General features: G+C 38.2%; 3 protein-coding genes across 9 annotated transcripts in view; all 3 read right to left on the bottom strand.

Moving 5' to 3' along the window:
* Positions 1 to 14,145, bottom strand: part of ARHGEF10 (Rho guanine nucleotide exchange factor 10) — a 106,965-nt gene extending 92,820 nt beyond the window's left edge. For all 4 annotated transcript variants that reach the window (XM_029965816.1, XM_018088895.3, XM_018088896.3 and 1 more), the window contains exon 1: positions 14,068 to 14,145. In XM_029965816.1, coding sequence (XP_029821676.1) covers positions 14,068 to 14,104 — 37 coding nt within the window. In that variant the 5' untranslated portion in view covers positions 14,105 to 14,145. The remainder of the gene's footprint in view (positions 1 to 14,067) is intronic.
* Positions 14,146 to 28,552: 14,407 nt separating this feature from the next.
* CLN8 (CLN8 transmembrane ER and ERGIC protein) lies at positions 28,553 to 40,545 on the bottom strand. Of its 3 annotated transcripts, XM_018088894.2 has the most exons (4): positions 40,465 to 40,545; positions 38,502 to 39,140; positions 37,748 to 38,111; positions 28,553 to 28,677 (listed from the first exon to the last, which is right to left on the bottom strand). In XM_018088894.2, the coding sequence occupies exons 2-3, from the start codon at positions 39,087 to 39,089 to the stop codon at positions 37,797 to 37,799; spliced, it is 903 nt and encodes a 300-aa protein (XP_017944383.1). In that variant the 5' UTR covers positions 39,090 to 39,140; positions 40,465 to 40,545; the 3' UTR covers positions 28,553 to 28,677; positions 37,748 to 37,796. The 3 variants fall into 3 exon arrangements, with proteins under 3 accessions (XP_017944383.1, XP_017944381.1, XP_017944382.1); XM_018088892.2 differs by lacking the exon at positions 28,553 to 28,677 and having other exon boundaries at positions 35,114 to 38,111; XM_018088893.2 differs by lacking the exon at positions 28,553 to 28,677 and having other exon boundaries at positions 35,114 to 38,111; positions 40,451 to 40,530.
* Positions 40,546 to 76,995: 36,450 nt separating this feature from the next.
* Positions 76,996 to 229,619, bottom strand: DLGAP2 (DLG associated protein 2). 2 transcript variants are annotated; one of them, XM_018088891.2, is made up of 13 exons: positions 229,585 to 229,619; positions 226,631 to 226,750; positions 175,702 to 175,767; positions 159,625 to 160,694; positions 142,684 to 142,895; positions 129,111 to 129,258; positions 125,430 to 125,649; positions 107,295 to 107,644; positions 96,194 to 96,279; positions 94,626 to 95,041; positions 86,476 to 86,567; positions 82,156 to 82,308; positions 76,996 to 79,836 (listed from the first exon to the last, which is right to left on the bottom strand). In XM_018088891.2, the coding sequence occupies exons 4-13, from the start codon at positions 160,624 to 160,626 to the stop codon at positions 79,618 to 79,620; spliced, it is 2,898 nt and encodes a 965-aa protein (XP_017944380.1). In that variant the 5' UTR covers positions 160,627 to 160,694; positions 175,702 to 175,767; positions 226,631 to 226,750; positions 229,585 to 229,619; the 3' UTR covers positions 76,996 to 79,617. The 2 variants fall into 2 exon arrangements, with proteins under 2 accessions (XP_017944380.1, XP_008930975.1); XM_008932727.3 differs by having other exon boundaries at positions 175,702 to 175,764.
* Positions 229,620 to 288,358: the final 58,739 nt, after the last annotated feature.

The raw sequence follows: 288,358 nt of genomic DNA, 5'->3' as shown, positions 1-288,358 counted from the left end.
CATGTCCCTAAGCACCACATCTACACGCCTATTAAATACCTCTAGGGATGGCAACTCAACCACTTCCCTAAGCAGCCTGTTCCTGTGCTTGACAACCCTTCTGGAGGTACACGTGCTGCTGTCTGCCACTCCTCTCACTGCACTGTGTAAGTGAACCACAGCAACAACCACTTCCAGCATACAAGGTAGCTCTGTCTATGCTTTGTATGGCGGGAGAAGGGGGAAGATGAGGTTACTGGAATGAGTTGATCATATCTGCAGGATCAGGCCACTCAGAAAACTGGGGCACTGTTGGAGAAAGGCTCAGCTGAGAACCATGAACACACCTGCTCAGTGGAGGTGAATTCTAGACATCAGCAAAAGAAAAAGTGTGTATGCTGACAAAACATCCAAGCCATGCAGGGAAACACTGTGGGAGCAGCAAGCACCTCTGAGTTTTGTGGCTCTGAGGTTAGGGAGCTTCTGGATCCTAATACTTCCGCTGTCCACATACAAGTAACTTAGGTATCAGATGCCTGGTAACTCTCTACTCCAACACTTTGTTGCAATTCCACACGCACTCAAGTCCAGCACAGTGCCATTTGTCAGATAGTCAAGATCTGCCACTAGCAAAAAAAGGTAATTTGAGACACTGCAAGCAAAAGGAATGACTCAGGACCCAGGAGCAAAACTTGCTCAACCGATGCATAATTTCCCTTCAATGTGCCCCCCCTATTTCCTCTAAAAAAAGCAACCAACCCATATTTTATAATTGTGGGAAGAATCTTACATAGGAATTGATTTTCTCAACTGGAGTAAAAAAAAATATTGGAGGTGCCACCTAATTTTTTTCTGTTATGGCTGTTAACACTGCCCTGTTTCATTAATTTCAAAACACTTACTTTGCATCATAAATAAACAAGGCACTGAATCCCATAATTGAGTACTGCACCTGGAAAGATCCCCTAATTGCATCACTGATGGGACAGCAGGTAAAGATTACAAAAGAGACAAAAAAGAAAAAAAAAGAGAGAAACTCCTCAGATTACATGTCCTTTAGAAAGGGTAGACTGAGACAAATATCCTCACTTCAGAAAGTTTTAAAACTTTATTTTAGCTTTACATCTCTTCTGCATTTACTTAATTCTGCAGGTGCAAACTTTAACTTTCAAAATTTACAGATCCCTTCCACCTCACACTTAATAAAAATATTCTCCTTTAAGCTTTTAATCTCCAGGGCATACTATTTCATTTGATGGAAAAAGTATTTTAACAGAAACAAAAAGAGGGTGGGAGCTTTTTGCTTCAATATAAGAGCTGCTCAGCACAGCAGATAAATACAGATTATTTCATACAAAAAATTACAAACTCCTCTTTTGAAAATATATACTTTTTCCGCAGTTCTTTGTGTTTTGTCACAACAACACACAGACAAAGCACTTGTGAAATGCTACAATTAGGAAGACACAGTGGAGTTAGACTCAGGTTGAACCTGGCTACTAAAAACCATCACAAATCTTGCCAAATTTCATGCTTATGAAGAAAGTCCCAGTTCCTCCTACCCTTTACTTGCAAGTCAAAAGGATCAAGCCAAAAAGTGCATTTCCAGGCAACAGTCGTTGTAGAAAAAAAGTGGGGGTGGGGATGTGTGAGGGTGGAATTTTCAAAGACACCCTCCCCCCTAAAAAACACAGAGGACAACTACCTCCTTTTTTCTTTTTTTTTTTAACATAATTTTAAAATGCACTTTTTTTTTCCCCCAAAGAAATAATCGCAGACTGCTTAGCATGACGGAGTCTATCTGGAATTACTTCAAATTATTAAATTAGTTACTAAAAATCCAATTTGCCCTTTCACCACTACTCACATCCATAATTTTACGCGTGCCAACCAGAGCAATGAGAATACAATAATTGATTAAAATTTTTCATCTTATGCCAATACCACTCTGAAGCTCTGCAAATGCTTCAGGGAAATTCTTGCACTTCTAGAAACTTCTATTTGAAGTTTTAAAGCATGAAAAAATAAATCTGATATAATGGAAAAACTGTCTTCAAGTTAAATTAAGTGTGAAAGGGTTAATTTAGAATTAGAAAAAGGAATATATACTCTCATAGTTGTTAGCACAACACAGAGATTTATGACTTTTTTCTGAGGTATATTATTCAGTGAAATGAATTTTCTTAAAGGTCACTTCAAAAACAAGCTCACTTATACTGTGTTTACAGAGATCTGCTGGGGTATAAGCAAATTTAAACAAATTTTGGTCACTCTGCCAAATGCAAAGCATTCTTGGCATCATCTGCTTTCCCATTCATTATCCTTAGATTATTTATAGTTCAAAGTAATATAGCTAAGGAGTTAAAGGAGTGACATTAATTTTAAAGCCCAGACTAAGCTAGTGAAGCTTCATTAACAATTTTATTAAATGGTTTATTTTAGAGACACAGAATTAAAACAAAAGCTCTGCGCTTACTATCAAGTGAACTTTCAAGACAATGAGAACACACAGGGGAAAAAAAAAGGCACCTCAAATCTCTATCCCCCCTTGTAATTGCATAAATCAGAGATGATCCTGAAGAAGTCAACTTCAATGAAAAAACATGACAAAGGAATAATGAAATAGAAACCCAAGCACGAACACTTTAGCAGCCTGGAGCCCAGTAACAATAGACCTGGAACACTGGACATAGGCACACTGCCATCAAGAAATATGAATACTTTAGCCTATGTTTTAAGGTTTGAAAAATATTTTTAGAAATATAAGTAAGGCTTCTGTATAATCAGGAATGTAATCTTTGCAATCAGCTGTACTCTTTTTTTTAATTAAAGTAAGCAGGGAACTATGGAACAAAAGATGAAATGCATCTATTATATTTAAAAGACTCAATAAACATTTTTATCCACTTCTACCATATGACCACCTTATATAGACCAATGAAGGAAATAAGCATACAAAGCTTCAACTGGAACATATCCAGCTATTATTTAGTGAAAAAATATGAATACAAATGGACCTAAAGCAGGCTGGCAAGAGCTGCTCGCTCTTATTCCATTGTGCACTTTTAAAACATTTACCTTTTTACTTGTGTTATTTTGGATTGCAACAAGACACTTACGGCTGCAAAGACACACCTTCCTTCAAACTGAATTCCCCAAATGTTTCAACTTCCTACAAATACACAAAACTTTTCAGTTAAAGAAAAATATTTTAAAAGTTCGTTATCTCAGAATATTTTTTGGTATTATAAAATTTGTAACCTGTGTAAGTTATCAAGTCAAAACAAACCACCAGGCATAGCAATCTGAGCACTTATTATTTAACCTTGATACATTCCAGAGATTTCTCTGATGAGATACACTTTCCTTTATAGACTCATATTCCTAGACAACTAAAATCTGCCCAGCTCATTATGTAAGTGTACAAGGCACTAGACAGAAAAAAGAATTGGAAGCATGCAGATACCAGGAAATGACTGAATTTTTAAAGTTATCATTACTTTTGTACAACTAACTATTTGGGCCCAAATACACCATGCTGACTGTCCTCCAGGATGAACAGGATCTCAAATTGTTCACTTTTTATTTCAGGTCAAGTTTTGTAGCAGAGGTTTGGCATTTGTCAGGAAGGTGAAGCTTGTGTTAGGAAACACTCATGCCTGCAGAAGTTCCCAATTTGGCCAACTTGTAAACCTTTGGAAAATGAAAGTTGTTTCATATTCAGCAGGGACTTGCAGACAGATTTTAAGAATTTCAGTCACCATTGGATAGCCTCTGATTTCTCCCAGCTTGTAAGCACTGATTAGGCTGCATTCCTATAGCTATTTTCAACCTGCTCTCATTTCCCACTCGTGACCACTAGTTCTTCAGGATCAGGAGAGAAAACTAAAGCTAAATATTCCTTCACTGTGGTACCCAGTTGACACTTCGCTCTTCTGCCCTTCCCAAAAGGACACCTCTACTGACACCTGGGCAGGGAGAAGGGCAAGTTGCAGGGCAGGAGAGACCCCAAAAGAGGAAGGCTGGCTTTTAGGAGCAAGTGCTTCTGCAAACATTGCCCTTCACTGACACTTCCAAGTCAGGTGTGACATCCACGAGCACACTACTGGTACCCATAACTCAGCTCCTCACACAGTCATGCAGGTGGAAAGTGTCTATTTTGCTGGGGGGAAAGAAATATCTAAAACAAAACTGTGTATGCATAAACACATGAGCGAGCACTCCTTCCTATGCAAAGCAGATCAGAGCCAAGGACTTTCTTTCCCCTTTCACTTGCCGTTGTGCTAAGCTGGTGTTGCAGGAAACCCAGGTCCCTGCAGTGCAGGCACACTGCTAATTACACACAGTTCACACACACATCCAAAGCATGACCAAGACATCAGTGCTACAAGTCTCTGTGGAAAAGAGTTACAAAAAAACCCCAAACCAAACTAAACAGTACACATTCATGCAAAAAGTGTTTCCAGTGATGAAAACAAAAGAAAATCACATGAATTAACAGGCTTTCCCTGCAAATATACTACAAAGAAATAAGTAAAATGCCTCTTTAGTATTTTGCAAATACACACATTACGTACTAATTATGTTGTCAAGCATGCACAACAAATATTATTCTTCTGGAGAAAGTAACTCAAAACCAGAGTCAAAAGAGCAATGAATCTGCCTGCTCAAGTTTCAGAGACTGCTCACAACAGCATGCCTAATGCTAAAAAATTGCATTCCTTGAAATATAGCCCAGACCTCTGGATGTTAGGAAAGATTTAGCAAATAGCAAAATATAAATAGCAAAAAACCCTGAAATTTACAAACTACTCGCATGTTAAAAATTTAAGCTTTAATTAGCTAAAATTTAAAAGAATCAAGTTGCAAAAAATCAAAAGTCTAAAATGAAAACACTAGACATGAACCAGACTGTCCAGAAAGTAGTGGCAGCAACGCCAGCAGACCTGTACTCCTTTGTAACTCCTTAAGATGCTTTTCAGTGATGTCTGTGCTATAACCAGAAAGGCCACTATGTAAAATCAGCATTTTCTGCCCATTTACTTTAACTGCCTCTACACTCAACACACTGGTGACACTGGTATTGCCTGCCACAGTCAGAACCACAGACTGAGCCTGACCCCAGGCAGGTATCTTCCACCTCAGCATCTTATTAGTAGATTCTGATATTCAAATTTCACCAAGAAATTTTGCTGATTCTGCACAGAAAGCAGGTACAGATGCTACTTGGAAATCTGCATGAAAACATGGGAGATCCCTCTCTGTGCTGAAAGGCATCTATCCATATTAAAAGCTATTAGTTTTCCATCAGTATTAAAGAAATACTAATACACTTAACAATACTGAAGCCTCAATTGCTATAAATGCCACCAGGCACCTGACTTGAGGCACAGCAGTCACACCACAAAAGCCACGTTGCCACCTGACATGTCTGTTGGTGAGGTTGGTGCTGATGATGGGTGCACAGCTGAGCTCAGCCTAAGCTCCTGTGAACATGAACCACTCACTCACCTATAACATGCTGTCCAAACAGACAATCCACACAGGAAACAGGAAAACCAGAGAGCTTTAATAAAACAGAAATCAAACAGCAGAAGACTATAAAGTCATTGAGAAAATGAAGTATCCAGCTCTGGCAGTGAAAGGGCAGAGCATGTTGGCTAACCACAGGATACAAATACCACGTGAGGAAAAAAAAAAATTTTCTAGAAAATGTATTTTGACCACGCAGTGAATATATTTGTGAAAAAATAACTAATTTTAAGGAAATTTCCACTAGTGAGGGCAGCCTGTCTTGTTATTTATTTCTACACTTTTCTTCCTATCAGATATTATCTATTAATATCTCCTTTTCCAAATAGTTACTTTTACTTTAAAGCAATTACCATTTAATGGTTTGAGGCATATACATTTCTCTCATACAGTCTGATTAATTCTAATTAGCAATATAAAACTGCTGTATCATCTGATAATACCTTGGCCTCAAAGCTCTTCAAGAGTAATTGGGAGTCCCATGAAGCAGAAAGCAGCAGAAAGACACCCTGGAGACCTGAAACAGGGAGCAGGAGGCCCCACTTCTACAGAAAGAAAACATACAGTTCAGGTACACAAACTGATCATCATACTAAAAAAAAAAAAGCTGAAATACAACCAGGCTGACACATTCTGGATATGAAGTATCCCTGTTTCAGGTCTCCAGGGTGTCTGCCTGGTAGAAAGATGTAGCTAGACATGATCCAACACCTAAGCTCAACAACAAACTATATAACAATGAGTAGTATTCCTGCAACAATCCTTCTTTGTCAGACCAAGTCATCCTCTGTATTAATTTTAACAAAATTGTGATCTTGCTGAAGTAGCAAGGGATTTGACTTCATTTTTAGATCACGTTTCTTCCTCTACCTTAACAGCAACTGTACATATTTCCTAGATTCAACTTTCAGATGATTTAGGCAAAGGGATGCCTAAATTCTGAGTCATTGGTCCAGGTTGAACAACCCTTTATCTAGCAATGTCAGAACTGAAGCACTTGCTGGTACTCCCCAAAATCAGAACTTGGAACACCTGAAAGCATTTAATTTCCAACAGATGCTGACATGGACTGTTCATACGTTCAGCCTCCTTCTGCAGCAGCAGCCCAGGCAGGGCCCACAAGATGCACATGGTTTCAGAAATCCATTTCTCTCTTTGAACACACTGGTAAAATTCCTTTTTCCCCAACAATAACTCCATCTAACACCCAAAGCACCACACGCAACCTGTTCACATGCTTAAAAATAACTTAGATTCAACTATTTGTGTTTTCTCCTTGATGTATCCTGGACAAGGAAACAAGCTAGAAATTAAATTTTGCAGAAACTTACTGTATCTTTTACTATACAAATATGTATACACTAGAACAGAATGGTTTTGTTTAGTAAATCCAGGACAATACTGGAAATATTTTGGGTTTCAGCTGGCTTCTCACCTATTCCTTTCTATTGTTACCACTTCACCTAGCGTAAAGAGAATTATTCAGATAGATTGATTTGTAAACAAAGTGTAATATATGCAAAATTTTACAAATCCATTATCCCAACAACTAATGGGAAAAGAGTTTAATAGCATCCCCTTTTTAGTATTTTTTTAATTATTGTTTGAATACATCTTGTTCTTCTTTGCCCTAACATACTAAGATCCTCTTAGAGCTCAAAAAAGATGCCTGTGGAATTCAAGCAAACTTGTGAAAACAGTAATTCTTACATGACTGAACTCTCCAAAATCCTGTTTTACAATACCCTTTCAGCACAGACTCTACCAGAAATTCTTTCCTTTCAGTGGACACTGGTTTGAGCTGCGCAACAATGGTATTTGCTTGGGACCTTTCAGTCCATGAGCTTCAGAGCCATTCTCACTGCCTCCTTCCAGTTAGCCATGGAGCAGGAAGGAAGCTCTGCCTTGTTCCCCACACTGCCCCTGGAGAAACTTGTACCTGTGTAACAGAAGATTATTCAGAATCTATCATGTTTTCACCTAAACCAAGTTACTGAGCTCAACAACAGACTATTTAACAATAACACATATTCCTGCAACAATCCTTCTTTGTCAGACTAAGTCATCTTCTGTATCCATTTTAACAAAATTATGACAAGGTCACATTTCCTGGAAAGATTATTTCAGTGAGGAAGAAAAAAGAAAATCTATATACAGGGTGGGAGAAGTTTTCTCCCAAAAATGTTTATCAAGTGTGTTTTCCTCAGATTGCTAGGCACAGTTTCTGTTCCTCTCTGCAGCAAAAGCAAGCAGCACCTAATAAATGTTTCATTCAATAATTCAGACACTCTATTTAAATGATCATAATGCAAACAAGCCTTTATCCATGCTCATGTACAAGATATGAGAATTATAACAATGTATAAAAAAAGTTTTTCTTTCTGTAAACTATAGAGTAGAATCATCACAGAGGCTTGAGGCATGGTTAGTGAATATTTATTGGGATCAGTGAAACAGAATTAAAAAACTCAAAAAGAAATCAACAAATCCTTCAGTTCTTTGCCAGCAATTTATCCCAGCCAGTTAATGATAGATACAAGTCCTAAATAGGCAAAAGAAGCAAAGCAAAAAAAAAACACCTCACCCTTCTCCCTGTATCTTGGCTCACTGTTTGAATTTAAAATTTTGGAGCTTAGTTTACACAACTATTCATAGAAAAAAATACCCAAAAATCAGCACAAATTTCTTTACAATTTTTTTTGTTGTTTTTTAAGCAATCAATACTAGTTACCCCAGACCAATGATCAAGTCTTGTCCAATCCTTCAAAAGGCCTTTAACTCGTCATCGACTACTCTTTCTGATAAACATGTCTGGGCCTTGTCCCTGCACACAGTCAGCAAGTTGAGGCCAGCAGTAAAGTCACCTTACAGAGCAGTTGAGTAAACAGAAAAAAAAAACCAAAATATAACTTCTTAATCAGAAAGAAAATACCAAAAATTATAAAATAATAAAGTCAATCTCCAAGAAATCCATAATGGTAAATCACATTTGATCATTTTATACATTATAAACATCTAGCAGAGTTTTTTACTGTTTTTCTTCAAAATAATATTTTTTTTGTTTTTCCCAACACTCAAATATACTTGGCTAGAAGAAAAAGCACATAATTAGGAGTGACATGTGACACCATAGCTTTTTTTTTGCAACGGGAATTTTCTTGTTACTCTTTGTTACACAACTTGTCTGAACTGTCACAAAGAATAATTGATCCTTACCTTAAACAATGCATTTTCCTGCATTTACTGAGAGAAATGTGACCTTTAGAAATAAATAAATTGTTCTTTTACAGATGGGATGGTGGACACCAGCAAGCTATTGCCAGCTTCAAAAACAAGGAACCATTCATAACTACAATTCATATTCTGTTCTCATTCTTCTGAAATCTTGGCTCCCCTTTTACATCATTTGTAACTGTCTGTATGCTGAAAATAGATACCTAACTATGTTGTTTAGCACAAGACCAACTCCCTTTATAGCTACAGTTTAATTTAAGCAATGTTCTTATTTCAATCCCCCAATTAGAGTAAGGAAATACAACTATAAGGCCATCACTGTTCTATACTTTCATCAATTAAATCATGAAACATCTTGTCAATATTATAAGAAGCCCAAATTTAACCACCACTTGTCTCAGTCACAAAATTAGCTTTTTAAAACAGTTTAAACTTAAATAAACTCCAAAATTATTCAAAAACAGCACAAAAGTTAACTAAGCAATCTGAAAGAAATACATATAGGATGCAGAATAAAAAGTAGCTCTCGAAGCAGAGAAATACAGTCATCTCTACAGCAAAACACAGCACCGGTTCAGCAGCTCCTTACTAGAGTTAATAAAAAATTTTTATAAGGTTTTTTTCTTGTGAAGTCATCTCAATGGAAACTTTTATGAGAGTACAGTTGTTTCTACTTCACTCTTACCTGCAGACTCAGGCCAGACTTCCTTCTCATGGACAGAGGAACTAGGACTATTTCAGTGTTTCAGCACTGGCAGGCAAATGACAAAAAATAACCATGGAAAGACACAATCACAGCACGCAATTGCATACAGGATATCCAAATTTAAGTCCTTGTCCTCTTTGCTCTGCGTTTCCATATCAGGAACAAAAAAATATCTCAGCTCTAGAGAGCTGATTGTATAAAAATGTGTAAAAAATGCTTTTACAATCGGTGTCTAGGAGATATCCTCATTCTATTTTCAGGTTAAAAAAACCCAAACTTAATTTCATTGAAGAACATCTTAAATCCCAAACTTTGGCATAATGAGGTTTTTCACCTAGCTTTACCCGAGGTACTGGGGACAGTGGTGTATGTGAGTGAACATCCAGCTCTCCACTACACTTGGTGTTAAAGGGTACCTCACCCTTCTGAAATAAAGAGTTAAAATTGATTCTCTCTCAGGTAAAGAGTGTATTTGGCAGTAATATGAAGGCTATGAATTCAACTTAATTCTCATAATGTTCTTGTACAGACACTGAAATTTCAGTATTTCACTTTAAAATTTTAACATAAATCATGTTAATTTTCTGTAAATATGAAACAAAATATACCACTGTTCATGATTCAAGAACTGTACTGCAATGCAGCCACACTTCAAATCTCATCACTATATTAACCTACCTTGATAGACTCAACTAATTATGGAAAAGAGCTTAAAACTTATTTTAGGTCTTACAAATGTTGTAAAAGGCAACTGAATATACAACAACTGGGAGAATTGTTGGCAAGTATGAGGAAATACACCCAATGCTTTCTAATAGTTTTCACAGAGAAATCATATGAGGCATAGTGCCATGTACCAGAAACAGTGAGAGACAGACATATTCAGAGATGCAAAACTAAACCTACTTAACAAAGTACACCCTGCTCCCTGCCCCACTTTCCCTTGGGCAAGAAGCTGTTTGTCAGATATCCATCCTGCCAAGCAAACAAAGCTGGCTTTCCTTTGGAAACAGTCCCTGATAAACACCCCTCAAGTCCTCATTTAAAGAGAAGGACTTCCACTTTGAAAGATCACCAGATGTTTTCCAAGTAGAGGAATGAAAAACAGCCAGAGACGACATCTCCTAATAAAGTAGTAATAGCACAAGCACAGGCTATCATACATAAACACCACCCTAGCATTAAACATTCAATCTCCAGTCCTACCTGGTCAGTGTGAAGTTAAGTCCTCTACAAGAAAGACATGGTGTGATTCCCGATTCTCGGAACTACCAGCTTCGTAACTCCTTCCCACACAGTCTGCAGTGTACCCTTTTCTTGTCTAAACGGGCTTGGTTAAGGACACTCCATTACAGCAACCAATTAAAAGCATAATTATAACTTACAGCCATGATTAAATTTGCTTTTTCCATTTAGCTTTTTGAAAAAGGATTTTTTTTTTTTGACAGAACAAGAATCATCCTCTATTTTATCTCACAAAATACCCATGGAAATCTTTCATGTATGAAATCTTAGATACTTACACTTCACACATAAATTCATATGCAGAGACACACTAAAGAAGGGAACACAAGCTAACCCTATTATCTCAAGTGTCCATTTTGGAAGTATTTCTTTGGATTTTGCTCTTACCCAAAGAAGCCTTTGCATCTATCCCACTCCAACTGCTCCCTGGTTGCTAACAAATACCTTCACTCAACATATACAGAGAAAAATACTCGGAAATTTTTAATAATGACTAGAAGAAGAAACTCTTTTAAAGCAGTCTAGAGAACAGAAACACAGGCAGTAATTTTTCCAAGTTACTCAGTACTTGAATTTGCTCGGAAGTAGGGAAATTAGCTAGCACAGACTTGCCACTGCCTAATTAGCAATGCATGAATGGAATGTCCAAACACCAGTGAACAGCTACGTTACATAAGCATAATAAACTAAATAAATACATTATATTCCATTCTTTTATAGCATGTAGTTTTTCCTTATCAAGTAGGGGCAGACGCAACTCCACTACTGACCTTGGCTGTATCTTACCTTAAACAAGGTATAGATTCAGATGGTTGTGGCTAACGAAAAGACATTAATTTAATTTTAAATAGTCACGTTGCTTTCATATACATTCTCACAACATCCCCACGAAAAAGATAAAAGTTTACTATTATTTTTCCCCTTTGTATACATTAGGATTGATACAAATAAACTCGTGGAATTTACTTGTCAAAACCATAGAAAACCTACTTGACAAGAATAAAATTGAGATTTGTAGTGCATGGTATACACTTGTAAATGGAAAGGCACCCACATGACTTTCAGCACTACAGCTGTCTCTGTTAGAACAACAAATAGGTAAAGGAAAAAATTTCCATAATGTCATAAGAACTTTTTTTAAAAAAATAAAAGCAATTGATTTCATCTGTGTCAAGGGCGTAGGATTTTATAACCATTATGCACATGCTAAAAATATTTTTTTTATGATGTAGCAAAGGGTTCTGCACCCAGCCTCCTCCTCACTACAAGTTACAATAACCTACCCAATATGCCCACCATCTGAAGGCAGTGACAGGTTCTGCTCACCCCTTCAACAGGCCATGGGTGGGCCAGTGTATATGCATCCAAAATAACCCCCCAATTATTACAAAAAATACTGTATGTTTCCTTCCTCTGGTTGTTATATGTATTTGCAGTTGTACTTGACCCTAAAATCCTCACTTCTGTTCCACTTGCAAAATAGGTCACAAGAATTATCTAGAAAGTGAACTAAAGTGTATTTTAGTGTAATTAAAATTTATCTTCACTGATAATCCTTATATATGCTTTTTTAAGAGAATTAGCAATGGTGAAGTAAAAGAATATACAAGTTCCATTAGTTTCCAATCAAGAATTTTGAGATGAGAGGAGAGGAATATCACAGAATATTATGCTTTGGAAGGGACCCACAAGGATCATCAAAGTTTGACCCATGGCCCTGCACAGGACAGCCCCAAGAATCACACCATGTGCCTGAGAATGTTGACCAAATGCTTCCTGAACTCTGTCAGGCTTGATGTTGCCCCCTGGGGAGTTTGTTGCCAAAAAAAAAAAAAAGAAAAAAAAAGAAAAAAAAAGCATCAATTGACACAAGATCAGGTAGAGCAGAATCTCAATTTATATTAAATTCTGAATTCTGGAATCATGCTGAACTACATTACCCTGAAATCTTGTCAGAGTATCCCACAAACTGACATGCTGCACAAAGCTGGAGCTGTTTCCCTAATTACTGGCTCTCTTTGAAAAACAGCAGCCCCTGCTCAAGTGGAAATATTGATTCCTTAGGGATGACTCTTCCCTCACAGCACTGCATTGATTTGGAGATGGATTATCCAGTAAAGGGAGTTTCACAGTAACTGTCACTAAACAAAACTGAGCTAAATTCAGGGTCCTGACCACACTGATTAGGACAAGGACAGCCAAAAGTGGTTTTGCCAACAATAACCTCAGCAACATCTCAAAGCATTAATGAAACTGCCCATAATGCTGGCCAGTAGTCTAACCCATTAAAAGCTGATTTCACAAGTTTCTGCTTCTTTCACATTCCCAATTCCCTAGTTAGCACCTAGTAACAGACCTCTGTCTGCAACAGTGTCTAAGATGTAGAGCAAGCAAAAGATCTAGGATGGCAATTCCCAAATTCCTAAAGAGTTACAGCTGAACAAAACTAAGATTAAATCCTCTTTCATACTTAAATGGCTTCATCTGAGTTCTGTGTGAACAATAACTGAAATTTCCTATAAGCAATAATGTATATTATTTATACATATATTAACATATACATATATCAATGTATATAATAGAGTACAAGTCCATAAGTAATGTTGTCCTATATAAGGAACAGATGAAAACTTTATGGAAAAATCACTATCTATACAAACTATACTTGCAACTTTACCAAAATAAAAGCAGCTGTACCGAGTTCAATGACAGGTCTCCATAGTCCACGTTGCCGTAAACTGGTGCTTTGGGACGATCAGAACAAACACATGATACTTTTATGAAGCATCCAACTACCAAAAGCCAAATCCTATTAAGAATTAAAATACGTAATAACAAGCACTACGCGATGGTGTGCTTACAGGAAATCAAACAGGACAAAAAAACAGCTGCATGTAATGTTCTCTTAGAGCATAAACACAGAAGGCAATGACATGGTGTCTTTGTAGATCCTACCTTTGTGCCCTCAGAAACCTGGGCTACAGCAGTGGCCACTCAGCTGCCAGCACACAGGCACTGGGTGTTAACTTTACACAATGAGCCCCGTAGTCCAGCATCCAAAACACTCTTCTGTAACCCTCTGTGCTCTGACTGCACAGATTTGTTTTAGAAAACACATATTTGCAGATTTGGACTGCAAGAACCAATTACTCCCCAGCTTTCTTCCCATCATGCTCTAACTACACCAGCAAGCAAAGTTCAAGAACAAGACTGGGTAGATGACAGGAGTTCATATTTCAGTGGAATACCACTGGGACCAAGCCTTGGGGTGATATGGGGAAAGGGAGTGTTGGAGAAGGAAAAACAGTTTTGGAAAGATAATAAAATTGTTACAACAAAATTGGATTTAAACTCCAAACTATTTCCATTACCTTCTGGTGGTGGGGGAGGGAAATCCTCTGTGTCCATCCTAATGTATCCACCGCAACTTTAGTGGACTGTAAAACCCTGCAAAAATGAAGGGAACATGTTTTGTAGATGAACATAATTTCCAAATACTGAGACACTCCTTTTCAATTTGGCTAAGCTCATACTTATTAGCTAATACCATTATGGAAGAGAGGAAATGTGCCTGGCTTCTTCAATATGAATCCAGTCCAAATTTTTATGTATACAGCCCTCAGAATTGGAGCCAATTCCTTTAATGACCTCAGTAAGCCAGCTGAAGAAAGATGAAGTTTTTAAACTATTTGGTACTCTGCAGCTCCCATTGTGACAATCACAAGCAGATTACTAAAACATGTTATTTCAGTGTTGGAGCACATATTCTGTTTCAAAATCTTCATGAAGGGGACAAGGATAAAAATTCTAGAAAGCTCCTCAGTTTTGATGATGCTTTTCTCCACCTGGCAATCAGAAATAAGTTTTAATTATGCACTTTGTACACCACTTCCTTCTTCTTTTTTTTTTTTTCCAATCTTAAAAAGTTCTGCTTGAGCCCCTTTACTTTCACCTTTCCTGAGAAGAATGAAGTACCAGCAAGCAGATTCCCGAGCACCTTCTCTTTCCTCCTCTCTTCTCAAATGCCATTGATCTCATGTTTTAAGGAAAAGAATAACCTCACAAAGCGTTCCCATACTTTGGTCCTGAATACACACTGGGAGAGAACCCATGACATTTTCATTCCCTCCCCATAACACTACTTAATAGTGACATTCTAGTATCATCTAGAAGGAAAACCTCTTGTGCTAAGCAATGTATATACTCTGCCCCAAAACCATTTTCACTCTAACTCAAAAGACATGTCAAAAAGACAGATTTCAGAACAAGGCTGAGGAGGAAAAGTAAGTTTCCAAAAGCCCCACAGGACAGTGGAAGAGTTAATGCTGAATTTTATGTCCTACTCTCGAGTAGCCCATAGATATTAACCTGAAGAAGGTAGCAGCAATGGCACACAAACAGCTCAAGCCCTTGCAAAGTCTCCTCAGCCCAAGTATGAAAAGAGTAAGTTGAAGGAGACAGTAAAATTCAAGGTAAAATGGAGTAATAATAGACTAAATGGATCAGGATACAGAGGCCAAATGAATTGTCACTTACAGAAGAAGTGGCAGTGAATGGAACAAAATGCTTCAAAAAAAGGACCCAGCCCTAGGAGGTACCACAAAATTTGCCTCCCTAACACTAGGTATGCAAGGGCAAATCATCAGGACAGATGTATGAGGAAGGGTAACAAATCTGGTAGAGCAAGATCCTATTGTTATGAGACAATTCATTACAACTTGTATTAACTAAGCAAACAAAATTGCCTTTTAAACTGTCTTAAGATTTGGTAATTCTTAATCCAGTCTTAGATAAAACCAAGTAGTTTCAGAGCTAAGGCTCCAAAAGGATTCACCCACATATGCAACATCTATCTACAACACAGAAAAAATTACATTACATGCTTTCACTATACAGTGTCCCTTCTAAAGCCTCTCTATAATTTCTATCTGCAGAGCTCCAAGGCGTGTTCCTGCTTACAAATGTCTGGAATGCATCTTGCCACACCAAAACTGTCAGCCAAAACGAGCAATAGTTATGGTTTAAAGAAAAGGTTTTCCCTTTATTCTCTTAAAGCTGCATCATGACTGGAGCATAGATTTTCAAGTGTGAAACATATAATAACCAGGAAATCTCTGAAAGTGAGTCTCAGCACCTTTTCCAAATGCATCTTTAAGAGAGTAGCTAAAAGGCTTTGAGGATGTATTTTTTTTTTATTTAAACATATGATACAAGTTTTCAAGCGTCTATGAAAGTTAACTTCAACAATCATTTTTTAAATCAATTTCTTCCTCACAAGCAAATATTAACAAGACAGAGCTGAGCTATAGAGCTTTATTTCCATTTTGATCTAGTTCACAGTTGCATGCTTCGAATTACACAAGAATTGTGTCAAGGAAGGACACAGACCCAGTGTTAGAGTACTAGCCACTGACCTGCTTGCTCCTATCTGAACAGTGCAGTTATTCACAAGAAGAAAGATACACTGTCACTTAAGAATGCCTCAGGGGTTGATTTATACATTGCATTAATTCATCTTGAAGTTCCACATATTTTTCTCTACTTTTTAGCTGCTACAAAAAGCCCTGCAGCAGCAAAGAGCGCTTGTGTATTATACATTCCATTAATACCCTCCACAAAAATAAAATAATTCTCATTTTATGTAGCAGACAGCACATTTATGAAGAATCTCTAATAGCAGCATATTTTAAAGAGAAGATCTTCACTCTTCTATCGAGAGGCAGGGGAACTAACTCAAGTTAAAGATGTTTAAATCAAGATTAAGGCAGATGATTTAATTTGACTAGCAGCATATGGTACATTGGCATTCGTAGCTCATGTGGTTTTACCCACTGATTCTGCTGCTAACAGAGTTACACAGCACACAGCTGTACAGGTGCATTCAGACAATAATCATGGAAATAACAGCTCAAATTAACCTAAAAGGGACTTCTGAATGTTCCCTCATAAACTAAAGACAGGTGTTTTCAAGATTAAATGAGATTGCTCAGGGCCTTTGTCCCTCCAAGTTATGAAACCCCATGAAGGTGGAGGTTTCACCACCTCCCAGAGCATCCTGCTCCTGTGCTTAATGAGCCACTCCAGGAAGAGTTTTTCCCATATGCCCAACTGGAATTACCCTTGCAGCAGCTTGCAGCCATTGCCTCTCATTCTCCTGCTGTGCACCTCTGAAAAAAGCCTGGCTCCATCTTATTTCCAACCTTGGGAAGCAGAAGACTGCAATTCAATACCCCTCAGTCCTTTCTTCTCAAAAAGACACAAACCCATTTCCCTCAGCCTCTTCTGACCTGTTCTCATCCCTAACCATATCAGTGGCCTTAACTGGACTCACTGCAGTTTGCTAGTCCCTCACTTGTAATGGGGCCCCACACTGAATGCTAAATTCCAGATGCAACTGTGAGACCACTGAGTAGATGTCATTTGGTTTAGCATAAAATTATATGAAATTTTTAACAGTTAAGTGCTTTTAAGACACAGAATATTAAAATTTTGTTCCAAGAGTATTTAAAAACAGTAAATAGAAAAAATTCCCTATTAAATATGAAACACACATGCTATTATATTCATGTGTATCCCATTATAAAATTATGAATCTGAGTAACTGAACAACTGCCCTGACCTACTGGACATGACACAGAGGTTATAAAAATATGGAGCTTTTTTCCCTCCACAAAATTGTTTTCTCAAACATGGTATAACCTCTATATAATGACTCAAACCACACCCTTCCAGGCTCCTTCCATAGCAGTCACAGAAACGCTAGGACAGAAAGAAGCTCTTGAAGCTATCTAACCCAAAGTTTAAGATTTCCCATTGGCATCCAGATGCGTGACCAATTCAGCTGAGAGACCACTACTACTGTTAAAAAATCCCTACTTGTAGCACAGTAGCATGCTTTTATTCCAGCTAGTAACTTCCTAAGTTTGGCATTAAAAATTGGGAATAATCATATTAAATGCATGATTTTTGAACAAAAAAGAAAATCAAATCCCTCATTATACTGCAATATATTGAGTTCCCCATTAACTTTCTAAATTTTAAATTGCTATATAAGAAAAAAAAAGGAATTAAAATACCACATTAAAATCAGATGTTTCTGATGCAGAGAAGTCCCGCACAGTCGAAGCAGTCAGATTTCCAGTGGCACTCACACCAGAAGCCAGAGTTGTTCAAATGTGAAATGAACCCCAAGAACAGCTCCCAACTAACTTCAAATTTTCCACCAAGAACACTCACCTTTGACCGTGGTACTGAAGGCACCTTTGAAAGCTGGTACTGAAGGAAATTGGGAGTCTGTGATGTTCCACAGCAGACCTCACAACCTCAGAGTGCTAACACCTGCATAATCTGTGAGACTAAAATTCTGATTCCACAGCAAATGGCAGTTTCAGCAAAGGAGACAAAGGCACCTTTATACTTATCCAAAGACTACAGAAGAACGTCAGAGTTCCTCTCTGTGACTCAGTTTTCCTTCTCCTAACCTCTGGTAACTCCTTCTGCTTCCAGGACTAGGCTTCTCAACCAGGTCTGCACATCACAATTCATTCAATGATTTCCTCTAATTGTGGGACAAACAACAGACCATCAGTTCTCAGCTACAGGACTACAAATACTGATCAACATCTGCATTTCCACTTCAATAAAACTATTTTCCAAAAATCGCTACTTGTGCAGAGGTCAGTAGGTAACAGAAATGGGACTGACACAAACTCGGCCAAAATTACGGGGCAGTGCAGCATTCAGATCTGGGGGCACAGATCTCAATACACACATACACTGAGCTCCCAAGGGAGCACATGCTGCCAAGTTTTTTCAGCTCCACCACCCTAAGAACTGTAAAGCTGATTGACATACCTTCTCCTTAGGTATGTGTGTGCACTATAACTGCAGCAACATCAGGATTCTTCATTCTTAACACTGGAGAGAGAATAAGCCAATGAACACTTTATCATAGGAAACAGAAGCTGAATCAAGGAGACTGACTTCCAAGGAACTGTGACTCATGGAGAAAGCTTAGTCCAAGCAGCAATGTCTCTGAGAAAGCCTTGAAGTCTGAAAATTAAACTCAAAAAACCAACACCAAAACAAGAGAAACTGTGAAAGCAAAGCCCATGAATGTCTAAAAACCTCTTGTGTCCTCATCACTTAGTGAATATTGCTGTGTAATGCCCAATTGAGTCTTCTTCCACCTATAATTACAGAATTCTCATTGGGAAGTAAATCTCGCTGAAATTTGATATAAAGACTCTTCCAGGTCTGCAGAGAAAAGACAAGATAAAAGAATGTAGAAGGTAGAAAGTTAATTTACTTTTTTTTCCTCCTGTATATAAAGAAGGTTCCATTACAAAGAAAAAAAAAAAAGTAAAATTTGTTTTCCATACAAGTTATGCCTATGAAACACAGACTGTAGATTTTTTTTTAAGAGGTATCTACAGTGGGTATGAATGAAGCAGGCATTCATATTATGACAGCTTCCCATCACATGCTGTAAGCCATGGAAGAAGTCTATATCAACACTTGATCATTATTTCTTTTAATGTATATTTGATTTTAGTAATAGGTAACAGTCCTGTTCTATACAAATTTTATTCTTAAATTTATCGAAGTAAATTACCTAAATCATGTGCCATAGAATAATAAAGGAAGTACAGAGGTTTAGTCAGAAAATTAATATGAAACTCAGATCCTTGCTCAGTTAAAGTTGGGAGAAATTCTATTACCCACAGCAATCCAAACAAGGTCAGATCCGCAGGGACGCACATTTTTCAGAATGCATAGAGAATCCACTTCCCCAAAAGCTAGTTGGCTTTTTTTCTCACACCAAGCAGCATCCTGCTCAAAGTCAGAGAACAACACAGCAGCCATAAGCCCTGAACAAGAAGCAGTCTACACAGACACCCCAAAAACATGGTTGAAGATTGGTTTTCTAGTCTTTCTTTCTAAAGGCTATTATTTACAACATTTCTTCACCTAGAGTGTATTCCTGCTCAGTACGTCATCTAGAGGAGGGGAAAAGAGGTAGAAAGCACAGACTGCATCTGCAAAATTGTCCAAGGGATCCTGACCACAGTGCAACCAGAAAGCACTGTTAAATTTTTAATATTTATGTTCTTCCCCTCTACAGTTGTTATTGCAAGGCAAAATAGAGAATCACTGCTTGACAGACTCATTCAGGTTGGCAGGAGGTCATGTAGTTCAACCCACTGCTCAAAGCCAGGTCAGCTACCAGATGAGACCAGGCTGCTTTATCTACTGAGATACTGAAAATCTCTAAAGACAGACTGCATGACCTTGCCAGGCATCCTGTTTCCTTGCTTTGTTGTCCTCCTAGAAAAAAAAATTGCCCTTATATCTAGTTAGAACCACCCTTACTTCAGTTAGGAGCACAGCCTGCTGTCCTGTCACCTTGACAGCCTGCCAGCAGGCAGAAGCACACTGCCATCAGGCCCCCATGAGGCATCTCTTCTCCAGGCCAAACAACCTCAGCTCCGTCAGACTCTCCTCCAGCGCAGCACTACCACCCTCTGACATTCTGGCAGCCTTGTGCTGAACTTGTTCAGTTTTATCCACATCTCTTGTACTTGGGCGGGATGGAGTGTGGACACAAAACTGGAAGCAATACTCAAGGTGTGGGCTGACAAGTGCTGAGTGAAGAGGAACCCTCCCCTCGGAGAAGACATTCCTTCCCGGGTGCACAACCTTGCCCTCGTGATTGTTGAATTCCACAGAGTTCCTTCCAGCTCCTCAACCTGCTCAGGTCCTTCTGAATGACAATCCAGATCTCAAGTACATCCACTGCCCTCTTCTTTTTCCCTGTTTGGTGTCACCTGCAAACTTCATGAGCAAGGGCTGGTACACTTCCACATCATGTATAATATTAAACAGGACACATCCTGTGACAGACAGCTGGGGCACTCCACTGGTTACCAGCCTCAAGTTATAACCAACTAGTCATCTCTAAAACTAACCATCCCACCAGGTTTCCACCCATCTAGCAGAACACCCACCCAGATTAGAATGACATTCCGCAAAAGACCTTGCTGAATCCAACAGGAGCATATAGTCTTATTAAGCTCGGTAGCAATATACTTACTTTACAAATAGAAAAGCCATGGCCTACAAATTTTAAGGAATGAGAGGAGTATGGATAAAAATTTATTGAAACCAGGGAAGGGAAGACGTTCCTGAAGACGCATGTAGGGTACCTAACTTTTAGTGAATGAGCCTTGCTCCCATCTTTTGTCCTGCTAACTGTTTTAATACCCAAAGGAAGAAGATGGGCATCTCCCCCGGTTTTGGAGGCCATCCTGGAGGCCAAGAGTACCATAACAAAATGCAAGAATCTGAAGAATTAAAAGTGAACAATGGCATCATATGCTTTAAGTCAAGACTGATTTGATTTGTTTTGTTCTGTGCCACACAAACTAGAGAACTGAGTTACTGAGTCAAGACAATGATCTTCCATCTCGCACATGAAAGCAAACTAAAAATGTATGAACACTAGGAACATTTTTCTCAATTTGCTCTATAATTTGATTGTAATCAAGTAACTTCATACGGAAAAGTAATTTTATTTCTGTAACTTCCTTTTTTAAACTTAATTCAGATAGTCCCTTTCTATACTGGATATCAAGTATTGCTTTAATTGGAAATATCCTCAGCAATGTTTGTATTATTTAGTCAGAGAAGATCCTCACATGCTGCAATTGTGATGTAAACCAAAAGTGGAGGAAATGTTATTTGTTTATGGATACAGTCAATAAGCACTTTTTCCCCTCCAGCTGTACTTCAGTCACACATCCACCAAAAAAGCAAAGAAAGTCCTGTTCCAACTTGCATTAAATTCATGCATCCTAGTTTTACAAGGTGTAGGTTGCCTTTCAAGATACTGATGACAACTGATGAAAATTTCCACCAAGGTCTTTCCAATGATACAAGTGAAAGGATACACTGAAATGAATATTCAGTTACTACTGCTGCCTGCAAACTAAGTCCTGACAGAGACACTTCTACAAAACATTTTCAGCTCTTTGGGTATTACTGTCCTTGGAAAAGTAAATATGCTGTTTCTCATCAAGGACAACACATTACACCTGATCATTACAAAAGCATCAAAATGAACAAATTATTTCATCTGATGAATAAAGTTATTAAGAATATAAGTACAGTCTTATTTCTGAGTTTCAAAAATATTTGGAGTAAAATATGGAAATACATATCTAATAATAATAAAGTCATAATGCATACTCTAGAAAAACAACAAAATTTTCTTTGATTTTCTTTTTATAACACCAAAACTTTATTCAAATGAATCAGAAATCAGGTAATGAAGTTTTTAAATAATCAATTACAGCAAGAAAGAAAAATAGTAATAGCACCTGCAAAGAACAGCTCTTCTCTTCAAAAAATATATAACAGAAGGTGGTTTCCATGGAAGCGTAAGTTCTGCATCTAGTCCTAACATCAGCAGTCTTCACTCTTTCCTTGATTTGGAAATGATCTACTAGACCTTCTTCTTCTCAGCCTTCTGCAGTTCAAAAGTGAGCCCACAGTTTGCGACAATATTAAATACTATGTATAACATTCTAAAAGAAAACTGAGGATGAGTCAGTGAGCACCTTAAAAAGCTGAAAAATATAAAGATGAGAGACATAAGCTCAAGACTCACAGTCTTGCTAGATATCCTAGCAGGATATCTAAATATTGCCATCTACTTTCCAATAACTTACTATCCCAGTTTAGAGATGAGGAAATAATGTTTACCCTCTTTCTTGAAGTTTCTGTATCAATAAGGACAAAAATATTCATATGATTTCTGCAATTTTTTAATGCATTTCAAGGAAAAAAAAGATTGCAGAAAAAAACAAGAGTGAATGTTTGACCTTGGATCCTAATAGTTCACATTCATGGTTGAGTCCCAAGTAACAAGTATTGTACAGTACAGTAAGTCACTGAAACAGATTTTCCCAAGATAATGCCCCCATTCAGCAGCACGTAAGTAGAACAATTTATTTTGCTCTGCTTAACTGCTTCACCCACGCATTTGACATTAAGCTTCAGGCTTCCTGACTGAGCAGTGAACATGTAGGACATGAATCGATGTTGTGCAGTTATGCATCACTTCCCACAGTCTTGCTGATTCAGGCATTTCAGAATAAAACATGAATCAAGTTTTTGATCTAAAAACACAAGTCTGAAAACATATTTTTGAAACCTTGTTTAGCATTACTTGTCATCACTCCTTTAAAAACAAGTTGTACTTTTACATCTTCCTGGTTTCAAAATAATCCAAAATATTTTGGTGCAAGTAAAACTTGCACCAAATGTCCAACTGATTTAAATCTCAAAAGATGGTAATAATGCAGCAGTTTCCTTCCATGCATATATGACAGAACTTGAGTCACTGAGATTCTGCTCTCTGCAAACCACACATGAAAACACACAATGACATTACTGACAAAGATTTGAAACAAAAAATACCAGAAAGAATATTAAGAAATACTTGTATAGATCCATAATGAGAATTCTCATTTACCTTGCTCATGTGCTTCCTCTCCTTACTATGAAGAGCACCACCTCGGCATAACGTACCTGCAGTCTCCCTAAGTAATTCTCAAGGTTCAGTTTATGAATTCCTGATAATTTCCAAGCATCCAGGCTTGCAGCTTTTCTACTTGTTCAAACTACTTCCAGATTCAGAAATTAATTTACCAATATCATTTTTCCACTAACAGATGCAATAGCAAGAATGACTTTGTATGAATAGGAATGGGAGTGGGAAAAAATATCTGCCACAAATGCTGATTTTAACAAGATATGGTCTTGGATACAAAAAATGCCTCCCTCACACCTTGTAGAATATGTTCAAAATGAAAAACTAATTCATACCACTATCAGTGCAGCCTCGTTTATTACCCCATTATAAGATACAAAGTGTTCAAAAAGTAGGACTCACTCAACAATTGCATTCCCAGTGTTTAACACTGTAACTCCAAAGAAGTTTCTCTGAGGTACAACTGCTGCAATAGATATCCCACAAGAAGCATCCAAGGATAGTCCGTAAATGCACTTGCAGCTCAAAAAAAATCAGAAAGCTGAACTTACAGAAAGACATTTTTAAAGAAATACCTTTAAATTTAGAGGCCATAAGACAACTCCACATGAGATTCCTTCTCCAATTCTAAACTAAAATTGTAAAATGGAAATACATAATTAAAGAAAAAGAAAAAAGCAAAACAGAAGTCACTTTACATAAGCGTAAAGAAAATTCCTAGAAAATATGAAGAAAATAAGTACTACACACTGCTCATTTCTCCATCCCATACAAAACTGAGAGCAGTGCAGTACTACAGATGCAATACTATAGATAAACTGGGTACAGCTCTGCACAATACACAAAGTTCAATCTGAAAGTCTGAATCAAAACTGCTCTTCCTTCTCCTGGACTGCAGATTTTGCTTCCTGGCTTCTTCAGAAATAGACTGAAGTTTATAAATTTTCAACAACAGATTCTAAAAATAATTTCTACGTTATATAGAAGCAGTTAATAGACTTCCTGTTTTAAAAATGAGTAACGTGCTATTCCCAGTTGCATTAAATTCCATTAACAATTATGAAGTTTGACAATAGCCTGTCAGGTTTTAGACTAGCTTATTTTTCTTCAAATGTTTATATACTATGCAAGGACTCCTAAACAGCTCAGAATCAACTGAAGAACTCCTCTGGTGTTGAGATTTTTTCATAGAATCATAGAATGGTTTGGTTTGGAAAGGACCTTAGAGATCATCTAGTTCCAACCCCTCTGCCATGCATGGGTCAGAGACATTTACACAGTATTCCATGCTAGGAAAGGATTTTTGCAACCTACTGATGAGTGAAACCACAGCCTATCTGCCGAGCGTAAGCATAGCTCGGGGTCAGAGAGAACTCCTGGGCACAGAGAGAGGGAGCCAACCCACTTTTCAGTGCTGTGGTGTGCTCAATAGCACAAGATTTGCACGTTTGGCCTCCATGCCTCAGACCTGCAATGCCAGCATGCACACCTGTCATGCAGCACTGGGGCTTCTCTCCATATCCTGCAGTGTCCAATACATAGGATCCTATTGGTTCCGGGCACTCATCCAGGAGATGATGGACAGCACATTGCTCAAGCATTTGTCTGCTTCCATGGTCTTTTCTCCCACCACATCCATCTGTGCATATCAGCCACGGAAGTCCCACACACTGGACACCCAGTGCCATCACAAGACACCTGTCATCGCCCACACAGTAGGTCATGTCTCACGTACAGTGCCACAGGTAAGCTATGAAATCCACTGAGTATATTATAAAAACCTTGAAACCTCATTGTAAAGCCTTCAGAGGTATCAGATTTCAAGGTAAAATCTAAAGAACTACTGTTCATAACCAGATAAACACATGTAACTAGTTCACGGACTACTGGGCCAGAGGGTGAAAGAAAAAAAGACAAGATGGATTAAACAAAGCAAGTCAGACAGATTATCAAGATCAAACAGATCACCCAAGTGAAAAGAATGAAGTGCCCATTGAAGAAAACATTTGAAAAGCCAGAACCCCTGCCTGAATAATAGGCTTGAACTTGTAGGCACTCAACGTGTCCTATGCTCAGGCAATAAATCTATGTCTCCTGAGCACCAACAGAAAATTTTTAAAAATATAATACTTAATTTCTACTGCAGAACAGATTGCTCATTGGACTTCACCAAGTGGAGTGAAGGCTATGGGAAAAAAATTATTTTCTTTACAATAAAAATAGCCACAAAGTCACGCATGGTGGTATAATCTTACTGTAGTTATTTAGCATGAACAGTTCTTAACCAATCTTTTTTTATTTCTTGACCCATGCAAGAAAAAAAAAACCTACACCTTTTTATACTAACAGTTAAATTGCACAACTGAAAAAAAGATGCTCTTTACATTGCAATTGAACAATTTCAAACCTGCCAGTACAAGGTAAAGACCATGATCTTAGTAGCTTTGGGAAAGAAAGAAGTGGAAAAAAAAAAAAAGGATCGAATATGTAAATGAAAGAGGGCAGAATTCAGAATGAATAAAATTGTTTTGGTCAAAAACACATGCACCTCCTAAAGGTCTTTAAAATAAGCTTTTGCCGTGGACAAATTATTAATAGCTGCTTTTCCAAGCAGCTGGTACTGCCTACTGACACAGCCTGCTCACTCACTTGCCCAGGTGAATGACTAGACAATCTCTGAAAGCTGTTCTTGTCTCACCCTGTAAGCACAGGGCATCTTGCAAACGCAACTATAGGGTCTGGGATCACCACAAACAACTATATAACTTCTCCTCTCAACAGTTGCACCGTGAATTACAAAGAAACCAAAGACAATTTTAAAAACTCCTTGGAAAAAAAATACATTAAAGGGCAGTTGTTACTGTGAAGCACATTTTCCCCTGTTTTAGGACAGTCAATTCAATTGCAGATGCCAACTGAAAACCTGTGGTCGACACCGGTTTTGAAAAACGGGGAAGGAAAAACTCCAGCCCCCATGGGAGCTGGATTTTTCATAGCCTTGTCCGTATCTGATGGAGAGGGGAGGGAAGCTGGAGCCAGCGGCGCACACGCGAGAAACCCCTCGCGAAAACCTGGGCGAAAAAACTTCCCCAGTTCAAGAGCGAGAAGTTTGACCAAAGCGCCGATGCGTTTTAGGGACCCCTCGCTTCAGCAACCCGCCTTGCACGAACAAAACCTCTTTAATGACAGATCTCACCCCCTGGGTTTCCCTCTCCTCCCCCGGGCCGTGCCCAGCCTCCGCCACGGGCCCCCCGCAGCCCCAGCGAGGCTGCCCCGGTCCCCCGAGGGGCGTCTCCGCACCCAACACCGAGCCCACCCTCCGAGGACCAAACTTTCCGTGACTAACACCGGAGCAGGACCTCGGCCCGGAGCGAAAACACCCAACCTCCTCCTGCCGCAGCCCGGTAGCCGCCGCCAGGCGCTGGGAGCGCCGCCGCCCGGCGCCGGCCCGGCCCGCTCCGCCTCGCGGCTGCCCGCTGCGCTGACACGTCACTCGCCGCCGCGTGAGCTCGCAGTGGCCGCCGAGGGAGCTCCTGAGCCCCGGCGGCGAGCCGCCCGGCCCCGCCTCGCGCGCTGGCCCCGCTGCGTCACCGCCCGCCCGGGCCGCCGCCCTCCCGGCCCCCGCCGCTCCGCCAGGGCCCGGCCGGCTCCCGGTGCGCAGCCGGGCGCGGGGCGAGGGCGGGCACGGGACAGAGCAGTGCTATCCCCCCGAGATCCCCCGGCATTCCTGCCGCCGCAGCGTGAACACCGCTCGGAGGGCAGTAGCACATCCCGGGGCCCTGCTGCGGGGGGGGGCTCGGTGTAACGGGGGGAGAGCGGAGCTCTCCGGGGATGGAGAACTGGGCACACGAGCGACGGTACTGCTTTTCCCCCCAGCCTCACGCTCACGAATAGCCCCTGAGCACGCCAGGGTGCACACTGGGCCACAGCGTTATACTGGAATTTAATCTTCTTTATCACTTGAAACCCTGTTTTCAGAATTAAAGGCTGGCTTGAGGCGCTGGCACCTCACAACGAGTCTTTTTGCTCTTTCCCCATCCTTGTTGTGTGATGGTCCTCCCAGGGAGCATCGCTGCAGACTACTGACCAAGCCAACCACACAGCCACCCACACGTGGAATGCATGTGTGCTGTACAAGTATGGAATTCTTATCCTGGAAGTAACACCAACGACTTGTACATTCAGGACAACGTGCCCCTTCCTTAAAATAAAAAAGAAAACTTTACAAGATGCAATTATTTTGAAAATGTATCCCTTTACACATCTGCCACACACTGAAGAAAATAAATGCTTTTAAGTACATTATAAGTTCTTAAATACATTATAAGTCATTACAACTCTTTGATATTGTTAAATATTATTTGAAATCTCTGGACTACTTTTAAGAATGAAAACTTTGAGCTAAACGCTGTTCAAAGAGCCATACATCATCCACCAGTGATCCTTGCCTATTTCAGTGCACCAATGCTACAGCCAGTAATAAAATACACCAAATACGCCCAAATACATAAATTTATTATCATCACATGAGTAAATGATGGCATCCATCATCATCATCATCATCGCCATCATGGCTAGGCTTCACAAATGAAGATTTGGGGAGGGCTCTACCCACGTTTGTTACAAGCACGCTGGTAGCTAAAAAGGCCAATACGAGATAGGCATGTCCGGTTGCAAAAGGCACAGCAGAAAGACTCCTTAGGTGGTATATTCTGCAAGACACAATTCTTTCTGTGTTGTTTTTTCTCCTCGAGAGTGATCCTGCGTGCGTTCTCAAAAGCATCACCAGCGTTATAGATGGTGTGTCTCCAGACCTCCCGATTGGAGGCCAGAGTAGACCAGTTATGATGATCAATGTGGCTGAGGCTGAGATGCTGTTTCAGGGAGTCCTTGTATCTCCTCTTTGGGGCTCCTCTCTTGCGGCAGCCAGTGGTAAGTTCACCATAGAGCACGATCTTAGGGAGGCAGTAGTCCTTCATCCTGGAGATGTGTCCTGCCCAACACAGCTGTGTTCTCAGCAATGATGGCATCCAACATTTGATGAATCCACCCTTTCCTACATTTTTCCTTTGTCTATAGTTTAACAACACACATTCACTATTATCCTTGTCTTCGTATGGGTTCATTCAATCTGAATTACAAATTAAGTATTTAAAAGTATTGCTTTCAAAAAATGTTTCCATTTTCACAAAGTTATTTCTTTTTAGTGCAGTTCATCACAGTATGAACTCAAAATAGTTCTCACATAGCTCTATAGGTTCTATGCAAGAAAGAAAACAAAAAAATTGGGCCATATGTAAAGGGTAAGGACAGGAATACCATTATGGCATTCAGTTCAGCTTCCAGTAGAGACACCACTCTATCCTGTTGTTTCTGTAATTTTTTAAATGTGTAGCACTTCCTTCACAGCCAGCTATAATTTCAGGAGCTGAAATGACAGGAAATCAGTCTTTAGCACACTGTTAAATAAGTCCTTATCATTAGAGGCCATGTTAAAGAACAGACACATATCTAGACCAAGTTTGATTCTGCAATTAAAAATACCATTCACGAGAAATATCCTTCTCCTTTTGGCAGCCAGCTCACTATGTGCATTAAATTCTCCCTTTCATAATTACCTTTCACTGTTAGAGAGACAAAATTCAAATCCTTCCTAGAGTTCTTTTATGAACCTTTTTGATCTTTGACAACCACTTCTTTGATTCTGGTGACCATATGTAAATATCCTTCTCTAATTCAAATAAAAGGTCACTGTGGAAACCTTGTTCGACAAATCCAATAATAGCAGATCAACTTGTAAAAAAGAAAAACTAACTTCCAAAATACCTTGCACTTTCCTACTATTTTCTAAGGCAGGAATATTAGCAGCAATAATTAGCACCCTAATAATTGCAATCACAAATTAAATTTTTATTCACCCATAATTAATTGTCGATAATTAGAATGCAGATAATGTCTGCTTCCACTGTTAACATGAAGCTTTTTATAATCAGATTCTAAGAAGCTGATATTTAAATTGGTTTTCCTGGTGATCCTTGCATGAGGCCTCACCAGAATTTAGTTATTCTCGTTGCTGATTACTGGGGCTTCAGCAAAGATACTTCTAGCCTCCAAGCTAGTATACGTAGGTCAGCTACCCCATACATCTCTACCATACATCTACTCCAGCACATGTACTGGGCATCTTAGGGACACCATCAACACTGGACAGTGTCCTGGCCCCATATGACACAGTGCTGTGAACATGGGGCCTCTTTTGTCTCTCTCCATGGAAACTGGCATGGTTTAATGTAAACCTAAATTTATGACACCTAAGGATATATGACATCATTCCTATGGCTTGCTTTCCAAAACATTGCACAAAATCTGAATAAGGAAATTAAAACTTAGGTTATCATTCTCCAGCAAAGCCAGACTTTCTCAGGTTCTTCCTTCTGTTTAACAGCTGATGTAGCTGGCACTTTTTCCTAGGGAGTATTTATCCACTGGAAATTCAGAAGTTGTTTCTCCTGTTGTTCTCAGGAGTCCCCCATTAAGACAGTATGCCATCTGCTTACTGTAATCCCTCAGAAACCACTCAAAGCCAGGACATCCAACAACCTGGCTTAACTTGAGCATCTGTGGAATTCATGCTGGACTCTTGTAAAGTTACAGGTGCCCTTTACTTCCCTTTACCAAACCAGACGAGTGACAACACTTTTTAAAAGGCAAGCCATATAATTTTCTTAAATTCAGACTATTATATCAAAAATAACATTTGTTTTTATAAAAGCACTGCTTATTCACATTCTGATATGCTGTCTACTGCTGACTTGTCTTCCAGGTCTCCCTGAAGCACCAACACTACTACTGGGAGACAGTTTGTCAATTCTGAGCATACCAGTACAAGTTAACTTCTTGTGATGGGTTGACCCTGGCCAGCAGAGAGACCCCAACCCAGACACTCTCTCACTCCCCTTTGTCAACAGGATAAGGGGGGAAAATAAGATGGAAACCGTGTGGGTCAGAATGATTCCTTAGCAACTACTGTCATGGGCCAAACAGACTCAACACAGGATGGTGAGTAGCAAAGACAAAAGTAAAACCACCTCCCCCCTCCACTCCATCTTCTTGCCAGGCTCAACATCATTCCTTCATTCCCAAGTCCTTGGCCTCTCCCACCCTGAGGGGCACAGTGGGATGGGAACTGGGGTCAGTCTATAACAGCTCCTCCCTGTACTTCTTCCTCCTCCTTACATTTTTCAGCTGCTTCACTGTGGGTCCTTCCCACAGGCTGCAGTTCTTCAGGATAAACCTGCTCCTTCGAGGGCTCCTCCACAGGCTGCAGGGGAATCTCTGCTCTGGTACCTGGAGCAGCTTCTCCCCTTCCTTCTTCACTGACCTGGGTGCTCACAGGGCTGTTTCTCTCACTTTTTTCCCCTCGCTCTTCACTTTTGTGCAGTATTTTTGTCCTTTCTTACATATGTTTCCTCCAGGGTGTCCCTCCTCAGCTGTGGTAGGTCAGAGCCACCTGGAATCATCTGTGTCCAGCATAGGGCAGCCCCAGCCTCTCCTCATAAAGCCCCCTGCAGCCCCCACTGCCCACACATGGGCACCATACAATCATATGCACAAGATGTTTCTATAACACAAAATTCCTACTTTCAGTTATTTTGCTGTGCTCTGATGGTTCTGTTTCATTCTGAAGCTGAGGAAGGGAAAAACTTAAGTGAATTTCCTCTCACCAGATGATCATGAAGCCCTGAGGTCACGCAACCCTGAAATGCAGCCTTTGGCCAAAGTAGAGCTGTTCCCAGGGGTGGAAAGGAGGTACTAGTGTAATACAAGATACTGGGAAGACTTTATATCAAATGCTATGGACAACTCTAAGCTGCTAACATATAATGAAAAGGAATTTAAGGAGGGAAAAATGACAAACAAAGAGTATTAGGATGGCTAGGAAAATAAAAGAGCAGATTGATTTGTAGTCATGAAGATGCAAATAAGTCTCCAGGGGTAAAAAATAATTACATAAGATAAAAAGGCAGTGATAATACAAGAATAAATTACTTTAAATTAGAACAGACTTCAGGTTCTTTCAGCCTTGGGCAGTATATTGCTTGGGAATTTTGATGTCCTAAAACAAGTTCCTTAACCTTAGCCCCAACTGGTGTCACAATGATACCTTAAAACAATATGGTCCTGAGAAAAAAAAGGAAGAGTTAAAGCATCGGACAAACTACATATTCAATGTCCAACTGAAACCTGGTTGGACAACGTAACAACCAGTCCCAGCTACCTCATCCCAAAGCCCCCCAGTTATTTTTTTGCATTTAATTCTTATGACTCCTAAGCAAGGCTACTGCTGCTTTCCAGGATACACTTTCTTCATGTAAATATGACCCACAAAACAAGATGAGCAAACTCTCGTTAGATGCTCTATGCCTACTCTATGCAAACTGCCATGCAAAAGCACTCTATGTATTTTTACAGTTTGCCTGCATGGCTTTGTTTTTTAAGGTATTGCAGTTATAATCTTGATTTATGCTTACAAGATCCTGACAGAACTGCAAGGTCCAGAAACGTAGGAAAGTCAACCCTCTACCTTGTACAAAATTAGTCCTTTCTCAGGTATATTTTGTAGCCTGCTTTGTGCAATTCCCATGCTTAAATTTCAGTGAACACAGCTTTGGTGACAAAATGCAGTGTTCACATGGTAAACTGCTTTTGGCAGCAGAAGCAGCAAAGCAGGAGAGAGAAGTTGCAGATCTATGGAGCAATATAGAAGTCAGGCCAAGTACCTGGAGCTGCCACAATCAACTACCAGTACTAAAACCTCACAAGTCTTCACAGTAAGTATCAGGCGACATACTGGTGAAAACACTGCTGGCTTTTACAGCATACTCATGTGAGCCAAGAAGTCAAGGAAGCAGAGGAACCTGGAATCATATGAGGAAATAAATATATCAGACCAGAAGTAATGCATCTGATAAAGCTATATTAAATTTCCACTCTCTGCTCAGGTCATATCCCTAAGGACTCAGCAGTGACCCTAGCTGACTCATCAGAACATACACACAATAGCAGCAAGCAATGGTACAGCCAATTTCCATGCTTTCTTCTTATTTGTGGACACATGAGCAGGCAATACTCCTTTCAAGCTTGGCCTGTTTGCCATTTGCCATCTTGAGCTATAAACAAGGACAGCTGTGTTCTTACAGGTTTGCTCTATGTTTGTCATTCCACCTCATTCGTCAACTGCTCAGCTTGGGAAAACAGGAAGGCACAATGTGCTGAAAAAAACACTTGTTCCTGCTCTGTGGTACTACCAGAACACACTAATTAGTCAATCAGATCCAGAGCATGAAGCATTTCTTCCAACACTGGAAACCCATCTAGGGGCTGAAAACTACAGCAACAGGCATAATTTACTTAATTAATGACCACTGCTTGTATTTTTGTGTTCCAACTTAAGTACCAGTGCCATGACACAAGATCAGAAGATTGTAACTGATAACACTGTCAGCTTAAGTGTACTCCAATACTTTTTGGGAAATATAGTAAGAACTAATAAGTAAAATTTGACCTTTTAATTGAAGACACCTGAATAGCAAAAATCAATAACATTTAAATTAATTTTACAGATTATTTACCAAAAAAAAAAAGGGACTTTAGTCATACAAACACTATTATACATTGTTCTTCTCATCCCAGTCTGTACCCACACACATTCCAGTTAGCGGAGCTGTACACATGAATGTCTCGCTTCTGCTTCAATTAATCTGGGGGACTTCAGTGCAGAGGCAGCCAGCCAGTTGCTTGTGCAGTGTATTCTTATAAGAATAATTAAAATGCCAGTAATGATGCTATGTTCCTTTAACTCAACAATGCTGAAAAAGCATCAGGAATTCCTGCAAAGCACGATGCAAGACACACACTTGTAATGTTTAGAATTGTATTTTTTTGCAATGAGAAAAGTTTTTGGTGTTTGTTTGTGTTTATGTTGTTTTTGTTGTTGGTAGTTCATACTAAACCATGGTGTGTCATGTGGTACCAAATGAAGTGTCTTCACAGTTAGAGGCTAATACAAAAATGGACCACACACTTCAGATACACAAGCCAGAAGGGATGTTTTTTTAACTCTTTTTAATACATACTTATATATACCACAACTTCTAGTGTTCTGAACAAGCTCATGGGAATAATATGTTAACTGCTGGTGAAGGAACATTAGTTTACTAGGTTTTATAGCTATTTCCACAGATATGGTATTTGAAAAGTATGATATATCTTTGTCAACTTTAGCAGAACACTTCAAAACAAACAAATCAATTTTTTTAGTGCATGCATTGCAAAAACTGTTTAAGCTACAAATAGCAAGTAAAACATAATAGGCATTTTTTAATCAGTAAATTAAACTCACAGTAGACAGCTATTCAATAAAATACTTTTATTTATGTACACAGCATAAAGATGCTGTATCATTCAGCAAATGTTACATTGTATAAGAGCAGACTTGAGTTTGGTTAATACTTCTAAATTCATTTTAAGTGTAAGTCTCCCTGAGGTTAAAAAAGGTTTCTTATAACTGTACATCACATCAATATTTAATCAATGTGTTCAGGGAAACGCAAAAAACCTGAAAGATTTGGACATGGCTATTTAGTGAAAGATGGGCCTGACAGGAAATGCTGAAAACTACTAGACAAAAATATTGCCATGGTAATGTGAAGGCTGCAAGATCATGACCAGTACTGCAAGTAAATATTATAGAAAAACTGGGGGGCTGGGGGGAAATGATGACAAGTTTTGGAAAAAAACATATGATAGGACACAAACGGAGGAAAACACAAACTGTAATTTAGGAATGTTGTTTGAAGACAGAAAGAACCAGATGCCTGATCAAGGTGTCTTAGATCAGACATTTTTCTTTAAAAAAAACCCAAACCGAACAACCGAACACCCCCACCATAGTTTGTTGGTTTGGGTTGTCGTGGGTTTTTAGAAAAAAAAGCTTCAAACAGCACTCCTTCAAATAAGCTTGTTCAACAAGAATGCAGAACCAAGTCCCCAACAGTCACTTTGGCAAACAAAAAATTCACCCGAAATCATATTATGCAAGAGTTTTCCAAATCCACAGCAGCAAACCTTGTGACCTGATCCAGCCACTACTAAAGCTGACTGTGAATTTTTCTACATGGGATTGTGGATGAGGCCAAGTTAGAGGCCCAAGGGGACTGGGATTAGTTTCACATCAACAAAATTTACAAGCAAGCTATGGCTAGTCTAACTTTGGGTTGAAAAGCAGTACTTAGCTGTAAAAGTAATTAGACACCAAAACCCTCAGTTTGAGAACTTTTTCAGGCTTGTTTCAGAGCAATAAGACAGTCATCCACAATAATAAACCAGAAAATCCTCCTGAAGGAAGCAGCCAAAAGGCAGTGAAGAATCACAAAATTATTTGAGGTGGAGGGCACCTTCAAGATCATCTAGTTTCAACTCCTTTGCCATGGGCAGAGATAACACCCACTAGACTAGGTTGCTCAAAGCCCCATCCAACCTGGCCTTGAACACACTTCCAGGGACGGAGCATCCACAGTTTCTCTGCACAAACTGTTCCAGTGCCTCACCACCCTCATAGTGAGGAATTTCATACTAATATCTAATCTAAATCTTCCCTCTTTCAGTTTAAAGCCCATTACCCTTGTCCAATCCCTACACACCTTTGTAAAAGGTCTTTTTATATTGTAGTATAAAAAAAGAGGCTCTGTGTAACAGAACCGGTAACTCCAACTCTAAGACATCAAGATGAAGAAGAAAGGTTGTCTATTTTAGTCATGTTGTATTTCTAGCTGGCCTGTAAAATCCCAGCAAACCAACATAAATGAGTGCTGTTACTTCTTTTATTGCATGGCTTTCTTGTTCTAGAAGGTCTACCAGTGTTTAGGTTAACAGGTGTTCCGAGGTATTATTCATTATACAGTTAAGACATGCAAAAGATTTAAGATATTCCATAATGCTCTTTGCATGAAAAAACTCACACTAAGATGCAAGCTAAAAAGACTGCATTATGATGATAAAAACATAATTTTAATGAAATATGTAAAAGCCACTTAATAAAATTAAACAAATTAATAATACAAAATATTAAACTTTACACATCAGGTACCATGGCATAAATTTCCATCTGTCTCCTTTTTTCAGTCACAAATTCACTACTAACTCCCACTCTCCATATTTTTTTATTTTAGCACATAGAATTTCCCCTCCTTTAGCCAGCCACTATAAGAATTACACACCTGGCCCGAACTACTTCTGATGCTTCCATTTTCTGTTAGGATTCTTCAGAATCCTGTAGCTGGGACTTTTACAATTATTACCTTGTTTTATTGAATCCAAACCTTCAAATGTTAAGCTTCATAGAGCACACCATCATTTCCATACCTGGTCACTGGTGACTTACCCTCTGCCTTTCTCCCTGGAACTCCTGGAAGTGAGGTTTGGTTTCTGCTACATATGCATTCAGATCACATTTTTTCAGTTCCATTTCCAAGGAATTCATCTCTCTCCTTTCTTCCAAAGTACTTACAACAGTACTCTCCCCCACACAAATCCTCAGGAGAGGCATATCATTTCAAGCTTTAGAGAACTCTTTTTACTATAGGATGGTGCCCAGAGAGGTGACATTGTAGTGTCTTGGCAACCTCATTTTGCCCAGTTTAGGAGTAAGAAGACAGCTCCAAGTTCTCTATTGAGTATAAGCAGAATAACAGACAGGGTTGCTATATAAAACAACTGGCCCTCTCTATTGAGGGTCACCCTCTCAGCATAGCTTTGAATGGGCAATTTCAGACATTCACCACTTCATCATTATCAACAGGATCTGGCTATACATTTGTGACCTAATAGAAACACGTTTCCTCTCCCTCACAGAGCAGTAATTCAACTCTGTGCTCACACAGAGTGAATCAGGGAACACAACAACCTGACCACTAGTTTCCTCCCTTCACTTAGAACAAAATCAAAGACACTGCCACTAAAACTTAATAAAATGGGACCGTTTACATCAAAGAGTGCTTTCCTTACACTTTTAAAACAATATGCTCCACCACAGATCAGTACACTAAGTCTCTAACCCATGGCTTGACCTAAAATTCTTCACAGTTTGCACTTGCCCAGTCTTATGCTTTGCAAAATAAATCTGTGTAGCAGTTGTATCACACACAGTTCCAATTAAGAGGCTTTTTATCTTACTAGTTCTGTGCACCAAAAGTAGTATCTTTGTCATTCTCCTGCCACTAGGCGTCACTCACTTCTATCATGATCTTTATCCCTTAATCCACTTCCCAACACTTCACCCAGGAATCATCAGACCAATATTTTAAGTGGGAGAACATCCATTGACATTAGTCCCTATCTAAAAAGGAACCAAATTACTCAGGTCAAGGACAGATTTTTGTGATGTGACAGATAAAGTACAAAAGATTGTTAGTGTCATTTTGTATGCTCTTCAAAGGTAAATCAAAACATTAAAAGAACAACTGAACTCTACAGGAGGTGACCTGGGCTTTCCTACACAGAGGAGTCATCTCAGATTCTAAAATCCTCTAAAACTAAGTGCATTTCCAAAAATAAGAGGAACAGGAGCATTAATGGAACTAGTGGAGTTTACAAATAAAATAATTTTACTAATCAAGCAGCAGTCTTGAAGGACAAAGCAGAATCACATCCTGTTGTTGCCAATTGTATTTCATTGATTTCAATTCCAGAAGGGATTACTATGATTACCTAGCTAGTCTACACATAAAACAAATGTGTGCATCCCCACATGCATGGTTTTGGTGAATACAAACTCCTCCTATACTGAGGGCAACCTGAAACTACAACTCACTTTGACAGTGAACACTCAAACAATTATCTTCCTGTTCCTCAAGTGAACTTGAAATAAAAAAAAAAAAAACAAACAAAATAAAACCAAACAGAACCCAACAAACAAAAGAAAAAACAACGACAAAAAAACCAAACCCACCAACCAACAAATAACAAAAATGAAACCTATGCTATGACTGCATTCTTCCACTGACCAGCTCAGCTACTTGGAATGATTCACTGGCAGACAGGAATTAGGTATCTATGCATACCTAACTTGGGTCATAATTGATCTTAATAAACAACTTAACGTAATCTCCAGTATCAGCATCTCTGCCATATGTGAAATACAATTCAAGCTAAACTTGATTCAAGCTGAGCTTAACAGACAACTGTGAAGCCACTTTGAAGCATTAGGACAGAGGCTGCCATTAGGGAGCATGTCACTACTAAATTATGAAATACTGCCCAGTTTGACAAAACTGTTGGCATAATTCATAACTAACAGGGTGAAGTTCTAATGTGTATGCACATATGAAACACAAACAATGCTTTTCAATACTTCTGATGCATACAGAATGCTACCAGCAACGAATCACTGTGTCAATGAGCTTCTTGCAAAAGTTTCTAGTTGACATGCAAGGAATTACTTCGCATTGTACTTTTGCGTTACCCCACTAGGAAACTGCTGCTTCAGTGTTATATCCTCTTCTTTTGTTGTGTTTCACCATTTAATTTTCCATTTTCCATTGCTTTATTTTCAAAGTTCCAGTCCGTTGGGCTGAGGAGTTGCTGAGTTTTTTTGTATGTCCAGTATGGGTTAAGTATTAGTGTAACGGCAAATAATCCCGAGAATAAAACAATAAAGTGAAGAAGTCCCAGGTTTTCTACCACAGAATTCCAATTGAAAATACACACCCACCACATGTGGTAAGTAAGAATCATGCGGCAGTGAAACAGGTGGATCATCACCCACTGGTTTGCCTTCCAGAAAAAGGTGTTAGCACAGCCAGCCTAGAAAAACAAGAACACAAAGTATGCAGAAGTGAGATTGTTACTTCAAGATAAGGAACTGAGGAATCTGTACAACTAATGCAAATATCCAGCTTTCACAAACACATGCTCTCAGGCATTTTTTCCACATATATATGGCATCCCAAACTCAGTACACATCTATACCATCTCACAGTGCACATGCACACAGCACCACACAGAAACCTATATGGAGGACTGCAGAAATACCATCACTACAAAAGGAGGTATGGCAATAACACGGATATCAGTTGGATTAACACAGTTTTGACGAGAAGTTATCCAGACAAACCACACAGATTACCTACATGGACAAGTAAAATGCACGAAAACTGATAGACAAACGTAATCTGAAAATTATCAAATTCTTACCTTCAGAAGCATCCAGGAAATGCACGTTGCGGGAGTACTCATCTCCAGCAACATTCCCATCAAAGGCAGATAATGTCCAGATTTCACATTAATTACCAGACCAGCCAAGCCACCAAAAGCAAGCAAATGATGAACTACCAAGAACACATCAAATGTTCTAAAAACAATGTTGGACACATGGACTGCTACATTTTCAAGCAAGAAAAATCCAGCAGCTATTAAACAGTTAAACCAACTCCACTTTTGCTGTGAATACACTTTGTCAGCATGAAAAACGGGATCTATGAGCAAAGCCCATAACCCAGCAACACAGCTCTGAAGTCCAAACACACCACGTGTGACTGCCATATTCCAAAACACCTTCTCCTTTGCATGCAAGGCACGGTAAGTGGTACTTCTCCATGAAGACAACCAGTGAGACAGAAGAAACACTCCCAAGTAGATTAAAAAACCAGCAGCTATAATTGTCAAACGAACTTCCCATAAGAGATAGTCCCAGTCAAAAATGGTCCCAAACACTGCATCATCATTTGTAGGACTCATTTCTTCTTTTTTGACACTTTTCATTCCCACTGTAGTCTCCTTCATGCCTATTCAGCCTCTGCTGTTACGTAAACCAGAAACCATGAACTCTTCCATCTGGAACAAGGAGAAAAATATTTAATGAATTTTCAAGTGATCCATATACACAGCTTCTAAACCACAGAGAACTCACATCCACTGCAGTTATGACTTTGGTCCTGTTGCCATTAGGCAGTCATCCCAAAGACAGGTAGACAGACAAACTTAAGCAACGTGTTTCAGATTAACAACCACCCTGTGAAATCTGTACTAGTACAAAGCAATGCACTGAAGCAAAAGCAGAAGAGGGTCAAGTAGGAAGGCAAGAAAGAGGAAGACAAAATACAAGAAGCAAATCTTGTTTTGTTACTTATGAAACTTTTATTTCAACAGTATTTTGCAGTTATTGTACTACTCCCCTGCTTTTCCTTCACTGATTTTCCACCATTTCCTATGGCTTTAGGTGCAAATCAGTATCTCAAATACAGATCCAGGACATAAAACTACAGAAACTTAATGCAGTAAGCAGGACCACTTACACTGGAACAGTCATGATCATGGCTTAAAAAAAGGCTCTGCGATCAGTTTTTAACATTAAGCCACTTTCCAACAGAAAACATATTCAAAAATGAAAAGAGACTATGGAATGCAAACAAGCAACATTATTATATATTATTAGCAACATCAGTGTAATTAACAGAACAGCCCAGCACCAAGTGTCTCAAGTTAGCTGAAACTTCCTGAATACACTGTAGTTCAAAAACAAAGATAAGTGGGGAGAGAAAAGCCAGGCAGTACTGAAAGATTTGAATGCCAACTCGTTTTATGAATTATACAGGTGACATCAGCATGACCACAAGACCCACCGCAGTCTGTAAATGCTTAATACGGCTACGCGTTTAGCAGTCTGGTGCGAACCAGATGAAAAAGCTACAAAAAACAGCAGAGGCAGAGCTCCCAGTGAGAATCTCCGGCCTTACTTCAGCAGGCAGCAAATCCCACCACCACAGCCCGGATCCCGCAGGCACCTGCTCGCCCTGCCCTTCGCTCAGGCGTCCCGCTCCAAGGAGGGGGCGGGCTGCGAGCCCCGAAGGCCCTTCGCCCACCCCACGCCCACACCTGGCGAGACCGACTTGAGGTCCCAGCAGCACCTTTTCCCTCATCTCCCGGGGGAAAACCGGAGCAAAACACATCGATCCCACGGCACGACCAGCCCCTGAACAGCGCGACCCACTGCCATGAGCCCCGGCTCCAGCAGGGCCGTGACGGCTCCTCCGCCCCCGCAGAGACACGGCACAGCAACAAACACCGACACCCCGCCCGTCCGCCCCCGCCGAGCCCCTCACGCAGACCGGAGACTGGTCCCGGCACACAAACCCCGCTCGCACCCGCTGCTCCTCACCCACAGCGCTGCCCGCGATGGCGGGACGGCCCTGCCCGGCTCGGAGACTTCTCTCCGGCCCCCGGGAGCGCCCGGCCCGGCCCGGGAGGCCCCGACCCTGCTTCGACCCGCCGGTCCCTGCAGCACCGCCCGCCGCCGCCGCACGCCCTCTGCGCATGCGCCGCTGTCGCAACAACCACCCGCGCGCAGCGGGGCCGGGGAGGCGCGGCGGTACCACTGGGGCGGGGGGAGCTTTGTTTGCAAGGTGCGCGTCTCTGCCTCGCAGCAACGCTGAACGGCGCCGCCGCGGAAAGGTGAACGCTCACCAGCCTGCTCAGCAAGAACAGTAGTAAAAAAGAAGTATTAGCCATGCCATAGCCAATATCTTTGCCCATAATTATCCAGTTTCATTAAGAGCAGCAAATTATTAAATGGATGTCGTGGTGTTCTGCTCCATGATTTTCTCCATGCTTGTGACAAGTGACGCTGTCATCCCGGTGACTCAGCCCGGCTGGATCTCCCGCGGTCACCGAACCCACCCCGGAAGGGTTCCTCGGCTGTTTGCCAGCCCCGCACCCGCCGTGTACTTTGGCTTCAAAGGGAGTCACTGGCAGGGACTGCGAGTTTTGGCAGGGAAAAGCTCAGTCCCACGGCAGACCAGGGGATTCCTCAAAAAAGGGACCGAAAAAAGACAAATCAAGCCACAACTTCTCACACATAGAGTACTGGCCTACAGCAGCTGACATGCTAAACTGGGTCTACAGGTGGTGAGAGACCAGAGCTGGGAAATCTGTCCTGAAGTCTGACGCGCGCTCGTTTTCCAGAGGAGAAGAGGGAAATGCTGCCATTCTCTGCGGAAAACAGGGTTCTGCCACAGCAGCAGGATAACTGGGCAGGAGGGGTTTCGTGGATTTGCTTCTAATTGCTAATGTGATACCCCTGTCCCTGCGGACCCCCAGGCTCAGTGCGAAGTAAGATCTGTCCGTGCACCACCTCAGTAGTGGCGGTACAGGCAGCAACAGCTGTTTGTTGGAAAAGTCCGGTCACAAAACCTACAGCTTCTGCCTCCTTTTAATGCGCTGGGTGTGAGGCACCTTCCCTCCGAGCTCCTCTGCACAGCCCCAAGGGACAGCAGGGCTCGGCGGAAGCCCTGCTTACACGCCCCGACACTACCCGGGTGCCACTGAGGTGACTCACAGGAGGAGCACACCTGCCACTTCACCACCAGTAACCTCAGCAGGACCAGGCTCAGCAGTAAATGCAGGGCAAGAAATTTCAGCAAAAATACCTATTTCATGCAGTCAGCACGACTGAGTGATACAGGTTGTAATGACATGCACTGGCAAATTGGTCTTGTAGACAGGATTACTTTTTGCTCAAAATTGAGAGTAAATTTGCAAAGCTTTGGGATGTGGTCAGAGCCATTTACTAACCCTGAAGGGAAAAAAGGGTTGCGTAGCTTGAGAGATGCAAAGCAGAAATTCTGAAGGAGCTGTCACTTGGAAAGTGCTTCCTAGCTGGTGGTGAACATTCCTTTATTAACCTCTGTTCCCAAGGAGATGCCAGACCTGTCCCAGGAAACCTGAAAAGGATAATAAAGCTGATCAGCAAAAGCAGGGAAGAAGTTGGAAGAAGTTGCTCTCTCAAGCAACATGATTGGGTTGATGTACCAAGGGCATGTGTTTTAGCTTCACCTAATTTTGTTTTTCCCATAGCTGTCTTTAAATAATTCCTTTAAGCTGTAACATCTTAAAGAAGGAGATAGGAACTGTGATCATACTGTCAAAAGCAAGGTCGCAGGCTGTTGTCTTTTTATGGATTTTCTTTGTCTTTGCTGCCTTTCTTGCCTTCTCAAGCATAATCATATTTTTTTGATTACTAGCAACTACAGCCGTGTTGAAATAGTTCAGTGTTACTTTCTGAATCTCCTGATACTACAACCGTACTCAGTGAAAGCTTTTTAATAGATACCTCATTATGATCACTTCAAGTATTTCAAAGCAGTGCTTCCTGCAGTGAGGCTCATCTTCCCTCTTGTGTCATATTCAGTTCTCCTGTTTTCAGCTATTTTGTCTGGATGCTACAGCATGCCCTGTCCAAAGCTAAATTTCCTATTTACACTGTCTCAGTTTTGGAAGACTTTCTCAGCATCTTCAGAATGTCATGACTCAAAGAGCACCTCCAGCAGGGAGCCCTGCCTGCAGTCTGCAGCCTCTTCATACTGGTTCAATAGTGCTTGCCTGAAGTCAGGAACAAGTTTTTTTTTTGTTGCCTCAATGACTACATCTATACATCTTCCACCATGTGGGGGCTGCCTTTTACTTTGAAACAGGTGGCTACACCCCAGCTGGCCATTGAATATGATTCCAGCACACACTATTTCCAAAATATCTACATAAATGTTGGCTTCAGAAGGTAATTTTGACCATACTCCTGCTTCAAATGGGATCCATGCCCCATTCCCAGAAATCATCTAGACAAGTACTAGTTAGTACTGGTGAAACTCCTTCCAGGTACTATAGTAATAATTAGATACTGCATGTGGTAACAAATCAGTAGCTCCTCTGCTTTATTTACAAATATACAGATAAATGATGATAGTTAAAAATGTCTTATGTTTTAACACTTTTACATTAGCACTTGGTGGTGTGAGAGCACCTTAAAGGCAGAGGCTTAGGAGATGTGTATGGAGGACACAAGGCCAACCAAGTGAGATCTTCAGTGAGAAGGGAGCCTACTGTTTGTGCAGAGGCTGCAAGATGACTCCTGTAGGATGTGAAGGGGTGCTTGTGTGTATGTGTGGTGGGAATACAGAATATGGCCAGCTGGTGCTTCTATTGCCATTGACAGCAAGTTGAGCAATGTGTTTTAGGGGTGAGTTGAGAAAGGAGTTTCAATCCCATTATCAAATTAATCCATCCATTGCAGACAAGTGTTTGTCCTGTAAATATTTCCCTTGGACATGTAGTGGCAGAGAAGTCCACGATAAGCCATGATGAATTCTGTCTTTTGCAGTGGCAGCAGAGGGGATTTTTCTCCCTGCAAGAGACATGGCATGATGACAAAGTGGCCACAAGTTGTCTGTGGCAGAAGCAAAGTGATGGAGTTTGGAAGAACTCCTGCCTGATGAGGCTATTTTCTGATCATTTTATAGCTTTTTCTCATCTTCTGAGTAGCATATGAAGGAACTCAATTTACTGCCTAAGGTTATTTTAATTAATTTTTTAATTCCGTAGTACCAAACATTTGTAGTTAGTGTATGTTGAAGTAAGTCATATGATCATAAATAAGACCTGAATTGAGTGTCATACGATCATAAATAAGACCTGAGCTAGTGATCTTCCCAATAGAAGATAAAATGTCTACTGCTAATTTAAAAATCAAGAACTTGTTGACTTCTCAAAATGTTTTAGCCTGCTGCTCCCAAAGTTTTAGAAAAGCTTACACATTTACAGGTGCAGTTTCATGCATATATGCACAACTTGTATTGACCTGTCATACAATCATGTATTTTCAGTGGCATGTTTTTTGAATTCTTTTTTTAAACTGAAATTTACACCTTTCCCACCTACTAATCTATCTGTGTTCAAATCTCTGGGAGCTTTACTACTAGCTGAGAGAGCTTTGCTTCAAGTCTGTGGGAGATTTACTAAATGCCCACTTCAAGGAACGCTTGAAGGCAACACCAAATGTGTAATCTGGGGTTTTCTTTTACAGCTTTACACATACTCTCAAAGTTCTTCTGATTCTTGTCCAGCAAGTACTTATGCAGTATTCCTAGATGCAAACCACAGTTATTCAAAGGAGCGCTTTGAACATGCTTGTTTAAGGCCTTTTTCCTCTCAGCTAACAGGAAGCATACTTGACTTTTTTTAGAAACTTGTATTACAAGGCTTTCACATGTGCCAAGGATTCAGAATGTCTTTACATTGCATAACATATTCATCCACCCAGACTAGTTTGCTTTCCTTAGTACTTGGAGATCAACACTAGTTTCTACAGCCTCTTTTTGTATTTCACTTAAGGTCAATTTTAATTGAGTAATCAACTCCTTATGCTTCAGAACAGACACTGAAAATAGTTGCCTTGAAACACTTGATATTCTCAAATTTTAAACAATTCAGATTTGCTGAGCATCCAGACTTTGAGCTACCAGTTGTGGGAAAAATCACACCAATGAAACTGTCTGTTTCTCCGTGCTTGAATCTTTCCAGACAATGGATGTAATGTAGAAAAACTGGAGATTCTTTGCTCAGTCCCTCTCAAGATCATCTCCCATTTCTCTTTATGAACATTTCATGAAAATGCTGGAGGTATGCAACCACTGTTGAGTAGTGCTATACATCCCAGTTTCACACAAAAAGATCTATTGGGCTGAATCGCTGCTTAAATATATTTTATAATATAATTTTCCCCCCTCTTTTCCCTAATTCTGTCCAGTCAGTGCCTCTTTATGATCCTTGAGGAAGATCCTTGAGGATCTTCACCTCCTGGTGCCCAGTATCACTGGTGACACTAGCCCATTCTTTTACGACAGAGGAATAATAAATAAGAATAATACTGACTGTATCCAGACCTGGACGCTAGTTCCTCAGTTGCTTCTGGTTGGCTTCAGGTAACTAGCATGAGGTGATGATACAAGATTGGGTTCACAGATGAACGTTTTTATTCTTCCCTTACCCATCAACATGTCTTAACAATGTTCACTGGAACAAGTTATTCTGCCTTAGTAGTTAGGCTCTTGCTTCACAGCTGTAGTCATGAAGGTTAGCCTTAACTGGTGTTTCAGGTTTACCCAGAATCTCTAGTCCTTCTTTCTCATTTTTCACACAGTTACCTTCAGTGCCTCTTCAGGAATCAAAGTAAAATCCTGTGACTGTCTCATGGAATATATGCTTATCATTTTGGGGTTTTATTTAGCTCCAGGTGGTCTCACCTGAATAGAAAGTGGGAGCTTTACCAGGAGGCAAAATGATGCTTTTCAAATTAGAGCAGGCAGTGACTGGCTTACCAGTGGGTCTCTAGCAAGGGTTTAATTCCAAGTTATCACCTCAGACTATCTTTCAGTTGTATCTGTAGACAGCTACCAACAGTCCCTGTGAAAACTCTCTGAGGTGAAGTCAAGGACCTTACAATTCCTGTTTGGCAATGGTGTGTAGAAACCAGGAATACTTCTGTGGCCTCAGCCAGTAATCTGATAAGTTTACTTTTGGAGATTTCAGTAAAATGACAGCAAATCCACCACAGTAAGAAGATTCTCAACAGCTTAAAGGGCTTCTTGGAATAAGCAGCCCATAAGAAGTAAAGAAAATGGAAGGTGACAAGATATTTTCCTGGTTACAGCTTGATCCAAGTGGAGACATTCGGTTATTTCAAAAGTTGCAGTACTGTGCAACAATGACAGCAGTATAAAGCAACAATTAATATTATAAATTAAATGAAAATTTTTTTTTGTTACAACATTTTTTTAGGATTAGTTGGAAGAAATGTAATTTATGTTTAAAATTACACTGAGAATGAACTGCTTTCATGGTAAGTTATTCTAGATCTGAGAAAGATGTAAATATTTTTTTATTTATTTAGTCTATTTAAATTTATTTGGAATAGAAAGGTTCTTACCATTTACTGCAGGTATTTCTAAAAATAAATTCTACAAACACGTATTAATATAAGCAAACAGCAGTTATCCAGTCTCTTTTAATCTTTAATACAGTTTTTAATTTAACTAAGCCTCTGGTGCTGAAAAATCTTCCTAATACCTCTTTTCTCCCCAAAGGTAGCTTTATATTTAGTGGTCAAGAGTAAAGCATTTGATGCCTGCCACAAATCTGCGAGAGTGTGAAGTGAGCCTAGAGTTTTCTTTTATGGTCTGTTGTTTAATGAATTGGTGTGGTTTGCTGAAACAGAAGGCATCATCCAGCACATGACCACTGAATTTATTTATACCAATTCGTGGTCAGGCCCTGTGTGGGATTTTCCCATTTATTTGTATTCCATTCTTCCTGAATTTTCACTTTCAGTAAAATGTAAACTGTCTTTTTCACTATTTTGATAAACTCTCGCTACTGCAGTCGATTCATCACGTAGTTTAATGTGAAGGGTAAAACTTAAGACCTTTCATTCACGAGCCATATCCACAGAGGGAAAAATTATATTTCAAACGTGAGAGGAGAAGAAAGAGAAATGTGTCAGAGAATTCTTTGCCAAGGTGTTCTCTCCTATTCTTACAAGCTTAATCAAAACCCCACTGAAATAAATTATAACAGGTTATGGATATAAGCCATTATAGTAGCCTTTTAAGTATTTAAGGAGATTTAAAGGGTAACACACAATCAACAAATCATAGAATTTAAAAGAAATAAGGCTTTATGTAATCTTACCCTTTGCACATCAGCCCACAGGAGATTTTCATAGTAGCTTTTGAACCGGTTAGCTGGTTTCATCCAAAGTAGAAAAAACTCCTTTCACTAGAAAGGAGTTCCAATTAATACTCCATGAAAACAAAGGCTGCATCACAAAAATAGCAGTTCTCTGTCCTGTTTGGCTACAGGTCTATCAGTTACCAGAGGCAGCCCAAACCCAGGAGCCAGTTGCCAGATAGACACACAGGGGCAGTTCCTTCTGCAAATTGCTAAGTACCCTGCAAGACCACAAGGAGTAACATGTTACGGAGGTGTGAGAGAAATTTTTGGTGGAAAAGGAAACAAGTTTCTTTTGCCTTGTTTTTCTCCAAACAATTTGATTTTTCAATTAGTAAATTGAAAAAGCACAACAAGCTCAGAAGCACGAACAAGCTTTTCAAGCTTCGTTCTCAGGAAAGTTGACACCCACCTTCATTAATATTTCAGTGGGATTCCTTGCAGTGAAAAAACATGAGTAAGTCTTTGTGGACTGAGGCTGTGATCTATTAAATCTATATGTAAATATTTCCTCAAGTTCAAAGGGCTAGTCTGTGGATGACCCTGCTGGTGACCAGCAGGCTATGGAAACAGCCAGATTTTAGTGTTCTGAAGGTTAAGCTGTGCTACAGTTACATACCCACCCTCCTTCCTTTGGAAATGATGATGCTACAGCACAAGGCTTTATTTGTTCATTAGGTGTGCCCAGTGTGTCAAAGATGTGTGTTGGTTACTGTTTGTTGCATCCCTTTATTTCAAAAAGCTTAAGCATTTGAAAATGCAGCACAAAGAAGATTAGAATATATTCTGCATAATTTTGCAGTTTGACACTAATAGAGATTCTTTAATGAAACAGGCCCCTGTATAATGATTATGTTCCTACTAGACACTATCTTCTCATTTCCACAGAACTTGACAACTCCCCTAAGTGTGAAGTCAGCTGGTTTTCTTGTTCTTGAAAAAAAAAATCCTCATTCTGTGAATATTTAACTGATTCTTAGCCTTCCTACGTCTTCCAATACATAACTTTGCAATAAACTATGTTAATAAGGGTGAAGTCCCACTGAGAGTTACAGTAAAGGTCTTCACTCTAATCAGAGTACATTTTTTTCTACAAAGGTGGCTGTCTGGACTGAACTTTGTATTGAAGTTGCTATATTTGTGGATCTGCAGTAAAGTGATACCTGCTTACACAAGCTATAGAAAACAGCAGCCCTAATTCTTTACCAGTTATTGGAAAAGAAGACCAAAGCCTCCATGCATCAGGCATATCTTATAAATAAGGAATCAAAATGAAATTAATGTTTAAAAAAAGAGAACAAACTGAAGGCAAAAGAACGCAATTAATTAGTCAACAGCTCTGCTAAAAAGAGGCAGTTTTAAGAGTGTCAAGGTGCAGGATCTCTACTTTTCCAGCACCTTCAAAGAATAGGCTATTATCAGAAACTAGATTTTAGCTGCCAAGTAATTCTATTTCTGATTTGTTCTTGAGATAATTCCAGGTTTCCTGCTAGCTCAGTTGGTTAGAACATGGTGCTAATATCACCCAGGTTGCACGTTTGATCCCTGTATGGGCCATTTACTTAAGAGCTGGACTCGAAAATCCATGAGAGTCCCTTCCAACCCAGAATATTCAGTGAAATAAAATGTTCCCCGGGAAATGTTTTTCACAGAAAGGGGAGATATAGCTGCACAGCATGAAACCTCCCTTAAGGTCTTTTAGCAGGATTGAGCCCACTATTCCTTATAAAATTAAATCTGAATTTAACTACGCTACCAGAAAACAAACTGACCATCAAGGAGATAGCAGGTGTGCTCATGAAATCATCGTAGGAGAGTTTACTGAGCATTCAGCCCTTCAGCACATATAAAAGAACTCTGTACTGACAAGGCAGTAGATTTCCCTTCACTAAGGTTAAAGTTTTCATTCTGCTGAAGTAACTGGATTTAAAACTGCTTACCAAAAGAATCAGATTAATCATTACCACTGCTGAGGAGGATAAACTCAAAGACAAAAAATTACTGTGAGTACTTCAGAATGACAGGTTTCTGAGGAAACCTGATCATCAAAAACCTATTGCGAAAACAATAAGTAATAAAATTCCAACTTTGCCTGAAGCATAAACATAAGGATAGAGATACATGCTTCTTATTTTACCCCATTTAAGCAGTTATACATTCCCCATTCTCCATTTTGTATTCAATACAGAGCTGGCACTGGTAGCTGGAAGCAGCCTGAAAGAAGTGAGTACATTGGCAATAGCAACAACTCTCTTAAATGCAATCTGTTAAATTAAGTTTTTCTGAGTTGAGTTATTGTGACTTTTAAACCCATCATCTATTGCAGAAGGTAAATTTATCATGAAATGACCTGAAGAATGCAAATGAGAAAATACCTCCAGCTTTTTCCAAAGTAACAGTCAGGAGTAAATTCAAGTACTAATTAGAGTGGTACTCCTGCATAACAGAATTCACAATATGATCACAGCCACTGTTTTTAGAAGTGAGTGGGAAGTGAATAAGAACAAAGAAGGGAGCTTTTAGAGGGCTCAGTGGGCAAATTAAAATCCAGCATTAATGGGGAGTATGCATATGAGATTAGGATAAGTAGAAGATGCCAGAGGAAAATCCTACTTTCTATTGTTCTTCTTATTTTAGAGATATAAGAAATTAAGCAAAACTAAGGCTTGGGCACATGTTCACTCCAATTTCTGGCTGCGTTAGCAGAAGCTGTTTTCTTCAGCTGAACACCTCTCCCTCACTATTCATGTTGCAGCTTACTGCCCCTTCTAATCTGCCCCAGAGCTGCTTATGCTCCTGTCAGCACAAGCTTGGTTACCTTGAACAGTAACCCTTTTCTGATCTGTCACATTTAGCTTCATGTAGGTAAGGAACAATTCTGCAAACAGCTCAGCTAACAGCTGGGAAGGAACTTTAGTGTCTGGCAGGAGAGCCATAATGTCCTTTTAGCTGACACAGCCTGAGCTGAAAACAGAGCTCTGTCCATTTTATGGCTCTCTACAACTAGTGGTGACTTATATGGCTGCCATTTGGCACAGTGTCATATGCAAAAGATTCATAAAGCATCAGCCCCTAATGGTAGACAAAGCAGTGTAAGGGCTTTACAGAAGAGAAATCCATGAGCAAATCTGTACACCACAGACCCTAAATTAGGCCACTGTGCAAAATGGCTATAACTGGCAAAAAAAGAAAAAATTAGCATTGCATCAAATGCAAAATAGGGTATAACTTGGCTAAAACTAGCAGCAAATTGAAACAGCCTTCTCCCTGAAAACACAATTCTTATTACCACTATGTGTCAGACACAAGGCCAGTGGCTGTTAGAAAATAACTAATGAAAGAGAAATGACAAGTTGTAATACAAGGGTTGGGTGAAATCATAGAATGATTAGTGTTGGAAGTGACCTTAAAGATCATCTAGTTTCAACCCCTCTGCCATAGGCAGGAACAACTTTCACTACACCAAGCTGCTCAAAGTCCCATCTAATCTGGTCTTAAACATTGCCAGGTGTGAGGCATCCACAACTTCTTTGGGCAACCTGTTTCAGTGCCTCACCACCCTCACAGTAAAGAATTCCTTCCTGATTTCTAATCTAAATCTACCCTCTTTAAGTTTAAAGCCATGCCCCCTTGTGCTATCACTACATAGTCTTGTAAAAAGTCCCTCTCCAGCTTTCTTGCAAGCCCTCTTTAGGTACTGAAAGGCCACAGTCAGGTCACCCCATAGTCTTGTCTTCTTCAGTTTTTAAACTGATTTTTAAGTCATCACCAATATAGGTGAAAGACTAGTCACAATGCTGATCTGGGTGAAATGCTGAGATGTAACTTCAAGTTACAGCACACTACACAACACTACCTACTGCTTCAAAACCCCCCAAAAGGGGGGGTTATTGTTGTCTTTGGACACACAGTCACAGAGAGGTAAGTGAATCACCCCAAAAAAACAAAAAGGCAGAGCTGTGATTAGGCTTCGGAAATGGCTGGCTGTGAGCTTAATGAGAGGCACATTTCGATATCTGTTATCTTGAAAAATGAGCACATTGTTCCCAGGCTGCACTTCAATGCATTTTGAAAGGTGCAACAGTAATAAAACTGTCATAGGATATCTCTCACCCACAAATAATGTCACCTTCTCTTTAATCCTTTTGGACAACAGTGCCAGTGAAAATGTCCCTTTCTGATCCCAATGTGGTGTCCATGAGGGCTTGCTGACAAAGGTGGCAACACAATCTCGAGGACAGGATGCATCCCAGTGGTCAATTTTAGGGTTGTTGCTGGCTCTGGGAGGAAGGAAGTATCGCCTGCAAAGGACATCCTAATACTGTGATTAGGACAAACAAGTCAAGACATAAAGCTTGCAACACATAACCAAGCTATGTGGTTGTTATTTGCAGTGGATAAATTTAAAATCTCAGTGATTAATATAGGTTTTACAATTATTTACTCCAGCCCTTTGAGTATAACAGGTCACTGGACATCCACTATGTAATTTACTTCAAGTCTAATAGATGTTGATGAATTAAAGCATGTCTATCAAATAAAAAAACCCAACAATTCTTTTTAGTGATGTACAGTCTTTGATAGATTATTTCAAGAGTTAATATGCACACAGATAACTAATGAGAGCATTATTTTTGGTCTGAATTAGTTCAGCTTCATCTCTTAGCCACTGTATCTCATTATACCTTCAACAGCTAGATTTGGCATTTATAAATTGTGGTCAGGGGGCCTTTAATCTTTGATCATTTAAACAGAACAAGCTTGTAGGATGATTAAGTGATCTATACCAAGTTTTGTAGTTTTCATCTATATTATTTTGAATCTTTACCCCTTTGGACACAGTATTCTAGAAATTATTTCTATTTTCTAGTTCCCTGTTTATACACAAAGATTACCAGAAGGATCTCCAAATTTCCTTCTACATTTCTGTTTCCCAAACGCTATTGTGGAAGCATGTCCTATGTTCTTTGTGTCTGAAGTTAGTCATACTTCTGACTAGGGTAACTGTGCAGACATCCCTGTGTGATCCAACTGTTGATCTTCCACTAATTCACTGTGTGACTCGCATTGAACTCATAAGTAGGTGTTAAGCATCTTCACAGTAGCACAGGTTTTAAGTGAGATGCTGTAGTTGTGAAATGAGAGATTTTTAAACAGTTCTTCAGCTGTAACTGGCTTTGTCAGTTCTGCTAGTCTATTCCTGACAGACAAGACAGTGAACTTAAAACATTATTGAAGGACCTTTGATCTGACAAAATATGGAGGGTCTTACTTATCTACATGCAAATAGGCAGTAGAAGGTATGTGTTTTTAGAGAAAAGTGTTTTTGTATGTGCACATATTTTTAAATAAACTCATTCAACTACAGTTGTTAGTTTTGTCAACACTTTTAAACAAGAGAACATGGCTTAGCTATTCTATTGAAAAGGAGAATTGTTTAAAAAAACTTTACCCTCTAATGTATTAAGTGAAAATGCTTTGTTTTCAGGAAAGCAGCTCAAAGACAGACATTAGATTAATGAAGCTGAAGGAACCACAAAAACAAGCATGATGTGATGTGCCAGATCCATATCAAAACAGCTGGGATGTGATGATATATGAGCAGCTGGGGAGAGCTGAAAAATGTGAGGCAAACTGCTGGTCCAAGCTTGGTATGAATCTTGCCCAGAAGGCTCCAGGCAGGGGGGGCATTTAGACTGAAATCACAACTAAATTTACAGTAAGACAACCAGGTGGGTCATGAGGGCCTTCAGCTGACCAACATCAGGCTACCGCTTCTAGATTCTCATGGATGCCAGCCTTCCACAGGGCAGCAGGCACTCAAAACATTCATCCTGGAATAAACCAGTTTTAGCTGTGGCTGAACAGTGATTACTCAACAGAAAGGACAACTAATCTGCTACTGCAAACACATCTTAATGTGCCCCATTGCACTGTCAGCAACTGCTTGCCCGAAAAGAAGGCATTGGGAGTGTGCTTGTGTGTGCACGGGGAGGGCACCGACAACGATCAGTGTCATCAGGCTTGTCTAATAAGTACTTCTGTCATGTCTACTCCCATCTTCCATTTTGCAATACCCTCGGGCCCAGTTCTCAAATCCCTCTCACCTCGTTGCAGTGCCTACCTCCCCTTTCTCCTGACTACTTACTGCAAAGTAAGACATCCTCAACATCTTTTCCCTACCACAACAATCCTACAATCTTTACCTCTTCCCTTCCCTGTGCTCCATTCCTAAACCTCTGCTGCCAGGCTACCAAACTTATCTCTTACAAGGCTCTTTATCCAAAGTCATGGGATCCATCTCCCAGCATCTCCATGCCTCAGTCTTTTAATCTCTCCCCCTGGTATTCCTTTCCTATGGTTTGGCTTGTTCATACTTGACAGGTCATGTTTCTGTAAGACTGCTTTAAAAGATGGAGAGAGAGTGGCTTAAAGATTGACTTCTCAGAGCAGGCTTTGTAGCATCTTTGCTTTCCTGCTGACAGGATAACAGCTTGAGATGGCTTGAAGGGAATCTTTTGCAGCTAAATCTTCTATCTTCTAAAATTAATGCTTTGAAAAGCTCCCTCTTCACACAAAGAACAAAATTTAAGCTAGACAATAAGTGAGGCCTTACTTATTTCTTACTTAGTGTTTCTCAACAACCAAGTGATGTTTCTCCAGGGACTGACAACCCTGAAGAAACAAATGGCTTGATGCCTTAGCTGCTTTTAGCCCAGATCTCTTACCAGATGCACAATTGGATGGCCAAAAAAGATCAAAAGCTAATTCAGCAGAAATGCCTTAATTCAGGAAGATATATGGAATTGAGCCCATATAAGTCCATAACCATAAAAACATTTATGTGCCCAATTTTATGAGCTCCTGTGCAACAGTGTCATTAAGCACCATCTGAGGACTGTGAAGGTTGTGTGACACATGATTTAAATCACTGTGTAAATCACATTTTTCACAACTGCCTGACATAGAGGACAGAATATACACCCTCTAAAATTCAAGGGCATTTTGGATTGGACAGTATTTAAAATACAAGTATTTCTGTGCATTAAAAGCAGTGTCAATATTTGAGGAGAGTATAGCTGAGAGGACAGTTAGTGAGCAGACCCCAGATAATGTGGCAGAATTGTCAGACTGTCAGGCAACCATCCTCTTTGTTCTGTACACTACAAGGCTCAACAGAGGAGAAATGTGGGAAAAAAGAGAGGGTAGACAAAAAGTGATTCTGGGAAAAAAACCTAAACTGTATTTTAAGTGTAATAAATACTAACTTTAAATATGTGAAAAATGTTTATTGGGGACTGCCTCATTGCAGAGATTTGTGGTATTTAATCTTTCTTACATCAAAAACCACAAAATAGTAAAAATTTCCTGGTTGAGTTTAAGAAGAATTTCCATATTTGAAATTTGTTTGGCCATATTAAACCTGACAGTTGGGAGAAAACAAGTGCAAAATTACTTTAGAACAGAAATTTCACACCCTTGTCAGTGCTGCACTTCGATACCTTGTAACTCAATCTTGCTTTCATATTATAGTTAAAAACTGAGATTATGTTCATTGATATGTCTTAAAGGAGCCTCAATTTTCAGTTTCCTTGCTGTGATTCAGTAATTGTACAAAACGAGATAATATTACAAAATATTTATATCTGAAGGTTGAAGGTCTGCTTAGACACTATGAAAGCATTATTTGCCAGCCACTTGTTTTTCTAGCATAGGTTTCCCTAGTACCTCTTAGCTGTTCTCTTTAATCTATGTGTTAGTTCATTTTAAAAAGTATATTCTAAATTAGGCATTGACTGTATATTAGAGGGTTGCTTTGATACAAGGTGTGGTTTGTCCCAGGTAAATGAAAAATGGTATCAGTTCTTTTCAGCATTGCAGCATTTTTGTCACATGTGTTTATGCATTTATCAATTGACATTATAGAGTTTTCATTAAGCTGAGCCTTGGGTGTGTACTTAGTATGTGGAAAAACAAGTAGACGTGCTGGTGATTTCTCTCATTTGAATATATCCTTCAGGCAACTTATTTATAAAACAGAACGAAGTGCAGTTTGAATGTTTACTGTAATTAGGAAAGTTCCGTTGGAGAAAAAAAATCATAAATGTTCAAAGGTTAGCTCTGCCTTTAGGCAACTGGTAAGGAGGAGAAAAGGAGAAAAGAAATCCTAGCGGTCTTCAGAAAGGGCCGTCGTGGTGTCTAGCTCAGTGTGATAATCATACCTCTCCAGTTTCCCTTTAGTCAATGGAAAATAAGTGTGTTCTCTTGGGAATGTTCCTCAGCAGCTGAGCTTTGAGTGATCTGGGACCCAAAGGGCATCAGTGACTTGGTCACCATCTTCTAGGACCATGATGGACCAAGCCAACTTAGATGGCTTGGCTCTTAGGAAGACAAACTCAGCAGTAAGAAGATACTGCTGAAGTCAGGGTAGGTCAGCTTCATACGAGGTAGTAAGAAATGGTGGTTGTAGGTTGTGCACCCCTGCAAAGGACAAGTATGCTTTTGGAAACAATTTGGCTCCTTGGCAATTGCACAGTATGCTGCTTAAGATCTGAAGGCAAGGCAGTACCAGTGAGGCTTTGATGACAGGGCCAGGGATTCACATATGCCTGCCAAAGCCTGGGAGCCAGCCAGCTAGGGTTGTTTCTTTCTGGGTTGTCAGTCCCATGCATTCCTATGAAGCAGCACAAGAAGGACTACAGAATACATGTGATATAGGCAGAAAGGTTCAACTCAGGTCACAATAAATTATAGCAGGGACATCAGTTTGCATTGAAAACATGCTGGCTACTACTTCAGTGAGCTCTGTCAGCCAGGCCACTACAGAAGGAGCACAGTAGTATTTGCAGAGAGGAGAAACCCCTACATAGACTCCCATCTACCATGGCAGAAGTGATCTCTGCTTTTCCCTCGTGTGTTTCATGAGCTCTGAGAGCCACACCAGACAATGATTCACTACACCTGCAATTGTGCCCTGTCAATCCATCTTCATGAATGACCACCTAGGATCTGAGGGTGCATTTCTGACCCTCAAGTGCACAATATTCAGCATTTTTCTCTCTGCTTTCTTTTTTTTTTTTTGCTCTGCTCCTCAGAAATGATCTGGCATCACATTAGGGGGAAAACATGACACTTCACATGGGTGTTGTAGGTACAGAGCAGCCTCTGTGTAAAAATGAAAACAGCTGGGAGAGATTCAAGACACCACAGGAGTAGAACATCCCAACAAGTCTGAGGAAGAGAAAGAAAGAGAGGTCCCTCTTACCACCCTCTCTCAGGACTTTAGAATTTCATCACTTTTCTGGAACAGTTCATTGATCATCTGCTATACTAAGACCATTTGAGAGACAGAATGAAGACAAATGTCTCCTGCATCTAGCACTCCAGATAGCTGTTGACCCATGGTGCCAGCTCATGGCCCCTGAGCATCCTCAGTAGCCCACCATGCTTGTTCAGACTAGCTGGGAGCATGTGAGAACATGTCAGCTGCAGAACTAATGGAGTTGGCACTTCATCAGCTGCCTAGGATTCTCCATGCTCTTGTCAGAGACAGTTTGAAGCAGCAGCTGGTTCTTAATCTACTCAGATCAGACCATTAGAGACAGAACAAGGAAGCAGCATAGCATTATACCTCTGATGTAGGAGGCGAAAATATGCTCACTTTCTCTACCCACACTCCTTTTTGCCTTCAGTAAGGAGTACTTCAGTGGAGAAGGGAACAATGGAAATGGATATCCACCATGGCTCCATCCTGCCAAGCTCCAGCCTTGTGGCCATCAGGGCTCCAGGAGACCTTAACCCACTGAGCAGGGGCTTAGCTACATGGGAGATGGAGCCACAGCACATGTGGATGCCTTTATCGTGCTTAATGTTTGTGTCCTATCATGGAACAGGATCCAACATCAGCAATGCGTGCCTAAACTAGAGGCTTCTGATCAGCCTTTTGTAATGTCAGGGGGCTTTTATGGTCCCATACCACCTGTCTGTATGCACCCAGGCACTGTACGGAAGCAGACTCACAGCTGAAGGTTTGGAATTCAGGCTCTACTGGGAATGAAGGAGCTTCAGTTAACATTTATTTTTCCGCATTTCTATTTACTTTCTTTAATTAAAACAGGAGATTACTCACAAAAACTGTCGCAGTGGCCCCAAATAAAGCAAACTCTTTCAGAAATTAAAATTTGCAGAAAGGCAACAGTCTAACTAAGTATATATTCACAAACTGAACACATCCCTGGATATATCTTGCAACTCTTCCAAGGTCTCCTCTAATGAAGCAAAGTAGGGGGTAGCACCCAGCTTCTGGATGCAGCGTTCCTAGGGGATGACAGGGGCTGCAGTCCCCGGGGCTGCGGTCCCCGGTGCGACCAGGCTGGATTCCTGGGTGCGATTTTGGTTACACGGTTCTTCCTCCCCCCTGTGGCTGTATTTGGCTTTACAGACTTCCTGAGCAGACATGGACATACTGCAAGGTATGTGCCTTTTCCAGGGCTATAAGGTCAGCTTAGGGCTGTAGCTGCCCCTCCGTCGGGGGCAGGAGGTGGGGGGCAAGCAATAAGTCAGGGAATGTGCTTGTGTTCTCACTCTCAACTTAAATGTCCGTGTCCACATCTGCCTTGAGGCAGGTGTGAGGGATGCAGTTTTGCCCGGTGGTTGGTTGTGAGGCACAATATCCAGTCAGTGGCACAGGGGCTGTTAGGCCCCGAATGGCCCTGGAAACAAGCAGCCTTATGCCATTTTAAGGTGTGATGCAACATTATCTGGGACAGGCTGATTAAATTCCTGTAAAAAGGAACTCTACAATTTCTTGCTCTAGTTCCCGAATTTCAAATGTACAACTTTATATAGTCTAAGAACAGCCTACAAGAAATAGTACAACAACAACAAATTATAGTCGCCTTACTATTCTTATCCACCAACAGGTTAAATGCATTATTTATAATTATTTTGAAAAAGGTCAAACCCAAGGTAGGAGTGAACTCTATAATAAAAATTTCATAATCAAAACTTCCGTGAGCTTCATAGTAGAAGTGTTGTGGCTACCCTGTGAAAGTCTAAGATTCTTCCGAGGACTGAATTTCTGAGGAAACACTCCTGAGTTTCAGCGCTCGAGAATTCATTGCTTAGAAAGATTTTGGGTGCAAGTTCCAACAATAATTTTGACTAAAAAGACCTTTCATACCATGTTTCACTAAAGATTAAGTCATCAGAGTGACATTATAATACACCACAGAAAGAGAGTTTAAGGGGTAAATAAATGAATGAGATTTTTGTCTTCTGGATGGGAACTTGGCTGCAACTTCCAAAAATTCTCTTTACAAAGATCTGACCCTTTTTGTACAATTCTTCGTGGGATTTATCACTCTTTGTCAAATTGTCCTTGCCCTAAATTCTCCCTGCAGAGTCAGCGTATGGCCGTGACTCCGCAGCTGCAGGTCCTCAGGCCGAGAACCTGAGGAGATGCTCGTGGTGCACCCGCCAGCTCTGGCACCTCGGAAGCCCAGGTCACGTTCTGCAGGACTCACCTGCGCTCCCAAGCTTTCACTGTTTTCCTTTTTATTTATTATCGATTTGAAACCATGCAAACAAATATGTATATATATAAAAATAAATCTGCGATTGAAAAAAAAAAAAAAGGAAGCCTGCGACTCTCCGGCGAGGCGCGGCGCTAGCTCCCAGCCGCCCCTTGCCCGGCCCCCGCCCGGCGCTGCGGCTCTGCTGCCACCTGGAGGGGACAGGGACAGGGACAGGGACGGTCCGGCTGTGCGCCAGGAGAGACAGGCACACAGTGCTGGAACCGAGCAGGATCGATCTCGCCTGTTCCCCTCCTTCTCCCGCTGCCTTTTCCAATGCGGCAGCGGTTCACAGCGGTGTTACGTGACGGTCAGAAAGCGCCGGGTTTGCAGCTCAGGTGTCCTAAAGCTTCCGCCAGTTTTCCGCAGCGGCTGCTGGTCCTATGCGGAGGGCAGCGGGTCGGCAGGGTGTGGAGGTGACGCTCCCTCTGCGGGTTTGAACGTTAAATCCTGGCGGGTTACAATGGAGCACTCTCCCCCGGAGTGGGAAGGCTATTTGTTACCTGTTCCAAAAGGACAACAACCCCAGATGGGGGATCAGCGACATTATTCATTAATGGTACACGGGCTTGTTACACCGTTCACAGTCACCTCTCATAGCACTGCTGGCTCACCCTTTGATGCCCCAGTCAAAGCTCCAGACCGCGGTATTCCCGCCTGTCGCACCTCCCGACTGCCTCTTCCGACTGTGTCACCCATCTCCTCCCCAGCACGCTCCCTGAGCCCCGCCGGGAACAGGACGCTGCTGCCTATCTTCTGCTCTCTGCCAGCACCCTAAAACAGGGCTGCAGCTGTGGCTCCCCCCTTCCACCGGGTCAGCGAGAACCCGATGATGGGAAGGATGCATGGATGTGAATTCCAGGGAAATAAACAGCAACGCTGCTATGGTGAAATCAGGAGTTACTCGGAAAGCACGGTGTGAGGCACGTGGATATTCAGAAAGATCTGGTCAAAAAGGGATACAGCTCCTCCCCTGCAAAACGACTCCCCAGAGCAAATGGGCAGTGGCACTGCTTCATTACATCACTTCCACACTTTTCAAGAACATTACTATTAACAAGTCTGTTTTCCTATTTAAACTTAACTTAGTAGTAGAAATCATTCAGAATTGGAAGATGCAGTGGGAACTTCCCTTGCAGGCAGATGGGGCAATACTCTGGAGAAGATGCAGCAGGCAGAAGGCTGGTGTGGCACAGGCATGATACAAATCTGCAGAATTTAAATTACTGTTTCAATTAAATAAATAAGCTTTGTAAGCAAACAGTTCCTTAAACATCTTTAGTGTTTATTTGTTCATAGACTGAAATGAGAACTGAAGCTCCCAAGGAGTGCCTAAAATCTTGCCATTTATCCCACATGCCTGAGGCTACAGCATGCCCAGTGAGTGCCTGTCATTTCTGTGGACTTAGCAGTGATAAATATAATAGCCCTAGTTCTTGTTTGCAATAATGCCATGTTAGTGTCACAGGGTCATAAAGTGAATTCTGCTTCTTTTCAAGGTTTAGGAGTGTAGGAAATAGAAAAGCAGACATAGACAGGAACATGGCAATTGTCTCCCTGATTTCTGAAAAGAAGCATAAAATTGAGGGGAAGAAAAAGGTGGATTTGCTGAATCCTGATCATTATGCCAGAAGCAAGTACAATGCTGTATTTACGCAGAGCATTTAAGGATAGATGGTATCACTAGAGCATGTAATCCAGCCTCCTGCACATCACAAGCTATTAACATTCACACATTCGTTCCTTTATCAGGCTTCATCACTTGAGTTTGACTAATGCTTATTTTCAGAAATCCAGTTATTGTGCTTTTGAAGGCCAAGGAAATGACTTTGCTGCTTTTATTAGCAGCTTGTTCCAGTGACTAATCTCAGTCTTAAAATGTAGACCTTCTCAGAAGCTTGAAGCACTCTAACTTCCCTTTATATGCTGCCTGTTGCACTTTTCCTTGCTAGATTAAGAAACCTATTAATTCCCAGTACTTCCTCCCTGGGAAAATACTGATACATTGCAATCAGATGACATTCTAGGTTTTTGAGTTTGGGGTAGGATGGGTTGTGGGGGAGGATTTTTTTTATAAACCAAAGAGGTTATTTTTATACTCACCTGTGAGACATTTTCTTAAGTTTAATATAACTTTCATGAGTGTTTAAATTTGGGGGTGTCTTTGAAGGACTATATATATGGACCACAAGTTCTACATCAAAAATATAAAGGCAGGATTGTTTTTAAACCTAATTAGAACTGAACTTACTTTCTTAGCTGTTTAACATGTAAATGCTTGTTTGAACTTGCTGTTCCTGTTCACAATTTTTTTAATTCCTTCAGAATATTCTGATTTGTTAGTGCTGAGATGATTCGCAAAACTGGGCTATTTTAGGTAGGTAGAAATTAGTAAGGGATTGGACAATTCATTGTTGAATGGCTTTTTTTCATTTTTGGTTTCTCTGTTTTTTTCTTTCTTTCTGGTGCAGACAGCATTTATCCAGAGAAAGTAGTAGTACTATTAATAGCAGTGGAGCTACATTAATCCAACATGGTGCAAAAGAAGTCTACTTCTAGAAGAAAATTGCTGTCAAAATGTTATGGAAGATAACATCTACGGAGGGTGAGGAATATCCTTTGTCTTCTCTACCCTCAACTAGGATGTGCACAAATACCCTGACTACTCCATTTTGACTCTAACTACCTATGCTCCTGTCAGACTCCAGTAAATGAACCTTTATTAGTGCTTTGAAAATTTGTAGTTCAGTAAAGTAAATCTTGAACTCATCTGGATGTTTTCTCTAGATGGATAAACACAAGAGATGCTTAATTAATAGGATAGGAATAGAAACAGAAGATCTTTCCACCCTCAAATATACTAAATGATGTTACTTTTCTCATTAGAGAAAAGTTGCTTGGCATAAACTGAAAACAGCCAGGAGCAAAGTGAGTTAGCCATTGCCTATGTTGGTGAGTTGGATCAGGGAAGAGGGGCAGAGAAGATATTTTCTCATGTCAGTTCTCATGTTGTGACAGTTCATCCTGATTTTTATGCCAAATTTTCATGTTCATACTGTACTTTTCTCTTTATGAAATTAATAGGATTCCCTTAGCTACCCTCTTCCTACCCTGGTATACACAAGTATGTCCTAAATGCTTATGCCATAAATCCTCATGCACTCCTTGCAAATAAATGACAATTTGTTCTCCTAGAGCAAAGCAAGGAATTTCTATTCCATAAGCTGTCATTAACTCATCTTTTTCTACCAAGGATGTAAGTCAGTAGTGTGGTGTAGACCACTGCAGCTATTAAAACTTTCCTTTATTGATGAATTTCAGGGTAATTTAAAGGTAAACCAATATGGGCTGAATGGAATTGTCAGTTAGACACTCCCTTTAAAATTACTACTTGAACAAATGCTCAATCAGGCAAGAACTGTCTTTTGCAGCATTTTTAATTTAGAAGAAACTGAATTCTATATTACTTTCACACAAAACTATAATAATTTTATTTTTTTTGGAATAAAAAAAATTGCCTATCTTAAAGTAGCAGTATCATTCTCATGGACCAAGTCTTGCTTTTTCTTTTGAAACATTCCCTGAAGAAACTACATGGCATCTAACTTGGCTTGCACTTCAGCTACATCTTAAATTATTTTATTTGGGGTATAAAAGGAGGTATTCTGTTTGCCTGATTCAATGGGTTAATCTAGAAGACAAATTTGTCAGAGGACAAATACAGAAAATTTACAGTTATAGATTTAAAATTCAAGTGCTATTCATGAATCGTCAGGGATAAGCCCAGCCCACAGGGTCAAGCTTGCTCAAGTGTGAGTACAGAGAGTCAACAGTAGGTACTTTTATAAGATCTGTTATACCTATCTTGGCTTATGTTCAATAAATATACTGCTGATCCTCACTGGCATACTATGGCTGATTATGCATTATTGAAATTAAATTACATCTGCAATACTTTGTCCTGGGTTTGATTTGTTGATTTATTTTTAAATAATTAACAAGATCTGTATATTACCTACAGCTCTGAATGTTTGGGGGGTTGTTTTGTTTTGTTTTTTTTTTCCTTTCTTCTTTTGTAATTTGAATGAAAAAAGCAACGAGTAAAATGAGAAGAATGTATTCTGTGATTCAGCATTCTTCATGTTTTTATTTATTCATTTATGCCTCTTTACTTGTCTTGTACCTCGTAATGTGTCTCCTGGCCATTAATTAAAATTATTGAAGTTCTTTTATGTTCAGATAGAAACCTTGTTTAATTTCATTATGTATTTTCCTCCTCGCTGTATCATAAATCCCTGTGTTTACTTGTAGCTTCTCACACTTGAATATTATGTGGCAGCACTGGCAGTGGGAAAATGGAGAGAGGATGCTGAGAAACCCTCCATGCCCTGACTGGGAGCTTTCTCATCCTGCTTCCAACCAGCTCTTTTGCCTAAGGATAAGCTGTATTAGATCTATTCTTTCTAGGATGAGGGTCAGGTTGGGTTTTTTTACCACAGTAAGCACTCTGCAAGAGGCTTTTAAAATCTCCCAACCCTTCAACCCCAAACCAAAATCCACTTTGGTGGTTGAAAGGACTAGATCCTTTCACAATTTTTACTGACTTCCATGTGAACTGGTCTCTTAAAGAGAGCTGAGACATAGCTGAGTAATGATCTGTTTTTTCAGAGGCATTGACTAGGAGTAGTGAACATTTTTGTTTAGTAACCCTGGATTCAGTCTAGGCCGGGGAGTAGAAGGTCCTTCTCTATCCCAGCAGCTGGCCACCTTCAGCACCTTTTTTGTGTGTATTTCTTCTTGTTTCCTGAAGCATACCCTTCCCACTCCCTGGATCTTCTCTTGTTCCTCCTCTACAGACTTGCTACCATGCTTCCTCAGTATGAGCTAGATTTCTTCCTCAATAACTTTTTGCATCCTGGGCACTAGACAAGAAAGAATAAAAGATCCTTAGAGATATTCTCTGGCTTCCAGTTAACAGTATCTTCTCAGTTCCTTATTATCAGTTCCTTCCCAGTCTCTCCAAAGCTGGAAAATCCTGATCTCCCATCCTGTCCTGTACTGGGCCCTGCTGTTCCTTGAAGCTCCAAAAATTCCTCCAGCTTGAGCTGCCCATGCACAAATGGCTTCTGTTTTGGTTTCTACACATGGCTCATGCAGAGTCGAGCTTTACTCCAGACATACCATGGAGTTCCTTAGTGCTGTGGTGCTGGTGAAACAAGTATCACTTTTTTTTTTTTAAATACAAACAAATTGCATTTTATTCCTAGTCCCACTTTATAGAAATTAATTCTTTTGCCTACAAATACCCTGCCAGATAATTTCACCACATCCTGACCGATGGCATGGAAAATTTGAAATTGAATTGCATTAATGACAAGCACTGGTGCAAAGGAATTTATTATCTACACACACGTGTGCATGTCTCTGTGAACACAGATGCCAGCCCAATGTGTATAGTTGTTATAGCAGATGAAGCCAAATGCAGGAAATGAAATTAAAGTTCTCTGAATAGCACAAGCATGGTGCAAGGAAATATTTGCAGAACTATATGACAACATGAAATCCTCAAACTCTCTGAAAAAGAGTGAATCAACACCATTGAAGAAAATTCTAGAATTTGGTACTTTTTTATTACACCAACTGCTGATATATAGGTTTGATGATTTTTTTTTTGTAAGCTTTGTCTACAGAAAAATATAGATTTCTTTATTTCAGCAGCAAACCCTGATGGTTCAGATGTACCAGCACAGTCCCAAATGTAGTTTCCTTCTCATCATATTTTGCAGGAGCCAGAGTTCCTGTTGCACGTGCCCTGCAGGTGCAGTTGTTTCTAATTATGTGGTGTAATGTATTTTGTTGACAGGCAATGGATGCTCAGCCTCAGAGGTTAGGAAGACCTGAATTTTTTCCTCTGCACTACTGCATCGTGCTGACAACATCTGGAACAAAACCCCTGTGGCAGAGGGACAAACCTGGGGCCAAAGTATTCTTGGCTGAGAAGAAGCAGGGACTGAAAATAGATCCAATGACTCCACAGTCTGATCCCACTTTGCCTTTGAGAAAGCATTTCCACCCTAACCTATGCAGACACACTTCAGAGCCCATTATTCCCAAATATATCTGTTTGCTGTGATGGGAAGCCGTGACTCCAGCAAGAGAAATGTGTTACTGTGAATGAAGTCTGTTCAGGAATTTGCTATCACTTTCGGGGAAAATGCGCTCAGATGCAGCAATGGGTGGCAGTATAAACTTCTGAAACGCTGAGAGCTGTGTTCAGAAGTGCTGGCTGCTCCTGTTGGACACAGCAGCTGCACTTTGCCTGTGCCAGCAGCCCCCAGCCCAGCTGCACCACAGGGTGAAACATGAGGGTGCAGCAACTCTGCTGCACGCTGCCTGAATGACATCTAGGAGGGCAGGCTGCGAAGGAGATGTGGTTTATGCCTCTCATTCCTCACACTTTCCAGACTAGCAAATGGGACTGCTAAATGCTTCTTCTGTCCCATTTGACACAGCCAAAAAGAAATGAAAAATTTAGCACCTCCCCAGACTGTCCCTCCAGACAGCTTTCAAACGCATCCTTCAGTCTGTTTCTGTGTTTCCTTCTTGACATTTATACTGGTTTATTATACAGGTTATACTGGTTTATTTTGCTAAATGTAAGAAATAGTGAGATTCCTTCCAGAACAAGGTAAAATGAAGCAGGAAGGGTCAAAGGGGGTTTGATTTTAACCAGCAACAGACAAGAAGGGAACTCTCAGGACCCTGGTAGGTGTTCGTTTAGAGCAAAAGGAAATAACAGTTATACCTTTAGAGAAATTCAGAAAGGGGGCCGCCGTCGTGGTTTAAGCCCTGCTGGAAATTAAGCACCATGCAGCTACTCGCTTAACTCCCCTCTTCTCCTCCACTCCCGTGGAATGGGGAGGGGAATCAAAATCAAACTTGTAGATTGAGATAAGAATAGTTTAATAATTAAAAATAGAGTAAAATACAGTAAAGGGAAAAACAAGTGATGCACAATGCAATTGCTCACCACCCACTGACCAATGCCAGACTCTCCTTCCTGAATCCAAACTGGCCCCACTTCTGGGTAATTCCACCCAGTTTGTATACTGGGCATGGCATTCTGTGAGGCAGAATATCCCTTCAGTCAGTTTGGCTCACCTGTCCCAACTATGCTCTCTCCCAGTTTTGTTTGTGTACCTCCTCACTGGCAGAGCATGAGACAAGAAAAATGGATAAACACAGCTTAGCAAGAAACCAAAACATCAGTGTGTTATCAACACCATTCTCATGCTGAATCTAAAACACAGCACTGTAACAGCTACTGAGAAGAAATTAACTCTATCCTAGCTGAAACCAGGACAGGCACATTAGCAGAGAGAGCATGGTGGTGTGCAGGGGGTGAAAGTGCCATCAGCCCCTCTTATGCTTTCTGAAATCCACATCTCCCTGGGGTAATGTAAGTTAATGCAAGGAGAATTACAGCATGTTAGATACTATTTTGATCATAATCATGTTTCATTTTTAGCGACTGGAAATAGTCTTGTGTGTGAAAAGCATCTATTGTTCACTCCTATCCATCTCTGACATCTCCCACCCACTTCCCCAGGAACAATTTTCCTCATATATTTTACCTCGAAAACTACCCCTTTTCATGGATTGACTCAACTTCTTCCTGAACTCACCTAACCTTTTTCTTGACAGATGAAAATACAACATCAGCTTCACCAGAAACCATTAGTCTTTGTCCAAAAGAAGTCATTGGTCCCAGTGTAGCATTTGACACTAGATAACATGACAGACCATCACAAAAGATATTTACAGATATTTCATTTGTAACAATAAAGACAAATACTTAGCAGCTCACAAGCCAGCAATTGTGTCTGTTTTCCAGGAAAGAAAAATTTGATCCCAGAAAGAAGCCAAGCAAGGGGCACAATCTGTTATGTCTCACAGGGTAAATGCCATCAAAGTGAAACATATCACAGATGGTAAATGTGCCCCAGAGGCTTCCTACAACAAGTCCTTCAAGTGGCCATGAAGCACTGCCGTCTGCTCCTCAGGTCCTCCTCTGCACAAACCCCCTCTTCTCCTTCTTCTTCTCTGACACAGTAAATTCCAGGGAGAACTTGTAACCTCTGACTTACAACAGCATTTTTATTACACTTACATTACTTTGATATTTGGAGATGAGCAAAATGGGAAATATCACACACAGGAAACCTCCCCTCCACATGTGCTGTCACAGCTGGTACATGTGTGGCCTTAAATGACCCTTCTAATTGAATGGATAGAGATTCACATTTATTTCCTGGTATTATGCTTTTTTTCCTTCTTTTGTCAGTACGTTCAGAATGTGAAATCTGATGGAGTGTTACAGCTTCTCACTAATTATTTCAAATGAGGATGCTCTTGAAAAATTTGTTTATTCCATGTCACATTAAATAAATCAACAATAAAATGTGTTTTGGAAACATTTGGGAGGACAGAGTAAATCTGAGTGGAGGAATAAAAGATCTTGAATTTGTTATAGACCAGTTTGCCTCAAAACAGTACAACCACCTGTCCTAATTAAGGCTAGAAGGTGTCAAATTGAATTAGGTTGTCTCATGCAGAGTCTGTTTGCTTTCTGGCACAATGTACATGTGTGTATTTGATTTGGGATCTGGCTGTAGAAACAGATATGTATTGTGAATTAACTCAAAAATGCTTTTTCACTGTTAAGTAAAATTATGAATCAGCTAAAGCAATAATGTATTCCTAATAAGCAAAGAATAAAGAATATAGCATTTACATTTCTTTTGGTCTACAGGTTTTCCCTTTCCTCAACCCTATTCTCCTCATACTTCTTTTCAGCTTCTTCTTTTTTAGACAAATGGTTTTATCCAGATACAGACATGCACAAACCAAGCTGAATATGAATTCTGGCCTTTTAAAAAAAAAAGTAAATGTATATAAAATTTACAGTTACTCCTCTTTTATTTCTGTATGGATAAATATATACATACATATTATATATACACATATGCATATGTATATATATACATACACACATATAAAGCCACATAAACTCATACAAATATATAAATATAAACATTCATAAAATTCTAAATACCAGCTTTTTTTAAGATGTTTTCAGTGCTTCATAAATTTATAAATATTTTACAAAATTCACTTTGACATATCAAATCCCAAAGCATAACATTCATCTGCTTCCCTTGCTGTTCACTCATGATTTATTTCCTATCTGGCAAAACTGATTAATCACCTCTATTATGATTGGGTTTATGTCACTTTTTAATACACTGAATCCTTGATTTTTACCAAAGCTAATTTCCTTTTAAGATTTGTTGAAGCAGTCTATTATAATATACTCCTCCAGGATCTGCATTTAAATTGATTTGTCATTATTTTCCATTCCATTGACCTAAGCCCTGTCCTCCTCAAATATATTAGTGCCAAGCTCTGCAGTGAATGTGATGAGGCTCAGTTGCAAGGAGGAAACCAACTGTGGCAACGATTGGTGCACAGCCCTTCTGACAAGCTCCTCTGTGTTTTTGATAGCTCACACCTATGCAGGTGAGTTAGTGTGGATCACAAAGAATACATAAGCCACCTAACAACCAGAAAGACTTTGTAAGAGATTTTGTCTGAGCAGGTTAATAATGTCTATGCCTGGTCAGGATCTGGGCTTCCATTCAGTGGTAAAGGCTGAGGTGATATTACTCCTCATGTGGACCAGAAACTTCCTTTAGATTTTTTCCCTTAACTGCAACACCTCAAGCAGCCCAATGCCCGCTACTAATAAAAAGGGATATGAACCTCACACTGAGGAAAGAACATTGCTGACTTAGCCAGTATCACCAATTGTCTGCAATTCCCTTATTTAGTATTAAGGCCTTTTATTCAAGAACAGCCGAGCTTCGCTCCTTTGTGAGCTAACAAACCCATAACACACAGGAGAAGAAGTGGAGATTCAGCCATGATCCTGAGCACTCACCTCCTCAAGTGCTGAGGCCAGCCAAGGCACTGTCCTCTCAAATCCACCTGCCTGGTCAGCTTCTCCTTCTGGGAAGAGCTGAGGAACATCTCACTGAGCAGCACTTGCAGCTTTGGCAGGTAAATACCTCTTTTACACTCGTAAATGGTCAGTTGCTTATAAATAGGATTGTATGTCAAGTAAGATGAAAATAGTGGTGGTCTGGGCACATCCCTTTCAGAGCATGTGTGCAGCCAGGATACTGGATAGTGGTTCCTGTGACTCTCCAGGGAGCGCTGACATGCAGATCACAGCTGCAAGGCTGCATAGGGCATGTTTGCTACCTTGTCCTTGAGCTAAATAGTTTTTTACCAGGATTCACTACCCTTATCCAAATAAACAAAGAAAGTTAGACTTTTCTGCTTATGATGACAATAACCTCCTTCCAGGGACTGGGGAATCAATTTCATTAATAGCTCACAACAACTTCTTTGTATTGAAACAAGTCAGTCTTTTTTGATTCATTTTCTGAACTCTGTTCACTTAGGTCGCTCTTTCTAATATTTTGCAATCCCTATTGCTTTCTTCTGAATTTTCTCCACTGCTTCTCAATTCCTCTCAATTAGGATTTAATCCTCTAACGAAAACCTTAACAGTATTGAACAGAGTGAAACAAGAACCTCTCTGTAGCATACAGGAGATGTCCCTACATCCCCGGCATCTGACTTGCCACTTTCTCAGTGGCATGACTCAGTACTCAGTCATTCAGTGTAACTTTCAGGAATTCTGAAACGCTTCTCCCTCTCTCACTTGTTAACATTTTGTGTTTGAGTGTTTGTCTGAGATTCAGAGGGTAATTTCTGCCATCTCAGACAGAATGTGGGTGGAAGTGGCTAAGTTGAAGACAGCAAGATTCAGAGAGTCTGAATCCCACCATTGCCCAAACATGACAGTCTGGCTCCTAAACAAGAAGACAAGCACAAAAAAACCTCCTGCCCTGTGCCCCAGCCCTGACATGGTTCATACCTTGGACAGAGACAAACACCATCTCCACCCAAGGCTTGCCAGTAGTTCAGCTTGTTGGAAGTCCTTAGACACTTGACACAGAGCAAAATGCAGTGGCTATGGAGATTTCTACTGAGCAGCCTGGATGGAGGAGAATGAGCCATACCTCAGATACACAAGTTTGATTTTTATAGATCAGATGCCTTCTTCCTTCTATGGGTAATTTGTTTTATCTTGGCTTGCAATGTCAAGTCCAATAATGTGCGTGTGCCACAATTTAGGATTGCATATACATGGATGATTACACAGCACAATAATCTGTTAAACCACACTAATTTAATGATATGCTAATACATTCAGTATTAGATTTCCCCTTTTCTTAAGAGCACGTGATTAAGCATGTGTTGATTTAGCATCAAGTTGACTCTCCTTTAGCTTGTGATCAACCATATACCACATTTTCTTTGCTTTACTTTTTCTCAAAGGGATATTCTGTCACACCTGAGCTTGATCTCATCTTTCAGTATAACATTTTTCATTTTTTCTTCACTGAATTACATCACATTGAATTTAGAAAGTGTGTCCAGTTTTTTGGGAATCACTGTGAATTTTGATCATATCCTCTATGGAAGCTGTAACCACTCTCAAGTTGATGAATATTATATTTTTTAGTAAACATCAAAGTTATCAATGAAAATTCTGACCAGTACTGAGAGCAGGTTAGATTTTTCTAAGAATTGTCCCTTTCTCTCACACTTCAAAAGGCCTTTGGATTTCACAATGGGTTAAGGATATATGTATATTAAAAATAATATTTTCAGTTTTAATTTTACAACAATTTTATTTAGAAAATATTTTCCTAGTTTTAAATAAAAATTTTACACTGGAACTGTATCAAAGGCCTTAATGAAGTGCAGATCTATCACAGTTTACTGTTTGTACCTAATTCCTTAGATAAAAACATCCTCTTAGAGAAGAAAATTAAATTGACTGTCATGATAGGATGTTGGCAAACCTCTGTTGCCTAATTTTTATCATAGTATTATCCCCTAGCTACTTATAAATTGCTTGTTTAAAAATTCACAGCAGAATCTGTCCAGGGATTGAGGTAGGGCTGCAATAGGTTATGTAAGGTACTTGTCTACATTTCAAAATTTTCACACTTCAGCTGTGCTGCTGCAGTTAAAACAATAACAGCCTTTCACAAACCCACTGTCAGTGTCTGGGTAGTTCAACTGGAATAAATATGCTAATTCCAGAGCATGTATTCTGCACCTGATTATTTGGTTCAGCAATTGAAATAAAATATGTCACATCTATGCTCCAGCTTTACTTGACCTTACTAGTTCATCGGCAGTGCCTGTCCTTATTTATATGGGTATGCCTATAATTCTAAGGCTGACATGCAACCATCTGTGAAGCTGTTGTACAAGAAACAGCTTGCTTGTTAGTTCTGAGATCCTTTCCAGATTGCAGGAAGGATCACCCTATTTTAGGAAACTCATGGAGGCTAAGAGAGGATAAAAGGTTATTGAAATTTTGCCTGGAAGTGATCAAGACTTTTGTTCTAATATAACAGTACAGAACTGCAATGAGTGATGCTCTATGTCATAACATCTAGTGTTAGGAGACAGACAAAAACAAGCACTAAGTTGCTCTAATGACCCTAAATTTCATTCTCATTAGAACTGCTGATGTATAGCTGAAAAATTTTGAACCTTCCACAACAGGTATTAAAGATGAATATTCCTTCATAGAAGCAATGAGCCAGCAGACTACTGAAGGTTGAATTTTGTTGGTCTTACTGCCAAGACCTTTCCCAATCTAGCATCATTCATTAAATAAAATGTCAGCTTCCACCTCCAGTTGACTCAGGATGCCAAAATTCACCATCTCTGTGTTAAATTTTCAAACAAACATCTTTCTTGAATTCACTCCCTTCATGGGAAGACATCCCTGAGAGTATCTTCCAACCCACTTCATTATCATCTCTTTTTCTGATGTCTGTAAAACAAATGACAACTGATGGGATTCTGAGATGTTGCTCTTCATTTTAATTAATAGGATCTCACTCTTTTCATCAGTTTGTCTCCTGTGTCTGCCTATCTGTTGTTTCTTACCTATTGGTTGGGTTGTAAACTCTTTGTGTTAAGGGAAATATATTCATGTTGTAAATGTACAATGTTGCCTTGGTCCACAGCTAGAGCTTATAAGTGTTACAATAGTATATATAATAAATGAGCAGTAAAAATCCAATGATTCAAGTAGTTAAGCTCTTTTGTATGCCAAACAAAGTCATATTTGTCATAGTATTTCTGGAACCTCCTTTGTTTAGATTCAAGGACTCCACACATCTTTGTTTCATGCCTACCATGATTTTTTCCTAATCAAGAAATGTGGCAAAGTATTGATCAAATTTTCTGCTGAGTTGCTAAAGCCATTCCCAGAAGGAGACTTGTCTGCCCTGGAAGGAGCTGAAAAAAATGAAGGAGGATAGAAGTTCTTTTTGGCTATTCTGTTGCAAACAGTAAAAACACACAGAGAGATGCTCCAGGATTCACCTTGTCAAAACAAATCCATTCAGTTACTTCTGCTCACTAATGACTGCTTACAAATATTTCAGTTATGGGTGTTTTAGAAGCAAAAGAGACTATTATTCTTTCTTTTAATAACACACAATGGTCTGATTCAAAAGCAGTACATGATATTCTATACCTATAGTATTGATGACTATAAATCAAAACACATCAATAGCATTGCATAGCTGATTCTGTTATTTGCCGTTTCCTTCAGATTTTATGTGTTTTCCTTTCAATTCAGCTAAAATCCTATAAAAGTTATTTTTTAAAAAATTAATTTCCTCACACTCCAAAGGCTACAAGTCTAGAGTAATAATTTAGTGTTGTCTACAAATCATCTGATTGGAAATGTTGTATTTTAACTAATGCAAAATTTAAAATGTAATAAAGAGTGTACTCTTTTTTTTCTCAAAAAATTTAATTGCAGAATTATTTACAGGAGATGAACATAAACAATACATAAACCAATTGAAAGAGGCAGCTTCATAAAAGAGCCATGGGGCAAAATAGTGAAGCACATTTTCTTACAATCAGCTGGAGGTGAGTAGAGAACCATGAAAAAAGAATAACTCAATAATAAAACAATTTTCAAATATGTCTTCAAAGTAACAAATAACATTCTGGTAAAGAAGATATTACTGAGAAGCGAGAAATTATTGTAGCAATGAAACAACATACTGTACATTCAATTTAGGTATCCTGCATGCTACTAAATAGAATTTATCAAAAGAACCATAAAAGCATGAGAAAGAGAATTACATAAAATAGTTTAATTCTAGTGAAGTGTAGCTTTATACAGATGGTGAATATTTGGCACTCAGTTCATCCTCATTGTTGATACGATTTCTTATGTATATATATATTTATATATATTTATATATACTTTTAATGATAACTAAACAGCTAGTTTCCTGGTTCTAACATTCCTTGAAATTCTATAGGAGGCATTTAATTTAGTCCTTAGGCCACACTTGATTATTTTGGCATGTCACTTGGTAAATGAAAGTATGAGTTTTGTCTCTGTACAGAAAATCCTGCACAGCCATAGTGGCTTTTCTTCAGGAAAGAACAGTTCTAGAGCATATAAGCCAGGCTACTTGAAAGGGAATTTTAATTCAGTCAGGAAATTAATATATAAATTGAACTAAACATTACATACATGCTGAGCCCTTTTAACACAAGATGGCCATACTGTTAAACCTCCAAAGGGGTAAATCAAAGCATGGATATGAGCATGTGGATTCCATGGGTAATTATAAACAAAGCTAGCATTTCTTTGTGAGGACTGCCTGCAGACACTTGAACCTACTACCAAACCCTCTGCTTGATTGCGATCTATGTGAAAGGAAGAACAAGATCGTGCAAAGAAATGATGCACCCACTAACTCAACTGATGAGTCCTTCCTACCTCAGCAGGTCTTGCTGAGTCAGATATTGATCTGAATTATACTGATTCAGATCTGACATTTCTTTCAGGTTTCAGTTTCTCAGCTTTGATTCTAATACAAGTGAGAACAGAACTTAGCCCTAAGCTCTGCAATAAACCATCTCACAAATAAGAAATTTGTATGACAGTTGAGCTTTAGGAATGGGAAATGAAAGAATGGCAAAGGAAGGAGAAGAAAATTCCTCACTTATAGGCTGTGTTGGCAAATAATGACCATATATCCAAATGAGCCTCCCCCTCATTTAAGCTTAGGTGAAAATATTTGTGGTTTTGTACCTAGAGAAGTAAAAAATCCTGTCCAACAAAACCAACTTAGAAAAATAACAATTTGGCCTTAATAAAATATAGAATTAAACTGCCAACTGATGAAAACTGTTCTGTGTTTGCTCAGTCAAAAAGCAAGCCGTGTAGACCTACTAATTTACCTTATCTATGATCTGACTTCAAAAGTCCAGTTCTTTTTGAGTAATGACTGATAATGGGAGAAAAGCTGAGTGTGGAAAGGTGGATCTGTGAACATGAAGTCTTCTTCTGCAATCATTTTTTAAGAAAAGTGATATGCATTTAATGAGAAGACATTTGGAATACATTTTTTTGATATAAAATCATTGAATCATTTATGTTGGAAAAGACATTCAGTTATTAATGACATGGCCTCTTGCAGCTATTGGAATTTTATTTCATTAAGAGGAGCTGAATCAGCCTAAATATGCTGGCCAAATTTTCTTTTGGGCAATGTTCCATCTCAATTTTGGTTTTATACTTGCTGTCCTGAACAGACTATCATGTAGTTAAACAGCTACAATATTACGCCATTGAGGTAGCTGCATTTCAGAGATAAAGTAAGCAATTTCTATGGATACAGAGGGCTTAATTCCTGACAGGACTCTGTGAGTGCATATGAGTATGCCATAAAACAGCTGTTCCCAAAAAATAGTCCCTGGAGCTGAACACGGTGAATAGTTGCTGGCTGATGGGCCATGGGGCTGCAGCAGGCAGGGAACCTGCCACGGCCATCAGTGTTGAGGATGAGCTGCAAGAAGGTGGCACAATCTACAGGAACATTCCTGGGTCCAGCTGTCTGGGACCATGGCAATGAAAATTTTTTATATATATAGACATATGTATATGTTCTCTTTCTGTTCTGTGCAGTATGAAATGGTGGCTTCTCTGCTGATCTTGTCCATGCAGAGAGAGGTGTCCCCATTGCTCTGCCATATAAAGAACCCTTAGGGTTAGAGCTGAGTCTCATTAAAGAGCAGTTGCCCAGACCAAAGCACAATTATCATGCCTAAGTCCTGTGCCCCACATCATCCCTCATGTTAGCTGGGCTGGAGGGCAGACCCAGGGAGAGAACAGGGTGTTTGGGGAAGGCTGCTTTTGGAGCATGTACCCCAGATGGATCTCTCCTGCTCTCCTGCTAAGAAAGCGGGGGAAAATGCACTTGTGAGGGGAGACTTGCCAGGACTGCTGACCGAGAGGGCTCAGTTGCAGGCGCCATCAGCTCCTGAGCCTGGCGCGGACCAGGGGTCTCCTCCCAGGGAGCTCCTCCACTGCAGGGGCCTCACTGCCATCATCATGAACAGAAAAAGCAGCGGTTGTTCTGGAAGGTTAATTTGGTGCTCATCACTCCCTTCCTACTCCCTGGAGAGATGGTATGAGGACTGCCCTCATCTCTGCTTTGCTCAGGTCTTCCTCTCAGTTCAGCTAATCTTTGCTTCTCCTTCAGCACAGGCTCAGATTGTGAGGGTCCTCCCAGGTGCTGGAAGGGTGCTGTGGAAGGGAACTCCCCAGCAGCATGGGAACAGGTGGGAGAACGCCCAGCATCCCGCCATGCTGGGTTACCTGCCCCAGCTGCAGCCCAACCTGGAGTTTGTGTGTTGGCTAGTAAAGTGCTTGGAGATCCTTCTGGATGAAAGGCACTGTATAAATGCGGGTGTCAACCTGTCATACACCAGGAAGCACCTCTCTAGACACATGTGCTGATATTCCTCACCTCAAATGTGGGTGTTATCCCTACATCATAAGATGCTCTAGGAACAGTAATGGGAATAACATTGCTTCACAATTACGTCTCTAATGCTGAGGCTTCTGTTTCACAGCTTGACACCTGGAGCTGCCAAACCAGCTTCAGAGCTAAAATTGAAAGCACAAACCAACCCTTGATGGGTGAGCCCCGGTGTGCCCCCTGCCCCTGGTGCCATTGCTGAAATGCTGAGGAGGACATCAAACCCACCGACTGCACAGGGCAGGCTCAAGGCTTTGAACGCAACAAAAGGCTGAGCTGGGCTGATCTGGAGGCACATTGCTCTAGGAGAGGGGGCCAGGGGGGACTTGCATGGAGGGGGCCTGGGACAGAGTGGCAGTATTGCCTGAGGTGCCATGGGACCAGGAGCCTCTCAAGGGCACTGCTCCTGCAGGGCACGAGGAGACGGCGGGTCACGTAGGGCACATCAATGTGGCACCATCATGTAGCAGTTACTCCTTTTCCTAGCAAAACCTCCCAATGACCAAACAGTCCTTCACTTTATACTAGATGCAGTGCTGAAGAAGTAGAGTACTAATTTACTGATACAGCAGGACATGGGGTTATTTCGAAACAAATAATTTCCATTATATGAAATGTATCTTATGTTTATCTATCCATATATATGAAATCCACACACTTTCCTATGCACACTTTAATTCCTTCCTGATTGATCTCAAATCTAACATAGTGTCAAGGTTTAAGTATGAATTAAAATATCATTTTTTGGTATTAAACTGTACAACATTTTTAGTCTTAGCATTCTGCCAAAGGCCATTCTAATCAGGTTGACATAAAATAATAAAATACTTCATAATGTACTTCACCAAATTACAAAGAATTTAAAATCTAAAAAGATATACAAAGCAAAAATAAGTATGGCAAATATCAACAATTTTACCAGTCAGAACTTTTTCTTTATTTAAATTTTCTGAATTTTGTTTATTATACTTGTGTTTTACAGGTAATGACTAAATGAACAGGGACATTCTATAATTTTAATGGGTTAAAATAAATATTAGTCCAATTATTATTTAATGAAACACTAGACTATTTTGCTGTATCCAGCTGTTCTGTGTGGGTCTACACCATGAACTCAAAGCAGAAAGTATTCCAGTTCCTATCTTTCTGTTTATTTATGTTCCTCCTATGTTGTTTTTGTAACTGAATTTTACTTTTATGATGTGGGATCAGATTAAAATCGTTCTGGTTAAATGTTTATTATGATGCTACATGCAGTGTTTCTCATGTCATATAGTGAAGCAATCTGACTGATTTATTTGCAACACAAGTATGATAAGCATAATGTTATTTTTCTAAACTAACCAGATATACAATACGTAAATAGAAATGGCTTATTTGCCTTAAATGATATAATTTTACCACAACAATAAGTTAATATATTGCACTTCAAAATGTAATGTGCACAGATAACATATTATCAGATTTTTCAGTAGGCATCTAGTTTACTTTTGATTCTTTCTGGTTGCTGTTTTTTGTTGGTTTTTTGTTGGGTTTTTTTTAAATAATTTTTTTCTGACCAAGGTCTAACAAACAGCAATCATAGATTTCTAAATCTTCCATTGAACATTTTCTCATAAAGGCATGGGAAATGTAAAACACAGACTGCTCCAAGTCTGCATCATTAGGCCAGCTGGGATCTCAGCTTATCTGCAATCTCTTGGGTTTACAATTTATCTTCATGAAGTCTGATTGCTAGCAGGATCAGGAACAGCTTGTCTTAATCGCATGACCTGTTGCTGCAGGTGAGAGGGTTCAAGCGAGTAAGGCAAATGTGATTTCTCCTCAAAGTGTACAGGAAAATTAGATAAAACATATCAGCTGTCATATATATATATATGTTGTACAGGTGTGTGTGTTTCTCTTTTAAATTTCTTCAGTCTAGGAAAGACACTGACTTTGGTTTTGTGTGGATATTTCCAATTAGCAGCTCCACTTTAGGATACTAGTTTTCAAGGCTGAAGATGCCAGTGTCTGCATGTACTTCTGTATTTAAAATAGTACAACAACTATAGGAAGTAGCATCAGTATTGTACACTACCTAGGATTCAGCTCTTTCCATAATAGAAAATGCCTTGAAAATGCAAGGGAAGGGAAATATAATGTTTTCATGTATAGAAGAATATTTCAGGGATTTATTCTTTTTTTTTCCTTTTTTTTTTTTTTTTTGCATTCTTGAAGGATATACATTCGTCTTGGTTTTTGCTTCCAAATATAATTTAAGGCTATTTGGTAAAGTATACACCAGATATCAGGCTCAATTTACAGGGGTTTCTTCTCAAAGAAACTTCTCAAAACTTCATCTCTAAAGATTCGTATCTTGAAGCCAAGCATGCTTTATCATCTGTGCTCCAAAGACAGAAGTCATGCTTAATAACATACACTGTAGGAAAAAGAGAAGGAAAAAGAAAAAAAGCAAACAAAAGAAAACAGATTTGAAGCAATGTCAGATCTGCATAACCTACAATACTTCATGTTTTCAGTCATCCATCAGGCTGCAAGGTGTGTGGGATTCGTATTTAAAGTGCTCAACAGGTGAAGAACCAAAGTGCTCAAGTATAATTAAATAGTTGTTCTGCCTATGGCTAAATGCATTGCATTTGTTAAAGCAGGTAAACAGGGAATGGGGCTGTTTGTCTCACTGGGTTCACACTGTTTTGACCTAAAGTTGTGTTCAGTAAGATTCAAACCTTGGAACTGGGGGCTGCAGGTTACTCATCTTATTGCGTCTTCACCTGAAGACTTTTAAGTGCTGGATTGCTCAGTTGGCTCTGGAAGGTAGGTGAAGTGGAATAATTCTGTCTTAATTTGTTTTAAATTAAAGCCTCTTGGCTGTGGAAGTTGCCACTTCTCTTCTGACAATGTGAGGCTTGAAAATATATTCTTTTCCTTATATTTCCTGGCTGGAAATCACTTATCTCTTGAGTCATGTTTTTTTTTCTATGTCTGAAGCAAGCAAGAAGTTTATTCTTGCCATAAATGATACTGCATAGAAAAATAGTTCTAAAAAAAAATACAACTGTAAACCACAGTTCACCTTTACCTTAACATAACCATTTAAACTTATATATACTTACCACTCACATTCATATTTCTTAAACTGTTTACAACATCACAACTGGCATTTTAAACAAGCAAGATTTTCTGTTCTCAAGGATACCCTGGAAACTCAATTGTTATAACAATTTGAGAGTTTTAAATAGTACATGTAGCACGGCTCTTGAAATGAAAGAGAGAAGGTTTATAAAATAAATGTTAACATGTAAAAGAACTGTTAAAAATGCAATGAGTGTTCCAAAGGAGCGAGTATAACTTTTTCTTTACACATCTTACTACAGAAGATCTAACTTTTTAAGGCTTCTGTTTTCCTTTCACCCATCATTCAAGTCCTCTTGCATTACAATTTTGCTTAGGTTTCAGAGTGTCGTTATGCTGCTAACAGCAAATGTTTCTTAGTGGACATTCCCACCACCACCAGACTTGTATGCTTCTTAGCTTCTGATGAACTTTGGAGTTTTAGTGGCTGGGTATCCCTGTTCATCTCCAGAAACTTGACATGAGATGAGACGCCTAATGTTATTTTGCAGTAACAAAGATGAAAAGAGTGGCAGAGCACATGGGTAAATATGTTAGCTGGGTTCTAGGAAAAGAAACTGGAGGTCAAAGAGATAAATGGGTTCTTTCTTTCCTGCTCTTTACATTTGTAGCACCTTCTACTTGGATTAGCTAATGCCTCTAGTGAATGGTGAGATGCACCCATTTATAGTTTGTAATTCTTATCCCTAATTATCACACATTTTATAAAAATATAAATAACAAAAAAGTAAGCTGGGTTCCATCTCAAGAGGTGTTTCTTGTTGTCCTCTGAGAATATATTGGATAAGTCAGGTCTTGACAAGCCCTATCCATTGTAGCTGATTGTAAGTCAGACAATACAAAAAGAAGTCATTCTTGCGGTGAGCTCAGCAAATTCTGAGGAAATCAAAAGCATTCCACTGTGCTTATGGCACAAAGAACACAACAGCAAGGGCATATTTAGTGGAGAGAATGAGACAAAAATTACCAGGTAAGTGACAAACTGTACAAGCATTTTTTTTAAAAAAGGAACTCTGCAGCATTCTGTCTTTAAAGCCGTGTTTGAGCCTCTGGGATATAGATCTCGATGCTGTCTGCACGTTCTGTGGCTGAATTCTGCCGGAAAGAGGCTGCTCGCTTGGCAGCCATCAGCCGTCTTCTAGCTTCTTGTCGCTGTCTGTCGGGTAGGTCCAGAGATTTCTCTCTTGTGATAGGGAATTTTCCTTTTGGGGGCTTCTTTGGTACAGGAGGAGGAATCTTTCTTTCTTCCTGCAATAGGGCATTAAAACCAAGGGTGAGTTGTATGCAGAAGGTACTTGTCAGCAGAGCATGCACATTGAAGACATGAAATGCAAAATACTGATTACATACATCAAGCATGCTCAATTTGTGCTTGCCCATCAGCTGACTAATGGATTACATGAACAGCTATCCACACTAGGGACACTGACAAAACCCCTTTTGACAACCATTACACATTCTGCAGTCCTGTGCCTGAAAAAGGACTGCGCTTCCTTGTACTGTCCTTGCAGGTATCGGCACATGCAATCTGCATACCTCACTTTCATATGGATTTGTTTAATTTTAGCTGACACATTATTACACTCATAAACAGAAACACACACTGGCTCTCCAATAAGAATTCAGCGCATCTGTGTGGTCTGATCAAGTGAAAAGACTCTCTAAGATTAGCAGGACAGGATTTTGGATGAAATTAATCATACTGAGTTTAGCCTCAGCTGGATATGAGATAGCAGCTGTGTGTATATGTCTATTAGTTTAGTTTCCTCCATAAATTGCTAAATGGAAACATTCAAGCTCCAACTAGAGAGAGAACATTGGGCTAATTATTCTGCTTGTCAGCCTAGACCATTTTGAAGAAAATTATTCTGAAGAATTATCAAATTATAAAGTGAAAGTCAGTAGATTTTGTTACCAAAGTATCTGTAAATTTCTCTGCAGGAGTTAAATCAAGAATTGTTTTGAAGTATGAAATGGATATTTTACTCAGTTTAGAGACTGTGAAATATCATATGAGGGCCTTAAAAAGATATTGTAGAATCAAGGAATTGTACAGTAGCTTAGATTAGAAGAGACGGATGTCTGGAGGTGATTTCACACAATCCTTATTTAAAGCACATTTGAAATTAGATGCAACTTCGAAGTTAAAACAGGTTTTTAATGTCATATTTAATACTGGACTACATAACCCCAAAGATGGAGATTCCACAACTTCCCATGTTTATTTATGATTATTGTGATTGATCTTTTTGCTATATAATTTCTTAAAATAATGGTAGTAGTACAGAGTATGGGCTGTTCCTTATGGAGAACACAGTTAATTTGATGCACAGCAGGATTCAAATAATACAGAAATTGAACTGATACACCTATGGTTTACAGACTCTTCATTGTTTGGTCTTTAAAAAAAAAAATAAAATTCTGAATCTACTACCAAAATGCAGTAGCCAAGACTAAATAACTAAGGTCATTTAAAAACATAGTTCTATATTAAACAGGAACAGTGCAGCAGCCTAAGATGCTATTCCCCATGATAGCCAGCTCTTCCAGTCTTTATTTTCTCTATTTCCTGTTTTCAGCCAGGAACATAAGGGCTCCATTCCTCTTGTTCCATCTTTTATTTTTTTTCCACTTTTAGTTATTTCCCTCTTAGGAACATCACTGTTGCTGTCACTACAATAATTTCTTACTTCCAGTTGTCACTAGTAAGCAAGAGTTGCAAACTCACCATCCACCAACCCGTTGGCTGAAAATTAAAATCCAAGAGGAGCATGAAGAAATGAAAAAGTTGTCAAAATGCCTCCTAATTCCTCCCAAACCAAACAAGTATTCACCTGAGGCCAACAGTACTGACTCAAACCAAATGCTGTTTTCATCTGACTGATACAATAATCAGCAAGGATAGCGGGATAATCAGGGCAAGGGATGGAGCTCTAGAGAGGGGAAAGGCAGTTTCAGAATTACACTGCTTTAATGGGCAATTTGCCAACTTTGCTTTGTAAGCATCACAGTGGGGCATCTCCCAGATGGTGGAGTTGCAAGGCAGAAATGTGGGCAGTTTGCCAACAGCACTCTTTGTTCCCCAAATTTTTGTGGGCTGAGCTTTAATATGACCTGCACCATGTTTTGTCATATGCTTACATCTCATTTCTGTTCTAGTATCAGTTGTGTCGTGCAGGTAGGGTTAAACACTGAAGTGCTCAGGTCTGGGCTGCCCCAAATGTAGCAGAGCGCCAAGTTTACTTTGTTTGAATGCTTGGGCTATTGTCTTCAGTCTGAATTAATAAGAACATATTTCAGTTCTAGCCTTTAGAATGTGAATCGAAATATTTTGAACAAAAGTGTTATGGAGTGAACTAATTTAGCAAACCCCATTTTATTTCTTATACAATTCAGCTCAACATTGTTAAAAAGACTAATCTCCTCACATCTGATGGAATTTTCCATGTAAAAATTGGGCCATGCCAATTAAATACTTCCCAGGGTTAGAAGCCTATCATGTTTCATTATTATATTTAACGCAAGGAGACTGCAGGACTACAAATGGGGAGTAAATGGTCTGCTTACCTTCCTTTCAGGTGATTCTATTATTTTCCATTCATTGAGTTTCAACTGGTGCAGTTCATCAAACTTCATGCTGACGTCTTCAATTGAGAGCTGCAGTAAGTCCCAGAAACCTGCTAGGTCCTGGGAAGTTGGTCTCGGCATGGCACTCGGGTCCTGTCAGGAGCAAAGGAGAGAATATGAATAGAACAGGAGGCTTTACAGAGTGTGCATTGAGGCAGGAAAGGCATCGTGCCAGATTACATTTCTGCAGCGCTGCTCAGTGCTAAGGCCTTTTGCACTTTACAGCTGGGAGCTGTGACTGGAAAGTTGTGCCTCCTACACAACCCAAAGATGAATGAGCTGGATGTCACATGCAAGCCTTCTTGAATTTGTGGCATGGGAAGTTCCTTACACCATATGCTGTGCTGACCTGCATTTCTAAAACGGAACAAACTGACAGCCTCTGCCTGCTGATTATTAAAGGGAAGGGGAACGTGGTTTGTATTCCAGGCAGCTTGAAGTCTTTCTGTTTAAAAATTGCATTCACGATAGCTGATTAGAAGACAAAACGATATCACAAAGACTTGTCAGCTTATGCTGAACTCAATGTTTACATTGGCTTGCATTTTCAAATGTATACATGAGGTATGAAATTTTGATGGGGATAGTAGGATTTTGTTCTCCAGGGAGCTGAATCACACAAAGGAACTGGGAAGGCATTGCCACCAGGTACTGCAATTAAGCGGCTCTGTGTGCACAAGACTTAATGGAGCAAACACTGGTCATAACAATTAGCAAGATGACCCTCTATTTGATTAATTAGCTGCTGCTGCTGGATAAAAATTGCAATACAAGGTGGTATGCAGACTTTTAACCCTGTGCTTTCTGAGCATTGGTACTAGAAGATAGCTTTGTTGGTTTAATGACATAGGGTTTACTTGGTAAATATGTCTGTGAAGGTAGAGGAGAGATGCCCTTTTCCTTCCAGAGCAGGAAGAAGCCATTAAGATGGTCTAAAGAATGGAGCTGAAGAGACGGAATCAAAACCAGGCCAAGGGGACTCTGGATCTCCCCATTCCTGGGAAAAAGCTGTAATGACTAGTTTACTGTGTTAGTATCACTGCTGTTATTGCTGATGCAAGGCTCTGTGCCCCACCTTTTACAAATCTAGTGGAGACAGGCATTTTAGATATTAAATACAACATGTAGTGTTACCCATACCTAGATGTCTTTTGGAATCTGGGCAAAGAACAACTTAGAAGTCTTCTTCACTAGAAGAAAGTCTCCTTTTCATAGGCAGCTTCAGGGATTTAACAGAACTGGCCATATAGATTATACCAGACTTCTGGGAAAGGTTGCAACTCCAGATAAGTGTTTACTGAAAACTACTTCATTGGGTAGATCCCAATTTACTAAAAAATGGTTTAAAATTTATGTCAGTGGTGTTAGTTACTCTACAGAGGTCAATATCTCAGGCTTTAAGAACCAACTCTTTGTGTGAAATTTGTCAGGATGGTCCCACATCAGGATATCTTATCTTGCAATCTGTTCTCTCCAGCCTGGTCTCCTCAGTCCCTCTTCCCCGTTTCCTACAAACAGCCAGAAAATGATGACACCCATTGCAAGGCCACTGCCTTCTGAATCAAAGCTATTTGCTGTTCTGTACCTTTGTGCTCCCCACTCTGCTCATGGTATTTGCTAAGACCAGGCCTCCAGCGTGGCTTTTGCAGAGGGCTGTGCCATGTGTAGTCTGGACACAAGAGGGCTGCCTCCTGCTTCATACAGATCCACAGTTCACAAATAAATGCTGGCACAAATGAATACTATTACAGCTAACTAAGTTTTGAAAAGATTGGCTTAAACCTGCTTCTTCTCAGAAGCTGCTCATTAATTTGTATTGTACTTGGAATTCAGCTTTGCAGCCTTCCTTCTAAATGAAGCCTAAACCAAGCAACCAGTACCTAGCTGGTGCTTGAGCTGCTCTGTTTTTGTCTGCAACCATGACATACTGAGCAAGGATCTCACTAGGTGAGCAGGATCTATGCTGACAAGAGAGTATGCAGGAGGACACTTCAAGGTAAAAAAACTGGGAGTTACAAGAACTAATGTGAATAATCTAGAAGGGAGTAGTTATTAATCAGTAATAGGTTTTTTTCCAAGTAGTGGGAACAGTATACATGTAGCAGATAGCCAGCCAGATTTGTAAATAAAACTTCATCGAAGCTTAAATTTTTGTAAATTTACCTTAAATTAGGGTCTTTGATAAGAGGTCTTAACCCAGAGTGTAATCAAATGTGCCCCTTAAAGTTCCCATGAGCCTTTAGAAAAGTCCACAGGAGATAGGTGAGTTTCCTGGTTAAATTTCAGTTTGAGTAAGTATATTTCTCTTCTTAAACCGTTGCTGCCTTTTGAATTGGCAGAATTAAATGCTGTTGTTCTTTGTCCTACATTTATGCTTATAGATGCTGAACACTGTCATAGGAACCGCTGTGTGGCAGCCCTGTACGTGTTGGATGTTTTCAAGAAAAGGAACTCACTGGCTGGCAACATTCCCGTGGGGCACCGCAATGCTGCCTTAGGAGCATATGGAAAGCCTGCTGTGGGTATACACTAAGTGACTATTTAGCAACAAACTCTATCATTAGGAATAGGAAGAAAAGCCTCCAAATATGAATGACCTAAAGTCCACTCTTGCAGTTGCTGTTTTCTTCAGAGCCCATTACTGGTTTAATGAAACTGAAGAATATTCAGAGTCTAAATCTCCAGAGTGGGATAAAGTTGCTGTTATGGAGTTCAAAGGTTTATTATCCAAATAAGAAAGAGAGACGTAAAATCTTGCCAGCTTTCTGGTCATGCTGTCTGCAAAGCTGTAGATTTCTCCTTTGCAGTAATGAATTGTTCTCACTTCCAAATAGCTGACAGCCGTGCTGAGCAGGAATTGCATTTGCTATCACAGTAATGCTCTCAGCACAAGTGCTGGGCCCACTTGAAGATAAATGAAGTGGAGTGGAGGTTAGGCTCTCCAAATCTTAGTTTGCATAGCTTAATCAGGTAATGGAGGGCATTTTTAAATTTGCAGTGAGAAACTTTTAGACAGTGATGATTCCTTCCTTTTTATATGAAACAAATTACTAGATAGAGAGCACACGATGTATTTGATAATACAGACGTGGTCATCTGCTTGCCTGACTTTGTATGTTTCCTCTGTCATTCTGTAACAGCTATTAAAATTCTTGTTTTGACAGTGTCTTTGAAGTACATAATTGGATTCTTTCCTAATGAGGACCATATATCTTATTATTTTCTATCAGAAGGTATGACTTTTTGGCATGACTTTTTCAGTAATATTTGATTTCAGTTTCAGGAATTCTGAATGTTTAACTTTATGGATGGAAAGTAGCAAGTAGGTCTTTGCAGAATGGATGTTCTGCCTTAAAAGTTATGGGGCAAATGCCAACACTCAAATAAAAGCATCTAACTAGACGTATAGGTCATGTCTGCTGTCATGCACGCAATAGAATTCTGCTCTTTCAATATATGAGGTGTGGGGACAGTCAAAAGGAGAAAGTTACACTTGATATTTGAGTGTTCTCAAAGAAAGGTGTTCTACCACCAACTGTAGCTAGAAGAATTACGTTCTTCTATTGATTAGTATCATCTTGCCGCAATGTTTGTATCACTGATGGCTGCTGTCATATTAATGAAGATAACATTTAGAATTGAATTAGTCTCTAATGAACTTCAAGAACAATAGCAGTAACTCTCATAAGTAATATACTGCATCTGTTCCTTTAGCCCTAGGACATCTTATATATAATTGGCAATGCAAATTATGCAACCCAATTTTATGAACATTATGTATATCTCATTTCCAAGATCAGTCCTGTTTTCAGGTAGGTAGAAGGCTGGATCATGTATTCTACACTATTCTATTTTACTATTCTCCACTTACTGTAATGTGAAAATTTTCCCCTTTCTTACCTGAAATATCGTTGCTATATTAGGGTATTACAAAAATAAGCCATAATATTATGTCTCGGAAAACTTGCATTAGTTCCCTTTTCATTTTCTTTTCTTTAATAAAGATAGCAAAAAGAGAAAAGACAAAATCTAATCAGACTGAAATTACTGGAATTTCATATTTGCTTTGAAAAAAAATGTACTAGCACCATACTTAAGGATAAAGTTTAAAGAAGGGGAGCAATAAGACAAAACGTGGGACATGAAAATAACATTTCAGAATGCTACTGTTGTTGTTTGTGAAGTAAAAATAATAAATTCTAAAATTCTGTGGACAAATAACCTTAAACTCTGGAAGAACAGCCAGGCATAGTGACTTACCAGATTTTGCTGACAAAGCCAATAAAATTGCTGGAATTTCTGAGACATGAGGAGCTGAGCACTTCCAACAGCACTTCGGATCTTACCTAGAACTAAACACACAGACAGATTATTACCAATAAATGGGTTTTGGCAGTAAATGCCTAATCCAGCTCAAAAATATGTCGCTGAAATTCCTGTTTATTTTATAAGGGAAATAAATATTTGGGTTTGTTGCTTGTGATTATACACATAAAATATTTTTTAAAAAGACTGAGATATAAGAAAGCTGAGTGGCACCTTGATGTCAAAGGGAGCTTTACATGTACCTTACATAATATCCTCTGGTTCTGCAATCTCAAATTATTTCACTCAGTTGTGTGGATGATCCCTGGGTGAACTCTCTTTATCCTGTCTGTTCTGAAGTTAATACATTAAACTGTAATATAACATACTCCTACCATAAGGATGAGATCCTCAGAGGAATTACATCTCTGAGACATGTCTTGTTTAACCCATTAGGAGTTACAGGTTGTCTACCAAGGAAAATACACAAAGTCCTCAGCACAGGAGCTTCAGAAAAAGTGGGACACAAGATGATACTCCAGGACTTTGCTGAATCAGGATCAACCCCCATGGATATGTTGGTATTTCCCCACTGTCCATTTACAGTGTGCATAAGCACTGGGGAAAGGGACCAAACTCATTTTATTTGACTTTGTTTCCAAGAGTCATCTGTCTAAATTAAAATTTCTGAATACTCTATAATCAGTGATCTGAGCTCGTCAGCTTAGCCATGTTAGGCACTTATTTTTAGATGAGCTGAATTTCTTCCTGGAGATGCCTCTGTCTTTCTATTGACTGTAGTGCCTAGGGGTACTGGCTTATTCCTAAGAAACTAAATCCTCCTGACTCCCACAGTTGCTGGGATATATACTATACTTCGGTAGGTAGCACCATGCTTTCCTACACCTCCTTTCTACATATCCTTTCCTACACCTCCTTTCTACATATCCTTTCCTACACCTCCTTTCTACATATCCTTTCCTACACCTCCTTTCTACATATCCTTTCCTACACTTCCTTTCCTCCACATCCATCTCTGTGATGAAAATGTAACACTTCAAAAAGCATTTTAAACTGTGGTCTCAATGGAAGGCTGATTTTAACTGGAGAATTTCCAAATCTTTTTGTTAAAGATATAGAGAGGTGAAGTTAGGGTAGACAGCAATTATTTTGACGTATTTTACTTATATTTGGGGAAACCAAACTGATAATTCAAACAGAATGGAGAGGGGGGAATGAAGACACAATAGTACAGCAGAACTGATCTGCAGCCCATGATAAAGGAAACATTAAACTCCAGTAGGGCTTAACATTTTGTTGTTATTTAGAATAAGTACAGGACGGCATGTGAAACCAGGATCTTGGTAGTAGATTTTACATTTTAATACTGCTTTCTCTAGACCAGTGAAACATCTGCTCACCCACAAGTAGCAGCAAGAGACAATTTGAAAGTTTTGGGCTCCAGTTATAAACTCAGTAACTTTCAAAGCATGTGTTAATGTGTAGAGCTGTTGTTCTCAAAATCTATTCCATTTTCTGTTGGATTAACAGTACAACTGTGCCACAATACTAAACTAAACAGCAATATACAGAATTCATCAGTCCTGTGTGACATCCATTATGAAAGGGTGAAGTGGTTCAGGGCTTCATGAGTAATTCACTGGGGTTTGTTTTTGTTTTGTCAGCCAAATGAAATAAAGCATTTTAATTGGTTTGGGTTTTTCGATCACCAAACCCCTCACTTTCCTCTAATGCATTATTGGCATACAGAAAAAATGTTTTGAGTGTTAAAACCTGGACAAACATACAAAAAACTAAATAAAAAAGTAATATTTCATTTAATCTGAAATAAATTGCTTTAATTTGGTTCCCAGCACTTTTAATAAAGGTGATGAGTTCTGTGACAAACATCCTGTATCCTCCTTTTTTCTCTTGGCGCTCTGTAGCTCAGGGCATTAGACAAACTCCCAGTATGGGGCCAGAGTTCCTTCTTTTCCAGGATGAGGAATTGTGCTGTAGCAGGTCCCTGACATTGCCTATTTCATGCTATGTTCAGCTGTTCACTGGGCAGAAAGAAAGTAAGATGATTCCATAGGCTGATGGTTGTGCTTATCAGTGAATACAGTTCAGCTTTAGTTTCTCTGCTGAATTTTATAGTTCATAGCTCAAATAGCTATGAACTCTACTCACATAGCCTGAGTAAGAGGTATTGGTTGTAGACCTACTGTAAAAAGTAGATCCTGACATAATCTATATATGTCTGATATTTTCTAGTGAATCTCAAAGTTACCCCAACCCCCATATTAAATAAGCATTTATTTTATCTTCATTACCATGAAAGATCATGTCAACAAGCAGTAGTGATTTATAGCCCAGTGCAGAATTTTTGTGTGATACAAATCTGGCAGGGATGTAAGACTGGGCTAGTTGCATGTGTCACTGAGTCACAGTGCTGAATACACATGTATAATTACAGCCCCAGCATTTACTAAAGATCTAACTCTATTTCCATTTTAATAAGTAAATCAGACGTAATAAAACATAGAGGTTAGAATCCCTAATATTCATGCTACTCTACTTTGCTTTAATTAAATTAAAGTATTAAAACACTTCAACTCATAATCTTTAGCACAATATTAATAGACATCCAAAGCCTTGTTATTAATTTCATGCATTGGGGAATTATTCTGATGAGTGCAGATTGATTATCTCCATGAAAGAATGATGAATGTTAGAGACTGGAGAGATTGAGATGTTTGGTGGTGCCTAGAAGATTTTTCTTGTAAATAAATGATGATAAAATCTACCAACACGCATAAATAGATACAATTTTTATATCATCCATATACCTACCACCATTAAGATAATATTATATTTGCCCAAATATCAGGAAAGAGTCACTCAACCTTCATTCTGCTCCCTGCCTGTATGAAGCACTCCATTTCTGCTATATGGTCCTGTATGACTTCTGCTCTGAACGTACACAAAATGCTGGCCGGGACTTCAATAAAAACAGACTCAGGATTTACATCTTGGTTAGAGATTGTGTAAATTGCACAATTAATACAATAGTGTCTTATCCCTTGAAGTAATCATGTTACAAAATTGCTAGTATTATATATGTGTGGAATTGCTTGAGAAATTCTACAAAATCTTGTAATCAAAAATTATTTCATATCACAAAGGTAAAGGGGGTAGATGTCTATATTGATGAAACCGATTATAATCTGATTTTGTAACTCTACTTTTGACAGGTTAAAAACTTTGCTCAGTTGTGCCACTGCTATACTGGCAGTGAGAAACTAGTAACAATCAATCTGCTTCTGGCATTCGTTACTGTTTATTTAAATGACGTGTTTTAATTTAAATTTTCATTCCATTTTTCCCCCTCTACCTGTAAATAAATTGCTCCACAAACAACCTAAGAAAATATGCCTAGAAAAAAAAATTGGAACTGGCAGTTAGTTCATCCTCCTGACTCAAAGTAGGGCATGACATTTGTCTAATCTTTAAACCTAACTTAGTAATCTTTAGAAATATCTTTTTCACTATCAACAGAGCATGTCAGCACAAAAAAAATATATAATGTTCAGATGGCATTTTAGGACAACACAACCTCCAGCTGGCAGTGCTCTGGATGTTAGTTATGACAATGAAATCCCTGTGCACCAAGTGGGACTTGCTGCAAATTTGCTATTTACTTCAACAAAGCTGAGTTCACAGATGAGAAAATTTCAGCAGAACAATAGAAATTATAGGAGGAATTCTTGGATTCCACACTATAGGACTTTACAGACTGTTTCGGGACAATTAAGACATTCTTTAGTCATTCACAACACTGCAAATGTAAATTTCAGCAGTTCCTGAAGGATAGGTTTGTGAAAAGCATTAGAAAATTATGTCAGTAATTTCTCTTTGACTAAAGGATAACCCATATTTGGTCAAACACCTAAGAAAGCTTTCGTGGATAATTAATTGATGAATATACTAAAATAAATTGGTTGTGAGGGTTTTTTTGTTGGTTTTTATTTCCCCCTCTCCTCCCCCCTCCCCAAATTATGAGAGATTTAACTCTGTATTTTCTTTTACTATTCAGCCTTATTAAGTAAAGCCTTTGTAGTACTGTGGAAATATCAGCCAGAGGATTAGCAAGGAAAAATCCAGCATCCATTCATGGAATGAAGGGGAAGGGGAGAGAAGGGTGATACTTTGCTCTCTCACTCTCCCTAATATCTTTATTTGTTTCCCTGTTAGAGATCACTTTACCATGTAGCTATGCCAGCAGAGCTCCCAACCATGGTGCAGAAGATACCAGCAAAACAACTTTTCTGCTGGCATAGTCTATACTGTAGTTAATTTTTGAGCCTATATTAGTGTTTTTATGTGAGAGTAAACTGTGCAGCTGTTCTCCATAATGAAGTATTTCAGAGTTCAAGCACTAAGTGGCACTAAGAAGCCCAGGAAGTTATCTTCCCTCTGCCAGACCTTGCCCACGAGCTGTGGGCAGGGACTGTGGCTCCCCCCTGGCTGGCCTGCTCTCCCCCTCCCTGAGCTGCTCTCCCCCTCCCTGAGCTGCTCTCCCTGCTGCCATCACCAGAGGCAGAGTCCTGACCTTCTTGGTCTTCAAGAGCTTTGTGACAGTTGAGTGTTTTTCTTGTCATCACCTACACACCAGTAATAGCCAAACACAATTTTCACGGTGTAAAACTGAAACTCCAGTCAGCACCCATGAGAAACACATCTCTGCTTGCAGGCACCCTGCTAGTGCAAATGATCAGATGACTAACCCTGGGAACAGTTACAGCCACATATCTATCTATATTTATCTATAGATCTACATCTGTATCTCTATTTATCTATCTACCTATCTATCTATCTATGATATATTAAACACTTAGAACACAAATAATTGCCTCCACAAACAATATATGAACTTTGCAGAGACTTCAAAATATAACTCATGGCAACTGACCAAACAAAAAAATTCTGTGAAAAGAAAGAGAGAGAAGTTATTTTTGCTCCAATGATTATTTTCTCTTTTTCTAAGACCTGATGAGTGAAGTTCTTAAAACAGCATTATAAGACAAAAGCTACAGTGAAAGAACAAATCAATACAGCAATCAGACAGCTCTCGGTGATCTCGGAACTATTGTGTTAAAGCCAAAAATGAAATTGTTTTCTAAAATGCAGTTCTATTTTAACTCTTCCCGTGTTTAAAATGAAATAGAAGTGGTATCATAAGGACAGCCTTCTCCCATGAGATGCAAAGCTATATTTGGTCTTCAGGTACAATTAATACACCCAGGCTAAAAAGAAATTATTCAGCATTAAGAATGACAGTTTGAATGTGCAAACCTTGCTGTGAAGTGTTTTGGGAATAGTAGCTCCTGCTGGAAGATATTTATTTGCTTTCGACTTGGCCATTTTTGTGTATTTTCTTCAAGGAACTGACAAACATTTAAAAAAATCAGATCTATTTCATGCTGGGATATCATTAAACTTAAGTTCTTGTGGATATATACCTTATAAGCTCCGTAGCTCAAACTGGGGATAAAAAATGTGCTAAAGACTCAACAGAAAAAAAATTATTCACACTGAATTTTTAAAATGCTGTGAAGCTCATTCTCTTGGTGAAATTAATTCTTTGAAAACTTCCTCTTACTTGATCTAAGCATTGCTAGGTGAAGGGATACCATTTCAAAGATAATGTAATTTGAAAATTATTTCAGGAAGGTCTCTTGAAATGAGTCACATAAAATGGAAAATTGGAACTTTGGGGTTTACTTTTGACAATCAGCTGAACACAAACTTCCATTTTGGATATGCTACATAGACCTATTCGATAATAACTTCTTTATTAGGGAGGCCAAAATGTTCCCCCAAATGCAAGTAACTAACTCATTTTTGTTAGTTTGATAAAGGGATTTTAAAGGTCCATTTCAGTTGTGTTTTATCAACTCTCTATCAGGGAATTGCTCTTTTTCTTTTTTTTCCCCTCTTTTTTCTCTTACAGATTAGAGTTCCTCTACAGATGGGGAAACAAAATCCTGATATTACATTTTGTTTTCTGACTGAAATATTCCAAGTTAAAAGGGTGTCACTAACTCCAAATATTAATAAAAATTACTGAAGTCCATTTCTTTGTACAATTTACAGAAAACTACTTCCCTGATTGCCAATTCACCATGCAACAAGGTGTTTCCGAGTATTTCTGGAATCAAAAAGTATAACTTCACATGGTGGGAAGGAGGGTGGTTCTGCACCTGAGAACAGGTGTTCAACTAAAGTCAGCTCCTCAAAGTTTTCCTCATGTAGTACACAGTTTCATATTCCAAGGAATAACACTGCTAACTGCCTCTCTGTGTCTCCCAGTGAGGAGTACTGATGGGAGTGTGTTTCCCCTGTTCATTTCATATGGCTGCAGATTTGACTAGGGCTGTGCACAATGAAGACCTTGCAGAGAGAAGAGATAGGAGAAGTCCAGCTCTTGCCTGCAGATGCCTCACTGGCATCCTAGGGAAAGAGAGGGGCTAATTGCCTGTGTGTTTCTCCCCGTTGCACTCTAAATAATTTTACTCTTTCCAAAGAGATCAAAATCTTGCTCTTTGAACTTCTGCTTCAGATCAGAAGCACTGATGTCCCTACATCAGTAACAGGTGATCTGGGAAGCAGGTGCTTAGGGATTCTTACAACACGGCATTGAAATGTCAGTATTCAGCAGTGCGAAAATTTGGAGAATTGAAAAATAAGACGTGGTAAAATGTAGTGAGAAATAACTGTTATGAAAGAAGGCTTGGAAATTCTCACATGGGCTAATCAAAAATATTTCATTATTTATACTTTGCAAACCCCTAGGAGGGTATTAAAGTCTTCACAGTATCAATGCAAGGGGAAAATTCTCAGCTCAGCTCTGCCATGATGAAAATAAGAACAGAAAGCACCAGAGGCTGAAGGAAGGAAAAACAGTCTTTCACCCCACGCCCCACCCCTCGCCAAATCCTATGTCGTCACTTGGCAGACTTGGACACAATATAGTGTAGAAATATGACTGTAAAATAAAAAAAAGATGATGTAAATGCATAGATATTATTTATTTTGAAAAGGTCAGCACAAGAAATAAAATTTGGCCTTTTAGTCACCATGCTGGCCTGTCTCAAGACTTGGGGATAGATCATAGCAAGAACTCATTGAGGGGGAAAGAAGATGACCAGGAAAGAGTACGTGGAGGGAGGGCAGGGAAAGATGCTAGTAAGAAAACTTAATATGAACTAATTTGTGATCTGAGAAAAGCTCAGCTGAGACAATAATTCAGATTGTCAGGGATTGAAATATTTATAAAACTGAGCCTGAAGAACAAGGATAATTGACCTCAAAGGGAGTCACAGGGAGTTGGCTACTGAGTGCTAGGACCACTTTGATATATTACTATCATTAGTGCTGGCTTGGATCTTGTTCCAAAATAGTCTACATTATTTTTCACTTTAACCCATCACTCCTTTCAAGGAGTCTACGGGACACGGGAGAATAATAATGATTCTTGACAAAATTATAATAAGAAAATACAACTGAAATTTCTAATAATGCATATGTCTGTGTAACTGCAGAAGTGCTTTAACTATTGTTCTTGCCTACTGCTTTCTGTTCTTCCAACAGGCTGAAGTGCCTGTAAAGGAATAGAAACATTTTTAAAATGGCTATTCATTAATAAGAGTTAAAATTGCAGGTTTCAGGAAAAGGGTGAACCAATGTTCCCATAGGACCACCCTGCCTGCTCTGGCAAAGGGTCAAGCATTGGAGCCATACAAGTGAGTGTGAAGGATGTGTCAGAGTTGGAGTTATAGATGGAGCTATTGCAGCATTTGAGCTGTATCTAATACCAGACTTTGATCCTGTGCTTGACTCTAAAGTTGGGTCTTTAAATACTTCCACAAAACCTTACTCTGGGAAATGCTGTCTTGTGCAGTCAGTTGCAGGATAGTGTTATACCTTATGGTTCTGTAGAGAGTCTTTGGTCCTACAGTATGAGTAAAGGAAAACCACAGCTCACAGCTTTATCCTAACATATTTCTTATTTTAGCAGACTTCTATAAAAACATTGTTCTTACTTTCTTCAGAAAGATCATTTTCTTCTGCTTCTCTTTCCATTTCTTTGCACCATCCTTCCATTCTCTTAGTTTCAGTATGTAGTAACTTCATAAACCAAGATCCATCCCGTCGACAAGGTGACATTCGACCAGTCTCTACTGTCTCCATGGCAGGCTCCAGCCAGGGTTCTGGTGGTGGAAGGTTTGTTGTGTCAACTGGGGTCCTATAATCTTCTCTGTAACTGAACAGTCCCTGGGTCCGTACAGTTCTCACTGCACTATACTGGGTGGGTGTACTGGGCTCTGAGTGCTGCTGGAATGACGAGCCAAACTGAAGTCCCTTGTCTTCCATGGTGATGTGTCCTGGAAAACCCTCCAGTTCCAGGTCAGCCTGGACAGCTGCTGTTACACTGTTTGAGCGCTTGAATCGCCCGTGCCTTGGTGAACAGGGAAGAAAGAAAAGAGATTAAGACACATAGATAACATAGGTGATAATACAGAGGCATATCTCTGAAATAAGACAGTGAGTAGCAACGGAGAGGAAAAACAAAATGCATAGTGGCGTCATTGATCTGAGCAAGGATACAAAGGAAAATAATTCAAATTATCTCTGGAAGTAAATATTGATTTACTCTCATACTACAAAATAACATGTATCATTAGTAAATGAACTGGAAATAACTAGCAGAACTAGAACTTCCTGATAGATGTCTGTAAAGTACATATATTAAAAAAATTTCAAATGTTAAGAATTTCAGTTAGATAAAATCTGAAAATCTGCTAACCTAGGACTTTTGAGAATCCTCTAATAAAAGAAAAATAGTAGCAGCAGGTTTAAGACTGTGGGTTGGGGGTTTTTTTGGCTTATAGGGTGCCCATTAAAGGTTGATTTTCTACTCTTATATGATACCAAATAATGACATTTTAGAAAAGCTTTGTGTTAAAAAGTTAGAGAAGCAGAGATTATTTGTGAAATCTTTTCACATCTGAGCCTATTGTCTCAAATTACTTCTAGTCAATGACAGCAAAAGGCAATTAGCAACCAGATACTGTCTGACAGCTGCTGTGAAATGAGACAATGGTCTCAGTCCAGCACTTGACAAGCAGTGCCTACCAGGGATAACCTGTGGGTTAGTAGATGGGCCAGTATCTCTACAAAACTAGAGGACTGAATAAGTGTAAAAACTGATTCTAATTTAGGAAAAAGGTATCATGGATTACATCCTAACCGGTATATCTCCTTGTGTGGATGGGGAAAGCCTGGATCAGCATGAGGGGTCCTATTGAAGGAAGACTGTTCCAATATACAGCTCCTCGTATTTGTTCTGCCAATAATGAAATTATATTAAGCCACTAGTTCAATTTAATACTTTCACTTCCTTCCTTCCAATTAAAAACTGGAAATTTAGCTAAATATGAAGCAACTGCTAAGTAATCTCTACAAATTTTACCAAATGACAAGCATGCATATAAATTTGGCTTTGTGAATTATTTAGGAGCAGCACTTGCCAGACGCTTGTTATTAACTCTGTTTACAAATGTGTGTTGTGTTATAAAAGACTACAGATTTTTCTACATGCTTGAATTACCGTTTTTCATCTTCCACTTGTATTCCAACAGAGTGGTATTCCCGTAGGCCTCTGCTTTCAGTGTCTGAGTCAGTTGCTGTTTCCACCTAATTCAACACAAAAGATACATCTGCAGAGTTAGCATTGACAACTTAGCACTATTTCTACACACACTCATTCAAAATTAATTATATATTTAATCTCTTACCACTAAGAAACACCTAGCACAGTAAGATAAATGTAATAGGTATTCAGCCTGGTATCATTGCATTGGTGTGCTGTCTTATTAAAGCTTTGCACAAGTACTTCTGTTCTGCCATATAATTCCCTATTTCAAACCTAAGCAGATGCAATTACACAGTTTGGTGGAATCAGGAAGTAAGCTTGGTCTGGAAGAGCTGTTCTTAGAATGAGGAATCCACAGGACAGCCTCTTTTTATATTATTATAAACAAATCTCATTATACTTCTTGATTTACAAAATAAAATAAAATCTCAAGTAGCCCCATAAGCTTGCAAGTGATAAAAAGAAATGGTGCTATGAAATTTTATTGACAACTGTATTGGCAAATATAAAACCATTAAATGATGTAAGGGATACAGTAGAATGCCCAGTCTCACCTTCCTTAATAACATAGTCCTGAAAATGCTATATCAAGCAAGTAATTTATGCACTTTTTATAGTACTCCCATCTGAAATATGCTTACCAATATATATTCACAGTAGAATTTTCTTCATAACTGAGACCACATTGCTTTTGCAAGTTTCTGTGGGATTTTATATAACACTCACCAACACCACACCACCCCCAAGTCTTTGACACAGACAGAGTGAGTGCTGCAGTATGGAAATTATACTGAATCAAGGGACAGGCAGGGAAAAAAAAAGAACAGAATTGACCTTTCCTTTTGAATTATATTTTCATTGTTAAATAAAAAAATAATATCAGCAACCAGTTTTTCAATATGCACACTCCATGTGTGAATTCACACAAGAAAACTTTTCCTCTTGCAGCAGTCACATGCACCTCTGGAAAGAGCCTGATGGTCTTTTCAGCTATCTCTCAGCCTCACAGTCCAAATCTCACCGGGTTTCTGAAAGGATGTAGAGACAAGGAGGAAGGAGGGTGGGAAGTGAGTGTACATGTGGACTATATTTCTTGAAGAAGCCAATTGCTGGTAACTTCTCTTGCCATCTTTAAGCCATAGCTCCATGTACATTCACATGGATGGGAACACCAGACAGCAATTAGTACATGTTCGTATTTACCTGTGTGTGTCTTGGAGATGTTCATGAAAACAGCAAGTACAAAAACTCTCTAGTAAATGTTAATGGCATGCTTGAACTGTACAGTGTAGTATCAGGCACAGGTTTGCCAAAATCTCTGGCTATCACTGGGGCAACTGTCAAGGAAAGACACATCTCCCAGTAATTCAATTTATTCTGCATAAGGTCTAGGGGACAGCGCATGCTGTCATCTGTTTCCACCTTGGCAGCTGCATGGAAGCTGGCTATATTCACTTGGATGGGCAGTGCATTGAGAGAACTAAAATATCAGACTTGGTAAGAGTCTCCAGGACTTGGTGCTGTCAGTATAAAAAGAAAGATTCCTCTTGATGTTGGTAGTGAAAAAAAGCCTCAATGACAGAGGTAGCAGCTTGGAGGAAAAAAAGCATGAACAACCAACCAAAAAAACAGGCAAGTGGGTTTCCTAGTTAAGAGTCTTGGCTGCAACACAAGTGAGAACCTAAGCTGCTTGGAGGGTCACCCTCTCCTGCAAGAACATTGTTCTAAGTAGAACAGCCATAAAGTCCAGTTTCTTAGCACAAGAGGTATTTATCAGGAAAGACAACCTTATTTATAGCACAGAAGAGCCCAAAAGAGCCTTAGATAACAAGTTCAGGTCTAAGTGAGGGACTAAGCACTTCCTTATATCCTTTCAGTGATATGAGGAAAGCTGCATAAAAAACACATTCATTAGAGATGAATTAACTGGCCCAAGAATGAGATACTCATGTAGCCTGTTGAGGGGGAGCAGAGAAGCAAGTTACACTTGAAGCTTTGACTACTGTGGTGAGAGCTAAAATATACGTGGACATGTTTTGAAGAGTGAAGTCAACTTATTGTCAAAGGGAGAGGGGATGACTGAGAGGGGACCTTATCAATGTATATCAGTATTTGAAGGGAGGATGTCAGAAGGATGGAGCCAGGCTCTTCTCAGTGGTGCCAAGCAATAGGACAAGAAGCAATGGGCAAAAACTGATGCACAGGAAGTTCCACCTGAATATGAGGAAGAACTTCTTGACTGTGTAGGTGATCACACACTGGAATAGATTGGCCAGAGAGGTTGTAGAGTCTCCCTCACTGGGGATACCTCAAGAACCATCTGGATGCAATCCTGTGCAATGTGTTCTAGGATGACCCTGCTTAAGCAGGGAGGTTGGATTAGATCACCCACTGTGGACCCTGCCAACCTGACCCATTTTGTGATTCTATGATGTGGTAGTGAATAAGAGCAGATAACACAAAATGCTTAGACTGTGGCTCTTGGGTGTGACTGTATGAGCACTAGCAGAAAGATGATGTCTGAGGCAAAGAAACATTTTCTGGAGGAAGCCATTTGATGTTGAAACCATCTGGAGTGATTAAGAAGTCTAAACTGTTGCTAAGAGCTATGGGACTGGGGTTCATTCCCCAAAGCAGCCACTCAGTCTGAGTTTAAACACATAATTTAGGAATATACTGAGTTTAAACTACAAAAAATAATGCCATGAAAAGGCATGTCTTCAAATAGGGATTTCATCTCTGTAAATAAGAAGACTGGAAGATCTTGTTAATGTAGCAGACACCATGGCCTTCCAAGCCATATTGGATGCATCTTGTAACACTTGAGAAAAACCCGGAGAAGTTCCCTTGATCTCTGACAGAGTCACTATCAAGCACTTATTGGAGGAGGAGACTGTATTTCTGTTTTACAGAACAGAAAGCATTTGGCAATTTGGAAATTGACATTATAGGGATACTTAAGACTGTGATCTCAAAATCAAGATATCTTCCTATGCTTAGAAAATGCAGTGGTTATTAAACTAGATGACAGTGATACAGGAAATCTGATCTCCTGAGCATTTCCAGTCTTGGTAGTGACTAGGTGATATTAGGGGATTTCATTGCAGACTTAGGAGACATAGTCAGCTATCTGATAGAGTTGATGTCAGTACATCTGAATTGTTGTGGACCACAGTTAGGACTGTGTTGGACAGCCAGCACGGCTTCACTAAAGGCAAATCATGTTTGAAAAATTTGGTGGCCTTCTACAGCAGGGTTACAGCAGTGGTGGATGAGGGAACGGTGACTAATGTAATCTACCTGGACTGGTGGAAAACACTTGATACTGTCTCACAAAACATCTTTGTATCTCAAGTGGAAAGACATGGATTTGATGGGTGGACTCACTGAATAAGAAATTGGCTGGATGGTTGCACTCATAGGGTGTAGCTCAATGTCTGTGTGGAGAAACCAGGTGTCTGGTGGAGACCATCATGTAAGAAGTGGTGGGTGTCCCTCAGGTGTCTGTAGTGGGACTAGTATTTAACATCTTTGACAGTGATATGGACAGTGGGATTGAGTGAACCCTAGGCAAGTTTGCTGATGCCAACAAGTTGTTGGGTGCAGCTGACACGCTGGAGGGAAGGAATGCCATCCAGACAGACCTCATGAGGTTAAACAAGGCTAAGGGCAATCCTGAACATGGATACAGTATCAGTGAGTGCATTGAGAGCAGCCCTGAGGAGAAGGACTCGGGGGTATTGTTGGCTGAAAAACTGAATGTGAACTGGCAAAGTGTGCTTGCAGTTCAGAAGGTCAGTGGCATCCTGGGCTGCATCAAAAGAAGCTCTTATGAGACTCCACCTGGAGTGCTGTGCCCAGCTCTGGGGACCCCAACAGAAGGATAGTGACCTGCTGGAGCTAGTCCAGAGAAGGTCACGAAGATGGTCAGAGGGCTGGAGCACCTCTCCTATGAAGACAGGCTGAAAGAGTTGGGGCTGTTCAGCCTAGAGAAGAGATGGCACCAGGGACACCAAAGAGCGGGATTTATCAGGGCCTCCTGCTCGCTCACATGGCTCAGCATGGAAAGACAGGCATTGTGTGCCAGTTCTGACCTGAGACAAAGCCAGACAGATGAAGCCAAGCTGATATCTCCACACATGTCAGTCTTTGCTTTCAGTTCCTTCTAAAGCACTGCACTTCCTCCATAGAGCGATATCCTTAGGATGACCATTTCTACATACTGTGCTCCTTGGGACCTACTGAGTCCTAGGGGATGAGGTGGAGGCCAGATTTCTGAACACAGAAATAGATTAAGGAAGGTCAACAGTATCATACTCATGGGGCTAACATATGGCTAGTAACACTCTGGAGGTGAGAAACAGCCAATTGACAGAGAATAGACTTGTGGTTTTCACAAGGATGTCTGAGCAGCTCAGACATAGTGCTGTTGGAAACACAATGGTCTAAAGACATAAATAAGGAAAGGTCTCTATGGAGAACATCAATTTGTCCAATTGATGTTGTTGGAACAAAGCAGGCAGACCAGCAACACAATCTCTTCTTCCGCATTGCATATCGAAAGCGTATCTGTTTTTGCCAGCTACATCGTTTGGGTTAGTAGTAAACAGCTGATCTTCTTTTGAACTCTGCTTTTGATGTGTGGAGGTAGATTTACCTTTTATATTTTGGATGGGCTGGTATCTCTCCACTGATGCAACACATTGAGAAAAAAATCTTTTTCATCTATATGATTTCAAGTGCTTTCTTGCTGGCATTTCACCTAGAGATATAATCCTGAATAATTTACTCAATATGCAATTGACATCTAGAATTCAGAGGTATAAATGAAGTAATACGCTCTAAAATTTTATTCAAAACAAAATTATCAGAAAAATGATGGCCCAGGTATCAAAATAAAAATTATATTATTTACCTCTAAATATAAACCCTTGCCAAACTATCCTTCCCTCCAGCTTGCCAGAACTGACACTAACTAAATGACCTGATGATTGCCTTGATATTTTAATGCTTTCATTTTCTCACTGCACCTTGTAACAGCAGGTGAATGCCAATTTTTGTGCGTGTATGTGCGTGTGTGCAATCTAGGATTGCAAATATTGTAACAACCAACAAAATGGAAAATGGAAGCAAATGCCAACAAAAGTAAAAGCAGGAAATAAGACAATAATTTGCAGTCATAAAGAAAAAAAATGAACAAATAAATTACATTTCTGAATGACAGACATTATAAAGACTCCTGCTAGAAAACAGCAGGAATCTCTTTAATCAGATTGGCCAACCTAGATTCAAATGAGCAGAGGAGAAAAAGTAATACATGTGGTTTGATTGTGTGGCTCTTGAAACTCAAGTAAGTCTTAATAAATCTGTTGTTATTCTCCTTGATTCATTATTTTTTTAATACTTGCATGGGTTCTACAAGCCTTAATATTTGCAAATTGGCCCAATCTCAGCAAAGCTAAATAATGTGAAAAATTATATCTCTATGCGATTATGACGGAGTCTCCCACAGAAGAGGAAATAAAAAAATAGCCAGTCACTGACAAAAGCAGAAGAAATTAGTAGATCTAATACAGCACATCATCTTCCTCTCTCATTGCAAATGAAGAGCTAAAGTTCTTTAAAGATCAGCATTTTTTCCCATGAAAAATGTCTTATGGAGTTATATCCACAAGGCTTATAATATTAATATCATATGTAATGGAGCATTTTGAATTATTTCTTTTATCGATGATCCTTGTAGGTCCCTTCCAACTCAAGATATTCTATGATTCCATGATTCTATGTCTTACCTTTCACAAAGACATAACACTCCCCTCCATGTCCTTTTCTGCCAATTCAAGGAGCAGACAATACTATTAATCCTCTGTGATCAGTCACTGCTGTCTGATCCAGCTCAAAATTTGAAAACTAACTATCAGATACTGGCACTGCCTTGGTAATAAATGATCTACAAGTAAATTATACAAACACAAAATTATTTGAATAAATTCAAATCACTATTGCAAATAACTTTCTTGTTATAATCAATCTTAGTTTGTTCATAGGCACTCATTCTAGAAAAGGGTGCGTGAACTAAACTATTCCTTCAAAGCATTTACTATACTTTTTTAGCTGATAACTTTAATTATTTAAAACCAACCTTTATTTCTGTATTATAGCATTATTCTGCTCTTAAACACAAGCACTTAAACATGGACACTGTAACATAATATTGCAGTGTCTTAAAAATTCCAGTCTAAGCTTCCATACATACTGTCTCTAAGAGAGACTTGAAGTTAATATATTCAATGCATAAGAAAACAGATTTTAACCTGGTGACTTTCACTTATCTCTCATAAACATTAGTAGTAAGAGTCCTTCAGGCCACACTATCTCTCCCTCTGAGACTTCAGTGCCCTCAATGGGTTTTCACTGATGTAACCAATTTATTCTATTATTAGAATTTAACAAACAATCTCTGATGATATACAGGAAGGGAAATAATTCACCCTTCCTCTCTTGCATAGGCTTCTCAGTGATAACAAGAGTAAAAAAGGGTAGAAAACATTATATTTGACACTAGGTCAAGTACATGTAATTGTGAATTCAGATAACCATTCTTAGGTAGAGGAAAATCTCATTTGTATGCAGTGACTTCAAAGTAGGGAAAATACTGCAAATAAAACTACAGTACTCACTGCTACTGCTTTCCTTAAGTGATGGAATACTTTTATCAGACCAAAAGGGTATACTCTTTCAAAATGATTTTTAGAAATCCACTAAAATAAACCTACACTTCCATGCTTGAGAGATTTTTTTGTGCCTCACCACAGAGCTCGATTTTGCTGCTCCACTACTTCCCAACAGAACATCTGGACCACTCAAATACATGGCATGGCACAGCAAGTGCTAATTACCACAAGAATATCATACAACAGGTTTAGAAGTGGGATGCCTGTCAAACTAAAATGAGAGTGTAGCAAGAAATTAATGCACAGAGTAGAGGGTGCTCATAACTTTTTTAGTGCAATTAATGCTAAGTAGCAAATTGCTCTGAACCAATAAATATTCACTGACTTCTCCAGGCCAAGGACTTCACACACTTCTCTCACAAAAGCACGATCCAACAGTCATTTTAGGAGGACAATGAACAAAACTTACTTCTAGAACTTTGGATCATTTATGATCCAAAGACCAGTGTAATCAACGAGAATATTTCTTTTGATGGATATGCGTACACTGAAGCAGAGCACTGACAAGGATGTTATAACCTAAACAGTACAAAGAAAATGTAGATGCTCATCTGAGTACCTGTGCCATGGGGGTAAAAAATGCTTTGTGTTAAAGGGAAATTTCAGTTTGAGACTAAAGAATATTGGGAACAAAGTTTTTACCATTTGACATGAATAATGTTACTAAATATATATATAAGTATCCTCCAGAAGATCTCCTTTTGACACAAAAAAATTCAGCAGGCCAATTATTGCACTAATCCTCCTGGATACAGCCTTTGATTTATAAGAATGATTTGTTTAATGTAGATTCTGGAGATTATAAAAAAACCACTAGGTATTTTGAAGTGTCATTTCCTGATGATAAATGAAGATGACAGAGTCCATTCTCTACACTACAATTAGTGTTTGTCTCCAAAAATACCACCATGAATCAGCCTTCACACCTAGAACATTCATTTCCATCTCATTAATTTATGGGGTTTCTGTTCATTTTCAGAAGCCTTGATGTCTTTTAAATAGAGAAGAAACCGCATGTTTCAGAAGACTGACAGAAGACTGTACATTTTGAAATACTTGAAATAAATAAGGAACAATTTCTTGACATGTTTTCTCATATATTTCACATTCCAAATGCTATTAATATGAAATGGTTTATAACTAGAGCAGATTTTGAATGTTAATCATTAGCATATATATCAGGGTGGGCAAAAGAGTAAGGAAAATCCTGGAAAATATCTTAGCAGCAACTTCGTTCTAACATAGAGGTTATTTTACTCTTGATGATCTCTACTTTCCATTTTAATTCAAATACTTTGATTAGTCTTTTGCTGTCATGACAGAAGACAGATATGAAGTTTATTGCTACTAATGTTACAAGAGTTTCATTCTTTATATGTATATATATTCTTAATATTGCTGACTAAACTTTTAATCTCAAAATCGGTATTTTGTAATTCATTTGAATTTAGAAATCAACATTTTTTTCCCAGTGCCTACTGACATGTCTGACAATATTCCTTTTGATTTAAATATGATAATGAAAAAACAAAACCAAAACCAAAAAAATCCCCAAAGCCCACCAGCTGGAAAAGCTTTGTTTCTGAAGCTTTCTTTTTATTTTTATCTCAAAATTCCCATGTGAGATAGGACTAACCTACCGTAAGATGGGCTACTGTATTTGTGCTGTTCTCTGTCTCTGCAGACAGGGTGCTACTGATCTTCATACTAAGTCCAGCGCTTCCCAAGGAGCATGAGCTCTCTGTGCATGTGAATACCAATCCTATTGGCACATGCCTAAGTATGTCAGGACTTTCTAAAGGGACTTCTATTCACTACATGCACACTACACAAACCATATATACCAAAGACATGGGAGCCCTAGGCTGGGTCCATAGTATTTCCACACGCAGCAGCATCGCTGGTCACTCTGTACCTTTGTGCCTTTCTGCTCCTGTATGAAGCTCCGCTGGCAAGCATTCCCACATCAGTGTGTTAAAGGAATGGAACATTAAGAAACGCACAAATAAAACCATCCTGATAGCAAATTAATTAATGCAAATAAATGCAAATTCAATGCATTACCCTGGCATGGAATGCTAATGAGAAAACAAGTTATTTAGTCAATCAAGGAAATATGCAAATAAAAAACATCCTTTTCCAAGGTACTTTGACGCAGAAGACTAAAAGAAATTAAATACTTCAAGTGTATTTTGAGCGCATAAATTTCTATTTGTGTAGTTTGCGATAAGAATGTTCTCCGCTGTATTTTCATTCCATACAAACCTGGTAATAGTAGTATAACAAAATGCATTTCCTATTTAAAAATACTGCAGAAATGTATTTTTTTCACTAATGTGAAGTTTGAAACTTACTGCTGAAAAAAATCCTAAACAACTAGAATGTGTTCTCAGGCTACTGTTGCAAATATAATCTTATCTAATGCCAAATGGTACAACCAAGCAGCTTGTACTTCTCAAAAGATAACAAATAGCTTGTCCTTCTAAGACCTGCTGTTGCAAACAGTATTTGTCTTTTTCCACGTGTGCACCCGAGGACCACTATTACAGGCCAAGCATCAGATGACAAGTTGCTACGGAAGATCTGCTGCCTTCCTGCAAATCATTGCACGGGTGTTTTTGTGAATAAGAACATATTATTAAACACAGCACATATAAAGATGGGTCAGAGACCAGTGAAAAGTACTGGTCATCACCTGCAGTAATAAACAAGATCAAGTGATGTAATCAAAGTTCCAGAATTAATTTCTGGAATATCAGGAGTGACCAAATCAAGACACCAACACTGATAAATATAATTGTGCACAGTTGTTGTTAAGAAGGGATAAGAAGAACACTAGGTACTGTTTGTTTTTGAAAAGTAAGCTTCAGGTTAGGGGCTAAAAGGTAGCAAAGATTACTTGCTGCTCCTTTGAGCTTTTCCATGTTATCTCTAAGCTCCTTCTCTGAACAATTTGGGATACACTAATTACTTTGTAAAACATTTGAAAAGTATCCATCTGAATATTTTACCATTGTTGTTATATTACATTCTACCCTTCTGCATCTGGAAAATCAGAAGGAAATGCTTTTACGCCAAGAAATGGACAAACAGGTTGCTGTCAAAGCTGATTCCTTCCCATTAGTCTAATACATAATGGAACAGCAAAATTACGCCACACTAAAATGTTAACCTGTGAAGTTCCATCAGTAGCTGTTACATGCTTAACCCAAACAGTTCTCTCTAAGTATACAGTGAAATTAATGGAAATGGAATTACTTTTTAAAGAAAATAATATACTTCCATGTAAATTCTTGTATATTTCCAATACACAGTCACTCGCTGGGCTTTTTTTACATGGGTTATTACCTTCTCAAGATCTATGTTACTGTTGCCACAATACCTATAGCTATAACAAAATAAATTGCATTTCCTCTATAGCCGATCTAGCAAAAGTAGATATTTTTAACACAGAAGTGAACCCCAGTGATATAAAGGGAAATATTCATCAAAACAGAAGCCTAAATCTTCCTTTACTTCTATCTCAAAGGATTTTACATTCTCTGCAAGCTCAACTTTCTGATTTTTATTGCTACTTGGTATATTCTAGAGATTTAAACAAATGACCATTGCCAGCTATCTAGTACTTTCCATTTAGTAGAAGGAATAGCAATCAAAATTTGCATTTGGAATTGTCTTATTTCATTTACCTGAAACAATAGAACTTGACTGAGCTTTCCACAGTCTGACACATGTTTTTTCAGGTGAAATAAATATCATGGGTTTTGGTGGACAAACGGAAGAATGCTTTAAGACTGTGTTTGCCTATGGCCAGTAATGAAATATGCTGTATTTCTTTCTCTTCCTTGGTACCTTCTTTCCAGCACAACTACAAGTATGGGCAGGGGGGCTCTTTTTAGGGAGAATAATTGAAGATCGAGTGGCATTACACATTTTCCAAGGTCAAAAGAGAAAGATAATGGAAAAAATAGAGTCAAGCATTTTGAAGCTGGCATAGTTCTATAAAAAGGACTGTGAATTCATAGAGAGAAGGAGATGAACATGTTGTTCACCTGTAGCTCTGCAGTATAATTTTCATATCAAGTGTTAATGACAGGTAACCTCCCTAGAGATTTATTCATTCATTTTCTTTCAGGTACAGTGTATTAGCCAAAGACTTTTCTGCACAGCCATGCTGCCATGATGTGAATCACAATTAACACCAAGCAGCCAGGGGTTGTTTGTTAGATTATTAGAGCCAGTGAAGCTGAATGACTCATTCTATGCTATTTCCAGACAGAAGACAAGAAATTCATCACAGGCAGATGTTAATGATAGGCTACCTGAATCCCTATAGAGGAACGCCGACTCTTAAGAAACTCCTCTGCTTTTGTCACCAAGATGGCCTTGTCGCTGGTCCGTATGGAGGTGCTCTGGCCCTCGGCCGCGTGGCGCTGTGCGGCTGCAGTCTCCAAGGCGAGATTCATGGCCTTGTTGCTGTCCAAACTGTCGGTGGAGTTGTACATCCCTCGCCCGTCCTGCGGCCACGGGGATATCCTCTGAGTCCGGCTGTCGTGATAGGCATCCTGGGTGGATTCTGTGCTGCTCTGTGCCGTCACTGAGATCAGGGGCTTGGAAGTGGTACGAGGGGGTACCGGTGGTGGTGTTTTTTTGTAACTTGTATAAGTTACAGCTATGGAAAGAATTTAAAGAAAAAAAAGATAAAAATAAAACAAGAAAAAAAAAGAGAGAGAAATCAAGATTAATCGGATGGAAACTTCACAACAGAAATCACCTTAAGATTCTGCTACTTAAAAATTATGATGAGGCAACATAGTGTTTTTTGTGAATCTCACTATTAGTTGAAAGTGTCTCTCAGAGTCAGATGGGTATCCACAGAAATATTTTATTTCAACCAGTAAGGAAGGAGTGGAAATGGGAGACCCAGATTACAGTGAAGATGAAAGAGAGTTAGTGAGGATATGTGTGTTAAGATTTGTGCTGGGTAGGTACACATTGGGGCTTCTGAGGTTGTACCCACATGGGATAACGCTCATAAGAGAAGTAAAGGAAAATTTTTTTTCCCTCTTCTTATCATCGGAACTGTGAGCTCTGTATGGATACAGTGTATTAAGAAAGTAGCCTCAGTATACTGGAACAAAATATTATTCAGTAACTTCTTTATGGTATGCCACACTTCAACCTTTTAAAATACTTCCCGATGCACTGATTGGAATTAGGTAAGGTTGGCTACTGACTTGTGTAAGAGGCATATATTTTTAAAATATCCACAATAGAGTTAATAAAAAGAAATTCAAGGCATGTAAAAACTATTATAATATATGCAAAGCTACTAAGACTTCGATGAGCAGAGCAGTAGTGAGGTTGGTTTAACACAGATCCTGTCTTGCAGCATAAGGCTCAATAAAACATCCAAGAAAGCTCTACAGATGCAGAGCTGTGCCAATACTGCTTCCTTACAAAATTTTAGAAATTTCATAGAGATTAATATGTAGTCATTAATATCACACAGCTGAATTTTCTAATTGTCTAAGCACACTATACTCTTCTGGTACTAAAAAGAGCATTTCTGTAATGGAAGAGTATTTTTCACAAAGCACATATAATCATAATTCATAAAATTAGCAAGTGTTAAAAATTGCATTGTGATATGTCTGTCTGTGTTCCTGTGTGGAAAAACCAAGTCTAATTAACTTCTTGCATAGTTACGAGAAGATAAAGTAAATTGCTTTGTTTTCCCAGGCCATTTTGTGATTCTATGATTCTATGATATTGATAATGCTGAAACAACATGATATATACATGCAGAGTGACTGAATGACTTAAGGAAAAAGTTTGCCTTTTTCTGGTGTTACTAAATGCATTGACATTACTCAGGTAACCTTGGAATTGGGATTACTTGAGTCCAAAAAGGATTCTACAAGAATTCCTCTTCCCATTACACAAATACTGGCTGATGAGTGCTGAAGTCAGCCTCTCCAGTTGTGCTTTTTGATATACGGATATGTTGCAGCTTTCTAGAGTGAAGAGAGCAACTTAAGAATTTATTAACACCTGGGAACTGCTGAGCCTGTGTCACCAGGCCAGCGTATGTGAAAAGTGAGCCTAGAGAAAACAACTTTTAAACACTAATTCTTGATAATCATAAATAAAAGGGTGGTCATATATAAAACACAGTAAGGCAGAGCTGGGAAGTAAAAACCTTCATTTAAAGAACACTTTGAATTACTACTGATGTTGCTCAATTCTGGTAAAGATCTAGAGTCTTGCTCTGAGCTAAATTGCTCTAACAGAGTGAAACACGTAAAACACGTGAAGCATGCTCTTCGGATTCTAAGACTGGGTGTTTTTTGAAGTGCCATTTTGTTGTCCTATCACCAATCTTATCTTCTGTCACTTTTGTAACAGCAGTTAAGAAGGAAGAGAACCTGAAATTTTTAAGATGCTTTGGGGAATACAGAAAGTTCATAGAAGAAGGGAGGGGCTGTAAAGCCTGGAAATCAGGATAGTGTCTAATGAGCTCAAGCAGTGGCTCTAAGGAATGTTTCCAATAAGACAGTAGCCATAATGCTGCTCCCTCACCTTCTCCCTGCAAATGTAGATGCAAGTGATCAAAGTGCTGGCAAAAATTAGAAATAGAGACAATGGGGTGAAATAGGGTGAGTGAAGACAATTTTACCTATAACATAAGACAGGTTATCACTGTTATAACTACTTTACTGTTTTTTACTGTCTGTCTTCATGCAAAAGAATAGCAGTGAAAAATGAAACATATGGTAAATGTGATAATGAAACATCACAAGTAAGTATATCCCTACTACTTGGGCAGCAGATCACTTCTCTGTCTAATGAATATAAATGTTAAACTTCTGTTGCAACCTTCATAGCTAACTTAATCTTCATTTACATTTCTAAAAAAGAAAAATTCTCCTTGTGGCAAAACCAAACCAACTTGCTTCCCCCTCTCCCTTTTTCCCCCCCAGGACTGAATATTTTATTCTAGAAATTTCTGATTCTTTCAGTGTGGTGACGTTTTAAAGCCATCAAGTATTAGAGTAACTGCAGTATTCTGGCAAGTATTTGATCATGAACACTAAACAGGATTTAAAAATCCCAACAAGTAGAAGAAATCAGAGGAAAGACTGGAAGCTTGTGAGAAATTGGCTACATATTTAGAGTGAAATATGGCAAGAAGAAATCCGATTAATTCCTAAGCTACAGTCACAGAGATCAAATACTGAGCAGGGAATAAAAAAATCCATCTCTACACAGTTAATGAGTTCATATCTGGAACAACAGTTTCAGAGACACAGAAATCTGGGACTAATTGGAGACTGACAACATCAGGTGGAGACATGCATTTGTGAGGCAAATCTTGCCACCAAATTCTATTTGCTTTAATCATTCAAGTGGTTCTAGTAAAGTAAATAGGATAACTTTGGTGAATAATGTGACTAAGACTTGTCTCAGGCAAACTTGGTATATGTTGCTGACTTAAAAGATGACTACATAATAGATTAGGGGTTTGGTAAAGGAGAAAGTAACCCAGTAATACATAGTTTACTGTTCATGCTTGGGTTTAGGTTTGAATAAGTATTGCCTTGAGGTCTGAAGCATGAAATTTTTTGTCACTTTCAAATTGTTTCCATAAATAATTACATCTGTGAATATTACAGTTATCAACAGTAACGTTTGTCTATCATGTCCAATTCTTGGTCCTGGCGCACATTATATATGGGGAGAAACATTTCCTTCTCCTAATAGAAAATGAACTTCCTTTTTATTTATCACCCCCTTGGTATGCTGGTGGACAGGAGCTCCTGTCAGCTTTGCATCATTTGCTGCTTTGAATCATTTGCTGCTTTGCAAATTTTATTTGCCTTAGTAGTTATTAGTCCAAAGCAAGTGTAGAAAACCTGAGTGCTGCTTTGTGTCTTCCTCCTTTTTTGGTGCATCATTCTGCAAACTCCAGAGCTGTGCTAGATTTTGTAATTCCCACAGGGAGGGTTGGTGCTGGGTAATGCAGCCCTGGAGTACTGAGTCCTGGCTGAGGACAGTGCCCCAGTAACTCCATCCAGGGTACTAGTGGTGAAAGCTGAACAGGGAACAAGAAGACTGGTATGGAGGATCCTTGTCTTCAGTCAGAACAAGCTGGGTGTCAGAGGCACCATGACAGTGAGGGATGAGACCCAGCATGAGGCAGGGGTCTCCAATAGCAAAGCACCAGGAGGGCAGAGCTGCCACGGGATTGCTTCAGACTGATTTAAATTGTGGACTTCAGCAAGCCTGTTCCATGTTCAGACATATAAAGCATCAATTCTGGATAACCTTCAGTTATTTCTGGTGCTCATGGAAGATGACCAAAGATTTCTGATTTCTTTAGTTTTCTGAGTGGTTTTACTGTGCATATCCTGAACACTCCTGATATTTCTCTCACCAGTGCTGCTGCTGAGCAAAGTAAAGTAAAAGCAACAGCCTTCTGCCATGCTGTTTGTAAAATCTATAGCTGCTCTGAAATGCAAAGAAAAAGAAAGTAGATGACCCAAGAGGTAAATGTTTTTTTCATAAATAAACTAAACACAGAAGGGATTATGAAAGAGAAGCTAAAATTTTCCTTCCAGGTATATTCAAATGTTAGCTTGATATTGAAAGCAGAATTTATTTTTTGCCTATTTTAATGAAGTAGGGAAAATATTTTTTAAAGTTAATAAGATACAGGATATCTCCATCTATTAGTTTCTAATAATCAATCAAAAATTCTAAAAATGGTAAAACCCAGTTCTAATTCTAACTCATATGGGTATTTCAGACTTCCATTTGAATCAAATTATTAACCGTTCAGGTACTTGTCCCACTTCAACATAAACATGTGCAACTGGCTCCCCTGAATTTTCCTTTAAGGAAGTACACTGTTAGAGAAATAGAGAGAAAACAAAATGTTTCTGTGCTGCTTCATAGTGGATCAGATTAAATATAAATCAGGTATAAATTGTTCAGGAGAAGTGAGCAGGTATCAATGCAGCATAACATGTATTAATTCGATACCCATCAGGAAAAAGTGTAATATGTCAAATTGGTTTTGTAAGGATTGATATCTTAACTGCCAGATGATCCACACATATATAAGATTGTCTGTCAATGCTGAATTTGACACACAAGTGGCTACAAATGACCTGTTCTGTAAATCACATTCATTCTGCTTATGTGCTGTGTGATGCTAGCCAGGCAGCACCAGTCAGAACCAGAGCATCAGGCATTATGCCAATACCACAGAGTAGCCAGGAAGACAATACCAGTAACAGGATTTTTAAAAATTTAACTGATATAGCTGGAAGCAGAATATCCCTCTTAATCTACACTGCATTTGTCTAAACTTGCTTAAGGTTACTGTTAATACAGCCATAGAAATAAGACAGTTACTCTGCCCCATATTTCAGTGCCAACACAGTTTGTACTAGAAACAGAATTACTAAAATAATTCAATTTAGGTATAACTTCGGGTTAGCAAGAGATATTCGCCGACAGAAGGCAGAAGGAGGGATATATTTGATGAAAGAGCAGCTGCTGTAGGCTACATTCAGAACACCTTTCAAAAAGCAGCCTTTTAATAAATCACCACTGTTGGTCCATTTGCAAGATAGAATCACCGGAGGGGATTTTACAAATCAATATGACCATTAACCACTTAGTCAAAATAACATTATTTAGGCTGAGATCACAAAGTTAACTGGATGATGAATTTACATGAAAGCACCATCAATTAAAGGAAATGGTTGTCCCTTATGACACATGGCAGGAGTAAACTGAATTTTCTGTTTTGTAAGGAAGCTTCTTCAGAAAGAGGATAATTACTCTGCAGGGAGTGTGGAACTGCCCTGGAGGCACAGCTCCCAGGGGCATGTTGCTGCAGGCAGACAGGGCTTCTCTGAAGAACCCCAGTACCAAGAGAAACACAAGAGCACTAGATCTTCTGCTTTGCACAGGGAAGGTGAATGCCAGCCCTGAAACCATTTCAGAAGAGGAAAAAGAGACCTTCTCATAATGAAAGGCCATGATCAAATTTAACTCTATCAAAAGAGTACTCAGTTATTGGGATAGTATTTTGACCATGGTGTATACTGTTCTAACCAAAGGCTTTGAAAGTCCCAGCTAACATGACTGTCCTTGAAAAGTCCTGAAATCTCTTCACTGTGCTCCATCCCAGTCATTACAACCTCTAAGTTACTCTTAAAATAAAAATGTATGTATGGATGCATAACAGTTACTTCTCAAAACAAAGAATGATGAACATTAAAAGACCATTAAGAAATCAAAAGTGACTTTGGAGAAAAAAAAATCTCAGACACTAAAAGAGTTCATTTCTTACAAAAGGAATCAATTGTTTGATAATTTTTCTACCAAACCAAGGATGTCAAAAATAAAAATACAAGTCCCTACTTAAAAAAGAGGGTTTTGGGACACATCTCTTTATATATCTCTTTATAACTTCCATTTACACTGGTCTTCAATGCCAAACACTATTAAAAGGAGACAGTAGTGTCAAACAGGCCAGTTTAACTGTACAAAGGAAATCTACTTTCCTTATAGTCAAATTCTGAAATGTTAGCAAGGGTTTTCCTTCTTGAATCAGAAAAACCTTTAAAGTTGAGTCATAACAATAAGATTTAGAAATGCTTAGTTTTGACATGTGGTAGCCTCTGGTATTTAATTAAGAAAATATATCTATTAGAATGAGGGGAAAACCTTAAGGTAAATCAGTCTGTTTGGATCCAAGTCTGCCATTTTCAATGTGGGCCATCAGTGTCTACCTCAAAGACCTACACTGGTGATTGGGGTCTACTTTCTCTTTTCAATGCTGGAGCAGTTTGTGCTCAGGCTGCACACTAAAAAAGCATGATTTGCTCCATTATGTGACCCTAAGCATTGCTAACTGAATGTAAATGCAAGTCCTTCAGAGTACTTCTCAAACACACACTTTGAACTTAGTTGAAACAGTGGCTGTGTATGAGTGTAGGGCAGGTGAGGGAAATGTCACATACAGTCCAGGGTTCTCCAGTCCTTTGCTGCTCCCTGAATAGGTCTACACCTTTGCTTGCTGCTCTGGTAGTGAAAGATCCTGTAATTTCTGAGGGCTTTCCATGTGCAAGACTTTCTCCACTTATAAGGTAATTGAGAGTAGGGTTTTGGGTTTTTTTATTTGTAAGGAGATTCAACCTTGCAAAAGTAGTCATTAAAACTTACCAATGTCATACTGTGCTTGAAATTCAAGAGATAATTTTGGCTTTAATTAAGATAATTCTTCTAATTGAATTTTGAATAATTTTCCCTCTAACATAATCAGAGACATACTTTAGTTATTAACCTATCTTCCTGCTTCTTCCCTTTTCCCATTCAGCCCTCCACAACGAATCCTAGTCAGTAAAGCAACCAGACAGTTTCACAGTAGAAAGTCTTGAGCTTGGATATCTCTGAAAAGACCCTGTTTCTTCCTTTTCAGATTAAGCAATAAGAAACAGTGATATACTCAGAGTGAAAATTTTATGAGATATTTTCTTGGAAAGACTGTTTATACCCAGATGAGTTTTACCAGCACAGTTTATATGATGGGCTGCATTTTATTTAAACTACATAACCCAAAGCACTGTCTGGGTAGCGGGCATCTATAACTTCATAACGTTTTTTCCCGCTGGATCATTTTACATGTCTTATGATTAAGTAAACCTGGATATTTGTTACACCCTAAATCAGATGTTAATTGGTGGTCTCATGCTGCCATAGTCCATGAGGGCAAAATGCTGCATTTATTCTGTGCCAGTATTTTAAGTAAGGTCTTTTAGTAACAGTGAATTACATCATACCTTCAAGATAGTTTTTTGAGAACTATACATGGGAATTCATCTCACCTCACATTAGTCACTGAAAAAAATCAGTCATCCAGGTCTAAGTTAGTTGCCTGATGTCTTTTAGAATTTTTGTGAGAAAAATAAGCAATTCTGGGGGCAATTCTCACCATTCTTAGATGCTTATTTTACCAGGAAATGAATCATCCTATGCTCTTTTCTGTCAGCCATAAAGAGAATAAAGGAAAATCAGCTCAGATCAGGACATCTAATTTTGAAAGTCACCATCCCTGGAGAAACAGCTGGGCCTGGCACTTGATGATATGATTTAATTGACATGGTGCTGTTCAGTCAAAGGTTGAAGTTCGATGATGTTAAGGTCTTATCCAACCTTAACAATTCTATGTTTCTATGAAATGCCTAAAGGGGTGAGATAAGCTCCAGCCAAAAGCTCTGTCCCTGTGACAGAACAGGTCTGTACTGGGACATAATCACTCCAGTCTTCTGTTCCCTGTGTTCACTGAAAAGGTGGGAACTTCATCTCCCCCGCTCCACATCCCCTGTGAGCTGGCTGGTAAAGTAAACCTGAGTGGAATTTGCATTAATGACTGAAACATAATTTTCTACTCCTTGATCATTTCTGCTGAAGCTACCACATAGCAGCCAGTACTAGGTTGGCCCAAGGTACCTTTCTAGCTTCACAGAGGTATAAAAAGCCACCCTTCTGTATTTCTGTAGTTTTTAAATTACTTGCATGGTTTTAGGCACTGGACTAGACCATGCTGTTAATCTCACTGCAGATGTTGATATTCAAGTTGGTGGAATCAGACCAATTCACACCAGCTCAGGATAGAAGCCATTATATTAACATATTGTTTACATAGACAAGAATTGTGTTTCTTATATGAAACTTTTTAAGAGTTTTTCAAAATAGCATATCACTGAAACTGCTGTCAAACAAGTCCCATATAAAAACTATTTTTTAAGTGACGTCTATTTTTGATATCTCTCTGCTGAACAGAATCTATATAGCACTTGTGAAAAAAGACTGAAGCCAGTAGTATGACATGTGACCTCAATTAGAATTTACTGGGGTAAGGCAAAATTATTTTTTAAAGGCAAAGTTTTTTGTTCTTTTTTTTTAATAAAAATAAATCTGTGCATGCATCAGGTTAGTCTCAATATTCAGAGTAGATCCCTTTAGGCTTAAGTTCTATCTGATTAAGCACAGCTATCTGATTTTGTACAGGAAACTAACAATTAAGTGGAAATGTGACCACTAAATCTGGAAAATCTGGAGACTAAGTACACAGAACAGTCTTTTAGGAGAAGAAAAATATAAAAGGAATTACTGTAACCAAGTTACTCAGTGTGCAATATGTTACCTCCATACTGAGGAAACTTAGGTCTGTAGGCAGCTCCATGTTACATAAATGATAAAATCTGTTTTGACAGTGTAATTAATGTTAGTCTCAAAACAGAAATGCAAATCAAACAAGACATCAAGATCAGAAACTGTAGGCCTTTGCCAAAATTAAAAGAGATGTGGGCAACACAAGCCTCATAGATTGCTAATGGACTGGTTACAAAGGGTTCTATTTTAGATCAGTTAATTAGCAAGAAATTATAGCCTAACCAGCATCCTGTAGATGGCACAGTAAAGTGCTGACAGCTGTATTGCTCTTCTAAACAGTTCCTATGTGCCTCTGAAATACTGCATGAAAAAACACCATCTCAGTTTCAGTTGCAGGAAGGAAAAATGTTCCTTTAACTAAATTTAATTTTCAGAATGTGTGTGCAGCTTTTCAGGAATACAGATTGTACTTGTCACATCATCAAAACAGTAGGAGACAAAGAGAAAAAAAGAGTTCCAGAAACTAAAAATCACTCTTATTATGCTACTCTTTTCACATTGAAATAAAATAGAAAATTTGAAAGTGGTTTTCAGTAGAATTTCCTCTTGAACTCCTACATACTCTTCTCATTCAATTCAATAATTTCCATCAGCCTCCTAAACCCCATCATGAACATATTATGTAGGCTTATAATTGGTTTTGGTTTTCTATTTTCTATTTTCTTTCTTACAGTAACTGTGTGTAGCTTGTGATTTTATTTAACTTACAGTAAGGAATTCTAAGCTGAATAGGATGAGAAAAACAGTTTTCTCATTTACCCTCAAGAAAGTGTTGCATAATTTTAACACTACATTATGATAATAATCTGACATTAAAGAACTTAAGTGATTACAAAATATTTAACTAGAGATAATTTAATCCACAGAGAGCTACTAGTCTGGACACAATCTCAGAGTGCACTTTTTTGTCAAATCAAATAATCATTTTACCCAAGAAGCTGATGGAGTTGGTATCAGTGTCAAAAACAGTGCTAAGAAAGCCACTTGCAAGCTCCCAGCCCTGTATTTAGGTGAAGAAAATGATGCTGCTGTGTTTGATCTCTCAGCTCTGTAAGTCAGAGCATGGCTCTCTCAGTTACCCTTGTTTTCAGTGGGATCAGGATTTAATCTTTGTTTTCATCCTATAATGCAATTTGAATAGGTTTGACTTTTGCCTCAGATTTATGAAAGTTAGTTAGCTATACAATGCTATCATTGTAGACTATTTTTATAGGCAACAGAGAGAAATAGGGATGTCCAGAGGATCACTTCTTTCGTAATAGATACCAATTCTAAAGGAGATATATATTCTTTGGTTAAAATAGGATAATAATGTGGCTGCCTTTGACAGCTACATTTTAGATATATGCATCATGTATAATTCGTGAGATGAATTTTTAAGACTGAAATCTGTAAAATTTTTTTAATTGTGGGACGAAGACAGAGCGTGGAAATATATGTATTTTTCTGGACACAGGAATATCCCCAAAGGTAAAGAAATGCATATAAAAATCGTGACTCATTGATATGTCCTTGATATTGTGTTTAGTCTCAGAAAGCCAAGTGATAGGTTAGTCTCTTCAAACTCAGTGTCTTCCCTAACCCTGGATGCCCTCTAGTTGCCCTTGAGGAGTAGTAGTGAGCTGCTTGGATTGCTCTGGTATTTGTGGTTTCCAGTGTGTGTATATTTTAATGGACTATAAACTGAGACTGAACCTTGGTCTTGCAGTGAGTACAGACTTTGTTGGTAAGTATCAAGCTGCTATTAGGTAACCATAAAACACCAAAATGTAGGTTAGGGTTTGTTGATTCTCTGTTGGTGCTTAATAAGATTCATACACTGTATTCAGTCTGAGTCAATCTCACCAAAACATAGGTAAATAATACCTTTTCAGAGATCCTAGGCCTTTCTGCCTAACCAACTGCCTCTTGTCCAGAATGATGTGATTCACTTTTAGGTCTTGTGTGGATGTCTCGAATGTCTCAAATGGTACCAGCCAATTGTCTTTGAACTAATCGGAGTTTGTTGTCATGGGAACTGAGACAACTAGATTGCACAAAAGCTTCTACATTTAGTTGCCTTGATATGGAGGCAAACCCCACACCATTCAACTAACCTGTCTAGTCAAAGGCTAATTCTGTCTGGTTATGCCCTAGGAATGTCACCAGTATCTTTATTTTCTCTGATCCTCTGGAAAAAAGTATTTCAAGTACATTTTAAGTATCAGATTTATCAGTTGCCTTTCCAGGGTAGACCTCAGTCTGAATAAATTTCCTGACACAGAAATGGATCAAATGATGCCTTCATACCCTGCACAGCAAGCACTGTAGTTCCAGTGCACATATAATTTATTATGACTCCTGACATATATGCCTGCAACAAAAACCCAGGATTGAATACATGCAGAGCTTCTGAGAAGGTTATTTTCATTCATGGAAGAACCCAGAAGGAGAAGTTCTAGCAGGAGAGGGGTCCTACCTTCTTTTTCACTGCAAGGAAGCATGATGACCTGGTGCTTCCAGACTCTCCCACCCTGTGATTTTCCCCCAGCTGCACAGACCCACCAGAGGACAAATTCTTTTGGCAACCTCAGGCTAAATAACTGGGCTGAGATTTATGTCCACCACTGTCAGCTTCTACTACGTCAGGAAGGCTTCAAACACTGAGCAGTGAATCACCTTCCTCTCATGTTTTTTTTCTTATAAATTCTTTTTCTTTTTTTCCCATATAATATCATACAGCAAATGAAACTGAGAAAACTCCACAAACAGAATAGCTTTGAAGCCAAATTCTGCTAGGGGAGGGACTATGGATGTCCTTTTTAATAAAGAAAGAACCAGCTGTCTGGCAAATCCAATGAGTTACGGACAAATTATGTCAAGCACAGAGCAGCAGGAGCAAAGGAAAAACATTCATTACACATTTTTTAAACTAACCATAGATGGAAGTCAGTGGCTTCATCTTTTATCTTTGTGTCTGAAGATAATCTGTACCAGGGCAAATGAAAATTATGAAAAGCTCCTGGCTACTGCTCCAACTGTTTTCATGCCTCATCAGCCTGAAGAGGCCAGGCAGCCCCAATTAGCACAGTCTTACTCCATCTAAGGGAATCCCAGGTTTATGAACAGTTGTATGGCCCCTAGCCATCCTCTGTTGAACTCCTTGAACTAAAACATTTGTGTCACCTTCACCCCAGTGACTCCCTGGGCCATTTCCACTATGTAGAGCTGCTATTGAACAGCAGTGTCAGCACACAAGCAGAACTTCAACATGTTTAAAAGAATTAAAAACTAATTATGCCCCCCAGATACACCCAGAACAATGAAAATGATGTGTGCATATCCAAGTGTAGGACTAGGCTCATTGTTTGTCAGTATATGATTTATTCTCACAGTATAGGCACATAAGTTGGCACAGCATCAAAATATTAACTCAGGATGTCGAAGTGCTCACAGAGATATATATGGTGTGTTTCCTGCAGAGAGTTAGAGTGTCAGATAATTCCATGGAGCCTCAACAGTAATTGAGCAAAGTCAATAAGCAAATTATAATTGAGAACAGAGCCTTCTATATCTTATTTGGACTCAAGGTTTTGTGGTTTTAAACATACCTGTTGTGGATTCCACTGCTAGCTGTTACTTAGCAATGGATACCAGAAAACCCCTCTAAGACTCAGCATTTATTTCTATAGAGGGAACAGAAGTTGTGGAGATGTTACTTCATGCATACATATTCCTCCATTTGGCTGGATTTTCCTAGTCATAGTGCATTGGATTAAGAAGATCCAAACAGCTACCTGGATGAGGTATCTCATACTTGACAAAATAAAAGAAAACCACACATTTATTGATCATAAACAATTTTTTTTTAGGACATGAAGAGCATTTTTTCCCAATTTTTATATTTAGACACATTTAAAAAATTCCTTCTGAACTTTCTCTTCTCCAGGCTGAGAAGTCCCTACCCTCTTATGCTTTCCTCATGGGAGGGGTGTCATAGGTAGTAGCACCATGACTTTTGTTTGCCTTTGGTATCTTCATATCTTGGAAAAAAAAAAGACAAACCAACAAAAACTAAAAAAAGAATATCTACTGCCATTACTGCCATTACTATTCAGATAGCAACCAGTGAATCAGCCCTTTTAGGGTCTGAGGGGGTATTTGTGCTATGGAGCAATACAATTTCTCTGTGAAATACCAAATTCTCATGCCTTTATGTTTGTAAGTACTTGACTGTGCAATCTATTTACTGGCAATGAGAGTTTTGTGGCTAAATATCAAATATGTGCTGCAAAAAATTCACCATACGTATGCCTTTATTTGAAAAATGGAAAGCTGAAAATAGCTTTAAGTCAGGAGAAGGGAAACCTGCAATTCCTCAGGCATCCTGAGTAATTGTATGAGCTCTAATTGAAAACTCCCTCATCCAATGTGACCTTGTTTGAATTAATTGGTTTTGGAATTAGTGCTCAATAGTTCAGCAAACGTGGAATTCTCTGAAGTTTGCTCATTGCCAAGCACAGTCCAACTGATTGAGAAAAGTGGTCAAAAGACAGTTCTCTGCTTCTCATCTTCTTCAGTGAATTCTTTGGCAAGTATGAACTTAGCTGAGCTACCTACTATGAATCAGATAAAAGGGGGTGCATGCACAACTGACAGAATCTTTACGTTTGGAAAACATCCAAGAGATTTTCATTATGCTACATTTTCTACAGAAATAAATAATTGCAATGGAGTATACTGGCCATTTAAGGCTAGTAGCTGTGTTCCCTGAATTTAGCAGTGCCTCATGCTAAGTTTCTCTCAAGATTAGCTGGAAATCCTGAAGTGGGAGAAGTGACCTTGGACACTTAACATAGGACAGAAATCCAGGATACCTTTATGTACTCTGACCCTGTCCCCATTGTGCTGATGTTCACAGGTAGTTGTATTTTTTTGTCATGAATTCATTCATCAAAAACCACTGTTGTAGCCAAAAAAAAATGGGTTAGAGGAAAATGTGAAGTGGTTTTAAAAAACTGAAAATGATTCTATCTTTTATTCATCAGCTTAAAAATCAAAGAACTTAACTGAGGCTACTCAGTCCGTGCTTGTTGCTAGAGAAGGATTTTGTGCATCTGACTGAATTGCATATTTAGTATTTCTGGCTTAGCTGTTTCAATTTGCATATAAAACCAATATACACTGAGAAGATATCCCATCTGATAGGTGAGCATCCTGAGCACCAGCCTAGAGAGGTAGTATTTCTCTCAATAAAGGTGAAAGTGTTTCATAGAATGTATAATAATGCCATTAGGAGAAACTATGTGTGCCCCCCACATCCGAACAGATGATAACTTGTTGTTCAAGTTAGCCAAAGGTACAAATACGAAGTAACTCTCTCTGTCAGAGAAGGGATTTTAACATGTTCACCTGTTTCACAAGAGACCATCCTAACTGTTACCCCTGGTATCATTGCAATTCACAAAGTATTTCTGCATTCACAGTAAAACCAAACTAAAAAACGTGAGGAAATATCCTGATATATTCTATAACGTATGGAGTGAGTAATACAAAGGACTCTCTCTACATATAGAACTTGTAACAAAAATAAGTTGATCTTCTCAGACAAACAGAAAACAAGGGAGAGTGGTTAGTATCTTCCAGATGTCCTCATTGGTTGTTTTCATAGTATAGTCCACTGTTGTACCAGGGTATTTGAATTACTTTTCAGTAAGAGAACCCAGGTTTTGCAGGTGGGATAAAGTGCACTGCAGCACTGCTCCCAGCCTTCTGCACTCTGTTTCCCAGTAGGACTATATAGCCGGGGCTCACTGCAGGTTGAACAGGCGGTGATACAGATCCAAGACCTCAGGTAGCTTGTGCACCTTCCCACAGCATTCTGCCACGCTCCCCAGGTGTTACCGGGAAGGAGCTTGCCAAGTTGACAGCGTAGTGAATATACCTGCAGACACGCTTAGACAATAGGGAACCAGTACTACCCGGGAAAGTGACCCATTTTTTATGAACTCTTCCTGAAAAGTGAAGCATTGCTTGTAGGAGTAGCAGAGCTGTAAGGAAGTAGCACTTAGGATGACTACCGCACCCTGTGACTTTCCATTCGGGAAATTACATGTTGTCTGTGATGGAGGGACGTAGTGGGAGGCGGCAGCAGCTGGAGCTGTATTTTCTCAGCTGTGCATCTGACAGCTGCGATTGGATACAGTTCAGAGACAGAAAGCATATGCTGTCACTCAGGGCTTTTAACATCAAGTATTTTTTACTGGGTTCATTATCTCTTCACAAAATGAAACGCGATGGCTAGAAATGCCCTAACCACAATGAAACATGAGTCTCAGCAAAGGTCACACAGAGCCCAGGTCCAGCTTTTCCCTGCGACAGCAATGTGGCTGCCTCCTTTGCACTGTCGCTTGCCTTGCTCATTTACACCTGGGGCAACAGGGACTGCCCTATGACTTGCTACACAGTCGCCTTCAGAGGTGGTTCCACAAGTAATTAAACTACATGGATCTGTTCAAAAGTTATGTGTTCTTCATTACTATAGATATTAGCAATGAACCATTGGGCTCATGTGAAGTTGAATACAATTAAGAAGAGCTACATATTGGTAGTTCTTTTTCCATCTATTAGAAAACCCTGTTAGCAGAGTCCATTAATAATGTCCCACATAATATTCATTATAGTTGCAACCTTTCTACCTTCTGAAAGCTGTTAATGCATCTAGCAATATTTTAGGAAACTGCATGCTGTAAATACATACTCTATACTTTTGTAATTGAATTCATAGATCGAATACTAGATTTTTTATTTTAGGTTTACATTTTTAGTTACATAAATTAATTTTGAGCTAAGCCTGTGTGTTATGATTTAATTGCTTCACAACAATGATAAAAGGTAGTCATGACCTATATCACTAAATTTTGCACGTAATAATTACATTGAAAAGCCTGTTAATTTTCTAAGAAATTACTTTAGTTTCTTTGCCAAGAAGAGTTTGTTACATCAGAAGCAAAAAAAGGAATTAATGTAATGTAATTTTCCTAAGAATTCAAAAGACTGAATTGGAACTGAAGGCTGATGCAAAACTCTAACCTTTTTGACATTTATTTGAATGAAGCCCATATAAATGCCAAATATCTGCCAACACCATTTTCATATTTCAGGCAACTGCTTCTTTTACAATTTTCAGAGAGGGATGGAGAAGTAAGACATTTTTTGAATTACAGCAATGATAGGAAATGAAGTATCTCCCTCCAAACTCACAGGGGTTGAAGAGAGAAAAATAGAAGAATTATCCCTAGAGTAATCTTGTTTAAAAACAAGAACTTATTTGGCAACTGAAATTCCTGATTAAAAGTGAATCAACTAATCCTTACTCTTTTGTAAAACAGAAAATTATTTCTAATTTGAATATTTACCTTATATAGAAGCTGAGGACAAACTTGCTCAGTGGTACAGAGAAGACATATTGAATACAGAACAACACTCAGAACTGTATATAGTCCACAAGCCTGGAAACACTTTTGGATCAGGAAAACACCTCAAATAATCTTTTTTCTCCAGAATGTCAATAACACTTCACCGCAACAAAGAAGAGTAATTACATATGTGGTCAAGAAAATCTATCTGATAAATCTTCTGAGACGAGGCAGAAGCTATGTGCAAAATGAAGGTTAAAGTTTTCAAAACCACAGTATTTAACCAGCAGCTTGCTAATCAATGCGAAACTATGAAAACATTGTGATGCAAATATACTTACTACCTAATCCTGTACTTTCCCAAACATATTCTCTTATTCACCTTTGTCATTCCAAAGTCAATAAAACAAATTACTTTCAGTGAGAATTTTGGGCTTATCTAGTATATAAACTCAAGACAGTTTAGGTTAAAACCAATCCACTTGGATTGGTAATTCTGAAAGTAATTCTGAAACTATTCCAATTCAGTACCTGAAGTCAGACACCAAAATAAGTATCTATTTGTGTCTTTTGCCATGGAATGTGTCTTCATAATGATCACACAGTGTACTATACGATAAAGATGAAAATTAGTCTCCGGGGTAGCAATAAAATCTCATTTTGTATTATGATAGCATTTCTATTAATCAAAGGACAGAAACATCCCTAGAGGGGGCACTGTAGGCCACAATTTCTAGTTTTACACAAAGTTACATATAGCAATTAAAATACTATGCTTAAGATAAAACAACATTTTATGCTACTTCTGGAATGCAAATGTATGTTATTCAACTGCTTCTTACTTCCTTTCTAAGCTCCCACTGTTCTGTTATACAACAGATGTGTCAAACAAATAATTTAAAAAGTATTTTTATATTTTTATGTGATACATTTTCAGCTCATTTTTACCTTGTATAGATGGGTAGCCTGCACTGCAATTTAATAGTATGTGGAAAGGACAGTATTAATTAGGAACTGACATGAATGTATTTGGAAACATAAAAGTGAATTTGCATCACTTAACAAAGAATACATATTTCCTATAGATTTCATTTGAATTATTTAACTGCCTTCTGTGCAATCTTTTCTCTACCAATACATGCTAATACTCTAAAATTAATAAAGTTACCATGTTTGCTAAGCAACTACTAAGAGAAAAGAAAATTGCCAAAAGAATGTTAAAAGATTTTAAGTGTTATAACAATGAATGCAAATTGTTACTGATAAGTAATGGCAGATGTCTGAAACTTGCCATAATGTTTACAATTTAGTGTATTGATACAACTGGTTACACCTTGCCTAAAAGTAATTAATTCCCTTTTAAATTAATTGCCTTTGAGTGTTTAGACCATATAGTTTTAATCTTGCTTCTCTTTTTCTCTTGATACTTTAAGGACCTAAATTAAAATTACTGCAACTAATCTCATTTGAAGATCCACTACTTGATAGATAAACCATGGACATGTCTAACAATATCTAAATGATACCATTTGAACTTGTATTTTTATATTTGCACCTAGATAACTGTATGTACAGGGAATGGAGGTCAAAAATCCAGGTTCATTATATTAGGCATGCAGGATTCTTCCTGGAAGGAGCTTATTCCCAGATGTAGCCACAATGGTACAGTATTACAATCTTAAGAATAGTGGTATCAAACACTCACTACACAGGGAAATTGTTTACAGTGTCTAACAACCTTTTAGAAAACAAGAAGACATATTCTCACATGCAGAACAGTGGAAAGGTCAGTGTAGATTTGCTTACCTGTGGTTGACCTGATAGTTGAGGTGATGTTGGAAGATGTCAGCGCGGGTATACATTCATCATCTTGGGAATAACCTGCCTGAATGGCACGCAAGTAACTGTGGCTTCTTGTTCGGAAACATCCAGGGAGGTCAAGGGCATCCATTGCCTGAGCTTCAACTTCACTAAACACTGATTCACACACCGATTCAAATTGCCCATTAACCTCTGCTTCACTCATCTGAATAAACAACAACAATGCATTTGATTTTTGACTTGCTTTTTTGTGATCATCACGGCCTCAACATCTCAAATGGACACCTGTACATTGATGAAGAACTGTTTTAGCAAATAGTTAAAACTTAGTAATCCCTTCTGATCACATTCACATTCAGCTGTTTACATGTATATATTAAGTGCATCACACATGCCATACATTAATTTTACATTTAATATATTTTGGCATAGTCAGATGATTGTAAATACATGATTTAATTGTAACCAACAAGAATACTCTACACTGACAGAAATCCATGATCTGCCAGGACAGGAGAATGGAAACCAAACGTGCTGATATTAGCCTCAAAAGATGAAGGTGGATTGCTTGGGCTCCTCACTTATCAGCAAGCTACTACTCATGTGGACATTTAACCTGTGTGGCAGGTTATCTTCCTCTCACTATAAAGGGGCTCAAGGAAGTATTTAATTCTTGAAGATGTATAAAAGTACAGAGGAGGTGATGCTTCTGAAAGGTTTGAGTAATATTGCATCTAGAGCTGTGTCCAGTGAAGCATGTGAAAAAATAACCATTGTCTGAAACCGAGTGAAAAGCGATCAGATGAGAAAGTAATGCTTGGACCACATTTAGCTGAGAAGAGCCCTAAACCAAACTCACTCCCTCTTTAACTGGGTTAGCCATTCAACTTCCATGGAAAAACCTTTTGTTCAGCAGCATTATTTAAAGTCTGATACTTCTGCCACCAAGCATGCTGAGGAACACTGCCTGCACCCTTACCAGGCCCATCCCTTGGGGTATTTCAGCAGCAGCCTCCAGCTCTTGGGCAGAACCCAGCATCAACCTGCTGACCCTGCCTTGTAGGTTGGGCATGATGCAACACTATACATTTTTAGGCAATTTTCATAATAACAGGGCTCAGGCAGGCAGGCCAGGCTCATGGAACCTCTCAGTAGGGAACTGTGTGTCACAGTTTTGAGGATTAGTGCCTAAATTCTACCTACATTTTTAACAGTTTCACTGAAGTCAGTCCTAACTACCTGTAAATCTATCTGAATAATTTAATATTATGTTTATCCAAAATCAGATAGGAAGTTAACACTGGATAGACAAATGCATGACTTTCTGAAAATATTTTTTTTTAAAAAGAGAGTGCTAAAAATCAGAATCAGTATGAATAATTTTACAAGTTAAATTTATAGCATCACTAAATGGCACATCCAGTTGATATTAATTTTCCTATACAGCTGCTAAGTGCTCCTAGTGCTTTATTCATTATGGAAAGAGAGTCAGTTTAGGATTTTGGTTAAGTAAATGGAAATTTTATACAAAAGTTCTGATGATTATGAATAACTGATATTTTAATTTTGAGTAAGATGTTTTGGCTACTAAAACTCTTCTGAAAGGAATTACATTACCCTTCATAAAATTTGCTTTTAATAAAGGTAAGTAGACTAATGCAATCTTGAAAAGATTTTAAAAAATCTTACTCTGAACTATTTTGCAATATTGTTGATAAGAAAATTTATTATAATTTAGTCCATAAACACTTTAAGTCCTAACCACTTCTTTCAAACTAAGGTAATTGAGAATAGAAAAATAAAAATTAAACTTAAATTAAAAATATAAACCATGGAACTCAGCATCTTTCTTGACTCTTCCCTTTGTCAGGAGTGAAAAAGGAAGGATCCCACAAGAAAAAGATATAAAAAATACCACAAATTATATAAACTGCTATTATATAGGTGGGACAATAATATGATGGTGTCATGGAAAAAGAATAGGAAACAGCAAAGGTTCAGAACTTGATATTTAATACATTTGCTTTGTATAATATCTAATAAATGTATTTATTACTGGTCTGGAAACGCTGAACTGTGAGGTAGGAAGTATGTGGCTGACACAAAGTCGCATAGGTTAGTGAAAACTGAAAAAGTAAGGAACTATATCCAGCAAGTTTAGTTAATCTGCCCAATTGAGCAAACTACCTGCAAATGAAATCTTTTGTGGATATCTTCCAGGTAATGCACATTGGAATGAAGAATTTTAACCACTGCTGAAACCAATTAGTCATTATGGACAGCTCAGTGAACACCTCTGTGCACAGACATGTTCAAAGAGGCAGAATAGTTCTATATGATAATATTTTTAGATGACAGCCAACAGCACTTGCTTTGAATGCAGAATCTGATCATTATGAAACTTTCTCAAAACCGGAGTCTAATAAAAATAGAAAATAACCAAACCAGAATGATAAAAACCAAGGCATGAGAATGATGAGGACAGGTTTCACAAGGGAGTTATAAAAAATAATGAAAGGTTTGGAAAACGGCTGTTTCTAATTTCAACATGTGTTGTGCAAGATTATACTTATAATTACTCCATATAAATTAAGGAATTTGACTGAAGGGCATTAATCACATGACTAGTCCCTCCCAGCTCTCTACAGTCAGTGGATACTAAAGGCATTTCCAGAAGGCTCTCTGCCCGCTCTGGATGTGCATTATCCAGGAAGAAACTGTTTCACTCCATTAACTACAGAGGAAGCTTTAGCTGTTGCTTCAGTCAAAAGCCTCACGTTAGATGAGTTGCATCCAGGTCTGAATAGCCATTCAATACAAATTGAATATGAATGAATATAAAATTGCTTTAAAAAGATTTCTCTTTTAACATAACCATTGTGCATGTATACCCTTAGGTGGCTCACTAAATGGTCAAAGGAGACTTAAGTAACATATCTGAGAAGAGGGCAGGGCCCACCTGTCATGAAACAACACAGGGAAGAAATGTCAGGACCAATAAACATTAGAAACATGGGGAATTTTATGTAAAGCCCTCTGCTAAACAAAACATGCACATACTTCCTAAAGCTGCTTGCACTTCAGGTCTGATTCAGATTTCACTTTAACAGAAGTTAGTATTAACTAGCTGACATAAAACCACCAGGGAGAAAAAATGTATCTTTTCAGAAGAACCCATCCATAGAATAATTGATGGGACTTACTCCTTCCCCCGAAAAGAGTGGGGGGGTTGAGTTTAGAGATTAATCACTGCTCCTTTGGAGCACAATTTTTTCAACCTATATGTTAATCTGGCAATCCACATTTACTGAAATCAGAGTAAGTATTTTTAGAGGATGAGTATTGTAGGAGTGTGCTTCTCATTCTCAGTCGGAATCTTCTTAACATTTAAATATTTAATACAGACTGAAAATGAAACACCCAGTATTTATATTTTTAACAAAAATAAATGGAAAATATTATGTGTGGTAGCGTCCTTTTGTCTCTAATATTTAGCATTTTTCTTGAAATTTTGAGTTACATTCCTTAGAACAGAATTACTTTGACAATGCACATCTTCAACTTGACATAAATTTAAAAAAAACCAAAAAGCCAAACCCATCCACTAGTAAAAACTCTCACATCTGCAGTTAACCTATAAGAAAAGTTATAACAAGAATTTCCCACCTGACTAACACAGCTGGCCTGACTGAGCGTGCTCACTGCTCTCATATAGCTCTGATTCCTTGAGCGAAACTTTGGGGAATTGTAGTTTGCAGAGGGATCCAGGTTGTGACCCCCAGGCACGTCACTTGCAGTTTGAAGGTAGCTCTGACTACAAAGGAAAGAGGAAGAAAAAAGGAAAGGCTGTAAAACTACAGATGGAATCAATTAGGACACTAAAGACAGTAATTTGTATGAGACTCACAAACCCATTCCCCAGGGTCTAAATCTTACTCTAAATAAAGCATCACAGATCTGTTGTAGTTAAACGCCTTAGCACAAGCAGAGAATATATCTGTGGTTCTGCTACCAAGACAATATGAAATTTTAAGTCTTTGCTGTATTTAAACATCATCAATCCTCCTGGCTATTAACATTGAACTTTACTAAAAGACAATGTCTAGGTCAACAGGAACAAGAACCAGAGCTAAAGCACAAAGTAACTAAAACTCTTTCTTCATAGATAAAATCTGCTACTTGTCATCTGGTTTTCATCAGGGTGCTAGGCATCAAGAGATCTTTTATCTTCAAAGGTTGATAGAGTTTTACAAAAGATTAAAATATCCCATGTTCAACTAAAAAAATAAATTAACAGGGTAGTTAGACCAAGTGAACAAAGCTCTAGAAATTGTTTTCTTACAACACATCTCCTCCACAGTTTGGAGGACTGGGAGTTAACACCACATTGGGTGCCTTTTGGTATGCTTTCACACCACGGGTATGCTGGTCTTCATGTTTTGCTTTAAATATATTGATTATCTATCATTCCAGGAAAACAAATAAACCTAAGAAAAGTGCAGTACTTTGCTTTGAACAACAAAAAAATTAAAGTCACAAACATTGTTCACAAGAGTTCACAGAACTCCGTAAATCTAATTTTAGAAGTCATGTGATGCTTTTCTCTAGATATCAGTGCAGAAATGAATTAATGTCCCAGAAAATATTTCATTTTGTGTGGTAAATAGGCAGGTTTTACATTTATTCCTTACAGTAGCTTTAACAAAAACTATTTCTGGGAATGACAGATTTGTGCCCATTAAATGTCTAATATTGGCCATACAGTTACTTCATGATGAACTGGCAGAGTGGTCAGTCCAGCAGTGGTTGTGATGTGTGCTCAGGCTGTTGGGAATTTCCCTGTGAAGGGTAAAGTTTCGTCTCTGGAAGGACCAGACCACTCAGTGAATGAGAAAGCCACAGGTTCAACTCCTACTGTAAGATAAGGTACAAACCAGGATCTTGTTTCTCAGACCATATTTATCAAACACTGAGCATGACCATAGGCTGGTGATTGAGGAAGGACTCAGCGTTCCTCATTAAGTGGACACAACTGAGTTTGGGCTGGATGCAAGCCCTGAGGAGCATTCAGGAGGGAATCCCAGATATTTTATCATGGTTTTGACTAGAAAAGCAAATAGTATAAACATCCATTTCCCTGGGTGGCCATGTCCTTTGATGTCTGACATGTGAGGATCCAGTATTCCCTCACATCATCAGCTGCAAGAGCAGATGGGATTTAGAGACTCTTCCAACCTTACACTTGGGAGATCTGTTCTCAAGCATTTCCATGTGTTCTCCCATCTCAGGGTCAACACAGCCATAGCCTTGCTTCCTTGGTGTATCTGCCAATGGGTGGGCTAGCTGCTCCTCTAAGACAGGCTGTCTTAGACTCACAGAATCATTTAGTTTAGAAAAGACCTCTAAGATCATTAACTGCAACTGTTAACTAAGCACTGCCAAGGCCACCACTAAACCATGTCCCTAAGTTCCACATATACATGTCTTTTAAATACCTCCAGGGATGGTGACTCAACCACTTCCCTGGGCATCCTGTTCCAGTGCCTGATAATCCTTTCAGCAAAGAAATTTTTCCTAATAAATTTTGCTGGAGCATGTCCAAAGAAGAGCAACAGAGCTGTTGAAGCATAAAAAATGAAGGGTTTTGTTTTTTCAGCTTTGTTCGAGGCAGGCATTTTTTTAAATTCTTAAGAAATTTCCCTGGAGAAAAAAAAACAATTTTTTTTCCCTGTCTTTATTCAGTGCCTTCTATGGAATATCTTTTTAACCTCATGAGAGAGGTAAACTATGTAGAAACTATAACTGCTAAAACTGAAATGAAAATGTATGAGATTATTGTAGGCATGTGCTCAGAAGTTAATTAAGTCATCACAGTCAAAGTGATTCTACGATTAAGACAGCTGTCTGATAGTGGGTATAATTAAGTTTCAGATGATAAAAACAAGAATTGTAGCAGCAGTTTTTTCTTCCCATAGGTAGGAAGACAAATATAATAGATTAGGTGAGGTGCTGTAGAACCTCGCTATCTACATTTAGTTGCTGGATGTAACTAAACTTCCTTTCCTCTATAGGCAGCAGGCTGATGACTGAGACGTGCTTTGACTCATTGTGATTCTTTGCATATGCTTTACTTAATCATGGAATCACAGAATGACTTATGTTGGAAGGGACCTTAAAGGTCACATAGTTCCAATCCCCCTGCCACAGGCAGGGATGCCACCCACTCGACCACATTGCTCAAAGCCCCATCCAACTTGGCCTTGAATCCTGCCAGGGCAGCCTGTTCTAGTGCGTCACCACCCCCACAGTCAAGAACTTCTTCCTAACATCTAAGCTAAACTCGCTTCCTTTAGTTTAAAACCACTTCCCACTTGTCCTATCACTATCTGCCCATGAAAAAAGTCACGCTCTCCTTTTTAAGCCCCCTTTAGGTACCGAAAGGTTGCAAAAAGGTCTCCTTGGAGTCTTCTCTTCTCTAGACTGAACAACCCCAGTACTCTCAGCCTCTCCTCATAGTAGAGGTGCTCCAGGCCCCTGATCATCTTGGTGGCCTCCTGTGAACCTGCTCTAAGAGGTCCGTTTCTTTCTTGTGCTGAAGAATCCTGACCTGGACATACTACTCCAGGTGGGGTCTCACAAGGGCAGAGAGACCTTTAACCTGTCTGGTATTGTCAATAATCTGTTTGGTATCACGACTTTAGTATTTTTCAAAACAGAGGAGTCCCCCCTGGACCTTCTGCTTGTCACCATCAGGTGGCTAAATCTGGGATTCTGAGTTCATAAACAGTGTGCGAAAGAGACATTTGAGATTTCATTAAAATATGAGGCACATTAAGAAAAGATAGAAGGAATATAATTAAATTATAAATTTTTAATTACTGTATGAACTACGTTAAAAATAATTAATATAAACTGATTCCTAGTAACTGTCTCCTTTGCTAAGTAATGATCAACAACCTAGTATTTAATTAATCACATTCTGGTTCCTTGTGAGATATTGCTATCATTAAATACAATCAACAATTTCTACAGCTATCATTTCTTAGGGAAAGAAACCCAGTATTCCACAGTACTTCTAAGCAGCTGAGTTTCGATGAATAAGTTTGGATATTACCTGATAGTTAATTAATTTTTCACTTATCAGAGGAGATTAATTGATTCATGGAACTGAAGCAAAATAAAAGAAATGTTACACATATTAGGCTGTAAAAGCAATTTTACATTCATTTGATTAATACTTAGAAAGAAAAACTAATAATTCCTTTTTGTCAGAAAAATTTCAAAGATAGAGTCTCAAAGTTATCTTCTAGGATAAATCTGTCAATGCAGGTGAAAATTATGACCTTGCTATATATGTGACCCAGAACTAAAATGCCAGAGTTATATAGAAAAGTTGCTCTCAATGTTAGAAAACGCAATCAACATCTGATCTTGGTAAATGTTGACTATTTAATGACATCCACTCTGTCTAAAAGCTTAGGAACAAAATTCTTGACCTTCGTTTCCAAAACATCAAAGCTCTTTTGCTTTGACAAAAGAAAATAATTTTCTTTTATGCTTTATAGCAGCATGGAGGATTTTATATCTCAGCTGATCACTGAAGAAGGGCAAGGCAAGCATGTGCAAATGAGATGGTTTGACAGGTCATCTCCAGGACCACTAAACAAATATACCCATTAACATCAAGGAGGTGACTCTAAAATTTGGTACTATGGAAAAGGAGGAAGAGAGTGAGACTAATAGGAAAAATTACATTGCTATGTCAGCTCTCTTCCCATTTGCTTTTCCAACTAGACAAGATTTTAGGGAGAGATCTTCTTTAAAAGCTTTTTTGCCCTTGAGGGTTGCTTTCCATTTTCCATTGGCTTTGGAGGAAGTTCAGGGCAGCTAGGAAGAGGTCTTAAATTTAATGAGAAGTATTCTTAGTTGAAAGCAAGGCTCAAAGCCTAGAGAAGTTTTTGGGGAAAAGGCAGTTCCACGTAATGACCTTGCAGCTCTTTAGGACCTAAAAGTGAAGCTTTAGGGCTCCCAGTGAAGACAGCTAAACTTGCAACAGCACTTTCAGCACTCAGCAGGTTGCCTGAGTGTGCTCAGGGAGGACACAATACTGTATTATAACCACATAAAGTGAGATATAGCATGACACCTGGGACAGTATGTCTGATCGCTTGTCTGATAGCATAGCTGGGATAACATGTCACCCAGCTGTGGAGTGAATGGCAGTGAGGTTAGGCTGCATATTTCAACAACAAAAAATAGATAAAGAATAAGGGAAGAAGCAGCAGTGAGGCAGTGCTGAGCACAAGGGGAGAAGCCCACTAACTTCTTCCTACAAATTCGAATTCCCAAGCAGTAATACTTGACAGCCCAGAGAACTCTAGGGGAAGCATGGAGCATATAACTCCTGAGAAAGGGATCTCTGTCACACTGCTTTTTTTTTCTGTCTGTAATATTTTCTAGTAAGTGATTGACATAATAATTTGTCATAATCTTAATACCTTTGCTTAAAAAAATATGATCCTGATGCCATCAAGGCAGCAAATGTCATACACTTGCCAAGGTCATTCCTTGATCTACTCACATTCAAAGCAGTGATCAGTCCCCACAGCACCTCTTCTCTTGTCAAATGTTCAGCCACCAGTGCACCCTGGGTCAAGGAGGTACCAAAAGTGAAATAAAATCTTCCTAGGGCTCTAAAAGTTTCAGCAAGAAGGTCACCTTCTGACTCTGAGTGGGTCTATCAGGTTTATTCATGGAGCATCCAATACAAAGAAAGTCCATTTTCCATCAAATTAATTTTTTGAATCGTCATATTCTAAAATCATACCTTTTTATTTTCATGATCATGCCTGCATTTGTCCAAAAAATCTGAGACTGAATGGGAACATTAAAGAAAGTACAATCACTTCCGTTTAAATCAGTATATGCAATTCAGAAGTATCTTTCTGGAACAAAAAGATAAAATTTGTAAAAGAATTCATTTTAGGTGCCTAAAAGGGAGGTGCATTAGGATTATCAAGGTAGCGGCAGTTATCAAAACCTATTTTATTGAGAGATTTGCATTTCAATGGATATTCATTTCTCTATCTGGATCTATCTTAACTATGTCTTTTTAGATACATGAAATAACTCATCGACCAGAATCTAATGATTAAGCTTAGCTAGCAATGCCATTGTACAGCAGCTGCGAGTCACAGCGTATCTCTGTGGAGCCCTGCTGGAGTCAATAGAGCTCTGCAAAGGGGCCCAGATGTGCCTCCATACAGCCCATTGGAGAACTCAGAGTGTAGACATTAAGTCTGATTCTCCCTTTGAAATAGCACAATCAGTCGGGTTCTTAGAAAAACTGGAAGTGCACATTAATGTCATGAATTTCTCTGTAGCAAAGAATTTCATTCCTAATATTTGCCAGTCTGAAGCTTCTCTTTGATCATTGATAGATATGAGAATATGGGCCAAATTAAATTGTTAACATGCTTATATATTTCATCATTGACCCATACCTTTTAAAAAAAACGTTCTTGAAAGATATTGAACATTTGATTTATTACACAAATATGCTAGGGAAGAGGTGGAGACTGCTGTTTCCATCCTTATGAAATGCCTACTAATCAGCGGTTGGAGAGAACCCTTATCATCAGTAAGTGTTTAGAGACTTGGTACAACATGAACCAGAAGAGAATGAGACAAAATCATCAGAATAGTTAAACAGTCTGGTGGTTTGATCACTCTTGCAAAGATAGAGAGGATGTGGGCTCAACCAAGCCTGTATTCCAAATCACTCAAAATGTTCATGTAATAAAAAAGTATGACGTGGGAAATCTAAACTCAGAGCTCTTGTTTGTAAAAGGTGACAGATTTGCACATACAGCTAATCTATAGCTAATATGAAAAGTCTTGTTTTAATATCCTATTCTGAGCTTGCCCTGGAGAGTAAGCAACAAACTGGTCAGCATCAACAAAATTCAGGCAGATGCTATGGCAAAAACCTGGCATTTAAAGCATCCTGCAGCAGTTCAGCAAATGGATCTAAGGATCCATGCAGAACTCAAATATTTGATATATGTTCCTAAATCCATTTATGAAATTGAAATATTCATAATTTTCGTCAGGAAGCTATGTCACTTTTTTTTTCTTTTTTGCTTTTAGGACATATTCATGTACACATGCAAAAAGTCATAATTGGACAGAACAAATATAGATTACAGACTATCAGGACTCAGTAAAGCATCTGAGCATGAGCTTAATTTAAACACACATGTAAGTCCATTAAAGTCAATACGTCTAAAGCAAATAAGTGACCTTCTTATGCTGAAGTCAAAGATATTAATAAGACTACGCAATATCTGGAGAAAAATTGAGTAGAATTGGGAAAAGTTAAAATATATATAATATTTCTGCTTTTTTAACCAAAAGCATCTTAATTTTCAAATCCTTGCCTCAAGAAGTGTTTCTGCACACATGCTTTTGATCCTTCTCAAATTAAAAGTAAAGCTAACATATCTGTTGGAAGCAGAAATGAATGAGCACCAGAAACATATTTTCTTTTGGATGTCAGTACTTGTGCTTGTGAGATTGGCCTAAATCTTACTGCATTTTCACCACAATCCATCACATAATTGCATCTTTCTGAGAGAAGACTGCTTTAGTCCTGAAAAGACTCTGCATTTTGTTTAGAGCCTTAGAATCCCCTTTCCATCCCTAATCCAGGGTAATGCATTTTATCCCTACAATGTAAAGCTGGTATTTACTACAGTGAGGCAGGAGATCTGGGCTCAATGACTCCCTGGGTTTCAAACTATGCTACTTCTCAGAGAACAAGATGCCTAACACCGCTTAAGACCATTTCCTATTATTCTGCAAAGGAAGAAAGCATGGGGATGTCTTCTGACCCCATAAAAGATGCTTCCTAGGTAACGAGATGCCCTTCATCAGCATTCCCTCTTAACCCTGTGGACTAATCTAACCCAGATCTTATTGACTGCAGCAGAGAACACTATCACTGTGCCAGTGGCCCTCTGATTGCATTATTAGTTGATAAGACTTTGTAATTAGCCCTCAAACTCTCCTCAGTAAATCTCCAATTTCACCCCTCAGAGACTCTGAGTAGATGCTACTACACTATAGGGCCTCAGAAAGCTACTAATGAAGTGTGTAATGAGGCTTTTTAGAGTCAGAAGATTGAGGGGAAAAAAACCTAAAGATAAATAAAAAGCATATAAAAGATGAAGGTTTCTTTTCTAGTGATTTTCCTCATCTCTTCTATTGAAAATATTTCTCAGGAATAGCTTCAAAACCATTCCTAATTAAAATGTAGAAGAAGAGTTAATGCTAAAATGAAGTTTACCTTAAAAATTAGAAAAAGGCTTGCATCACTGGTGCGCAGCAACGGATAATATTGAAATTGGACATTAATTTTTCTAGCAAGGAAACTGTGCTTTAACTCTCAATCTGTGACTTTTTTTGCAGCACACCCACTCCCCCACCTGTGCACACTTAACCACAGCCTTCTCTGTTTGCACTTACCAAGTGGTATGTCTCTAAGAGAAATACCCACAAATTTGTTTATCAAATAATAATGGTGTCTACACTGTCATGGGCCAAAACGGGTAAAGACAGAGGGTTGGTCTGATGCACCTCTTCCAACATTCTTGCTCACCTTTCACTTTCTCATATTGTAAGGATGTTACGGTTAGCACAAACGGTTGCAAATGGAAAGTTTGGTTTTTTTTTAATGGAGATTTTCCACATGTCTTAGAGGAGTCTGTGCTGTTCCATGATTCCTGCTGAACCAAGGGGTCTGGCAGCTAAGTGCTGTCAGATCTTCCTGTTACAGTCTAATTCCCTTGCTGTGTGCTTTGGCAGCGTTTTTGTTGCCATAATAGAGTCTGCAGAACAGAAGATGTGGACGTGCCTCGGATAACAGTCCACATAAGTGTAAGTTAGCACGGCCACTGAAAGATGCAATCTCTCACTCTGAAAAGGGGGAGTCAATGAAAGGTCATTCTTTTGATCTGGTTTACCAAAAACCCAGAAGATATGTCAACCATTTCATGTCTTACTTAGGCTTATTAACTTAAAATAAAATGTTTTGTGTTGAGATACCAGAGTGTGAATAAGATACTAGACTGTGGCTGAAATATGGACATGCATTGTGATCTTCAGCTATGGACTGAAATAACATAAAACACAAAGACATTAAACATCTGAGGGAGGCACAGGTGCTCTCTCTGTTACTGCGACTCAGACTTTGAGACATTACTCCATACAGGGGCCAAAACCTGGCAGAGGGTTAAGTGGAGAACACAGTCAAGACAAACCAAAGTATCAATGGTACTGTACTGTGGTAGTTCCCCAAATAATTTATGCTATAGCAGATTTCCTGCCTAATTAATACACTACATTTTTGTATTACCTATCTGCTCGCATGTCTGCCCACCCATCAGCTTAAGGTGTCTGGACTACCAGCTGACACAGAACAGTCTGCCATTAGAGGTTCGCAGAACAGAAGTATGCATTGCTGTCACTGAATTTATTTTATTGTAGCTTAACCTATTTCATCTTCATGTTTGCAGCATCTAGTTTCCTGTGAGTCATAATGGAAAACTGCAGCACAGCACGGTTATTCATTTGTGTGAGTGATACCAGTATGATCTTCAAATAGAGTGTATTTACTTTGGGCTAAATGCTATTGCTATCCCTTTTGACTAAATGGTTAAACGGTTTTCAGAGTCCTTCGCAACACTTCAAAAAGGAGATACTGAAAATGGAATTTGCTATTTCTATAGTGTTATCCTGTTCATTTACATAATCGGTATATTAAGTATTCTTTTCCTGAAAATGAGAAGCATCAAATAACCAGAATATTATCTTTAGTCATAGAATTGTTTTCCTATTGCAGAGTCCCAAATTCTTGGTTTCTTTTCAGCTTTGTTTTCTGGATCCCAGTGTCTCTGAGGATTCCATCTCAGCTTTGCTTGGTTTTGTCATAAATACAGAAAAAAAAGACATTTACAACATTAGAAGCATACTCAAATCATGTGGGTCAGTCTCTCTTCCAGGATTGCACAAAACTTATTTAGGACAGACATTACCTTTGTTTCAGCTATCAGTTCCATAATCTGTTTGGTTGTTTCAACCTTTACTGTAAATGAAAACACCTAGCAGCATACGACCTACCTTCTACAAGCTACCTGTGCAAACTGCCTTCCAACACAGTTTAACTTCATCCTCAGTAGCATCACAGCACAGCAGAAAACAATGGACTGAATACAAGGGGCTAGCATTTCACCTCTAGAAGACTACGTATACTATTTGTTCATAGTATACCAAAACTGACATCAGAAAGATTTTGTATGTCTAATCATAGTGCAAAATAAAAAAAAAAAATTAAAAATTAAAAAAAACCCCAACAACCAAACAAAAATATTTCCCCTGGACTAGTGGGAGCCAAGATAATTTCCACATTAAATAGGACTGCTGGCACCATTTCAAGAAAGCAAAAAGTAGAAAGGAAGCAGATTCAGGTAGTGTCCTGTCTCCACTGCCAAGCCTTATTGCATTAATTTCACTGAAATGCAATTTCATAATAATACCAATAAATTACACTGGTCTTCAGCTTGATGTTACAGGACTAAGTAGTCCAACACACTATTTAGTTTTTTGAAACAGCATTCATAAAAAAAAGAATTGAAATGCATTTATCTTCAGTGAATAATCTACATATTTAGGCACGTTTAATTTTTGAAAAATCCAGAAAAAACTGAACCCCTTATGCTATAGCTATACTCAGAAATATGCCATGTCCATTACCTGACCCTTTGGCCAACTGACCTGTATGGTTAAGCTTTCTCATCCTACAGAGAGGGTGGCTGCATCCCACAGAGTTAATCCCTGGAACATGCCTGGGCACTATCCAGAGGTGGGCCATGTGTCCTAGGCTGGAAGCAGGCTGGTGATCATGCTGGCTGTGCTAGCCTAGTTTGACAGAGGTGGTGATCATATGGCAGTAGTTGGGTGTATGACCTGTTTCTGTCAGCTGTATAAAACCAGCAGTGGCAGACTCTGCACTTCTTTTTTTTCACTCAGAGTAAAATATACTCCTTTCCGAAAGCAACTTAAAAAAATTATTTCAGAATTTTAATTCTTGTATTATATCAGTTACATTTACCTATTTGTATGTTAGTTTTTCAGATAAAAATATGCACATTTATTGTTTATAAACGTTTAATGTTCAATTTGCTGAATCTTCGAGCAACACAAACCAACAAAGTTGCACTTACTTTTGTCTAAGCAGAAACAGAATCTAAATGGGAAAAAAAAAATCTTGCAAAGATGCCTGATAAAACTCAAAGGAGAAAGTCGCACACATGTCAAACATCTGTTGAAGGTTAAGTGAAGGCTGTTCTAATTTTGTTTTATCCTATTCAGGATAGTGATAGAAAACTAGGTTTATTCATATGAAATCTATCTACATTTGTTTTGCAGCCAATGCATGTTTTTATATTGCCAAAACTATCAATATTCATCTTTTATTTCAGGTTTACTGATGGTCTGTCTGGCAGATCCCAGTTCTGAGCTACTCTGCCACCCAAGTGAAGGACTAAGAGAATTAAAACCCCATTTTATTTCTGTGCACTAGCTCCCTCCATCTGGGTAAACAAGCTAAAAAGCCAGATAATGCAGCTGACATCTTGAATTATGTAATTTCTCATAACACATGCCAGAAATGCTATTCAGCCCTGCTATACATGCAGGAATGCTGTTCAAAGCCCTGGCTTCTGGCTCAGTAGCATGATCAGTGGTACTCAGCATGCAATGGGGATTACTGAGCCATGTTGGAGGAGCAAGGAAGGCTCTGTAGCCATTATCCATTGCTACATCCTTCACAGAAATCTGCCAGACAGAGAAGGTAACCACAGTGACAGGAAGACAGAAATATACGGGAGGAGATGGGTTGTGGTGAAAACCCAGGTTTAGGATCAGCACTTTGTATTTCTATGAGACAAGAAATTTTCTGTCTGCTTTAGGATTGCTGAAATTTGCAGATTTTTTTCAAGAAAAAAATACAAGAACAAGAACAGTTGTCACATTTCTGCTTGAAGTTCACTGGGAAAACCCATGTATGTTAGGCTGGTAGGTTCAAGGTGCTGTCCTTCTGTTTAAGGAAAAACTGAGGACTTAAAAAATATCTGTCAGTAGCAGACTGGCTCCTCAATTATTCCCAGTGCAGTGATAGTGACAAATTCTCAACAGAGCCCCTAATAATATTTCATAGTATTACAAAAAGCTTCCTCCTTTTCTGGTTGTGGTTAATGGTAACTATGCCATGAAATCCTTCAGGGTCATGAACAGGCATAGCTGTCAACCCCAGTACATGCATCAACATTGCACCCCTCTTTTAATCTATTATATTTTGAGTGGTGTATTTGCAACACATGGAAAACTGACAGAAGATGCAACATTTGGTATTGACCCATGAATAACCATCCGCCTTCAGGATTCAACAGATCAGGAATACTTTTTCCTTGAAATATATTTCTTGCTTGAATACATGTGTTTAATTGCTGTCTGGACCTGTTTGTAAGCTGTAGAGATCCAGGGTAGGAACCAAGACCTGCTCACTGGAAAATTTGTGCTGCTACTCAGATTCCCTTGTGGGTGGTCCAAGCAAATCTGAAAACAAAGAGCAGCATAGAATGTATCTGGAAAGTTAGAACGGTCTCTGGGAAAAGATTTTTGTTGTACTAGAACAGATAAGATATACCCTTCAAAACTGGGATGGCTGCAACTAAACTGTCTCTGGGAATGATACCTGCCCTACACCAATGCCCAGAACACAGCCAGGCAGTGGCGGGGACAGTGCTAATAGACACAGGGGACATGTTTGCCACGGACCACTCCAAAACCTTCTCAGTGTCCGTGGTCAGGTTTCTGTACTCAGACCAGTAGTACTTTTGTTACAGGCCAGGTTTCCTCATCAGATAAAATATTCTAATGAATCCTGCAGATTCATATTCAGAATTTGTCTCGGTGGCCTAAACATAGGTCTCTGGCCCCCTTTGAGAGGCCACAAGGTATTTTAGTTGCCAATCAAGAGCAGAGACTTGTATTTAGTTGCCAATCTAGAGCAGAGATCTGTATATCTTGTTTCATGATGTCTCAGAAATCTTACAGCAGCTCATGGTACAGGTGCCTTTGGTTTTGTACCCGAATTAAGCCTACAGATATGTTGACCAAGCTATATGATAAATAAAGTTGTAAACTCTTCTCTTCAATAATAGCAAAAGTTGGTGGTTTTTTTGCAGATTGCAAGATAAATAATTCAATTTAATTAACCCCAAAGGATTTTTACCTAAGGCTTTTGTTTTGTTTTGTTTTATTTTATTTTATGAAAAGGCATATACTATATAGTATACTATACATGGTATTACCTACAGAACAACAAAAACCCTTTGGTTAAAGGTTTCACTCTTAATTTCTTCAGTTTATGACCCAGACAAAAAGATCAATTTTCTAAATCATGGAAATGCCTAGTTACATTAATAGAAGCTACAGATTTTAAATCAGGCTACTACTTTGAAACTCTCCTCATAAATATACTTACATTTTACTTATAAAATGATATATTGAAAGGATAAAAAAGATATAAAAACAAAGATCTATTGGAAAACATATAAAGCTACATATTTCCCTACAGTTTTAAGATTTGCTTTAGCTATTTAATAGGCTATATTGTAGGTAGTATGCATGAAAAATAACCCTGTCAAACAAAGTCCTCTACAATGTGTTTAAATCAGTATGATACAGTATAGCTGATACATAAAGCGTTGTACTGATAAAGAAGGTATAAGATGCCAAATACATGGTACAATACTATTATATTTTGTACAGAATAGAGTGTATTTTCTGTTTCAGAGAAAGCAATGAAATAACAAAGACTTATAGAACAATCCTAGGGAAGAAAAGTTCAGAATTTTGAAGTTTTGACAAAAATGTGTATGTATTTCCTTCAGTAAACATAACAGTTTTATTTCATGGATGGAGGAAGATGGCAGTTTTTCATCCAGTAATCACAAGAAATTGCAGCTAATTTAAAATGAAGCCACGCAAGTTACCTTTTTAAGTACAGATCATTTTTTATGAGGGATGCTGACCACTGCCAGTAAAACCCAAAGGAAAATTACCCAAGTCATAACAGCTTTCAGAAAGGTGTATAACATGGTATAGCAAAGCTTACTTTGGATGATCTCCCAGTGGTCGTTGTCCAATGGATTTTAATAATGACTCTGGTCGAACCGTTAATTTTGGTGATGTCTTAGGGCTAGTATCAGAGTCTCCACTTTCTTCATCTCCCATGGCCTTAATATAGCTCCCACTTCTCATTCTTCTGCAGGGGATCTCTTCATCTTTCCCACCAGCCGGGTATCCTCCCCATTCATCCTGAGGTACCTAATAGAGACCATAAAACACATGTATGGAATCTGCTTTATTCTTTTAATATATTTAAGTACTTCCTTCATTTTTTTCATTTTAAAGAGACAAGTAATAAATTTTTTATTCTTCAGAAACAGATCACTTATAAAGAAATTTCTAAGGTCCCTAGATGATTTGACCATTTAATTCTGACTTGAAAGTTGGAAATTTTCAGTTTATAAAAGTTGGAAGCCAAGGAACAACCAAGTCATGGATTGCGAGCTGAGATGCAATATCTATTTGCAGACATGCTCTAAATTGCAGGAAGAAGCTTGGCTTAACCTCTTAAAAGTTTGCATGCAGATTCTCAGCTGATAACAGTAAGTTGATCAGGTGTCTCAGATCTAAAACTCATTGAAAGCTGAGCACTTCAGAGTTTATTACCAATGTTCCTTATATGGGGCTTTGGAGGCCTTTCAGGAAGGTGAAAGTCATATTTAAGCTAAACTAAACTGTGATCTTGTCATAAATGGATAGGATTGTGATTTAGGGCAAACTTCTGTGGGGAAAAAACAAAAGCGGTAATTTGTCTTTTTTCTTATTTAGAAACTGCAAAATAGTTCATAGAGATTGTAATGTACCAGTAATGCAACCAGTTAATCAATACATGTAATTGCAGCTGCTTTTATGCACCTGAGGTGGTTTTTCCAAATAGTAAGATTGGTAGTCAGATAATCCACACCTGGTGGATGGATATGTCTCAGTTCACCATAGAAGTGAACAAGAGTGGATTTTCCAATCCAAAATGAAATAAGCCTTGTTTTAAGACTCATAGATAAACTCAACATGCCTGTCTTTGCCAGTATCACTTTCTTTTTTTTGTTTGGTTGTTTTTTTGGTTTGTTTTTTTGTTTGTTTGTTTGTTTTTGTTTTTCCTTTTTGTTTGTTTGGTTTTTGTTTTTGTTTTTGTTGTTTTGTTTTGGTGGTTTTTTTGTTTTTTTGTTTAATCTTCCAAGGTGCTGAGTCCTTTGGTTCTAATCCAGAAACACACTTGAGCATTTACTTAACTTAAAGGATATAAGCAATTCTCTAAAATACATTATAAGGACTCACGGTTAAAAAGAAGGATGTGACAATCAGTGGACCAGGGTTGATGCACTTGTCAGCATCAAATCCTTTATCAACATAATGACTTCATATATATTAAGCAGTATAATGGTATTATTTACTATTATACTATAGATCTGAAATTCCAGTTAAATATATATTTAGGAGTTTCTGTAAAGCAGGATGTTAATAAAGATGTTTAAGTCAAACATATTTGAGACTTTAGAGTCTCTAGACAGAGTTCACTGCAGAGCTGAAGCAAATGCTCCAATTGGTTTCAGCAGTCTTGTAGATTGGATTTAAATAACTAACATGATCTGCCTGTCATCTTTACTGCCCTTTTGAGATAAATGAATTAGCCACACATACCAGGTGAATAGATCTGGTGCTTTGAGTCCCAAAAAGGATTAAGGGGTAAACTAAGTTTTAAAAGGGAGTGAACAAGTAAAAATAGAGATGTTAAATTAAAGAAACAAGCTCAGGACAGAAAAAAAAGACAGAAAATGAAGTCAGATAAGAAAAGATGAAATAGATTGCACAGATCAGAAAAAAGTGAGAGATAAATATCAGAGAAAAACATTATGAGTCATATTCTTATACAACGTACTAGGACAGAGTGTGAATCTAAATGAAGTATGGGTTAGATCATGCAAGGAAACAAACTTTTCACATTATTCAGCTTTGCATGGCGATTGGAAAGGGAACATCAAAAATATTGCCAAACTTGAAGCCTGCAAATGTCATACATCATTTTCATTTCTTTTCTAGGACCTAGTGTTGCCCGTAAACAAAGACACAAACCAACAAAGTGCCGGTTCATGGGTGCTTTATTCGGGGCCCCGGGAACCTGCGGGCTAACGCCCCAAGTCAGGATTCCGACGACCCTCGTTCTCAGTTCAGCTTTTATACACAAACAAGTTTACATGTATTCTCACGGCTAAAACAATTACAGTTTCTATAGCAAACCAGGTGCAGTAGTTTATAACAATTAACAATCACCTACTCTAATCATAAATCTGCTTAAGTTGTCTTACCCCCCCCTAGAAACTGTTTAACAGACCCTTACCACATCTAAGGTACAAATCGTTACGTACATGCTTGACTAAATCTTTTGATTATTGTTTCTACTTCTTCAGTACATTCTATTCCCATGAACAAGGCTGCTGCTTAACTCACTACTGTAAAGTGTTGCTTTCTAGGCCTACCCTCTTACTTAAGCCTTAGCCATTCTACTACTAAATTTAAACTGCTTTGCAACACTAGTATGTATGAAATTAATATTTCAGGAAGGTTTTTTGAGATTATAGGAGACCTAAAAGGTTTTTACGTGTAGTTGCAGTAGTCATACTGAGTCTCCTAAAATGCAAAGAATAAATATATTTTCTTAAGCGTTTTTAAATCTACAACTGGCAATACAACTAACTGCAAAAGTCTGAATTAGAGAGCTATCTTATTAGTTGATATCAAACAAACATACTCTCTTTTAATTATTCTTTATGGCTAAAAGCAAAATCCAAAAGTTGAAAAAGCATTTATTGTCATCCACATAGGACAACTACAAGATATACTGTGCAATTTTCAGCACTAAAGCTGAATTATCATGTTCAGTCTTACTATTCACTTTTTTTCAAACAACTCAAAACTTTTTCATAGCATAATTATTTTGGCTTGAAACTTTTCCCTTCATTTTACCTCAAAGATAATTAAATAGAAAGTTTAAAAATACATGGATCAATAACCTTTTACTCAAATGCAGAAAATTATTACTTTCTCAACTTTATTTTGTCTGAAATTCCATGTTCAAATAACTAGATAAGGACTGCATTTAAATGAGTAAATACAGGCGTATTTATTGATTGAAGTTGAAATCTTACTTTAAAAGATAGGAATGACTGATTTTTTACATTAAAGTATCTAAAAAGTTAAGCTTCTTCACTGTGATAAGGACAAATCTTACAGTTATATGCCTTACTGTTTCTGTTGATTACATTTCTTTTGCTTTCTGTATTCAAAAGTTAAATGAATTCACATAAAAGCTAAAGACCAAAGCTAAAAACTGAAGAAGGCCTGCTCCATTTGTGCTTGTGATGTACTCGTGATACACACATAGGCACCGAGAAAACTTTTCTAATCCGATCGACTTGTTGGCTATCATAGAAGCCTGTATGGTTGCAAAAACATTGTTTGCAACTAAAATATGTGGTTTGTTTGATTGGTTGGTTTTTTTCCCTTCAGCCACTCAAAGGAGAACAATATTATGAACATAGGGAAAATGCTTCTGGAACCTAGTGAACAAGTTTGACAATGTCTTCTCTTAGAAGGTTTCATGCAGAGTTTTGGAGAACAGTCGGAGTCTTTTTGCCATATTCGAAAGCCAACAGAAGGGCACTTGACATTGCTTTTTCCTCATGGACTGAGAATAGAAGCAAAACATGAGTCCCAGTTCAGCCTCGTTCTTCATTTACTTGAGCTGATAGGTTAAGTACTTGGAAAAGTCTTTCCAAATCCAGGCCATCTCAGACCCAATAAAAATAGTTTTAAAGAAAAGCAGAAGCATTATACTAGTGCAGGAAAGATTTTTATTTTGCAATATTAACAAAAATGTTTAACATCGTGTAATGAGGGTCATTGAATATACATCTTCCAAAATATGGAAAGGCTTTGCAGCTTTGAAGAAATGCTTTCTTACAACAGTTACCAGCCCCTGAAATTCCCATCTGTAGGGTTTGCAGCTGCTGATTTGGAATAATTACTCTAATTATCGACTTGTGTACAGTGATGAGTGCTGATATTTATAATGCCTAAAAAGGCCTTCCTTCTGTTCTAGATGTTAACATGAATCCTTATATATGTGGTTTCTACTCAGGGAGGAGTTAGCCTGCATATTACCATATGAATTTCCTTTTGCAAGAACAACGAGCTGACAAGGTCTGGTTGTTGATATGGTTATAAAAATTACAGAGAACGATGAGTCTCTTCCATAAATTTCATGGACTGTTGCTGTGAGGAGCACCAAACTCAGAAAATTCGAGATCTTTCAATTGTTCTGCTACTGATTCATTCTGGTAGCGTACATTAGTCACCTAGGGCCAATTTTATTAAAGCACCTGGTACCTAACTCTTACTATGTGTTATGGAGCTGCTCTGAGAGTGAACTTCAGAACCTGAGGTAGGACTCTAAATTCCCCATAAAGACATTTAACAGAGTTAGCTCCTTCAGAGTAGCATCCAAAAGGTCCCTTTTGTTAGCAATCAAAATGTAGAGCATGAAGAAAAATCTCAAATGCTGCTCCTTTCTTGTGTTTATCGTATCTGATTACAGGCAGCAGAAAGGCCCTTCTGTTATTTCCCATTCACAGACTAAAATCATCTTCCAAAGAAAGAGTTCAGATTTTTTTTTTCTAAGTACAGCAGCCTTATTCTTTCTTTCCATGATGAAACAGCTGTGGAAGTGGGAGACATTGCTAACCTTCTAATCAATAATGTTTTGAGAGCTCAGGAAGAAGATTTAGGGCTGATAAATAAACTGCTATACTCTTTTGTCACTCATGGTCTTTTCATGAAGAACTCATAGATTGTCTGGGGACGACTGGTTAGAAGGCAGGGACTTCATGCACATAAAAGGGTGTGACACAGCTTCATGATCCAAGCACTTACCTGAAAGGAGGGAGCTTAGTTATAGCCCCTAGGTCAAACTCGCATGAGTTTTATGTAAAAGGATGTTCGGATAAAACTTGTAGAGCATCTTAACAAAGAAACAAGTAGCTTTGCTTCAAACTGATGTACCTCCTGCTGCTCAGAATGCAGTCTGGGGAACTGAGAAGATGGGATTTGACCTTGTACAGGCTAAGAAAGAAACTGAACTGTCATCTCACAGTGGGTATTCTAGAAATTTCATTACTATAAAACCAAATTTCCTTGCTTTAGAAGAAATGTCACTATCTTTGTTCTTTGTTAGAAGTTCATGTTTTAAAATATCCCTTACTACTAATTTTTGGCTAAATACCTAATGAGTCACATGACCTGTTAAAGGCCACGAAAGTGATAATTTCTGAATTTTGTTCTACATCTTATTTATATCTCCCTTTTATAGAAACGGTACACATTTGTATTAGCGTAGTTCTCCTTTATCTTCTTTTATTATTTCATATATTTTACACTGTGTTTTAATTTGATTAAAGTGGAACAGGTTGCCCAGGGAAGTGGTTGAGTCACCATCCCTGGAGTTATTTAGAGATCCCTGCATGTACTTATCTATACCACACGTAGATTAGGAGCTTAGAGACATGGTTTAGTGGTGGACTTGCCAGTGCTGGGTTAACTGTTGGACTCAGTGATCTTAAAGGTCATTTCCAACCTAAACGATTCTATGTTTCTATCCTTCCTCTTGGGTGTACTGATTGTGCTCAGACAAGACCTGTCAGAAGAGGATTTTGAACCTCTGACTGGACTTCAGCAGTAAGTTTGTCCCCTGATTCTCAGAAAGCATAGATTCTGTCCATAAGCATGTGAGACACCACATTATTATAGTAATTACTGGGTTGGAACCAGTTCAAGTGTGTGCAGGAAGGGGGGAGGGCTCATGGAGCCCACATGGCAGCCCTGGCACTCACATGGTAGGTCTGCAGCCTCATGAGGCAGCCCCATAGGCTGGTAGCACCTGTCAGTCAAAAGGGCAGCCTGGGAACACACCAGTGTTAGCATGTGCTAAGTCAGTGCTTCGTGGAATGCTTTGTCTTGGTTGTATGTTACCCCTTTTAAGGTTTTGCCAAGATTCCTATTTCCTCCCTTCTTATCAGTAAAAATATCTCCTGAGAAAAAGTGTGTAGCTTTTTCTTCTTTGCATTATCTCAAGGTATTAAAGGACCTAGGGCTCTGCAAAAATTTGGTGGCCGAATTTTTGGAGTCTTGTATTTTTTTTAAAGTAATACTCTCAGTTGAGCTTGCGGTTCTGTGGCTGGGGTCTTACAAAGCAACAGCATGCTGTCAGGGCAAACAGGGATGGATTCACCAAAACTCCAGAACAAACTACAAGTCATAGAATCAGTGAGGTTGGAAGAGACTCTGAAGTTCTCTAGTCTGGCCTTCTGCTCAAAGCATGGTCAGGTACAGCAGGTTGCCCAGGACAACTACAAAGATGGTGAAGGGTTAGAGACCGCAATGAGGTCTCAGTCTCCCCTTGAACAAGCCAAGTGACCTCAGCCGCTCCTCATACGACTTCCCCGTGAAGTGGAAGGGGCAGATACCAATCTCTCTGGTGACCAGTGACAGGGCCTGAGGGAATGGCATGAAGTTGTGTTAGGGGAGGTTTAGGTTAGATATAAGGAAAAGGTTTTTCACCCAGAGGGTGTTTGAGCCCTGGAACAGGCTCCCCAGGCAAGTGGTCATGACACCACACCTGAGTTCAAGAAGCATTTGGACAATGCTTTCAGGCACACGGTGGGATTCTTGGGGCTGTCCTGTGCAGGGTCAGGAGTTGGACTTTGATAATACTCGGGGGTCCTTCCAGCTCAGGATATTCTATGATAATATGACTGCGTCCACCTGGGTTTTGAACATTTCCAAAGATGGAGACTCCACAGCCTCTCTAGGCAACCTGTTCCAGTGTTTGGCTACATTCAGGGGGGAAAAGTTCTTCCTTATACCTATCTGACCAGAGACAGGTAATCTAGGTTCCCCAGAACTAGTTCTAGCAGTGTGAATACGTGACCTTGTATCTAAGCAATACTAATGACAAAACTGGAAGAAACAATGAAATATTAATTCTTCTGGACTTTGACCCCTCTCAACTTGATTTCTTTTAAATTTATTTCTGTTTAGGATTTAGATAAAGCAGTCAAACTGGCAACAGCAACTGACATTTCAAGACAGATCCGTTCCTCTTGTTCCACCCACTTCTATGGCATTTGCTCCCAGCTCCCAGAGTTTTAAAGGTGTTCCACTACTAAACTGCTGATCTGCTTAAAACCTGGCATATCACTTTACTATCTAAAATGAAGCACTTCTAAATATATGACTTCAGCTGAGGGACATGACTATCACTTCTTCATATTTCTCATTCCAAAGGTTAAAGTGAGGATTACCTACCTCATAGGAGTCCTGTGAATTTAATTAGCATGCAGATGTAAAATGCTCTGAAATATTCATTATGACCTAAATCTTATTTTAGTAATATAAATTTCATATTTTACTAGAAGCACAAGATGTCTGTGCATGAAATTAGACTATAGATGATGTGAAGAAAGATAAGATATGAAACAGTATGTAAGAGAGACAAAATTTTTGTAATTTTATGCTTTCTCAGCCTGGTCAAGAAGATGAGGCAGAAAAAAAAAAAAAAGGACACAATCTGAAATGCAGGTAAGAGGTTTCCTCTTAAATCATGTTTTCTTCAAGGAGCCACAGAAAAATAGCCTTTGTGCACAGCTGCAAGTAGATGAAAGTAAATGACAATCTTGGAAGGCAGACAGAGATGATTTTTTGTAATGGTAGAAACTTTCCTTGATATTACAGTGGGAGGTGGGAGCTGGACCTCCTGTGTTTTCAAAAATTTTTCTGAAGAAGGAACACAACCAATTACAAGAATTTTCTTCTGAAGTTAATGACACTAAGACATTCCTCTGTTTCCTGTCTGTGGACTTTAGACCCTATTGGTCTGGCTTTTTGCCAGTGCAGTATCTGAAAAGAGAAGTTTGTTTCCTCAGTAGCTAACCTTGTGCCTAAAACTCACCACCATTCTCACTGCACACTTGTTTCTTCTGTGTTTTTTTTTTTTTAATGTGATGATTCATTGTTCAAAGAACATGAATTATACAATGAAGCCACTCAAAAAATCTCTGCAAAACATGCCAGGGACTCCTCCTCGCCACTAAAAATGCCAACCTTCATAATTAGCTTTAATTTTCACATGCCACACTCTACTCTTTGAACTCCTTGGCAGCTCAGAAGCAAAACAAGTTCTTGCAGCATTCCCAAAAGTCTGTTGCCATTGACAATCAAGGCAGGAGCTAATTTGAGAAAACAAGAGTCATCTTTACCTTGCCATTCTCTCCAGGCTTTGCTACGAACAGCCATAGTATTACAGGAAGAAGAAGGAAAATCACATAGGCCCCAAACAATATATGCTTTACATTGCATAGAAAACAACTTGACTTCAGGAATTTGGGAGTCGGTAACAGACTGGACAACCATGCAGATCACAGAACAGAAACATAATATTCCAGTTGGGAGATGTTTGGATAGGCAAATCATTTTCAGGATTATTTACTGTATGATTTTAGTTTCTCATGTGTAGTTCCAAGCAAAGATGCTCTAAGCGATCCTTGATGGAAAGAAGATTTCTGTCCAGTGTACTCAGGATTGCTTAGTCACCACTTCTGTATTTTCTACAGAACTGTGTTCTTTTCACTTAAATAGTGCTTTATAACTCATCTCTCAACACTGATGAATTTAAAAAAAAACCCAAAAAAACAGCAGTATGTTTCCTAACTGGTTCTCCAGAAATCATGTGAATTGGAATTTGAGGATGGATAAACACTGTAATTAGCGTTGTGAGGACTCTGTAGCTTTGTTTATACTGCTTGGATGAAAGTGGGCCAAATTCCCAACTCATCACTGTGCTCATATTGATGGCATAGATCCTTGTAGTTGTCACCTGCAAATTTGCTGCTATGTTTCTGTGTCTTTCTGGGACCCTCAGGACTCTGTGCTGTTTTGACATGGTAGAGCAAGGTACAGTCAGATGGAGGTCATGGGCTTGTCTTTAAGCCTGGAGCTCACTGAGATCTTGTGCCAGAACTTTGATGTGAGGTTGGGCTGAAAGGAGAGCTTGGCCTGTTCTTAAATAAGAACCTGTTCATAGTCTTTCAGTCTAAGACTCAAAACCAGTAGGGTTTCACCCAAGAAACCTGGGTTCCAGTGGCTGCATATTTCCTTCGCTAGGTGACCCAGGATGCTGCTTTGTGGTCAGCTCAAGCCACTTCAAAATTACATTACCATCAACTTCAGTGGGGTAGGTTTTCCTTAAGCAATATGCAGCTCTTCAAGCAATGCTAGCAATGGTCAAGAGACTTGGAGCGCTTCCTGGAAAATTACCCTAACAACAGTAATAAAGATAAGTAAAGGTAAATGTTCAGCTGAACTGGTGAACTGGCCCAACCTGCTGTCCTGCTGCATGACCATAAGTACCAGGGAGAGAGAGGGATGCAAATCAGTGTGGTGACTATGCCAGGGCTGTGCACACTTCAGTAAATGCAGACCCACCGTCTTGCCTGGAAGTCAGCTGCCCTGCAGCACTCCATACCCATGCTGTGGAGCAACCTTTGCCCCCAAAACAGTGGGGCTACCACGAACATTCCCTGGTCTTTGCTAAGTCCTGAACCAATAGTACTGAGGTAAACACTGGCTGGCTTGGATGGAAACAATGCCTGAGACAGGCTGAGCCACATAACAGTATTGAGGATCAGGATGCAGTGCCAAGGAGACTATCCTGACATGATGCAGTTTCACAGCATAAGGTAGCAACTGTTTAAATAATGGAAGTCCATAGAAACAACAAAGTTCACAACCTGGAACTTTGTATGCTTGCCACAGAACGTATTTTTTCTGCCAATTAATTTGCCATAGTCATGCACCCAGAGTTTGTTTTCCTATGTCTTTGCCTTTTGGGGCTAGCTCATAGGTGCATTTTCCTTTAAATCTTTCCCTATAAATTGAATTAATTGCAAATTCTGCTAAAACCAAGCATCAAAAGGTTAAAGACATAAATCAGATTGCAGCTCGTCTCTCACTACAGATAAAGGGGAGCCAGGAATATACCTGCCAGCTGGGATGCCTGACTGATAGGCAGCAGACAAGGCTGAGGGGACTACCAAATGAGCAACTGAAGCTAACTAGAAGTTTTTCTGAGTGGGGCAAGACCCCACAGATCATTCAAGGTCTCAGAAATATAAAGTAAGAGACAAAAATGCAGCATACCCAGGGCTGACTCAGAAAGTGGCCTGTAAATAGTGTTTTATTTAATGTAAGCAGTTAATTATATCACCTTTTCTTTTTCTTGTTTTCTATTTTTTATAGGTCTACTACTGAAAAAAACAGTGCATGTCTTTTAAAATTAAATAATTTTAAAGGCTGTAATATATATATATATTTGCCTTTCATCCATTTTTCTGATTTTAACTAATGATTAACAGTTTTGCATAGTTAACTCCAGAGGACTGTAATTAATTAGCTTCCAGAGCACAATGAGTATTTTTTTTCTGTCTAGCTACTATGTAACACTTAACTACAATCACACTTTTCAAAAGATGTTTCCCTACCAGAAGTACCAGGAACCTTGTCCATATAGACAATCAGCCATGTAAATACATCTGCAATTCCAGTTTAAAAAACAACCTTTAAGCACAGCATTGTAAGATGGCCAAAACCATATGGCAAGGAAAAAACACAAACAAACCAACGCAGTATTTGTGAATACTTCATCATTTTTTTACAGTCACCTCCTTGCAGGAAAAATGGCATGGACTGCTCAGGAGATGAGCTGAGTCTGCCCTAGGCAGCAAGCCTGTGGTCTAGCAGAGTGTGCAGTCATTACAGCCTCGAGTGCATGTTCCTGGCAGTCTTGTTTGACAGATGCAACTAGCCTGAGTGTATAAAATAATAAGTTACTCTTGCCTGAAAATTCTTCAGAACCAGTGACACCTTTGAGTAACAACTGCAAAGGTCAGCCTTCAGCTTCAGTGAAGTGAACATTGAAAAACAATTTGGCGATACATTACTAATGTTATAAAGGAGGACAATTCTCCCTGATTAAAGGGCAGTGGGATCATGGCCTCCTTTTTCTACTCCTAGCTTTGACATTTCCACAGTAATAGGGACTTGTTTTGACAGCTTTAAGAAAATATTAACTCTGAAATCTTTCTATACTTTTTTGGAAAAAAGTTTCAGCAATTCATTTCATCCGGTATAAGGATTCTAGACTACATGGGCATGGAAGCAGGGTACTGTTGTATCACTGATTAACACAATTCAAGACACCAGCAATTTGAGACTGATGTTTGGTCAGAGCTTTACTCATTGATTGAATGTATTTTTTTAATTATTATTTTGTTCCTTTTTTTTTTCCCTTGGAAGGAGTATTTAAGAAATATTATGGGATTTGTGACACAAAGCCATCAGCATTCTGTAAATACAGGGAAGTGTATTTACAGCTTTATTGCTCCTTTTAATTTAATGTTCCACAACATTTTTCAGGTTGACATTAACACTGTGAATGGACTGTGGGACATTACCTGTCCCATCATTTCCCTTACTGTCTGGGCATTTTATGTCTCTCTTGCACATCCTCACTCCTGATCAGGAGGGCACAGGGGTAGCTGAGACATCCTCAGGTGCTGTAATGAGCTGTAGAAAACAAAACGGTACAGCATGTGTCCATGCTGATTCAGGATGCAGACTACCCTGCTACCCTACTGTCTATACTAGCTTTTCCTGCTGTGGAAACAACACAGTTAGTTCTGGTGGTGGCTGGTCATAAATCATTGTGAAGGCAGCGTGGGTGATAGTCATTTGGATGAGAGTATCAAAAATCTGCTAGCTCTGTCTAACTCCACATCATGCACTCATTGGTAGAGTATTGGATGCAGCTTCTATAGTTCATATATGGGGTTTATGTCAAGAAAACAGATACAATCTAGTTTCACAAAGATGAAGTGCTGAAAAAAGTACACTGAGTTCAAATCCATCCATCCTTGCAAAGCAGAGAGTGAAAAGCAGTAGTGTGCCTCACAAGGGCAACAGTCTCATTTTTGGGAATCTGTCCTGTCCCCAGGAGAGTTTCTGGAAAAATGTAACTGAGGACTAAAGGCCAGTTTATCAATTAGCTCTTCCTCAAAGCTTTTCTCCATGTAGGCATAGCTTAAACCAGCAAAGACCCTTGTTGAAACTGCTGCTTTTTTCTTTTCCTTTTTTAAAGAAACCAACTCTGCTTTTCTTTCATTCTGTAGAGTACACAGCTGACATTATTACCCACATGCTTAGCAGTGCCTTTGCTGTAATGGATGACGCTAGTACTTAAATGCACTAGGAAGACAGGAGTGGGCTGAAGCCATTTTTAGAACAACATGCTATTTCTTTTTTTGGTGCTGACTCATTCACTGTACCTTGTGGTATGTTTACCCCGATTTCTTGCTGCTTCACAAGCTGTTGAATGGGTGAGGAAGGAATATTAATCAGTGACACATAGCATTGTGCTCCAGAACTACAGTGATGGTGAGTGCTAGGCTCTTGCCTAACTTTTGGCTTTATTGAAGGAATTACTTTTCTTTGACTAGCATTTACAGTTATTTTAGTCCTGGAAACTGGAAGTGACACTTTTGTATTCATCATTTTAACACAGCTATCTAGTTCATATCCATTTTTTTCTGTTAAAAATCTTTGCTCCTTGCTAGTGCTCACATCAGAGTGGAATTAATCAAAGTCATTGCACTGTACACGTGTGGAAGCTAATTAGCCAAAACAGCTGATGAAGATAGAAGAGATCTCACAGCTCATTTATTTTTTCTTAAAATATTTTATATTAAAATTAAAATGACAAGGAAAACAGCAGCAGCAACTATAGCTAAAACTATATAAAAGTGCACTTTACTGCACACATGATCTACTTGGGCTATTTTGCCTGCTGAGTTAGATGACAGAAATGTTTGGTACCCAGAAAAGCTCAATTTGTCTGCATTCAAAATGGAAATTAAAGGCCTGTGCATAATAACTGTTGCTAATCATTCACAAGATATAATCTGATAAATGCTGTTAGTATACAGTTACAAATGGTTGCCCTCTGTTCCTGAGGTGCTAGTTGACCGTCTGGTTGACATTACAGCCCCCCCCCCCCAAATTGGCTTCCCACTCTTCCCCTGTCTCTTCTCTCTGCACATTCCCACCACCTCCACTGTAGCAGGAGCGATGAAAATCTGATCTGAATTTGAGAAAAATAATCATTATTTTACAGAGCTTTATTTCAGCTAATTTAGTTCTCCTAAACCATCCACTTTAGGATTAGATGACCATCCGTGCTGGAAGAAGGCATGTTGACTGAATCACCTCTGACTTACATCAGCACACACCCAGTCCAAGGAGATCCCCCAGAGCCAAGGACTGTGTGTGAAGGAGAAGGGAATGTGAAACCCTAAAACAGGAGCCAGAGATGAAGCTTGGAGATGTACCAGGTTAAAGAAATACTTGCTTCCAACTCTAGGACATGACTGAAGCATATAATGTGCAGACACCTTCAAAACCTCTTCTCTCGTCTCCTATTTCCAGGAATTTGAGAATTTGTTAGCAGCTTCCTTCTTAGAAAGAAAATTCCTTTATTCATTCTTCAGAGTTTCAATTCGAAGGAAAAAGCAGCTCATTAATTATGGTGGAAGACAAAATGGAAGCCCAGAAACATATGGCAGAAAACAAAGTCTCAAGCACAGGCCTAAGACACTGCATAGTCTTCCAGTTTGGGATTCTGCATGTCAAAACTCTCCAAGGGAAAACACAAGTAGCAATATTTTGTACAGGTATTGGGAAAAAATAATAATAAGAAAACCAGTAGATAGGAAAATGAGTTGGCTACTGTGAATTCTCACATAACTAGGTAGCAGAACAAAACTAATATATATATTATAAATTGATAATATTAATATATAAACATACAAAATTAATCTTTATTATTCTATGTTTATGTATTCATATATAAGATCATTGAAGGACTATAATTTCACAGATTTACTTTAAAAAGAATTAAAAATACATAGCTGACATCAGTCAAGAGAAATGTCTTTTAATATCATGTGCTGTAATACTTTAAACACAGACACCCTGTGAAGGGCCTTGGGGTCTTATGCTAATCCATTCACTTGTGCACCTCAGGGAAATCTGCTGCTGCATAATCAACTTCATAATCCCTTGAATTCTCATTGCCATGAACCCTGAAGTGAGGCAGTAAACTCTTTTGGAGAGGGATCCTGACATGTTTCTCTACCTTTCTTAGTTTCTCAACCTAATGATTATTTTTATCCAATCATTATTCAGTGATGCTTCTTGCACTGCCATAAGAAAAGTTAAATATGCCTCCTCAGATTTGCAGATAGAGCAACTGAAGTGTGCAGTGATTAACAAATTACATTTCCTGGGTCAGAGAGAAAGTTCATGGAAGAGCTAATAATGGGACATATCTCTGGTTTTAATGATTACAGTGTGACAACACAGCATCCCTCAAAGTAGAAATTTCAAAACCAGGCATTCAGTTATGACATTGACAGAATGGGGTCCCTTCAATTTGTTTGCTGACCTTGGGCTAGTGAATAAGCCAGCTGCTCACTCTGAAAGATATCTATGCACTGAATGGCATATTCTGACAAGACAGGACACATATTTTATTTTAATATTTTGTAATAAGAATATTCCTTTTATAGAATTCCTTGTATTATTGTTTTGGACAAAAGTATAGATTCCTTACAGTAGTAACTGAGCACTCGAGTCTTTGCAGATTTCCATTATAAGATCCCTATGAATAGGGACTGGGTACTATGCCATTTTTAAAGGGGCTTAAAAACAAAGATCACAAAGACTTTGTGAAGCAAAAATTTAAACTCATATCTCCTAGATTTTAAGCTGGATGAACCTGCCAGTGGATGAACCTTCCTGATTACTGAATGAAAATTCCTTTCTGTAGTCATCCCAATCCATAAAAAGCATAAAAAACCAACTCCCTAAACTTGTCACTGGGCTTGATCTAAAGCTTAGTGATAACTAAGTCAGTTTGTGAACGCAGCGTTGCACATTCACTTCAGAATGCTAATATAAGTCGGGAGTAAGGAGAAGGCCAATGAAAAGTAAAACCTGATGGCTTTTGCAAAGCCAAGTGCGATGTAGAGAGGGGGCAGAAGAAACAATGAAACATGATAGAGAAGGAAAGCACAAAACCCAACAGAGGTGTAGAAGAACCAGAGCCATCAGTGTAGAAGTGTGTAAAGGTAAGGAAAAAGCTAGACATATCTAAACTTCTCTGTAATGTCAGAGCTGTCTGTACACATGGTTTAAGGACACAGACACAAGGAGAAGTGTGCACAAGATGCATTTCCAGTTCTGGCTTGTTCAGTTAGATCAAAAACTTCCAGGGAAGTGCAGTCTGTTTTACACACATGAAAATGTACTTGGATATGATAAAATACCATAGCTGTCAGTCTAGATTGGAATCAGTTTGCATGGTAATGCTATGAGGGCTGCAATTTATTTTACTTTCTCTGCAATGAGAAACTTTCCCTGTTTCAGTAGGGAACATTGATCCTGGACGTCTGCATATGCATTTGAAAAGATCTTGCACTTCAAGTGTGACTCATTTCTATTGGACGCCTATAGCTCTGAGGGGAGAGAGCTCTGCACAGAAGTGCAGTTGTTGTTGCTAATCTGTGTTTGCCAGTTTCTGCAGAGCCCAGAGGAACTGAAAATCTCCAAATACATAAATCTGGAGTACAGATTTCCCCATGTTAATGTGCGAATCAGTTAAGCTCTGGAGAAAGAGAAGCTCCTTAAAAAGCAATAGAAGAGAACACACTCAGAACAATGTGGGCTTTGCAGGCTGTACTTAGTAAAAATTACTAAAGGAATATTTGCATGCTGAATTTTTTCCAGTGACAAAGCTAGCTGAAGAAGTTATCCTCCCAGCTAATCCTTCCTTTCTTTCTGCTCTGCTTCCACTACAGTTCTCTGTGCAATTTCATGTGCTAATGTCACCTGTGATGGGACTGTGCTGGTCCTAGGCCATGTAAATGCTGTAAATGTCTAAAGATAGTATTTTGGAAGCTATTTTTTAAACCTGTGTCACTTTACGATCCAGATCATGGTTCAGCATGATAAATAGCTATGTTAGCATAACTTTGGGGTGGGAAATGGCATTAAGCAGAAGGTATAAAAATTTAAATGTAGGAGAAAGTGGAAGCTTCTTGGTTGATGCTAGAGAAAACAAATGTGCAGAACACACAAAAAACAGTGTGAGGGCCAGGCCCAAACTATCTGTCTCCCTGAGGCACCCATGTAACTTTTAACAAGGATGTTGTTATAGTATGGTCTCAAGAGAGGGTCGTTCAATATGATCTTGGGTGACCCAATCACTAAAAGCAAATATGTGAGTGATCATCATCACAACAAAGTAATTGGGTACACCAGTAAATCCATTTTTCTGTTACTTACAGAAACATGGAGACAGGGAATAAAAGAACGCAAAAATAGGATTCCACGCAGCCTGCTTTTAAAATCGCTCATTCACAGATGTATTTGAAACAATTTTTCTAGGCCTCAGACTGCTGGGAGAACTCCTCCTTTTTAGTGTGATATATGGATTTTATCAAGGTGTTCAATGTGAACTGCAGAGATGAAAACACAATCACTGACCTGAAACTAATTTATATCACACTGGTTTTATAGTTTTAAATCTGTGCTCTATAAACAAAGACAAAAGCTAGAAATTTCTCACTTTCATGCAATATCTGCATTACATGAGCCATACAGAAATTCTCTGAGAGCTACGCAGATAGATGTTGTATTTTTTACTATGATTATGGCATGTACTGTGATGCTCTTTTCATTACAAATCTTAAGAAAATCTTCCTCTTACCTGAAGGTAATGGCACGGCCTCAAAGAAGGTTTGATTTCCTGATGAACCAGAGGCTTATCTAAGTTCAGTGATGATTTGCGATAAGCTTCTTTAGCCTGGCTTACTGTAAGCGTTGACCAAGAACTCCTTTTCATATATTTACTATCAGGGGTCATTGGTAGCCCTTCACAAGCCGAACACTTCACATCATTGTTACTTTTGGAAGTCTTCAATGAGAGATCCCCAAAATGCCCCTGGAGTGCCTCAGGATAACAATGGGATATATGATCTGCATGGTGCCTATTTACCACACTAGGGGTTCTGTAAGTGCTATCACTGTCCAAATTATCATCAGAGCTCCACCAGCTACTCATTCCAGATTTATGCTTGCTTTCTGGTTTTCGCTCCTTGCTTTTACTCCTTTTGCTATGCTTGGAATGGTGCCCATGATGATGATCGTCCCCTCGACTGTCTCCCTTTGTTCCATTAACATTGCCCTTGGATGATCCTTCCAGAGAATGCGATTTAGTAAAAAGTTTCTGGACGGAATGAACAAGATGGCGTATTCTTCCCGGGCTCTCACTGCGTTGTTCCGCAGCTGTTGAGGTCCTCTGGTACTGTAAAGTGTGAAACCCATCCCGGTGAAGAGGAAGTTGTTTCTCAAATTGGTCCAAAAGATTTGCAGGAATACGGTTAATCTTAGGGTTACCGTGAGACATGGTGCAGTCGTCTCTCGAGTCGTAATGTGAGCTGTAGTGCATTCTGGGGAAAGTGCTACTTGACATGTGATCGCCCATTACCATGGGCATCATCATGCACTCAGAATGAATGGAGCTGCGTGGAGAGCAACGATGGTGATCCAGCGGGCAACTCTCCGTGGGGCTGAGAAGATACGACTGCCTTGGCTCCTGCCCATGGTGGATATGGTCGTGGGTGTGTTCACAATCTTCAGGGGATGCTAAGCCACAAGTATGAGCTGAACATAACTGTGGTTGATTGCGACTACCAGATAATCCTTTCATATTCCTCGCAGCAGGAGAGTATCTTTCTTCATTGAAGTGCTGAGAAGGTGACCATGAGTACTGCTGGTCTGTCATGGGAACATATAAAACCTGTGTTATGTGTCTGATTAAAAGATTAACTTGAAAAATCCAAGTATATTGAAAAACTAAACATTTTTTCTCTATTAGTGAGATGGAAAGTCTCACCATTCCTGAAATTTCATTCACCATTTTAAAACTTGTTAAAATTTTTCACTATGAGCAAATTATGGGGTGAATGCAGCCTCTTTCCTGTAGTTCTAAATGTTATGAAGTTATTAATTGTGTAAATTTACTCAAGTTAAATAGATATATTCAGATATTTAATTTATTCTTTGATATTTACAAATCATATGTCAAGCTTTGTGGCTAGTCATTTGAGTTACATGGGTCCAGTTTCTATTTCGTTGGTTTCACAGCTGGATATCTTAATTTAAATGTATTCTTTCTCCATGGAACCATTTTTGCATTATAAATTAACTACATTTTCTTAAATAAATCTCATCTTCATGATCCCAAGTTCATTCTTCATAAATATAAATAATAAACAGCAAAGAGAAAGAAGAAAATGAACATGCTGAAATGAAGCTATAGTTTATATCACTAAACAGTTTATGAATAAGCATTTCATACTGTTTGAACATCCATTATCCTTAGTCCAGAAGTACTATTGCTATTCCCATACATTTAGAGTATTCTCTATTAGGCAGTTTTCCCCTTTTTATTATCAAACTACAAAATATTTATTTAATGACTTTAAATTATCCCTGATAAAACAAATATATTTTGGTACAAGCTACAGGGTTTTATGTACTTGATTATTTGTTCCTATGAATCATGTGCTCCAAGTTGTGTTTATTATACAAGCAAAGCATGATTGCTAAATAAGAGTAGCTTGTAAGCAAAGATTTTGATACTTAAGCTTTTGATTTCTTCTCTTATGCAATTTCTCACAGCTGTCAAATGCTACAAGAAAAAAATTTTTAAAAGCCCAGAAATACTTCAATTTGATTTTCTCATTCACTTTCCCTCTTCAATTTCAACTTATTTCAGAAACATTTCAAAAGTAGACAAAGATATAGGATGCAAGATAATCCTTCAGAGGATCAGAGAAATGTGTGTTAACACAATGCACTTAGCACAGCCTTTCTGCAAATTTACTCTAAAAATCTAAATCATCTCACACAGGTGCTTGATACAAGGAAGTTGAAGGCCTCAACCAGAATGGAACCCAGATGATATCTATTAACTGGACATTGAAAACCAGCCTGTAGAGATAACACAGCAGATGAAAGCACTTTGAGGGGTTTCTAAGCATATGATAAAGCTCTCCTAAATCATATTGCCACTGCTGGTGAAAACTCCATGCCTGGATATGTTCATGAGACAGATCAATACCCATATCTCTCTAATTTTACTCAACTAATACGTGTTATATCATGATATTCTCAGTACAGAACGCAATTTGTCGGCAAGTCTTTAGCATCAGAAATCTCATAACCTAAATGCTCTATATTTCCTCTCACGGGAGATGCTTTGATAATTTTATTACACCCTAATTTCAAGAGAGCTCCAGATAATGCTTTAAAATGAATGCAGCATTAAACTAATAAACAGTAAAGCATTCTTCAGCCTAGGCACAATCTGAAGCCAAAGATGGATTTAAGGGTCCGAATGTCACCTCCAGACTTCATCATGGCATGAAAATGGTGGGTATGTGCATATATCCTTTTCTACTTCTATTTTGTTTTCATGTCAGTTTCTTTTACTTAGTTCTTGGCTATTATCACATTAAAATAAAAACTTATTACTGATTACTCAGTCTGTTGTACTATTTAGGTTATAATACCTGCATAAATGTAGTTACAAAAAGGTAATATAACTGTTTCTCTGAAATGATGTAATTTTGATTATATACAGACAAAGTAGTAAATTATAACAGTGCAGTGGGATTCACCTACAAAAGTCCTGTAATTAGTGGTACTTAACCCAGGATATTACCAAACACTATCAGAGGAATAATAATGGACCATGTGTTGAACTTAGTCAGTACTTCCCATAAAGGGTTCCCACAGCACCTGACAGAGATTACTGCATTAGCTTTTACAATCCCATGAGATTAGATAGACAGAAGAAATTTTTTACAGTGAGGGTAGTAAAACACTGGAAGAGGTTGATCTAGTTAAAGATGTCCCTGCCCATGACAGGGAGGTTGGACTAGATGACCTTTAAAGGTCCCTTCCAATCTAAACTACTGGATTGGAATATACTGTTCTCCTTATAAAGAAAAGGAAATTGGAATACAGGCAACATTTTCCAAAGTTCTTATGGATTTCCTGATCTTAATGTTCACAGAGGTATGAGCCAGAAGGAGGTGGAAGGAAGCTCTTCTGTCAAACTGACAGCACAACAAGAGTCAATCCCAAGCCTTTTTGTCACAATCTTGCACATCCGTGAATGAAGGTAACTTGCACTACACCTCAGTGATGCATTTAGACAAAAAAAGGAAGGGCATGGCAGAGATCCAGAATGAAAGAAAGAGAATAAGAACTCATTTAAATGAGTTCCCTAGCACAGAATTGCTAGTCCCTAGTGATTTCTTTAGACCTCACACAGCATCAAACATAGCCCAGAAGGCTTCAAACCTTTTCATCCTGTTAAATCCCTAGGAATATGAAACACGATGATTTGATTGCATTGCAATGCATAATGTAACAACAGCTCTTCCATCCCTCATTACTCCTTGTGACTCCAGCTCAGTGCGAACATAGAAAAATACAATTTTCTGCAGGTTGCTTTCACCACCATATAGCATTTTATGTGCTTCATGGAATGTCTGAATTCTTTTTGATTGAAACACAGGAGCTACAAAATGCTATACGCATTTAATAAGCTTAATCAAAATAATTAAAACATTAATTAAAAAGGTGACATTTATCAGAAGTAATTGTCCCTTCTTAAATCTGTCATAGAGAGTAACTAAAAGTAGATAAAGTCCCAAATAACTTAAATGTGTATCATCTAAATTTATCACTTCAGTTATGTTCAAACTCCACTTAGGACACCAAACCTGCTCACTGTCCTAGGCACTATTACTTTTTCTTACAAACCTTTCGAAAATCTTCAAAAATTGAGATATAATATAGAATTTGTGCTTTGCACTATTCAGTCAACTTTGTTCAGGAGACCTGTTTCAGGGCATTTGAGCTGCTGCTGAATGAAGTACTGCGTGGTACCAGACCAGTGTAATTGCCCATGTGTTAGCTTTTAGCCAGCCAACATTGTGTTGGCTTAAAATTCAACTAAGTTAACATGTTTTTCTAGCATTTGCAAAGGGCTAAAAGTGTGTATATGGTCAATGCCCACAGCTCAGGCGATTAATAAAATTTCATCAAGCTACAACAAAGCTGTTTTTTTTTTCAATCCTTTAAAAAGAAATACAATATTTTAGTATAGCAAAATAGTTCCAGATTTATTCGGTAATGACAGATTGGCTTGAAATTTTAGTCTATATTTTTGAAGATTTTTTTTTTTTTAAACAGTTCCTATGTTTGCTATGGGCAATCATTCTAAAAATATAAAAGTGGCATCATCAGAACCAAGGAGCAAAGGGAGACAGAAGAACAAATAAACATAACCCAAAGTAGACAAAGAGATAAAGGAATAGGAACAGAGAAAAATATATTATATGTGAGCATAGGAATGGCTTTTTTTAGGTTTCATCAGAGCAAAATGGAATCTTTCAATTGACTTCAATGGATAGTCCGACAATACCTAAAGACTGGGGGCAGGGGGCGGACCTAGAACAAGACACAGGCTGTTATGTCAGAGAATCTAGTAATTCCAAAACCCTGAAAATCCCTTAAAGCTCTTCTTTTTCAGAGACAACTCTACAGATATAAGTCAACTTTTAACCTCGACAGATGGAAGGATTTCTGTATCCCTTCCTATCTATTTCAACTCTTTCCCTGCTACGCCATGTCCTGTCCTGCTTTTTCCCCCCCGTTTTCAGTTCTGGGCTTTCTGGTGCTAAAAGAGTTGCTCTCTTGCTCCAAGCTGAAGCTGGTTTGCCACTCCTTAGGGTCTGGTCACAATTTTTAGAGCATTCAGGCTTCTTTCTTGTGCTAGTCAGTATCAGGAAGAGAGGTTCAAGGACCAAGAATAATGTTTGAAATAATGAATTAGAATTACTATGAATGTTCTAAGGCAAAAATGCTAAAAAACTCCAAGTAATGGGAAATAAGAGCTGTGCATTTCTAGAGTTCCTGGAACACTGCTCTTGGCTAAAGAGAATCAATATAAAACCACTGAAAGTTTTCTGATATTCAAAAGAAGTGCATGTCTCTACAAATCTTTTTGTGTGTTGTATATTGAAAGCCAGCTTTCAGAGCATAATAATGGCTTCTGGAACTAATAAATGATGTCTGATTTTTCCTTTATTTATTTAATGTCTTGCAAAGCACTTATCTTTCTATTGAGAAATTAATTTAAATTGCTTTAACCTTATAAGCCCCTTGGTAAATGGCTTTTCCATCTGAAACATCTGTGCTATTTTCACTGGAGAAGAAACAGCTCTTTTGCATAGTGTAACCAGAAAAATGCATTGCTGAAAAGAGATACCTAATCTAGCTTTCAAAAAGAGCTGCTAGACAAAACCAGACTGCTGCATGTTGCCGTTTCACACAGTTTTATCAGTGTTGTGACGCATTATGAAAAATATATACTCAGTCTCACCTAAAATTAATAAAACCCTGAAAAAATGGGTACATTAATCAAATAAGTAGATACTAAATATCTACTTATAATGGATAATTAAAATGTTTTAACTGGAAAATTGTCTGCCCAAGGTCTTCATTAAGTAGTACTAGATGAACACTGTTTCCTCATTAACTGATTATATTATTTTTCTCTGTTTTATTCTAACCTTGAAAATAAATATTTATAGGGATTGAGAAGAGTGCTAATCTGCCAAATGCAAGTAAGAAATTCTGGAAATGCCTTAAACTTCTGTTATGGTCTCATGAGATTTCCAGCCTATTTATGTAGCACAACACCTTGTACAAAATTTACATAAAATTGCAAAGATTGAGTGACTGACTGTAACTTCCAGCTTTAGAAGATGACTTGTATATTCCGTGATGTGTGTGTACTGTATGCAGTGCATTGACCTTTCTGTGGATTCCCACCTAAGGAATTCAGGCTGCTTACTTGAAATACTAAACTTTGAGGGGTAGCATGCCCTCAAAGAAAAGTAATATTGGCTCTCATAAGACTGTTGCAACAAGGTATTTTTTGCACCCAGTCTCCCTGCACGGTCAAAAGGAAGAAGTAAGTGGTTTTGAGGACCTAAAGCCAAACATCAAACTGCCTAAGGCTTCAAACAAACACATGGGCTGTATGTGGATGCCTGGTTTGTTCTGACACTTATGCCTGAAAAATAAATACTTCTGTCTTCAGAATCCCGAGCAGTCCGCGCGGCAGGCACGTATGGTTCTGTTCAGATGATGAGACTAAACAGAGCTAGAGGATGTGTCCAGTCCATATAGTTAAACTGTTGCCTTATAGTTTCATACTATGTAAATAGGACTCTTCCATCTGATACACAGATATGATTTCCCAAAGACTGTTACAAATGCACGGTCTGTATGTGGTTTTATTTTGAATTGTGAGAAACTGGCATGATTCTTCTTAAGCCTGAAGTACATGTCCAAAAAGCGTCAGATGAATACCACCCCTCATGTACATATTTGTGTCTGCTGACTAGCCAAAAACTGTGGCTGACAAGCTCCAGTGGAGAAACCTATATCACAAATATATAAATTTAGGTGATTTGAGGCACCTGGTATGCTGCTAAACGATGGAAAATGTTTTGCCAGCCCAAGCTAATTCAGTAGAACCACATGATGAATAATGACCAAGGGTAAGATGGTTTTTATAACTCCTATATTAGATAAAAATGGACATTAAAATTCTATTCTTAAAACAGCCCCAGAGTCCTGGACATATCAAATTGCAGCAAAGTCAGACAACTCAAAGGCAGAAGTAAGGAGCACATGGAGTGCTCCAATTTATTCAATACAGTCAGTTTTGAGCACTGTTACGCAGGTGTCTTGCAGGTGTCGCAAATATTTGATGCTACCCAATCATATTGTTCAGCAAAACAGTTCTCCAACTTCAACTCCATCCACCTTTCAAATAAAGTTTAGTAGACTGGCAATCCAACATCCCAAGGGATTAATTTCTGAGATAAATAAGTGTGATAAGGGAAAAGGGTATGTAGTAAAAGGAATGCAGAAAAACAGCTGATGAGCAAGAATGGAATCTTTGGGGGGACTGGGTGGCTGGTGTGGGTATTGATCTTCAGGGGACACATAGCACAATATACCAGGATGAGGAAAAGGACAGAGAGCTATGATCACTGGGGAAAGCTGTGACCAGGAACATGTTAAAGCCAGGTTACAAAACATGCCTAGCATGGAGAACAGGGTGTGCTATATGTGGAAAAGGAGAAATTTGGGAACAGTATTTGAGGAACGAAGATATCTAACATCTTCTGGGTGGAAGAATAGGCACTTGGACTGCATGAAAAGGATGAGAGGCACAATATTGTGCCCATGCCACGACAAAGGATAGGACAGAAATTCATGACAGGCAATATGGGATTTGCAAGAAGCTCCAGGATATGGAGTTGAGCAACACAGGGAGTCTTCAGGATGGTGCAAAACTTAATTTCAATTGGTTTGAAGTGTATGATGTCTTGGTATTGACTGGTATGTAGCACACAGACCTTCACAGTGCTTTTTAAGTTTGAAGTTCATTGCCACTATTTACCTTTTCAACAGTGTTATAACACAGGTAAGTCCACAAAATGATTTCCAACTAATATTTTTTCACAGAATCTGTATGATCAGCAGAGTTGTGAAAAAATTATAATGTATCATGATAAGATTGACCTAAAATAATCAACATGTAAGTTTATTTTCTGGAAAAATACAGCCATATGGAGTTAACCAGGGCTTCAATATGTGAGTATCATTGAACAACTGTTTTTAATGCTTCCAAATACAGACCAGAAAAGCTAGCCCAACGCTACTAACCTTCTTTTGTTCCTTATTGTGCCTGGCTTTATGGACTTCTTTTCCTAAAGGAGAAAATTTTGCTGCTTGCAGTTATTAAGTCAGCAGACAATCAGTTTCCCTTGGTGTCATAAAACTGCCACTATTTTCTCAGCAATAAAAGAAAGCCAAAGTATTGCATGGTACAGCTCAAAGGTGTACACAGGAATCTACAAACCACTCTGGAAGTACAAGGGAAATCCTTGTCACGTTGATGGCAGTGACAAGTCTCCCATTAACTTCACAGGACCAGGATTAGTTCTAAACATTTGCTGAGAAAAGTTCTTGCTTAGTTGACCTACAACACCTGTGTTACTTGAAGTAGATCATCTCTAATCAGGGCTGTATTTTGCAGAATGCACAATTTGTGCTGGACTAGAATAAATGTGTTAGAAACCTGGAAGGCTCCCCAGCTAGGAAGATGATGGAATGGAAGGGTAAAACTGGCTCTGCTGAAATACCACCATTGATAGCAAAATGGCCAAGATTTAATCCCCAGGATCGAAACCACTTGAACCAACTATTCAGTTGAACAGAATCACCACATCTCCAGGGCTTCTTTTCTAATAAGAAATACTTATTGTTGATTCTTAAATGAAAATCAAACAAAAGAAATAATGCTTATATTTATGATCTTCTCCCTTGAATTTTTTTCTTAGGGTTTCTGGAATGGTTCTGAATTTGTCCTTTTTACGATGATATATCATGGAGGAAGTTTTCCATCCTTTGCAATACTAAGGGACCTGAGATAACTAATGGTCCTAATAAAAATATTTACCATATATTCCTTCTAAATAGTCATTTATTATTTCTTTAAAACATGAATTTTAAAGATTTTGCTTATTTTACAGAGTGCTCTTCTGGGAAAGAAATAATCTATGAATTAATGCTCAAAAGCATTGATTATTGTCACAGAATGTATGACTGTTTATTTGAAAATACCTCAAAATCACCTTTACGTTTTTAACATTCAATACAATTTTTAAATTGTCAGAACTAAAGGAAATTATTTGATTTTCTGTTTGTTTCAGCATCCGTTCTTTGCAGCCTTTTGATTCACCAAAAATTTTAGAGTTTTAGCCTTGGTCTGACCCAAAAAATTATATTTTTTTGCTTTTTGGAGTTCATCATTATCTGCTCAGCTGTACACCCTTGGCAATGCCTCTCGCTGTTTCATCATTTTATGGTGAACTTTTCTGTTCAGTTCAACCCACTGAGATGGAGGAGGACTCATCCTGATTTTCCTATGGGGTGCAGGAAGAAATAGCAGCCTGGTGACAAGTTCCCTTTTAAACCTGTTGCCATAGTAACAGGCAGACAGTCTTCCTCTTTCCATAACCTCCAGATTGGGAATTTTTCAAATCAGGGTGCTGTCTCTTTTCTGCCTGGCTGAGCTCTGTTTTGGATCTGTGACAAACATTACAAACATTAATTGCCTTTTCCCACATCCATTAGCACCCAGATTTTTCATGTGGCAGTGAAGCATCAAACTGTGACCCCTGCTCCTGGCACAAGGTGATGGTGTAAGTACCCCCACTCTGAGCAAATTTTAGACAGGTCATCTTAATACCCTGCTACCTCTTTGGTTTTTTTATGAAGAGAAACTACATTGTAAAAAGATGGAAAATACATACGAAGTTGCACAATGAAAGGTGACAACTGAACTCGCCATCGAAAACTGGGATCATATAAGCAATATTTGCTGGTGTTTATCCTGCTGCACTGCTTACTCTAGTGCAAATCCCCTGAAGAAGACAGACAGAATCAACGGCCTATGTGCCCAGTACTGTGAGAAGAAGCTCTTGTCATTTACCTCTGTGCTGGAAGTATTTCCACCAGCCTGGTTGAGCCAATAAATGGTCTCACTCCTGATAGAGCCTAAGCAACCTATAATGAATGTGGAAGTAGAGAATGGTAATTTTTTTTATGGGGAAATGGAGAGCACATCATTTAAGCTGCTCATCATGGGAAAGCATTTAAAAGGCTGCACATTTTATCCTGTTGAAAAGGGACAATACAGTGAAGACACTCATTGAGGAAGGCAGGTGCAACAAAGCAGTCACGAGTCAGTCTCTCATCTCTGTTGCAGCCATTGTGCTCTTTATGGGAAAGTAAATGTTGCATGTCAGGGATGCACCCAGGTGTTACAGAGGTCAGCAGGGCACGAGGGAGAGAAAAATGTCCCTCCTTTAATAATATCCCATGTGTGAAATAATTTATAACAGAAATATTTGTTTATGAATGCGTAACCCTGTTTGTATTCTGTAGTAGAAATGAATGAATAATTCATAACAAATATCCTCTTTGATTAATCTTGCATCCTTACAAATATCTTCCTGTTTGTGAATTGACCTTGAGCCTAATGGGATTTTTGCAGAGTTATCTGACATTATGAGGTATTTAATTTTTAGAAATAGCTTCTAGTCTGCAGATTGTTAGCAAGCATTTGTTGCCAACATCTTATAATTAAAATGCAGGACAGTTAGCATGTTTTTATATGATGCTTAGTCCATATGATATGATTTTGTACTGTGACTGAAAGTAATTCACAGAATAAGCTCTGAAGCATAATTAAAAGGAATTTAAAGTTCAAAATTTATTTTCTGAAAAACATTTTGTATTATTTCATTAACATTTTCTGTGATCATCTCATCAGTATGCTTCTACACTGCAGTTTCTGGGTACTGAAAAAGAAAGGATATGAAGTGCAATTATTTAGAGATATGATGGAATAACAGTAATAAAAAAGGCTATTTTTTTGCAGTATCTATTCATCTAGTCACAATAAGCAAATAATAGGGTGACAATGAATCATAATGGGTCACCTCATGTTTAAAATGTCTTGCAGGTTTAAAAGACTTTTATATTGCCATACCAAACCACCTGGCTACATATTTTTATTACATGACAGAAAGATAGCCCTGTGGTTAGAGGATTAGCTTGGGAAATCTGCAGTTAGGTTTTCCTGTCCAGCCATGAATTCTTTGTATGGTTCAGGATATGGCCATGCAATGCTATGCCAGTTGCCATGAAGAGGCTTAAGCTTGCCTCACTGGGTTGCAGTTAACCTTTGTGGATATATTGTAGACTCCCTACTTTAGTTCCCCATAGCAAAAGAATAAAAGTAACTTCTGTACCTCTGAGGATTAGTGTCAGAAACCAGGGATATATTCAGTCTCTGGGATAATGCCCATCTAAGAATTTAGAATAGAGTGTTTGGTATTGTGCCTGTTAATTACAGGTATGAGTGTCACTGTTGCAATTTACTCCATGTGGCCAAGCCCTGCTTCTGACTGAAGTCCCACCAACTCCAATCAAAGTCTACACATATTTAACCATCCCTGAATGCTCTGGGGATAGGTCGATTGAGTCATGAATGTGCCGCAGAAGAGAGCCAAGAGCTCACTGACACCCCCTTCTCTGTCCTTGGGAAAATTGCCTGTCGTGCCTGGTACATGAAGCTAAAACCCTTGAAAACTGTGAAGTGTTCAGACACTGACTACACTGAGTAAAGCTGGATAATCTGTTAGAAGGAGAGACAGACTGAAAAGTCAGGCCTTTATTTATGCTTTTATTTCAAGAACGGTTATATCCTTTCTTCCTTTCAACACATACGGTCATAATGTCATGATCATACAATCAACAGTGATTGAATAATCATGAGTTACTGTCTGACACTTGAACCTTACCAATTAATCAAAAGCCCGACTGCATCAACTGTGAAATAAAAATACATTTTTGGTAACCTGCCCTTAAACTCCTTTAGAGTTTACTTTGCATTTGGGGCAGGTTAAGAGCATTATTAGTAACTGCAACCTGGTTTACAGGTTTCAGTCTTTTTCTTAACATCAACTCAATATCCATTCCTGAAGAGAAAACAGTAATTTACTGAAACAAAAAGCCTTTAGTGCAAGTTCTCTTTCTTTGCCTGACATTCAAAGTGGCTATGCATAAAACTTATGTAAAATAAATGTTTTCCTTACCTATAAAAAGGAGTTAGTTTTTCAATAATCTATTTTTTCCTCTTTACTCTGTGCATGTTACCTGTTAAAATCTATATTTAAAGAGAAGTTCACCCCATCTTCCCCGTTTACTTTTCTTTAACTATTTGAATGCCATTCAAACATGGTATTTTTTCTGTCTCTTGTTAAGATTGCACTGTTTGCTTTTAACACACAAAGCAAAATGTTGCCTTATCCTTTACAGGCCTAAAGTAAATAAGACAGTGAGAAATTTCTAGATAGCATAGAAAAGAGTAGTTTTATAAAATGTTTATTTTCTAATACACTAACATTTTTCAGATAATATAAACACCAGCTAGATGAAAGCTAGGAATTAGAAGAACTTCAGTTTTCATGACTTACAGTGAGCTGCATGAGATCATGCATGTCAGATCTCTTGCTCTGCTACCTTTATGTAGGGATAAGTAGTTTCGGAAGAATTTGTGACAAAACGCTAGAACTTGATTTTGCTTAGGAAGACTGTAAAATGCCTTCTCAAAGGGGTTAGATATCTGTTGTCTTCCTTCTGCATTTCAGAGAAAGTTGCAGGGAGAAGCTGTGAGCAAGCTCTCTCTCTCCCTGGTATGCAGAGATGTAACATGCAGACATGTACAAGGCTCCTTGGGCCAGGGAGGGTGGGGGAGAAGAGACAGAAGATACAAAAAGCCTTGGAGAAGGTGGGGCATTGCCTTTTTTCCCTGGGGGCCTGGTGTGTGCAGCATGATTAGGAAGTGGTCCTTGCATCTGAAATAAACCTTTTTTAATCCTTCCACTGCCTTGGCATTCTTGGGAAGAATATCTGCGTATAGTTTATCTTATACTTAATCAGGTTGCTGATTTGAGATATTACTAGTGAAAAGAATTGAAATTTTTGGTGTGTGAATCTTGTAACAATAATACCTATCGCCCTGAACTCTGTTGACAAATAAATGTTAATGGAAAAGCTATAAAATATTGTTTTCAAGAACAGATTATGAACACTCAGGTAAGCTTTTTTTGAAGGAATCCATTGCATTTCTGCCTGTTTTATCTAATGAGTTCTTTCGTAGAATCAATGGTATAAAAGAGTTGAGATCAGTCCCATCCCTTGATACCTTTTTCCAATTAAGGCAGTGGATCATTTTATTAATAATATTATTTAATGACTATTCAGCATTTTCACTCTGGTGAGATACTGTGCAAACATTAATTAATCCCCACCAAAGCCCTAAAATCTCACTAGGAAATACTAAACCCATTTTACAAATAAAGGCCTGGAGTCAGAAATTCTTCAGTTCCAGAGAGATCATAACTTGAAGCTCCTTGGGACAATGAGAGTTTAGAATAATGAATTGCCCTGCAGTTACAACTACCTTAAAGAACATCATCTTGACTCTGCTCTGACTTGGGAAACTATTTCACTTCGCCGGGAAAGCCCTTTCTGTGTTTTCTTGTGGAATGAAGGTCTCTAGCAGTCCTTCAGATTGAGGCTGTTCATACAAAATAATGAAGTAGTCATTGGGTTATGTATATACAGAAAGAGAGCAAGTCCATTTCCATTGCTCAGTGATTACAGTATTCATCCAGAATCAGATTTCTCTTCAATGAATATTTAACTTCATACTTGTGCAACAAAAAGTGGAGACTGAGAAATATCTAATAGTTTGCAGTTTTTTCACTAATGTTATATTCAGTTAATGGATTTGAACTCAAATCTTCAAGTGACAGAACACAATACTGGAGGAAAGACAGAAGGAGAGACAGACATATCCTATCCATTGGTAGAGGAGTAATACACTAGCACAGCTATAACTACAGAGCTTGTCTACACAGAATTTAACTTACTATCCAACAACTTTTAGAAAAGTCTTATCAATTTCAGTGATTTTCTCTAGGGGAAATGGGACATCATATGTTTTTACTACTGGTATCCAGTGTGAGACACTGAAATGGTTAATTTAATCCACGTGTTTTGGCCACCTACAGTTTGATAGTTAAGTCAGAAGGACAGGATTGTCTTCTGAAAATATTAAAGCCACTCACCTCTTTCTATGAATGATCTAGAGATCTTTGGTACTTAGTTTCAGAGAATTCCAATAGGGACACATAATTGAGGAGCAAAGATAGATTGTTCCTTGCCCTTGTTTTTGGCATGGTTTTTTTCAGTCCTTTTGCCATAAATAGCTGAAATTTTTTGAAAGCAGCTTAATTTATTTGTAGTCTGGCTGTGATTTTATGTTTTTGGCTTTCCTGTTTCTCCTTTCTGACTAATCCCCATCTTCTTCTTAGTTAGGGTGCTGTATGATTGATCAGTTAGCACATATCTTTGTGTCAATCTTTATGGCCTATTTTATGAGGGCCCTTGCTCCTACAGACACCTGACATTTAATACTGTTGACTTATATATCATTTATTCTGGCTTCAGAAATCCTGCAGTTCTTTCTCAACCAAACGGGAAGGAGAACAATTTTGACATACTTCTAGGGTATGATTTATCTCACTCTACACTAAGCTTCTTAAGTAGGCCAAACCTGCTATGTCCTGGAAAAGTCTATCACTCTTCATTGATTCTAAAGGAACTCCAGAGATCTACAGTTTAGACATCTACTACTGAATTACTTTCCAGCTCTTAGATGAGATTCTAACCCATCTGAACTCCTTTCTGTGTGCTACGAAATGGGACAGCAGGACGAAAAACCTCCAAATATCCAAGAAGGCTAAGATATTTGCTTATTTCATGACTCCTCCATAGGATCCACTTGTGAGATTCCTAGGAAGCCTCATGTTTAACCATATCTTCCTGCTTACACTGTTTTGATTAAGGCAGAAACTGCCTGAAGGTTCTTCAGTCTCTTCTTAACATCTCCTTCTGTCCGACCTTTGGGTCTGGACTTACCTGTAGCTTTTTTTCACTTGTTTTTGAATATTAAGTCCAATACAGATATTTTTACACTGAACATTTATGGAACTCCCTGATTTGAGTGTAACCGAGTGACAACACTACTTGTTTTAGAAAATCCTGTTCTAAGAGATTGTTCAAACATAATGACAACCCCTGCCTAAATTCATGCTCCTTGTTCAAACTGCTTGCGTACTTTTCCTTAATATAGCAACTATGATTTATCTTCCTAGCAATGTGCAACAATACAGTCAGGAAGAGAGCTTACAGTATTCTTGTCAACTACAACAATATCCTAATAACACAAAATAAACTGTTGCAATGTATTAACGTAAGCATATGCACAAAAAGAGAAAAATTATACTGACTTCTGAAATGTAAGTAAGCTCACACTGAATAAAGGGAGCTTTAACTAGCAAACACACAGAAATCACTTTCCATATTTCTCTTCCAAAAAAATCCACATAAAGTAATTGCACAAAAATCAAAATTTTGATGGATTTCACATAAACCAGTGAGAATCTGAATATGAAAACACAGGAACAGAAACACAATTTTGCACAATCTAAATGTATAAAACTGAAGCCAGTGGGATATTTTACTACTAGCTTTGTAAGACAGAAGTATCAAGATTTCACTTGTGGACTTTAAGATTTTCTGATTTCTCCTTGCTTTAGTTACTTTTTCAAATTGAAAAGGTAACATTGAAAACTCCGTCTGCAATTAGTATGTTTTCTAAGGGGTAAAACAAAGAGAAAAAGACAAAGAAGTAAGGTTGGTAATTCTTCTTTTGAATTCTTGATTGCGTGGGTGTTACCCAAAGCTGATGTTTTTTTGCTTTCCATTCTCTAACCTTATAGAGCAGGAGAGAAATTCCCAGAAGGATTTTACTGAGAGGTTTTTGGCCACTCTCACTGACACCACGTGGTGCCATGCCTGCTGTGGGCTCTGTGGCTGAAGGGAGGCTGTACCGCAGAGCAGCCTCCTGCTGCCTCACCCCGCGGCTGCGCCCAGCCTCTGGATGCTCAAGTAGTACCAGTTATCTGAGAGATGGTATCTGTACCTAGCTCCTCCTCTGGCGTCCCTGGAAAACTGAAGCCCGACTTGAGCAGATCGCCACCCTCTTCTTCTGAAAAGACAGAAACAAAGTAGCTATTTAATACCTCTGATATTTTTCTATATCCAGACATAAACTCTCCACTAGTTTTTAAATCCACTCAGTGATATCTATTACCATTCAGTATCTCAGATAACGTGAAGCTGATGAGGTGCTATTATCTGCAGTATCTATCCCTCTTTGCCAGTTGTTCTAGTGCTCATCAATTATTATTATTAATTTTTTAATTTTGCCAGACATTTTCAAATCACTAGTGTCATAATATTAATAAATGTCTTTTTTTATAAGATCTTTTACATTGTTCTTTTCAACTTTTCTCAGTTGCATTGAGTTCTACTGGCTTTTAAGCTTCATGTATTTATTCCAGAAGAATCCTTATTGTCAGTCCTTCCAGTTGCACCTTTAGCACTTTCCACTTATGATTCTCAGGCCACTTTTATTACCTTTTATACACAATCAGTTCAATTCTGCCATTGTGAAGTCTGACAGTGATGTGATGGTGACTTTCTTCTATCAGTAACGTTTTCTTTTGTGCCAGACATCACTTCTGTAATTCTGGAGATGTACTTAAATGCAGGTGATATGTATATTCTGCATGAATGCAGAAACCACTTAAATGGCTTGAGTGCAGCTCTGAGCTACCCTGCTTATACCTCTTTCAGAGTTGCAGTTTGTTGCCTCTGCATTGCCCTCCTGTCATGCTGGAATACAAACTAACTTTGCATCAGGCACTTAGTTTAGATATTTCTATAACAGAGCTGCATATGGAAAATTGGGTCAGTAACACTTCTGTAAATTGCAAGACTGGTTTAAGAATATATAGATTAAGATACAAAATATCACAGTAACGTTTCATGTATTTACCCAATACTATATTTTTAATGAGTTTTATGTTTTTTCCCCATTGTGGAAACTATTGAGTATATACAGCCTTTTACTTTACTCTTTTTTTCCCATCTGTGTGTGTTACAAGCACAGATCCCTGAGAAGAGCTATGGAGCACTCCATAGCCTCTCGCTGTAAGTTCAACCACCAGCTCTTCACAGAAAGATAAAATCAGGTATTGCAGACCATAGTTTTTGCACAACTGATGACTGATGACTTCTAAATAACTTGCATCAGTTCTTGTTATCATACCCTCAGGCAGACATTCACGAAAGTTTGAACCAACTCAGACTTTTCTTAAGAGTACCTCAATTTCTCTATCAGACAAGCTGAGTTTTTTTTGTGCAGCTTACAATAGACACACTGTTTTTTCCATTTCAATGCTCCATTTAACAAACACATACATTTTATATATTTCTTGGTCTTGGTTACACTTTTTATTTGTACTTTGATTTTTTTCCCCAATTAACTCACAGGAAGCAAAATGAGTTAATGTACTCATATGGATCTCTCAAGCAATTACTCTGAGATTTTAACAATTCCTGAGGTTAAGAATATATAATTGATAACAATGGGTAATATAGCATAGAGAATTAGTCCCAAGGATGTTAAGAGTGTTGAATAGGCTGAGCTGTCAAATAAACATCTTGTTTATAAACTCAATTGTTAAATAAACTCACTCTGCTAAAATACAGCCTTCAAGAGATCTCAGTAAGTGACAGATAAAAAGTCATACACAATTTTTAAAATGACTGGCACATGAATTTAAATTAAACTTCATTTGGGAAGGTAATGGACATCTCTAATTAAATAAAAGCACAAATTAGGCAGTTCCCATGGAGACCTTGCTCACATGATTCGCCTATATTGTATAACTCATAAGCCTGTCCTCTAATGTGGCTGCACAGGAGTAAGGAATAAGGAATTAAATAAAAGCTATAACAAAAATATTCTAAAGGATTGTTTACATTCTTGTAAATGACTAGGAGATCTTATGCTAACTTCAGTAGATGTTAGATGTTAATAAATATTGAAAATATTGAAACAATAGTGTTGTATTTTTGAAAAGCTATAAATTTATTCCAAAGGTCTATCATGCACATATATTCAGAAACAATTACAGAATTTATGCATAACATTATTTCTCCCTTGCAAGAAATTAGCATTCTATAACAAGCTCTGCCCAAAAGTAGACTAAAATGTTAGGAGTAGGCTAAACAAAACTAAACATTTGTGGGTCTGAAGAGTTGGAGAAAAAAAAAAGAAGAAAATAAATTCCTTTTCAAAATTAAAGGGAAAGGTCATGCAATGGGATCCACAAGTCAGATTCTGACTTTGCTTTAAACATTCCTGTGCAAATTTGGACAATACAATTAATCTCTTTCTGTCTCAATTTTACAGTAGAATTAGGATTAAAATTAATTTCTTTCTTGTAGATATCCTATATGAATACATTTGTTAGTGTCAGTGAGCCTTTTGTCTAGAAGAGTCTATAGAGTGCACAAAGAGATAGAATTTCCTTCCTGCAGAAAAGCTGTATTCTGTTTTGAATAGGGTCAATTGAAATATTTCAAAGGAACTTAGAATTCCTTTGTGATTTCCTTAAGTTTATGAATCTGTATGAGGGATATGAGCAGCTCTTAGCGATTAGTTTACTTCCTAAGCATGAGGACTTCTTATTTCTTTATATTTTATGACTATACCTATTCACAGCACTATTTCATTATTTATATTGTCTTTTAAAAAGGCTACTGTCAGTTCCTTCAGTCCTTGAAGACATTAAATTTTTGTATTCTTCACTTACGAGGCATAATTAATCTAGAGTCTCAGTGGCTCTTGCAGTATTACAAAGATAATCTTCATATGAGGTTGAACTGTACTTCAAACTTGTATTATTCCTTCAGAAACAGATATATATGGTCTTTGTTTATTCAGTTTAAATTTCTCCTAGAAATTATATTTTTTATTATTGACCACAGAAATGAAAAGCATGTCCTTCATTCATGAGCACAGCAGCAACCTTCATATGTCATAGTAATGAAGTCATGTAGATTATCACAGAATTATGGCACATTCTGAAATTCACGTGTCATAGAACGAGTGCATTTATTTTATGTCATTCACCTTCTCTATCTCATAAATTCACAGTATCTCAGCTTGCCCTTTGCTACCTACTAGTAGAACATTCTACACTAGTGGACATAGAAGGAAATGGTACTCTTAGCATGGAATGCTTCAATGGGCAATGAATTGCAAACGAAGACGAGATTATGAAAATAGGATGATTTACGATAAAAGTTTTTAAGCAATGTATGGAATACACAGATCACAGACAAGGAACACGTCTCAATATACAAACTACTGCATCACAGACTAGTCTAAACAGAAAGCAAGAACCTTCCTCTGAAACTGAAACTAAAAAATAGTGGGAAAAGTCTCAAAAGGGCTCAAAATAGTGACAAAAAATGAAAGGCTCTAAAAGTGCAGACATGTCGGCTTCCATGAAAGCTGAATGTACAGTAAAATGATGCTGTGATCTGCATAAGTAGGAGAGCACAAACTGTCATTTACATGTAGTATCTCATTTTCTTTTTTAAAAAAGTGATATATCTGTCATGCATTCCAGTGCAACACTGCACAGATGACACTCAAAACTGTGATAGGAACCTTTCACAGCTGAAGTTCTCCAGACTTAGGCTTGGAAACGTCAGGAGACGTTGCTGAGCTGGAACCAGCTTGACAGATCCAGACGGCTCATTCAGCCCTGAAGCTACTACATGCACAGTGGGAAATGACACAGGCCAGCACCCAAGATCAAGCTGGCATGGCACAGCTTTTGTCCTCAGAACAGGCTGAATGTCTGTGTGCCCTGGCTTGTGCTGTTCCATACCCTGCTAAGGAGACATTATCTAGGGAAGCACCGGTTGGTATGGGCCAAATCTGGGCAAAGGTGTGCTCTGTGGCAGGGATGAATAATCACTTTGCCCATCCTTCAAATTTTATCATCTCAATTTTAACCTGTCAATCTACTATCTGACATGACATATCAGTTTAAATTCTGTTTCTTCACCTGCAAAGTCTTGCACCAAGATATGCCTTTATGTTGGCCCTCATTTTTTATGCATTCATTCTATCCTTAATAACCAGGCATGCTGTTTCCATCTCTTAACTGTACTTCTTCCACAACCTATCCATCCACAAAATAGGTCCCATTCTCAGTGGACTTGTTGCTCACATACTTTAAAACGTTCACATCAGCAAGACTTACAATCAATTATCTGCCTTCTCCATCACAATATAAAAGCAAGACTGACTAGAACTGATACGGAACTTCTCAGTTCAATGGAATTTAATTTATTTATTATTAACCCACACTGGACCACACACCAACTTTTTTTCTATATGTACATTTCTTTCAGCCTGCAAGCTCCCTGTGGTAGTTGTATTTTAGTTTTGTCTTATAGTGTCTGCTATATTGTCTGACAACAGATGAAATAAAACATGGGCCTTAAAATATATGAATTAAGCTGCAATTTCATTTGATCATATAATTACAGATCATAGAATGTGTACAGAGTATGAATACAGGCCACTCACCATATCACTCCATGATATGAGAAAACAAAATCACTGCTCCCAGACTAGACATACTTAGAGATCTAGAAGAGATATCTCCTGTACCTCAAAGTCCACTAGGTTACTATGCAATTAAAGCATTTCTTGCAGGTGGCCTTTGACCCTAGCCAAAGATATCCCCAGTCTATTCTGGTTATGTCATGATAACAGACATAATTGTCATGAAGCTGGTCCTGACCTAAGGGAAATGACCAAATGCCTGCATGGCTGCGACCTGTTATGGATCCCTAACCCCTCCTGGGAGACAGCTAATTGGATTGGTTCAGACCTTCCTCAAGCAGCCAAAATCACTTCTGGCAAACCTATAAATTTCCTCGTCTAATCCTCAAAAGGTTACATCTAATCAATATTATAACATCTATATAGTAAATTAGACATGGTGAAGGCTCCTTCTCTCGTGAGACCAACTGTTGTGGTCTAGCCATATCTTCAAGAACAGGTTGGCTTCATCCAAACTGTGATGAGGAATGGTCTTTTGCCCATGCTAATCCCCTGGGAATTATTTGGGACAGTGAAAATTAGTTGGCCAAGCTTAAAACTAAGACAGGAACCTCGCTGACCACTATTACAAATAATCAAATTCCTATTTGTTGCACCTTTTTTCTGGCACTGTTTAATTTACTACAGAGTCATAGTGCTGTCTACTCTCTTATATGATTCTGAATCATGGGTCATTTACCGCCACCACCTGTGTCTTCTAGAACACTTCCATCAACACTGTCTCCGTACAATCCTAAACATCCACTGGTCCACTGTATGTGACCAATACATCTGTTCTAGAACAAGCAGCAGGCACAAGTATTGAGGCCGTGTTGATGAGAACGCAGCTGTGATGGGCAGGGCACGTCTCAAGGATGAAGGACCACCTCCTCCCTAAGATCTTGCTTTATGGTGAACTTGCCACTGGCTGCTGCAAGAGAGGAGCCCCAAAGAGAAGATACAAGGACTCCCTGAAACAACATCTCAGCCTTGGCCATATTGATCATCATAACTGGTCTACTCTGGCCTCCAGTCAGGAGGTCTGGAGACACACCATCTATAACACTGCTGATGCTTTTGAGAACGCACGCAGGATGACTCTTGAGGAGAAAAGACAACACAGAAAGATTCGTGCCTTGCCAAATATACCACCTAAGGAGTCTTTCTGCTGTGTCTATCTCGTATTGGCCTTTTAGCCACCAACGCGCTTGTAACAAACGTGGGTAGTGCCCTTCCCAAATCTTCATTCGCAAAGCCCAGCCATGACATGACAGACGTAGGCCAGGTGGCAGTATTGTCAATATGATATTCTCATGCATTGTTCTGATAGCATGTGAGAAGCAACAAATACACAGCCGGGTAGGGAAAACTCTGATTGAAATAAATATTAAAGATGATAGTATCAGATTTAAGGTTATCGAGGTTTTCTTTGCAAGAGGCCTGTGCAAAAATATTAACAGTAAGAGGAAGTCATTGTTTAATTAAGTTGCTTTTGCTTTTCTCATCACAGACTCTCTTTTTTTGTTCTTGCTTTTCTCACACACACACAGACATACAGACACACAGGTGTTGCTGATGAGTCCAGCAAAGATCTGCTCATCCTGGTATGCTGGCTCCAGCACTGGCCCAAAATGGATGTTGCTGGAAACAGGGCAAATATGTAGATTGCCTACAATACTTTTCCAGCTTCCCGCAATCAGCACTTAAGGGACTTCCTGAGACAGAAATTTAGTCTAGACCATAATTTTTAATAGTCATCAATGGATCTATCCTCTATGGATTTATCTAATCTTCTCTGAGCCCATTTATACTGATAGCCTCTACTGCATCCTGTGCCAGTGCACCTCACAATTTAATTATGCTTTATTTGAAAAAGAATTTCCTTTTTGTTTGTTTATCAAGATGCCTGATAATTAAATTAGGTGCCTCTATTCCTTGGTTGTGAAAAATAATGGATCACTGAACCCTATGCACTATGTCTATATAATTTATAATTGTGTAGTCATCTACCATATCCCTTCCTTATTCCTTCCTTTTCCAAACCAAGGAAGCAATCTGTTTAGTATTTTATTGTGGCAAAGCTGTTCTAAATCTTTCATCATCCTTCTCACTCTTCTCTGTAAATTTTTGTTACTCTGCTATGCCACTTTCAGACACAGAGGCCAGAAGTTCAATTGGCTTTACAGTATGGCTTTTTCCTGTGGTATGATGTGGTTCTCTGCTTTTTTCTTCTATTTTATTTTTTAATATTTTCATCTGCCCTTTCATAACTTAGAGAATTCATTAGTCATATTAAATTGTGCCCAAGAGAGATAATTTGTTTCGCTTTCCAAACACAAACATATTTTTCTTATATATTACACTAATAAATATTGAAGAATCCCTAGGTTACTACCAAGACTAATAAACCCAACAACCCTCCCCACCCCTTGAAGAGCAGGACTAAGGAATTTCTGATCTCTTGCTTTCATTCACCCTGTCCACTTTTTTACAGCATAGTTTCAGACAGCAGGACTACGAAACCAGGCATCAGCTGTCAGAGGGAGTAGCCAGGCACACAGCCCAATAAATCGGGGACAAGGAGATGACTGTGTCCCTCACGTACTGTCTTGGAAAAAGAATAAAATAAAGTATATTGCAGGGGACCACTGAAGCTGTCAGGGATCATATTGGTCTCTGCACAGTAACTCCTGCATCCCAGCTGTTGGCAGATGCAAATTATCCACAAAACACGGGTTGCCTTAGCACTACTGTGGTGATCACCCTGAAAGGCATTGGTTCCCCACAGAAGCCTTGTCTGAGCCAGCCAGGGACATTTTGCTTCTTGGAAGTCTTTCAGAGGTACCTTATCCTTTTTACCCCAAAGATCTGCAAGTTCCTCTTCCCTGTCCCACTTCAAGCAATAAATGGAAAAATGTGTTAGATAATGCCGTGAAGTCTTAAAGCAGAGTCACTTTTCAGTCATTCTAGAATTTAAATGACTAATTCAGTTAAATAACTCTACCTCTCCATAACAAAATTATCAAGTGACTGCAAGCAAAAAAAGAGTAAGTCAGTGACAAGACATCGTGTTCAGACATGGCTCTCCATGACATGCTTCAAAGAGTCTAAGAAATTTCTAAAAGCCCTTTCTTCCTGCATTTTTCACAGCTGAATGACTGTGTCAAGCCCCTAATTGAGCTATTTACCTTTTATTGCTTTTCAGCATCTGTGAGAGGAATTTCAAACATTCTATATTAAAAAGTAGGAATATTAAAAATATATTCTTATTATTGTGAATCATGATCCTTATTCTACGAACCCAAGACTTCTGGATACCCCAGAAAAACCTTTAGTTTTCAACATATTTCAAATTCATTTTGAAGAAAAGCATTTCTTTAAGACTCTCCTTAAAAATTACTGAGATCTCTAATATTAAACTATGTTTAAAAGAACATGGATTTTTTAACCTTTCCACTTTCGGGCTAAAACTAGATATGCTCACATTGTATTTTACTTTATTTTTTGGCAAAAACCACAACCAGATATACAACAATTATTACTAGTGGTCATGGTATTCTGATTTTACCAATTTGTTTTATGGAGTAAAAAGTCTGAGCAGTGTCCCCATCTTTCAAATGTTCAATAAATAAGATATTTTAACATGACAGAACAACTGCATTTGTTACACTGATCTACCATGGTAGGAGACATTTAGCATGGAAACCCTTTGACCCCAATGCGATGTGAGGGCAAAGCCAGCAATTCCACTAAAAATGGAAATTAGCTTTAGTAGCTGCAGTCTTGAATCTCCCCCAATAAGGCCATTTGACATTAGATGATGAAGTTCTATATAACTGGAAACATGATGCCTATGGGTTTCATTCCTACACAAGTCAATTTGTGAGGATCTCAGTGAGGATTTCTGCGAACACCTAAATGCTGGGGTGGTACGATTGACAGCTGGTAGGGTTTCTTATTTAGCAAATACGATTATTTAATGTATAATATGTCGCTTCCTTTTGGTGATTTAAGCAATATGAAATGCAGTACCTAATAAATGAACCATTTTTCTCTCTCAAAAATAGCAATAACCACAACAAGGTTTCTTCCTAGAAAGAATCATACCGTAGCAGGCAAAGAGTGATGGATCAGGATGCCTCCTTTCTTTGCCCTGTTTTCGTCATCCTGTGGATGGTGCTGAAGTTATGCTCAGATTCATCCCTCAAATGTAATGCATTTTCCAGTGATTGGTCATTAGTTCCCCTCCCTTCCCCCTCCCATGCAATCGCAAAGCAAGACTTGCTCTCTCATCTGCTTCCTTTCATCTTTCTCATCTTTCCCTTGTCTCATATCCTTCTCTTTTCCATCTCCTTCATAGATCTGCTTTATTTTTCTTCTTATTCCTTTTAACCCTCACTCACCAGTCTTTCCTTTCTCTTTTTTCCTCCTCTTCTTCCAGCCTATTGAGGTGCAAGTAATATATCACAGGTTGAAGCTCACCTGAGGATTTTGTGCATGCATGTCTACTCCCAACTAGATGCTCTACTGAAGTATTTAAACCACAAGGTCTTTGAGAAGGACTGCAAATAACTGGAAAGACCAAATAAACTTTTCGCCCTTCCCACAGCAATTTTCAACTATAAATTATAAAAGTACACATTAGAAATAACTTAAAATTAATAAAATTGTTAAGGGAGAATCAAAAGTGAAAGAAACATCTATATTTTCAAATTAATTTCATGCAGTTTTGGTCTTTTTCACAAGTTAAAAGAGATCTGAAGCAGCACATGTTCAAGCTAGAAAAATGAAACTTCTAAAAATGTAAAAATAGGATGCTTCTACACTTAAAAACCTCTTTTTTCCCCTGCATTTTTACTTTAAGAAGGAATTTGCTTTGAACTGACCCATAAACAGCCTCAGTTTCAGGAAGGTTGTGCTTTACAAAGGAAAGGTTTCTGCCAACTACCTCACCACGGAGAGCTTTCCTACTAATGCATTTGTTTAGCACTCTGCACAGTGGGTGCAACCCTCTTCGGGTTCTCTCTGGTTGCTCTAAAAACTGTGTAATATATAGCAGATATTTCTGTGATTGCTTAGGATACACAGCCTCAGTGACTCATTACATTTTAAAACCAGTTACAGTGGGGCTGAGGTGGACCTTTCTGTTTGTTGGTTGCGACATTCAACTACAACCTGTGCAGCTGCTGGGTTATTTGGATTTTCCCTCTGACGCAAGCAGAAATGAAGTTGAGGGAGAATCAATTCTGTGTGTGGCCACTGAAATCGGAAAGCAAAATTATAAGCTGTGTATTGTGGGGTGAACAGAATGAATATTTAGGATGCTGCAAAAGGTGTACAGATGCTTGGCCAGTTCCTAATCCTCAAGTTTGCTAGACTGATCTCCCCAGAAGAGATTAAATTTTCATTTCGTTTCTCAAGGATAGGTTTTTCACTGAAGCATCTGGGACCCTGTGCACCCTTGTCTTCTACTGTTAATGGGGAGAAGTGGGCAGCTCTAGACTGATCACTGTCCAGGCCATGTGTCCAGGGACTAAGGGAAGTGCTGGGTTGCCAGGTTCTTCACTTCAGGGCCTAAAGCAAAATGACAATAAGCCAGACTGTCAAGATTACTTAAAAAGGAACTGAGAAACTGAATACAAATATTTGCTCTCAGCAAGGATGGAATTTGTTCAGGTCACCTTGCTAGCTGCAGTTATGTTTGTAGCTGCTACACTGGGAGGGGAACAACCTAAGTTCTTCCACCTTAAGTGCTGCTAATCTTCCTTGAGCCACAAAGTAGAATACTTTCCAGACCTTGTTCACTACAAGAACTTCTCACTGAGGTTTGTATGTGGGCAAATACCCATGCAGAGCCCAGGTCATTGACATTATGCAAATGGACTCTTTCTTCTCCTGTATCTGCAACACACTAAAGGTGCTTTGGACAGATGTTGGCCCGGCCTTTTCCTGCCCTGGCAACAATCTGTGATCAGGAATACATCCAGCTTGTTCTTTGGAAGAACTCACACAGCTGAAAAAATCAACAAAAAAAGGGTTTAATAATATTAGCTTAGATGCTTGATCAGATTTGGATGGTTTAATGTGCTTAAGAATATCAGCTCTGCTGGTGTAACTATCCATCTGCCTGGGGGTAAAAGTACCTGGACTTAGATCATATGTGCCAACAGTATAACGGTGTAAATAAGTTCAGTTACCAAGGCTCAGCTGACACAAGGTGACTTACTAAACTTCTGCAACACAGTGGTGTGGCAGGGCCTTCATTTTGATCTGGCAATCACAGACACAAAATATATAGAAAGCTAACATACCATTTAATTTACATCTGTGCAGTTTCAGTACCTTGAAAACAGTATCTTTCAATTGCAATCCATTTTTTTCACCATCTGACTCTAGTAACTGTTTAGGACATCCATAAACATTTGCTGGGATGTTACATATAGTTCCGTTATTTCAACCATGGCTGCATTATCAGCAGAAGAAAGAGAAAGGCTTGTGTAAGGGTCTTCAAAGCTCACATTACAAATGGAAAACAAATGATTACTGTTGGTGTCATTTTGCTTCTCCATATCTTTGTTTATTCAAGCCCATAAACAGGGTCATAAATAGGGTCATCAGAAAGACCAGAAGCTGCAAATGGAATATTGAGATTTTAATTTCTGATGCAATGTTCGAATCAAGCCCAGACTGGTAGTGACAAACTCCTTGGCTGAAAATGAATTACCGAATTCTGTCAATTCCCACAGAAGAGGTGTCCATCAAGACAAAACTTTCATCTCTCCTTTGTTGTTTCAGAATGAAAGGGCAAGGGGAATAAAATAACCTGTCAACTTTTCACCCCATCAGAGTCAAGTCATGTCAGCAAGACAGTACTGGGAATCTTTCCTCCACATGCCCATTATTCACCCATGCAACTGGATATAGTTTCTAGGCTGTCATTCTGGTATCTCTTAAGAACATTTGCGAGTGTTTCAGAGTGCAAAGCTGGTTTTGTTCTATAGAAATCCATGAGTAAGGCCTCCACAATTTTAGCAATTTGGTTTCTCAGTAATGGGATTTAAAATGAATTTAAATCAGTGCTTAATTTCTGCTCTTTCGGGACAATGGCAGTGATTAGTAGTAATGTTTGACTTCCACTTCCATTTTTTTAATGCAGCTGTAATGCTGTCTGCATTTGGCTGCTGCTTTAATGATTACTAATGACTTTATTTTGAAAGTAATATAACTTTTTGTATTCATTCTCTGGCCTCTGAGCAAAAAGCTAATTTGAGTTGAATTATGCAGTCTGTTCATAAAAGACCTTCCATTGGTTAAATTTTATTTGGAGTCAGTCCAAAGGAAAATGGCAAAGGCACTGAATACACACCATGCATTTACAGGTGGCAGGAAGAAAATGACTGTGTGAAAAGGGCAGCTAAAAGCAAATAAGCAAAAAGACACCATCCTGACAGGCAGCATATATCAATGACTTTCTAGTCATCAGTTTCCAGTACTGAAAGCATTTAATGGGTTAAAGTTGACTGCTACACCCTCAGTTCTTATATGTGGAATCATCTCCCATCACATCAGTGCAGATAATCGCCTATGGTAGCACTGATGGCTACATGTATTGTACTCATTACTGCAGTCTCTTATTTAAAAGGCAACATGTAAGCATGCCTTATTTATGCATCCCATCCTTTTGGATTTCCTGAGGAGCGTTTTCATGACTTACTCCTTGATGGGTAAGTACATTTGTGGGGAAGAGGGTTATTGTTGGGGGTTTTGTTGGTGTTGTTTTTCCTCCTCTTTTTTTTTTCATTTTTTTTCCTATTTTAAGAAAATATAAACTCATTGAGACCTAAATTTATTTGCAGGAATGTTTCTGCTTTGATGAAGGTTTCCTCTTCCAGTAAAAGAGAAATGTAAATCTGCCTTGGAAGAACTTGCTAATTTTGACAATGATTCAGCATAGGAGAATCAGCTGTCAGCTGTTACTTTATCTGGGTCAGGTTTGGGGTTAGAAACCAAGTCCCTCACTTTGATCAAACATTCAAAGTATCTTGATGTTCTGGCCTTGTTCTTGTCTAGTTTGGGGGGGGGGTTTGGAGCTATTTAAATTAATTTAAATGGTTAAACATTTGTTAAGACAGAGGGAGGATGATTCACCATGCCAAAAGTCAAATAATGTCAAGTAGAATAAAAAAAGCAGAAAAATGTGTTTGAGTTTCTCATATTGCCACTAGTGGTCATATGCCTCTTAACCCATTCAGTAGAAAAAAAAAAAAAATGGAAAAAGCAAACAGAAAAGTTTCAGCTTCTGCTGGGACTGGCTGGGATGAAGCTTGCTTTCTTCATGTCAGCCTGCACAGAGGAGGAGGAGGAAGGAGGGATGTTTGTGGTTATGGCATTTGTCTTCCCAAGTCATCGCTATGGGTACTGAGTCCCTTCTTTCCAGTGAGTGGCTGCACACTTGCCTTGTGATGGGAAGTAGTGGATGAATTCCTCTGTTTTCTTTGGTGCCATGTACACCTGTTACTTCCTTTATCAACTGTCATTATCTTGGTCCATAAATCTTCTCACGTTCCTTCTGTTTTCTCTCTGTCCCGTAGGAAAGGGAGTGAGCAAGCAGCTGTGGGGTGTTTTGGCTGCTTGCTGGGAATCAGGCCACTACCTAGTTTTGTTGCAGTCATGAAAACCTGCAATCCTTACAAGTTCTGTGATATTGAAAAAGCGTTTTCCGTTCAAATGTTCAGTCCACAGAATAAGACCTGTTTGAGTGTCCTCCACACTTACTTTGAAATTACCATCATTTGCATCACCAATCATCATTGGACTCAATGGACAGTTGGACTTGGTGATCTTACAGCCTTAACAATTCCACAAAAGCTCATTCCACAAAAGGGAGGGAGAAGGATTTTTTCTCCACAAAACTTCATGTAAAGTTTTCTGATTTATGGATAAAAAGGGAATTATCAGTGACTAAAATTTGACACCTTTGAAAGAAATAGAACATGACATATTTTCGTGTAGTGCTTTCACTGGTACAAAAAGATACAATATTATGCTCAAATCCCCCCTCCACCACCCTGAATTTTACTACATCACTGAGATAGTGAAGGTAGGGCCTCCTACGCTATCAAGCTCACTCCAGTAGTTTTCCATCTCTCACATGTTGCGTGTGCTTACATCCATCTTCAGCCCTCTGTTCTCACACACATACCCAGACTTGCTCAAGATCATATGCCTTTCTATTAGGAATGATTACAGCACATGTAACTTTAATCTGATTAGAAATACCAGTTGCTAAGCAATAGCAACTTAGGCTTCAGCCACCAAGAATACCAAGAATCCTGGTTAAACCTTCACGGAAGCCTGAACAAAGGCAGCTTTGTTGCCATCAGTACTGGAGCTAACTACATCAACCAATCTGCTGAACTAATTAATGGAAATCACACTTGATGGCAGGATACATACGTCCATGGATAATGTTATCCACGACAGCATGACAGGGATTGCTTCACCATTCATTAAGTTATGCTACTGGTGCTGTGCACACATGAAACCAGTAGACCCAGGATGTTCTAAAATATTCACAGTTGTTTTCATTTGTTTGGACTCTGTTGGCAACATCTCTCTTCTTCTCAAAATTCCAATTAAAAGTTGTAAATAACAAGAAAAACTTCATTGAAGAACTCCCAGACACAGAACTAATACCATATCTGTAAATCATTGCTCAATCTGTGTGTTGTATTAATTTCTCCTCTTATTTGCTCATTTTGAGGTTATAGATTATCAATACTAGTTGCATAAATTTACAGCACCTCTATATGTATGCATTGATCAGGGCATGGTTTCCTGGTGCTACAATGCTAGATTTCATGTATAAGTAACGAAAGAAGTATTTAATACTAGACTTACTCTACTGGTTACTGCTAGTAATTTGATAGCATTGGTATTTCTAATACTTAGTAGAAGAATTGTTATTATTGAAAATAGCTTATGAAGTAAGTGCACAATCTGGGACAGCAAGGCTGTCAAATGAAAGTTAGGACACCTTGATGTAACCTAGAAATGCTTGCAGTCATAGAATTTTTCACCCTAGTCTTTTTTTGGTTTGTTTTCTTTTTTTTTTAATAAAAACTAATGGCTCCAATGATAGGAAATGGTATTAGAAAAGTTAATAAAACCAATAAAGAAACAAATATTTGGGCACCATAAGTAGGATGATACATGCATAGGTGATGATTCATGTAACTGGCGAGTAAATATTGTGACAATATACACATAAGAACTTCTGGAAATGAACTCACTAACCTACTATTAATATTAAATAAATGGACATGCTAATGCAGTGGCATTTAGGACTGCACTGTCTATATATATTGAATCCAAAAGCCATCATTAATTGGCATATATATTTATTTCCATTTACAAGAATCAGATTTCCCCTGGAGATTCATCTAAAATTAAACAGAACATGTGAAAATAAGAATAAAAGTAATTTCAATGTTTCAGTCTGTAATTTATAAAAAGTGCCATAAATTTTTTTATTCTGTGGTTTTTATTATGTCATGTGTTGTAAACTCTGTGGAAGACTATCTGTGAAACTTCTACAAGCAGCCACTGATGCTTCCTTCAGTTGTTTCTACTCTTCTCGCCTTTCTTCTTTCCATTTGACCATAATTAGGAGGAACATGATACATGTATAGAAAGGAAAACATCAGGCTGAAAAATAAAACTACCTTACATCACGATTCATCAGATTATCAGATATAAATTTTACAGATATAGTGGTAGAAACCTATTGCCTTCTTGCCAGGTGCAAACTCAAAAAATCTTTACCCAGCATACTAAGCAGGAGCATCACGTTTAAAACATATTACCAGAATCCTTCCTGTCTGAAATGTTTAAAATGTTGCACTGTAGGTTATACATTACACTGTTACTGTCTCTATCATCTTAAGAGTCTTTCTCACAACTACCGTATTTTTTTCTGTCCTTCCCACTACTAGTCCAAACATTTTTAGCCAACAATATATTTCTCCTATTGTTGGTAAATCACATTAATAGATTCTATATTTTGCTCAATCTTCTCCATTTTCCATGGACATGAAGGAAAAAAAAAAGGGGAGTAATCTCTCAGAAGATATTTGGAAGGATCTTTCATCATCCTGATTACATGTCCAGACTACTTTCATTGCTGAGATTTCACTTCATGTACCACTTCCTTAGCTTCCTTCTTAGATTTTTAAAAAATATCTATTGTTTTTCTTATGGCTCCAGATTATTCTTGGTGGTTTCTATAGGAAGACAATTTTTTTTCAATATGTGCCCATAACTGACATCTACATTAAATAATAGGCCCTATAATAGCCTTGTATGTCTAAAGCTTGGTTTTTGTTAGTATTTCAAAGCTATCAATTGTCTGCTGAGAAAAGCAACAGGCATTCTGACTTTGTATTTATGCTGTGCCTTAATTGTCTTATTAAATTGTAAGTAATTAACATTCCCTGGCATTTAAACATATGAGCATATGAGGAAAAAGACAGCTCATGAGCAGATGAAAAAGAAATAGTTCATACCAATAAAGCACTTTCAAAAAGCCAAGTCCTCATGGCAAAACCAAGAGGAATCTTTTTAACACCAGTGCTGATCAGAAAATAGGCAGCATTTTCTGGCTCCTGTTCCCTGGAGTCAAGATGTTTTATGAAGATATTTTGATCTCAACAAAGCTTCACCAGAATTCAGCAACAAATTCATCTTCTCTTGGGTCCTTTCCTCTGTTCTTTAGGAGTGCGGCTGTAGCCCAGAGACAGAGCAAAGCAGTGTTTGGAGCTCTAAGACAGACTTGGAACAGGAAATACCCGATCTGGTAGAATTTTTCTAGCTGAAAAATTTAAAATTTGGAGGGGTTTATATTGAACTAGAATTAAAAAGAATTAAAATATCCTTCATGAAGTGAACTGTAATGCCTAGATAGATTTTACTTGTGTAAAAAATGTATTGTGTCAGAAAAAGGAAAAAAACTGCAACTTCTGAAAAAAAATAAATCAGAGTTTGTCTGAAAGGAAACGGAAAAGTGTATTCGTAGAAAAAGAAGGTGGAGAATAATGCTGAATACAAGTAAGGATGTCTTTTAAAAGGAACTAGTATAAGTCTAAGAACCAAAGAAGTTTTAACATTTCCTTAGCTATTAACAGAATCTGATGACTGGTAACTCAGTGCTTATGTGAGACATCAGTTTACCTCTTTACTCTAAATAATAATATCACTGTACCACAGAAGAATGTGGTGCAGTCTATCTCCTTCACCAGGGTAAAGAACTAAATACAGATGGACACTAAGGTACATGGGACATGAAAGAAGTACATGTAACTGAACCTAATCTGATCTAAGGGACACAGGGTCTTTCTGTGTTTCATTTTATTTATCTAGATGACTACTTAAAGACTAGATATCAACCTTACCTCTTAGTTATTAAAAGTCTAACTGAAGACAATTGGAAGGACTTTCCAACTCAAAATCAGTTAAATCTGATAAAAAATCTGAAAGTTAAAAAGTAACTTTTAAAAACTTGCAGGGAATTGGTTTTTTTTCCCCCATTAGTTTTAAGTTTCAGGTATCTTTTAGTATCAACATTGTAACTGGCACACAAAAACCCCACGTTTGGCCAAAATGAACCTGTCATATTTTTCATTTGGCAACAGCTTCTCCTTGCTGAATTAATGTGAATTTTGGTGACTCTGTGTGGGTTCCAAAGTTCTAACACTTGCTTTTTGTTTTTCTGCTTTCAATCATTCGCAATAAAAATAGAATTTAGTTTACTACATGGCTGGAGTCCTGAGACCTCTGTATTCAGATATGCCAAATGTCTTGCTTTTTCTACGCAAAGCCAACTTTGTGAGAAAAACAAAACAAGCCTTGAAGCCAGCTTTTAAAAATTTAAACTTTGCTTAAATTGTTTTCCAAGTAACTAAGTCCATAAAAAAGTACATTAGGGAGATAATATTCTGCATTAGAAATGACTCACTGACAAATAATAATCTTTGCTATTGCTGCTTTCTTAGATCTCAGAGTAGGTTTCAGAATACCCTTAATCTGAGTCACTACTTACTTAGAGCCTACTTCTGTTATAACAAATTTTTTACATCCGACTTTCCATCACTGTGCATCAAAATTAAAATGTAAATGAGATTAAATGTGCTCAATTCACAGACCTTTTTTATTAATTTCCCTTTTTCATTTCTTCATTTTAGTGCTCTGTTTTCCTTACTGTTCTAGCATTCTTATTGATAACTCTTCTTCATGATTCATGCAGACTGCACTGTACTAAAAAAACCTGGAACTTGTCTTTTGCTTTCTGACCGCCTTTTGACCAGCTTCTGCTTTCCTTTTCTGATGATGGCATATTTGCAGTGCACACCATCTCCATTCTCTCTCTTCTATTTGGAGAGTGATATGTTTGTAACAGGGAGATGATTTTCTACATTTGTCTTGTTTTGTGCAAAAAGGACCAGATGCCAGACTTGAGGCGTTAGCTCTTTGTGGATAAAAGTAACATGAACAAGTCAAACTACAAGGCCTTAAAGGAAAAATAAAATAAAAAAAAAAGGTTAATCATACCCTGTAAGGTATAGAAATATGCAAAGGGAAACCCAAGAGAAGGAGAACATTGCTTTAATTGCTAGAAAAGAAACTCATGATAAAAGATCTCTTCCTTCATGAAGAGGTTCTTTCATTCCTAAAACCAAATATGAGTTGATGACAATGACCAAATGCAAAGAAAGGATGGACAGCAGTCAAACACAGCACTGACTGAAAGACTGAAATGCTTAAAAAACTTGGAGGCTCAAGTTATGTATGGCTGAGCAACTAGAAAGCTGCAAAAGATATTTTCCAGGTTTTTTCCTAGCCATCTCAGGCTGCAGAGAGGTCACATAAAAGTTTCAGAAAAAGTTTTAACTTTTATCAGGTAGGAATGAGGGGAAGATTCACACAATTTTTAAAAGGAAAACACCTGTTACAATTAATCAGAGAGTGGAAAAAGCTACATAATTCCCTTTGCAAAGATCTCACTTTCACAGAAAGGCATTTGAGAATGCGGAAAAAGCACATCTAAAGTGTGGAAGAATTAATGAAAGGAAAAACAATAAGTAGAAATTGTGAAATATTGCTCTTGCAGGTGAATGTCAATGGAACTAAGGGTCTGAATAGCAATAGGATGCAGTTTGCTGAAATAAATGAAGAGTCTGCAGGGCAAGGTTAAGAATAAAGTAGTATTTTTACGTCAGCTATTCTCTGAAGATCTGTGCTGTCCTTTCTGTGCTAGACCATAATGGAAAATTTGACCTTTCAACATCCTTTTCCCTAAATTTCTTGTGATAAATATTTCATTTAATACACAAAACTGAATTCAATATTCTATTCTCAATTTACAAGAGACAAGGTAATACCACTGGCCATGCTTTCCAGTGCATGTCAAGGCTCTCATGCCCTGGCCTTTCAAAATGAGATGAATTAAAATTCACAACTGCAGTTACATTTCTGAGGGAAAAAAAAAAGAAAAAAGAAAAAAGAGAAAAGAATGGTGAAGTGGCAACATCTGGGCAAATGAGGGAAGGCTGTGAATACGGAACTTATTGGTTTTGCTGCTGGTTTGATTTGGAACCTTGAGTAAGTGACAGTCTTTCTGACTCAGCTACTCAATCTCTGTAGCACGAAATACAGCTATACTCTTCAGACATATAAGTTTCTATTTCTGAGTTTATTCAGGTCTTCCTTGACAAAGTGGCTGCAATAGGTCCACTGAAAGCAGTGCTGAGATGAAGTGGAATGGAGTGGGATGGAATGTGCAACGCTCATGGAAGGGTTGTGTGTCCGTCCACCTGTTCGCCATTGCTGGACAGCTCCCACGGCAGCAGCTGCTCCCACACACTGAGACAGTTCATGCCCTTACACCTCCCCTGATCTCCGTTTGCCCCTCTCCAGCTTGCAGTCTCATAAATATAATAATTTCAAATATGAAGGTTATAAAATACCAAGCAACTGCTAGTTACAAACTGGCTTAATTTTCATGTCCTAGATCCTAAAGCGTCCATTCTAAGCATCCTAGCATACTGTGACAGCTCATTCAAAATGATTAGGGAAATTCATAATACAGAATTTTATTTCACCAAAATGTTGCAATTTATAGACCAGAATAGCTAGATGGAGAATCTCAAACATGCACGGAGATGCTCCCAGTAATGACATTGCAACATAAAGACTAGATTCAGCACACAGATGCCAAAATCTGTTGGTAGGTGCAACGCTTCAGCAACACTTGGAGGAAAAGGTAACATGCAAAGCAAAGAAAAGAATGAAACAAGGAAAACAACCTACTTTTCTTCTAAATTGAAGTAATTTCAAGAGAAGCTGGTAACATAAGTATTAAGAAAACATTGCTATTCACCTAATCCATATTTTATTACAAAAGCTAGTGGTTTTCCTTGGACTAGGCTGTTTGAATAGGACCATTTGAGTTTTATTGGTTTTTTATCTGCTGTCATAATTTGTTTGCACTGAAGTTGATGATGAGAGAGATTTCCAGCACACTTTAAACTAACTGTAAAAACAATGAAAAGAAATATGACTTGAGAATGTATTCAAATACAACATCAAAATATACTCATTACCTCTGAAAGTCAGTAGGCATGGCACTGTAGAATAACAATCTCATATCTCACTGTCCTGTGAGAGAGATTTTGGGGGGGGTGAAAAATGGGCAAACATAAATTTATTGAGTTATCTTCAATTTCCATGTAATAATCACTCACATTTAGACTGTATTTAACATTATTACATATGCTTTTGTTAATCCTACACTACGCTACCATCCTGCTCAAGGTGATGTCTAAATTCTGTTTCTATGGCACCATTCACCTTCCCATGCCACTTGTTCTGTGTGCATTACTAGAAAATCCTGAGAAATGTTGCATCATTGTACCAATAAGTGAGTTATCATAAGCTGTGGAAGATAGGTGGAAACAAAACAATATGAACATCTTTTCTTGATTTCTTGGATTGATGTTTGTGGATTTTTTTCTTCATCTGAAACCAAACTGCTTTATTTTATTCACAGCACTGTAACACTTTTCCAGTCCAGCTGGATCATGCTGGATTCAAAGGAAACACCTGCAAGATATATAGATGAAGTACTACCTACAAGCTATAAGTACACTAATAAATTAAACAATGCCCAGGAACATCCCCAGGCTTGGATGTGTAGTCAGATATGGGGATAAATTGTTAGATTGGTCGGCTGCGTGTTTTTTGTCTGAGCCTCTAGAAAAAAAACCCAATGTCCTAAAGTGTTGCCAGCAGTGGTGTGGGATCAGAATGCTGCAGGGAGATGAACAGATCTCCGCCATTTCTAATGGATACTTGCTATGCTTGCATCCATGTGCACATGCAAGTTTTGGAGGCTGACACATTTACTAAGAAAAGTGTCATGCCACATGGTTTCATTGCCCAGCACTATTCCTGGGAGTGTTTCTGCATAGATGTAGATACAATATCTACCCTATGCTGGAATGTTAAGAGCAGCAACAGCTCTTACAGCCATGATGTATTAAGGCAAAAAATTCCTAAACATCTGGCTACAGTTTGTTATTCTTTGGTTAAGAAATGATAGGTGAGATTTAATTCACCCATAATAACTACACACTTAATGAAGGCATCTACATGTGCCCTAGGCATCTGAGCTGCCACATACTTCAGGATTCATTCAATACAGTCAAATGGAATCTGTACTGTGAGTTGAGGCCCCAGTGACGAGACCTTCACAGATTATCATGGGAACTTAGACATCTAGTTTGCCTGTAGACACATATATTTGACATTTCAATCCTGAATTAAGTTTTGTCCAAGACATTTGTGCTTGCCAGCATTACCTAAGGTCATTCTAAACATATCGACAGGAAAAGAACAGAGTAATTTTCTTGATTTCAAAATTATAAGTGAAGCTAAAGAACTGAATGATAAATCAAGAAACTACAGTTTTAATTTGTACATGCAATCTTATTCCTTCTTCTTTGCTCTAGCATATTGGCTAACTTTAAGGCCAGGTAGCTTTGGGTGCATAGGTCAGCTGAGCGGTGTCTCTCATTTAAAACTGGGATTGGAGCATATTCCAGCTCCTATTGATGTACAGGAACAAGACCTTGGGGAAAGCAAGTCCCTCTAGCATGCAGATGGATGGAGTATCCAACAGAGAGCTGGGAAGCACTAAAAATACTTGGTGGATACATTCAATGTGTCTCATTCTCTTCTTTCATTTTTCTTGAGGATGGAAACTCTGGTTTCTATTTTTCATCTCTTTTATCTCAAATTCCTTCCTCATAACTAGGACAGTAACTTGAACAACACAGAACTCATTTATTGGCAGTGACCAAGAAGAATTTGGAGTTCTTCCCTTTCCTCTTTCTGAATTTCCATAGTCCTTCTTTCTACCCTATCCACATCTTCTCAAGACTTCTTATTTGGGGAAATTTATTTCTGATGCATCATTTTATTTAATACATGATAATTGCATCATGGGTTTTGTAAACAATCCTAAAACTGAGTAAATTTAGATTGGTTGACTATGTTTTAACTCTTACGGTTAGGAACTACTCCTGTTGGAGATACCAAAGCCCAAGTTATTCATATTATACAAGTGCTGTTTTTAAAATACCAAAATGTAATGACTTTCATAATAAATAGTATTTTAATTTCAATGTGTGAGAGCTAGCTACTTATTAATATTAAACTGCTGAAATGATCTTAGACAGTATTTCTTTGATGACTATCACCTGAAGCATTTAAAATATTTGTATATAAGCATGTATTTCATCAGTAAAACCATCTGACTTCATATTTTTAACAAAAGCCTAACTTACATTGACTTATTTTTATTTCTCTCGAATAAGAAGTTAATTTATTGCCCAAATGATTCTGTAATTTCTAAAATGATATTATTACAAGTGTCTGACTGTGACTGGGCAAATAGTGGCATACTGACCTATTTGTAATACTTTTCAAATATATTGTAATGTGTGATCTCTACAGGCTATGTAGCAATAAAAATGGCAAAAAGAATAAAACATTCCCAGTGCACACTCTTCCAGTTACTCTACCAGTAAATGGGTTGAGGGTTAGCATATTCATAAATGTATATATTTTATGCAATTTAGTGACAGGAGTGCACAATTATGACACCAACAGTTTTCTTCATAATACATTCGCCTTCAGCAATTTATGCTTCCTATAATGAGAAATCTGGCTATTTTATTACATTTGGCACAAAGCACTTAGCTAATAGTCAGAGACTGGAGAACAACATAAGATAAATTACCATTAATGGTGGAGCTTTTTCCCACTACACTTATAAGAACTCAACTGTACTACAGCTGTTGCCAAACTATTGCTAAAGAAATGAAGTAGTTCTCTCTCTCTCCTCCCAACCTTCATTTATGAGATTTTCTTTTTTACTTGTTAGCAAAAAGAACGTTTTGGCTTGTGAAAAACATTAACATGGAGCTAAAGGCAATCTGTACTACACTTCATACTGTTTCAAAATTCATCCACTAATTCCTTCTTTTGGTTTTCCTTCTTACATTTTCTTCTCTAATAGAAATATAAGATTGAAAGCTGCAAAGATGAAAAGGGTCTCAGAAACTTTCTGTGTATTAGTCTCCTCTTCTGCAGGCATTAAGTCCTATCTGCTTCCTCTCTGTGCATGACTGTGTATACACTTGTATTACTCTCGTGAAGTTCACATATTTGTGCATAATTGACTATGAATTGATTCTGAGAAGAAATATGGTTCACATCTTTGTTCTGGCACTAACACAGATGTGAGATACCAGAATTTAAGCAATCATTTTGACAAATAATAGTTCCTATTTCAAACTTAGGGAATTCTCTTTCACGGTTAGATTTACAAGGGGATCTAGATTCTCAAAGCTGGTCTGACTACATACATATATAAATCCACCTCTCTATCTAAGCAGGATCTAATCATATTTCTGCTTAAGTAAGAGTCCAAGGATTTAGATCTCAGATCTGCACTAATGTTCCCTCAGGATCTAACATTTTGTCACTAATTTTGTTCATCTCGAACATACTGTACTAGGCAGGGAGTAGAAAATTCCCTCCGGAGACACAAGGTAGGCATTTTTTCACCTATTTAATTTACTCCCTCAAACTCTGTTTCTAATGTTTTGCACTGAGTAGCCCTCTCAAGATATCTCTAAAATGTCCTATCTTAATACTTAAATGCACTAAATATTAGCCATCAATTATTTTTCAGTTAACCAAGAAATAAATAATGATTATAATAATAGCTCTCTCTAGTATATACCTCTCGTCATCACTACATATCAGATTTCTTGATGGAATAGTTGGTAGTTGGTGTCACTATTCATAATTTATGAATTGGGAAACAGTGAAGTCATGTTTTGTTGCCAGAAGTCATGTCACAGGCTACATTAATAACTAGGTCTCCTGAATCCCTGGTTAATGCAGTATTCAGATAAGCTATGAACACAAAAGAACCATTAAAGACAGAAACAATGAGTCGGTTGCTCTTCACAGACTAATAAACAGTCTCTAGTTATTTCTCTGTTTCAACAGACAAATCACACCAAAGGATTTATTGTTGCTCTTTTATGCCAAGTGGAAACCTGAGATTTGGTATGCTTTCCATGGAGATGAAAAAGAACCAGAGGAAAACTCAGCTAATGTAATTTGGTGTTCCAAAGTCCTTTCACATCCATTCTGAGACACACAGTATTCAGGCTTTTATAGGAAAACCAGAGTAAACAGTTGGACTCAAGAAGAGTCTGTGTCTCACTTCCATTTCCACCAGACAATTTGGCTCATTTAGTGTCTGAATAGTTATTTATAAGCAGACATGTGTTCACTTGTCCATTCTGCGTAGCTTATGTTTGTAAGATATGAAAAGCAATTAGCATGGTGATGAGTCTGAGCTAATAAGGCTCTGGCAAGGGAAGCTGTATTAGCTTAGGGTCAGCATGCTGTTAGACACATTCGAGTAGCTTTCATTTGCCCTGGAGCAGGACAGAACAACCTTGGGTCTATCTAGACAATAGTGTTTCAGACCCAGAACCAAAATTGGCTCCCTAAACTTCCCACAAAGTTTCTGATTACATTGCAATCAGCAATAGTTCCTCCAAGCTGGTGTTTCCAGATGTTTTGCTGCTGCAAAACACTAAGCACAGGGTACAAATAAAGAGGTGTATTGACTAAGTCCCACAAAGCTGTAGTCTACAATAGTTGGTCTGCAACCAGCACTTACAAAACTAGTTAAAAGTGGCTCAAGATGTGTCTGTGATTTGCAGAGACATTAGAGCAGTATAGATATATAAAGTAAGCCTCATTCTGAGCATTTATTATCTCGATACAGCATCCAAATGGCTACTTCAATGTGTCACTTCGAATTTTGATAAGATGATTAGTCTTAGCTGGATACTTCAAAGAGTAACTGCTTTGAAGTGATTTTGAGCTTTTGTACATATCTCTGTAAAACACCCATTACAGTGATTTCCAGGAACCATATGAGGATAACACACATAAACTATGTCTTGAAGTGTCAAATCTACCTTTGGACATAAAAATACAGCTCTTTCTGAAGTCAATGAGTTTCATATGGCCCTCACACTAATAAAAGGAAAAGTTTCCACATCTTGAGCCTGCTATTACATGCATCTCAAAAGCTCCATAAGCTCCACCCTAATTATGTTATCTATTTTGTGTTCCCCCAAGAAATTATGTTAGAAAAACTCTCAAGAATTATGCTATAGCACAGAGCTGTCACAGCCAGCCTGTAAAATGTACAGCCTAAATAAGCCTAAATGGTACAGCTTTCTAAAATGTCTGTATTAAGAATGACATATGTACTTGATTATGTGTACAGAAGTACCATATAGCTATGACCTGAAACAAGGAAGTCGCATGTTTGAATAGCCCTCACTGGTAATGGGATGACATTCAAGCACTGTCTTCAGCTGTTTTCTCTGCTTTTCCCAGCAGGCTGCCACTTTACCCAAGTCTACAGGAGTCCAACAAAGAAGAAGAGACCTTGACTGACTCTAAGTGCAGCAGTTCATCCAGCAGAGAGCATCTCTCGTACAAGGCATGGTTAGAAGAGCAACGTTTTGAGCACCGCTCAGTGTTTGCCTATAGAAAATGGGCCACAGAGAAACTGCAGCCTTGAAGGTGTTCCTTTAAATTGGAAAAAAAATTCCCAAGTAGCTACCAGACAATAGCATCAGTAAAATGATATTGTTGACTACTCTCCTCCTGACATTTTTTTTTACCTTTTGACCTCCCCTTGTCCCAGTGATATACAGACGTATTTACACTCCCTTAATAAATTCAATTGACTAAATCCACCAAATTTTGCATATTCAGTAGGAAAAAAAAGACCTAAAATTGTTTCTGAAAATTAATCAGGATGTCTAGCTAGCCAGCTTCTTCTTCTTCATAAATAATACTTTTTAAAGTATTTAAAGCTTGGGTCTTAATCTTCATTGGGGCAAAAATCAGAATTCAAAAATTTTCATGAGGAAGTTGACATGTAGACACTGTTATTAAAGAACAGCTAAAAGGCAAATGGTGAGATGTCCTGCTTGGTGTCTATACGCTGCTTGCCTTAATGCAGGGACGTGACTCTACATCTCTCAATGACAGCTGAGTACCCTAAACAGCAGGTTAATGTTATTTTCTCTTTAGTTGGAGCTGTTTCATCTTGTTTAAATAATTAAGTATTCAGTGACCCCTGAAGAGCGTGTTTCTCTAATCCAGTGACTAGGACATTCACTTGGCAAATTGACCTGCTGATCTGATAAGAAAGTATTCTGCAAAGACATTTATAGTCAATTTATTCCTAACTAAAAAGGAGAGAGTTGGTTTTTTCCTCATCCTTTCATTAATTCTCTCAATAGTCACTTATCTCCTGATTGAGCACTGGTTGATGTTTGTCACAGTGCTGGTAAGTTAGCAATTCTCTAAGCAGCACATTTGCAAAGTGTAAGAAAATGCTTGTATAATATGAAACGGGCTTAACATTTTATATATAACATAAAATGGATTTAAAACAATCACTTCTGAAAATGCTTTTATTTTTAGGTTTGGAAATGGGCTAAGGAAGCGTGCATATATATATATATATATAGGTGCAAAATGCACACTTAATACACTTATGTACACTTGCTTGGTGTACACTTATAAAGTCCGAATATAAAGTTTCCATCTCTCATATAGTATCAAGTACCAAAAAACTAATATGGATGAGTATGTAGAACGCTTTAGCAGAGAAACCTATTAGACTCCATATGGTGGAGTTGAGGGTCATGAACTTTGTTCTTTGACACTGCATGAGGCACTACTGTATCTAATTCCACTATGAACTTTATTAAGAAGGAACAGTATCAGAAACACCATAGGAATCACATCTCTGCAGTGAGACAAGAAGTTTTCTAGAGGACTCCCAACCTATTCCTACAGAAATCAGTGCTCTGAATGTAAAGCAAGTCTGGCCCTTTCAGCAGCTTGGTCTTCCAGTCATGCTTGAATGTCTCTGCTCAAAGTACAAAACTGTAAAAAAGCATAGCCCATGCTTATGCATCTTGACGTCTACCTGTTTCCAACATATTTATCTGGAAATTTGTAAAGTGGATTGGGGTAGGTGTGTAAATACTGTTCCTATTTCCTCCATGGGGTTTGAATATTAGAACACTTGGAACTGGACAAAGCCTTCCCACCTGGCCTCCCATCAGGCAGCACCCGGCCATGTTTTGGGGCCCTTTCTCGAGGACATTTTTAATGAGAGAACATTGTCCTCAGAGGGGACAGTTTAGCCACTTACTATGTTCGGGGACTTGCGTTACTTGTTGCCACAACCTGCTTTGCTGCCTGGCTGTTGTGGCTCGTTTTCAAGTGCAGCTCCATATGTGTTTGGGAAGAACTGCTGCAGTGCCCTGATACTGATGGCTCTGGAAATACCCAGGGGCAGCCTGTCCTTTCTCCTGCCCTGCCTCCTGCCACCAGAGTTGCAGTGGGGCAAGGCTGTTGCATGAGGCCAGTGCAGGGAAGAAGAGTCTGTATCATCCCAGCTTTAGTTCTCCCATCTTCCGTCCCCCCTGCCACAGTGAGGAGAAACTAGAATCTACTACAGAACATACTGAAACAAAGTTAAAAATGCAGCCCTAAACAGTCTATACAAAGACCGTGCCTGACAGCCTGGGCGGATTTTATGTGCCTCTCCCTATTATTTTTCCCTGTGCTGGCTGCTGTCTTATTTTCCAATGTGCAGTTGTTCAGGAAGCGGCACAAAGCTCAAGCGATGCAGTGGTTGCCATGGAGAGAAGCTCGAGTTTGCACTTTATTCATTTTATTTATTTCTGAATGGCAGCCTGCTGCAGTACGTAAAATCTGCATAGCTTGCTAGTACACTGGATGCCACAAACCTGGGGCTGTATTTAAGGATAATCTGTATTTGGAAAAGCACAGTAAAAAGCTGAACCTCATTTGCAGCTGATTTCATTTCTTATTTGGGATTGGATTTCCCTGGAGACTTGTGTCAGAAATGTCCACTGAAGTAGAATTAACACTTACCTCAATTACATAACATTTTATATCAGTGTTCTAAAATAGGCAATTTCAATAAGACTTTTAGGAGTAAGTGTAGCATGGTCTTTCATTCTTTTTTATTTGCATGGCAACTAGAATCACACAGAACCCTTCCTGCCTCCATGAAAAGGACATAATTTGCAGAGTAACATTTACAATTAATTAGCACTGAAAGATGCTACTAAAATTTATCGTTCAGCATTACAGTAAATCCTATCATGCTGAAGTGACACAGGAGAAACATAACATTCTTTTTAGACTCACTCCATCTAATGATGCCAAAGCAGTGCACAATTGCTAATTACAAATCATGTATGGGATAAAGAATCTGTTTGTCCCTCTTTCACCCCCTCCCCCCAAGTTTTGAAGCTTTTACAATAGTCATTGTTTGGAACTAAATACTAGAGGAAGATCCAGTCTGTATTTGTACCACTGTCATTAAAAAAAGTGGATATAAAGATAAAGCAATTTTTAAAAAAATTATAGACTATGAGTGAGCTGAGGATGTGGACATGGGAGGCAAGCCTTGACTGCCTCGATATTATAATTTTTACCTTATATAGAAAATGAGTATAACTTTTCTATATCCATTCCTTCATAAAAATAAGTTAACTTATTTACAGAAATACAGTATAGTGGGTGTAATTAGGGATCTTAAAACTCTGCTTGTGTCATTTGTCAGACTCAAGGACTGTATCTTATCCAGTGCTGTGTGCATTCCCTGCTGCCTGGGGAAACAGACATTCAAACCAGCCATAGAAACTCTGCAGGATGAGCACTATGTCTTTATTCTTATTTCTCGCCCCCCATCCCCATCATATACTGCCAAGTTCCTTTGACAGTGCTATCTTTTAATTGGTTTGGCAGGTATTATACAGTTAGTCATATGCACGGATGATTAAATAAGCCAGTTCATATATGTATTTAAATCCACATCTAAGGAACTATATTAAATTTTGTTCTTCTCTATGGGATGAAATAGAGGAAAAACCAAAGGATAAAATAGTAGGAAAAGATCCTTACTTATAAAGGGATGGAAATGAATAGATTGGTTCTGACTGGTGACTCTGTACTATGAGAGTTATTTAATGTCCACACACTTGAACTGAATTACAGAACTAATTTCCAAGTAATACCTTTCATTAGCAGAATGTATGCATTTTCTTTATGTCAAAGAAGTAATATCAAGCCTTCATCTTTACCTAAGAAGGTCATGTGGCCTGTTGCCCTTGCATGGGAGAGCAGGCCAATAATTCAACACTAGAAGAGTTAACATTGAACTTTCCATAAATTTGCATAGGAGTCTTACAGGACTGGAGTAAGCATATATCAGAGAAAAGCCCCTGAAGGAGTTAGTCAACAAAAGGGTAGTTGTAATCATATTGGAGACTGCAAATGGCTTTCCCTGTAGAAGTTGCTATAGCAGGTGACATAGCTTAAAAAATCATCAGTATACTCGAACAGACCTATTTTTAAGTTGATTTTTCCCCCCCTCTATCCCCAGTACCAGAGTGGCATCCACCTGGACCTTCAGAAATAGACTGTCTTGATGAAGCTTGTGCTGTTACAGACCAGCAACTTGAAAAGGGTTAATACATTAGCCACTCCACTCAAGAAATGAACAGGAGGAAAAAATGCAACTCCTTAGAGACCAATCTGTCCTCTGGGCAAAACATTCGTATCGTTCATTAAGAAAAACAGAGTATGCTTCTTAGAGGATGACAGACAGAAAAAAATCCCGAATATCAATATTTATTTGCTAAACTAACCTGAGTTCTTTGAAAGGGTGACCAAGCTGATAGAAAGGTGATGAAAGCAATCTATCTGGATTTCACCCAGGCATTTGATAAGCTGTCACATCAGAAACTAGTGGGGAAATGATAGGACAGGAACAAGTAATACATTGACATTGATTAAAAGCTGTCTGTCATCCCAAACCAGAAACTGTTAAGTAATTAAGTAACTAGTTAAAAGTTGGAGAGGCAGAGGTCTTGACACTGGCATGTCTCAACATCTGGGTTCATCCTGACATTCTTTTACTATATTTTACAAATGATTTCTTAGTATTTATTTCAAAGGAATAAAATAAAGTAGCTGAAGGAGGAGGACTTGTAACTTTTATGATTGCTACTGCAATGCAGAAAAGTATCTAATTCCACATATGTATATATTTTCTTCATGGATTTTTATTTAATAGCATTATTCTTCCCTACAAAGACATTAGAAAAAGTCAGCAAAAAAATAAAAAACAGATTATAGAAATTTATTTCTATGACTTGAGATCTGGACACGATGCACAAAACACTCAGGAGGACAAACCGTAAATTCTCTTTCATGGGAGTAAATGGAAAACCCATATACTGAGTTTTTTATATGGGGAAAACCCATGTACACACAAATAGATTTGTTTCCTGGTCCCTACTCAAAGGCATCCTAAACTGAAGCCCAAGTAGTGGGGAACCTCTGGCATTTCTGGAGAACCAGCTGAAATTCGAAGTGTAACACAAAATGAAAATAACAAAAATTCAGGAAAAACTTGGGATTTGTTCCAACTTGAAACAGAAAGAAATTAAGTAAAGAAGTATGAGACTCCTCTAACTAAAGGACGTGATTCTACAAAATCTCTTTCACTTTTCTCTCTTTGTATATCATTCTCCATTTAATTCTGTGCAATTGCACAGAATTAATATCTTCAATTTACATACATATCTTCAATTTACATATCTTCAATTTACATACAGACTTCAAGTAAAATGGGAAATATAAAAAGATTAAAGTGTTCATGACAGTTTAAAGCAAAGAAGTGCACTTGCCTAAAACAAACATATTCACTTTTCCCTATCTTATTATTAATAATACATGTATAAAGCATATTAAGAACTACAAAACACAAACATGTCACACTTCTTTCTCTACAGCAGTGTTCAAAGTAACTGATAGCTCATGAATAACAGTTTCAAAAGCTGTATGTGGATACACTTCCAAATACTTAAGCAGTACAAAGAACTTTAATCTCAAACTGATGGGTTTACAGAGGTATTATTTAAACATGAAAGTCTAATCAATATCCTAGAAGAGCCATGTACAAGGTATTTTTTTAATATACCTTTGTGCAACTGAAAAGACGTTGGACCTGAAAATTATATATTTCATGTTTGTGATACTGAAATTTTCAAATTGGGCCTAGCTCAATATACAGAAGTCATTAGATTATGAAAAATCTGATTTTTCTCCCCCGCCTTACTTTTTCGCCCATAGAATACAAAATGATTCTCTACCAGAGTCATATGGAGGTACTGCAATCTAAACATATTATCAGCTGTGACAGAAATGCTATTTCTGTTGAATAACAAAGGAATGCTGTGACAACCCTGTCAACTTTTGGCAGGTAATGGTACCGATTCTATTCCTTGGGTGTTTTGCACTACTGTGGTTCAGCTTGCCTTTTCTGACTGGCAGCAGGGCGGAAGGAGAGAGGCAGCTCTTTCTTGTGGCCATGTATGTAGTGGGTTGGCTTTTGGGTTGGCCTTCCTTAGCAACGGGGGTCAGAAATCTAAGGAAGTATTCCATATCATCCTTTAGCGTAACACAACATATAAATAAGGCAGAGATAAGAGAGCTCGCTCTCTTCTCTCTTCCAGTGGCTGAAGGTGACAGGTCTCTCCTCAGACAGTCTTTGCTTGTATAGGTCAGGGCCTGCCTGCTTGGACCTGCTGTTATCTCCGGTCCCTCCGGGAGGCGTGGGGGAGTTGGTTGGTGCTTCGCACGGTTCTGCTGTCTCGTTCAGGGAAGTATTTAATTCAATTTTTGTATTTATTCACTAACTTTCTATTAATGAGTATATTTGGAGGATATTTGTTTTTAGGGTTTTTTTATCCCTGTTTCCCCCCTCCCTTTTCCTTTTTTTTCCCTGGGAGCTCCCTATCATGTGTACAATTTATTCAAATTGTATATACAATTGTAAATATATGTGAATATATATTTTTGATATAATTCCATTTAGTTTGTTTTTTTTTCCCTTGCTTGAGAGAGCAGGAGGGGGGAGGAGACAGCTTGGACTCGGCAAGAGAGCCAGACCAAACTTACACAATGTAGTACCCTCATCGTCGGTTTGTGCCAGTCCTGACTGTTAGCCAAGCTTTTGCATGTACGTGACCCTAAATTCCCTCAACATCAAACTCAGTGTAGTTACAATGACCTATATTTAATGCAGAGTTTCTCCAAGAAAGCAGTACCTTGCATCATCCCTGAAACATGACAGTGCTTCTCAGTGGGAACAACTTCAAACAATGAAGAAAGAATAACTGCAACTTTCGAAAAATCCAGGTAGTAGCAGAAACAAAGTAGATTATATTAGGCCTGATTGTTCTGTGTGTACTTATCAAAGTGTGCAAACAAGTAACCTGTAAGTAGTATCAATATGAAACAGATCTGAGTTATTTAGCTTGATTTTTGGTGCAGAAAGCTGAGTGGAGTTGACCAAGTCAATACAAGGATTAATCTCAAATTATTACAAAAGTTCTTTCAGAGAAATTACTCTTTTAACTTTTCACTTGGGTGCTTCACCTTCCTGTACAAAGTGTACTAGGAGTCTCATTGCTAATGGAAGGCTTTATGAAAGACAATGAAAAGTAAAAAAGTAAAAAAAAGCCTAAGCACCTAGTAAATTTCAGGTACTTTTATCTTAAATAATGTGCATCTGTTTGACAAAAAGGTGGATGAATCATTTTAGTACCAGGGCTCTTTCAATGTTTTAAATATGTGACTCAAAACTTCCAGAACCATCTCTAATCCCATATTACTTGAAGACTTTCAAACTCCTAGGTGAAGGCATACAAGCATAGATTTTTTATAATGTAGATAACAAGATTTTTGAAGATTCTTTATGAAAGAGATTATCACATAGGGCTGACATTTGCTGTGAGCAAGTTTCTAATTTGATGGGAAAAGAAAAAGCATCTCCAAAAACAACTAAGTTAACCACAAGGCAAAATTGTTGTTCTTGAATATTTCTCAAAGCACCAGAGTTTATCATTGTGTGCATGTATTTATAAATCTTTGGTGTTTTTCACTATAATATGTCAGTACTAATACAACATCTACTCTGTCTCCACTAAGAGATGGGTGGATGTTTCAGAACAAGGACCTATATCTACCTTGATACTTTTAATGCATTTTAAATACCCCATGTGCTTCCAAAATTCTTTTGAGAATCTTGCTTGAGATCCTGGCCTAAAACATTACTGCCTCACCCCCATCTGAATTCTCTATGTGATGAGCAGTACATGAACATTTGTAGTGAAATCTTGTAAATTTAATAAAATGTTACAGGTTATGGTTTAAACAACAGTTATTCATACTTAAGATGCTTCCTTAACACTCTTTGCTGCTGTTCTCACCAGTGCCTCAGTAATGTAAGTACATTTGTTTAACATGAACTTGGGAGTTCACTGAGTCTCATTTAAAACCTAGAAACATTTATGGGACTATTTTCATTCATTTCAGCTTTCTTGGGATCAGATCTGTAGAATTTAGCCATATAGTGATGCTGCTTCTAGAAATAATCACTTATCAGCCCATCTGGAACAGTACTCAAACACAAAATAAGATAATATCTGTATCTGAAATATTCAATTCCAAAGACACTTTGCATTCAAGTGGAAACAGCTGCATAGCCAGAAACATCCAAGTATACTGACTAAATACTAATCGTGTACTGGAAGCATACCGTTTTCAGTGAGAATAACATGAATGCAATTCATTAATATTCATGATTACCACATGTATTATTAGTATAATTAACCTCATTCATATATCCATAGGCATGGATTTGGATAGGTGGACTACCCATTCTTATGGTGAGTGCAAAATCAGCTGGACAGCTGGGTTTGCAGTGTTGTGATGACTGATAAAAACCTTGGCCACTGGCTGGATACTAGTGGCATCTCCACATATAAAACTGGGGTCAGTTGTTTAACACCATTAATGTCTGGAGGAGGTGATGGAGTCCATCATCAGCAACAGTATCAGTTTAGGGGGAAAGGTCAGCAAGACAGCTGTTAGTACTGCAATTCAGCAGAACCTGACTGGCTAGAGAAAGAGGCTAATAATAAACTCGTGGTGTGCAAGATAAATGCCAAGTCCTGTCTCTGGCATATAATAGCCTCTTGCCTCAGTTGAGCTGGTGGTCAGATGATTCCAAGGCAGCTTTGCAGAAAAGGAGTTGGGATTCCTGGTGGATAACAAGGTGAATGTGACTTAATGGGGCACCCTTGAAGGCTGTCAAATATTGGACAAAGTTTCCTAGAAAGGCTGCAGATATCTCTGTCCTTGGAGATGTTCAAAATTGACTCTACAGGGCCTTGAGAAACTCCAGGTCAGCATTGCTTTGACTGGGACCTGGACTAGATGTTCTGCAGAGCTCCCTTACAATTTGTATTATTTTGTGTTTCTAGATTTTAGCAATCTCTATTAAAAGATGGAAGACTACACATTTACACTGATTGCAAAAGTATTAGCTCTCTTGCATATTACATCCACCTATCTCCATCTTTTATGAGTGAATAGAGTTGTACTTGAGTATTCTTTTGTAGCATCATATCCTGTTCAATTTTCACTACAGCATATTTGTCATCCTTAAAGCAAAAAATAATTTTGCAAGTCTGACACTGCAACAATGAAAGTACAGCATGCTCATAAGCCAGATATTTTCTAGCTAAGAAGATATTTGCTAGCATCTGTTTTACACGACTTAGTGACTACCTTCTGACAGACATAGCGCACCATTTGTAGTATATGCTCTTTGCTCAGTATATTTAATAAACAGATTGCCTTCTGTTCATTTGATAATGCAAATTTACTTGTCTCAAAAAATGAATTTGTATACCCCAAGAAAGTATAACCTTCTAGAATTTGACTTAGTTTATAAAACAGCATTTTTTTGACAGTACCATGCAATTAAAGGGCACATTATTGAGTGTACATGGGCACCCAAAACATGAAAATTCCACTGCTAATTGGCCTGTTTTCCAGTGTACCTCTCCATGACACTCTGCTTACCATGTTTTTCTGAAAACTTCTTTTTAGGATCCCATAGATTTTTATTACTTGCAGACTAAACGTGTGGCTGTGCTTTAGTTAACTTGAAGCCTGCAAAGAAAAATTAGAGACTCTACTGTGTTGTAGCTTGGAGGCAGTAAAGTTATTTGCTATGGAGATATAATATGTGCTTGTGTTCATGTCACAGAATCTGTATAAATATCAAGCTTGTACTCTCCTGTATATTGACAATTTTCTGGCTCTGCAGGTTATTCCGTCAGTCACTAAGTTCTGGGTATCATCTTTCCTGCACTTCCTATGGTTTCCCTTTACTTTGTCTCCTTTTGTCTTTCTGATTTACAACAGAAAACAACAAATGAACATAAGCTATTATATGAAAGAATGTTGTCCTGGTTTTGTTGATAGTTGTTGTTGTAGTTTCACCATAACTCATTCTAATTGTCCTTCATGCAATTAAAATAAAATTTATTTTAAAAGAGAGGGAGTTTCAATACTTTCTAGGAAGTGATGATCCTTTAATACCAGTATGTACTGATTTAATATAGTAACAACACCCAGCAATTGAATTTCAGACACTATGTGTATTCAAATAAAATGAATAAAAATAAACACCAGCTTTTTCTCCTAAGTCACAGAATTGAAAACAGCCATTCCCTGAAGCACTGCTACTGAAGCTCTCTACTACTGGACCATTTGCTGAAGCTCCTCATTCTCTGAGCTCTCCTACTCTGGATGACAGTTTTTCTTTAGTAAAACTCTACATTAAAAGGCAAATAAAGTGAGCTTTAATTCAGCTGCTTTTCCTTGATTCTGAGGAATTATAATGTCTCTGCTGAGAAATCAAGTGAGATTAAATTTCACACAATCGTATTGATAATCATTCTTCAACGGCCTTCTTTATCTCAATCAGATTTCAAAGGTGCAATAGCAAGAAAGTGATGGTTCTGGACATTCTAAATAGGATATATTTTACTGTGCAGATTTTAAAAGTTGATGGAACATTAGGGTTAGTTTATTTGAAATACAGAGTTCTGAATTTCTCTCTTTAGAGAGTTTATTTTTACCACACCAGTCATTCAAATACATCTCATTCACCTGCTGATGGTACCTAAGGCAACACAATTTAATTGAGATCATAACTTTCCCTCTGAGCATGTCCAAATTCTGAGGCACATAAATACTCCAAAGACAAAAATAACTGAACACATTTAAACATTCCGTTTCTATGGATACAAATAAAAGTAAAATGTCTAATGTGAGTTCTTATTCAGCCTGATGCCTTACAGATTAGAAGCACTTCATTAAGCCTTAGAGACAGATATTATTCCATAAATAAATACATAAAATAATAAAAAAGAACCATCCAAAATCCCACATCCTCTGTTTCTGATATGCAATTGTGTATTCTAGTTGTATAAGGATTACCACTGGCAGACAGTTCCTGCTTTCCCATTCCCACCCCACATTACAACCTTATTGATAGACTTGAGATATAGTTTGTGTCATTTTCAAAAGAAAAATTTTTCTGTTGAAACATGAGAAAACTCAAAGCTCAGGACTTTGAGGCTTCTGGCCTTCACTCCAAGTGCTTAGAGAATAACAGCTACAGAGTTAACTGCTACAGATGCCTGATGCTGCTAGGTCAAAGTAATGAATGTTACATGGCTGACCTTTTAAGCCAAGATCAGCAAAAAAAGACCTGAAAAGCACAGTAGCATGATTAGAGATGTAGAAGTACTCGTGAGATTTCTCTCAGGCAGTTAGACACAGAGCCTAGTTTTTAAAAGTGTATTTTAAATGGCACTCTATTCAGTCTTAAAGATCATATTCGAAGAGGTGTTGTTCACAATTATCATCATCTTTAATGCTGTTTTCTGAATCCTGTGCTTCTGCAAGCCTTATTAATTAGCTTAATGTCTGAGTAAGCTCTTTCTTCTCACAAACTGCAGGTAAAATACAACATGAGATTGTCAGCACTGACGGTTTCTGTAAAGCTTTTTGCTAAAGCACAAGCTTCAATGATTATTCCTCAGCCAAATTCCATGCAATAGCCATGAAAGTCATCATTAGCACAGCACTGGGCTTCAACTCAGTTCCTGGTAGGGCTTTATTAGCTCCATACTGTATCACATTAAATATGGCTGCAAGGTTTTTTGGTCTGAATCTTGCTCACAAATGACCAGCTCAGAGCCTGAGCAGAACGACTAAAAATATAGAAACCTAGAAGAGCCATAAATTACAGCAGGGGGGCCAGCTTTGACCACCTTAAGTTGACCTAACTCACTTGTTTTTTATACTGTTAAACCTGTTTATCCACCAAAGTATCTGCCAAATGTTTTATGTTAGTAGAGACCACGTATCTACTTTGCTAAAATTTATTAGGCACTGTCTTTGTGCCTGAAAAGGACAAAACAGCTGCATAAAGCTGGGTTCAATGGATAGAAGTTCCATTGCCTGCTGAACCAACTAATTCCAGTGCAGACACAGGCAGGAGCAGCACCACAAGTGTTCCCAAGTGGAGGCTAAGGGCAGTGAGATCCCTCACACCTGCCTTGGGCAGCTGCAAGGTCTGTGCCTGGTCACTCCCTGCTCGTGTGGCTTGGAGCCAACATGAGTTGCTCCCCCCAAGTCCTCTTTCAGTTTTCCCGTGCTTGCTATCAACACTGTGTTCTTTTCAGCCTCCTTTACTGGCAATAATTGTCCCTAACAACACTTCAGACACTGGATTCTCACTTATCAGTGCCTGTATTTTTGCAGTTGAGGGTTTGTTATGATGCAGACCCACCCAAAGAAATTCTATACATACCACCCCTTTCTTTATGTCTATAGATGCCTACCCATGGCACTGTGTTATGGAGATTTACCACTCCAGTAAACATTAATTTAGGGATCTCTCATCTCCATTTTCCACAGTATCATTAGTATTAGTTGTCTAAAACTGCCATTTCACTACATATTCTCAAAGTCTTATTAATATATGCTTTATTTGTTCTTCTGGCATAGAATTTTAAGAAGATCTGACTTGTGCAATCAGGTTGTTCATTGGTCTGGCAGTTTGCAGATACCCCACCAATTAACTGAACTCAAGGGTTGATTTTAAAAAGGAATAAGAATTACTAGAGACAAGTTGTGAAAATCAGAAAATGAGTAGAGAAATGCACAATAGTGACTCCACTAAGGCAGAAGCCAAGTGCCCAAATGGCACATGGGTATTAGGTGGGCAGTGCTCACACAGTTGAAGGGTAGCAACATTACTACTGTATGGGCTGTTACATGGGACAGTACAGGAACACTGGGAAGGGAGGGATGAAAAGTCAGACAATGAACACAGTTCATGGGACATTAGACTTCAGTATCTCCATTTGCCTAAATAGGAACTTATTTTGTGCATTTTATCATGCTCATCAGTTATCCTGATTAATTAAGACTTGACTGTATACTTAATACCTTATCAATTCTTATGAAGAGTAGTTGATGGAAAAATCATTTTACTTATCATTCACAAAGACCCCAAAAATTTATGTTACTTGGCTAGAATTCCACCAAAATACTTCCAAGTACTTTAGACGCCTGAACTTACCTTCCATGCTTATTTGGCTCAACAGGAGTAAGACTCAACTGCCTAAATGAATCCTAGCAAACACTGTTGATAGTCAATGTGGAGATAAAGTGCTATTGGGGAATAGGCTGCTATTCATCCAATCTTAAAACAGATATCTTCAATAGGTCTGATGAACCATATCATGAAAGAATTTGCTTCTCTCCATTTACTGTAGAGTCTGGGGTAACTAGCTTTAATATAGACTCCTACAGTGTAGTACAGTGTATCTTAGATTCAAGTCGGATGAATGTTACCTCAGGAATTCAAATGTAGAATCAGATACTTAATGTACAAAAAAATCATGTCAAGGATTCAACAGTGAAATTCTTCAAAAGGAAGAACAAAACAAAATAGGCAAATCTCATTTAACCCCAGCTGACTACCCCCTCCAGAATTAAACTCAGAGATTAATTTTTTTTTTTCCAAAACTTCTTGTTCTGTATCTCCAATGCAGTAAAACAGATAGGCTGAACAGTTAGGCTAATATTAGAGACAGACACACTAATCACTACTTGGAAGGGATCTTCCCTGCTATCTCCTCTTCCAAATGCACTTTTTCTGTGAGGCCCAAATTTGGCAGCTGATAGCACAAACTTCCACAGTGGTCTGTGGCATACTGCAAAGAAATAGCCATAGCCCTGCTTTCCCCAGTCCTTTGCACCTCCTGTAACTGAACCTTGTCAGTTTTAGCCCAGTCCATTCTGCCTCAATCGAACACGCAGAATACTTGTCTATGATTTAACAAGAGTTAAAATTATCTTTTAGGAAAAAAGCAGTGAAACTGCAAAGCAAAACAAATATGACAACCAGTTCTAAATGGTAGCTACTAACAATAATATTCTTCAGTACCTATGCTGAGTATTTCCTACCCTGAACCCTGCCAGGAGGTGACTCATACATGTAGAGACACAAACTCACACAGGGAAACCTTACACCACAATGCCTAATGAGTCTATGAACCCCTGCACTGATTCACCACCTGATACACTCCACTGCACACCTCTGCAACCTGGTCCAGAGATTATCCGGACCTGAAGATGCTCAGTGTGGGCTGAGCTTTGCTATTGCTGAGTAACTTCAAGCTTGGAGGCCAGGGCACAAAAGGTGGGAAGGCCACTGCCCTCCCCTTTCTCACACCCACATGGGTGCAGGTTGTGGAGAAGCCCACATTCAGATCTGCAAATGCAGAAGTGAGAGCTTCCAGCATCCACAGTCTTGCCGCAGGCTGTACATCTCCACTGCCTAACATATGGAAATCAGCTTCCAGAGCTGACCTACTTGCTCCAAGGGAGGCCCTGTGAAGTCAGTCCCCCAGCTATGCTTGTACTTACTTCCATGCCAAAGTCTGGTAATGCAAACTCAGGCAAATCAGCAGTGCAATTTTTAGGGATTTTGAACTTAGTGTCAGGGTTTGAGAGCAATAAGAGTTGCCTTAACAATCCAGAAGAAAGCTGTACTAAGGCTGGTTTGGAGTGTCTATAGATTCATAAAACTTTTATTTTTCCTACTTTTTTAGAAATATTATGAAAACAGTTGAAGACAGTGATAGCTTATACTTCTATCTTGTCCTAACATGCCCAAAGCCTTATCTAGTATTCTTTGCATATCCAGCACTGATGGGAAAATAGGTTAGACTTCAGCTATATAACTATGAAAAAAAATCTCAAATACCCCAAACACCTCTATTTCAAGAAAATATAATTTGCTGTCTTGTGCAAATTGACTAAGATTTTGGTATCCACTTGAGAGAGCTTCTGCTCACAAAATATGCTTTTTTCTCAATAAATAAAAGAGATGACTTCAAAAGCCATAAAACATTTGAAACATTCACATCATCTCATCCCTAATTCTTATTGCAGACACTCCTCCTATTGCATAACATGTGTTGGAGAGGTTTGCAAAAGTTTATGCAAACTGTACGCAATATTTTAAAGATTAAGCACTAAAATACAGAGGAAGAGGTCAAGAAAACAGACAAGCTATGATATTAAACAGCAAAATAAGAACACTCTACATAACTTTTTAGAGTTTATGAGGAGTGAATAGTGTAACATCCATTCAAAGCATGACTTTCAGTAATATAATTAAAAATGTGTGACAGTCTACAAACAGAGCTATAATCCACCTTGACAGATGTTAGTGCATCAAGCAAATCCTGACCTGGGAGTCCTGCCACTTTCTTAATTGGAACAGTAACTGGGTTTGCCTGAAAGAGTGAAATGTATTCCTCATCCTAAATTGTACCAATGGATAACGGAAAAATCAGACAGAGCAGAAAGACTGCAGAAACAACTGGAAAATAAATGCAGTTGAAGACAAGTTTCTGTTGACAAAACTTAATTGAAAGGAATCAGATCATGCAAGGAAAGTTGTTTATGAGGCCACATAAGAAGGGCTGTAAAGCTCTTATTTTAAAAATATGTCAGTATTCTGAGCTAGAAAGGCATGACAATAATGTACACCAAGGGAGGAACTGCCCCCCAGTTCTGTGCAGGCTCTGACAGGGAAAACTCAGCTATCTGATGGCTACAGAAGAAACAAGTGCAATAGTTCCAATGAGATAATATCTCTGTACAAGTGCATACTTACTCAGGATTATATCTATATGGACTCTATTTACATGTTGTGCTGGTTTTGGCAGGACTAGAGTTGATTTTTGTCACAGTAGCTGGTATGGGGCTACGTTTTGGATTTGTGCTGAAAACAGTGCTGATAATACAAGGATATTTTCATTGTTGTTGATCAGTGCTCGCACAAAATCAAGGGTTTTTCCGCTCCTCACCCTAACCCAGCAGCAAGAAGGCTGGGGGTGCACAAGGAGTTGGGAGGGGACAACAGCTGGGATAGCTGATCCCAGCCGACCCAAAGGATATCCCACAGCACATGGTGTCACGCTCAGCATAAAAAGCTGTGGGAAGACGGAGGAATGGGGGTGACGTTCGGAGTGATGGTGTTCATCTTCATGAATCACTGCTACCCTGCTTTCTTGGAGACAGCTGAATGACGTGGTGAATGAATTCTTTGCTTTGCTTTTGGGTGCAGCTTTTGCTTTACGTATTAAACTGCCTTAATCTCAACCCACAAGTTTTCTCACTTTTATGCTTTCAATTTTCTCCCCTTGGAGGGGAGTGAGCAAGCGGTTGCACAGGGCTGTGCTGCTAGTTAGGATTAAACCATGACACAAGTAAATAAAATGGGCCTGGGCCATTACATTGGCCTTGAGGCAGACTGACACTACACAGGTCTTGCTTGGCCCACTGAAATCCTTCATCCCCTCTTCCACTTCCACAAATATGATACCTGCATCAAAACTGTCTTTTGGGAAGGATTCATGGCCAACCTTAGTTCTTGAAACATACCCAGGCACACACACAGGGAGTGTGCTGGCACTTAACTATGTGGATGGCCACATGCCAGCAAAGAGACTCAGACTCCAGCTCACTTCAGTTTACTGGGGCAGATGCAGCCACAAGCACTGGATAGTACAGTTCACTGAACTGGTACAGCTGAGATTCAGACCAGATGTGTAAAAAAGGGACCTAGTCCTACAATAGGAGAGGTTGGATAATTATAGACATGGAGGAAAGGAAGGTTTGATCAAAGAAAAGTGACAGGAAAAACATTTTTTATTACTACTTATCTTTCCCTCTGGTACTGTAACAAAGATCCTAGCAATGATGCACAAAATGCATGATGGCACATTGTGCAAGTCTTGTGTTAGTGGATACCTTGATTGCCCAAGGAATGCAATTGCTCTGTGATTTCTTTGACATTAAGACAGTACAGCACCTCCATACTCAGAAAAAATTGCTTTCATCTCATAATATTTATCTACTTACTTGGATCAAAAGTTTAACATAAATATAGTGTTCCAGGGAAATTATCTTCTGCTTGGTTTGCTTCTGGTCTCTCTGTTTATTTAGCAACTACATAATTTGATAAAATAATGGGGAAAATATGAGTTTCAAATTCCAATTTGTCATTTCAAGGCAAATATAACACTTAAGTAAGTGGGTGCATCTTGTGTGGTGTGGAAAGTGTTACAAGAATGTAAGTAATTCTCTGCAGGAAGAAAACAAATTTTGGCTGGATTCAGTGAGAATGTCTTATAAGATGTAGCAGGAAATGAGGTTTTGGACAAAACTCGTGAGGGCTTGGGCTACACTTTTGAAGCCTATTCTAATTTTGATTTTTTTGGGCTCATCATGGCTAGGCTTCTCAACCGAAGATTTGGGAAAGGCTCTATCCACATTTGTTACAAGCACGCTGGTGGCTAATAAGGCCAACGCGAGATAAACAAGTACGATTGCAAAAGGTACAGCAGAAGGACTCCTTAGGTGGTATATTCTGCAAGGCACGATTCTTTCTGTGTTGTCTTTTCTCCTCAAGAGTGATCCTGCGTGCGTCCTCAAAAGCATCAGCTGCGTTATAGATGGTGTGTCTCCAGACCTCCCGACTGGAGGCCAGAGTAGACCAGTTATGTTGATCAATATGGCCAAGGCTGAGATATTGCTTCAGGGAGTCCTTGTGTTTTTGGGCTACACCTCAACTTAAATCAAAAAATGACATAAAGGTGATACTAAAAGAAGGTAGAATAAACAATGTTTGCTTTGAATGATTTGCATTTTCCTGTAACTATATATATTCAAATCATCCACAATGGAGATATAAATCATATTTAAAGGTTGAGATCTTCCTGATTATGTTGCAACTCAAAAATTGCCCAGTTAATGATGATGAAAGATATTTCTATGGAATGGTGTATTATTTCAGCATTTGCTCTTGGGGATTACTGCACAATATTTTCACTAAAGCAAAGCAAAAACCTGAGGGTGGATGAAGTATAAACATTGCTCCATTACAGTAAGAAGTCATAAGTATTGTAGTTTGAGCGCTTACATAAAAATTTGTGAGCTACCATTTCCATAGCAACAGGCAACATAATTTAGCTAAGATAGCTGCTTTCCATTCTAGGCACTTCATTGTCATTGCAATTTACAAAACACAGAAATACGTCTTCTAAGACCCTAACACAGTAAAGAAGCAAAACACTGGAAATGCTGAGGAAGACACAGCTTTTATTTCAGATGCAGGACAATAAAGTGCTTCTTTCTCTTCTCATCTGTATTTCATGGGATTCTCTACCATCCTCAACCCACCATATACTAATTTAGTTCTCCTTATGGTGCAGGAGATCCAGTGAAAGACACCTGAAGCTGGTCTGTCTCTGTGTTAGTCTGATTCTTTCTGGAATGTGCAGAAGCAGCATCTTCACTGGCAGATTCCCTCTTTCTCTCTTTCTTTCCCTCAGTTACCAGAATAAGATTCATTTCAATGCACGGAGTCAGCACAACATATCTGGGGCACCTGTTAAATCTCATATTGAGCCTACACACAGTTACTAATTTAACACACTGCTGACACACTCCCATAGTCGTAATACTTTTGCTTCCCCAACAGTCCTGTGATTTTTTTTTTTATTAATCTGAATCACTTTAAAGTGCTTTTTAAAAACATCTGGCTCTGTAGTTTTAAATTTAAAAAAAAGAAGTCTAGGAAAAAATTTTAAAATGGGAACTTACAGAAACACCAGAACTAATATTCTCACTAAAGTTACCTTGAAATTTCACACTTGAGTAGCTGCAGTCTAAATGGAAAGATCAGGGGGAGCACCATCAATTTCTGTCTACTGGAAGTATAGGATTGCAGCCTGCAATCTTTGCCTTGCAAAGAATAATGTCTTATACCATTTTCTCAGTGAGGCTGGAAGAATTCCTTCTGAAGGAGAGATCTGATTGATGTCAGCAAGTGAATCATCCCCCGTCCATGGGAAATGGATGCTTTTGAAAGCAAGCTGTACTGGTCACTGCATTAGATAGACTCTGTAATGAAGTGATGTCTGTCTCTGAAGTTGTCCCGAGCTGAGCCCCTGACAGGAACCCTAAGGCACTCACCTCTTCACAGATTTTCCTTACTATAGAAATATGCAAAAGGCAAAAACATTAAGCTTTTAACTTCATCGCTGAGAATTAATTATGCATGATATTAGGATGCAGATAATTTATCTGACTTCTAGGTTTTTTTCCCATTTTGGCAAGTTGAACAGTAGATCAAAGACAGGAAGTGATACAGGCAGCTGGAAAAGTAGCTGGGAGTACAAACATTTGTCCTGTGGGTACATAACGTGAAAATTTCACTGGAGTAATTCAGGGATCAAGTGTAAGATACAATAAATGCCACTTATGAACTCCACCTAAAAAATATATAAAACATAAACATGGCGGCTAGCTTCTTTTTTCCAACTACAATGCAATGCATGCCTTTTTACAGACAAAGATCCTATGGCACAGAAGAATAATCCTCTACTTCTACATCCATCCAAACAAATACACAGAACCTGAATATTATTACATTTAGACAAACCAAGTATGCATGATCCAGCACTGTGATGAAGGTTTAAGTGTTCAGTTGATACGAAAAAAAAAAAGCATTACACCTACCAGAGTAATTATTACAACAGTATTTTTATCCTGTAGTTGAACATACGCAATAAATGAGCATTAGGTTAAGCTACTGAAATAGTTCATGAGCCTTTATTATTGTACAGGACCAATTCTGCAAGTCCCTCTTACAGATTTCATCACAGCAATGGCTAGTTCTTGACCTGTGATGCAGGCTGAGTGTGCCTGCTGAGGTAACAAGAATACTGACTAGCCTGTTTCTGAGGGAATTGATTCAGTGCTAAACAGCAGGACTATAAAAAGTCATCTCCATACTAACTAGCAGTGCCTAGTCTTGCATTAAAATCAAACACATAACATACACAAGTCACTGATCTTGATAGGTAAGTTTTACACTACCACATCCATAATTTATTGTTACAGGAATCATAATCATACTTAGTCAGAGACAAATATGGAAAACACCAGCTACTATCATCTCTGATCATCATGATCACTTCTTTGGCTGAGATCTGAAGCAGGAAACAGTTCTAGAACTATGTAAAAAATAAAATTTAAATTATATCGACAAGTTTATTTTGAAATAGTAAAGACTGCTTATGGCATTTTAGCTTTGAGAATGTCATTTAATATTTTCATAAGAATATGTTTATATAGCAGTATGATTTATTCCTGTTAAAAATCTTGTAACAGCAAAGAAATATTTGACTCGTGGTCTATGCAATACATTAAACCACTGTGCAGAATTTGTTGGCTTATAGAGAATTATCTAAACATCTATTCTCCTTGGGATAGTTTTTGTGATTCACAGCTGAGACTTCTCATTTCAAGAGAAGCAAAAATGTTTCAAAAATATAATTATAAATTTAAAAATATTATGAGGTGATATTACTTTATCAAAGATTATTTTCTCTAAAATTATACTTTAAAAATGAGATCTACAATATAAATTATTATTTTAAAATCTTCCTTGTTGCATACAGCAAATAACTAAAATACATTAAAAAGTGCCGCTTGATCACTTAATTGGCCACTGAGGATCATAATGGTCATGATTCATATTGTGGCCTTTAAAACACATATATATAATAAAATAGAATATATACTATATAAAAATAGAAAAATATTTACTACTATGAACTACTTATTTTGTAAAATATTTTAAGTACAACCTTCAGGTGCTACAAGCCAGCCTAAATATAACTAAGGAGTAACACTGGACAGTACATAATCACAGTAAATAGAAACCTCATCAATTTAGTATTTCATATTTGTCTATTTCAAGTAGCTACTACCTGCAAATTTAAAAGTGTTTTTGATATTTAGCTGTCAAAAAAGTCTACATTTAATCCATATCATCAAAAAGAGGAAATTAAAGGAGACAGGTTTTAAATGAGGAGTTAAAGTTTGCAAGAAGTCAAGGTTTAACATCAACACGGTTGTCCTCTTTTCAATTTAAAATCTAAATTATCCTCCTTACATATTTGTCTTTGGCTATAATTCCAATTTGATATCTTTCTTCATATGAGTTCTTGTGGTCTACTGCATTTGTTTAAAACATCTGAATATATTTCTTTTAGGAGACTTAACATTTCAGAGTCTTCATTTGACCTGTTTCCCTTAATATTATGAAGTGCTGGGGCTATTTAAGATGTTCTGCATCATAATAGGTTCCCAACAATTTCCAGCAGCAGCACAGTCTAAACACAGAGCAAGAATAGTTGAATGACTGTTTAGAAAAATTGCTGTCTTAATAGAACATTGGGGAACATTTGAGAAACCCAATATCACAAATACTGTAGCCCTTGCTGCTCTCAAATAATCATATTTCAGATATTTTTAAAAAGAAATGTTTAATTAAAGAAGAATCAAGCCATCACTTCATGTATTTGCAAATCAGAGATACACCATGTAGCTCTACAGTATCTAGTAGAGTCCCAATATTTTTTTTTATTATTTATTTAAATTCCTTTTAATTCTGCTTGGTGGTAATGAAAGAGGTATATAATTACTCTAACTCATCCTGTACCCCTAACATGAAGTACCCCAGAGCACTCAAACCCAACAATTAATACATATCAAAAGAATGAATTAAAAGCATAACTAAAAATTAATCATTAACTTGACATTAAACAAGACCAAGAATTGTGCAGAACTCATTGTGATTTTGTATAACTCATGTTCTATAAACGAGTAGGAAATTATTAGTAGTACCTGCTGTACCTCTGTACCAAGAGGTCTTTATATAGTTCTTGTTGAACAACTATAAATCATAGTGAAGAACCGAAGAAATGAGATCAAGTAGTCCTAAAGAGTTAAATAAACTCATGAGGCAAAGCATCAGCATTATATGTCTCTGTGAGACTCCTAATTTCAAAGAAGGAGTATATAGCTCATTCACTTCTGAAATTACCTCATTTTCAAGAAAACTTTGTATCCCTTTCATTTTCCCTTTTTCATATAGTTAAGTGGAAAATAAACAAGTGAAACTGAGGGTACAGAAATAAACATTTGAACACATGAATGGTATGACATTCACACAACTGTCACGTTCCTGCACGATTAGTAATTTTCATCTGTTTTCCCTTCTTTGTAACTCTATGACTGAGTCTGCACTCTGGAGCAGGGACACACCATCCTGTGCATACCCCAGCTGAGCTTCCCCAAAACACATGCTGTCTGTATCCCGATACCAGGAAAGGTTTGTTCAGTTATGTGCAATCCTCATTGCTTAATACCCATAAGAGGCAGGCTCCAGAGCAACCCAGATTGGAAACATATGAGCTGTTTTGGACTGGGAGCCTGAAGGAGCTCAGAAATAAAAAAAGAAATAAATTTCAATCAATTTGAAATAATCTTTTTGTATCCCCCAGTGCAAATTCACATAGCAGACTTCACGTTGGTATATAATGCTTGGTTTTCTACCTGCAGGTTCATCTGGAAAACTGGTATTTTGAACAGCAAGACTATGAACGGTTAAATTCCAATCAAGACTAAAGGCAACAGAAGCATAGGGTACACATAAGCTTTCTCTTCATGGTTTTTACTTGAGACAAAAAAGTCAAAACAAATACAGAACTGTAAGAACTAACAGAACTAAGAGAGTTAGGAAGTTGGATAAGACCTATACTAGATGAAGTATAATAAATGAAAGACAGCTCATTTTTAGTTTATGATTCTGTCCATTCAATTTTACCTAAGCTCAAAGGGACCTTAATTGTGAGTGACCTTTACAGTATTGTATTGTTTACTAGCTCATCATATTCCACCCTCTTATGGTTTGATGGTTTTCATTTTATGTGTTGTGGGGGTTTTTTTATTATTTTTATTTTTTGTTTGTCTGTCTTTTTTGTTTTGTTTTTGTTTGTTTGTTTGTTTGTTTTAATCAAGCTTGTATTCAGCCTAAGCTGAAAGATCTTGCTCTTTTTGAGCATCAAAAAGAATGTTACTAAACTTCAGCATAAAGGTTAGGAAAAAACCCCACAACATTTTGCCAGACTCAATTCACTGGGCAAGCATTTTCCTAGATAAAATCAAGATGATAGCTAGCCAAAAACATCTGTGAAGTTATATTTTCTCCAAATTTGTTCTTTAAAAATCTGTCAGCTTGAATCAAATACATTGTACGTTGATATTCCGTTGTTGATACTCTTGTACTAAATTCCAGTCAGTGTTATTTGTTCTAATCCATCCATTTTTCATTAATATTCTACCAGCCTTACACATGCATTGCACAAAGGCAGAGAAAAAGGATAAGACTTTCTGTACTTCTGACTCAATACGACCATAAGTGCAAATAATATGGCTGAGAAGACACTTGCAGATAAACTTCTGTTTCAATTACAACACCCCAGTACTTGTGTAGGGAATGAAATGTCCATTTAAGTTTTTGACCCAGCAGATCTGTGAAAAAGAAAGTGCCCAGTTCAGTAGGCCATTAACTAACCCATGAAATTATGTTCATTATACAAAGTGTTATTTCTTCTGGAAAATGAGTAGGTCACTAACCTATCACCTTATGGCATACTTATCAGACACACCTAGGAATTAGAATGGATATTTTGTGTTCACATTTGATTAGCGTTTGAGGCCCTCTTTCTAGAGAAACACTTCCCACAGGAATGCACATGCCAAATTCCTACCACAGCTTGAGCTATTATACAAAGACCTGAGAATGCTCATTCCACTTACCTCTATCTTAGGTTTATTGACAGTGCTGAAGACAACAGTCTTTTCCCTAGACTATTAAATGACTTTCAGAAATAAAAAAACCCTAACATTTTGAAGTTGAAATCTAGCATTATATTGCCCACAATGAAGAACTGTTTGAATAAATAAACAGACACAGCTTTGTACCTGAGGTATTTCATAAAACCTCAAGCCTCTTTAGATGAATTGCAACAAAACAGCATTCATCATTAACAAAATGAAAAACAAAGTCTGTGGAGTTTAGGTATCTCGTGGTTGTAGTACAGAACAGAGAAAACACTGCACTCTAAAGCAGAACTAAAAGAGGCAGAAGGTGCATTTGGATTACCTACTGTAGACTCCTAACTCAGGTGGCACCTAATTAATATGGATGTGATTCAGAACAGGAATTCACAAGTGTGCTTCACAGCCACTGGAAATCAAAGCAGTCAACTGCTGTTAACTACCTCCTCTGTGCTAAAGGTACATTCCTGATCTTCTAAGTGAGTTCATAAAAGATATTAGGTATAGGCCTGTAGTCTGAGGGATGCATTTGAATGGGCTTTGAAGTGTCTATCTTTTTTTAATCCCGCTCCTTAAAAACACATCCTGGCTAATTCTCCTTCTTTTTTGGAATAATGATCACCCAAAACTCAGTGCCCACTTTGGTACGACCAGATTGAAAACAGATAGATTTCATGTGCTGTCATAAGAGCATTCCCTTCCACCTCAAACCTCATGTTAGCCACATCAAACTGGGGAAAAAACGTTCCTTCCTATTCTATGAGTTATATTTTGGGATCACCATTTTGTTTGTTTGACACAGACAAACACTGTAACTTGAACTGGAGCTAAATCCTTAAAAAGGGAGAATGAAAAAGGTGGTGCTATGTACAAATAAGAAAGTACTTTATTTCTATATACAGCATGAAATTCTACATGAATATATTCTCATAGCTTTTGAAAAAAAGGAAGAGTTCCTAGGACAGCTGTTAGAAAACCAGTCTTACAGTGTGAGCCTTAAAGAGTAAAACATATCAAATTTACCAGAACAAAAGTTGAAAGGTACCTTGACTACTGTAGATAAATTTTTAGTAGTCATAGGCGTGATAAAAGTGACAGTCTGTGGAAGAGGCCAGGTTTGCAGATCAAGGCAATAAGTTCATCAGGCTGAGTGGCACAGCCAGAATACAGCCACCGGTTTCTGTGCACAGAGGCCTTTCAACAGGACATGGCAAAGAGTTTTTCATAGACACTTGTTCAGAAAACAGATGTAAAAGGGAGAATTTTCAGTCTTGCTGACAAAGGCATAGCAAAAGGAAGACTGGCAGCTGAAATTAGACAAATTCAATCTTTCCATAACATTGCAATTTCCTAGCACTAAGGGTAATTAAATATTGGAATGGCTTACCAGGGGAGCTGGTGGACTCGCCATTGCTTGGAGCTTTAGGACGAGATTAGATATCATTGTAAAAGAGATGCTTTAATCCAGCTTCTGGAAGTTCTCAACATGCCCATAACACTTGCAGCTCTGCATTAAGACAATGACTATAATCAAATCTCATACTTTCAGCTGATCAACTGCAAGGGTTATAAAGAATTTCTTTTTCCTTTCACATAAAAACCAGACAGATACTTGGGTGTGGTTTACGTTCTGATCTGTCTCTGTAGTAGCAAAGATTGTCCACATTTACAGAAAACACAGGAGCAGCTGATGCAGTGGCCAGTGGTGATAGGGAAAGTACTTTTTCTTAGCCTGAAATTCACCAAGCAGTCATACCCAAATGGGAGCTCACATGAATTTGAAGTCATCCAGATGGATGCAAACAACCTCTGCCCTGGAACCTGTGTGATTAGGTCAGTGCAGAACCAGGTTTGATTTGTCTGCCCTGCTGAGGACCTGGCAGTAGCACCCATGCAGCATTTCACTGACGCAGCTACAGAGCACTGGCCAAGGGTCAAATGAAAAACTATTGGATCACCACACCCTTAGAGGTATCATTAATGCATCTTGCTAGATAAGGTCAAAGGCTGTGCTTTTCCCAAGGTGAGATAAATAGAAATCTCAAATGAGTTTGTTTTGTGTTTGCTCAGTGAAACAAATCACCTGTTAACACACTTAGAATCATTTTGACATATCTAATTAAGTAATTGCTATTAAAGATGCATGAGTAACACCTTGATCTTCTCTGTCTCCTGAAAGTTAAGATACTTTAGCGTAACTAGAGTAATCATGTTAGCACACAGGTATCAGGATGAATTTAGTGTTGTGTTTTCCAACTTAAGTAGATACATAAGCATCCCTTTTGGTGTTTAGTTTAGCTACATCTGGAATTATACAATCTGCACTATTTTAGCAGACTACTATAATGACTTAATTATTAAATGTAAGTCAAGCTGAAGGCAAGACAGAACATTCTGCTGCTTTTACACTTGTGTGAAAAGAGTATGTCTCGACTCTGTCAAATAAAGCATAAAATGAGAAATGGTTGTTCTAGTGATTTCTATGAGCTGCACAGCAGCATGTTCATACCGTGAGTCTCCAAATATGAAAGTCCACGTTTTTGGGCTTTTATGCTTATTGACTACCTATATTGTTCTCCTACATCCCTTTGACAGTTAGTTAAATTCAAAGATATTTCTGTCTCTGCTAAATAACAGGTCATTGGATGGATTTGTGCACAGTTCCACCTGGAATGTAATGCAGGCATGTAATTGACCTGTCCTGCAATTTGGGAAATTTTCCGTGCAGAATAAGGATGATTTCTCTTTGCCATAATTCTGAAGCATACATACTCTGTTGTCAGTACTGGTCATTACCATTATGTTAAGATTGTCATATTTCAAAGTAAGATGGGACACACAGTGACAGCACCATCTAGTAACACAAAATATTCATGCAAAACAAAAAGCAGACTCAACCTTTAAAAATGAGAGGGGAAAAAAAAAAAAAGATGTACTGATACTGTTTGTCTCAATGTCTATTTTGGTGACACATGCATATATTTGACATCAGTCATAAAGGTCATATTTACAAGATGGTCCTATTAAGCATGGGTAGCCTTACTCAAACCAAAACAAAATACTCAGAATAAGGGTCTCCTCATCTGCAATGAAAATGGCAAAATCTGCATTTACACTCTTCTGACTTCTCAAACAGACATCACTTGGTGTGCTGCTGTATCTGAATGCAAATAACTCTGACAGACTCTGTACCCAGATCTGCTCCACACTGCACACAAATTTCATTATAATGAACTTCTAACCTTTTATTATCATTTGTTCTCTTGTAATTCTTACAGTATACCTAGTGCCTACAGTAAAAGAATGCTTGGAAAACCTTGAATAAATCTACTGTCCCCTAATTTTTAAAGAATACTCTTTAAACAAAAACTGAAGGAGGAATATTATATTATGTAATAGACACATTAGAAGCCAATGACATAATAAATAGTAATATTGTTCTAATGATAAATATCATCACAAATTTGGACTAAATCTCTTTGGGATACAAAAATTATGCCTTAATTTTCACAACCTGTTCAACTGAAGGATTATTGAAGAAACTTTTGAGTATAGAAAGATATCTGCAGCAGAGAATTACCTTACTTCACAGTGCTCATTTATATTCCTTCTGTGCCAAAATCTCTACCCAAGTAACACAGAAGTCCACATGATCACTTAGCATCAAATTCTCTGCTCTTATATTTCTGCTAAAAAATTTCCAACTCAAAATGTTTGAATTGTAAAGTAATTATAGTTGTAAAATTCTAAAATTTTTATTTGAGTGGATTGCTGTTAAAATTATGTTCCACACAGCATAAAAAAAGTATTTGTATAGTAGAATCCAGAGAATTAGCATAATTATGTTCTCATTTGTTCTAGATTTTCTATTGAAAATTATGTTCTTACTATTAAAAACCTGTTTCCTATGCATTTCTAGTAATAAAACTGGAAACTCACTCTTATATTTATTGAATCTTTGCTTTCCTTAAACACCAACAGGTGGGTTTTTTCCTTCGTTACAGAATCACATGCAAGTTTGAATAACTTAAAATCCTTTCATTACAACTTGTTGGTTTGAAATACTGCTTTTTCTCCCCCTTGATTTGTTTAACATTAAATATACTGTAGTTAACATTTTAAGCAAATTTTCAATTCTATTCTTTAAACTGATGCATGTAATAGCTACTCATTCTTCATTTATCTGAAATCTAAAAAACTTTAATAGTACAATTTTGACATTTAAAAAAAACGCTGTCAGAAGCACACCAAAATAATTTGTCACACCCCTCCCCCCCCCAACTCAATAAACTCAATATAGAACAAACAAATAACATAATCTAATCTAACTGTCCACTTTACCTGGAAATGCATGCCCTGTTAGAGAATCCAAATCTGAAATTAAAACAGTGAAAAGATAGTCTTTAACACTAATTTAATATTAGAAAGCACAAAAAATCAAAAGCCAAGCTGGCATCAAATATCACATTTTCACAAACATCAAATTTTAATCATATATATAGAAAAGCAAAAATAAAACACTTAGAATTACATTATGAAGGTTTTCCTCTCCGTAGTCTTGTAAAAATGTAAAATAAGATCTAAAGATGAAAGCTTTGAACACTATGGGAAGCTAAATGATTTCATTGTTTAAGACAGACATATCACAATTAAATAGGAATTTTACAATACCTTTTAAATGAACCTCTGATTAAGAAACTCATATCTTAAGTATAAACATTTGTTCTGCCCTTGTACATAGAAACAATAATTAGAAATGTGCAGAATTCTTTTTAGATTGTACCCTTTTAAAAAGAAGACTTCCTTTCTTGATCATAACAAATAACAGACCTAATTTTGCCTGGTTTAGTGTTTACTCTTTCATTTGTCTTTTAAATCTATCTTTTTTTATAAAAGGAAGAGAGCTAGAAGTATTCCTGCTGACACTGTAAAGCATAAATGAGGGCTTCACTGGTCAACTCCCATCTTAAGAGAGAGCAGGAAGGTGTATCAGTGATGGAGCATCAGAATGACCCCTCCCCGATGTGCATTGGGACTAGAATGCAGAATTTCATCTTTGAAGTGCTTTGCCTTTTGGAAATTACATGTTCTTAACAGAGACTAATTTAGCAACTTTGAGGAGTTACACTCAGAGATTCACTTGTAAATATATAGCCAGAAGAGCAGTTGACTCTCATAAAATACAGTCACAATACCAGCTGACATTGCTGTTGCATTACCAAAGTATAAGGCTAATTCTCAGACATATATGGCCAAAACTCCCACCTTCTTAGATAGTGTTCTGTCACACAAGGCAGTGACGTGAGAACATTTGGAAAACAAGCCCTGTTGCTAGAAGCAGTCCACCAGTTCTCAATCAGCTCACCAGATTTGTGTGTGAAATCCTCAGACTGTTCTTCCTCCCATTATCTGACAAGTGGGATGGCAGTAGCTACACTATCTTGGAAATGCACAACTTTGTGGCTGACCAATCTACCCTAACATGCGTGTACCCGTGAGTTTTCTTGGCATTTTAAGGAACTGAATGTATTTATGAGCAGCGCCTGGAAAAAACTTTTAGTATTGTTTTTAAATTACTTTATCTTTTAAAAAAAATTGTTTTCTGACTGCAACAGTCAACAGATGCAAGATTCTAGGTCAATGGTTAGGATACAGAAATTCTGAACTTGTAATACGGTAACTGATTCTAAAAAATATTGTGAAAGTATTTACCAATTAACTCCTGGAACTGCAGTAGGAACTGCTCCTACTGAAAGACAGGAGGAAAGTGTGTTTTGCTTTAATAATTTATAACTGTTTAAGTGAGATAAATTTCCCGAGGACTGAGAACATGCTTAGTTTTGCAAATGAACATAGGAAAAAAACAACCTAAAATGTGATAAACGCACTAGAGAGAATTGCTTTCTGAAATCTAAGTTGCTGAACACAATGCATTACCTAACAATTCCAGTATGCGGGGTCTCAAGGTTTAACATACCAAACTTCATCATAATGTACAGTAGAAATTAGAAACAATCTGAGCATCTTTCCTTTCAGAGCATGAGAGACAGAAGAATGTTTTGTTGCCCCCTAGAAGCCCGTAAAAAGCACACCAAAACCAGATTATGAATAAATGGAGTATCTAGCTAGGCAGTGACTGCTCCCTGAAAGCAAAGAGATTGGATGCAACAACCATGCAAATCGGAATCAACACAAGAAAACATCTAATACTTAAATAGCACAAACTGTTGTCACTGTGCACATCCTGTGGCACATCCTACCACAGCAGGAAGGTGTTCCAAAACATCGTTCTATGTCATTTTCTTAATGAAAGTATCCTGATGCAAAACTCTAAGATCCAAGAAAAAGAACAGAAGAGGAAAAAAATTCTCTTCTTCCTATAGCAGTAAAAAAAATCTACTTAGACACCGGGATTAAAAAAAAACAAAACCAACCAGAACAAACTACACCAGAAAAGTGGGATTTGCATCTGAAAAATTCATGTACCTATTGTAACTTGCAGCAGAAATTACTATTAAAAATGCTATTCTGAAAGCAATGTAGATAAGTTAATGAAAATTAATTAGGCTCTTGTCCCAGCATAAAACAACACTACATGTAATACTTTGTGTTAAGTTGATGATATAAATTGTGGATGTGCTTATTTTCTTACAAGTCGATGTCCACTAAGTGAAAACAAGGTAGTTTGTCACCCGAGCACGTGTCCTGTGTGAATTGTTAAATAAAATCAGACCTACTTTGCTAGCTGAAGAGTTTATGGTATATTGAACCCACAAATCATGATGCACATGCCCCAATTCCATCATTACACTTCACAAAGAGTGATATGAGCTGACACTGCATAGGCAGGCAATGTAAAGTTTCCCATATAAAGATAAAGTGTGCAACTTTTGCTGGTAGACTTCAACACGTGCAATTACTTCAGTTATAATGGAATGAAACCTTTGCTGTGTCTGAAACAACTCTAGTCTTCAGTCTCTGCCATAAGATTTCTTTTACTCTCCTATGGACTCCAAAGGCAGTAGAAAAATCATCATTTCCTGTTATTGTTAAGAAGATTTCTCAGTTTATTTGACTGATTTTCAATTAAGTAAGCTTGAAGAGGTGGAATACAATTTTCCTCCATTCCATTTATTTAGTGGATTGCTCTGATTTGTTACTATTCATTTTTGTTTTCACACATATGACTTTCTAAGCAAAGAGCAGGAATCTGAAATTAAAATGGAGTACCTAAAAGTGACACACATTTTCATCCCCTTGTTAGGGCAACATAGTTAGCGTGTCTACAGAAGCAGTTAGCAATGAATTATATTCATGCAATCCAGACTTAATTCATACTATAAGTCATTGATTTTAAGTAATAAAACCAGTGATTTGAGGATAAAGCTGACTTCAAGATGTAATGCATAGAAAGATTTTTCAAAAAACGGAAAGAGTAGGTACTTCTCAGTAGGCAGTATCTTTCTTTGGTATGCCATAGTCATTTCATTAGCTCAATGCAAAACAGACACTGGAGATGGTACAAGATTTTTATGCCACTAAGCTAAGTATTTTTTCCTAGAGTTGATTAGCAAAGATGTAGTCCTGTCTATATCTTGCCTCCAAGGCCCTGTTCCTTCTATTTCAAAAACAGTGTTCACTGCACAATCCGGTGCTCAACCTTTGACTTCCACTCTCACGGTATTCCTTGTGCTGTGCTTACAGTAAAACAGCTGTATAGCTGTCACTGATATGTATTCACAGAATACCAATGCCAAAAAACAGAAGGGATGATTTTTACAGTGCATAAGAAAACATATCTAAGGTGCAGAGCACATTTAAGTCATTTAACATTAAAGGCTCTCCACAGCATTGGCAGCAAGATGATGAAATACCAAACCACCTCTTGAAGGTGGTACCTGCTTAGAAAGGTTAGGAGAAGCTAAATGAATGCTCTTTCGAAGATACAAGATTTTGTCCTGCTTCTAAGTGTTTTAATAGATATTGACAGCAGGAAATGAGTGTCTCTGCTTGGTAAACTTTCACAGTTAGACTCAATTGTATTTCACTATAAGCCCATAAATGAGCAGCACAACTGAGGAGCCATTGTGGACGTGCACAACATCTGGACCACGAATTCTACAAAGCTGAAGTCTTCAAACAAGAGGAGTGAAGTCCCACTGCTCATAATATTTCAGTATGAAGGGAGAGAAATAAAAAGGCTAGTTGCAAAGAAAAGAGTGAAGAGTAACATACAGCTGCAGAGGCTGAAGAAGAAAGATGACTTGCATTAACCAGAAGTTGCAACTGTAGCTTTGACAATCAGGTCAGTGAAAAGTATTGGCATGCAACTCTTATAATTGGATTTGGACTGTGAGTTTGGCTGCACCAAGATCTGGGGGTTAATTTGGTACTAACCAAACATACAGCCAGAATTTAAACTGGAAGTAGGTGAGCAATTCTTTGCATTAGCCTCTAGATGGGAAGAATTTCCTTCAGCTTTGGAAATGGTGTGTCTTATTCACTAAAAAGCTGGTTTTCCAATAGAGGTAACTCTTGTATGGTCCTGTTGCTTCAACTTGGGTCTGCACTATTTGTTGTTATCTGAAATAAAACTGTTTTCAGGCTCTCTCTCTTATTTTCATTGATATATTATGGCACTCATTTGCCACCAATCCTTTAAACAGCACAATTATCATTTTAATGGAAAAGTAAACCTTTTCTTTGAGAATTTCCCCAATGAGAAGCAAAAAAAAAAAAAAAGAGTTACCATAAAGGTTGCAATAAGGAATTCATAATAGTGCAGTCACCATCTTACAAACCCACTGCTCTCTTGTGCTGCTGTTTGGAATTAATTTTTACTCTTGGAGATAATCAAAGAAAAAAAATCGAGTGGACATTTAGTTATGAAGATTAACAATACAACACTCCAAAACCTATTTATTGCTATGATTCAACTTGATACCATCAATTTATGGATAAAAATTTGCATCATATCGAGACAGTAGATCACACTTATGCCACTAACCAGGGGTTCATTTCAGCAGCTTTCTTTTCTGTGATATCATTAAGAATTGGATTCAAACTTACTTTTCTTCAGTGGAGGTGTTTTCCTGTGAGCTGTGTGCCTGAGCTTCCATTAGCTCCAATGAAGAAGTAGTAGAAATTGAGTCAATTAATTACATTGAAAAGTAGAAATTAAACTTGGTCAGATGAATAGTTAGAACAGCTCTTTCCACTGACAAGATCTCTAATAACTATAGTGTGAGCTTAGACACCTACATACCTACATAACCTGTAATGTAGGTAATTGGAGCTGAATCTCACCACAAGAATCTTTCAGGAAAATAATGTACATATATGGATGTGGATCTGAGACAGCCACAAGAATAAAATGGGAATGATTTAGACATGGATTTAGACTATTTTGCAATTGGTAAATTTGATGGCCTTAGATCTCTAAAATGGCTAGTTAAAATAAGTACTAGACAAAAATAAACTTAGTCCTGCCAGTCTCTAGTACAAAAACTCACTGATTATTTTTTCTACTCTCTAAAAATCACATGTTAACTATACAGGATGATTGTTGCAGCTTTATATTTTGCCTTCTGATTTATGTTATTTCAGTAAGAACTTGGAGAATGGCTACAAAATTAAATACAAAAAGATCCATCTGAACACCAAGAAACACCTTTTTTTAATTGTGAGAGTGACTGAGTGCTGGCACAGTGCCCAGGGAGACTGGAGAGTTTCCTTCCCCAGAGGTAAATAAAAGCCATCTGGATGCAGTCCTGGAACACCCTGCTGTGGGTGGCCCTGCTTGAGCAAGGGGCTTGGACCAGATGACCTCCAGGGGTTCCTTTCAATCTCAACCATGCTGTGATTCTGTGAGATAGTACCAATTGTTGAAAGAACCTGAGGGCCACATACAGCTTCATTGTTGACAGAGCAGGAGAAAGAAATGCATTTTTCCTGATGAGAGGAATGAATTGTGGAAGATAGATCACAAAAAATACTGAGTAGGGGAGCTTTAATAATAGGGAAGCTTTCATTAATAGAACCCATCTGTTATCATTAATAACTGCTAACCATTCACACTGCCCATTCAAGTCTTTGTTCACACACTCTTGCACTTGCACACTCCGGGTTACCCACCACTGCACAACCAGGAGGCCAACACCAGCTGTCTGCACAGAGGCTGTGGGGCCATAACAGCACACAGGGGCTCTTAGGTGGACATCCAGGAAGTCCTTCAAAGGGTCCTTCACTTAATCACTTATATATACAATCCTGCAGCCTGACCACATGTGGCAGTAGCACCCTCTGGAATGTGGTCCCGTTCACACGACTGGTTGTTGCTGCTAGTCCTGGCAGGTGGTCAGGTTTGGTCAGCTTTTGGTACCCCAAGTTTCTTAGCTCTTGCAGAGACTGCCAGACTGTCAGTCTCAAGGAGCTTATCAGTGCCTGGGAGACTGCTGCATGCTGTTCTCTGCAGCCTACTGTATTCTCATAACTTTTTCCACCCACACACCTAGATACCCACAGAAATCACTCACACAAGATCACAAGGTACTTTTATGCAATGCAGCCTTGGAGAATGGCTACAAAATTAAATACAAAAGGATCCATCCGAACAGCAGGAAACACCTTTTTTCAATTATGAGAGTGACTGAGCACTGGCACAGTGCCCAGGGAGATCACACCTGCTATGTGATATGCTTTAGCAAAAGAAGCTGGGGGAGACCTAAAATCCTGCTATCCAGATGCAAATTTATCCTTACATAGAAGTTGTGGATTACTGTGAACAACTACAAGGACTGGTAATACTACCAAACACACATTACTAAAGATGCTATTCAAAATAACACAATAAGGAAAGAAAATAAGCTTCCAGCTTTACTTAAGTGTCCTATTAAAACAAAAAGTTCTCTTCCCATACAGTTAACTCTTTGGCATCCCCTTTCCTTGGATAGGAAATATTAATTAAATGTGTTGTCCTTAGTTTCCTTAGAATAATTCAACAGAATCGTGGAATGGGTAAGATTGAAAGGGACCACTGGAGGTCATTTAGCCCAACCCCGCTGCCCAAGCAAGGTCATCCTTGAGCACGTTACTCAGGACTGTGTTCAGATGTCTTTTGAATATCTCTAGAGAAGGAGACTCCACAACCTTTCTGGACAATCTGTTCCAGTGCGTGGTCATCCACAGAGAAAACTAATTCTTCCTCTCTTTCACATAAAACTTCCTGTATTCCACTTTCTGCCTGTTGCCTCTCATCTTAATTAGCCTGGCTCCGTTCTCTCAACACCCTCTCTGCAGACATTTAAATACTTTGATAAGGTCCCCTCTCAGCTGTCTCTTCTCCAGGCTAACACATGCCCAGCTCCCTTCAGCCTTTCCTCGTACAAGAGATGCTCCAGTCCTTTAGTCATCTTCGTAGCCCTTTGCTGGACTCACTCCAGGAGCCAAATGTCTTTCTTGTACTGAGGAGCAAGAAATTCAATGTCTGTGTTCCTAAAGCTGTATTTCATAGGGCTTCTGAGTTAAAATGTCATCACCATCTATAGAGAATAAAAGTTCATGTTACCTATATATACATAGTTTAAATTACATAAAAAATATTTGAGATATTGAACAGGGATGATTGAAAACATAACCTATAGGTGTAATTTGACTTGGTTGAGATCTTCTAGTAGGTTCATAGTGGGTAACATTTCAGAGAAGAAAAAAATGGGATCTACTGGCCCTGGTCAGCTAAACTGGACCATAGTCTGCTTCTCTTCCTCCACATATGTTGTTCTCATTTCTTTTCTCTGTCTCACTTTAAAAAACTAAGCTAAAACAACCACCAATGAAAAATAGAAACTCCAAAAGTGGTTTCCTTCCATTTTGAAAGCCATCATTAATCCATTTTCTTCTGCTGCTGATCTCAAGCAATCTGCCTGCTTCATGCTTCCTAGTATAATCATGGCATCAGGACTGGTTTATCCAAACTCAATGCAGAGGTTTTAAATAGCATCTTAAAATATATTGTAGAACCTACAGCTGCATACAGCCATCTCAAGATCAGAACATTAATGCTTTCCAAAGCAGCTCTCATCAGGAAACTTAAAAGTACGTTATGGATGAAATCCCAGTCCCAGTTTCCTGCAGTGATAGCTGCTGCACTAACAGCAGCAGCAGCAGCACCCACTCTACTTGAATGCAGAGACTTTATTTAGGCAGCATTCACTAGCACTTTGATAGCTGTGATGGAGGACATCTATCATCAGAGGTAGGTGCACTGTAATTTGGAACCCCGTGCAGTTCATCACAGCTTTACTGCCTCATATTGAGCCAGGATTTCCCAGAGGACTAACACAGGCGTGCTGTCCTCACCACATGTAACAATCCAAACACTTTCAGGAAGGCACATTGTATCTATAGGCACACTGTAACTGTGAGTGCGACAGCTCACAATTGTGTACCTATGTGTATTTATTTAAAACAAGCACACAAATGAAAAAGTTTCTCAGAAAGATCAGGACAAACATTACTCATACTTTCCCCAGTGACTTCCGCTTGGGTAACTGGCTTAGCCATGAAAGAGGTGAAAGAATCTCTTTTACCTAATGTACTTTAGTGTCTTAGTATGTCCACAAACATTTTTAAGCTCAGAAGCACATTTAAAATGATGTATAGATGATCACTGAGCAACCACAACCTTAAAAACATAAAATCATTTAGGTTGGAAAAGACCCTTAATATCATCGAGTTCAACCATTAACCCACCACTGCCAAGTCACTAAACCATGTCCCTAAGTGCCACAACTACATCTCTTGTGCTCCAGACCCTTCACCAGTTTCACTGCCCTGCTCTGGACACACTCCAGCACCTCAATGGCTTTCTTGTAATTAGGGACCCAAAACTGGACACAGGATTCCAGTGCGGTCCCCCCAGGTATTGAATACAGTGGGGAGATCACTGCCTTGGTTCTGCTGGCCAGACTATTTCTGATACAAGCTAGGGTGACATTGGCTTTCTTGGCCACCTGGGCACACTGCTGGCTCATATTCAGCTGCTGTCAACCAGCACTCTCAGGTCCTTTCTGCTGGGCAGCTTTCCAGCCATTCTGCCCCAAACGTGTAGCGCTGCCTGGGGTTGTTGTGACCAAAGGACAGGCCCTGGCACTTGGCCTTGTAGAACCTCTCACACTTGGCCTCAGCCCACAGAATTGAGGATGTCTAAGTTGTGTAGCATGTCACCAACCATTTCCCCTCAAATTATGGGGGCTTCATGCCACCCCCCAACCCTGTCTTCCAGCTCAGGAGGCTGGTACCCAGAGAACAACTGGTCATACTGTTAGACACTGAGGCAAAGAAGGTATTAAGTACCTCAGCCTTTTCCTCATCCTTTTTTACTGTTTTTCCCTACATCTCATAAAGAGTGGAGATTCTCCTTTGCCTCCTTTTTGTTGCTGATGTATTTCTAGAAACATTTTTATTTTCTTTTACGGCAGCAGCCAGATTAAGTTCTAGTTGGGCTTTGGTCCTTCTACTTTTCTCCCTTCTTAACCTCATGCATGACATCCTTATAGTCCTCCTGAGTTGCTTGCCTCTTCTCCCTAAAATCATAAAATTTCCATTTTTTTTCTGAGTTCCAGGAAAAGCTCTCTGTTCAGCCAGGTCAGTCTTTTTCCCCACCAGCTCATCTTACAACACATCTGGATGGCCAGACATGTACAACTTTCTAGCTCATTTTTTTCAAAGGATGCTTGTAAATTTATTTCAGCCTAGGCAGACCTAAAGCCTGCATATATCCAGGATCTTGGAGCAGTGGTTAGTACAGCAGTGTTCTTGAACTAATAACCTAAAGCCCTAACTTTGAGCCAGAGCTGATTTCTGTCCTCAAAAGACAAGTATAATTCTTTCCCATTTGTCTGAGAAAGACCATATAGAAAGAACAGTTTCCAAATTAAGGAGGTGGCTAACACAGACAGCCACGAGCTGTTTATTCAACCTCAGAAATTGTTATTTGTTGGTAGAGTTTCCATACTTGACAGCAAATAGATGTCAGAGTTTTGAGAGTCTGCTTGAATCCTATCTGTACATTTAATCACATTATCTCCCCATATGAAATATTAAAACTTCAATTACTTTTGCATTATTGTGAAAAATATGCAACTCATAACTCAAGAAGCAACAACATAATACACATCATGATGTGATGACATCATGATTCTCAGCAATATGAAGCTATCAAATTTTCCAGACCAGAAAACCATAAAATAGATAAGTAAAAATATGCTAAATAAAATTCATGTTTATGTAATGTTGAGATATTTGTGAAATAGTCTGATGAAATCCTGGAAGTAGGCTCTGGGCAAATGAGGAGTCTCAAACAGAAATTCAATAATACTCCACCAAAACAAACAAAAAAAACCAAAAAAAACCAAACAACCAAAAAACCCCAAAGATCAAACAAACAAACAAAAAACTAAAACTAAATCAACCAACCAAACAAAACCAACCAAAACCAAACTAAAAAGCCTCGCTCCACCAAAATCACCCAAACCCCAGGGGAAAACAAAAAACCATGAACTTCAAAATAATATATCTGCTCAGTTTTATTGCGGCTCTTTTCTAAATCTGCTTTTTTCACCGAAAAGGCAAGAAATCCTATGAAATTCAACTGTTCCACTTTATGCCACTAATTATGTCAAATACTATGACATGTCTTTCAGAAGCTGCTTCTTAAGTGCTATCAAATTCTTTCACTTTATCTCATTCTTTCTCTTCTACTGGAAATGCCTCTTCTCTCACACTGTCCCTGTTTTTTAGTAACTTTGCTTTTTCCCTGAAAATTATAGAAATATAAGCTCTTGAATCAGCTGACATTTCTAAACAAAAGATAATATTCTCTCATTTTCCAATCAGCATCAGCTTCCCTTCCCCTAACTCACGTGAGATTGCTTTCACGGTTGTGCTCAGCTTGATCTGGTCTTTGATATATCGATTCATTGTCTTCTGTTCACCAAGAGAAAGTATTTTTTCATATTCATTTTCCTGTCATTTTTCCTTGTATCAGATAAAACCAAGCCCTTATTATTAAGCAATCTTTCAAGCCTTTCATGCCTTGCCTGGTTTCAGAAAGACTAAATAACTATATTTATATGTTGACACGTAAAGTACCAAGTCGAGGTTTATATGACAAAGCTGATTCAGTGACTTACTAAATATTAGGACAATTCTGGTTATACTAAACAAGCTGAGTCTTCTAAGTACTTTAGATCCGGAAAGCTAGTGGGGATGAAAAAAAACCAAAACACCCCCAAAAAAGAAACATCTGCTTAAGTAGCTGTGGCTTAGTCCCAGCCAGCAATCACACACCACACAGCCACTTGCTCACAACTCCTCACCCTGGTGGGATAGGTTAGAGAATCAGAAAAAGGTGAAACCTATAGGGTGAGATAGGATCAGTTTAATGACTGAAATAAAGTAAAACATAATAATAATAGTAATGAAAGGGAGAGGAATAAAATCCAAGAAAGACAAGTGATGTACAACGCAACTGTACCTGCTGACCAACGCAGTGATTGGTCCTTCCCAGACAGTTCCCCCCAGCTTATACACATTCTATGGTCTGGAATATCCCTTTGGCCAGTTTGGGTCACCTGTCCTGGCCATGCTCCCTCTCAGATTTTTGTGCGCCTGCTTGCTGGCAGAGCATGGGACATTGGAAAGTCCTTAACTTAGGGTAAGCACTATTAGCAACAACTGAAATATCAGTGTCTTATCAACATTATTGACATACAAAGTGCAAAACACAGCACTGTGCTAGTTACTGAGAAGAAAATTTAACTCTATCCCAGTTGAAACTTGGACAGTATCAACCTTGATTCCATATAATTTATGCCATGACCAGGTCCTACATTTTCCAGTACATTTCAGTTAACCATCACCACTCTTCCCATCCCTTAATAGATGTATCTACACACACACACACCCCTACACACACATCATTCCCTTAGTTTATGGACCATCGCTAAAAAAGTCCATTTAGTTCATTTAGTCCATGCCTTTGGACTCCATCTGCTACAGTTCTTCATCAGGGCAGGAAAAATAGAGTATGGTGTTGGATTCTTGCATACTGGAGTCAGTTGATTGTCCCTCTCCTCCACCTGTCTGGAGGCAGCATTACTCTAGTACTGCTAACAAGAATCTCCACTTCTTCTAAAAATGTATTACAATTCCTTTCCATAGGATCAGAAGTATAGGGCTCTGGTAGATACCGGTGCACAGTGTACCCTAATGCCATCAAGTTATAAAGAGGCAGAACCCATTTTTATTTCTGGAGTGACAGGAGCTAATCATATTGGAGGCTGAAATAAGTCTAACTGGGAGTGAGTGGCAAAAGCACTCCTATGTGACTAGCCCACAGACTCTGTGCATCCATGATGAGCTGCTGTTCCTGTCTCATCCACTGAATAATGGCCAACTTCTGAAGTTTTAACTTAGGAAAGTTGTCAATGTTTTCAGTGATAAATGCTAGAGTTCTATAGAAATGACCGCAAGACTCCCTTTGATTTCATAGAGGTAAGAATTGCACTGAGTTCAGAAGGAAAAGACCATGAAACAGAAGAAGGGAAAAGTTTGTGATAATGTAATTAATTAAAATCTCTATGCACAAGGGAATGAAGTAAAGGTTGAATTGGCTTTTGCCTACAGGCATTTCCAGATTTGATTGCTTCACTTCATTGGTCTAGCAGTCTTTCAGCACAGTTTTGTGCTTTCAACATTGTTCATATGTAATATAACCAGAAGAAAAAAGTTATTTCATGATATAACTTTTGGAGTCCGTGGAATTACTCCAGTACAGAGTATGACTCATATTTTTGATTTTAAATATTCAACTATTAGATGAAATAACAACTATTTATTCATAACCTAAATCCTAGGTATGACTCTCTTGAACTTTATTGTAAAATGCATGAATGTACAGGTAAAAAAGAGTGAACAGGTCAGTTACCATCTCTAAAACCAGGATATATATCTATAAGCTACAAGTTAATTCTGGGCCCTGGCATGCCAATAGGGAAGCAGCCAAATTGTTGTGGGTCTCTTTCCTTTTGACCAACTTGACCAACTTCGGTCAACTCTCTTTCCAAAGAAAATGCACTGAAATTGCTTTGTTCTCTGGGATAGATTCAGTCTTGAAAAATGAGGAGTTTCAAATGGAACGAAAGGAATTATTAGAACATTTAAAAAATAACTGTATTTGAAGGCCAAGTTCTGGTCTGCAGTATGCAATTTCTAAACGACAAAGACTTCCTTTCATATTTTAGCCTATCTACATATTATATGATCTGGAGTTTAACAAAATCTCTAACAATAGGAAGGTTGTATTAATTTACTTTTTTTTTAAAGCAGCTTTGATATGGAATTAGATCTGCCTCCAAAATTAGGTGGTTGAACTTCGTAAAAACAACATTTCCTCATCTGTGTATATTATGAAAATGAACCTTGACTCGACATTAATATTGATATCATGAGAGCCATAAAAAAAACCCCTTCAAAACTCCCCAAACCCTCAAATTGAAAATACTAGAGGTAATTCATAAATAAAATAAAATAAAATAATTCATGTAATTTAGAGAACTCAAAAAACCCTCCTGTAACATATGTTCTATTTGCAATTTTAATTTACTTTGGTAGCACTGCTTCACCAGTTTATTTTAGGGCAGGCCTTTCAGGAACTTTGTTTATAATATGTATTAAAAAAAGGCAAAAAAATGAAAAAAGCAATAAAAGTAGTCCAAACAACTTTTGATTCTTGCCTCGTTGTTATAACTAGCATTTAACCTGGACCAACTGAATCTTGTGGGAGGATGTGTTATGAAAATAATAAGACATATAATTTTTACTATTGTTGTTCAGAGAGTAAGACCCAATTGTGTTCAGGTACTTCTTATCAGTGAGAAAAGGGAGCTGTTTTCTGTGTCCTACAAAGCTTGCAGTGATTTATTTGTTAGAAGAACTATTTCACTGACATAAAGTGGAGAGGATAATATCTATCTTCCACGTTTTTTAGCTTAATTGCCTTACTGCAACTGAATGTGACACACAGTGTAAGAAAGATTAATTATGAGAGAAAACTGAAGTCAGCAGCCTCAGGCAAGACAGTTTCTTAGAATTGGCTTTATAATCTCAGAAGAGATACTATTAACCTTAAATTAATTTGGATTTTTTACATTTTTTCTTTCTTTTCTGATACAGCACTACAAAACTTGCTTTTCAAGTCCTTCTGTATTCTGAGAAAAAAATTACACTTTTCTAATTCCTGGATAGATTTTAAATGAATTTAAGCAATATTTCACTCAAGCTCATTGTCAAGATTTTGCTAACATTGAAAAGTTTTTAAATGTGATTGAAGGTATCACAATCATATCCACCCTAAGTTTCGTCAGTAGGTTCAGCTCTGTACTAAGACAAACAACCAGAATGCGTTCCAAGCCACTAGAACAGCAATGGTGAAGTATATTTTGCTTCCATCCCTAGAGGTCCCAAGGGTATGAACGGTCTGTCCTCGCACTTCTCTTTACATTGCAGTTCTACTGCACCTCTTCCCCATGAGATCTTGGTCTCCTCCTCTCTTCCTCACACATTATAAATATAAAATATACTTCTTTTCTCATCAAAGAGATATTGGACACTGACAACTCACCAGGTCTCCTCTTCAAGTCTTTGCTTTGCAGGCAGTTACCCCCAGAGAGCAGTAGGATGTTACAGAAATGCGAATGGCAGGTGAGTTAAACCAATGGAGCAATGGCTTCTGATGCACAGCACTGTCTGCTTCACCAGGATTTTACTCCAAGTTCTGTGTCAGTTCTCTTCTGTCCCTAGATTCAGCTACAGGATATGCATGTGCCCTAACTGTCTTGCTCATAAGGTTTCCCAATTTTTAACAATGTCCTCAATATTGGGTATGTACCTTTGGGTGGAAGGGACTCCATTATCAATACCATTTCATTGACATGGCTGTTGAAGGACAATCACATCACTCTTCTTCCAAAGTGCTAGTTGTATGCATTTTAGTTCCCAGTTAAACCGTGGATTCTAACCCACAAGGACCAGCTGCCAGCAGTGCAAGCACTACTGCCTCTGATTATATACAGAGGTCAAGTGTATAAATGGATCTTTCCATCTGTGTTGATGTGGATTCTACATCTGATGTGCTTTCTCCTCAGAGAACAGAAAGAATAATCAGAAATTGCAAAACAGAGAGCCCCCAACCATCCTGATTACTTGCCATGGGATTCACTTCATTTAAGTCATTATTTTATTACAGTTTCCTTTAGACACAAGATCTGAAAAACTCATATCAAAAACTCAAAAATGCTGAGAGGTTGTGCAAATATTCTGTCAAACTTTATCTCTGAGCAATACACTTCATTTTTCTTTTAAATGTTCTCTCCGATTGTCAGAAACTGAAATGGTTGATGATTTATGCATTCTAGGAGACTTTTGCAGGCTTTTGACTATTGACACATAGGTGTGAAGTCCTGAAAAGGCAAGAACTGACCTTGGGCTATTGACACATCTGATGGGCAATCAGGACCCGCCCTCCCTCTGCTAAACTTGAAAGGCGGGAACCAGGCGAAACACAAAAAGACACAGCACAATGTGCCTCTGGTGGACTAAGCCCAAAAAAGGAAAAACAACCCCTCATGCCAGGGAGGCGCCAGAGCATGCTGAGGGTATATAAACTGACTGGTGACTTTGAGAATTTGGGAGTTCTCCTTCTCCCCCACCGCCTGCGAATCAAGACCATCGCTCTCAAGCATCGCTGGATCCAGTGGGCGGTGACTATGTCCATCTCTTTTATACTCTCAGCTTCTCTTTTCCCTTACTCTCATCCTGGTTTTCCTCTCCCCTAAACAGTTTCTCCCCCCCCCAAAAGGGGTTCTTTTCTTTTCTCTTACTCTCCCTGGCTCTTATCCTGCCTTTCTCTCCCCTATGCATTTTTCTCCTCCCCAGAAAGGTTATGACAGCACCCAAAAGTGTTAGCTTACCTATTGATTATGACAGCACCCAAAAATGTTAACTTACCTGTTGATTCAAAACTGTTAAAATAAATCTTATATATTTTCATACACCGATTATTTAGTGTCGCTTCGCTTTAATCCACCCCAAAGGAATTTTTGATAAAACCTGGGTTACCCCCCCCCCTCTTTTCCTGGGGCGGGTCGTAACACCGATAATCTTAAATCATATTGGCCAAAGGAAAAACTAAAATCAGTAATGTATAAAATACTATAAAAAGGTGGAATCACATCAATCTCCATTAGTATAATGATATATACTGTATCAAACCCTAACTATGAGGGCAGTTTTCACAATGACATCTGATAATTTGGTGCATAGTACTTTACTTAAGGTAGGTGCTGGAATTAAAAATAGCTTAAAAAAATAAAATTGAAATTTTGTATTACATTCAGCAATACTCAGATTCTAAGAGTTCTCAGAATCTCAAGGAAAAAATAAATAATTTTCTATACAAATACATAGGAAAGGTTGGCCTTTATAGATTTTTGCTGCACATTAAAGTTCTCCTTTGTAATACAATGTATAGAAGCAACAATTAGAGATGCAGGACAGCCAAATCAAGGGTTTCAGAAGCATTGGCCTATTCCCAGCTCTACTACTGCTCTGCTGAGTAACTTCAGGAAATTCCCTTAATAATCATGTCTGCATGTAGCCTATGAAAAATTAGCTATTTAGTATATGCTGTTTGTTTAGTATCCTTCTATAACCAACAGAGAAAAAACACATTCCCAGGCGGTGATTTATGCCACCTGAAGACAGGTCTGAAAATAATTAGACTAGTGCATGCACTCAACTCTGGAAAACTTGTGGAACAACTGCTTATAGCACATTCCTAAGCAGATGGAGAGCAAAAAAAGAGTTAGTTACAGACCATTTTTCCTTTTAGTTCAAGGATTTATTTTTTTTTAATGACTTTCTATAAATGGCTTTCCACCAAGTATCTTCATTGTGGTCTGGCTGAGCAGAGCCCAGGGTAACCAGAGAGAGGTACCTGGAGCAGCAGGCTCCCACATTACTTCTATGCAGAAGCATACTCCTCCTTGGTAGCTGTGGCTTGTAGGACAAGTGGGAACATTTACTTCACAAATTCTATTAAATTATCTCATATCTTGTGGAGAATGGACTAGGTATTAAGAGGTTACAAAGGGAAAACAGAGCTTAAACCTTTAAAGGGAAGGGGCAAGGAACAGAGGATGACTAGTCACAAAGCTGTAGTAATTAGAAATCCTGGAGAAATGAAAAATTTTGGAATAAGTAATGATATATAAGCACTTGGCACAGCATAAGGAAAGGAGTGGTAGGCCACATTTTGTCTATCTAGAACTGAATGTCTAATTTCTTTTTGCATAAGAATAGAAAGTCATATGTGAGGAGGAGCTTTAGGTGCCTCTTGCACTGACTTTCTTGTCTTTTGACACTGGTCCACACGACAAAGTCAGCAATGTCACAGACAATGTGAGGTACATGTTCTAGATGTCCAACCATCAGTCCAGCACCACCATAATCACCCCTAAACCATATCCCCAAGGGCCACATCCCTACACCTTTTGAACACTTCCAGAGATGGTGACTCCATCTCCTTGCTGGGCAACTTATTCCAATGCCTAATCACTCTTTCAGTGATTTTTTTTTTCTAATATCTAATCTGTACCTCCCCTGGTGTAACTTAAGTCCATTTCCTTATGTTAAATGGGGTGTCCACATTTAATATGGATGAATAGGCAATCAGTTTGTCTCTTTCTCACCAGATGGGACAGGATGTCATTAGGACAGCCACGTTGCTGGGACAGCATGAGGACAGGCTTACAATTTTCTTGTAAAACTAAAGGAATCTCTTAAAGAAAAAAAATAAATAAAGTAGGATTGGATTCAGTAAGGACACTGAACTCAGGAGGGAAGAACTAATTCAAAGACACCAGCTAGAGGACCAATTGTCATGTGTCTGTTCTACACAGAAACTGTCCACTGCTACATTTAGCACACTTTAAATACGAGTAGGCAATAGCATGCTATCTCTGGATAGAAATAAACATGATAGTGGAACATAAAACCAAGAGCAGAAGCTACAAGGTATGGAAAGTCATTCTCTTTTCACATGCAGTATAGGTTAGGGCCTCAGCTGTGTGTGCAGATTTGACAGAAGAGAGAGGAGAGACTGACCAGAACTCTGGAATACAACCTATGAGAAAAGACTGAAAAAGTATTTGCTTATAAGTCTAACAGAGATAAGACCAACAGGGTACAATATCAATCTTCAGGTGCATGAAAGGTTGTTGCTAAAGGGAAGGAATAATCCATTTCTACTTTCATACGCAAAAAAAATAAGGAGCTTATTCTGAAACAGGGAAGGCTCAGGTCAAACATTAGCTGAACTTTCTAACAAAGATAGTGAAGCAGAGGAACAGACCTGCTGGGGATATTATGGTCTTTTCATTGTTGGAAGCATTGAAAACAAGGTTACACCAAACATTTGTTCAGCATCACCAGTCCTGCAGGAGATAGACCGGCTGTTCTGTGCAGTTCTTTTCTTGCCCTATTTTCTTCTTAAAGCTTATGTTCTGTTTATTACAGGGATCTACTGGTAATACTGTGAATTAATATTAGATCAGTCCTTGTCAGTCAGTCAATGGTAGGTCTATGTATTTTCTACTTTGTCAACATAAAAAGAATCTTAATGCAATACAAATAGCTTAAAAATAAAAGTAAATTCAAAAGGTTTCTTAAAGCTCACCTAAAGGAATATTTAATGATATTTAATGGAATAAATATTCACACAGTTCCTGTGCCAATTCAGATTAGATCAAACTGAAAGAAATGAGTGAAAGAGGAAAATTGAACATTACAACTAAGAGCAATATGCTCTTAGTATATTCCTAAATATACTAAAATACTAAATACTAGATGAATTACTAAATTCATAATACTAAAAATACTAAATACTAAAATACTAAACTGAACTAAAAAACTTTGAAAAGCTAAATTTGAATCAGAAGTTGTGAATATTATAATATATTCATAATAAGACAACCTAGGATTGTCCTAGAAATGTCAGTGTATGGATTACAGAAATGGAAACATAGTATGACTTCAAATTCCAGCATCTGGTCTCCAGACTGTCTTCTGAACTTTCCTAAAAAAAATCTGTTCAACTGTGACAGACAATGTATATTTTACTTATCTATTTATTTCTACTACATTTTTTTTGATAGTCTGTGGTTGGACAGTCAAGAGAAAGCCCTAGTTTGCCTTCTCCTAGTGGCTGCACTCTCCTTTGGGTGAAGTGTGTGGAGGAAGGGCAGAGCTGATCCTCTCCAGAGGAGTGCAGAAATGTGTTCTGTGAGAGAGAGGTCTCAAGCATGGGGGCCAGAGGCAGTAGGCAGGTGGGGTGAGGGCAACAAACAAAGCCAATGGCACAAGTCAGCATGCCTGTTTCCTACTTCTCAAGAAGGGACTGAATGCATCTTGATGCAGTGCAGCAGCAACTAAGAGGTTCCTGGGCTGGGAGAAAGATGGGAAGAAAGGATCCCTGCCACCTGCAAGGAAATGAAAGCTGGGTGGAAATCAGTGGACATTTATTTTAACCCAGTCATTTTGACATTTTTCCATTTTCAAGTGTTGTCTGCTCTACCATCTGCTCAAAGAAAGCTGGTTTTAGAACGTGAAGGCCCTCCTGAGGTGCTATCAAAGGTGCAGAGCAGGTAATGAGGTACAGAGCAAGACTCAGAATTTATCCCTATTTCCAGTAGATTTTGGCATAACTTTCTTATGAAAAATTGCTTAAAGAATGCCAAGACTGTGCATACCTAGGTAGAACAACTGTTTTGCATCAGTAAATTTCTCTACATGAAAGTGTAGAGCAAAAGAGATTTGGCCTTTGAAAATATTGCTGTGGTCAGTGTCCTTCTATTCAAAATTCTATTCCTAAACTACATTTTGTTTCAGGTTTTGTGATTTATATATATTCTTGATTTTACATATTTTGTTTCTACTATAACTATGCTCCCTCCGTGCAAACAAAGATTTTATGTTATCAGTTATGTGGTATATTCTTTATGGAAGTTCTGGGATTGCCTACAGGCCCTAGATTTACAGGTTAAAGAATTATATATTGGCAGCTTGGTTACCGCATAAAATAGGGTTCTTAGCTGGTTAACAAAATAAAGTGTGGTAACAACTCTAACAATATAAGCTTTCAATACTGTGTTTGGAGGCCAGGTTTGCAGACCATGTAACTTGACGGAGACTTCAGAAGTCAGTAGAGCTCTCACAATAACCTGGTCTTATGTATTTATACATAAACTGTTCATATATAAGAGCCCTTCAAACTCTCAAACATTTGTGGAAAGGAAACGATACTTCAGAATTTTTGAGATAAGAATTTCACTGAAAAACACTTTTCCATGCCATACAGTTATAGACTTCTCACATTAACAAGAATTTGCAAGGACATGACTGACACTTGAATCCTCTAACACCAGGAAGAGGTTAGGTTGTAAGCAAAAGCAGAAGTAAAGTCTGGGTTATCTTCTACTGCAACCAAAGCAAGTATGAAAACAGTTGTGAGACAAGCAAAACAAGGAGAGCCTTTCCATTAAAAAATGTCAATGCCAGCAGAGCTCAAAGAACACGTAGAAATTTGGGCTACACAAGGTAAAGATTTCTTAATATACAATAAAGCCCAGTACTGGTTGAGTAATAAGAAAGAATAGAACTAGCCGTATTTCTTCCAGAATAAATCACCCTAAGGTAGTAAGGTTCATCTGATGACATGAAGTTTCTCACAGCCACTTTCAAGGTTTACTGTCGATATTAATTTTAATTTAGCACTTAAGTAACTTTACAATTCTTTCCCCCGGCTAAAATCTGAACAATTGGGTATCTCTGAAGAACACAGAAAAATGACTGAGTTAAAACAGATATTTATTGTAATTTAACTCGATGGTATTTCTAGTGTCTTCTATCAATAATCACAGTAAAAATATCAATATTTTTAATGGATTTCATATTTTTAACCTATAAGTAAAAATAACATTTTATTAATATTTGCCCTCTGTTTGATACAAGTAATTACAGAAAGGTTCTACCAGGTTGTGGCAGTACTGTAGAAACTTTGAAATCATTCTAAGCAAATTGAGATGAGAAATGAAAACTGAGAATCCAAAGGAAGTGTAAGCAGATATTTAAATCCCTCTTATAAACTTGATAACCTTATGTAGCAGAGTAATAAAGGTAAAAAAAAATAAAAAAAGAAAGAAAATGGAAAATTGAGGAAATTATAGGAATAATTGGATATTACTAGGCATGATATAAACTCCCTAGAAGGGAAAAGAACATGCAATAGATATTTTTCTAGATGGAGTGGGGGAGAGTATATTTTTTCTCCACCAGGTATCCTATTCAGTGCAGCAGGATACGAATTTAAAACAACTGTTGCTCTGACAAAGCAGAACAACTCAAAGGTCCAGAAGCAACACTCTATAGGTTCAACAAAAACATCATGAAGTTTATCACTCTTATAAAGCAAAAATGAAATCTGTTTTTTTTTTCTCCCACTGATGTTTTGTGTGTTATGAACTTGCACTGTGAAGAGGCTGCGTCCTTCTGGGAAATATTTGCAAGAGAGCACAGAAAGCCAGTGTAGCTGCCATAACTGGTGTTGCTGAAAAAAAACACAGCCATAATAACAATAAAAGCAGTAATGTATTTTCCTTTTAGTTACCCCACTGCAAAGCCTTACAAAGGTGCAACAGATCCTGAGAAATGTGTAAGAAAACTGAACCGGTCCTGCCACTTTGTCACAAAATGGGAAAGTACACAGTACCTGTCAAAAGACATGGTAAATTAAATCATCCATTAGCTTCTGCCTGATCCACCACTTGCCAAGGATCTTGCAAGCAAACATTCAAATATTGAATAACAAAGAAAAGGACAAGAGCGAGGTCTTTTGATGTGCAAGGTATTTTTGCTACCAAATTTTAATAAAGCCTTTGACAATTTATATTACTACAGGTAATTTCAGTTTAAATCAAGAGATTTCAAAGTAAATGCATATAAAGCACTAATCCATCAAAATGAGGTCAAAGAGGATAAGAACTCTACAAATGCAATTTTAAATTACTAATTAGAACTATTGCAGCTGTTCTTTTTGCTAACCATTAAACTATAAAGATATGAAGACAATGAAAGGAGAATGACCTTCTATATGTCAAAGAATATTGCTGAAGGCATCTGCAGCTAATGGGTCTGTGCTTGCTTGTGCAGAAAGAGTAAATAGGTTTATTAGCTTACTCAGCTGGAAAATGCTTAGCAGCTACTGGTCATCTGATAACAAATTTAATTCATACTTCATTTAGCTACAAAAGGAACCGATTTTTTATGCTGCTATTCAAATGTCCTGAAACATAATCTGTACCCGGAGGGGGTAAGACAGACTCATGAACCCTAGAACAAAATGTTTTCTACTTATTCTGTCCTAGTTTGGATCCTGTACCACTGCATGTCAGTCTCTTAACATTTCAGCATTGATTTCTTAGAAAAATATTAGTTCCAGTAGCTAGAGATAACAAATGGAAAATCTGAAAGCTTCTTGAAATCTGTATCAGCCTTGTTGCCACTACATAGATTCCCTAATTGCAAGATGTGTTTAAGAAATGTATTTTTAAAAAGTGTATTTTGTAAAAATTTTCATATCACAATTTTACTCTCAAAACACATCTGGGGTTTTATTTGGATCAGATTCTTCTGCTATGCATAAACAACTGTTCTTGTGTTAACTGTCTTGTACTAGATGTGAAATTGAGAAGGGGTCATACCTACAAATATTTGCCTGCAGCTGCCTCGGTGAACCCTTCCCAGTCACTGATCTTCTGGGAGTTTTTCCCACTCACTAGGGAAAGAACTACAGCTAGTATTTGCAAGAAATGGGAAATGAACATTCAGGTCAAGGTAGAAAACACTCTCTACTCAGAACTTCCTAGGAAATCAGTCACAATATCAGTACTACAAGTTCACCTGTGTTGTTTTGCTCCCTATAGAAACCCAGTCAATGGCAAAGACCAAACTGGAGACACTTTGGATAACACAGATCAAATATAACCACACTATCAAGCTGCAACAAAATATCTGTATAAGGGAGGCAACTAAAATGTATACACAAATAGTATGATAGCACAGTCCAGCACATATTTGTCATACAAAGAAGGAAGGGAGAGGAAAAAAAAATATGATTATACCCTTACTGAAGCCATGACTTATTTTATTTTACTCAGATTTTTTTTCAAACATTCATTTTAAGCCAGGTATCATTCCCTCTCATTCAGTGGTATCGTAAAAATTCACTGTTCACTCAAGTAATAAGTCTGTCTGTTACTATTTATTTCTTATATAGTCTTTTCATTGTCAACAACAATTCATAGAACAGGTATTAAAAATAGAACTACATTTGCTAAATTTCTGGAATAAAATAATTAATTCTGTGACCTGAATTATTGTTAGTATTTGTAGTCGCCTAGTATTCTGTAAGCTGAACAGTCATTATTGTACCTGTGAAACCCGTCAGAAAATTTCCTGTTCTTAAAACACAGAAATGAAAATCAAGTTTGTTGAAGGAAACTGCTGTTGCTAATAACCAGAATTTTTAGGATAGATTTATGTCTTCTTTATCATAACTTTAAAACAATTGAAGGAAAGTCCTTACATTTCCTTTGAGAATGTGAAAAACATCACACTGATAAATTAAGCTGAGAAGTTTGATTAAAATCCCTGTTCGGCATTACATCTCCAGATTTGTACAGTGTTGAAACATGACATATGTTTCAACACACTGAAGTGTGAGTACTTTAGACAGGTTATGAAGGTGTGAACGCCACTATCACAGCCATATTTCCCTTGGTTAAGTCAGTTAACCCACATATCATGGTCACTTAGGGTGCTCTTCACTCTTCACTCAAAAACTGGCATGTTGCTTTTCTATGACAGTGTTCTGTTTACACATTAAATGGATGCATGCATGAGTATTTTCTTTATAAACTGTTACAGTAATAACTGTAAAGAAGAATTTAAATGCTCAGACTACAGCAGTGTCTTTCATATGCTTTTAGAGATGTCTTGAGGTTCAGGGACGTTTTGTGAGCAGACTGCTAGATTTAAACACCCATATGAAAAACACAGTTTATATGTGAATCACGTACTGCAGTAGAAAAAGCTCATCAGATTTTTAAAAGGGATTGTATTTTTGTAGAAGAATGCATTATTCTTAAAATATCAGCTGAGGACAGTAATAAATATACCCTATATGCACACCTTGCTGCAGCTACACACAGCCTGAAGTCGGTCAATACTCTTGAGCTGTTTTTCCTATTAACTATCTGTAAGTAAATAGCTTCCCACCTGAGGGAACTATAGGTTAGAAGAAAGAGCAGATTCTGAGGGGTGAATAAACCTTAGATTTATTGAAACAGGACTGCTGTGCTTATTGTAAAAATATCTTTCTGCTGGGTTAGAAGTTAAAGCTTTTTGTATGCAGCGTTGTGCAGGTGTAGTGTAAGGAAAAGTCACTCTTAAAAGCAGCATTACTTTGTAAGACATCAGAGGGAAAACATTAGAGAAATCACGAAGAATCAGCAATGAGTTAGAAGTTTCCATTACCTAGTGGAAACCTCGTCTCTTACAACCTCTGCTAAGGTAACGAAAAGTTAGATGTAAAATGCGTACAAGCTCATGGAGGAGGGATGAATGAGGCAGAAATTCAAGCAGTGAAGAGGTGAGAAAATAAAAGAAAAGAGAAGGAGAAACTTCTCTGAACATGATGAAAAGGGGAAAAGGAGAAGAACAAGCCAGCCAAAGAAAGAAGAAAGGTCATGACAAATTCTGTTTATTTTCTCTCGGAAAAAAAAACCAGCAAGACTTTGTGAAAAGAGAGAGGTGAAGCTTTCAGAAGTAATTCAACAGAATAAAGGTTACTGGAACTGTGGGTATGGCATTCATTTGTGCTGAAGACGTAGAGCTACTGCATTCACATGCATTTGATCATAAAAGTTGGTAAAGTAATAAAATCTTTTTCTTGCTGTACCCTGCTCTTTTATCCTACCTAGAAATGTGTTTGCCTAAGATATTCTTTTCTGGTTTGTCACCTTTTGGTTTATATATCCTGGAAAATATTTTTGGGGTTTTTCTTTTTATTTTGCCACCACCATCACCCCCCATCACCTTAAAAGCCTGAAGAAGTAGAAAATAAAACTGATGTGGGTGTTTCACATCTTATACATGAGCTGAGCATGCAGTGGTCCTTTTTAACTCCTCCACATGTTCTCTAAATAAACTTTACAGAAAGAAGAATTAGGGGAACAAAACAGCTGAGTAACTATGGTAGGAGAGCTACTATCAGTAACAATTTGGTTTTCTGGAGTTTTTAATAGATAATAGTAAAAGATAAAACCTAAAAATATTCTATGTAGTTTGCTTGTTTTAGTTTAGTTTCTTCCCTGGTATCAGAGTATTAATATTTTAGTCTGATATGAGTATGTATTTGTGGACTCAAAGAATTTAATCTTTCTGTGAGGCTAAACACTGAGGAGCAATAATAACTACTAACTAAATATTTGCAATATTTTATTAATCAGAGGACTGTATTTTTGCAAAAGAACAAATCCTGTCTCCTAAAAAAAAATAAATGGAAACCAAAACCCTGGGTATTTTATCTTTGGCACTCTGCATTTATCTACCACTACAATGAACCGTATGATTCTGAACATTTCAGCTCTTCTTAAAAAACATAAACTAGAAAACAAACGCAAGATATTTTACCTTTGGCACAGTGTATTTATTAACCAATAGTCTGAATTTTTGGGGGGAGTTTCTTAATGGTAGTTGGGCACTGGAACAGACTGTCCAGGGAAGTGGTCACAGCAACGAGCCTGACAGAGTTCAAGAAGCATTTAGACAATGCTATGGGGCATTTGGTGTGACTCCTGGGGATGGTCTTGTGCAGGGCTAAGGGCTGGACATTATGACCATTGTGGCTCCATTCCAACTCAGCATATTGTGTGATTCTGTGGTTCTGTTGAGTGTTTCATCACATGATAACTTTTTCCTTGTGGCAAAACTATTTCCTGTCTCCATGAAAATTTCTGAAGTCCAATGCATTTCATATCAACATGCTGATGAGTTATAAAGCCATTGTTCAAAAAAATGGCCCATGAAAACAAACAGGCAAAAAATCTCAGCGATTTCAATACAGTGAGTTTGTTTTCAGTCAATGAGAATCTTTTTTCTTTGTTGCCATAAGAACATAAGACTCCTGATCAGGTAATACTCAGTCAGCTTGGACTCAATATTTTAAACAGTATCTCACACAACCTTCAAAACACTAAAAATTGAACTAAAACCCAAGTGCCACTTTTCTCCTGAGGATGAAAAAGTTATGGAAATAAAACCATGCAATAATACCATAAAGACAGAAACTTCCAGAGTATAACAGACAGTCACAACTGGTTAGACAAATGAACACTGAAAGTTGTAAAACAACATCCTGGGGTTTTATCAACAAATAACATTAGGCTTGACTAATTTCACAAGTTCTGTTCTGCTAATATATGCCACCAATTTTCGCCAAACTGAAAAGAATGTTAAAGGAAAACACTTCATATTTATGAATGTTTTAGCTATCAAAGAAGTAGCAAGTACAGAGAATCAGTAATGTCTTATATAGCAGAACTTTTTAAAGATGGACACTGAAAACATACTAATGACAAAGGCATCATTTAAAAATCTGGGTATGGTTAATCCAGTATATACTGTATCAGAGAAAAGGATCCACAGAGCTGTGTCTGATGTTACTTTGCCATATCCTGTAAGAGTAGCTTCCTTTCGTTTAAAAAGAATTTGTTAGTTGAACAACACTTGGAGTCAGAATATAAATGTGCAAATGTGAAGGTTTTAGAAGTCTATATGGTATCTTATGTATTCATATCTAAAAAATACTGTTCTCTGAATGTAATATAAATATTAAGAATATTGTCAATACCAGTTCTTACTATGACTACAGTAACATGGTCACATTTTTAAGTACACAATAAAACCTGCTGTATTTCTGCCCATAACTATTGATTCATGCTATATATTGCCCCTTGAATTACTGATTCAAGGGTTATTGATGTCTACTACCAATTCTAAATGCAGAAAATCAAAATGGTTTTATGTTATAATCAAAGGTAATGCCCTGTTCATGGTGTGATAACACTTAAGATTCAGGACAGACTGGTTATATTGTCTCATGAGTAACACAAGGAGTTTAGGAAATTGTCAGGGAAAAGCATCCACTGATGTTTGGAGGCTGTCTTGGTACTTTCTCTGCACTAACAATTAATGTTAGCTCTGTTACAAATTTTCTTGCTTGTGTCAGAGATAGAGAAAACTACAAAAATATATTTTTAAAATACTACTATACCTATTGTGGGTCCCTTCCTTACTGAGCAAGCGCAGGATTATAGCAGGTGCCCTTGAGAGCTAAAGAACAATATGACAACAAAAGCCTTAAAAGACAAGCACAGCATGGTATTAGAGAGCCTGAGGGTATGAATACAAATGGCCAATTAATGGTCATGAATGGAATACAACTCTATGGACTAGGATGAACCTATTTTAGGACATAACAGAGGACAAGGAATATATATTCAATACTATAACATAAATATATGGAAAATACAATGGAATTAACAAGAAGGGTTGCACACAACAGCCTGTGCAAAAATGGGAGCAGAGGAAGAAGAGGGAGGAAGAATGGATGGAGCTGTGCACCCGATTAGTGCCAGGGGGTGTTCCACCCCCCTTGTCAGAGAAGGCAATGCTGCCATTTCACTACTCCAACTCAGTAATTGTACCTCAAGTGTTAATTTTTGCTGTGTAGCTGGATTAAGCAAATGAGAATTTGGAAGAGCAGTGTGTGTGTCCAAGTGTTTTCTGCTTTGATTTTCCCACATGACAAAGTGGCACTAAGACACATTAAAGTGGATGCAACAGGTGAATAATGTTACTTATGGAGTCTATTTGTACATGACCTTCCTACCACTCCAAATCATGATATCTGCATCATAATTATTAAATCATACCTGTTTGACACCTACATCCTCAGTGAAAAGGCATGGAGATGTTCGTAACTGCAAATGAGGATTAGGACAATACCTGAGCCAGAACAATTCTTTAAAGCTTTGCAAAAATCCCATCAGTGACTAGAAAGGGATTATTTTACTGTGAAAGTAACACAACTAATTTACTTGTTTTTGTCAAATGTTAAGTTTGCAACTGGGCTTTTGTGGATTATTCACAATGTTTGTCTTTTGGTATTCACACTCCCTAAACTGGAAAACAGAAAGAAAACCCCTACTCTTAGCTTTGGGGAGATCATCTCTATTTCTTGATAGTATCCAAGCCATAGTTAAACAAGCTGTCCAATGTGGGCATTTAGAAGTTTAATGTCCTGAGAAGACTTCTGTATGTTTTCAGGCTAGAGTTATTATAAATTCAATGTATACAACACAGCAACATTTGCTGTAGCATATCAGCAATATTCTTTGGTGCTTATCTGTATTGTCAAATAGCTACGGGTCAATGTTTCTGGTTTTTCTGAAAACACTCTCAAAAAAACATGAGTAGAAAATGAGAAACAAATTTAATGAGCAGATTTCTCCCCCATCCTTTAAAAAAAAAAACAGGTCAAGACAAAACACCAAAGATGGCATTATAGTATGCCATCCTGAAACAATACATTGATCTATAACATCTCTGCAAACAAGAGTCTGTCATTTTACTCTCAATTAACACATACTGTTTCAGGGTCATTTTTTTTTGTTACACAAGCAAATGCAGTTTTCTGGATCATCTAGCTGTGCACTGACCAGCTAAATATGTGGGAGAAAAAAAACCAACGAAAAAACAAAAGAGAACTTAGGAAGATTTTTAAGGATCTTAATTTTACAGGTCTTCCTTCACAAGTTTTTAATCCTAATTTATATAGAGAACATTTCACAAACTAGTAAGAATTGTTAATTACTAGTAAAACCTTGTGTTGAAATCTCTTCTGTAAAAGAATGGGTGGTTGAGAAATGAAAAATGTCATGTTAAAAAGTGGTACTAAAACCCCTCTTCAAAAGCACATTGCTATAAGCCAGAGTGTAGCTATGAACGTTCGTCCAAAAATCAACATTGATAATTTTTGTATACAAATGCGGTCTTGGTATATTTTTATAATTAAGAGCTATCACAAAAATACCCAAACCCAAAAATAATACATAAATAAAAATAAAATTAAATAAAGATTGCTAAGGTTCTGAGATGTAACATGGACAAATAACTAGACCAGGTGCTCTTATTAACACTGACTTTCATATTATTATGAACATAGGTTTTTTGCTTTCAGTAAGCATGTTTCATTGGTACTCTACAGAAAAACACAAGTGACTAACCTGATCACACATAAACAAATTTTGTTACGTTTCCCTTTTTAAAGCAGTACAGAACAATTCCTGTATCAGGTATCAGTAACATGTCTCCTTTTTCACTTACATTTATGTCTCTGAGAAACGTCTGTTGTGGCAAGGAAAAAGAATGACCCTCAGCGTTCATATTTGAGTTCCCTCTGGCCTTGTTCAGGGCACTGGTGCAGAACAGACTCTTATTCCATGTTTTTATGTAGGACTCTTTTTCAAGTCTTGAGTGCCTTAGACAAAGCTGCGAGGATTTAGAGATCTGCACCAGTGACACCAGGTTAAAGATGTGAAGAGAAGGTTTCCTGCCCTCATATGGGCCTTCGATTATTATCATCCATTATTGATTTTTCAGGTAGGCAGCAATGAAGTTGCAACAAGAAATCTGAGGGCAATCAAGAGATCTCAGGGCCTTGGGATGACTTGTTAAGGGATCACGAGCACAACCAACGTTCTCCCCTGTCCTTCCAGTTGCTGGGAATGATAGAGAAAGAAAAAGGAAGAGCCAGCAGCTCAATACCTGGCTCCAAGCCTGGTATTGCCAGCAGAATTTAGAGGTTTTTGATCATGTGATTACACAACACTGAGTCTGCTGGCAACAGACAGGGTACACTTGTCTCAAAAGGGAAAAAGGATTTTTGCAAAGGAGTTTCCAGGGCTTACTGAAGGAGCTTTAAAGTAGATTTGAAGGAGGAAGGGAATAAAACCAGGATCACTAGAGAAAAGCCAAAGGGTAGCACGCCAATGTTTAAGGGACAGTGAGCTGGAGAGGTCATTCAGTCTGCTGCCTCAGTGGAGGTATGGGATGGAGATCCATGCAGGATCTAAGACACAAGTTTATTGATGTGTTAGCGACCATGGAAGTGCCTGAGAATGGTCATGTAGGAATTAGAGCTTCTCCCCAAAAAAAGACATCGGGTGAAGTGCATCTATACCAATGCACCTTGGGATCAGCCCAAAGTTACTCAGGGAGCTGGTGGAAGAGCTCACTTAACCATTTGCCATCATTTGCCAGCAGTCCTGATTATCTGGGGAGGAGAGGTCCCAGATGACTGGAAGTTAGCAAATGTGACTCCCATCTACAAGAAAGGCAGGTTTGTTAAAGGCAGGTCCTGCTTGACCAAGCCAATCTACTTTTACAAAAAAGTGACCTGCTTACTCAATGAGGAAAAGGCTGTGGATGTTGTCTCCCTGGACTTCAGTAAAGCCTTTGGCACCATTTCCCATGGTATTCTCTTGGAGTAATTGGAGCCCATGGCTTGGATGGTGAATGAGTAAAAACTGGCTGGATGGCAGAGCCTAGAGTGCTGGTGAATGGAGCTACATCCAGCTGGCGGTCAGTCATGAATGGTGTTTCCCAGAGCTCAGTGTTGGGGTCAATTCTGTTTCATATATTTATCAACAGTCTGGACAAGAGGATCCGGTGAACTCTCGGACAGTTTGCAGATCACACCAAGTTTGGTGGGAGTGTTGATCTGCTGGAGGGTAGGAAGGCCCCTACAGAGGGATCTGGACTCACTGGGTCAATGGGCTGAGGTCAATTGTATGACATTCAACATGGCCAGTGCCAGGTCTTGCCTTTGTCACAACAACCCCAAGCAGAGCTACAGGCTTGCGGAAGAGAGGCTGGAAAGTTGCTCAGAGGAAAAGGACCTGGGGTTGCTCGTCAACAGCTGGTTGAACATGAGCCAGCAGTGTGCCCAGGTGGCCAAGAAGGCCAATGGCATCCTGGTTTGTATTAGAAATAGTCTGGCCAGCAGGACTAGGGAAAGTGATTGTCCCCCTTGCTCAGCACTGGTGGGACTGCACTTGGAATCCTGTGTCCAGTTTTGGGACCCTCATCACAACAAAGACATTGAGGTGCTGGAGCAGGTCCAGAGAAGGGCAACAGAGTTGGTGAAGGGTCTGGAGCATAAGTCTGATGAAAAGCTGCTGAAGGAGCTGAGGTTGTTTAGCCTGGAGAAAAGGAGGCGCAGATGGAACCTTGTTGCTCTCTACAACTACCTGAAACAAGGTTTTAGGGAGCAGAGGGGGCTGCTCTCATCTTCCAAGTAACAAGCAATAGGGCATGAGCAAACAGCCTCATGTTGTGTCAGGGGAGGTTTAGATTGGATATCAGGAAAACTTGCTTCATGGTAAGGGTTGTACAGCATTGGAACAGGCTACCCAGGGAAGTGGTTGAGTCACCATCCCTAGAGTATTTAAAAGAGGTGTAGTAGATGTGGCACTTAAGGGCATGGTTTAGTGGTGGACTTGGCAGTGCTGTCTTAACAGTTGGCCTTGATGATCCTAAAGTTCTTTACCAACATAAATGATTCTATGATTCTATACCAGTGAGTCTGTCTTCTGGAAAGACATAGTGATTTTTAGTCATCCTGATGCATCCAATTCCATGGTGTCTAAAACTGTGTATTGGCTCCAGTGGCATAGGCATAGGTGGATGCTTCTGGGGACTGCTTTTTTCAACTAGATGGCTGTTTTCAAGGTATTTTTACTATGTAACACAGGTCCTTAGCCCACTTCCTGCAGTAACAGGGAAAGCTTTACTCTAAGTGATGACATTATAGTCAATAATGAGAAGGATGTGTCGTTAGTAATATACCAGAGTTTTATGGTGAAAAAAGTAAAATAAAATGACAATGAATGTTGCTGGCCATCTGAAAAACAAGTATTAGTTTCCAGTAGAACCATGTTAAAAAATTATCTGTTATGTCATTTTAATACCGAATTTTCCCTTATCTTTCCTTCTGAACAGTGGGCTAATGGAAATGAATACAGTTTGCTAAGTGTCCTGAAAAGCAATAAGGTGAGTAAAGACATCAAAAAAGGAGGAAAAAACCTTAGGCAGTAGTCACTGTGGGAAAAAAAAAAAAAAAAAGAAAAAAGGGAAGATAAGGAAGATTTTCTCTTTTCCCTGCCCAAATATGTAAAGGCTTCCTTGGATTTCAGTGATGCATGTGAGAAACCAGTAATTTGGACTTAATGGAATTCATATTCTGCAGAGGAAAAAAGATCTTTTGTATACATGAGAATTAGGTAGAAAAGTAGAATGCTGCTCATGATTTTTTGATTAATCCATATTACAGGAAGACTGCTACCACTCTACTAATTTGAATTTTTGTACTTCTTTATTTCTGTAACACATGGTAGCAAAACCAACAACAAAATGCATTGTTTCTCCTTCTTCTATTTCCTTTTCTCAAATGTCTAAGGGTAAATTTAAACATACAGAACTCAAAAAGCTCCTTATCTGAAAAACAAAACAAATGAACAAATTTTCATTTCACTAAAAACAGTTCTTAATTTATATTAAGGATTTTTTGTCAACATTTCTGATTTGTGTCAGTTACAGTAATTGCACCTTCAGCTGGTAGGTCCTTAAATGAGGAAATCACATAGTCCACCACATCAAGTGTTTGACTGAAGGAATGAAAAATGACAGGCTGTCATCACATCTCTTTATTATTATTATTTTAATGCAAAATCGTCAGCTGCACTCACAAACAAAATTCATTGCTGGGTAACATGAAGAAGGCACAGCTTGTGAACAGTTTAATAGGAACATTTGGTGATCATTCATTTTGCCATTTAAAGTAATGGGAATTTTGCCACTGAGTTCAATGAAGCAAGACCAGATCCTATACAGTGCCCTCATAATTATACTTACATAATTTGAAATTTCAGTGATAGCAAAGAACATAGCATGATCAAATTGGTTTAACATAGATAGAAATGTGAAGTTCCTTCTCTTGGTCTCCTAGAACTTCTGCTAATGAAATATAACTGTACTTCTCTATGTAACTACGGATACCTAAAAATCGTGAATTTATATATTATATTTCAGAGTACTCAAAAGATATTTTTTTCAGAATGGTATTACCTGAGGTGTAACACTAGATTTCCAGAATTCAGTGCTATTTCTTTACAAGGTCTGACTTACTTTCTCCTAAGGATTAAAATCAGATTTAAGAACTGGATCACTGGTGTTCCAAGGTATAGTGCTGTCTGTACAAGATCTTGTAAAAATCATGGCATACACAATATGCACGAGAATTTCCTAATGGTCACAAAGATGTGGAGGTTGATTACACCATTTTACAGAAGTTGTTACAGTGGCCACTCAGTCATGCGTGTATGGTTGGCCAGTATTTCTCTGCTTCCAAAAGTTAGATTTTTCACTATCATCAATCTCTTTTTTCATATCATCCAAGTATTACCATTGCTAACTTCACTCTCTCTTTTGCCTGTGTTCCTCCACTTATACCCTTATTGTTTTCTTCTTCACTCCTGCTTCACACTCAGTTGTTCCTGTGAGTCTGCAAGGCACCACAGTTATTTGATATGTTTTGGGTCCTATACATGGGGCAGTATAGTAGCTAATTGCTGTTAAGTAAGCACCAGAGAGTAGTGCAAGTTTCTAGGAGAAATGTCTGCTGCCACAATAGGCAAGACATCAAGATTGCAAGGTTGTCACAAGCCACCTCATAAGGTAGGTGAGATAAGAGGAGCGAGCAGAACATTCCACCAAGTTTTGTAAGTTTTGTATCCTCTTTTTTGAGTCCCATGTAGATTAGACCACAGCTAACAAACCAGTTTATTCACTAATCTGCTTACTACTTCACAGATATAAAGAAGTATGAATAAGGAGAACTACAGGGAAATGCAGAACTGATATTCACTTTTTGGAGTAAAATGTATTTGTACACATAGATCAAAACACTTTTACAAAATAATACCTTAGTTAAACAAACCACAGTAGCTGGGAGCTCAAAAGTGAGTGAAGTTAAGTTACTGGGACTATATGACTGCTGTGTCTTCAAGAGTTTTTAAATCTGCACTATTTCAATTAAATTAATTCAAGATAAAAGTACATTTTCCAAGTTGGATGACTGAAAGGGGGTTTTTTGAGCCACAGGTTAAATTAAGGGAAGGAAACTGAAGGTACATTTCTGGATGCCGTTTTAACTGATGCGAGCCAGTTTTGGGTTCTTGCATTTAGCATGTCCCTTTCTTCCTCAATTTAATAAAATGATCATATTATTCTTTCAGAAATATCACTGAAAGCATAGTATTGTCTGGACCCACTAATTTGTTTCCTGTGCTAAGAAGATCAGTTTGTTCTTTTCTGGTTTATGGTTATTCCCTAAAATATTCTAAAGCTTCTTTTATGACTGTCTGGCACATGGGTTGGGGCAATCCCAAGCACAAATACAAGCTGAGAGGAGAATGGATTGATAGCAGCCCTGAGGAGAAAGACTTGGGAGCATTGGTTAATAAGAAACTCGACAATATGCACTTGCAGCCCAGAAAACCAATCGTATCTTGGGCTGCAGCAAAAGCAGCATGGTCAGCAGGGCAGGGGTTGTTTAGCCTGGAGAAGAGAAGGTTCCAGGGGACATTAGAGCAGCCTTCCAGTACCTAGAGGGCCTAAAAGAAAGCTGGAGAGGGACTTTTCACAAGGGCATGTAGTGATAGGACAGAGGGGTAGGTTTATATATATATGTATATATATTATGAATTAATTCTTTATTGTGACGGTGGTGAGCGTGCAGAAAAGTTGTGGATGCCCCATCTCTGGAAGTGTTCAAGATCATGCTGGATGGGAACCCGAGCAACCTGGTCTAGTGGAAGTGTCCCTGCCTATGGCAGAGGGGTTGGAAGTAGATGATCTTTAAGGTCCCTTCCAACACAAATCATGCTATGATTCTGTGAAAGTTTTGCCTTTTTTCTGCTACATCAAAAATAATGAGTTAAAATGCATTTCAAAAATAAAATTAACTATTTAAATATTTAGTTCTTTATTCCTTAGATAGTTCGTGATGTGATAATTCCAGCAAAAAGAATGGTACTCAATTAGAAGCAAACAAAAACTTCATAATTTAGAGGTACGTCTTAAATAATGCTCATTTCCAGCTGCAAAGACCTGGTCAGTATTACTGTGCTAGGAATGGGAAGTCATAAGGAACTCATCTTTCATGAAATATTTCAGTCAAATTAATGTGAGCAGAGCAGATGTCTCAGAAGATCAATAATATCCCCTTGATAGTCACTAACATATGCCAAAACATAACATCTGAAAGACAATGAGGAAGAAAAAGACAATAAGCACCTGTTACACTAACCCAGTTTTATGTTTAAGGTGACATAAAGCAGTTCAAGCTGAATACAAACCATCCAACAGAAAATGCTTATATTCTGCTTAGACCTTTATTTTTGATTTAGTGGAAGAAAATTGAAAGACCACGACTGGGCTGTGTGGAAGGCAAGGGTTCAATAGTAAGGAGAAAAATAATATAATAATATAATAACCTGATTTTAAGGGTTCCAAACCATTAGTATACTCAAGAATGGATTCAACTCCTGTTGATGTGAGATTCTGTCAGTTAAATTATTCCAAGGTCCTGATTCTGCTGCTTTTAAATGAATTTTTCCTTTATTCCTCAAACTTATTATTTGTTAATATGAGGGAAAAATGGAAGAACCTACCTTAAAAATAAGTAGTAGAGTCATAGGGAAACTCATTCCTTGAAAGAAATATAAGCATGAACAATGGCCATTGATAAAAGGAATCTATAAGAGTGACTTGCTAAAGGAAGAATTACAATTTTCCCACCAGTGTCGATCATGGATACTACCTAATATCTCAGCATCACCAACATTGACAACTCCATCTGGTTAACCATACGAGGCTTGTCAAAACTGTTCAACTGAAACAAAAGTTCTCAGCATTCACTATTGGTCATTTAGTTTTAGCAAAACATTCTTATCTTTATAACTTCATTTTCAAAACCAAAAATCACAGTGCAGATTTGCCTGCTTGGAATTTAAGCCCCCAGTTTCTGAAGAAAAGAGGTTTTATGCTAATTACAATGCACCTCGGTGTCTATCAAGCTGAAAACAAATGAAAATCATGCACACTCCTTCTGAGAGAGTGAAATGTTAAGAGTTAATGGTTCAAACAATCGACCATTTGCAAAAGCAGCCTGGTGCTGTGCGGGGGTTTTCACCCCTCAACTGAAGTGAGGGAGGGAGGGAGGTTTTGGATGTATGGTGGTGAAATCTCTGATCTGCATAAGAACAGCCCAGGTGCAGAGGGGGTGCCCATCCACCATGGGAGGATGACTAAAACAAACTGACCTTTATTTAGCAACAAGCTGGGTTTTGAGACAGATAAGGGAAAAGGCTGATAAGAGCAGATTCTGCTAGGTGGGATAATGCTTTTTATCATGCCAGTGTCCTCCCTTACACAACTAGTTCAGATGTAAGACTCCCCCCTCTTTCCCCTGGGGGACATATCGGGACATTCACAGTTAGGCCTGAAGGTATTCATCCCTTCTGAGAATGCATAACTGGCTGAACTATGTTGGTGTGAGAAACAGATCATGTCTTAGAAGGGGTCAAAAACCAAAGACCCCTGAAGAGGCCCAAGACTCATTTCTGGGGCCTTCCACCAGAAGACTACACATGATCCACAGTGTTACATCAGACAGTGTAAAGTTACCCCCCTGGTACCTGGGCATTTCCACCTGAACTCTGTTTTGTGGGCTTCTCTCACCCACTTTTTTTGTCAACCTCTTTCTCTATAATGATCCATGAAGAAATATTAACAACTTATTTGGTGTATAATTCAGTTGTGATCAAATCTTTGAACATACGCTTTAATAGTCACAGGATAATAGAAAAATGGGGCTTGGGGGAACCACGGGAGGTCATATAGTTTATCTAATTAGCCCCCAGGTAAGACAAATGATAACTACATTGCTTCCAAGAGCTAATTGACCAGTTCTTAAAAACCTCCAGTGGTGGAGGTTCCATCATTTACAAAAAGAGCTATGATAGTTCTTCAATGCTTTTGCCATTTTAAAGGGTTTTTCAATAATGAAATAGGTCAAACTTTCCAGAGCTGTAATCCATTTATTCCAGACTATCTCCACTGGACCACATAGTTCTTGAAGTACAACGCCTCAAACAGCAGTTTTCTAGATGGCTAGTCTACCAGAGGCCACATTCCTGATTACTTCACACGTCTTTCGGGCTGTACTTTAGCTTTGTGCTTGCTTTTTTTCATAGCACTGTGGGCTTATGTTCAGCTTTTCCTGAAAAACTGCTACCAAAGCAGCTGTCATCATTTTGTATCACTGCAGTAAATAATTCCTGCTTTATGTTTTCACATGCACTGCCACTTTGTCATTACCATTTTGAATTCTGATCCCATCCTCCAGCATATGAGCTCTCTCCCAGTTTTGGATCATCTCAAGATACAATAAACATACTCTATTCCATCATCTAGATTGTTCATAAAAGTATACTAGGGAGTGTACAAATACAAGATATATGACAGCTAGTGCTTTGCTCCTCTGCTTTATTTGACTTTTTGCTCTAGAATTTTTCTGAGGATTGATGTTAACTGACAACAGTTGCCAGATTGTTCTCTTTGTACTGTTTACAGTCAAGCAGTGTGATTGTCTTTTTCCAACTCTCTTGATATCTTGTCTCCTTCTGCACGATCTCAAACACAACAGCCAAGAGTTTCAGATGCAGACATACGTAGGAGAGTAGCAAAGTTCATGCCATGAAACTGCATAGAGGAGTTGTACTGCTTACACAGCAGAAAACCCTGGGCTATGCCAAAGTGGTATAATGCCATGTATTTGTTGCAAAACTAATCACCAGAGAAGATCAAAATTGTTTAAATAAAAGGGGAAAGATTTGTACTCCAGCTGGCAGCCACACAGGACACATGCTACAATTGGGACATCACCTACCACAAAACACAGACTGAGCAACGATGATGAAGAATCATATTTGCTAAAAATAATGTTAATAATCACTGTAGAAGCCTGGACAGTAAGGATTTAATGTGTTGCTATACCTCAAACACCAATGGTCATTCAAGTGGGCAAGTTAGGACAGGATGTGTAAGGAAAGAGGCACAGAGGTAGGGCCAACTTCCCAGTTCACCATGTGGTCCATGGTGACTGCACAACATAAAGAGTAGTGCAAACAAAGGAATGGAGTCAACAGGGGGGCATGAACAGCTGACTGACTGAGGATAAATCCAATAGAGGAGGATTAAGACCACCAAAGACCCTCAAAATTTCCAATCCATTTCCAGAAAGGTCCAGAAGAACAGACTGTATATGCTCACTCATTTACATGACAAGCAAGAAACCTAATCCCACGGTGGGGAAAACTCATCTATTAAAAGGTACCCCCAACAAAGATTATTCTTTGGAATAATAATAAGGGTGGACTCTAGAAAAATAATTTAAAAAATAAACAAATTTTGAGGTAAGGGCTGTGTACAGCTGGCAAAAAATAGCCCATTAGTCCTCAACATCAAGGTGAAAAAAATCCACTGACCAAAACCTAGCAATCCACCACAAAACAGAGAATCTATAAGAGACTTGTTAACAGCACACAAGAGCAGTTTTGCAGCTCATAAACTCACTAGGGACCCAGTATAGATGTATAGAAAAATACTAGGTCTAGAAATGTCAGAACAATTAATCAGGGAATTGCCACTCAGCTATCCCTGCCAGCAATATTACTGTGTGTCATTACAAGACAATTCACAAATCACTACATTAGCTCTCCTAGTAAACTAGAAAGAGCTATGTGAAATACTTTGCTGAAAACTGGTATTTAATGAATATATACAAAATTATCTCAGTAATGTTAATGATCTTTTAATTCTGTTTAATGATGTTATATCAAAATATACCTATAATTAAAAAAGTAAGCCATAAATCCTAGAAATTATTCACTGGATCCTGGACAGAAAGATTCCTCAAGCAAAAAAGTCTAGATTTCATTTTGTTTAAAAATCTTTAATTTTAAATAATCTTTGAATTTTGTTTATATATAACTATATTTTTTAAAAAATTACCTCTATTAATCAGAGTCATCCTTTTCAGCAGTAAAGTACCTAATATCAGTTCAGATACATCCATGAAACCCCTTCTTTCTGCCCTCGACGTGACTGCATTTAGAGTGACAGCTAAAATTTAGCATGAAGTCCTTCATCCACTTAAGTCCCTGACAAAACATGTAATGACACACTCCAGCTGGATTTTCACATCTTAGCTCTTCTTATCATTCTTACATCAGAGTAAATTTGCAGCTTTATTTTTAAACTTCCTTACAAAGGTAGCTAACCAGAGTTTTACTGTGTTGATACCACTAGTGGAATGATAAATGAGGTAAAAAGCAAAAGTTTATGAATCAGATACTATAAAGTAGTATACTCCCTGAACACTGACATCTGACTGCTACGCAAACAGCACAGAAATGTGACCTTGTTGAAGCAATCTTTAACAAATGAGAGTTCTTAGCTATTCAGGATACACGTAGTGCCTTACAAACATATTGTAAAACTATATTCAAAGGCATTTGATTTTTTTTTCAGCCTCTCTCTCAAGTATTTACTTTTTATCTGCAACTCTTCAGTTCTTGGAATGTACCCCACAATATCATTTGCTGTTTATTAAAGGGTTCACCTTTCATTTTAAAAATAAGCAGTATTTTTTTCCCCAGCAATTTTCTAGGTCCTACCATATTTCACTATCATGTCTTTTATCTTTTGTTTTATAATTGGAAATGGGAACACAAAAAGAAAACTTTGAAAATACATGTCAGTGTAGGATGCTGCTGATGGAATGCTGGGATGTTTTATCAATCTTTATTAATAGGAATGGTTTGATTTTTATTTGATGTCCTTCTGTGCTGGGGACTGCACAGGCAGAAACTACAAGGCAATTTATCCTTTAGAATTTATTTCCTCCTGTTGGTTGGATTGCAATTGTGATTGTAAAACAGTGAGCAAAGATAAGAGAAAAGTGATTACAAGAGTGATTACCTAATTTAATTTTGAGCCTGCAAAGTTTGTTTTAGGTAGGATATGTGAAAAAGTTATCACAAGCTGCAAGTACTGCAATACTGCAAGCTGCAGTATTTTAACAATTTACTAATGGCTCACTGATTACATAATTTAAATGTTACCTTATTTTTTTGGGTTTTTGTACCCCATTTCATTACTTCTTCAGTCTGTCACGACAGGCAAACAACAAGAGTAATCTATAACACCCCATAAACTGCACAGACACTTGGAGAATGTCACACTGGTAAGTCAAGGTCTTGATGAATGGCCAGCTCATCAGTGATAAGAGCCTTGTCTAGTGCAGCACTCCCATACCACAACAGAGAAAAAAACCCAGCAAGGTAGCCAGACTGTTTTTGAAACCTCTTCAGACTGGGAAGTAGTAGAATGAAAAACCTGCAAAATATTATAGTGTTTGCAATGTCAGAATCTGCTATAACTGAGGTTGTAAAGTAGTTTTCAATCTAGTTTTCATATCCTCATTTTAAAATCATTAACCCTCTAGACTTGACATTTTCTTTGGTGAAAAACATATTTGTTGATAATATGTATTTGCAAATATACTTTCTACTGTTATGAATTCCAAAAGAAAGAATTTTAAGTCTTTGTTCTACCAAGGACTTTAGTGCAGGTGTCCCAGCAATGCTGTGATTTTGTCAGCCTCCCTGTTGCACAACTTTGATCGCTTGTGCAAAAGGTAAAGAATTTTTCAAAATAGACATTTGAGCCAATTGCAAAAGTCCTATTGCCTTTAGCAGGACCAGAACTTCACTCAAACTTTGAAGGTTAAGAGTGATACACTGGTGATCTTTAGAGAGGAGTATATCCTTCATCAAGTTTGCAATACAAGGGTTTTTTCCAGTAAAAATTGGGAGTGTCTGAGTGCTGTATTGAGCATATAAAATACATGCTTGGAAGAAAAGGTAATTGTGGTTAAGGTAGAGCACATTAACCAGAGTAGGTCCTTTTCTTTTACAGTCTCACCTTTAGTCTTTTAGTTATTGGTTCAAACTCTTTCCAGGATTTCTTTCCTTCTTGAAATGAGGCAGAATTAAAATGACCTAAGGTCTCAAAAGCTGCTTAAAAACTTAACCCCTCTAAAGCCTCATGCATTTTACATTATATGAAATATTAGCCTGCCTTACATTAGTTTAAAAATAAATAAATAAAAGTAACACAAATTTGGCAGCTAAGTAGCCAAGAGAGGGTTAGCATAGTTTATTAATATCTTGCGTTGAATGTCATATATCAGGAGACAGGTTAATAGTCTGAAATCCAGACTCTTTGGAGTTTTCATATCTGAATAAGTTTTATGACTTTTCAAAAGACTAAGAAATACGAGGGAAAGTGACATTGGCTGCATGTAAATTGAATTGTGACCACACACACTACATAATACCCTCCGAGCTCCTGATCTCTAAAGTCATAAAGAACAGAGATTTGGCCAAAGCATTCTTTGGTTTGTTACCATGTCACAAACCTAGGTGTTCTTGCCCTGGAAACCAGCTTGAAAGTTTGAGTTAGCTATGGGAGACTTTTTCACATTGTCTGTACAATTTTTCTCTGGAAAGTGAAGAAAAGTTCTTTTGGGGATGTTAGGAGGTGTTTCCTTACAACAGCAATGAGGTTATTTTCATTTGAGAGGTAAACAGTCACTCAAGCACAGCATACTTTCTCCACAGCCCACAGGCTCTTTATCTGCTTCTGCAGCTCATTTATTTTCCACAATACTTTGGACAAACTTTAAATAAGTTTTTTATGGAAATGTTTGTGAAAGTTTAAAGTTGGATCATATATTTACAGTTTTCCCTGCTGCTAACAACAAATGTCATAGCATTTGACTTCTTTGTGCTGTTTACATGGGTGATGGGGTCTTCTAGGAATCAATCATACATCTCTATGGGAAAGAAAATAGAGAACGATTGGAAGTCAGGGCACAAAAATCATGGGATTGTTTCCAGTTGTTGTATTTCTTCAGACACCTTCAGACACTTCAGAGAGAAGTGTGAAGTGAACACGGAGAGATCAAACTTAGAGCATCTGATACAACTTCCAGGCATGTGATTTGCAGACCAGAAGAAATACAGATGAATGATTCACAACATTTATGGCTATGAACAATTACTGTTAATATAAAGAGAAAGATTAAGTAACACACGTGATGACGTCACACCTGAGTGACGTCACTCACAAGCAGAGGACCATTCTGTTTTCTGTTTTGACAGGCTTGTTGTACCAGTGAATGGTATTGATCTTTTCCTACATAGATTTAATCAGCATACATACAAATACAAAAACTAAGTTCAAATTAACCTGGTCATGCTGTAAATAAATGACAGCCACTATGAACACTACTGCCTCCTTCACCTCAAGTATTTTCTCTTACTCATCACCTTCCAACATTCTGACATTTAAAAAAACCCACAAATTTGTAATATGATTAGTGACAAGCAACTTGGAAATAAATAGTTCACATACAAAAAATAGTAACTGTAGTATCACACTTCATATTTGTTTGGGTTTTTTTTTAGTATTGAAACATTTTCTACACTTATATACCTTAACATGAGTTAAACACTCATTAGTGATATTTATACCTAGTTATTCCTGATAGACTCATGTTGGCATGTTTAAGAATACTGTTACAGAAGCAGTGCTACATTTCAAAACTCTGCAAAGCAGAGAAAAAAAGAAAAAATCAATTAAATATATATATGTTTTTAATGAAAATCCATATTTTAAGGAGACACTTGTGTTACCAGTTTTAAGAGAAATACTCAAGCAAATGATAAAATATAACTGTGCATTGGTCTTACATCTGAACAGCTGATCAGATGATTTAAGGATGGTATCAAATGAATGTTTGTGAACTAAACAGAACATGTGCAGAAGGTTGTGTGATTACAACATTAAACCTGAACATCTTGGAAGCACAGTTTTTGCTTTTTTTTTTTTGCACAAAATGTATTTAAATTCTCACAAAATTCATGATAAATGAGAATCAAATTGTACAGCTCCAACAGTAAAAATCCATCGTTAGACTAAGAAAAAAGGCCTTGCATTGGTCAGCACTTGTTAAACACAAAGATCAATCCTGTTACCAAGAAATTTTCATACTTAAGAGGGTTTATTTGCCTTAACCCTCTGTAAAATAAGTAGCTGATTAATGAAGTTGCAAGATATATTTTTTTCCTGAAATTTGTTAACAAATAAGAGTTTGACGCAGAGAATTTTAACATCTTACTAAGCAAATATAAAAGATGGATGAGAAATCAATAACACTGCACTTGACAATATACAGCTAAAATCAGGTGGTGAGGTTGATGATAAACACCTCATTTAAAGTAAAGATAATGTAACCAAGTGAAATGCTAGGATAACATAAAACTTTTTATCTATACTGATTATCTTTAGATGCATGGGAGGTGCTGATACATCTGAGCTAAATAACAAAGAGGAACAGATTATTCCTGTGTTGGAAAGGTTATTCTTCCGTGAAGAACAACAAGAAAGCATTCTGTAAGAACATAGGCAAGAAAAGAAAGGCCAAGGAGAGTGTACCCACCCCCATAAACAAGAAGGGAGAACTTGTGACCACAGATATGGAGAAAGCTGAGGTACTCAAGGAGTTCTTCACCTCAGCCTTCACTGGTAGTCGGGTTTCCCACTTCTCTCAAGTTCCTAAACTTCCAGGTGGGGGTTGGGGTAATGAAATCCCTCCCACTCTAAGTGAAGACCAGGTTCGTCATCACTTGATGAAACTGAGAAGGCACAAGTCTATGGGGCCTGACAATATGCATTCCAGGTCCTGAGGGAGCTCTCCATCATATTTGAAAAATCATGATGCTCAGATGAAGTTGCCAGTGATTGGAAAAAAAGGAAACATCACTCCTGTTTTTCAAAAAGGGATGAAAGGAAGACCCAGTGAACTATAGATCCATGAGACTCACCTCTGTGCCTGGGAATGGCATGGAGCAGATCTTCACGGAAGGAATGTTAAGACACATACAAGGCAAGGAGGTTTTACTAGAGCAGTTCCTGCATGACCAGTCTGGAGGCCTTCTATGATGGAGCGACTGCAATGGTCAACAAGGAAAGACAGACAGATGTCATCTACCTAGACTTATGTAAGGCCTTTGACAGTCCCACACAACGTGCTTCCTTATCTCCAAACTGGAAAGATCACGGATTTGAAGGGTAGACTGTTTGGTAGATATCAAATTGGTTGGATGGACACAGACAGAGAGCTCTGGTCAATGGCTCTATGATAAGGTAGAGGCTCTGGCAAGTGGTGCCCCTCAGAGATCTGTCTTCGAACCGGCGCTCTTTAATATCTCTATCAATGCCATAGTGAAATTGAGCTCACCCTCAGCAAGATGGCAGATGACACAAAGCTGAGTGGTGCATTTGACGTAACAGAAGGACAGGATGCCATTGAGAGGGACTCACGAGAACCTCATGAGGTTTAACAAGTTCAAGTGCAAGGTGCTGAACTTGCGGTATCCATACATGAGTACAGACAGGGAGAACTCATTGACAGCAGCGCTGTGGAGAAGGATGTGGGGGTTCTGGTGGATGAAAAGCTCGACAGAAGCCAGTGCTGTGCGCTCACAGCCCAGAAAGCCAGCCGTATCATGGGCTGCATCAAAAGCAGTGTGGCCAGCAGGTTGAGAGAGGTGATTCTGCCCCTCTACTCTGCCCTCATAAGACCCCACCTGGAGTACCACATCCAGCTCTGGAGTCCTCAGCACAAGAAAGATGTGGATCTCTTGGAGTGAGTGCAGAGGAGGCCACAAATATGACCAGGGGCCTGCAGCAACCCTCCTATGAAGAGAAGCTGAGAATTGGGATTGTTCAGTCTAGAGAAGAGAAGACTCATTGTGGCCTTCCAGCACTTAAAGGGGCTTATAAAAAAAAAAAGGAGAGGGACTGTTTGTATGGGCAGATAGTGTTAGGATAAGGGGTCTTGTTTTTTAACTAAAAAGAGAAGGAATTTAGATTAGATATTAGGAAGAAATTCTTCACTGTGAGGATGGTGAGACAGCGGAACTGTTTGCCCAGAGAAGTTGTAGACGTCCTACCAATGGAAGTATTGAAGGGCAGGATGGATGGATTGCTTTATGTGACATAGCTGCCTTCGATAGCAGGCCATGGGGCTCCACAGTCCTTTCCAGTCCTTGTCCCCATATCATGGAGTGCAGCACACGCTGCAAGAGAGATGCGGGAAGTCTGGCAGGTGGAGCCATTTCCCCTCTGTTCTCAGCATCTCTGCTGAACCCCAAGCTGACCACTCCAGTAACAACACCCTAGAGTGACCATCTGTAAAAATCTTTGGTTGAACTGGGGCAGGAGGACCAGCTTTTGTCTACGTTGCACTGCAGAACAGTGACGGTAAACCTACATATCCTTAAGCTAATAACAAGAAAAACTAGCAGTGTAGGTGCATAAGTGGGTAATATTTTTAGCATCTGGGCTTATCAAGCACAGTAACTCTTAATTCTCCTCATGTTTCACTGGCACTGGTGTCACACACTCCTAAATTGATGTGTGAGGAAACAAATTATAGAAAAGAACAGCAGGAGGTAGATGTGACATAGTGAAAACAGACAATTTGGAGATGGAAAGAGACTGGGAGTATTCTGCTTGAGAGGCTCTGACATCTGTTTTAGAAGGAAAGGTAAGGAAAACTAGTGTAACTACAACAAAACTTCTTAACAGTCCATTTCATATTTCAGTCTGTCTTAACACTCTTGTTGTGTAATTACATATGAACAATATCACATGTATAGGTCTTCAGCAAGCTGTATGTGTCTTTGAACATATATTTGCATTCATCTATAGATGTTTGGCAAAGTTACAGATAGACTTTCTGTTTAGTACAGTAGAAAGGCACTGACAATCCATATCGAGTTTCCTGATTTCTCTAGGTTAGCTCTAACACACCAGAGCAAAACAAAGCAGCTAACAGGAGCCCTAATTATTCACGTAACTGTCTCTGTGCTCCCTGCTTGAGGAATGAAAAGGAAAATGAGAAATGGTTGTGTTGCAGATGTCTCAGCAAGGGTTCCCTTTTCATATGGGATTTGTACCATGTATTTTTGAGTAGATAACGGTTTGCTTTCCTTCTTTGTTTTTTTCCTGAAGATACCAATATTGGACACCATAACATATGATTGCTTTGATACGATCGTCATAAAAGAGCTGTAATGACAAGAAAATTTCAGCATTCTCCTAGTTTCATATGCTTTTTCTCCTTAGGTTACAAAGGTGAGCTGCATAAAAAAAATTTAGCTGGAGAGAAATAGTGTTTCACTGATCAAATAGATATCTAATATAGACAGTGTGTCTACCTTCATCATCTAGGTTCCCTTTAAAGTCAAAAATGACAAACAGGCAATTCTAAGGCTCAATTTTACCTTATCTTAAAGCTGATGTCAGAGGAGTTACACTCTTACTTCTCTCCGGTGATTACGAAGATTGCCTTGAACCACTCACTTTCATACCAAAATCCAAATTGCAAAACCTCATGTTAAATGAGGTGAATTCCTTCCACCTGCTTCCCCACAGAACACCAGCACACTTATCTACCCTTTGATCAGACCAGAATTTTTAGAGTTATTTTGATATTTTTGAATTTTCTCCATTCATGTGTTTCATACACAAACGTATGAAATGGTTCCAAAGCACGGCAGAACTCATCCTTACACATTCCCTCTTTACCTCTTTTATCCACCATCCACCAGTTTTCCAGACTCTGTCCCTACCAGCTTCTCTTCCTGAATGCTCAGAAATTGCTCATTCTTAATACCAAAAGTTTATCACCTCTGACTTCACTGACTTGTTGCCTACCTCATAATCACATCGAAAGGTAAATCCCATCTATTTACTACACTCGGTCTTTATACTAACCTTTCATTGCTTCAGATTTATGTATTTGTCATCCCATAAAATTGATAAAAGCTCATGTTTTTCTATAAACCAGACTAAAATTCATCTTCATCTGCTTCAGTTTATGAATCTCTGTGTTGAGTATCTTATGATAAAGTTTCCTGTGAAGGATGGTTTGTAAAGTATGGCTTTCTAGAATAGATATTCCTCTCCTGTGAACTAAAGAAATATTTGAGAGACACTATGACTTTCTGCATTAATTCCCAAGTCAGGTGTGAGTGCTGAATACATAGGAACATTTTACAGTAAACATCAAAGATTTTGACAGAAGTTCATCCATGAAATACACAAATAAAACCCCCCAAACGACAAGCAAATAAAACCCTTCTCTTGTTTCTCATAGATGTATTAGCTTTAGATTTCAATCACAGCAGACAGAGAGAACTCAGTACTACAGGGATTTGAGGTAGTACAGCACAAATGTGTACTAACTTATATACGTAAGTAATAATCATACTGTTCCCATTCTACACTGATGTTTCTCTAGCCATATTTATCTCATTGCCTCAGGAACTGCCCTTAATAGCTTGAATATAAAAAAAAAAGCTTTGCTCCACTTTACATTTTCATTTTTTGATATTTCTGTGATACAATATTTTCAGGTTACTAATCTATTTTTGGAAAATACAAATATTTCACAGAATTTGAATATTTAAAGTATAAAAAACCTCCAGATGTCATACTCTCAAACCCGGACTCCTTTGTTCTAGCACTGTTCTCAGTAACTGTTCCTGTTATGAAATAAAACTCATCACTGGATGCATATTGAAAATGTCTATAGTTAACATCAGGATACACATAAGAAGTAGTTAGTTTTCGTGTATGCTTGTGTCTATACTTTCAGCGAACCCTTCCATCCCAAGACAGACATGTTACTTAAGAAAACAGTAAACAGAACAAAATCAAAATAGTTTCTAAACACTCACTTCAGATGAAAGGATAAAAATTTTTAGCTTCTTCAGAAGTTAGAATGACAATTTCATATTATCAAAACTTCTCTCAAATTTACAAGCTTTCATCATTTTTTATATATGGCTACTGTTAAGATTAGAATAGGTGCTCAAGTGTCTTTTTATCTTGAATGTGATACACACACTGTTTGCTTTCCAAGCTTTTCAGCATTAATCCAAATAGATTTTTTTCATGAGTCTCACTTTTAACACTCCAATGAAGTTTGAAAAGACCTGACTGTACCCTACATTCTCTGAGAGCATGGGGATAGCTTTACTGCCATTTCTTCTCCAGGTACCCCAGTCTTTCTTGTGCTCTATGCCAAACTCTGTCAGGGATGCTAACTCTCCTTTGCCCTAAATCAAAACTGAAAGCTCACTTATTTCCCTTCTGGGCTCTCAGTCAATCTGATCAGTAGTAGACACCACAGAATTCAACAAACAAGTCTTTTGTAAAGGGCCTTGAAATGTCATTGCATGATAAGGTGACACAGCTTAAATACAATTTCGATATCAAGAGTTAATCCTGGACATCGAGTGATTCTGCACCCATGGAAAAATGGACTTTATGAGTGTTAAGGAGTCAGAAATTAGGTAGAACACAATGGATTTGCTACTAGATGAAATACCAGACCACTAAAGAAGATGGCAAACCAAACAAGAAAGTAGACTCTTACTTTTGATAGTTCTAATCAACTCTCAATAACTAAAACACTTCTGCAAAATCCTGTCTGTGATAAAAAGTCAGTCTTTAGCACTAGATTTTAGTAAAAATACCAACCCAGAAGTGTACTGACAACATCTTTCTAAGGAGGAAAAAAAGATAACTTTTCCACAAAGCAGGATTATTTACATGTCGTGGACGGCATGGAGCTTTTTCCAGTGTGGTAGACTATTTTATTTTATTAAAGGCTAATTACCACTAACACAAAGAGCCCAGCGAGGACTGGAGGAGCAATGCCAGGCAGAGGAACCCAAACAACCTAATCAGTGAAAAATAGCTCACTGATTTGGCTGCTCCCTAAGTCCAGCAAGGGGAGTGGTTACACCACAGTCCCAGGGTGAAACACCGCATGGTGACTCAGTGACAGAAACACTCTTGCATGGTCATGTTCTGCACTGAAGGGGGTGGTTGTGTTTGAGGATCTGAGATTCATTGTGGGATGAAGGAAAAGAACATTTTTGGAGACTGTATAAAACTTTCAGAGGGGATGTTTTAAAGAAATTGTGGGAAAGAAATTTCAAAGAAATTATGAGAACGTGTGGAATTTATTATGGGGTGTTTAATGGAAGGACCTAAGGTGGAGAAAGGGAGGTACCTAGGTGGCTCAGGAAGGAAGAGGAGTGGCAATATATGGAGTAGATCAGATAAAAAGGTTTAATCAGCTGGAAACAGGCTGGTACAGAATACCTGCCTGACTATGCCCTGTGCTTGATCACCACAGTTTATTCTACGAACACATTTAATCCTATTATATCTACCTTCTGTGGATGCACTTCTGTTCCCACTGGGCACTCGTGAATGCTAGTGAGCATCAAGTTGGACCACCTGGCAAATAGGATGAGAGATCTGAGCACCAGCAACCAGAGCCTTGCTGTGGGTTTCCAAGGCCCCTGTGTCCACGTGTCAGCAACTGGGGAGACCTGGGATCCAGTGGCTAACTTGTTGGCAGACTGAGAGTCTAAGGCTGGCTACTAAAGTGTTCTGTAGTACACAGGTGTGTATATGTACATGTATATATGGATACAAATATATGCATGCATATGAAGAGAGACACATGTGTTTGTGTGTGTATATATATGCACATACACGTATATGCCTACTAGAAATAGGTGCTCAGCCTTGTTGAGCCTGGGGATGCAGAGCCACAGGAACCCCACTGGTTTGGGCTACCAGATTCTGCAACCTCAGGCAGTATCAAAAAGAAATAATCAAAGGTTGTAAACCTAAAAATGTCTGCATTCATGAACATTAACATACACATGTTCAGCATCTGAGTTGCAAAAGAGAAAGATATCAAAAAAAATGGATGGCTTTGAAAAAGGAATCTTTTAGTAAGTGGAGAGGTCACATGCTGAAAGCAATAAAAGGACCAAGCCGGACAGTGTTTATATGGGACTGATGGAAAACGAGGGAGGAAAAAAAAGCAGAAAGATTCAGACAGAAGCAGAACTGTGCAAGGTCTGATGAGGAGAAAAAAAAAGAATGAGAAGAATCTTGACAGCTTTGTGAAAGGTCTGGAGAAACAGAAATGTAAGTCAAGATGCAACACATTTGATATATGAGAGAGATAATACCTTACTTATCTAGAAAGATGAATGCAAAGGTGGAAATAATCAGGCATGATGAGGACAGATGTGGAATTATCTACTGTGATGAGATAGGAGAAAGGAAAAAATATCTGAAAGGGAAAAACATCAATCATGACAGACAAATGGGATTCCCTCAAGGAACATGACCTTGATAGCTAATTCTTTTTAGAGAGATTATAACTACATGGGTTTTTCCACAATTCCTCACTTTGGGTTTCAAATAATCATTTATAAAGACAGATTATCTTAGCACTTGAACTACTTTGCATCAAAGTTTTTGGTAAATTATGCTTTTCCAACATAGTACATACTATTCACAGGTTCTGAAGCCAGTTTCTAGCCTATTCCCATTTGACATATCTTAAATATTTTAAAACATATACAAAAATTCTAGTAAATATTTAAACACAGATATGCCAGTACCTCAGATCTGAAGTACCATACATAAATGTTAACACTTATTTAAATAAAGTAGTCAATTTTGATGAATTGCAAAGCAACTGGTTTACTGCTGAGATTCCAGAAAATTACTGTGTAGCCATTCTGCAGGAGAAGAGTATAAAAGTGGAACACAATGAGAACCTATTACTCATCCTTCCCACACAGTCCAGTAGTAAATGCATTTCTAACATGAAGTTTCATAAGAACTTGTTGTTGGCTCTTCTTCACTGCTTTGTTGGAAGGAGCAGTCAGTTTTACTGGACCTAACTTCTGATCTATGTTTCAGTCTTGCAGAGTATTTCTGACATGGCTATGAGAAGAGGGATATTCAGTCTGTCAGAAGCAACAGACACAATGAACTGTGCTCTCTGAAGCATACCCTTGATACTTTTCCACAGAAAAGTATCCACAGAATTTTGTTCTGAGTTTTTTTGCTATTTTGTGCACAACTACTTACTTGGGTTTACTCTCTTATACAGATCTGAATCATGGGTCATCTACCGCCACCACCCACATCTCCTAGAACACTTCCATCAACGCTACCTCCATACAATCCTAAACATTCACTGGTCAGATTATGTGACCAATACATCTGTTCTAGAACAAGCAGCAGTCACAAGTATTGAGGCCATGTTGCTGAGAACACAGCTGCGCTGGGCAGGGCACGTCTCAAGGATGAAGGACCACCGCCTCCCTAAGATCTTACTTTATGGTGAACTTGCTACCGGCTGCCACAAGAGAGGAGCCCCAAAGAGAAAATACAAGGACTCCCTGAAACAACATCTCAGCCTTGGCCATATTGATCAACATAACTGGTCTACCCTGGCCTCCAACCGAGAGGTCTGGAGACACACCATCTATAACGCTGCTGATGCTTTAGAGAACGCACGCAGGATCACCCTTGAGGAGAAAAGACAACACAGAAAGAATCGTGTCTTGCAGAATACACCATCTAAGGAGTCTTTCTGCTGTGCCTTTTGCAACTGGTCATGCCTATCTCGTATTGGCCTTTTTAGCCACCAACGCACTTGCAACAAACATCGGTAGAGCCCTTCCCAAATCTTCGTTTGCAAAGCCCAGCCATGATGACTTACTTGGGTTTATGTTTGTCCAACACATCATGGTGAGGTTGCTATAGGAGTGTTTCTTGGTTCCACTGTTTCATTTTGGTAGGTTTTCTGTAGTGCTCTTCTCCTAGCTTTCTTTTTGATTATGAATGCGTGATTCCCCACTGGAAAAATAGATGGCAAGGAAAGAGTTCATGCTCCTAATGGAAGTGGTAGAGAGAATCTCATCTTCCTCTACATAGTCCTGTGATCCAGGCAGCTGCAAACTGCTAGCCAATAGCCAAACTTACTAAGCGGATGCAAGCACTACAACAGCTCTCTTTGGAGAGGACAATAAGGGAAGACGTGCCCCTCTGTATTCGGCATTTCCTTTGGAGGAAAGTTTATACGTATTCCCAGGCTAATAAACTGGAGTGTTCAGGCTGAAATATGTGTCCACAGACTGTAGCTGATGCTTGCAGCTCCTACTGAAATATCAGCTGTGTTGTTTCTTTTTTTTTTTCCTTTGGACAACATCTGTTGCTCATAGTGAAAATTAGGACAAGCTGCTTGATATTCTGGAAAGGTGCTAAAAGATACAAATCCACATAAAAAGTAAAAATAAGTCCCCCACTATTTCCATTGAAAACCAGTAGGCAACATTACAATTAATTAGACTTTCAATCACAAACAACCAATAGCTACAAATATGTACTATACACACAGACAAAAATGCATTAAAGAGCATCATTTTCATAAATGAGCCTTTCAATAGTTAGGAAGTGCAAGAATTAAAGTTTCCTGGGGTACTTCAATTTGCTACTCTAGCCTGACTGGCCTTAATTATATGTTTTGATTCTATTTTCCACAGGGTTCTGGCTTCATTCAGAACTCATGATAGTGGGTGCTCACTTAACATGCATCTATACAATATTCTGTTGTCTCAAATGAGCAGTTAAATAATCTCTGTAGTTATTAGCCTCACAGATTATTCAACTCTAGAGAATAAGAGCATTTCACAAACTGATTTATTTTCTTTATGTCCACTTGGATGCATGGACAATTGAGGAATATTCAGAAAAGAATTCAGACAACTAACATTGAATGTCCACTCTGAACTGCCTAGGATCCAAACTTTAAAAGAAATTTGTTTTATGTATCCCATCTAATACTCAAAGCAATCTTCTCAGTGCCCTCTGTCCCACCTGAGTAGGTTCAGCATTTTTCCACAGCAGACCGCACTGCATCAATTTAAATCTCAGTAAAGAGGAAACACTGCATTTGTGACTCTTTGTAGGAAGGATGGTAGAAACACACCATTTAGGAACAGCAAGAGTTTCTGTTTCCCCCAGTGTTTTTTTTCCCAGAGTGATTCAGCAAACCCCCAGTGGTTAGAACACCTTTCCTTCTTTAAGCATTGAAATCACTAACATTATTCTCTCTTTTGAAACTTAGATTACACATTTTCTTTTCTTTGGTAAGGTTACAAGTCAACTACGGTGCATGCACATATAAATATAAATAAGTATAAATAAATAAATAAATAAATTTATATATATATATATATATGTGTGTATATATATCTCACATGTGTAGAGCTAAAGAGGTTCCTAGTCTGTGTAAGCGAAAAGGATTAAGGCTAGTAGAATCAAAACCTTTTGAGTATTTGTTATGAAGAAACATCTGCATGTTGTCTGTCATGTCCAGAGTAAACATTTTCACTTGTGGAAATGAGTAGACTGACTATGTAATCAGAGTAGGGATAGTCACACTTTTTGATTAGATCTCAAAAAAGAATATGAAAGAATAAATTCACACACAATACTGTAGTGATGCTTTATGACTTTATTGCATTTGCAAACAGCATCATGATAAATTTGGAGATATTATACAGTCTTTTAGAATCCATATGACACTATCTGGCAAAAATTCTCAAGTGAAGTGTATTGGTGTCTGCCGCTGAATGATAACATTTTTCCTATAGAGAAGAAACTGTTTCAGCTGACTAAAAATAACTGGTACCCACACTCTGTAGCTTTCAAATTATTTTCTGACTCAAGCAAGTTGCTTCTTGTATTTTAAAGCTTTACTATAATCTGACATGTACATAATTCTACTCTTGAATTCTTCATGAAATCATTTTCTCTTGAGGCAGAACGTTTTCTCTGTCCTAGTAAACAACTGAACTTAGACAAAGATTGTTTCTACCATTACTTTGTGAGACAAATCACAGAATTGCAATATTGACCTGAGTGGTATGAATAATTTTTTAAGGGCAGACATACTTTCATAAGGAGTATGTTTCCTCTAAATTCAGGAAGAAGGAAGAGCCCAGTTTATTCAATGTCATAATAGGAGGTCTGAGAAGAAAGTGAAGATATACAAGGTTTTTGTTTTTATTGATCCAGTGAGCAGCTATGTAAGATTTACATAGAAATTTTGTACAGAATTCAGTAAATATCTAGAGGGAGAAAATTAACTGGAAAAACAGCTATTATAGCTAGTATTTGAATTAATTGGAAGGTTGAGTAAAATAAATATGGGTAATGGACTTCAAAAACCTCAAGTATCTCTTGAAAAGAAAATCTAAGTTGGAGTAAGCAACATAAGGTGGAGATGCTGGAGACAGTAGCTGCAGATAGATAGTTCTATGAATCAGGGCTAATACAGGACAAAGAGCTAGGAGTGACAGAATCATCAGAGGCATTGATGAAGACATCTCCCAGCTGCTGGTTCCTACTGAATTCCAGGTTCTGCAATCGCCAAGAGCTGCCATCTTGCATAAAAAAAAGTTATAACTGATAATGTGATTGACAGCACCTGTCTCCTTCAGAGACAGTACCTTTCAGTTCCTGCTCAGACTTAGCCTTTACCTTTGGAGGGGGGAAAACTGCAATCCAATTAGCTATGCACTCTTGATGCTGTCCTGACCAAAACAACAAGGGCAGAAGAGCTGACTGTCCTTGTGAAAAGCTACAGAAAAGCTCAAACAACTAAAAATTTGTTAATCTAAGTGCCACAGTTTGCTGAAAGCTGAATCTTTTGCTGTTTCTGCTATCATCAGTGCCATGAGATGTTTTTCATCTTTGTGTGTATACTTCAAATTCTGTCTTTTTTTTTCTCAGTCTGAAAAAACAAAGTGGTATATTTAGTAGCTTATTCAAAAAACACATCCTAGTAAGTGCAGAAACACAGCAAGAAACATACAGTTGGAAAATATTCCCATTAGCAAGATTGTACTTTTTATGAAATGCATAAAGACAAATTTTACATATGTGAAGGAATAGAGGAAGAGAAACTAGAAATCTTTCTGGCTGAGCAAGGAACTCTTTAATGATCTGAAAGCAGAAAAGAAATCATAGAAACGCATGGGAGTAGTTTGTGTTCATATGAAAAGAAATAAAAAAGACTAATGTGGAAAAAACAAAAAAGTTCTTATTGGAACAAGGAAGAGAAGGCAACAAAAAGGGTTCATAACTGTATTTGAACAATGAAAACAAAAGATTGTAAAAGAGAACAAGGACCAAATTACAGATTATAAAAAAGAAGGGTAACCTATTCATTGCCTTTTTCCTAAACCTTTACATGAAAGACAAATACTGAAGACTCATTTGACAGAATTAATTTAACAAGCATATTAACATGCACTGACAAAGAAAACATGCTGAAAGAAGATGCAGATCAGTCAAATGTGAGCATTGGAGCAGAGATTGAAAATATTCACTTTGAAGTTTTTAGGAAATTAGCCATTGGAATTCTGAATATGAGTAAGTATTTATCAAGGACCTGTAGAAGAAGTTAAAGAACCCCAAACGAACCAACGAAAACCTTTTAGGGCCAGAGAACCACCTAGTCAAATTAATAACTTTGGATCCCAGTATTAACCACAATATCTACAAGTTCCTGAAGGATCAGATCGTACAAGAACATGTCTACATCTGTCAAAAAGAACTCATGTCAAGCCAATCTACTTTCCTATTACAAGTTAACTGGCGAAAAGGAAATTGCAGATATGATATACCCTGACTTTTGATCACAGATTCTGACACTATTCCACATAATATTCTCATAAACAAGCTAAAGCAGCAAATGTAATCACCATCAGATGGGTTGACAGTCAGCAAATTTCTCAGCAAACAATTACCAATGATTTGCTGTCAAACCAGAAGAGGATTTCAAGGACTAGATTGGGAACAGGAAAGGCTGAGATCTACCAAGTATTTTCACAAGTTCCATTTATAATGGCAAAGACAAGACCAAATTTGATTGTTAGACTAAGGGCATAGTGGTTCTAAGCACATTGGAAGCTGGAATAAAAATTATTTTTAGACTAGAGCACTAAAATTTCAGCAGCTCGTTGGAATTAGTGGAGGCAAGCACAAAGTGTTAAACCTGGCAAACAGCAATCAAACACAGTGAGAATACACAGAGAGCAGATAAACATGCAATAATGGTGCACAATTCAGCACCAGTGAGCTACAAGTAATGTAGTGTCCTCTTTTCCCAAGAACACTTTAAGGAAGATGAAGATAAAATGAAGAAAATTGCAGAGACTAGTAAAAGGGATTAGAAAAATAATAGAATATTTAACTTGCAAGCAAAAATTCCAGTAATCTCTAGTTTGAGTAATAATTAAAGTTGAGAATACTGAGTATGAGACAGTAATATTCTTCCAACATGCAAAAATGTGTTATAAAACAGTGATCAATACCCATTGTAAGGTAGAGAAGAAACCAACGTAATATGCAAAAAAAGTACTATCAACACTGCCTAGTCAAAACTTTTCAACTGTTAGGGTGAAAGAAATTAGGAATATTACTGAATCAGTTATTTGAAAGTTTTTAAATACCAATATATCGCTGGTCCAGCTTGTTTAGGTGTAGTTGATCCTGACAGACCTCAGAGACTGAACTAAATTACTTGATTTTTCTTGATGTCATCTATTTGAATCTGTCATTATTGACTGTTATAAATGGATCAAGTATAAGCAATTAAATATGCCACTTCTAATATCAGATATTTCTAAACTAATAACTGCTGTGAAGCCACCTCAAAGCTTTTAATCTACTTTAATCACTGAGATAAATCCGTTAGAACTGGAGATGCCAACTTAGTAGCTGCAGATTTTCAAATGTTTAAGTAAGAATATATATTTAAACAAATGGACAATTAGTGACAGGGAGGAATATAATGGTAAATTTGTCTTTGAAATGCTGTGCTGACAAGGCTGATACTGGAGGAACTGTTACAGTATCGAATAGACTGTTAAATCCATCATATTAAACTATGAAGGGGTTGCAAATTTCATCTTTGACATTACCTGAGTTTCTGAGATAATTTGGACAACAATTTTATCACAAAGAAGGTACGTGCAAAGATGAATCATGTTGCCCCATATGCTTCCACACCACTTCTGAATAATATGAGTTCTACTTCAGTATCCAGATAGTGTGGACAAGCTGAGATCTTCTGCATGATAATGATTACTCTTAACTATTATTTGGACATCCAGCCTAAGAATTATGCTTTAAATTTTTTTCACGTAAGAACACAGTATATATAACTTAATAAGGGAAAAATTTCTGTTGATCTGGAACCGAGTTCAAAACAACCACCTCAGGCTAAAAAACTGGGATTCCTGTGAGTTTCACTACAGATGTAACATTTCTGCAAAAATAAATGCAGTTTCATTTACCAGAAAACAGTGAAGCTTAAACAAAACAGAGCATGCTGGAAAAAACATGATCCAATGAGAAACTTAGAGAAAAAACTCTAAAATGTCATAAAAAATATAAAATTTGAAAAATACGCAAAGTACTCAAATTTATGCAGAAGTGGATTTAGTGCAGCTACAACCAAAAGGTCACTATTGCTCCCAGAGAAATCATCAGAGACATTTCTTTTAATATATATAAAGTGGGATTTCATTTTTAAATTATGTCCTTCTGAAGATATATTTCTACTCTTAGGGGAGAGGTTACACAAAGACTTTTACCCTGGTTCAAAATTTGCATTAGTACCACAATGCTAGCCCTGCATTTGAGCAGATAAACAAATCACACATCTCTAAGTGCTGAAGAACACCTATAACTTTCAGAGGCAGAGCAGAGTTAGGCTGTTACTGTGCTAGACTGAAAAAAATATAAGAGCTTTACGATTTCTAAAATGGCATTTTGAAGTAGACACAGGTAATCAGAATATCATTCATTGTCTTATTGTTTTCTACTAAAAAGCATTAGTTTTCCGAGAACAAAGTTCCTCTTCTTAACTTTCTGGATTTTTGCATTCCCAGTGAGCTCACTCAGAATTTGGGAACAGACTTTGATAGGCAGTTTTTGGAGTTGACTCTTTGGCAAGCCAATAGAGAACCAAAAAACTCACCCCTTTGGGTATAGCTTGCACATCACCAGGAACTTCTATAGAAACAGTTATTTGTCAAATGAATGTGTTATAAAATGTCAAAATGTCACCTACAATAAACAACATTTTTTTACTTGGAAACTTGATACTCTATCTTGAAATGCCAAAGTCTTTCAGGGGAAAAATATAATAGTACCAGTTTCTGTTTGACCTAATATTTTTGTTTTTATAATAAACTTTGGATTATTTCCATAAAGAGGACAGACGGGTGTAGCCTTTTGCTTTACAAGACACATTCCACATTTCTCTGTGATTTCCTTGTATTAATTTCTCTATATATTGCAAAAAGCCTAGCTCTACCTCTTTTTTTGTAATTAAGGAAGTCACACATTATTATAGCATTGTCAGATAAAAGACAAACAAGAATTTTGCTACATTTGAAGTGGATGTTCATATATATTTACTCCATTGCCTGTTTGGTCTGATCACATCTAATAGCTAAATAAAAATTAAAAATAAAATTTAACATAAAATCAAAGAATATCCTGAACACCACTGTTGTAAATGAGAAAACTACCCTACTTATTTGTGACACTGAGTTAGCGCTTTTGTATCATGGCAGAGAAGAGAAAA

This window comes from Manacus vitellinus, unplaced genomic scaffold, assembly GCF_001715985.3.
Source record: "Manacus vitellinus isolate BGI_N305 unplaced genomic scaffold, ASM171598v3 scaffold_11_pilon, whole genome shotgun sequence".
Taxonomy (NCBI): domain Eukaryota; kingdom Metazoa; phylum Chordata; class Aves; order Passeriformes; family Pipridae; genus Manacus; species Manacus vitellinus.
The sequence above is the reverse complement of the archived record's forward strand: the minus strand, read 5'-3'. Positions and strand labels throughout refer to the sequence as shown.

Excerpts from the sequence above, each read along its gene's own strand:
- DLGAP2 (XM_018088891.2), bottom strand. The coding sequence starts at position 160,626 with ATGAAAGGATTATCTGGTAGTCGCAATCAACCACAGTTATGTTCAGCT. Across the intron at positions 129,259-142,683 it reads CCACTGGGAGATCATCCAAA|TCAGAGCTACCTTCAAACTG; the intron begins GTAAGCTTTGCT and ends TTTCCTTTGTAG. Across the intron at positions 86,568-94,625 it reads AAATGATCTTTCTGAAGAAA|TTCTAGGTAAGATCCGAAGT; the intron begins GTAAGAACAATG and ends CTGTGTGTTTAG.
- CLN8 (XM_018088894.2), bottom strand. The coding sequence starts at position 39,089 with ATGAAGGAGACTACAGTGGGAATGAAAAGTGTCAAAAAAGAAGAAATG. Across the intron at positions 38,112-38,501 it reads TTTCCTGGATGCTTCTGAAG|GCTGGCTGTGCTAACACCTT; the intron begins GTAAGAATTTGA and ends TTGTTTTTCTAG.